Source organism: Rhea pennata, chromosome 6, assembly GCF_028389875.1.
Source record: "Rhea pennata isolate bPtePen1 chromosome 6, bPtePen1.pri, whole genome shotgun sequence".
NCBI classification, from domain to species: domain Eukaryota; kingdom Metazoa; phylum Chordata; class Aves; order Rheiformes; family Rheidae; genus Rhea; species Rhea pennata.
In genome coordinates, this window is record NC_084668.1 from 19,370,860 (window position 1) to 19,659,217 (window position 288,358).

The window sequence follows — 288,358 nt, forward strand, 5'->3', positions numbered from 1 at the left end:
AGCTTTATTTTTTATAACACAGAGGCATTTCTACCAGTTCAGAAACAGACTGGACTTCAGGGGAATGTTGCCTAGAAAAGCTGAAAATGAGAGAGTTTTTGCTTTTCAGAAAAGTAACACATTTCCAAAACCAATGGTTTGTACCTGTGTCTAGAAGAAAAAAAGCTTGAAGCCATGGGTCTTCATGTGCCTCAGTATACTTAAAGGAAGAAAGAAGGTATCTGAGAAGACAGATCTTTCTTCTTTGGCAGAGAAAGGACAGTTAGAGTTCTCCTAACTGGAAGTTGTTGTCTTACGTGTTTTGTTTCTCCACTCATTGGCAGATGTTTAGGGAGCTTTCAATCTCCGTAACTGTGCAAAGCCTCCCTTATTTAGCCTCATTTCAGACTCTTCTGCTTGATAAATACAGATAAACAGAAGCAAACGAACAAAGCCTCTGAGAGCCAAGAAAAGCAGTAGGAGAGGGAGCTTTTCCTTCACTTGGAGTAATGAAACAGTTGTTGCTTCTCCCCTGCCCCAAATCTCCTTCTCCAGCCCACTTATTTTGTTCAGTCTCTCGGCAGAAAATGGTGAAATGAGAAATGATGAAATTAGATAAAATGCATTTTATAAAGCAACATTCATGCATTATATATTTTCATTAATTTTATTTTTAATTTACAACAGATTGTTCTAAATCTAGCATAACACAAATATGTTTTTTAGAATTTTTGCTTTTTCTTTGTAAAAGATGTTAGTTATTAGACTGAGACTGAGCAGAAGCTGTTAACTCCTACTGTTCAAAAACAAAAACCCAAAATAGCTTCTATTTCCTTGTTAATTAGAACTCCTGCTTCAATGGAGTAAATGCAGACAGAGATTCTAGCTGGCGCAATGGTGCTATCACCTAAGATCTGATCCCACAAGATCAACTAAACACAGACCTCTGTCATCACGGTAGAAGAGCAGTCAGCAAATCATAGGATTTGGATCTTTCAAGAGTCAGCACTAGCATAAGGCTGAAGAAAATTCGGTCTTGTATGGAAGGGTTTGAATTCTCTTTTCCCTTACAGACATGTTAATTCATTTCTGTATCATTATATACAAAGCTAAAAAAGCAATGCCTTGCTCAGTGGTTCAGCAGTTCCACTAACGTAAATGAGAGGACATTCAGCCACCGTTTGTTTATCTACTGGCTGTGCATGACTGGAAGAGTTATCCATCGTTCTGACCCTCCCACACACACGGAGACATCTGTTAATGTGAGGGTCAACTACTATTGCATTGATCTGTAGCATTGGTTTAGAACAGACTTTAATTTGGTTTTAGTTAAAATTTAACTGCTCACCCACTAATTGGGTCACATGTCAGCTCTTCTGAAATCAGCTCTCTTCCTAGAGGAATTTTACATAAAAGCTTTGTTTAAGATTAGAAAATCACGTGAACATTTTAAAATATTTAAAAACAGTAATAAAAAGGTCAGTTCCTTCTAAAATAAACACAACATTTGAAGCAGAATAATATTTTAATAAAATTAAATCTAATTATTCACAAAGCATTATGCACATACAGTACATACCGTATTTAAAGCCTACAGACCTTAAATCGTTTTATACTAATGTAGTCAGCTTTGGACACAAGCTAAGCTTACTTGCTTTGTAATAAGAAAGTTTGCAATGTTCCTGAAAATGATTTTACATATATACATATATATATTTAAATATATATATCTCTCTATACTCCTACATGTAGGTGTAGTTATATGCACACATTTGTGTGTATGTGTGTATATAATATATACACACATGTTCATATATACATACATGCACACATACAAGAACAGACTATGTGTGTAGTGTGCCTGTGTCTGCATACTTATGTCTTGGATCTTTGTGGAGGGACTAGTCAGTCATAAGAGATAACTGCAACCAACACTGGTGGTAATTATAAAACAAAATTTTGTAAAGTTTTTTTTTTTAATTATATGGGTTGTTGGGGATCTGTACTAAACAAAAGGAACACAGTCTTCTGTATTATATAGAAATTAGATTTATTGCATTTGATTATGTTTGTGTGACAGGTGAAAAGTGCCTGCCTGTTCATGACAGCTAACTTCTATGATGAGAATTAAAAGAACAAAAAAGTACTGAAACAAACTATTCAATTGAAGTCTTTCTGTGGATGTGATATTTCCCAGGATGTGGCCAAGTTTGTCTGTTAAAATATTGCCCTACTTCAACTAGTTCTGAATGAGGCTAGTTTCTGTGTCTTAATTGTTTTGAACCTAGAAGACTTGGTTACTTATTCTCTCTCTAGATGAAGAATCATTACCATTGACTGTAAAAGGCTCACCATAGAAAGATAACTAAATTTTCAAAAAGTGAGCTAGAAGATGATTTCACTTAAGTTTCAGAGTAGCTTGGTTGAGTAGGAGTCTTTTCTATGTGAATTACTGTTATCAATTGATCTCTTATTTGCTCTGAAGACATACCACAATAAAGTACTATTTCTGTGAAAGCAGTAAATGGTAATCTCCATGCAACATAAGCTGTAATTTCAGAACATGCATGTATTTAAAAAAAATAAATAAAAATATAAGGTGCCTTGAGAATGCTGGCAGTTTTTACATTTGAAACATACAGATAGTGTGTGTGTGTGTGTGTGTGTGTGTGTATATATATATATATATATATATTTACATCAGATCTGCTTAACTTTACCTTACAAGCTTCAGATTTAGGAAAATATACAGTACTTTTGCATATAATGGTTAATTCCTTGTAGCCCCTGAGTCAAGTATAGAGGATTTTAATACAAAAAAGGAAAAACAGCCATTAAAAGCACTTACATTTTTATGTGAAGTAATAATATAAAAGTATTATTTCCCAGGAAGACCAGGATCAGAAACATGCCTATGAAGACTCAAGATTCCTACAGTGCTTAGTGAAGATTCTGGCAAGGAAGGGTGCCTAACTGGATGGAGGTAAGTTGTTTTATAATGCTGTGGGGGACACTCTGCAGACTGGTGACGTTCTTGTTCTAAAAAAGAAGCCAGGTTGTCCTCCGATGCAGTGTTAAGATGCACTCCACTTGAGAGGGATTCTTTGGATTTAAGTTCTGATTTTTTGAGGTCTAGAAATTGAGGACACTGGAAAGGAGAAGAAACAAAGTGACAATGTTTAGATAAGTCTCTTGTAGGTTCTTGTTTCTGCTGAAAAATAGCACATTCAGATTGTTATTGATAAGCCATGTTTGAAAATGAAGCAGTATGCTGAAATATTTTTACATGATACTGTACTTGATTTAATGTAGTTGAATGTGATTCTATTGATTCATTTGTAAGAACCTGGGAATTTTGTCTCCTCCTCAGATGTTTGTGGATCATCAAAATATGCATATACATCCTTTCTCAGAGTATTCCTGAGATGCAATCCAAGAGTGTAGATTTAAACATTCTTGAATCTGCAGCACTTCAAAACATAACTGTGGAATTGCATCAGTCCTAACATTATGACAATTTGGATTCCAGTCTAAGCACTCAGTTCTACTTCACTTTTAAACCCAGAAATTTTAAGAGAAAGTGTCCAATATGCCTAGTAATGCTTGCAGAGGGTTGCCATATTTCTGTCCTCACAGAGATACATGTATGTGCTTTGTGCGGGTGTATTAGTGGTGGGCTGATGCTTTTAAGAACTACTGCTGCACATTTGCTGCCCCGATAAACTTTATGCATGCAAACTGATGCCTTCAGGATGTATTGGACTTACTGTGCCCGCATGTGTTCTGGCATACGCACGAGGAATCTGACACATCCAAACACTCTGGATTTACTGGTCATATGCTGCATGATTGATTTGGGATTTCAAGACATGCAGCAGCCTGTTTGGAAATAACAAGCCATAACTCTGGCCAAACTATTAAACTCCAGAAATCCCAAACAAATTAGGAAAATCATCAAATTCTGTCTGAAATAAATTTTGGGGTGGAAAAATTTTATTGGGAAACCTAGGTTATGTAGCAGCTCTATGTGAGCATATTTTCAGTGGTGGTGATGGTTTTTAGCCCCTCCCACTTGCATATTCATATTGCCATTGTACTGCATCAGCTGGATGTCTGTGGCCTCAGGAAAACATAGTCGTGGTGTTTCTCAGGACTTCAAGAGGCTGGCCTATGGCAGATGCACCCCTGCTGAGCTGATGCTAGCAGAGTCTTTGTGGTTTAGACCCATGTCTAGTATTTGTCCCTTCTCCTTCATCTCTCTGAAGTCCACAATGATTAAGTAAATGCAACATTTTATAATTTTAAGATAATTGTTTGGATCCCTACAACCTGTAAAGAAAATGTGGTCGCTGGAACTATGGTATCAAAGTCTACTGTAGAGATACTAGACCAAAACAGTATTTCATATCTTTTAAACTAGTGATCGAGCACCTAGGTTAGTAAGCATTTCTTCTATCAGAAGCTAACAAGATTAAAAAAACTCTTTTGATCAATATGATCATACATGTACATACCTGAGATGAAGGACTGAAACTTCTGTCTGTTTTAATTGATGCTATAGGATGAAGTTTTTGTATCACCCGGATAGCTGGTTGCTGATATTCTACACCTGCAGTTACCATGCTATACGCAGGCGGAATGAGCGTTGACTGCCTTTGCAAAAGCTGCAGGATGGTTTGAATATCGGCAGACATTTGGGATTCAAGCCTAGGGAAGTAATATAAAATCAGTTAACATTTGGTCAAGGATAGCTATATTTTAACATACCGATCACAGATGCATTCAAGAGGGACTTGCAGCTTACTCATAAAGCAAGTCATTGCTTGTTATGACATGACCGTGTCTTAAATAAGAAAGAACAGAAGAGGGAGTACTGAGCCTTCCAAAGCTAGCTAGCTCTTTCCTTTGCAGAACATATTTGCATACTGCAAATCTGATCTTAATGCATTAAGAATGCACACACAATAAGAATGAATTCATTGCTGTCCTTTGTGTTTGCAAAAAAATTAAGCAAGGGATCAAGATCCTTAGCTGAAATTAACTGGAATACTAATATTCTTGTTATTGAAGCTAAATTGATTTTTACTGGCTGAGGATATGACACAGTATTTCTGATGTATCTGACAATTCTGACATTCTGAAAGCTAAAAGAATGCAATGACATTACTAGAAAACCACATTTGTGTTTTTCCACAGTTCAAAAAATTAAGATACTTTCAAGATCATAACTTAAAAAAATAATTCAGCCTAAGGTTCTTTACAATGAACATTTATTCAATCTTATTCAGACCTCGGAATTAAGATTAACATTTCTGATGTTCAAATTCCATTGCCTTTTCTTGTTTTTTCCTTTTGATGAGCTTGTGTATGACTTCTGAAACTGTTAAAATAAACCTCCGTGTTAGCCAGAACACTTGTGCTGCTTATGGTTTTCATACCTATATTGCCATACCACTGAAACGATTTTCAAATGGTCTTTCCAAAATCATTGACACAGTCGGCAGTGGATAAGACCTATTGTGCCTCCCAGCTGCTGGAAGGCTACAAAACACACTATGCCAGATCGTAATATGTATATACAGCCTTACATATTGTAACTCATCTCCTGACAGAGTCACAGAGTTTGTAAACAAACCTTTATGTCAGCAACCTTTAATGTTGTGAATGTTACAAGTTGGGCTTTCTGCAGCAGCAGAATTGATCCTGTGCTGGCAGATTTTTGCTTTTGCCAGGTACTTCACTGTTTGATGCTATTTTTTATTATGCTGGAGTCATCCATCATTTGTGTCACTTATTTTTAAAATGTCTATGAAATTAATCTGAAATGTACACCCAAAGGATATTTAGGATGCTGTTTCTTCCTTTACACAGAGAGGCTGTGGCATCAGCTTTTATGAAAGGATTTATAATAAAAAATAAATAAATAATAATAAAAAAAAAAGCTCAAGCCCTGAGGTTACAGTCAATTATGTCCTTCCCAAACTCTTGCTCAGCTCCCTTGGGTTTTTTGCTACTTGCAAGTATGCTGATCTCACATCAGCATGATGCTGATGCCACGGGGGAAATTACTGCAGCAGCAGCATTAGCAGCTGCCAGAGAGTTTCCCTCTTTGTGAATTCATCTTTGTGAATAGGGATTTAGCTTTGGAGGACTTTCGCCAACAGTTTTCTTTTGCTCCGAATTAGCTCTAAAATGGCTCCCATTTTACTTTGTTAGCACTTATTGGGGTGTTTCCACAGTATTCTTAATCAGAGTACTTCTAGTAGTCTTTATTGACCATCACTGCATATATGACTTCTCCCTCCTCTCCCCCGTATTCAAAACAAGCCCAGGTCATGCCACCTAAGGACAAACAAACAGAAGAACCTGGATGCTTGACTCAGAGTCTCCATGAAATTCAAATAGCCTAGAGAGGAGAAAGAGAGAGATCTCGGGGGATGTATTCCTAGTACAGAAGTTTTCTAGCTTTCTGTATCCATTTAATAATACAAGTGGCACACCAAATCTCTAACTTGGGATGGAAAAGATCGAGAGTAAGTGACACTGCTTTTTAGTCCAGCACGGTAGATCTGACATAAGTACAAAAGAATATTGCCTGTCATATTGATAGAGTAAGATTCATCTGGCCCCCAAATCCTGAAAGCATGAAAAGCTTTAAATATATGAGAAGAGTTACAGGATAAAATGATTTAATAAAATCCGTATCTTAGTTTACCAGCAGCAATGATATTCTCTCCCTCAAAAAGTTATTGAGAACTTGTGTAAGATTCTTGTAAACCCTTAGATAAGTTTGAGATATAACCTAGGTTTAAAGAGCTTAAGATTCTAGGAGAAGAAATGAAAGACTACATCCCCTGTTGCTGAGGATCGTGCAGATGTTTAGCAGTGTGACATATAAAGTTACTTAGATACTTGACTCTACTGTAATTAGAAATTATAGCAATTTAGGCTAACATGTTTAAAATGTCTTTTTAATGTACTATATTGTATTCAGAAATGAAAAATACTGTAGTTTGATTGGCTTACAGTAGATTAAAGAAGCAATATGCAGTTAACCTAGCTTTAAACTGATTGCTAAAATATACAGCACGGTATGCCAATGAAGAGCTACTAAAATATAATTAGGGCTGAATGCATGTCATAGTATTTGTCATGGAAAAATTTTGAAAGTAATGGAATTTCAGAGCAAAAATAATAAAAAAGCCACAGACCTGAGCATAGGGCAATCCAAAATTAGGTAAAATTATATGGTAAATTATAGTGTACGATAGATCAAAATTCTGTAACCATATTTTTTAGATGTCATAAGCTATGCTGCTTAGCTGCCAGCAAAGAGTAGTATATTAGATACTAAAAAAGAGAAGGAGAATGAAGAACCACTTCATTAAGCAAAGGTAGCTTATGCTCTCTGAAAAAGAAAGTGACTTTTTTTCTATTGTAGCAGGTATAAGTGTTTTGCCTTAGTATAACCCCATGTCTGCTTATTATAGAGACAATTGCAAAGAATTTAATTTGTCAAAAAGGGAAGATGCCTGCAATATAAATGCTGTCTTTTCAAAAGGTTTACTTTGTGTCTCCAGGAAATATCAGTACTTCTAAGATATTCAAAATGCCCATTTTGTGCACATGTAAATCTCTGGGAATCACTGTTAAGGCAATGACATTGTAGGAGAGGTGAAATTTAATTTCATGAGTTTAGGTGCTTCACTAAGGTGTCCAGAGTAAGAAGGCAGTTCCTAAGCTACCTATAGAGTCAACTGAGGAGAAGGGCTCTTCTAAAGGCAAGCTAGAGCAGCTCATGTGGGTCCCTAGAGGTAAGTGACATGAATATTCTGTCAGTGAATCAAAAATTTGGTACCCAGCAGTCCCAGGAGAAGATTTGCCAAGAATTTGGAGGGCTGAATTTATGCGATGTTCAGGCCACTAAAATTTCATATAGACACCAAAGTGATATTCCCATTTGGCATATTTTAGTACTTTTGAGCTTCTGAAGATATGAATGTTTTTATAAACTTCCTGCCCAAATAACTCCTCCTATAGCTTCACTAACAGCAATTGTATTATGGACCCTTTCATGCATATCTTTTGTTTTTACCATATCTTTGTGTTTACCTGTTGAGTTGTTCCTGAAGTAAATCTAGTCGATTCTCCACTTCCCCATATATAAAGTCACTTTCGGTTTCGCAGATGCCCCATGTAACGTGGGGTAATGCTGACCGACTAGGGGAGTCCTGGTACTCCCTAATGCTCTCCTGCCCCCAGTTACTTTTGTCAGTGATATCTGATGAAAAATGAAATAAAACAAAGTATGGAGAATTTCATTAATAGAGAATTTCATGTTGAGTCAGGCATCCCGCTTATTAGTGTTTCTCAAAACTTTGAAGGTTAATTTGGTACACAGGCATGCTGCCTGAACAAGAGTCTGTCTTCTTTACCACTGTTTAGGGAATGATCACATCGAGAACTTACAAAATTCTAAGATAATGATAGTAACATGCTAATATTTTGAAGCCACAGATAAACAAAGCATCTTTATCAAGTCAACATCACGGCAGCTCTGCCACTTAATGACTCCTATTTCTTTCTTTTTTTTTTTCTTTTTTTTTCTTTTTTTTTGCCAAGGAACCCCCAGTTTTTTCAGACCTTTAAAGCAAGTTATTATTCTCCATTGTAAATGCTTGTTCTAAGCTAAACATTGTATGTATTACATGATGTACTTGAATGTCTTTGATCGTTTGTTTCAGACACCTGGCTAAAATCCCCTTTCTTGCCCTTGAACATACTATTTAAAGAATATTTACATTTTAGCTTTTTTCCGTTTAAAAGGACGACCTGCTGCACTGCATTTACAGCATTTGCAATGATTGCAGTGCACACTGTGGAGAAGGTTCCCAGAGCTCAGCTAGCTGCCTTCCTTACCAATGGTTCTAACACTACTTGTCTTAACGAGCCTAGTGAAGAGCAGTATGCTTTCTCTGAGACAGAGGCCATTTAACACAAGCTTGCAAAGGGATACTATTTTCAAAAGGGAATTGATTTTCATTGATATAACTGTTAGCATCACTACTCTCCATCCTAGCCCTTACATTGCTGTGGAAAGCATGTTTTAGAGACTCTCACAGTTCTCTAAAACATTAGGATCATACTTCAGAGTTTCCTCTAGCTTGACGAATTTAGTCCCCGTTCTAATCCTTTATATTTTACGTGAAATATATAAAGTATAGAAAATTATACTCTCATATAAGAGAGTCCTTTATTTATCTCCTGCCCCTTGTAAAAAGTGTCTACTGCTGTTCCCACCCTGTACCAGCCCTGCCCAAGGTCCATCCTGCTTGTCTCTCCCAATTCTTGAGTCGCTGTTATCAAACACCGCAGCTTACTATCAAACATAACTGTGGGGAACTCCTTCCTTTTGCTCACTTTTCTGGCTGAAGCTATTTCTCCTTCCTCTTTTGATTTGCTTAGCTCACACCTCTGTGCATTTCTTAGTTAGTTTACATTCCTGGCTTCAGGCTGTTTTTTCCTGTTCATTAAACTCAGTGAAATGTTACAAATCATTTATCGTGAGATACATTAGTTGCACGTACCCTTATTTGATATAGAATGATTATCTTGCTGTAAGCTTCAGAGCCTACCAGTGACATATTTAGGATGAATAGTGATTTTTGTCTACATATATGTACCGCTCACCCTCAGCCTTTGTTATTCTGAGAAATTCTGTTGTTACATAAACAGTCAATAATTGCTTCATACTGCTCAAATTCAATTTCTCTGCTGTGAAAAAAGTGTGTTAAAACTTTAACACCTGTTTATATGACCTTAATGTGATTTGTACTAAAGTATTTGTAATTATTTAGCTACATTGAGTTGTAGAACGCATTAAATGTTCATGTTATTGTCATACTGCTGCTTCAACATATACCACTGGAGAAAATCCTTGACTGCTTGTAAGGTGGTAGCCACTGTTGTAGGAGCAGTTGGGTCTGAATCCCATATCCCTTGGTTGTCCCTGAATGCTCAGAGCATTCAGGGAATGCTGAAAGCTCAGAGCTTCTCCTAACACTTCCCTGTAATTCTTGGCACTGCACGCTGGTAACTTGAAATAGGTTACATTCATTTCACAATTCTGATTTTTTTTTAAGCAACCATAGTACCAGAGCTATGTTTCAAAGAAAGAAGTCAAAAATCAGAGTGTGGCTGACATATGAGAGGTTTGTCCAAATGCTATTAGCCAATTCTTTTCAAACACGACATCTTTGAGCAGTGTTGCTCTAAGTAAAGAAATAATAATTTTATATATACATATATGTATATGTGTGTGTGTGTGTGTGTGTGTGTGTGTGTATAAAAGGTGGTGGTGGTGGCAATGACATTTCCTGCTCAGATTTAGCGTTTCAAGTAGATTTATCCAGGAAGGGGAGCTCTCACTACATGACTCCAAGCAGAAAAGGAAGTCTCCTTTTTTTTAATCAGAGAAAGGTGTTTACTGTGTTATCTGATCTTTGGTTAGCAGGTGGTAGAAGGTCTCCTGGAGCTGTAGAGAGTGTTTGGATTTCATATGACATGACCTGATTTTATGCACTGATCAGAAGGAAGGGGAAGGAGATTTTATCTTGGCTACCCAGAAATCTATTCAGCTTCTCAGTCCACTTAAGCCAACAGAAGAAAAGAGCAAAATAGTGTCAGAGAAACATGTTGTTTGGATTTAGCTGACAAACATGGCTCAATTTTCAGTGTCCAAAGAAGTTGCAAAGTTTCACCAAAGTGTAGGGAGCAAACTTCGACAAATTCAGGGGTGAAATTTTAAACTATGCCTGTAAGTACAACGGATATTGTAAATCCAGTGGATTTACTTTAAGACAGTGAATTTGGGGAATAGAAATTAATAATATAGGCCATTTATATCAATGCTTTTTAATGTCCTGTAAATCCAAGTTGTTAGGTTTTCTATATAATAAATCATTTGGCAGAATTACGTATTTTCCTATGCCCTGGCATAGCCCAGGGAAATCACAGATGTACTTTGTCCCACAATATGTATTTGTAGACTATTACATTAAATATTTAATTTGTGACAAAGCAAATAAGTTGGCACCTAAACTGTAAAATACTTTCATACACTATAAGCAAGATTCCTGACTTAGCTCTTGTGAGATATCAGACTGTACTGTTCTAAGTGTCTTTTCAGATACTTCTAGGATATATGAATATCCTAGAATGGCCCCAAAGCAGTTACAATTTTATAACCAATTATGGTCTTCCAGGGATTGAAGAATCCCAGGCTGAGAACTAAATCAATAAATGTATAACTTGGTTCAAGAATCAATCTTATGGCCCAAATAGTGATCAAGTAAGAATAGAAAACAGCATTTTTCTTCACCATATGGGTTAGAAGCTACAGAAAAATTATCAAGTCTTCTCATAACACATAAATGATTTAAACAATGTTAGGAGCTGCATTTCATGATTATGAGAGAGAAGTTTATAGAGCTTCTGCTAACATTGCTAAATACCTTATTAATAGTCCTTCTATTCATGGACAATAATGACCAAAACTTAAACTAAAGATAATTAAATATATATTGGCCACAATGGTAATCAATTGTGGTAGGTTTACATAAGTTCATTTATATGCAGGAATTATAAACTACCATAATATATAAAGATTATAAACATACCTACATAGGTACATGCAGAGTTTATTTCAGAATTTCATTATGTTCATAACTACTTTTATAGTAAGTTGAAATAAATCTCTAATTAATAGCAGGAATGAGAATTTAGTTTAAAACATATCAATCAAATCTGATCTTACTTTATTGAAATCAAAGTTTTTATGAAAGTTTCAAGGAAGATAATGAGCTTTCCACCACATTATCAGAAATGCAGAGTTGCAAAGCAGAAAAGAGAATGTGGTCTTAATCAAAATATATAACCTTTAGGCATGCTAAATTTAGCTCAAATAAAATCTGTAATAGGTTGCCTTGGAAAATGTTGCTATAGCTGCAAGGGACACATTTCTGGCTACCAGCAGGGGAAAGGTAAGCTTTCAAATTGCAGTACATATGCAACAAGTTTGTATGGCTCATATTTACATGACTCTAGCCAAAGGAAACCAGGCTTCACATATTCATACCTTTGAAATCCATTGTTTGGTCTGATTAATTGTTAGGATAGTTTAAAATTACAGCTGAAAAACCTAAAGTTTATTGAATGATGGTTAAACAGTTTATTGCCCCAACAGGAAGCAAATTGCTGAGGAAAACAGCATTAAACACTGAATATACAGTTCTTCTTTATCGACTGAAACAATTACAATTTCAGCAAAATTTGAATGGTAAATTAATTTTTTATTAGTTTCCTTTCATATCAATGAGATTTTAGCGTATTAGAAGTCATTTTAATTATGTGATTTAACTCTATGTAAAATTAACTCAGATTGCTTAATTATTATTGATAATTTGTCATTAAAAAGGCCACGTCTTTGCTCTTGCATTTTACTTACTGAAGTCAAGATTCGTTCTGTGTGATGTAATGGCATTCCTGTTAACCAACTCATGCAGCAAACTGGGATAGCATTCTTTCAAGCTATTATAAATTTCTTTAACTTTTTTGTGCATTGTGAATAGGGAAAAAGCTAATTACCAGAAAACATTTCAGGCTATTTGTGTCCATCACTAGATTTCTCTAACTCTTGTCTAAGTAGGATTTTGTATTGTCACCAAACCCTAGCTTATCAAGCTGTCCTTGAGGGGCCTTTTACTACTTTGCATGCAGTTTTCATACATGAGCGTGCAAAATTGATGTCCATTACTGGTGGACAATTTTAAAGATTTTGTTTAAATGACTTTCCTAAGGCAATTCAGTAACAAGATGATTCATGAATGAAGACTGGAATAGCCTTTTCGAGGTTCTGTGCTCCAGTCTCACAGCCAATGTAGTAAACTATATTAATCCTCTTGAGAAATAATAATTTTTGATCTAAAATAGTTTTTCTATTCACCCTCTCATGAAACACTTACAAAAGTAATTACTGTAGAAAGAATCAATAGAACCATTCAAAAAATGACTTTTGGCAATCAAACCAAAAAAGATGACTACTCAAACTTTGCAAAATAGCATTCAACTTAATTACCTTTGCAAGAATTGCTTCTTTTATCAATAAGAATATCTTCTGTTGCATGAACTATTTCTTCAATGTCAACCTCTGTGGTTTTCCCTGTTACAGGTGGAAAATCAGATATCCCAGAAAACAGGGGTTTTTGCTCATCCTCAATGGATGACACAAAAGATGATGATCTACTTCTTTTCTCTTCAAAGTGTTTCTTAGTAGACTGATAATATCTGATGTTGTCCCCTGAGTGTTCAGGATCACTTCGATTATTCTCATTGAAATAACCTGTTAAATAAAAATAGTTGTATCCAATAACATGCAGTTCATGATATTATGTTCCAGTTTATTCTAGCTGAGCGTGGAGACTATTCTTACAGCAGTTAGGAAGTTCACTGTCTATTAGAATAACATTACTTTAAAGCCTTTCCTGGTTCCTGTATCAGAGAAGAGTCTTTCTTTCTTGAGTCCCAGGACATTTGCAAGTACATAGCAAGGATTTGTAGTCTATTAACCATGACTCATAATGCAAAAGGTTTCTTATTTCAAAACAACAAAAGTTTAATTCAACACAGCCCACATGTTTTTTTTTTCTCTCTCTCTCTCTCTTTTTTTTTTTTTTTCCAGATGAGGATTAGATTTGAGAAAACTTTATATTCTGAAAATAATGGATCAAAGTCTGGATACATAATAAAATTATTATTTCCTTTCCTCTTCTGATTTTCTACATTATTAGGCACTTCTCATAATCTTGACAGGCTAACAGTCATAGATGTCAGACTCAGTATCAGAACTACCTGTTTAAATTAAATACACATAACAGTATCTTTGCTGATTGTTCTTTGCCCATCTAAATAAAAGGCATATTTCTCCATGCTCATTACTATCATATCTCTATATAGGACTGATATGCGAGAGAGAAGCCCTTTTGATACAAAAAGAAGGAATTGCCAATCTGTCTTCCTGGGAGCATCTCAGAAATAACTTTCCAAAGAATTCCAAATTCATTAGCCTTTAAAATTAATTGCAATTCTCTGATCGTCATCCATTCTTCTGGGTAAGAAAAGTATATAACACAATGTCGTATATATGGTAAGAGTTCAGAATTAATCTTCCTTTAATTATATTCAAGTTTTGAGGTAAGGAACAGCAAGTTCAGTTCTCTTGGGAAGTGGCAAATAAGACTGTAAATTTAAAGCAGGGGCCATTAAAAACATGCATTATAAACAAATGAAATAAGATTTAAACTCAAGAATGATTATTTGTGAATATAGAGAACTCCTGATCTATCTTCAGCATAAATTTGAAGTTAATTTCAAATCCAGTGTTTGGTTTTACCTATTTTTAACTGAAATGTCAAAGCAATTCCAGTTCTGGTATTTATTTAAAACACGCTTTAGCAGGGTAGTCTCAACAACATATAAATACTGTAACTAGTTTGCATTAACTTCCTGGGGAGACAGCATGATTTCCCATCTGCTTTGTGATAATTACTAATCAACATAGTGCTGGAATGTCTGTAGTCTTTACAGACTGCAGCAGTGGTTAGTACAAAATTCAGTACATCTCATGGTTTCTTCTCTGTTTTCTGGTTACTACTTATATAGAAATGAAACTGTGGCCTCATCTAATCTTCTTTATCTGCATACAGAGAGAATACAGAACACAGAGTGTGCTGCGCAAGTCCTGACATCTGTGAGCAGTGAGGGCAGGGAACAGTGAACTGAATGAAGCCAGCATCAAGGTTGGTCTCCTGTAACTGTACCCTCTGGAGTCTCTAAGGGCAATCAACACAGCCCTGAACTCGGTTGACTTTCTTTGGCTTCTCTTAAGCAGGATCACTAGCTGTAAGTGTTACAGGTGATGCTGTGATACTGCAAAGGCATCAACACAAATGCAAGCGGACTGGCAGTGTAAGGCTCTTGGGGATGCTCACACTGGGCAGTTGAGTCTCACATTCTCTGCAATCCCATCTCTAAAATTGTACAAAAAAAAAAAAAAAAAAAAAAGGAAAGTGTCATAAGAAAATTCTAATGTTCTAATGTAGGTATCGCCTACGGTTTTTCTTGTGGGAATATATGATGAAATACCACACTAAAGGAAATTGTCTTAATAACTTACCACCATACTGACTTCAACCTGTAAAAAAGACCTTATAATGAAAGCTTGAAATTACCATTTTTAGGGTAATTTTTTATGTTCATGGGATTTTGTGCACTAACTGTAGCAGTAATGAGCACTCCATGGAATACAAGTCAATCAGCAAACTAATTTTAAGGGGAGATCATTTAGACTTTAGCAGTAAGGAAAAAAATTGTATAGAAGCTGAAGTACAGCATACTGACTTATCTGTCGTGTTCCTAGAATACTAAAATATCTAGAAACAAGAAGCTAGATTTTGCTTACAATTACAGTGCTGTAAAATCAGGGTAATTCAATTGATGTCCAAAACAATAGAATGTATTCTTTTCTAAATGCTATCTGGGTATAGTAAACACACTGGCATTAGAAAGAACACAGAGGTCTGAAGATTGTAAGGTCCTCCCTACAGAAATCGTGGGAAAAGCTTTTTTTTCATCAGCTGATTTATTTCAAAATATACATCTTTGTCTTTGGCACCATTGCTATATCTATTAGTCATCTGGTTACCTCCAGAAAATCTAATGTTTATCCTTTTAAAAGACTTTTATTTAGTGCTAGAGATTCTTATGTCTGGAGCACAATGCCGTGATACTCAATGACTAGAGTAGGAATTAAAAGGGAAGCTGTATTCTGCATTTGGCATTTAGCCACCTGATGGTGGTGCAAGCTCAGTGCCTCAGCACAACAGCTTATCAGCACCTCTGCAGCTCAGAAGAAATAAGTAATTTCTCAGTAATACTTTATTCAGAGTATGAATTTTCTATTGTTTTCTCCTTTTCCAGTGGAAATTTGTCGTTGGTTTGTTACGAATTTTTCAGTGAGAAGTGTTTTTTATCTCTGTGTGTATGTATGGATAAGTTCATTTTCTATCACACAGACTTGAGCTTTTAAAAGGATTTTTTTCTCTCTTCTCTTATGTTTCCAAACTAAATATAATCATTAATACCTCTGCCTCCTCCTTCTATCCTGGTCCTCCCTCCTTCCTTTTTAATAAGGCAAGTTTCACTGTCTGATTCTGATTGCTAGAAACAGTGTTTTCCTGAAGCTGATTATTCTGTAACTTCCAGCTTTACCAAACACATTTACAAACATCATTTACACTTTTTATAGGACTCGTTTTACCTACTATGTGTTTTGGATGTCTGTCAATTTACACAGTCAATGTCAGCTGACATTTGCTCTCCTAAAAATTCCCAAATCTTCACAGTAATTACAAGAAGGTTTGTGTCCTGCTTCTTGCACTTGTATCGGCAATGGAAGGGAAGAAACCTGGGTTGTCATATGGGTAAAGATATATAGCTATGACAGACTCACAGAAATACTAGGTTAAAAGCTTGCTTGGTGTGATGACTACCAGAGATCAGACAAGCTTCTCTTGTGTGCCATGGTTAGCCTGTAGTAGTGAAGTTTTGCGTTACTCAGAGAATGGCAGTCTGCACGAGCTACTTACTCTTAATGCACTGCTCTGCTGCAAACAATATCGGTGAAAGTGTCAGTAATATATTAAATGTGGAGCAGCATATTTTAATATTACTGCAATTTCATTAACTAGAATTTGTCATATTTAATCAGTCTAGCTATCTAGCCTAGTGCTTCAGAAGAAGGCAAATTTTAACTCTCTTTTTCAGCCATCCAATAAAAAGCCCCATAATATGCCTAGACAAATTCAATTTTGTATAGGAAATGAGGTGAATGACTTCCTCACCCCCACAGAAAGCAATTTATATCCCAAACTATGAGACAGATAATCCTTATCATTAACATGATCTGCATAACTATAAATCTGTTCAGCAGACGTGACATTTTCCAACCCCTTTGAAAAATTCTACCATATCATCTTCTCTACACCAAGTATGTCACTTGGTAAGGAGAACTGCATATTGTGACTTTGATGGAGACACATGCAATTGCTGAAAAACAGTCTGCAGATCTTTAGATTCCTGACAAGTATGTTGATTCAAATGTTGTTAGTCTTTCTTGTCTGATATTCACAGATGTTCCTGAGATGGCTGAACTCTCTTTCCTAAATGTGAACAGAATATTTGCTACTGAACAAGAGTATTTGTTAGCTGTTTTTTTAATTTAAAAACATCAGTTGCCTTCTCAGATAGCAGAAAAATGACTTATGTGCCCATTTACACATCAACAGCATCAAATACTCAGAGTGGAAAGTCAGTGACCACGCATTTCAGGTAGGACATTATACATGACACCACAAAAAGGGTTGAGAAAGTGCAAAATCTCAAAAATGTCAAAAAAATAATTTGAGTGGTGCTATTCAAATCATGCCTATGTTTCCCATCATATTGTCAGGAAATGTAAATGACTGCTTAATATAGATAGGGAGCAGCCTAAAATCAGTCAGGGAAAATAAGAATCCTAATTCCTGCAATCACTGCTTTTCACTTCGTGGGAAAAGAACAATATATCTGATAAATAATATTTATGTTACAACAAAAAAATATTGGTCTTGTGGAGCCTAGTATATAATGCAATGTAATTACATAGAAGGCTACTCAGGTTGTGCGCAGGCTAAAGTACTCTATAGAATGCCTATTAGGGATTTAGGATTCCTAAGAGCTAATTTAAATATTCCTACTACTTTTTCTTTGTTTCATACTTAGTTGAACCTGACTGTCATGGAGTACATTGCTAAATATGATGGCTTTTCTGGCTTCTCAGTGAAACATGGTTGAAGATTATAGCACTGTTCAAATTTACAGAATATCTAAGCGTTGTTACCACTAGAAAATTACCTAATCTTGGATGGGTTTTAATGCATGAAAGCTATATGGTAAAATCACAAACTCTGTGTGTGTGAAAAAAGAAAAGTAGTCTATGAACTGTACAAAATGTCTATTGAACAGCCAGACAGGGTCATAATCTAAATATTCCCCAGAGGGTCACAGTTGCAAAACCAGAAACTGATTATTGTCAGGAAAAATAATTGGCTGTTTTCAGAACAAACTGCAAATTCAGAAGTTAAGTGCCTGAAGCTGCACTGTTAATATCTGTGGTGCACTTTGTATATCAAAGGTCTCTGAACAGGAAAGCTTTTTTTATATCACATACACTAAACTAAAAATGCTCAGCACAATGAGATAATTAAGAATAAACATTGCATTTCACAGGCACTTTATTTGCTTTTGTTGATCTAAATAATTATTCAGTATTCTAATACAATGTTGTGAATACTAAAATTTACTTTTAAAAGTGGAAAGTTAAATTTGCAACTGTTAGTCTACATCTAACTGTTAGATGTATTGAAGCACACAGTACCTGGTCGATGCTAAAGATATTGCTTCATGTTTGAGGAGTACAAGATTCTAAATATTAGAAATAAAAATGAGCAATATGAGGAACCCTGAAGTCATCACATACTCATTAATAATTTAATCCAGCAATGGTGCCAGATTTTTATGATAAGATGAGGACTGGACACATTACTGTCATTTTTCTTTCTGTGAACTTCACATACAGTTACACCAGCGTAAAACCCAACAAAGCTCAAGTAAAATGAAGGAAAAATGAAAACAGTTTCTTTCTATCACGGATTTTTTTGATTTAAAAACAATCTTCTGAAGTAGACACAGTTAAATCAAAGCTTGGTTGTTTTTAGAACACGTGAGGAGTAACCTCTTTGTTTTGCAGGTTATATCTGTCATGACAGACAAGAGCTCTTACACACACACGCACACACATTCCTGGAGACACTTGAGCTGGTAGAAAGAATTTATCTAAAAATCCACCAGGAATCTGGATTCATGTCTCTACATGACATCTTCACCATCTAGGTGCAATAGATGTCATAGGGATGTTTTAAACAGGCAGTTAGATGTCAGCATTTAAAACAATTCCAAGGACTTAAAATGACTCCTGACATCTGGAGTGAGGAATTCCTTGTATTCTTAACACATTTTTTTCCTCCTTTTTCCTCACTTTTACCTGTTAAGGGCCCCTTCACATTTCCCACCCATCTTTAGGACCCCCTACTTAACTGAAAAGTATATTGTCACATCTTTCTGTGATATCTGACTAACACCAAGGCAAAATGATGTGTGTCTCGCAGCTAATTCAGGAAGATGATTGTTTTTATTCTAAAAAAGTGGGCTACTGGTGGTATTTTAGGATAGTCAAAATTTTTCTCCTCTTGTTAGTAGAAATGTTTAAAGCTCTTATTTCTATGTGGCTAATTTTAATTGTAGAAGAAACCTTCAATTAAAAAGTGCATTTTCACTCATAATCTGGGAACTCCTAACTCTTCACAGAGGAACCTAAAGACAGAGGCTAGTGAAATTCCAATGTTATAGCAAGTCCTGGCAATTCCCCTGAAAGGTTCTAATAGGTTGGATAGCGACGGAAGAGGAACTGAACCATGGTGAAGAGCTGCCTGAATCGCTGCTCGCTCTCTCCGCTGTGTGTGAGTGTTTGGGTAAGTTCATGTGTCCTTTGATGTATTTCATCTCTGAGCCATGAAGGTTTCGGTGATTCTGGAAACAGGGAATCGGAGAAGATACTGAAGCTTCCTGCCACCATCCTGAACTAAAGACTGGATAATCTTTACATAAGCATCCACGATCCTTTTTTTAAATGGTCTAAAATAAGAGTAGAGCTAGTTTTGAATAACTGAATTTGAGAGACACTTTTAGAAAAACAGGAATTTCAAAGTTAAAGTGAACATGCAATCCTCCATTTATTTCTTTGTGCTATTCTAAGTACAATGAAGTTAGTTACAGAGCAAGTCACACCCTTTTCTCTGATTTTTCTTTGCTCTGTCTGACTTTGTATCAACTTTGTTGTTAATGTAAGAACAATTCTTGATTTATACTTCAGGAAATAATGCCACACTTAAAAAATAAGAAAAAAAAATATAAACATGCACCTAAAAAGTATGCAGAGCAAAGGCCAAAGCTGTTTGTCTAGCAAGTGTAGAATTCCCTTTTATGAGGAATCCTGATTCCACTGTAAGATTATTATTACTTTTTTTTCATAAGATGGCTACTAGTATGCGTGACTGCATACACCATTTCTATTAGATCTGGCTTCTGGAAACAGTCTCCCTGGGAGTGACTCCTGGAAACAAGACTCTTGTAGAAGCTCCCTGAGGTGCCTCCTAGACACTGTAGTAACAACAGTAACAATAATAGGAGCAGATGGAAAACTACAGTGATGGGCTCTCAGATGACCAATACTTTTTGTCAGCAGTTTCATGCTGACTGTAAGATTTCAGGGACATGAAATCTTGATTCTAGCCATATGCTGCCTGCCTAGATTTTTTTAACCTGGCCAGTTAACTACTAGACACTCTGGCTGAACATTGAAACTCTCTTGAGGTAATAAAGCCCAGATAGACTCCACTGGCATAATAATAATGGTTTAACAGAGTTAAGAGAAAGCTTCATTTTTTTTTGCCTTGATTCTTATTCTACTTTCTTTCTGGGAACATAGACCACAGTGACTGACTGAGTCATCTATTCTCAAAGTAAGCATTTAAAGATATAAACTTAGGAAAGGGGGCAAGAACGGGAGAAAGCAGGCTAGCAGCCATGTAGATAAAGCCAGGTATTTCCCCAGTCTCTCAGAACTATTTGACCTCATACTTCTAGACAGGAGAAATCAGCTCCTGAAAATTTTCCTTGTGTTCTGTATTGTCAGCTGTGGCCTCTGGGTATCTTGTGTTATTACACTATATTAATATAGTTTGGCTTCTTAGCCTGGATAGTGCCCACATACATGACACACTTAAGATAGCTTTACTAATCGAGATTCAGTTAGGAGCTTAGAGCTCAGGCTTCTTTGGTTACATCAAGAATAGATCAGTACAGACTTGCGGAAAGTCTGGTCAGGAAGCTGGCCATAACTCTTTAATTTAAGATCTAGAACCTATGTAAGTTACTTAACAGTATGCTTAAAACTGAACATTGCAAAATGTATTTCACATTCCACCTGATTGTTATCGTCTATGTCAACATGGGCAAACGCCTGTAATGAATTGGGTAATGGGATTTCATACGAACTTTTTTTCTAGACTTTTAAAATCAAATCCAAGGAAAAGAAAATTCCTTGTTATCCATTCCCTGTCTAGCAGGCAAGCAAGTTAAAGATCAAGTATCACCAGCTGCCTCAATTTATGGTTACTAATATAACAATATAACTAATATAACAATATAATTCCATGAGAGTGGAGTTCTTATTATCCTCTTAGCTAGAGTATGTGGACAATGTTCTTGTCTTTGGATTACAGCTGAAAACCCAGAGTAAGGATTTATTTCAATGAGTTCATCATTATATTCCCAGTTAGTATGTCTGCATGGACTTATTTAGCCAGTATTTTAATTATCTTGGATATGATGGAAGGATTTTATATACTCTGTCAAAAGACAAAAGCTTCTGATTTGACTAGATAACCTGTTTAGCCTGAAATCAGCTTCCTCCTGGCTAAAGATTTCATATCTGACTGAATCTGGGGGTTCACGAGAAATATGTGTGATCACTCAGAACAGATTCAGAATTTTGATAGTCTTCAGCTAAGGGTCACAAGAATGAAAGATAAATGCAAAGAATATCTTTTTCATGAGGATAATTGGACAGTGGAACAGTCCCAAGAAAAGTGGTGTTTCTAGAGCCAACATTAACAAAAAGTTAAACAAAATGCTAGCAAAATGCTTGAATTTCAGGGAATTCTTTTCAAAATCCTCATCTCATTGAGTTAATGTTGCTAGTGTGACATTCTGACTGACTTCTGTATTTTTTTTTTCACCTATTTGTTTGGATTTCATGCTGATGTAACCAGTTCTAATGATGGCCTGTTCTGCATGGATAAAGAGATCTGCACTCAGAACTAGTGGAGTTAACGAAACAGCTTGCCTTTATATATCACCCTTGAACTGAGCTAACTCTGATAGAGCTGCTAAAGGAAAATGAGGAATGGGGAAGAAGATTGTGTGCTGCACTGTTAAAAGAGGCAACTGAATGGAGCTCATTGTCCCTCAGTTGTTAGCAGGAGACCAACTCACCGACCCAGATGAAAGCTTTGTTTGGAAGCGGCAGCCAAGACTACTGCTTATTTCCAGTAGTTACAAAGAGAATTTCTTGGCTGACTGTCAAGCATCTATGGCAACTGCCTAAAGCTGCACCTGCACCTGTGCAAGAAATATAATCCATTATTTCAAAAGGCCTGCAATGAATTTCTTTTGGGCAAGAGCGGAAGTAAGCTGCTATGTAGTGTACCTGTTAATTTTTGCAGGAGACCTCAGATAGTATTGCAATCTTTTCTGGAAACTAGAGAGCAAGCTGGCTCCTCAGGCAGCCTTGCACCACACAGACCCTTTAAAATCATGTTATGGCAAAGCCCAATATAGTAGCTAAGAGAAATTTTTGTTGACACAAGCAAGAAATGTAGAAATACACAGAGCTGGAGTGAAAAGTCTTACTTGGAGCTGGAAAAGAAGTGATACTAACTGCAGATGCAGAACAGAGAGCTGTGTTGGTTTTGTTTAACCCCTGATAAAACTCCTGCAGGAAGAGTTACCACGGCAACAAGGTCCGAATCAGGCTAGCGTGAACTCAAGGCTGAGATAACACAATCCCATTTTTAGCACTCCAAAAGGGAGAAAATTGCTCATGGTCACACTAAAGATGGAAACAACACAATCCCAATCTGTGTAATGTGTTAGTAGGTCAATGGCTGAAAGTAAAAAATGCTAGCAGGAAAACTATTTTATAAGGAAAAAAAAATTCCATCAGTAAGATTTTGATTATAGTGATAAAAATGGAACTTCTATAGCATATCAGAAACAAAATAACTAGAAATCCATAAAAATTTAGTGAGATGTAAAATATCACTACCTACAAGTAAGAATGATGGGTGTCTTTAGTCCTTTGAAATAGTAATTCTGACACCAAAATACAACTGTTAAAGGCCATCATATGACAATTTTAAAAATCTGAGTAAAAGAATACTGTGAATACAGAAATGCCTTTGTCAATTAGGTGCTCAGGAAGCAGGTTTGATTCTTGTGAAGTTAGCTCTGCAGGATCATGCCCAGATATTTGTCTATTATATTGTATCAAAATATGAGGTAGCTCGCCTCTGTGTGTAATAAATGTTGAAATCAATGGAACAGTACAACCCAGTAGTAACCACTGGTAGTCTACAACCTCATACAGGACATGAGATGTGCCACAGAAAAGTGACATAGAAGGAATTCAAACCTACCAGGTGTTTGCTGCAGCTATGGCAATATACAGAGAACGGGCACCAGAGAGGGGCAGTAAACCAGTGGGCTAAAACTTTACATTAATCCTTGGCTACCCTCACTCCTCATGATTGCATCTTCTCCTCAGAGGGACTAGCAATGTACCTCACTCCTGTCTAACTCAAAGGTTACCAGATGCTATACAATGACTACCAGGATGAAGGAGATGTCAGTCTTGTTTTTTCTTCATCAGTGGTTAAGTCTTTTGCAAAGACAAAACTGGGAAATTAGATTCTTTCGAAAGTAATGCAAATAAATGTCACCAAGAGGCTGTTCAATGTAATTTGGTGGGCAAGAGCTGTAAAAGCCGTGGCGGGGTGGGGAGTGGGGATTGGCACCATATTGACACCTGACCAGCCTATTTGTAATTCTGCAGCAGGCACAGCACAGAAGATCACTTCCATCTTGTCTAGGTGGCAGCATATGTTTTCTCATAAGGAATGTGAAGGTTATTCAGGCAAGGCACCTCTGTCAACAGATTCTTTGTGAAGAGCAGATTGAATATTTCATGGGGACATTTTCCTGACAGATTTGTTGTCACTCTTGGCTTCCTGCCCTAAAGATGCTTCTTTGATCGAATGGCAATGTCATTGTTCTGAGTAGCCATGCTCTGAATTAAAGCTTTCCTTCATCCACCATTATACCTGCTGTACCTTTAAAATTGTTCTCATTTATTATCAGCTATTCTGCGGCTCTGAAATTGGTATGATGTTGCACATAGGATCAGGGTTTAACTACACAATATGAAACACAGACATACCAGAAACAATAATTTGTCAGACAAAACATTTGGCCATAGAAGTAAAAAATTATTGAAGGAATATTCTTTTCCCCACATAAAAATGAAAAACTTGTGAGTGTCAGTTTAGCTGTCTTCATGATTATTGCTGTCTGACCACAGCTACTATCTATGGTCCCTGATATTTAGGAGCACTGAACACTGGTGACATGATTTAATATTTCACTGAAGTTTCCATTTCATTTCTATTCCCCAAAGCCTCTAAGGCGAATGTAAGCACAGAAAATGTTACCTGAACTCTTGCCAGGACAACCACTTATACACTGCCAAATGAATCAAAATCCAGCTACGGTGAACGTACTGTGTCCTGAAAACAAAATATTTTAATTCCAGGAGAAACACTACCTAGCATCAAGTTCAAAAGTTCAACAAAGCATTTTGAAACTAACATTGCTAATAAATAATCAAGTTTCTCCAAATGTTTTAAAATATTGTTTTCAGGAAATGGTTATTGTTTAAGAGATAATAAGCATACATATATGTATATATTTATATCAAGGACAACAAGGTAGATGAATGTTTGAACAGCTCTACATTGATAGTTGTGAAGTTATGAGAAGGTGAATCTGATTTCTCCAGTCATTTATAGCTGTGTAGGGGAAAATGCACAGAATGTTTTTGCTGCTCAGCAGGATTCTCAAGAGCTGCTACTATAACAGCCAACATGGGACCCTAATGTACCCAATATTACCAAGTGAAATGCCAATGAATAATGTAGCAGTACTGTCTAATGTAAGAAATGAAGTTAATTACCTTTCTCTATTTCACTTTGAAAGGACAATTTCCGTCTTCGTAGTTTGCAGTTATCTCCATCCGAATCATTAGTAGTTTGTGATCTTATTACGAGGTCAGACTTGATTAATGAAATATGAAACAGAATGACAGATTAGTCCCATCTAAAGAGAGCAGGCTTTCAATAGGTGATTGACTGTTAATCATGTTCAAGCTTTATATTTAGGCAATGTTACACAAGTTTGCATCAACCTCCCCTCCCCTTAACTAATAGTATTGCTCAGTGCTAACATTAAAAAGATCATGCAGATTGAGTATATCTGGCAATGTCACCACCTGATGGTGAAAGAAAAGTATCCAGATAGATAAGCTTACATACAGACATATGTTATCAGCCTCCAGAAATTTGCACAGATGTGGGTTAAGTAAGCTTAGAGAAATTAAACGAAAAAAAAAAGCTAAATAACCTCTCACAGAGAATGTGTATTATTGCAGGCAGTAATATGGTAACTGATTGTAATTAGATTTGATGTTTAATTACATGGTAATGATTATAAAGGTTACATTTTACAATAATAACTATAAGGTTGATAAACACCAGGCATTTTACCATCATTATTTTTATCTTTCTAGACCCTCCCTGTCTGATTCAGTTCATTCAGATAGTATTTCCATAGCTAAACACAATGGTGTCTTTTTTATCCATTGTATTAGAAGATGGATGTGCTTTTTGTTGCCATAATAAATACGAGATGCATTTAACTCGTCTTTCTACTTATTTTAAGTAGTGAGAAATTCTGCAAATAAGCAGATAAAATGCCAGTTGTGCTCTTTGTGTACACACCCACTGCATTGGCTTCAGCCTTCTTCCCTTCCCTGTGCTACTTATCAATTATCAATAAGCAGATTTTCATATAGGGCAGAGGAAGGGCAGAGGAAAAGGAGTGGGAAATGTTTTTGTCTTTCTCTCTTCCCCTCCTTGTAATTCTGGGTGGGTAAGATGCTTCAGTAGTGGCCCATTGGTAGAATAACTGAAGAAGGAAAAAGCTACTTTACATAAATAAAGGAGGACAGGAGCAGATGTTTCAGGCAGATGCACCTATTATTCAGATAAAAAAATCTGGATCAGAGGGACGCTTCAAAGGCCAGAATATGCTCATCACTTCTTTTTAGGGAAGATTTTGAGGATTACAATATCAGTAGAAGGCAAATGGAACTGCTAGTGAAAGCTGTGATTCTGCAAGTACAGAGGCATGGATGAATCCGTCCTCCATGTCTCTGTGAAGTCTAGTCATATTTTCTTACTGGTTGTTACAGCAGTAAGAAATAATAATGGAAAAATTTCTAATGGACATGAGCAAGGGGGGAAGTCTTTGTTTATTCTGCGTCATGACACAAAAGGTAGATGCTCTTTCACTTCTATTTTCTCTGATCTTTAGAAAAAATAATGATGAAATATTGATGACAATGTAATTTCAGGGAATCATTGCTCAGGAGACCAAAGTCATCGATATGAATTTATCCTCAAAGATTTTCAAATATGTGGGCTTTCAGTTTTAGCTTAAATTTATCACTACAGTATAAATTCATCATAATGTATTTAATGTATAATTAATAATGATGACCTTTTCAATAAACACAAAAGAGTAAGTTTTAAAATAAAGAATAGAATGGTCTTTTATGGTCAGAACAATCTTACATGAAAAAAGGCTCAAGATAAAGAGAAATGAAATTTATGGTCAGTAGTTCTATTTTAATTTTTTAAACCAAGATCCACATGTGATTAGTAAGAAGCTTCCTACCATTTGCAGCCAAAAGCTTGTAATTCTTTGTCTCCTTGTTTCTCAGAAGGCCTCTGAGGCCATATTATGTTAGTTCATTCTCACTGAATCTCTGTACATTTTTCCTTCAAAGTACGGCATAACACCACAAAATGGCATTATCTCAGAAATAATGAAATATAAACTACCCATTCTGTGAGTGATGTAGTTCAGGTTTAGTGGCCAGGGCTAGTGTACCCTGCAACTTTCTAGAGACAGAACCCCATTAGCTGGGCAATAGTTTTTCCTCCCCCCTGTGTCCAGCAATCTTCTGGCCAGCTTCCCCTTGCTTTCCCAACTCAGACTGAGCCCAGCAATCTGAGAAGCACTAGCAATGCTACAATTTTTTCACTTTCTTGGAGGCACATTCTGGACAAAAGAGGACATTTATGGGAGTCACGGTGGGAAGAAGAAACCAAGAAATCCCTGCAAACTGGAAGAATGCGGAAAGTAAAGGGCTAACAGTGAGTAAACTTCGAAATGTCCCTTGCATGCTTTTAGTCTACTGGCACGTAGGATGCAGTCCAAGATAAGAGAATTAAAAATTTAGATTTGAAAGGCAATTAAATATTCTGTATTGTTAGAAACAGAATGGATCTGGATAATCTGATTGATGTTTATTTTATGATTGTACAAATATATTTAGTGTCAAAAGTTCCCCTTGCAGTGACCCACATTATAGTCCCACTTACTGAAAAAAAAACGTATTTTCCATGGCTTAAAAAAAACATTCAAAATCCCTCTGGCTGAAACTTTAATATTAATTAAATATAGAACCAAATCCTTTTAGATTAACATTATCTGAATCATTTCATTGACTTCTGCCGAGTTTAACTGACTTCAGTAGGAGCAATCAGGTGAGGTTATTTTTTTAAAATAGGATTTGGCCTCGGGCTTTTTCCTTTTAATTTTTCTAACCTTGGTTTTTCAATTACTGTTTTCAAGTTTTGTTACTTGCTGTAGATTCTGACTAGTATTAAGGAAAAAAAACCCCACTTATTGTATGTACCTTTGCGCTTTCATCTCTCAGATTGAAAGTTAATTCTAGATTGGTGAGGAAGAGATCAGAAAATTCAGGGTACATATCCAAAACTTCCAGCAGGTCTTCTCGTTGGATCTTATGCAAGTCACAGTATGTTAAAGCTCTCACATCTGCATTTGACTTTCCTGGTTTTGCATAAAGATGTACCATCTCTCCAAAAATGTCATTTTTCCCTGCAGAAAGAAAATTAGATGGAGATTATTATTTTAAATATGAGAAAGGCATTAAATTGAATGATGTATTTCTTCATTATAGTGACTCCGAATACTTGATTTTATATGACGTGATACAATTTGACTACCGGAGTACATATGTTGATGCAAATCAAAAGTAGTAGTATTAAAATCAATGAAATTGTATAGGCATAGAACTAGACTAAATGAAAGAAAAATTCAGCTTGGTCACAATTTTTCTTCAGTTCTGCCAAAACAACAGTTCTAGAGCAGTATCTTCAGTACTTTCTTATAAAAGTATTATTTTTGATTTAAGTCATATTCTTATGTTGACAAAGACGTAATTTCTGTATTTCAGTATAGACTTCAGTCTGCCCTGGAACTTTATTTTAAGAAATTTGTTTTGAAGATGCTTAACAAACATGGCTGGTTTTATTTTGATACTTTTACAAGTCTTCTGTCAGTGTTGACACAGTCACAGTACCTGTTTGCTAGAATTCTTATCAATATTTGATTGCTTGTTTTCCCCAAATCTGCACCTAACCTTCATAAATGCAGAGCAGCTGCAGCCACAGATGAGAGCAAACTATCCTTTAAACCAAAGGCTGCAGGGTATACCTGCAAAGTCGGGGGGTTCTGCCTGGGAAAGCACTGATGGCAAAGGCTAGTGGTCACAGCAACCAAGCAGCAATAGGCCAGTGAGGGAGGACACAGAGGCGATTTTGTCTTGTGGTCAAACATCTGTGGGTTTTATACTAGCTTATTGCAAATAGTTCTAGTTTCTCCATTTTTTTTAAAAGGAAGTTGTGAATTGGGTAAGCAAGCAGCCGAGAGGCACAAAAAATAATTCAAGAGCTGGAGGGATGAGGGATGAGTTATAGTGAGGGTCTTAAAGAGCACAGTCTGGCAGGAAGAAGGAAGATGAAGAGGTTAACTTGATAATATTGCATACATCCTTACAGAGAGGAAAAATTGCTGGGCACTAAATGCATCTAGAATAGAATGAGGAATGCACGGCAAGAACCAAGGGAAGAAATTGAAGAAAGATAATTTCATACTGGAAATAAAGCACACATTTTTAACAATAAAAGTGATTAACTATGGAAATAAACTGCCAAGAAAAGTGATCACTTCTTCATCTCGTTATGTCTTCAGATCAAAACTCATTGCTTTTCTGAACATTTTGCTTTCATTAAACAAAATTCATTAGACACAACAGATAGTTAAAAGTATGAAATGTTGCAGGAGTCAGTTACATAACAGAGGTTAGCCAAGATAATCTAATAGTCCTTTTGACCTTAATGTTTACTAATGTCGGAGTCCCTATCCAAGGCATATAGCACCTTCTTTGTAAGATGACTACTCTGAGATATTTTTAAATGTTACATATATCTATATTTTTATATTGTAATTACTGAAAGAGGTGGTAGATTCAACTAGGCTGACAGCCATTATCTGTCCTAAGGATTCGACACAGAATTACTTCTGTCAGGTCAGTAATAATCAGATGTTAATCATCAGCAGACGAGTTCAGGAAAACTGGGAGGCAAAAAGGTGGACAATATTCCTCAGAACCCCTGACTTCTGTGATGAAGTTGAGTACCTATTCAAGGTGGAAACTGTCCTTGATACTTCTGTGGAACTGAACTCTTTTCCCCCACAGAGAACAAAACATTGAGAGTTTTTATATCCATTTCCATGCACGTTTTTCAATAAGAAGAAATAATTAAAAATGTTCATCTAAGTATTGATAATCTTTGTTAGGATTCTATGTGGTATTACTGCAGGCTAATTTTTATTTGTATTATTTTACATTCTTTTTTAACAGGTTCTTCACAATACTCATCATGGACTGGAGCCAGCCATGAGGCAGGCTCCTGCCTCATGGGTCATTCAACAGATGTGGGCCCACATTGCAGTTCCCTTCAGTTGCAATCATGCATGACTGTCTCTGTCCTACCTTGGACCCCCCGCTCTGCAGGGAAGTGGGACTCCAACCTGTGGCCTGTGGTCTCAGGAGCTGTGGGTTGGCAGAGGCAGAGCCATCGTACTGCCACTACCTGGGGTTCTGCTGCTGAAGCAATGCAGTGCAAGAGGAGGCTGAGGATCTTAGGTGCATAACATGGAAAACTTGACCAGTCTGCATTTTCAATCCATGAAAAAAATCATGAATTCATGAACCTGTCAAATTTTCTTGACTGTCAGTGCTACAGTCATTTACATGTGTTCGATGTAAGAGAAGAAATCCTTGATGGACCACACTGTTCACAATCACGGGAAGACATTCATACAGGTAAGTAAAAACTTTACAGTGTTATACTTGAATTCTCCCTACATTGCTTATGCCTAAAACTGGCCCAGTTGATGAGATATAACAGTATGAGATGACAAATTATCTTGATAATGCTATCTTAACCTCGGGACGGATAACAGCAGACACACCTTTGCATTTCTTCTCACATATCTACCCTGCAAAGTACTAGCTGAATAATCAGTCACAAGTGGATTAATAGAAACATATTGCTACCAGTTCACATGTTGCTTCATCTACTTTTCCAGCTGTAACTTCCCACAGTGGATAACAAATAGAAAGGAGAAGATCTTAATGATGTTATAGTTGTATGTTTCAGTATAGCAAAATCCTTGCTCATCCGTTCAATCAATCTTTCAATTCTTATTGCCTGATATTAAATTGAAGTAACAAATCAGCAGTCTTACTTGTAATGGTTTTAGTTATTTTTCTTGTGAAATTGCAATAGCTAATAAATTCCTCATAGTTCTATATCACAAAATCACAGAATAGTTGAGGTTGGAAGGGACCTCTAGAGATCATCTAGTCCAACCCTCCTGTGCAAGCAGGGTCACCTAGAAAATGTTGCCCAGGATCAGGTCCAGATGGCTTTTGAATATCTCCAAGGATGGAGACTATTAGAAGCCATCAGTGGCTGGGGAGGAGCTCCTGGCTGGATAAATCATTGTTCTGAGCCACTTTTCTTAGGATAATCATCAGGCTGGTAAGAAAACAAATGATCCCACCATGCAACACAAACAAGAACATGTTAACTAGAAGTATAAGTTAAATAAGTGCTATTAAGTGTTATTAAATTTAAGTACCAATCTATATCAGCTTAATCTGTTATTCTCCTCCTTTTCTATGTGCCTAGTGGGCAGAAGCAGACACTTCTGAAAGCCTCCAGATGACAATGAGAATATCTAAATTATGTACATGTTTTCCTCCAGTTAGCATATATGGAGTCTATAAGTCTCAGTACCCTTATATGCTTTTCTAGTAATTCAAGAAAAAGCTGTACACAAATTTGGTTGATGTAACATATTCAAGACTAGAGTAATTTGAAAACGGCTTGCCTCAACATGCAGTTTACCACTTACCTAGGGATAAGCCTGCCTCACTGCTACTTCTATGTATTACATGTCTTGGGCTCTTTGATCCCCATGAATTCTTAGAGTATTGTAGACTTTGCTCTTGAACAAATTATTCAGCAGCTTGATTTTAAATAACAATGACTAAAAGATTCATAGATCTTCTACCCCAGGAACATCAGTGGACATTTCTTTTCAGACCCCTGCCTCTTTTAACATGTGCTTTAGTAATCTACTTACCAAGAATGGCTACAACAATGTCACTCTTAAGGATTTCAATGGAGCCCCTTGACACAAAGTAAAGAGCGGTGAGAACATCTCCACAGTGCACTAAAGTGTCTCCAGGAGGTGCATGTGTTGTCTTAAATTTCATAGCCAAAGCTCGAAGGCAGCCTTTACTGGCTCCCCGGAAAGCTTTGCAATTCTGAAGCAAGTTTTGATTGAGGTGCAGACAAATGTCAGCTTGTAAGCATTCTGGAAACCCCTTCAGAACCTGGAAAGACAAACATAAAGATTTCATATGAATGCTGTAAAAGTTGCTTTAGATAATCTTTAATGTTTTCTTCCTGTCCAGAAAGGAGGAAGTGACGTACTAATTGAGGTGGTCCTAAGGACTATCACAGTATTTCAAACAAATGTGTGGCTTAATCTATACTGCAAAGTTCACACGATGTGAATACTAATAGAGTTCAAATGTAGTGGTGAAAAAATTCAGGATTAAAATTTCTTTAATTGTAAAAAATGATATCAAGGTATATGAATGAATATACTGCAGTAAAATAACAAATAACACAGTTAATAAAGGGAGAGTCTTCACTGGATCTCACCTGTTTGGACTAATAATTTGCATTAACTATAAAAGGTATTATACTTAATATAAGATGGCTTTTTCCTGAAATAACTATGACATTTGTAAAATGAGAGCTATCTGAAATATTTTTCAGTTAGAGGGCATTTTAATGTTAAATATAGTCTGTTTGCAAGAGTATGACTTAGGTTTTTATGAGAAAAAACAACATGTGCCACTGAAACAATAATGCAAATTTACAGGAGTAGATGATAAGTTCAAGAAACCACAGGGCCAGTTCCTATGGTCCTTGCTCATCCGTTCCTCAGAATAGCAGGAGTTTGCCTGAAGCAGAACCACAGGATTCCTCAGGGTTACCATGGCAACATGTTAATTTTGTTTAGAAGGAAAAAAAGTAAGCTACTTACAACTTGGTCATTAGGTATGAGCTTTTGTAGATTGTTTAGCATTGCATTGCCTCTACTTCTTTTAGAGTCAATAAAATTTTTTCCCGGTAACTTCAAAGGGAGTCCACCTCATGACTATATGCATTGAGTTCAGGAAATTAATATGCACCTTCAGTTAAATCCTAATATCTCCTGTTACGAAGTTAATGGGTCATATGCTTTCCCTGGAGGTGCAAGGTGGCAGGCTACATGCATTGCATATTTCTAAGGATACAACATGAACTGATAGTACTAGTTGTATGAAAGCATGTGTCTTTTTGTTATTAAAGCAGTCTATTGATTCATTCTTACTTAAATTACATACTACTTTTCTACAAAAATATAAGCCTATATGGTATAAATACATATATAATTATATAAAATACATTCACTTCTTGCTGGATTCATTCTTACTTCAGCACAATAAAGGTCTGTGAACTCACTCTTATTGCATAAAGATACTTATTACTGGTATCCCTTGCTAATGTAGAAGAATACATTTCTAATAAGAGGCTTTTGTGCACACAAGCCAAGCTGTGATTTACAAATAGAATATTAGTACCTTTAACTGTATTTGGAATGTTTCTGATTGCTAATGGAAATCAGTACTGTGAAATAACAAACAGAATGTTATAACACAAATTTATACAAAAATTTCGCAACTTAAAGGACACTATCACATGGAATTTATACATCCTCAAAAAAGCCAGCATTCAACAACAAGCAAAAGAAAACATGAAAAATGAAAAGCTTGTATGGTACCCCTCTGTTCTCATTATCTATCACATTACCAGAAATGGCTTAGTATATAATTACTCTATTTATTTTAATTCAATTATGTTCAAATAAAAGTATTGTGGGTTGTAGCAATTTATTTGCTGAACGATAGTGAGAAACTAATATCTAAATATGTCTGGTCAATGGCACATTTGGAGAAAAGTTGCAGATGTTTATTTTGAAAATTTTCTCTTGTCATGTGAGTAAAAAAGACCTATTTTGAATTATGTAATTCTTTTGTTATACTTCTATTTGAATAAAATTTAGAAGACCTCCATTTTTATAGGATGCAAAATGTGAAACATATTTTAAATTCAGAGGTAATGGAAAATACAGGACAATGTATTTGAATTGTTAGAATCTCAGGAGTACAGCCTCAGGATAAAGCAGATTCAGTTTTTCACATCAGCTTCTATTTATCTTATTTTTCAAGGGGTTGTACTTTACCATTAAGCAAAAACCATGCAGACCATGTTTGTTGGTTTATATTTCTGAAGATACTTTGTTTTTTTTTTTTAAAGAAACAGTTATTTTGATAATTAATTTAGACTTAATATGAAACTGTTCTATTATTGTTTTATTATCTATTTTGTATCTATTATTGTATTAGTTAATAGTTATTTATATGTCAATAGCATCTGAAATATAGTAGCTTCTGTTTAAGAACCTATGATGAAAAAATCCCTGCCCCACGGAGCTTACATTCTAAAACAGTTGTTATATGCCATAGAGGAAGAATATTTACTCTTTAACATTGCAATTGTCAAATGTCTAGAAGGAAGACGCATGCCCAAATACTATTGATTTCCAACAGCGATTTGGAGATTACTCTGCTAACACAGGTTTGGAAATCCAGTAAAAAAGCTGATTTGAAGACAAATTAGTTAAAACACTGCTATATACTGTATTACTAAAAGGAGTTTACCATGACACTCATGTTGCATATAGTAAAGTATTTAATCCATGGCCAGTAGTTAGTACTTATACAGAATCAGATATTTCTAAATTAAGTTCTCTATTCTCTATTCTTGCTAACCCAAGCCTCCATGTACATTTCTAGTATTCATATTTTCATTAATCTTTGTGAAAATATTTCATGTTCCTAAATTTTAGCTTATGTTAATATAGAAGTATCTGATTATCACAGACATCTTTGTGTAGAATAGGAACAATCTTATCGAAACTCATGTTATTATAGTGAGGGAATGAATGTAAATAGAAATATAGGTACGCATACTGATAACTCTAAATGTTAGAAAATAATCCATATGTTCTTCAAAATCCTGGGATTAGCTGAAAAACAATAAAATTAAAATACTGTATTTCACCTCTTTTCATTTGTTATTAGGTTTCTGGGTCTTTAAATGCATAAAAATCACACTTCAAAGTGATCAGAAAAAATTTAAATACCTTTTCTCTTTCCTTTTAAATCTTCACTAAAAGATTAAAGCCAAAATAATTTTGAATTTGCATGACTCCAGAATTAGGTGATTAAAAAAAAATTGAAACCCATAAAGCTAGAAATTGCTCTTTAAAAAGCATTCTGCTCAATGATAAATCTGAAATTACTAAATCATTTGAATAAAGATTTATATAGATTTCAATTTTAATTGATCCATTCTTTTGTGCCATGTATTGTTACACTCAATATCTCCTCAACAATGTCTCCATCCTGCCCTGCTGAGAAAAAGCCTAGATTTTCATCGTTAGAAACAAGAATCACAAGAATTGGAACTCATGCATAATTCAAGATACTCTAAAACAGTAAACAAGTTTTACTCTAAAAAGGTAGCATAAAAACCCTCCAGTGTCCCTCCCCCCCCCCAAATAATAACAACTATGATTTTGTGACCACAGGCTTCAGTTGTTCCTCCTTGACAGTTGTGGAGTCCAATCTTCTCTCCCTGTCTGGAATGAAATTTTCTCCATATCAGATAACGTTGGTTTATCTATGTGGCATGCTTAGAGAGGAGGAAAGTGATATTCAGGTAGAAGTAAAACATTTTACATGCAATAAGCAATTGAAGTTTAGTGAGGATAGTAAAGATGTGATTCATATTATCTTGAAGAGTGTGGTCTTATTATAAATGGAGAGGGAGTCCTGTTGCATGAACCACTCTTTTTCAAGATGACAACTTGCTGTTGCTGATACATCTATCATCAGATGCATTTGTGACAACAGAACTGGAGACATCTCTGTGCTATGACCTCAGACAACTATGAAATGTTTGGATCAGTGAAGACTGTTACATTTGAGTCAATGATAAGATTCATGACGATGTTTGGATTCTCTCTCTTCAGTTCTGGAATAAGTTTTGGCATCTGTCCCACACGAAATATTTAAAAAGCATCCAAACAAAGGCAAATTGGGATATTAGCTATCTGACATTAAACATGGAAATATTGTCACATTCTTGTATTTTTTTATTATTTTATTTGTGGGTCAGTATTGATAATAGGAAATGCCAAAGTACAGCAGTAAAGTCAAACATGGCAGGACAGTGACTGATACAAATTTCAGTATAATCACAGTAGATGCTTTTCCTAAGTTTTAAATCATGTCAGATCCAGTGCAGTAAGAAGTGTACTGGAACAGCCTTACACTTTCATGCATTAGGCTAACAGCTGCTTGTTGACTCATTTGGTTTAAAATCTGTTGAACATATCTCTAGTTTTCTTTGTTCATGATAAAGGCATGCAGGAAGCATAAGCCTTGGCTTGAGTTGTCTTGACTGGTGTCAAATGAAAGGGGTATTTCTCTTACCTTAGAGACTAGTATAAACTGTCTTTTATTTTGATTTTCCTCTACACACTTTCTCTCCAGCTCAAGTTATTTCAAGAAGAATATTTTCTTTATGTACTTGCTGTGGTAAGCACATTGCCTACAGTTGTGTTTTGTCCATAGAAACTTACTTTCTTTCTGTTTAGTACATAATTTCTCTCTGTCATGTAAAAGTTGCTTTCATGCATTCCTTTTTTGCTTGTTTTTTTTTCTCTTTTGACGCCTAAAACAGTAACTGTCCAAATACAACAGTCCCAACCAGCAATCAAAGATATTCCTTGAACTCTGCATATAATACTCCTCTGTCTTCCATTTTCTCTGTTGAAATGTAGGTGGGATCAAATGTAAGATGGCAGGCAGCAGATGGAGAGGGCAGAAGGGAGCAAAGCTGTGGGCCTGTTAGAGGCCTTCTTGTTCAAGATTGTTTTGGATAAGCCTTTCTAGTCCTGGGATCAGAGTCAGGCTTGGTGTTGAGTGTGCAAGCGTCCAATACATAGAGAGAAAGATAAAGGTAGACCTTCAAACTCAGCTGACAATTTAAGCTGTCACAAACTGAAAAAGGAAGTCTGGTTCTTCCTCATATTATGTGTTTATTCCTGCCCTATATCATCTGATCCACCTAAATATGAACCCAGCAAAAAAAAAAAAAAAAAAAATGAAAAGCTGAAGGCCCAAGAATCTGAAATGTCCTCTTTCAGCAGCAAAACCACCTTGAACTGTGGTCTTAGACTGAACATACTCCATGTCTTTTCTACTGATCTGTATCAGATAGATCTCCCAATATTTTGTCATTGGCATCACTAAATGCTGAATAAAGCTCTTGAACAATTAGCAGAAGAAATTTTCAACTACTTATAGTCAGCAAACTTGTGCTTGGATAGTTCATTTTAACAAAGATTTATATTCAAAATTAACATCTTGGCTGTCTTTTAGCTAACAAATTAGGAAAACACTGTGAAGTATGTATGTATCTATATCTATATCTATATGGATAGCTTTTACAGAAAGTTTCTGTATTTTACTTACACTTTTTCACTTTTTTAGTTCTTAAAATATCAGTCTATAAATGAATCATTTTTTCCCATAGCTCTATCTAGTCAGTTGATTCCCGAAGGAACAGACTATAATCTAGTGGTCATCTAGGCTGTGCTTTAGTTTGTTCTGTGAGAACGAGTGAAATTAATTCATATTAACTCATAAATCGGGTGATATAACCCATATGTTTGTTTTTTATTGAAAATACAAGATATTATTGTCCATTGCAATGTGTTCCTTTTGCAATCTAATTGTAGCACTTATCTGAAACTGTCTACCTAGACAAATTGAACTGCATGGATCTTGAATTAGGATCTCAGTCCCCTAATAGCTGTCCCTTCTGACAGGAAGAGAGGCTCAGTCACAGAAAGACATTTTACTTTTTAGTAACAGCTTCATTTAGGCTAAATCCCTCTAACTTGGCCTTGCTCTATTTCTGGAAAAAAAAATAGAATTTACTATTTCTGTGATAGTTAATTACAGAAGTAACTATTTCTATAAGCAAAAAGCCAAAGCATTTCCAAGGGCTTTCACAAATTAGAAAAGAATGGACAAGATCCCAGATGGCAATAAATCTGTTTCAGTGCTTCTTCGACTCCCATGTAAACCAAGGACTTTTTTCTGATACTGATTCCAAGTGTATGATTCCTCTTCTTCATTGAGGAAATGTTGCAGAGTCAAGTTTTGGGTTTTTTTTGTGTTTGTGTGTGTGTTTTTTTTTTAGTAGAATATGAAGGAGGTCCTTAAAACAGTTAAAAAAGAAGCGGCATGTAATGATGAGCTAATTCACCTTTCAGCGAGATTTAATGAATGACAGCTGTATCAAGGTGTAGAATCTTTTGCTTTCAGTCATTGCCATGATACAGATTTGTGTGACATTTTTATGTTCAAATTACTTGGACTTGCAGCAGATCGTTCTTCATCTATAATCTTATTGCAATTTCTGCGTACATCTGAAAGGTGATCTCTGAGACATGTTACGCTATTTGGTGAGGTGGACAGAAATGATTTCAGCTTCTTGAACCACTAGCTTGCTTCAAGAGAAAAGTTTTTCATATCTGTAGAAGTTGGAAGCTGACTAGATCATGTATTTCCAGAAATACAAGGGTGGCTGGAAAGTTGTTAATTGCTCTTATTTGTGAGACCTTTGACCACAAAATATAATGCAGTGAAAAACTAATAAAAGACCAGTTAATTTGCAAATAGATTGAAACTCTGCTTTTTTCTATTAGATCCTGTTTTCTGTAACTTGATTGAATACAGTCATTCATATTTATTAACTAATTTTGTTATAGAATATGCAAGAACTCTACAGTTAGTCATATCTGAGACACTTTTTGGTAGACTTATACATCTTATGGTTTCCATTATGACACTTAGAGGCTGGCACCACTTTTCACCATGACTACATATTCCTTCTGTATAACTAATTCTCATTCCAAACACTTCTAATTTTGATTACTGTTCGGATGTTATAAGGAAGTTCTCCTTGCTATTTTTGAAGCTTTAGTTTTCTTTCCCATCTTTCTGGTTCAAAGACATTGCCAGCAGTAACTGTAGATGCAGAATTCATTTGGGCATAAGCAGTGGTCATATCAGGAGGAAAAACAAGTATAACTACTGTGGTGATGTCATCCAGTGGCCAATTTTCCATTAAAAAAGAAAGCCTTACCAAAGCAATGATGAAACCTGCTCTTTACTTGGTTGTGAACCTTCAAGGTTAGGTATGTGCTCTGTTGTGCTTGCGTGAGCCAGATTGAAGACTAGTCACAAGTGGAAAACAAACCATTTGCTTAGACACTTTCAGGGGAAGGTTCTGTAAATTTGTATGTAAAAATGCTTACTTGCTACCTCCTTTCATGGTACCAAATCTAAACCTAAAAATGTACCTGTTCCACATATAAAATTTTAATTAACATGTACATTTGGCTAAACACTTTCCAAAGTTTGTCCCACATATATATCTTTGAATTTCTTTCTCTTTCTTTCTTTCTTTGTTTCTTTCTTTCCTTCATAAATTAATAAAGCTATTCTGATGCACAGAAGATCCATGGAAGGGGTGTGTATTAAAAATACATGCATAACTTAAAAGAGGATCTCAAACACTAAATATGCCATCTTTCTAAAAGAAGCATCACAGGCATGCTATTATCAGCTGGATGGATAACATTGGAATGAAGGGGAAAAAGAAGACAAAGAGAGTTTAGGAAAAACAGAACAGGATAGCTTAAAAAAAGCTAAAAATATCTTTGAATCTTTGGGACTGGAGAGCTCTTTCATGAAACAATATACATTGTAATTTTGTAATTATTTTGTAATTTAACTTTGCCAATATATACCATAGGGATATGATTTAAATTATGCTTATTCTGTACACTGAAGATTTTTATCCAGATTAAAATAAATCCCAAATCCTGTTTATCCAGTCCATGCATAATTACATGGAACTGTTTTTATCAAAATACATTATGCAATGAAATATAATCAGAGATGTAGAATTGAAGCAGAAAGGAACAAATGAACAAATAAGCAATGTTTCACCAGAAGATCTTTAAAGCTACTTTTAAGTTTAGCCATTTCAAATGAGCATAAAACATTATCTTCTTGTCTTCAGTAAGAAGTGCAGGATTTTGTTTAGGAAAGCAAGTTTATTTAGTCTAAGCACAGTAATATTCCTGAGGTTAAAAGTTGTTTTTTTTTTTCACTTGTCCTTAATTCTTAAATACATTACTGATGAGAATTAAAAGCATCTTTTGAAACATATTCTCTACTATTATTTATATATATAGTATGTGTGTATATAATGTGTACATATATATATATAAATGTAAATTATTCATGCATTTCATATTTCAAAGGAGAAAAAGGATTGAGTTTTCTAATTTCTATGCAGTTTTCAGTCATGAAATGAAAAAGAAAGAGATTGGATCAAATTCTGCCTTCAGATATTCACATAAAACTCCCATTAAATATTGACAGGAGTCAAACATATTTGTCTGAGGGCAGTATTAGCCTTTTGGTGTATAAATGAAAATATTTCATGCAAAATTAAGTTCTCAATACCACATGCAAGTCCATTTCATATGCACATGGCTTAGAGCTGTGAAAACTTCACTGGTGCTTGTGCTAACATGCATATATACGGTTTGAACTAAGAGCATTCACACAAAGGAAAATGCAGAATGATCAGCATGGCAGCTTTGTCAGAGAGACGTTCCTACAGAGCAACTATCTAATGCAAACCAATGCACATGACCTTTTTTGGGCAGAGAAGCATGATTTTAGTTGTGGGGTAAAACAGTGATTAATAAATGTGGTTAGATCAGCATTTCTTAATGTCTAATTTTTAGTAGCTATTTTGCCCCACATTTGATTATACTTGGGATTCTTTCTCTTTGCTATCTACTCCTTCATCATGCAAAAAGTTACAATTAAAATTAGAAAGCATTGAACAAGCTCCAAACCCAACAGATAACATGGATATTCTCCACACTTTATACTGGAATTAAATTTGATATAAATACCTCCTGCTCTTACCAGTGAGTGGTGTTATTCCATGTATTTAGGTATGAAGCAGACAGGAAAGAGATAAATCTTTCATAAGTACAACATAAATCAGACAATTGTCATATTATCCTTGTACTAAGTGTAATATAGTCATCTCACATTTTAAGAAAATTAAGCGATTGCCATAAAACTTCAGGGACAGAATTGTGACTAAGAAATAACAAGAAGTAAAATATAACAAAACAAGATAGTAATCTTGATTTTTTTCAGATTTTATTTTAAACAAAGCCTCCATACTGCCTCACAATCATATTGCTGAATATGGGCTGTTTAATTCATTTAGTTAGTATTTCATATTAGTGACAAATCCAAGACTAGCTGCAATATACTAATTCCTGTATTATGCAAAATTTAACCTGATAAGATCCAATTTCAGTTACTATTTCATGTGAAACGTATTCTTAGAACATCCATTGGCCGAGATGAATTAGTTAAAGTGCATGTGGTTTTCTAATATCTTCAGAAATAATTTGATCTAGTTCAGACTTAGGCTGCACCCACCTGCAGCTTCAGAGCCTGATCCTGCAAAGTGCTGAGGATCTCTCATTCCCATTGTCATCAGAGGGAATTAGGGCCATTCAGGGCCATGCAGGATGAAGACACTGATGTTGCCTTCCACTGCAATAATCTTCATCAGAGGTTTTTACAAACACCCTTGTCCTGCTCTGGGTATGATTTTCCTCTGAAAAGGCTATCCATGGAAGTGGGAGGTGAAGCCCAATATATTTAAATTGTCTTACTTTTAAGATCTGCTTTACTTAATGGTAACCATAAAGCCCAACTGTCATTGATTCTGCTTTATAAAAGCTTTTAATCAAGACCACTGCCCTTATGACAGTCATTTGCAGACATACAGATATGACATGGAAGCTATTGGAATTTTGGAAGTTGATTCTAGTTAAGTTGTTACTAAAATTTATAGATTTTTTTTTTTTTTGTTCTTGCCAAACTTTCAAAGACCTCTGCAAAGTCTCTAATCTATAACTCTTAGAATAGCTCTGGAAAGTATCCCTTTAGAGAGTACAGATTCACAGATCCTGACATTGTACTATGCTCTCAGTGCCTCCAAACCTGAGTTAACTTTTCGGAAAAAAGCTATTGTCTTTGGAAAAGCAGACAGAAATATAGATACTTACTTTTGCTAATGACATTATCCCTTTTTAGTTGGCTTATAATATAGTTTCATACAGTGACTGTTAACAATTTAACTTCCTAAAAATGAGATTCTTCTGATTGCTGACTGGTTAGTACTATGCTGACTTTCAGTATAGAATTGGGGGTTTGTGAATATAAGAAAGTTACTGTTAAGACTATCATATGATTAGAATATTTCTCTCTGAAAAGAATAGCTAATCCATCTGCCTGCTTCCCTCTTCCACTCAGTCCCAATATACTTTTCTAGATTATGTAACGGAATTTCAAAAAATGAGTTGATTTCTGCAGTTTCTATACCAGAGTAACTCTGTAGATTGCAACAAAGGTGCATTTGTTTGATACTGGAAGTGGAAAATCAGGCCAAAGAATATAAAAAATTATGTAAAAACTACATTTGAAACAGGTCCACCATTTTCTTTTCTTTCCATAAGCTTATGACAGTCAGTTGCCGTTCTCAAGCTTTCCTACGAACAATGAGAGTTCAGATTTTTATTTCTGTTACAGCTTGTAAGAATCGAGGCAGCTAAATGTATGGATGCCAAACTTGAAATGACTTCATTTTCAATAACTTCTATATATTCACCTTCTTAAACTTGTACTCTTAAGGCTTAAAAATAATGAAGATTTACTTTCTAAATTCTCACCCATTTATATATACCTCAGCATTTGTGCCTGAAAAATAGAACAACATACCATGTTCATGTCAATGCCATTGGTGTATGTCCATGCATGCTGGAAGTATTCCTCAAGTCGCTGCCGCAAAGGATTAGGGATTTGATGAAAGCGTATAAACTCCTTTACCCGCAGCATCTGCATGTGATATCGTGCAGTTCCCGAATAGAGTCTTTGGATTATTGCAGATACGTTTCCAAAAATACTTGCATACATTAATGCTGGATTAAATAAAAACAAAATGTTATATCATTTGGTTCTGCAGATGATGCAACTGTTCTTACAGTGCACTTCATACATAAAACAGCTCAGATGAGACTAGTCTTTTAAGGAGATGTGGACTTGATTGACTTGTAGCTTGTTAAATATTTCATTGTATCAGTATAAGCTAGTAAGGTCTGAAGATAAGGCTATCACAAAGTTATATTAAAATAATTATTAAATGGTATTCAAGTTGGCAATGTTTATCTTTGGAGATTTGTGGTCGTTAGTTGCAAATTCAGTTCATCTAACTTTACAAACTTCAGTAGAACTAAGGTAAAGTTAAATACAAAGTTATGAACAAATGGCAAAGTGAAGTAGGTACACAGGTTTATAGGTTCAGAGTTTAAATCAACAAATAAATGGGCTATGGCTTCATTAGTCCACTGAAAACTCATTCCTTTCCCTACAAAGGGTTGCCTGCAGACACGGATACACAGCACACTTCTCACAATCTGGATAACAGATTTTGAGTAGTCAAGCAACTTTTCTATTTACCTGAACATAGTTCACTAGATTATAGGACTCAGTATCAGATAATAGAGGGTTACAAATGTACTGTTGTATCCACTCTCAATGATATATTTAAAAATGTATCTGAACAGCAGACACTTGTACCAAAACATTTGGAACTTTCTGGACATGTAAAACAAGGATTCAAGGGTAAGTAATTCCATTAACTCATTGACAATTCACCTCCTCATTCTTCAAGCTGCTGATGTACCTGAATACCAGACCTGACAGAAACAAGATCCTCTCGGTATATCATACCAGAAGACTGGGACATGAGGCTGCTTAGTGTATTTCTCTTCCCTTCTGTTTTTTATTCTTTTTGTTTAAGTGCATTTGGTAAAAATACCAAAAGAGAAAGCACAGTGGATTTCACTCATTTTTATTACTTCGTGAAGAGAGCCCATTACTCCTTTCATGCAAAGGAGAAAAACTTCTGTGAACTAACTCCCTTTAATGTTTACATTCAGCTATTGATCTTCAGTGAAAATTTCAAAGGTGAACCTTCCTTCTCAATGTCCTGCACAAATCCAATTCAATTAAAAAGTAAGCCCTAAAACAATGCAGCAATGGTCTTCTTAAAAGAATGATTCTTTCTTTAAAAAATTGCCTACGCTTGTCGTGAAGCATTGGCTGTTTTTAGAATACCTTACTATTATATACATGCTCTTTAACTAATTTAATTTATAGAAGGGATAAAAGTACACAATAAATTAATCTTTTTTTTTTTTTTCTTTTCTTTTTTTTTTTTTTGGCCAAAAGGAGGAACATAGGAATTGCCACACATTTTGGATCAATCTGCCAATACTCTGTCTACAGACAATACTTTCTCTGAAGTACTGCATGAAAAAAGGCTAATTCCAAACCTGGCCCTGCTCTGAGCAGGGGTTGTACCTCCAGAGGCCTCCAATCTATAATATTTTACAATATTATGGTCTTAGGCAGTTCTGTACTGTGGAAATTTCTTTTTAACAACTACCAGTTGGCTTGTGTCCTGCATAGACCTTTATCCAATCACCAAAACTTTTTAATTGACCATTCCTTTGATTGTTTAGACATGAGAAGTGTAAAGAGTGCACAGTAATGCTTATACTGCTTGCTCATTCCACTGTTTTAGGTAGTAATATGAGAACAGAAGAGAGGCATGTTTATCATTGGATGCATAGTGTATTCTCAGAAATGTCATCCCAGCTTACTAAAATGCTCAAACAGGTTTATGTGTTTCTAGTTAAAAGAATATTTAAAAGCAGTCACAGTTAATTAGATACATGATCAAATACCTTGAAAAACTGTAGCTTTTGTCTACTATCCAGTTTAATTTGGTCCAGTCTACTCAAAGAAATGCTGATACCTCAGACTTCCTTACACCAGATGAGTCACCACAATGCATTTTCACATACAACCATTGTTCTCCTTGGGAATTTGCCCTTCTGGCTGCATGCCTATAATTTTATTAACCTAGATTCTGTTAATTCATTTGCTCAAACACCAAGAAAAAAAAACTGAATAAGGTAAAACTACTTACAGCCAATCAACATGACACAGATGGAAAAGATTTTCTCTGAGTTGGTGTTTGGAGACACATTTCCAAAGCCTACACTTGTCAGACTGCTGAAGGTAAAATAAAGTGCTGTAACGTATTTGTCCTTGATGGATGGTCCAGAGCTTGCGTCACTTTTATTGTAATGCTTTCCTAATTGTTCTCCCAGAGAATCCAACCAGCCAATCTTATGAGCCAAGTAAGGTCGCTCTACATTTCCAATGGCATACCAAATGCAAGCAAGCCAGTGTGCAATTAGTGCAAATATGCACATGAGGAGCATCAGAACTGCAGCACCATATTCTGAATATCTGTCCAGTTTCCGTGCTACCCTCACCAAACGCAGCAGTCTAGCTGTCTTCAGAAGACCTATTAATGTTGTTGTCTGTAAAAATAAGATATAATTAGAAACTGATTTTCTCTGTTAGCAAATGTACTTTATATTACTCAATATGAATAAACTAGTGCAAATTCTATAATTTTTTAAGAATGAACAATCGAGTAATCCATTTTAATGCAATCTTAATTTCATTTTCTTTAAATCATCAAATTTATTATAAAAACAGCGAGGAAAACAATTGTGTTGCACTTTTAAAATTAAGATATATTGACAGTCATCTTTTTGAATATTATACTTGATCTGGACTCTTGAATCTACCTTAATAGATTTAAATGATCCATTAAATTAATGATGTTTTGCCACTCTCAAGTCTGTAAGTTTTTGGAAATACTCATAATTACATGACTGGTATAGTAGGTAATGAGTATTTACGATGGTTGAACAAAGTGGAAGTGTATTTGACCATAACTTAGAGATTTCTTGCAATACTCTGACATATAAGTTCTAGAGGAGAGAAAAACATATGACAGAGATATTCCAAACAGAAGAAGTATCTTATTCTGCATATATTCTTCCTGTTTGTAATGGTCAAAATGCTCAACACTGGTAAAAAGGAGCCATTGTGAATGGAAAATCATGAAAAAGTTCTTATTGCCATATTTCAGATTAATTTTTTTCTTTGTCTCTTTCATCCTGCAGCTTGTAGGTGTTGTAGATAACCACTAATAAAAGTATTCCACCATTAAAAAAAAAAAATGAGTCAGACAGAAAACAGGAAGATATTCTAAGCTTTCGGAGCAGAACTGTACCATGTTCCATTGCAGCTCTCTTGGGGACTGGGTTTCAAATGTTCTTTGTGAAGGAACCTAATATTTAGCAATGTCAATTTACAATTTTCAGATCAATCAGTGAATCACTTTCAGGCTTGTTGATTCCTTGTAAAAGAGATTGTCACCAACATTATAAACAGTAACCACACTATTTCAAAGAGAGCTTAGCACCATTTTCCCCTCCATTAAGTCTGAACATAAAGCATAGTAAATGTCAAGATAGTTTTTAGTGCACTTTTCCTTTTTTAGCATAATATATAGTACATAACACTTAATAACTGCAGAAGAGTTTTTCTTAGATTTACAAAACACTCCAGTGGTAGCATGTGGCATATAAAGCTTTCTTTCAAGAAGTACTAAACTAGTTTTATGTTTTGTTAAATCTTTGTATATTTTCTGTGTTTCAGGGTAAAATCACAAAGCCCTTGGAACAAAACCCATGCTTTCTTGGCTGCATTTGTTAGTGGACAGCTCTGTATATTTATAACACATGTAATTTTCTCATACTACAATAACACATTGTGATAATTGAGTAATAGCATTCATTAAGCCACTGCTATGTATGATGGCGAGAGATGCCAAAAATGAAGATACTGGCAGCTGAATCAAAGCCCATTGGTTGTTTAATAAGTAGCAGAAATTTTCCTGTGACACCACCACTTTTCTCCTAGTCTTTTTCCTTATCAAATATACCTTTGAAAACATATATGGACTGATATAACATAGGACATGTTAGCAAGCAAAACCAACGTATAAATATCTGTATTTTCCAAGTAGATGGGCCGCAGGGTAATGCAGTGTAATACTTTTCGATTCAACTTAATAACATCACAGAGAATAATTTCAGGGCAAATTTCTCATTGCCTTATAAAAAAAGGCTGTTTCACTGACAGTGACTTCAACAGTCTGAGACACCGTTTCCTACAAGGAGTTATGTTTAGACTGAGCTTCAGCACGCAAATATTGCCATTAGGAAAATTTTCTGTAAGGTAGATCAGGCTTTACTATTATGACTCTTTAATGGCAAGGGCAATCTTTAGAGAAGTGGGACCTTCTAGTGGGACCATTGGAACCATTCTGTTATAGATGTAGTCATATCTCTGCACTGAGCAATACATTGTTATAATGCCCCTTAAATAGATCAGAAGGTACTCCATGGACTCCATGGTACGTCAGTGGTGATCCACCCCAATTTTAAGATAAAACTAGCTAATATTCCACATCCTCAGTGTCAACCCCACACTTAGACAGCAGATTTGTGAACTCTGGAGTATATTGGAAGTGTGTAATACAAGCAAATCACCACTTTTCAGGTGAAAGGAGCATGAGTGAAATCAGATATACTTTAACCAGTGCTCCAGCAAATATCTTAGTTTGACTTCTCTTTAACACAGTGGAGATGCTTTGACCCTAGGATACAGCTGGCAGTAGAAATGGAAAGTATGATGTAGGATCTAGTGTGCTTTTACCTTCCTTCCACTTCTCAGTGTAGATGTAGCTTTCACAGAGTAACAGTCCACCTTCCATGTGCCACTTGGATTGAGAGGAAGCACTTGGCACCAGAACTGCACCTGGTGCAGGGTATATTCCTCGGCTTGCTGAGAATACTTTGCTTTGCACAGCACCTGAGGAGGCGGAGGTCTTGCTCTGTTAATTACCTGTCTTATCTCACCCGGTGCCAGAAATTAACATCAGGAGTTGGGCAAATAGCAGTCTGATAGATGCTTTTCTCCAAATTGCTTGCTGCTGTTATAATCACACATGATATTATCAGCTGGACTATAAGTTCTAAAGTTGCTGGATACGCACGTCAGGACTTTTCCTTTCCCCTTTCCTTTCCCCTTTCCTTTTCCTTTCCTTTTCCTTTTCCTTTTTCTTTTCCTTTTCCTAATTTTTTCCCTTTTCCTTTTCCTTGTTCTTTTTTTTTTTTTTTTTTTTTTTTTTTTTTTTGTATAGCAACATTTATTTGTGCCAGAAGTATATAGTATCTCATAGCTACTGAAACTGTGAATCCAGACCAGTAGGAGATGGACACAGAAACATTTTCCCCTACTATGGTATATTCAGTGCAAACAGCATTCCATTTATGGAAGGCATTTAACTATATGCTTAAATGGGAATTCATTAGGACTACAGCACATACTTAAGTGCATCCTGAATTCAAAGCTCCTACAAGACATTGACCAAGCCCTTTTTTATTAATAAGGTTTATTAAAAATATAGAGCTGTTAGGTAATGCTCACTTTAAATAGATTCTGTAGAAACAGACATTATATCCCTGATTCTTCCTTTTTATTACAAATAAATAAAATGATCAAGAAAGGTAAAAAAGAGCACCTTAAGATGTCTCTATTGCACTTTGCTATGCTAACTTGTTATTAATCAGTATAGCTATCATAATTTTGATATTTTTGCTCTGTTTGGTCATTGTGCTATTATAGCTTTTAAAAATACCACTTTTTTCCAGCTATAGTTCAGGAGGGCAACCTGGACTAAATGTGCATTTATGTATAAGTCAATAGTTACCCCATAGTAATTCTGGTCCTAACTACAATTATAACAGTTCCCAGACAAAAAAAATGTGTTTTTAAAAAGGAAAAAATAATCAAAAGTGAGAATTTCAGAAGAATGGGAAAATACATAAACTTGAGCAGTACAAATGGTATAGTGAGAATATAACACAACCATCACAAGAAAACAGTAATAGGAATAATTGCTTCAATAATATCTTGAAAGTGAAATTTCCTTAAATGAAGGAATGATCATCCATGTATGCTCATCCATATGATTGTCTACATGTAACAGTTTGTTCTTAATAACTTCGTTAAGAATATCATTTTAATAGACGCACTCTGAACAGACTTATGTTGAAAGAGTTTGACCCTATAATGGTAGGTATTTATAGTGCTGAAATATTTGCAGGTAGAATATCTCTAGATAAAGGGTACTGAGATACCATAAACTTCCGTAACTGCTTCTTATTTTTTGACTGCTAGCAATTAATTTTTTTCCTGGGGTAAATCATTGGGTTTTTATGTTTTGACTTTAATAATAGCACAAAAAATAAATCATACATTATGTCTGCATGGTTCTTTAAAGCCTATGCAGTTCCTTCCATGAGCTAAGCAACAAGAACAAGATATCTTTACTTTTTAGGAAGAATATTTCAGTTCTCCTATTAAGAATATTGAGAAAGGTTAAATTTTGTCAGTTATTTGCCTTCTGGGGGAATAAAAATGATGTTGTAAAAACAAGAGTTCATGGATATTACATTTTCTAGGTATAGGACAACGAACTTTTCTTACAGTATCACTACCTACTACAATGGGTTTTCCTTAACACTGATTAGTAGTCTTTTTTTAATAGTGAGATTAGTTTAGGCCTGATGTTGAGCTGTCTATGGCAGTGCTGGACAGCAATTGATGAAAGTATGATTTGAAAAAAGAGGGCATAACTCTCTCTGATTTCAGAGAGTATCATTCAGAAGTTACTATTGTATAAATAGGCTGGAAGAGTGAGCTGGTATTAGCTAATTAATTAAAGGGCATAATTGGTATTCTGTCTATGTGAAGAGCCTTTTATGACTCAGGACTTTATCACTGATGGCCAAATCCTTAATTTTGCTCTATTTTTTTTTCCTTTCCTAATGACATCCATTAATGTATAAAATTCCATAACTTCATCTCGTCTCTTTTTTAAACTAAAAAACTAAATAACCCACTGATGTTTATGAGTAGCTCAAACTGTCTCTTCCAATGTGTATTAACGTGCATTTGCTTACACAATATTTCATCTGCCAGGGTCCTTTCCAGCTTCCTGGTATTTTTAGGTCTTCGCCGGTTCTCAATAATTTCCTGTCACCTAAATTTTTTGGTAAAACCATCACCAACCTTCACGTCCTTTTTTGCAGCCTGCAAATAAATCTATTAAATATGAGCATAATAGCATCAAGCACAGTTTACTGTTTTCTCTCTCTCAGACGCATCTCTGATACACGACAGAATTTGCCCTTCTAGTCCATCTGCTCCATTTGCTTACCAGCCTATGAGCTCTGTGTCATTGTTGAAGAAAGATGTTTATGTGATATGCATCAACATACTGGAAATGCACAGCACTACCGCAAAAACAGCAGTTAAACAAAAGTATAACAACTAACCAAAACTTCTTTTTTGCAGCAGGGTACTGGTTCTACAACTGCAGCTGATAAAGGACTACAAAAAGAGTGTCAGAAGAACTGTCTGCAAAAACAGGGCTGAAGCTCTTGCTTCATCTTGAAAAATATAATTAAGAAAAAGACAAAATGGATACTAATGCTTCTCTAATATTAGCCAGACAACCAAAGAATTTCCAGAGACTCTACCCTAATACTGCTGTACCCTAATATTGCATGATCCCAGCCTGGAGTTGCTAATGCAAAGGCAGACTGTCTGTAAGACTAGTTACGCAGTTCTGAGTATGGAAGACTTAAAATTCCTTGGAGCAGGTTTTGCAAGTGAGCACTGGAATCTGTGATATTATTCTTTTCCTGAGGTGTTTCCTGATCTTGATTTTCAAATAGATTTTATTTTAAGGGAGGGCAAAATCTATTCATTCATACAGTAAAGCTGCAGTCAGAACAGGATTAGGCTCAATCTCTAATTCTAGAACTGTATGATTTTTCTTTTCAGTTCACTTTAACAGATATATTATGTAACGGAGTGAAGTAAGAGTCATGTCAAAACTAAAAGAGGAACAAGAGTGATTTGATTTATACATCTTCATTTTAGGCAAAAAAAATCTTTATTTCCTTGATATGTTGTTATCAGTTGAAGACACATTCAGTCTTATGCTTCATGAGTATGCTGAATTTACACATGATGATGGATTTATTTTTATTTCCTAAGGCAACTTTTTTCCTGTTGGTGTAGTTTTTAATTATGTTCTATAAAACAGCTTTGATCACTATTATTGGTACAAACAGCAAAAGCCTTCATGTTTTTCTGCAAATTTTAGTTGAATGTTATTTCTAAACTCAATTTATATGAAAATTTTCTTGCTGAAGCCATTTTCTTCACTTGTCTGTATGTTTTACCGAGGTAGAGTCTAGAACAGGAAGAAACTCTGCTCATCAATACACGTAGCTGATTGTAGTTTTTGACTATGACGTGTCAAATTTTGAAGCAAAAATATGACGGATAAATGAAAAAGAGCATTTTTTTTAAATATACACACCTAAAAATGTCCAGCAATCTTAAGCAGCCTTCCACGTGTACATGCATATTATCTGTATGTGTGCTCTAAAGAGATGTGCCACTACAGCTTATTTGTTTAAAATTCAAGCCAGACTCCTCAGCTGAACAGCACGACTAAAAATATACTATCCAAATAATAGAAAGTCAAAATCCATATATTCATTCTTTTTCTCCCTCTAAGTATCAGGGTGTCACTCAACACTGGAAATACACACACAAAAGAAAAAGCAAATGGTTTACCATTAGCGATAATCAGTTTATGTTAAGAGCCTGTTTAAACAGAAAAGGTTAATTTTACATTATATTAATTCCTCATTTAGAAATTAGAAAGTTAACAGTGCTTACTCTGTTTCTTTCTTATAGCTTACAAGGTATAGCTCAAATGGAAGCATTCAGATAGTGGTATTTGGGCTATTATCTCCTGCCCTTTCTAGGCTCAGTTTGATATCAAGGTTTTTTAAAGCTGGGTGAGCACACATGGAGTTCTTTTTGGAGCTTGTGTTGTTTAATAAAAAGAATGTGCAATACAATTGTTAGTAGGGGAAGTCTTCTTATGTGAAGAATCCCTAGACAACAAAAAAGAGCTATTTCATGAAAAAGATAACCCTCATGACTAAAAAAAAAATCTATTAAATGAAAGGAGCTTCATTCTAACAGTTTTACATTCGCTTCCTCTTGCTAAACTATCAAAAATAGTGCACTGTGGAAATACTATAGTTAGCAATGTAGGAAGCAAAATTACAGTAAATAGCAGTTTAGAGACAATAATTGATAAATTCAATATGTCCTGAATGACAGCCAGAAGTCATGATGGCATGATATCTGCTGGAAGGACTACACAGCAAGGCACCAACAGTCCAGGAGGCTCCTGCAATGCATTGATGATAACTTCTTGTAACAAACGGTGGAGGAGCCTACGAGGAAGGGTGTCCTGCTGGACCTTGTCCTTACCAACAGAGAGGGACTGGTTAGAGATGTGAAGGTTGGGGGCAGCCTTGGCTGCAGTGACCACGAGAGTGGTCAGGATCTGGCAGGAAAGAACTAGGGCAACAAGCAGGATTGCAACTCTGGACTTCAGGAGAGCAGACTTTAGGCTCTTCAGAGACCTAATTGGAGGAATCTCATGGGTTAAGGCCCTGGAAGGAAGGGAGGTTCAGGAGAACTGGCTACTATTCAAACATCACTTCCTCCAAGCTCAAGAGCGGTGCATCGCTATGAGTAAGAAGTGCAGCAAAAGGAACAGGAGACCTGCATGGGTGAGCAAGCAGCTCTTGGCCAAATTCAGACAGAAGAAGAAAATACACAGCATGTGGAAGAGGGGACAGGCTACTTGGGAGAATTGTAGGAATGCAGTAAGAGTATATAGAGATGCTGTGAGGAAGGCTAAGGCCCATTTGGAACTAAGTCTGGCAAGAGATGTCAAGGACAACAGGAAGGGCTTCTTCAAATACATCAGCAGCAAGAGGAGGATTAGGGAAAATGTGGGCCTGCTACTGAATGGGGTGGGGGCCCTGGTGACAAGGGATCCAGAGAAGGCAGAATTACTGAATGCTTCTTTGCTTCAGTCTTCACTGCTGAGGGCAGCCCCCAGGAATCCTGTAGCCTGGTTGTGAGGGAGAAAGTCCAGAGAAGGGAAGACTTTCCTTTGGTTGAGGAGGACAGGATTAGAGAACTTCCGGGCACACTAGACATCCACAAATCCATGGGCCCTGATGGGATGCACCCACGGGTGCTGAGGGAGCTGGCAGATGTTGTTGCCAGGCCGCTCTCCATCATCTTTGAAAAGTCTTAGAGAACTGGAGAGGTGCCTGAGGACTGGAAGAAGGCCAATGTCACTCCAGTCTTCAAAAAGGGCAAGAAGGAGGACTCAGGCAACTATAGGCCAGTCAGCCTCACCTCCATCCCTGGAAAGGTGATGCAACAGCTCATTCTGGATGTCATCTCCAGACATACGGAGGAAAAGAAGGTGATCAGGAGTAGCCAGCATGGATTCACGAAAGGGAAATCCTGTTTAACCAATCTGGTAGCCTTCTCTGATGGAATGACTGGCTGGGTAGATGAGGGGAGAGCAGTGGACGTTGTGTACCTTGACTTCAGCAAGGCTTTTGACACTGTCTCCCATAACATCCTCCTAGAGAAGCTCAGGAAGTGCGGGTTAGATGAGTGGACAGTGAGGTGGATTGAGAACTGTCTGAAAGGCAGAGCTCAGAGGGTCGTCATCAGTGGCGTGGAGTCTAGTTGGAGGCCTGTGGCTAGTGGTGTCCCCCAGGGCTCAGTACTGGGTCCCATCCTGTTCAACTTTTTCATCAACGACCTGGAAGAAGAGACAGAGTGCCTCCTCAGCTAGTTTGCTGATGATACCAAGCTGGGAGGAGTGGCTGACACACCTGAGGGCTGTGCTGCCATTCAGAGAGACCTGGACAGGCTGGAGAGCTGGGCAGAGAGGAACCTCCTGAGGTTCAACAAGGGCAAGTGCAGAGTCCTGCACCTAGGGAAAAATAACCCTAGACACCAGTACAAGCTGGGGGCTGACCTTCTGGAGAGCAGCTCTGCAGAGAAGGACCCGGGAGTGCTGGTGGATGACAGGTTGACCATGAGCCAGCAATGTGCCCTTGTGGCCAGGAAGGCCAATGGTATCCTGGGGTGCATTAGGAAGACTGCTGCCAGGAGGTCAAGGGAGGTGATCCTGTCCCTCTACTCAGCCCTAGTGAGGCCTCATCTCAAGTACTGTGTCCAGTTCTGGGCTCCCCAGTACAAGAGAGACATGAAGCTACTGGAGAGAGTCCAGCGTAGGGCTATGAAGATGATCAGAGGGCTGGAGCATCTCCCCTATGAGGAATGACTGCAAGAGCAGGGCCTGTTTGGCCTGGAGAAGAGAAGACTGAGGGGGGATCTTATCAATGTGTACAAGTACCTGAAGAGAGGGAGTCAAGGGGATGGGGACAAACTCTTTTCAGTTGTCCCATGTGACAAGACAAGAGCCAATGGGCAGAAATTGAAGCACAGGAAGTTCCACCTGAATGTGAGGGGGAATTTCTTCACTGTGAGAGTGACAGAGCACTGGAAGAGGTTGCCCAGAGAGGTTGTGGAGTCTCCTCTGGAGATATTCAAGGCCCGCCTGGATGCAATCCTGTCTAACATGTTCTAGGTGACCTTGCTGAGCAGGGAGGTTGGACTAGATGATCTCCAGAGGTCCCTTCCAACCTTACTGATTCTATGATTCTGTGATGAACTGATCATAAGTGGTATGACCTCATAGCTACTTAGATAAACAAACTACATTTTCCAGCTGGTGGAATTGTTCAATTATTAGGCTTGAATGAAGTAAATAATTAATTTACTTGTATTTACCATATTGAACAAGCCTTTAGGAGTACTTGTTTGCTACTAATCTGTACCATTATCTTATCACTTCTGCATCTGGCTCTCCACTTTAAGCACGTTTGTAACAGGGGAGATGTGCAAGAATGATATTCAGGGTTAAATCCAAAAAGCACACCTTAAACAAGCTTTGGACTTGATTCCTATTGTAATTCCTTCTTGTTGTGCCACTCCTAATACTGAAAAAATTTTTGGCACAGTGATGAGTGCTCAGTGATCAGAAGTGGAAGCAGATCACCCTTGAACAGGAATGATTTAGTCCCAGTTTGAGGTAATGCCATTGTCAAAATATTTCCCTTTTGTGTGTTTGTGTGTCTTTGCTAGCAAAGCTGTCTACTTTTCCTGCCAGGAAATTAGAGGCTAAATCAAAAAAAAAAAAAAAAAAAAAAAAAAAAAAATCCTAAAAGAATGATATCTATCACAGATAATGAGTGCAAAAGATGAGCAAAGTTTCCATTGAATCTCTGAGCTTTTTAGTCAACTTCCATGTGGAAAAGATCTTTTTTGGTAAGAGAACTATTAGTATGTTCCCTCTGCCCTTTAAATTACTATCTCTCTCCTCTTATTGCAGGACTTTAATAAAATGTATTTTTACTGCATTCTATTCTCTACATGTGTCTCCAGACTACTCATTTACCTTCGATGTGTATGCTCATGTTGAAATTAGTAGAAATATCACTATTGATAAGGAACATTACTGTTGATTTCTACAAATGCCAAACTAGATTGTATTACCATAATGACTATTTGGAACTACAGAAAAGAGTAAAAAATTTAGTATATAAAATTTAAGAAAGTGAATTAAGAAAAGCATGAGTGATATTCATCCTACTAAGTTTTTTAAAGATTGAATAATGTCATAAGATTCTCAGGGTGCATGTAGGTATGTGCTAGTTGTTTTTAATTGATTATTAAATGCATATTTAATTACATCTAAGGAACTTTGTGAGAATGACTAGGACATGCTTAGGCTCTTGAAGCAGACATATTTGCTCTGACAGCAAATGACTTTTCATTCTTGTCAGGAGCTTTCCTTTAATAAAAAGGAAGTCATTTTGAAATGAAGACATATTCTTGATTTTTGTGTATGCGCATGTAACATTCTCTGTGTTTTAATACTGAGGGACCCAGTCAGACTAGTATGCTTCATGCTAAGGTTGCTCATTAATTTGTAGTTTTTATTTTTCTCTTCTCTGTTAATGAAATGCACACTTGGTCACAAAACTTTCTGTTCCCTCATGTCAAGAAAAATCGTATTTTTAAAAAATAGATTTATTGTGTCCTTTGAAAAATGACAAAACCTCATATTTTGCTGGGTTTGCTGATTTTTTTTAACTGCTGTATTCTAGGCATCAGAAAAAAATCTCTACTTGTCAGTTCAGTTTTCATCAAAAAATATGTTATAACTTTAGCCTTTCTTAAATTAAATACAAATGCTTTGGAAGGAGGCAGAACTGGGTCAGACATCTAGAATACAGTGTACGTTTTATACACCTTTGGGCAATTTTCCGTTGCATACACTCAACACTTTGTTAACCCATCCTGTGCGCAGGGCGAAGGTATTAGTCATCTGGACTGCCCATATGGCCAAGTTAACCCCAAATAATCTTTTTTTCTTTCATTTGGAAATACACATTTTGAAACAATAGACAACTGCCAAATCCTGTTGTTAACTGGCATTAACTAACATAGTTTACTACACTTGAACTAATCTGTTTTACACCAAGTAAATATCTGATGTAAAGATTTTGTAGAGAGAGAATTTATTTTAATGCTTTAATGCCAATCAACACTAAAATTATTATAGGCAGTTTTTACAAAGCAAGCAGTAAATCAAAGGAAGATAAGTAGTCAAATAAAAGCATTGGAATAAATCCTTAGTACAAGATATATTTATTTCATTATTTATAAAAATAGTTTCAAATATGGTAAAATGAAATCTTTCAAGAAGAATCTTTCAACTTGTTCTCCTATCAATGAAATATCCTACATTATTCTACTAATAAAGATTTAATTTTAGTTTAATTTTAAAAGGGACTACTAAACAACATAGTCATTGACAAGAAAAATTATATTTGGATATAGCAGATTATCATATTAAAATCAAAACTTGAGACAGAAAGACTTCTCATTTATTAAAGCTTACCTCTTCAGAGCCAGAGCCAAAAATCAGCAGGTCAAAAGGTATTGCAGCAACCATGTCAATTAGGAACCAGCCTTTGAAGTAGTGAATTGCTATTTTTGCTGGGTCACTTACCACTTCTTCATTCTGATTTACATATGTTGTTCTGAAGTTTATTAGAATGTCAATGATAAACATAATATCCACAATCAAGTCTACCACATTCAGTGGGCTGCAGGAATATCCACACTCTCTTCTCTTCCGTTCTTCGCTATCATTTAGAAGGAAAGCAGCAGAGTAAGGGGTGAATATGGCCGTGTATATTACCAGCAACAAAATCAGCCAGTCCCAGACAGCTTTGAAAGGACTATAGTGCAATATAGTAAACTTGTTGATGCGAGGTGTCTGGAGTTTATATTCTGGTAGAACATCAGCTCCTAGGGATAGAACCTAGAATAGGAAATACAGCAATAATCAGAGCAGAATATCAATTCCTACTTTCAGTAAACTTTGGCAAGTATCACGACAAAATTAAAAAGTACTGTGAAGTAATTTGGAAGGTTAAGCTTCAAATACTTGGTTCTAGGGCAGACTAAACTTCTGTGAAATTCATGATCTGTACCAGACCCAATACGTTTATTGGGAATTTTACACAGTAGGTTGATTCTTGTTCTTTCTACCAACCCTAGGTTGTAAAATCTGCATACTTATACATGTTATCAAACTCTCTAATCCTTCTCATGCTAACCTTGCCAGCCTATTCACGGCCAATGCAAAGACCCTCTTGGTGATGCAGTGGTTTCCCCCTAGAGATCTGGGGTAAGAGAGGGAAGTCACTCATCATTGACTTAAATTCACTACATAAGAGTCTACAACCACTAGAAAAAGTTCAGGGCAATGAGAAATCACAAAATTAGAGAAAGATCTATGAATGTCTTTGACAGCTATTTCCATATAGAGTTTTGCAGTGTGAAAAAGCTTTATGCATGGACAAATTTCATTCAAGCTATAGTTATTGTAAAGGTAAAGGTGTGACAAAGAAGGGTATTACAGAAGTATTTCTGTAGTATTGCATTTTGCTAGAATTTCACTTCAGCTTTTGTCAATGCCTAAAGCTTGTTATCATTCCTTTACAAGTGTGGATTCATTATCTGTTGATGTTCTCTAAGCTGGATTTCAATTTTACTTGGAACAGTTTATGTTTGTATGTACGGCATGATTTGCCAGTTCTAGAAGTTGAAATATTTGCTTTGTTGCAAAGAGTAAGCATAGTGCAGGCACGAGATAAAAAAAAATTCTTTTGGCTGCTCTTCCAGTCTGTCTGAACTCTGAATGAAGGAAAAAAACTTTAAAGATAAGAAGGTAAATTAAGTTTTCATCTCTATTCAACCCTTGGCCTAGTTACTGAGACTGCCAGTAATGATGCTAATTATTGCCACCTGTGCTGGAAATGCTCTTCAAATGCTAGAGGATTCCGATCACCATTTCACAAAAACCTATGAGCAAGCATTAGATGGTGACAACCTTTAGTTACTAACCATTTGGGTAGGTGACCTAATCAAGAAAGCTTATACTCATTTTCCACCAACTAACTTCTCTGTACTCTTTCCCCCCCTTCTCATTAAGAACAGTGCTGTTTAGAAAATCAGACCTTTCAAAACTAGTTAAAATGAATAATTATACTTAAATGAGATTATGACTGGAAGGAGAAATACCTTGCCTGGATTTATTTGCCTGTTGCTTAGCGCTAAGTAGTTTGGGATTTAAGATTTCACCTTTTTCAACATTGAGCAATTCCATGCTCTTCAACATAATCTTTTAAGATTAAAAGGGTCAACACACACCTTTCTGTTTAACTTTCCAACAGCAAGTGTTGTAAAAACCTTAGATCCTCTGTTTAGTAATATAAGTGGCACTACTTACTCAACAAAGATCTACTCTGAAAATATCGTGAGAACACCAGGGTTAATAATCCCTCTTCTTTGAGCAATGAAGTAAGGAACGATTAAGTCATCCAAAAGATTATATAGTACCTTCAAGTAGCCATTAAATACCATGCTGAGGTGATAGTTGAGGCTGTTCATCTATTTTTTATATTGTTACTAGGACTTGCACTTAAGTAATGGAGCTAGCTATATTTTTATGCATTAAATACACTAGCTGACAGCAAGCTGAAGTAGAGGCATTGCTTCATATCTGAAGCAGTCTTAATACTTTCAGACCCTCACCAATAATATTTTCCTAGTATTTGAGGTGAGCATGTGTGGTAAAGGAACCACTATTTGTAAAATTTGTTTGAGAGTTCTGCTGCATTTTCAGACAGTGAAGGAAGTGGATTAGACAATGAAAACAATAAAGCTTACTTCATATTTCCTGCAGTTGCTTGAAAATTCCAGCCAATGTGCTTCACTTCAGAGCAACTTCTAATATAAACTGGACATACTCCCCTGAAATCTGGCTCTTACTCTCATTTCAGTTACATTTATTTCTGGGTTTATTTAGACTGAGGTAGGTAAAACTGAAGAGTACAGAAAAAAAAAACAGGTAAAATGAGGGAGCAATAGTAAAAAGTGACCACAGCAGAAACAGATCCAGCTTTTTCATAATAGTTTCTTAGACACACACCACAAGAGAGGTGGACTGATGGTTCTTTCATATTCATAATGCAATATAGAATTTTAAATTCTACATTGCCTACTTCAATGCAGTTAGAAATAAAGTCAAGCACTCATCATAGGACTGTAGTTTTTTGCTGGCTCAAGAGAAAGAAGCTGGAACTTATCAAACTAACTCAAAAATTTACAATTGTGAATACATTAAAAAAGAGGAAACATTTTTTTAAAAAATATCTTTTTGCTGTTGTGTGACATCATTGCAAGGCCCAGGTACCGGTGTTGGTCCATCCATATTTGTCTTTGGCTGGATGGAAGACTTTAGTGTCTTTAGCAGTCTACTCAAAAACCCTCATTGTTTCTACTTGCTTAAAACAGATGTTCAAAAATTCATTGTTAACACAAAGACATTTTATTAATTTTTCTCTTTTGAACAGTGAAATTCATCTCATGGTTTAAGCTGTGAAACAAGTGGCTTAGGGAATGAAAAGTTTTTAAGAATAATGTTCTGCATTGGGAGACTTGGCATGACATCAAGCCTAAATATTGCTATATTTCAAAGGTCTCTATGAACCCCAGGACAGCATATTATGGGAAAACCAAGTTTTCTGACATCTTACTAGAGTAAACATTATATTAGGTGGCAAAAGCCATACTGACTGTAATGAGTTTTCTTTTTTAAAAGTTTTAGTGATATTCAGTTTTGATGAAATGCCATTGCATTCCAGTTCTGCTGGTAAAAGCAGGAATGCAATTTTAACTGGTGTATTTTACCAGCAATATTAGATGATGAGATTTATTCTATTTGCAATGACAAACTTGCAAAGTTGAATAAACTGTATTATATTTTGCCTTTAGTAAAGAACCTTGATCTAATACCCATCTTTTCCCGTGTTTCCTTGTTTTTCATTCACTGTTAAACCAATGCTGCTGCAAGTTAGACAACTCTTCATTCAAATAGACTTACTAACTCTGAGAACTTGCTTCAGGCATTTCACACAGATAGTGATGGTTAATGTTTTTCTCCCGTTTTGGGTTTATGTGTTCATTTCTTAAAATCACAAGTCTAAGAAGGCACTTATTAAAGAAGTGTTGCAGTATGTCTCATATGAACTATATATTGAAAATTATGCAGTTCTATTCAATACTACATAGTCACCTATTTTTTCATATTTTGTTGCTTTTGCCATAGACAAAATACAACTCCCACTCACAAGATTAGTTCTCAAATAACACCTTTCATTTTAAAAGAATTTCAGAAACAACTAATAAAGCTCAGATGGCTATATTGTATAAGAAGCATTTTTATTACATCGTATGTGCTACTGGAAAGAACCTAATAATGATCTTACTAGGTCAAGAGATTCATTTAGCTCTGTTTCCTGTTTTAAACCATTCTGAATTATGTTGTTCCAGAACTCCTTAAAAAAGCTCTCTCCACTTTTATCTGGACAGTCTTCCTCTGCTGATACCCCTCCCAGTTCTCTCTCTTCCTGGCCTGCTGTCTTCTGCCCTCTATCTTCCTTTAGACCAGTGGAGATGAAAGAAAGAAAAGGGTTTGTGACATAATTAGGAATGAAGTGCACCTGCAATTACAGTCATTGTACAATATAGATGACACAAATATTGCTGGTGCCTCAACACTGGCTTGAAACTGGCAGTAAAAGGGTAAAAAATAATCATATTGGATATTTGGCATGGGTTACTGTCCTCCTTCAGGAATGGTTGCTACTTACAGTGTCTATAAATATACTCCCAAATTACTTGAGGATTTTAAAATAAGACAGCATTTAAAAGCATCCCACCCATAAGACATCTTGTATAAAAGTATGGAAGATGCTAGCAGTCCACAAATTTAAACATAATGTTAAAACTGTCTGTTTCTAAGAAATACTATATGAAATGAAAAATACTATTTTGTCAGTATCTTGCTGGACTCAGTCCAATGCTAGACAAAAAACTCTGACAGCTGCATGGATGATCATTTCTGCATCTTTAAGGCAGAGAAGCTGTACTGAATATAGAAACATGTCAACTCTGTATCTGAGGGACTAAAAAATCTTTATTAGGTTTTGATCTTGAGGAAACTGCAAAATTTCTGGCTCTAAAACTGTAGTCAAAAGCCAACATATAAAATTTACACAGAAATGTAAACAAGATGATAACAGAACCAAGAGGCTTTTATTATAGCCATTATTTTAGATAGTCAAAAATAAGGGAAGGAATTTGGAAGAACTTTTGAATTTTCAGATCTTTTAATCCAAATACATCATTTTAAGTTGAATCAAATGAGTGTAAGCAAGAGAAGGTAACTACACAAATTAAATGTAAAGTGTGTTCTGTTTTCTTAAAGTACTAAAGCAAGAGATGACATACTAACATTCATGCTCTTATCAATTTTATAGAAGGCTCTCAGATTATTATGCTAGTTAATCTCAGTATCTTCTAAGTAATTCCACAAAAATGAAATGTTATTTGGATTAAATAATGTTTTCAGCAGCACTTTCTCCTCCCTACAAGCCTATTGTTGGGACTAGGAAATCAAGGAAAGTAGTCTCTCCTATTTTAAAGTTAAGCAAAATTGCTATTCTTGTCTGCTCTCAAATGCATTTCCTGGTGCATAATGAACATTCATTATTTTTGCAACTATTGTCCAAACCCCATCAGATCTAGAGTACAGTCTCTTCCTTTTAATATGTAGTTCTGAGCTCATTTTAAGATCTTTGTCAATAAGACCAATAGCCACATTGAACAGGAAAAAAAAAAAAAAAAAAAAAAAAAACAGGAAAGCAAAGAAATAAGAAAAAATCATGACACAGAACCTAAATTCATTTTACTGCAATAATCAACCACTTGTGTCATGACTGTAGACCTCAAATTCCAAGTGCTGGTACAGTTCAAAAATGAACTTCAGCTCTCAAAGAGAATATGATTTTGCATTGGAGATTTTATTGGATGTGTGGTCTTTTAGTTGTAAGGAATTCTCTTCTCTCAACGTAACCTCTTCTGGCTCTCATTTCTCCTGTGTATTGGTCTACTGAAGCTACCAAGCTATATCTAGCAAAGACATCTCTTCCCTTTTCTTCTATATTGTTAATATTTCCATGAGATCCCTGCAGATTGGACCTTTTAAAGAGATGTCAGAGTCTAAAAAGAACTAAAAATAAATATTATGCAAGCATTACTGAACAAATTAAATCAACATTTGCTCCCTGACGGGAGGCATTATCTAATTCCCTAGAGGATTATTAGTCTTTCCTATTTCAGTCATCTTGATGATCGTCTTCCTTGATGCTAACATGAACAACTAATAATATTACATCAGTACCGAAAGAAAGCTGAAGTGTTTTTGATTTAGTACTCTCTCCAAATACAGTGTTATTAAACCACTTTCACATACCAGCATTAAAATACATTTTTATTTCTTTTTCAAGGATAGCCATTAAAGAATATCTTCTTAATCAAAAAATGTTGATGGTGGAGAATGTTAATACTTGTATTCCAGTTTAATCTTCTATCTGTATTAACGCTTTAAAATTAAGTAGTATGATACTTTGTATATAACACATATTTACCTTCCTCTATCAGATAGCTTGAAGTACATCTGTGAGGTATTATAACATAATATTTCAAAAGTTCATATTTTTAAGGTTAAGCTTTTGTTAAGGTAAATCTGCTGCTGTGTGAAAATATGCCTCGTCCTTGCCTGTCTTATATGTTTGGGACTTCAGACACAATGGGTTATAAACCTTTCTCATTTAAACAATATGCTCAATATTTCATTGTTTGCAGGGTCAGAAATAGCACAATATTTTTTTTTTTCTTTTTGGGACTATACCTTCGTATTCACCAAGTGTAATTTTAGGTGAGCATTGAAACCACATTTTTGTTACTAATGGCTAAACTTGAAAACCTGAAAGCTTATCTGAGTGTATTTGAATCACTTTTGTTCCAGAAGTCAAGCTGTTTTAAAATGCCACGAAATAAAGCTTTTTTGAGTTAGCCAAGGACAAGCCTTTTGTGGCATTCTCAAGTTTAAACCAAGAAATGCTGGAACCAAGAAATACTGGAAAGGTTTTTGGATATTCAGTAAATTAATATTCTGGAGAAGGTGAAATTGCAGAGGTAACGAGGTAATGTGAAATATAAAGAAGCAAAAATGGATTACCTTGAAGTGATATGTGTAATCTGATCTGGGGATAACTCATTTTTTTAATAAATATCTGAGCAATTTCAATGAAGTTGAAAGTTAATGCTGTTTGGTGTTAAAATTTAAGAAAAAGAAAACTTCAGTTCTGATCCCAAGCTGAAGCCCACGCACATATAGTATATGTTCCCATTAGCAGTATGACTCAGCAGCATGCAGTGACTGCAGATGGGCTGATGCCTTGAAATTAGAGCAGCTGTACTGAACGATTGATTACTGGGCTTTCACTAAGAAAATTTCCTATGGGTGACAAAGAACCAGCTGAATATGGCTGCGGTTTGCACTGTATATATGTACTGATATCCATGCACACTGAAATCTCTAGGAATGTAATGTTAGATCAAAGAACTCAACCAAAGAGGTACTGCAAGACAAGGCAGACAAACAGGCAGCCTTATTTTCAAAGTAATTTGACCTTCTATGTGAAAGATTTACAAAGATCCCTCAAGAAATGTGGTCTGATTGGTCTCTATTTGACAGAGTAACATCCCACCTCTGTGATGATGAGAACTTTCAAATCCACTGGGATTTGAGAGCAATGGGACTTCCTAGGAGTGCTAAGTCCCTTGTAGGATACAAGTGGCCCACTTTCATGAGATTACCCAAAAAATCAGATAAATCTATTCAGATATTTAAATATGTAGTAATACAATATCAAATCATCAAGGAAATTTATGTGTACCATGAGATTAAAGCATTATAACAGGATTTTTCAATAAAATTGTGAAGGTTTCATGGAATTAATATTTTTGCGGACATCACTGTCAAACAAAATTGCTTCACTAAATTTGAATATATGTGATAATTCAGAAAACTCTTTATCTCTAACCTATCATTAGTCTCTCATGAAGATAGAGACTAAAAGAGGAAATATTTTTATATTCATTTCCATTCATTTTCCATCCATTATTTTCTATGAAAAAATTAGAAAATTGAGCTTATAAATCGTAAACCTCAGGAGTCTTTTCCTGCCAGTCAGTATGTAATTACTTTCATACTAGTGGATAATGCATCATCAGAGCAATACCGATTTGTTATTTGTTTTCTAGCTAAACAGACTATATCATACTGTTTAAACTGCAGAATGGGGCATTAACCATTGCAGTTTCCTTAGCTTTCCTGGTATTGTAGATGTAAAGAAGAGGGGGAAAAAGCATAACATACCTGGAAATTACAATCTTATACATAACTTTTTTTCAAGTGTTGTTTGAAAACCTGGAACAAGGCTGTAGTCAGCATGCTGCCCAAACAAAATTCATCAAAATAAATTAGCTGGCCTATAACGAGTTCTAAAGGATGCTTATAAGCCCCAGGCACTGATTTCTTGCTCACTTCCAAACCCAGCAGCTAACACCATTAAAGACTATGCTGCAGCAAAAGGTGTAATGCTCCTTAGATTACAATATTCCACTGCACCTACAGACCAGTGAAACTGAATTTCTCTGAATATAACAAAGTGGTATGGATACAGATATGAAAGTATACCATACATTAGTTCTTTCATTTAAACTCCATTTAGAAAGTTGAATACATTGAAAAAGGATGGATAATTAGATTAAAACCAACTGTGACATGAACAACTTTACTTACTGTTTAATAACTATTCCTCATTTATTAGTGGTAGCATTATGAACAGGCTATATCAGCAGATGAACAGCCTACTTGTACAGATATATGTGCAAGTTCCTAATATATTAAATAAAAAAGTAGTTACTACAATTTTCCTGTTTAAAAAGATGCTGCCATTGCCAATTGGCAATTCCTTGAATTATTCTTGAAAATACACCTGAAATATCTTAACGATAATTCCACTATGTGTCACACTGAAAGATTTATTGAGCTGTCAAAGAAAAAAAAAAAAACTTATCTAAATCTAATACAAGACTACTCTTGGAGTGAAAACACTCCAAGAGTTCTCTATGTACTATTAATATCAACTGAATACTCATGTAATTTATGTACTTTATTTCAGATGGATTTTTATTTTACAGTATAATTCTACACATAGAAATGCAGCTGGCCTGAACTATCCACCTTTAGTAAATATTTTCTGGTGATTTTTGTTGTATCCTTCTCATTAATTTTATGCTCAGCATCACCTACACCATCCATAAAGCTCAATAAATGCTTTGTAACTATGTGTTAGAACGTTAATTAGCACATTATTTCATAAGCATAATATTTAGGATTCAATGACCCTTTGATTTTTGATTCATATAGCTGCTTGCTGATTTTTCTCTTGCTGTTCTTTTATTGGTATTTCAATATAATTTTAAAGAATGATCCCCCTCCTCCCTGACTGGGTTTAATGGTCTCTGCTTTCTCTTACAGTTCTGATCCTATGAACAGAGAAAACTCATACTCTAACGAACCCCCAAAGGAAAAATTTTTTTTCAGCTGGCAACACATCAACATCAACAAAATCACACCCCTTGCTCAAGCCAGAAGAAAAATACCCTTGTTGCTGTTGCTCCTTTATATGCCTAAGACACCTGGTTGCTAACTGATAGTAGATGATAACTCTTAAAATTATCACCAGTCAATTTTCTTTCTCTCTGCAAGTTGCTAGAATATTTTGCTTTCATATTACCTTATTTATCAATTTTTCTGCAAAGAAGTATAAGGAAACTTAACTATTTCCTTTAAAAGGTTATCTTTTAATTTTTTAATTAACTAATTATTATTAGTTTTTTGGGTTTTGTATTAGCTAGTATTACATTAACAGCAAAACTCAAGTTACTCACAACAAATTATATTTAACTGTCAGCTGAACATACTTGCATTTATTGTCTGAGAAAAATGACTCCCTAGTAAGAGTGAATATGTGATTTCAGGTTAAGTGCTAAATATTGTCTGCTTAGGTTATGGTGTTTGGTGCCTAGATCCAACATTGGTACTACAATGCTTACATCTGAGGTGCTTATTTTGCACTAGGATAGAGTTCAGAATCCAGACTTCATGGAAAGTGCATTGAGAAATTTTATTTAAGGGTTAGGACACTTGGACAGTGGGGGAGGGAATCCTGAGTGTCAGTCCATGTTTTTTTCTTTTTTTTCTACATATGTTCTTTTAAGTAAGATAAATAGCAAGCAAAATACCCTGGGACTACAACCCAATATTTCCTCCTTCTAAGTGAGTACTCTAAACATTAGCTACACCACCAAAGTGCCAGCTCTTTCTGGGCCATGTGATCCACAGCTTTCTGTCCTCTTCCCCTTTCTCTGTACCAATTTCTATTGGTATCTATTGCTGGGTGACTTTCTACTGGAAAATATAGGCTTACGACAATCTAAAAATGGAACCTGTTTCCTGAGCTAATATGGTAACCCCTTGACTCTGACCTAACTTTGAAGTTAGTGCTGTTTGCAGTAGGAGGTTGGGCTAGAAGACCTCTAGAGATCCCTTTCAACCAACATTTTTGTATGGTTCTACAGTTATGTAAAAGGTGGATTGTGATTCCTTTGGTGGTTGGTCTAAGGCAACTCTAACTACATTATGTGAAAGGTGTTATTTCAGGCCACATACGTGAAGTGGAACAGAGGATTCTACCAACTCTCTGGATCTTGGTGGGATATAGGCAGGGGTTTGACTTCTTGCACTTCATTTTGGAACAGTTCTGGTGGTGCCAAAATTGCTGGCTTTGACTAACTCACCAAGTTTAGAAATTTCCAAGGTCAATCCACCATGAAGTTTGGGGGTTTTCAGTTACCTAAATGCTGCCTACACTTTGGTTTTGATCACCTTCACTTACTTTGTAGGACATTAATTCCTACATCCGCAACCTATTCATCAAATCCATCATTTTTGAAACAAGCTACAATTCAATCTGATAGACTATGTCTGCTTATTTGATCCCCTCATATTAGCACCAAGACAAGAATGTTGCTTTGAGAAAGGATGCATTATAAAAATCACATAGTTCATGCCATGTTAGCACCACATAACAGACCACTGAGCATTTGGTTCACGTCAGTAATAACAAAAAGATCATACGAGAATTGATTACTTGAAACTGTAATTCATAAAGAATACTAGATCCTCAGCAAGGCCAGACAATCCATTTATTTATCAGGAGAGTAGATCTTGTGGGAAAGACATGGACTGTTTAAAGATGCAACCAGGTTACATGCTTTGAAGCAGCTGGGCTTTCCAACTGCTCCATTTCCACCATATGTTGTGAAATTGTCTCAAAACATTGCAGCAGTTCAGATGTCTTAGACCATTCAGCTGTCACAAGGAGAAGAGGAGCTACTGGAAACAATCACCTTCAGAGAATATTTTATCATTCACTATTGCTCTGAATCTATAATTAGATCAGCCATTTTCTTACTTTATGCAATAGCAAATAAAATGAAAATGCTATATTTTTTCTGAAATTGATCAAAACCAATAGGCCTTATTTTCTGTTTCTATGCACTTTGTATAGCTGCTTGCTCTACTGCAAAGGAGACTGCTCTCTAGGTTTGGTGACACCTTTGCATAGGTGTAGATGACTACATTGAGACTGCGGTATTTTTATTGTTTTTTTCCACCACTGTGAGGCTCTTTACCTTTCTCTTCACACAGAGATGTCTCACACCTTTGTGTTAATGTAATTACACACATTCATACTATTTCTATAATGACATGTATAGTAATTATGAAGCCTCATTATATATTTACAACAGAAGATAAAGCTTTTTTTGCATAAGGTTGCTAAGTATGATTGTATACAAAGGGAAACTTCCTGTATAAATCATATCAACTGATCATTGCAAACAGGAGCAGCAAATGATAGAAACAGAACATTCTCCTGTAAGCAGAAACTAATGTTACCATTCCATACCAGTAACTGGTGAAATGCTGGCTCTGCTTATCCCCAATTGCATATACATTCATTCTAGGAATATCCTTCTGTGTAATTAGAAGACATATCAAAATTGTATTTTCCCTTATTTCAGGATATTCTGGTTTATGTCAGCTCATGTTCCAAAATGAACAGCCTTGAAATGCCATTTGTGTGTGAATTATTGCAAGGTATTGTAAATGGTGCAGTGTATCAGCTGAATCAGGCTGCTGAAACTGTATAGCTCAATAATTTGGTTTATTTTTAGGTCTTGTATTGCCCCTTTCTGTCCTAGATGCTGCTAAACAGTCTTTTAGCCTGAAAACCTGAAGGTCAGTTTGAAGTCATGATCATATAATGCTTCTTTATATATCAACAGCTGAGACTGGCCTTGGGGGATATTGTTACTTACTTTTGGGGCTGGCAGAACAGAGTCTGGCCAGATTACAAACACATGCTGTGAAACTACAAGGTCTATCACTTCCTACATGACCCACTGCACACTCAAGAGTTTGACTTTCAGAAGAGCTCTGGGTGTTCAGCATGTTTGGAAAACAAATCATTAATCTTCCAATCAACCATATAGCCAGGTATATTATCATTTGATCAGCCACGTACCAGTTAGGGTATATATATATTTCCTAAAGGTAGGTGGATGGTGAAACTGTTTTGAAAAGTATTATTTGCTAAAGGTTTAAATCCTGTAAGTCAGCTATTGTGACAGATCATAAACAACAGATGCATATTGGGCCATCTAACAACACGCTACCTTTGCATAGACAGATGAATTTCAAGATGCCCAATAATCTCTGAGCATTAATGAGGACCCACAGACTAGTTTTGATGAAGGAACACAAGGGATGAGCAATTTACACGTTTATTAACTGGGTCAGTCATTGTTTGTTATCAGTGTCAGTCTATGGGTATAAAGGAATTCTCTCTTTTCTTTGAACATAACCACAGATACAGACTACTGTATCTTAACTCCGCCCTTATTCTGTTCACAATAAATTTCACAGCTTTGGAGCTATACATTAGTCTTAAGTGGAAGTGTAATAAAACAAGATTCAGAAAAATTACAAAATTGTTAACCGTTGTGCTGCTACAGGCCACAATTTTAAGGCTAGAAGCGCCCTTTATAAATTCATCAAAAATATTAAGGGACAGATTTCAGATTTTTCCCTGCTGCTTTCTTCAATAAAAATGTACTTTTTGTGCCTCTGGGGAAACTTTCTAACAACCAGTGTCAAGGTCCCATCTAAATCTGTCAGTGTAAAAAGTGCAGAAATTGAGCTACTCCCCTGAATAAATTATCAAAAGGATGAATAATGGAAAAAAAAAAAAAAAACACTGAGACTCTTTTACAAGAGAGTGTAGTTTAGCACCTCCTGAAATTATAATGCAAAAGATTTTAAAATATCTTGTAGTAAAGCAGAATAGGAATACAAATTGAATTCTAGGGATAAATATCTATGTTGGGATATGACAATGCTAATTTTTCAAACAGGGCTATCTGGCAAATTACTGGCTGTTCAACTCAGCGAATATCAATGTCTTGCAGACAGAGACATTCAACAGGAGCTATGGTCAGGAAATGCTACTTTGAATTCCACAGGGAGATTCATTTATTTGTGTTACTTAAAAGATAAGATGCTGAATATTTCTTTCTTTTTTCTTTCTTTCTCTCTCTCTCTTTTTTTTTTGAATCTCATTTTGTGAAATCTCATTTTTTCTGCCTGAATTTTCACTCAAAGCTATCAATCACTGTTCCACCATTTTTGTTTCTTCTGAAATTCTTTTCTCGTTTTTTATTTTCCTATCTACTCCTAATTTATTCCACTAAGATCTTTCTTGCTAAAACATCTCTCTCTGTTTTAAATGTTTTCTGAAAGTGTACCCCGTTCTCTAAAAAGAGTGGTCACGACTCCTCTATCTATTTGTAAATTCAGTTTGTAAATCTGTTAGGTATGATTTGCTTTCTTTGTCATATATTTTAGTTATTATATGGTGTTTGCTCTTCTTTTTCTCATCTCCTCAGTGTCTTGAACTTCTAGCCACTTCCATCTTCTAAATGTTTATTTCTAATCTAATTCATAGATAACTAGTTACCTAGATTTTTGACAGATGCATACAGGTACAGTAGACTTAAGTACCTACATTTATTTATACCTACTAGGAATTTCTCCTTGTTCATAATCCTACAGTTTAGGCTGCAATGATAAGTAAAAATATTGATAGTTGAAAACAAAAGGGGATAAAGAAAACAGCTTTGGGTAATTCTTTCTCATTATGATGAATGATATGTTATCAAAGTTTGCTACCTGGATTGTACTCTGTATGCTGGTTGAGATAGTTCTAGAAAAAGATGTATACCAATATCAAATTAAATTGGAAGTGTTTATGAAGTGTAAAGATTTTACAGAGCATTTCAAATTTATTTTTTAATTTACTCAGCATCAGTGTTCTTGGAAGGTTCAGCTGATCTGAACCACTTCTATTGGACCCTTCATGACATCTAAATTGTTTGGGAAATAAATGTAGATTATTCTTTTTGCCCATTGCACAGTCATCAGTAGATAGGAACTAGGCACTCTGGCACTAATTGGCCCATCAGAATTTTGAAAAACCAATCAAGCTTGGCTTGTGCTTACAAAAATTAGTCTTTTTAATATAACTTGACTTTTTGCCATATTATCTGTGGAAAAGATTTCTATGTATAACTACTCTGAATAATTTAAAACATATCCAAATGGATCCAGAAGAGATTAAATCTTTCACAACTGACCAGGGAAGAAAGTACAATGGTTGCAGATTCAAGTTAGCTATCAAAGACAAAATATATGAAAGATTAAAATCCAATTACTTTTTAGGCACTAGCTGGTCTCAAGATAGAATTGATACAACTTTTATCTCTATTTCTCTAGGAAGGTGTACAATACATTGCTTTATGCATCTGTCAAAGGAGAAGGAGCATGGAAACTATCTGGCATAGTAGCAATGTTGAGAAGCAGCAATCTGGTCTCCCGAAGGCAGGTCAGCAGTAAGTGAAAAGTTATTCTCAGCATTTCTTACGGAATCTTTATCTGCATCCTATTACAAAGCGTTTATCACCTCCTTCAGTCTGTCACTGGATAGACATTTAGGGGCTGACCCTCTGCATCCTGAGACTATAAAAGTTCTTTGGGACATAGATGCTATTTGTTAAAAAACAAAACAAAACAAAACAAAAAACCTCAGCGTGTTGCATATTGGTAACATTGCCTTGCTAGTTTCCATGTGTCATTACAACACAAATATAAAATTGATAATGAATTTAACTGAAAATCTCTATTGCTTTCAGTTGGCACTAGATCTGTCTCAGGCTGAAGAAAGATGCTAATCTGCACCATTTCACTTGGTCCTCTAGCTGTTTGTTACCCGTGCTAGAGATTACTATATTGCCCTGTGCTAGAGATTACTATTTAGCTCATCCTATTGGGAAAGGGATTTGTGGAAGTGTTCCTTAAATTGCCTGAGGCAAAATCATCTTGCAGAGATGTACTGACAGGATGTTTTGGGAGATAACAACTTTAACCACTTGCTGAATCATGAACAGGATGTCTGTCTGTGGTCTTCAGTAATTTGCTTAAAACCTCTTAGGATCAAGCCTCTAAAAACTCAGTTGAAATTCAGGGATATATACAACCTTTTAATCTTTAGCCTGGCTACTATAACACTCTGAAGACATATAAATTACCGGACATGTTATTTGTACTTTAAAATTCCCAGTCTACTTGGAATCAGACCTTTATGTGTGTTCAGAACTATTCCAGGCTTGATGAAGCTGATGATGTTTGATGAAGCTTGATGCTTAGCTTACACCTAAAACTGATTGGGATGTTTCATTTACATCCTCAGAGGGTTCTGTACATGAGGCAGATCATAGGATGTTAGCAGGCCTGGGCTATTCATGTAACGTGAGCTTTTATAAGACACAGTGTATTTGGTTGTCCCAGGAACCATTCTGGGAAGCATCTGAAGAAAAGCTGTATCCATCAATCATCAATAGTTTATACCTGATGTGTTCCTTAAAGCCATTAATTGGCATTGTAACATTATAATTTGGCTGATTTCTGAAGTAAGCAAGGAAAAAATGGTCAAATATCCATCAGATTCTTTTCATTTTTTTAAAAAATGAAAACATCCCTGCAAACCACTAGCTAGAAATGAGTGGTAGTATGTCTATAGTGTCCCCTATATATCAGGCCTCTAAGAAAGTGAAGTGACAAACTAAAATGCAGAAAACATTGAATAGCATACTACTTTATGATGAAGACCTTTGCACCTTCAAACTGTAGCAGGTGGGCATTTTGGACTTTCCACTGTCTGTCTGCTTCTGTAGGTTGCTGATTTCTATTAACTCCAGAACAGCCATTCACAACACAATGAATTTACATGTCAGATACTTGTACATTCACAAGAATAGCTCTTGTGGCTGTCTTCTCACATTACACTTTCCTAAATATTGTTATGCGTAAAATATTGCGTGTATACATAAACAGTATGTATACTGCTTACATACAGGGGAAATTGTGTGCATACTAGCCCTCATGCTTACAGACTGGTGAGGAGAAATGAGCATAAAAAACCTTCCTGTCCCTCCCATGTTCCCTATGAGGATCATAAGCTGTCCCCTTCTCTGCATGGGCCAGCTAACACAATGGGTTGAGGAATCTCTGTTCTAGAAAGACTGTGACTTAGAGAACAAAATCTTTCTAGTCCTATATTCAGATAATGCATTCTGCATTCTGCAGAGGAAGCAGAGGTAGAAATGGCACAGTTCAAATGGTTGTGTTCATATTTCAATTTGCTAGACTTTAAACTTATTGTACATGTTTCCCACTGGACAAGGATAACTTATATTTCACCAGTCAGATTTTAAGCCAAAGCTTTTCCAGTCTATAGTAGCTGTCTATCAAAATGAGCCCTATTTTGAATTATTTTCATTTTTGATTTGTTTAGATGACTCGTTGCCAAAAATGACAGAAGCTATAATACATCCAGTCCAAAGATATCCACTTCTCTCTTTGACAGCCCTTTGACATACACATAGGCAAAAGGAAACCATAGGAAAGAGCATTATGAAAAGACAATGAACTGGAACAGAAATTACAAGATATAATTATCAGGCCCACACCAGTGGCAGAATCATCTATCATTTGTTATCATATTGTGCCTTGCTCTAATCAGCAACTCACAAAACTAAGAAAAGGAAAAAATAAATGCAATTTCATACACAATAAATAACACGACTGACGGTAGTCACTGAAGTTAACAGACTTATATTGGGCATGTTGTGTGTACTCCAGCTTTTTCTCACTGCAGAGTACATTGCTAAAATATTTAATTGTTTATTTCTCTTTGGAATGTAATATATCTATTAGCAGAAATCAAGCAGTATCATCTAATATTGTAAACCACCTCACAAACTGGAGGTAAAGTAAATAACAGTTTAAACCCTAATTATTCAAACAGTCTTGGAGATATCCGAATCATTCATGAAAAAGGTAACAGTCTATTGTATATATTGATAAACAGGTTCATAAAAAGTAATTCAGATAATAAATACTACCTTACCTGGGTAACCTTCTCTGTTACATTGTGCGTTCGGTCTTTCACCTTAGGTGCAATAATTGTTTTGTCTGAAGAAGGAGGAGATGAAGATTTTTTTTCACTTTTGATATCAGAAAAGTTCAGGGTGAGTTGAGGAATTTTGTTGATTGTACTGTATTTGTTGAGATTTGAATCCGATGTGGATCCCAACAGACTTGATTTGATATGATTAAAAGGCCCTAAAAAATTTGAATGCATATTTAGTATTTGACAAATGCAGAGAAATAAGTTATCATTAATGTTTAAGTGAGATATGTTGGAAATGTATTTAAAATATTTTTCACTATACTGCTTGTTAATAGTAAAAATTATCTACATTTTAAAAATAATTCTACTGTTAATGAAAATCAAATTTACTATTGGATATAAAACACGAAATTTCCTTTACATAAAGCCTACAACGTTCTTTATAAAGTCACAAGATTGCAAAGTACATAATGCATCCATCCTTAATTGTTTTTGCATACCCACGCATGCTCCATTACAATTTTGGATGGGTAGAAATACTATACTCTCATTTTGTTTATAAAAGCAGAAGTAGGACATGATATTATACTAGACTATCTGGACTGTCCTATTGTAGAGCAAAGGCTCTATTATCATATCTATAATGTTGCTTATGTTTGTAGGATACCTAATTCAAAAAATGGCTTTTGGTAAATTCAAAAATTGGATAAAGTTCATTTCATAATTATCCTATCCCGTTGACACAGACCAAGTAACTCCGTATTTAATCAATGTAAATATTAACCTGTGTTTAACGTCCTCCCAAAAGCCAAGCACATTTAATTTTAATTTTGAAGTATCACAGTTTCACAAAATGTGTTGCATTAATTGTCATTATCAACAAAATATTGAAAACAATAGGAACACATTTATGTAGAAGATCAGTGGAATATTTAATATACACTTAAGCAAGTTGTATTACTTTAATGAGCCGCAATAGATAAACAATACCGAGTTCATATACTTCAAGAAATACATATCAATTATAAATTATTCTTCTCAGTATTTTCCAGATATTTGTACTGTAATTATAAAGTTGGTCCATAAGCCCCCTCCAAAAATTCAAAGCAAGAAATAGTTGCTTTTGAGAATAAAAGAGTTGCTTTTGAGAGTAAAAGAGATCTGTAAAGGTATTTATACTGCAAGACCTAAAGCCAGTAACCTTTTTTAGGACAAATTCCTGGTCTAGCATTTGGTAACACTAAGTGTGCAATCTAGGGATATTTCTCAGATCCACATGAGAACCTTCATGCATCCTAATTTCCTAATTGCCCTAATTATGGGCCAAACATGTGATTTTTTTTCTTCTATTTTTTTTTCCTTAGAAGGAAAAAGAACTGTCCCTGTGGTTCAGAAACAGCCAATGGGACACAATTTGGCCTATGGGTAAGTTTTACTTGTCAGGGGAACATGTGGATCTGCAAAGTGTGAACGAATGAAATCCAAAGCAACCAGCTGCCTGGAGCTAGCTGCCTGGAAATGCTGAAGAGTGACTTAGTGCTGAATTCTGTAACTTGATCTCCAGGAACATTATTTGGGATTCAGCATCCAGAGCTGTTTGTGCATGTCAGTACCAATGTTTTATCTTTTCACCACTAAGAATGACCCATTTGTCCTTGTAAAATTCTGTAGCTGATGGCTGGGTCTCTCTTGCATATGGGTGAGAATGCTTGCTGAGTAAGCAGTCTTTTCATTTCCTTTTCTAGTTTAACAGGATTCATACATATGTTTTCTACCTTCTGAATTCACACTAATTAGAAGTTAATTTAGGCTGGAAAAAGACTACTTTATTTCAAACTGTGCTACTCTGCAGAGAGAAATTCAAGATCACAAGGGAGGGCATGATTGCTAGTACTAGTCTAGTAGTTAAGGTGTCGCTTTGGGAGAGACCAGTCCAATGGTTCTGCTCTCAAGACTCTTACTGTATTTCATCCAATGATCACTTGACATAAGATAAAGAAAAGTTGTATGTAAATGCTATTACCACCAGCCTACAAAATGAGGCGTGCTCTTCCTTTGTAGGATAATCAATCTAGTCTATTCGTTGTAGAACAACTTCATTAGACAAATGGAAGAAAGCAATATCCTTCTCTCACATGAAATACTGAAAAGTCTGGTACAGAGGACACTATCAAGGAATGAGGAATATTGTGCTTGAACACCTTTTGGTCAACTAGGACCTGAGCCATCTTTCCATCATCTATATGAGTAATCTATTAAAAACAGGTCTTCAAAACAAAATGGAATTCACAATTACAATTAGTGAGGTGACTGATCTGGCTAGTTTGTGCTAGGCATAGTCAGAGTACATTTTTTTCAGCTATATTTCCCTACACAACTGTAGCAATTCATAGTTTTGGGATATTGAGTAGGCCTACAGATGAGTAAGATACCAAGCTGGAGCAGTTTCTGAGATGAAAAAGGCTCTTGATACCTAGGGAACTCTAAGGTAAGAGGAAAGAGAGCTCTAAGGGAGCTTAGGCAAATCCATGATTGGACAGATTTAGTAACATTAGCTGTAGATGCTGAAATTGCACTGAAATTTTGTTTTTTGAGATTTAAGTCTCTTACTGGTTCTATTCCTAAGTACTGACTCTCTGTAAGAAATGGATTTATTACAGTGAGTCCTTCCCCACTTGATACTCATTTCCTAGCATGTGGTATCAGATTAAAGTTAACTGCATGTGAGAATAAATATTCCTTTCTTTCTTCCTCCTTTTGCTTAAAAAAATGGTGAAAGGCATATACGTATCTCATTGATAATGATAATTCATTAAAAGACATTACTAGCTTAAGTACAGCCCAGGCTGATGGCATCTGAGCTGCTACTTGACAGCTAGTGGACATTTCCTATGTTCTCATAACAGGAAGCAATAAAGAGGCCCATAACAAATCGCAATCACAATTGACACTAATTGGCACCCTGATTGACAGTTTCAGCAGAGAGGCCGAGAACGAGCAGGGAGAATGACATGCTTTTGCAACCCCACAAAGGAGGTTCAGTTTGATCTCCCCATTTTCATGGTAGGATTCCATTTTCCTTGCTTATACAATGTATTAAGAAATGATTTCGCTCTCCTGAGCTGTCAATCCATCATCTTCACCAACAGTAAACATATTTATAAAAACTTTTACAAGACAGAGACTTTTTCCTCTTGAGATTGCTGACATAGACATGAAGCAAATGCAATGATTTCATAGTCCATGAATTGCTTTACAGAGTCTAGCTCATGCACTGCATGCAGTTCATAGAAGACTTTACCAGGTACACACACTTTTTGCATCATGCATGAAGTCACAAACCAGTTTTCAAACGTAGCTACAAATATTGTAGTTAAACTGAACACGTTTTAAAGTAACTTTTCCAGAAATAAAGTCAGTTAAGAATTATGTTCAAATCGCTTATAAAAGACAGCTCAGTTTTCTCTTGCCGTCATTGTGCTGGTGAATACAAATAGTTTTGTAGCTGCTCCAAAAATTATTTCAACGTGAAATTGGCAATGAAGTTCATGCATGCACATTTTAATACTACAGGAAGCTTGAAACCATACCCCCTGCCATCCAGGAACGTGAAACTAGTTTTAAGGAGACAAAAGAGGAATAAGTGAAGATACTTCCGCATGGCTTCTGGTTACCTATTATTTTATCTTTGACATAGTTAACTGAAAAGTAAACACTTCATAACAATAGCTTGTTTATTATTAATAGCCCAATTATACATCCTTTCACAGGTAAAACTCCTGGTAGCACCAGTAGAAGTTTTTCCTGCTTAAAGACAACAGCACTGAGTTAAATAACTTTCTCCCTCACTCTTTTTTTTTTTTTTTTATCAGATACTTAAGTTATGTGACTGTTCCACTATTCCTTCACTTTTTCCAAGGATTGTTAGTTAGTGCCATGAGACAAAAGTTAAGGGAGATATTAAGTGTCCAACAAATATAAGTTCAGGAGTGCACCTGGCCCTGGTGAGGTCAGCATGGGAATGTTGTGTTTGAACATTTCATACAGCAGGCAAATTAACATGCCAAAAAGTGTGGCTGTTGAAACACTGGATGGCACATTCTACACATATACGTTACCTTTGACATTGCGCCCATTGTCTGGTTTTCGGCATAATAAGAGTGAAGAAAAAGAGAGAGAAAAGAAACTAAAATCTACATCGGCGAAAGCAGAAATTATTGCTTCAGAATGCGTGTGTGGGCAGAGTTAAAATATTTTTGCCCTGCCTCGATTATATAGCGTAGACTTCTAGTCAAGATGAACGACAGTTTGACAATTAAGAAATGAAATCTGTAGAACTGTTTGGAGTAGACCATGAGGTGGTGTAAAAAGCAGAGCAGCTTTGGCTCTAGCTAACTTGAGCTATCAGCAAAACGCCAAAACACTTTCTCAGCGAGCCCAGGTTTCAGGTCCGTTTACTCCAGCACTGTGTTTGAAGCCAGCGGTATTAACCCACGACGTGCCAATTAGCCCCCTCTCACGCCGCGCTGCCTGCGCGCTCGCAGGGAGAGCTGCGTTTCCCCGCGCGGCGGGCTGCGACGGCGCCTGCTCCGAGGAGGCGCCAGGGAAGGGCTGAAGGCGAAGACCGTGTCTTAAATATCCCTCTTCTGCTCTGAGGTGCCTTTACTGACCTGTTAGCTCGCGAGTCTCTCTGCACAGGCGCACCGAGCCCTGAAGCCTTTCTTGGCATCAACCCCCTTAAAAAAGCAACTTTCTTTTCTTCCCCTCTTTCTTTTTTTGTTTCTTTTTCTTTCTTTAGCGGGTGGCTGGATAGGCGCCACTGCCATCCATGGGGGAGCAGCGCTAACCCCTGCCGCTGCGCCTCAGGGGGCGGCCTGTGGGGCTGCCTCGGGGCCGCGGCCTTGGGGCCGGGCATGGGGAGCCCGGAGGCGCCCAGGGAGCGGGGCCGGGGCCCGGCTCGGCGGCTGCCTCTCCCCTTCGCCCCGCCGCCGCCCGCGCGTCAGCGGAGCCAGGGCTGCGCCTCACCCAGGGCCGTTGTCCCCCGAGGGGCGGGAGGCCGCCCCGAGGTGCCCGTGCCCTAGGCCGCCCGTCCGCACGGGGCGGCGAGGGGGAAGCTCCCCAGAGAGGAGCCGTGTCCCCCGCCGGCGAGGGGGAGCAGGGCAGGGAGCGGCAGCACTGCCCGCCTTTGCCGGCGGCAGTGGCGGTGGCGCAGGCCCGGCCGGGGCTTGCTGCGCGGCGGCCGGCTGCGTTGCGGTTTCGTGCAGCCCTGGCGGGAGGGCGGGCGGGCGTTGCAGGCCGCGAGAGGCTCCGCGGCCTGCCCGTGCGGCGAGGACCGCAGCGGTGTCACCGAGGGCACGCTCCGAAGAAAACAAAATTCCCCAAGTGCGGCGGCGAACCTAAACCGGCCCGCAAAATCGGGGTTGGTGCTGGTGGCGGCGTTTGAGGTGGGAAGAGCCAGGTTTGGTTTTGGGCGAAGGCGGCTGCACGCAGTTCCTGCCCTGCCCCCTTTGCTGTCAAATCAAAAAATTTAGGAAGGAATTCAATGAATTGAACTCAAATGAATTTAAAACCCCTAAACTGTCATTTTTAGTGCAATACCCTTCAGCATGCAATTAACACTAGGTATAGGTGTGGCAATTTTAAAGTACGCAGTGATAGGCAACTAGGGCATATAAATTAATGTTGCGTGTGAAATCATTTATATTCTTAATAGCTTCATCTTCTAGAAAAACAAATTTGACCCTGGCTGGATTAGTGTAGTGAATATTGAGGTAAATAATGCTATTCTCTTGTTCTATTAGAATTCAGTTCAGATGAGACTATTATTTGAACTGGGAGAGGGCAGATAATAATTAAATCTGAATCCTGTGTGGATTTTCAGTCAGAATAATGTATTCCTTTTCAATGGATTTGGGGAAAAAATCAGAATTAAGATCAATAAGCAAAGTAAAAAGAGATTGGGAAATGTATTAAACTTCGATGTCCCTAGGCTGTAAATTTTGCAACATTAAAGGCCACAGAATTTGGCCCATGGGAACTGTAGTTTACTTAAAGTGAACAGTATCTACAGTGTCTGATGAAAGTCCAAAAAGGATGATTTGGGCTGAATCTTGGTTGCCTAAGTCACATGGATAATTTTGTAGAAACAGTAGGGCTTTATGGCTCACTGTTGAGTAAGGCAAGCAGGACTTGACTTATTAGCTAAATTTAAACATACTTTCAGCATAAGGTACCGAATTCTAATAAGTTTTGAAGCAGATGGCATCAAGGATGTTACTAATTCTAATGCAGTTCTGAGAGTCATCCTCCGTTCTGCTGTACATGTTTAGTATGTCTATGTATGACCTAAGCTTAGGGCCAGATTCTCTACTGTTTTGTAGCTTATGCAAAGTGGAATCAGTGAGAAAATATTTGATCTATTTACAATGTTAATGATTACATCGTTTGAGAGGCAGCAGAAATTCAAATTAATTATTTACTTATCATAGTAATTTTTTTTCCTTAATACATTACACTTGAAAGATATTATCCTGTGAAATATAGCTAGAAATCTTTGCTCCTCCGTGCTCCCACTTTTAAATTATATGGCTCTTTTTGCACAAACTTTCTACCATCATAACCAAAGAAATGTAATAATCAGCTAAATTTTACACGTTTTCTTCATGTAATTAATAACCAGTTGGGAAGTACTTTAATCACAATAAGTTCTGAAAATAGAAAGTGACAAAATAGATATCTTTAAATGTGCTTTAGCTGAATGTTTAGTTTAAGTACCTGGGGAAGTTAATACGAACTTTATGTAATGATACCAGAACTCAGATATGGCTGAAGTTTGGAGGTTTGTGATCTTGAAATCTTAGTTTGAATGTTATTATGAAATATAGAAAAATAATATGGTTTAAAAAGAATTTAATTGAATTTTCAGATTCTTTGAGCTGAAAAAATCAGAGTCTTTAAGCAACAAAAATGTGAAAAGAAGCATTCCCTCAAACATTTCAATAAAAACCCTATGAACACATCCTTTGCAGGGTTATATATATTTATATAAATAACACTTAAGAAAAATCATTCCTAAAATGCCCTTATTACATTGGCCAATTCCTACTCAAAGTTCTCATTTTTTTTTAATTCAAGGAAACACTGTTAAAATAGATGAAATTAATACAATTTTACTACTACTAAAAATGTTATTGCATAACGGTATTATTGCTAGCCTTTCTTTTGAGAATATGTGAACGAGACCATCTATATGATAGAATCAGTTGATTTAGCTCTTCCGGACTTTGGAAAATAACACACAGTCAACCATACTGCCAATCATCTTTCCCTTTTAGAAAACCACATGCATTCAAACTTGTAGAGTAAATATGGCATAAAGAGTATATTTGTACTCTTTGAAAGTGATCTACATGTTAAAAAAAAGTTGCAAAAACATTTGTCATTACAATCCATTTTCAGTACACATTAACTAATGAAGCAGGATAGGTCTGTGGAATTTTTTCAGCTCAAAATATATTTCAATAATTTTTCAGAAGGAGATTCACATTCCATTATTTGAGTTAAACCATGTTGCTATCACATTACTTTACATCAATTACAGAGGACAAACAAGGACATGTTCTCATAACACTTGCTTTTCACAGCCAACAGTTAAGGGGTATATGCAATTTTTTGTGGGGCTTAGGGCAGGAGAAAAATAGTGATGACCTCTGTTGTGGAGTGTGTAAAACTTATTTACAACTTACTTGGAACTTAAGCCTGAAATTATTTTATGCACAGAGCCCTCACTGAATTGAATGGGTGTCTTCCAGTTGGAAAAAACTTCTGAATAGGTTAATTTTACAAAGGTTAATTATACAGTCTTGCAATATACAGGTACCTGATGCCTGTCTATCAGTATATGAGAATTTATAGCTGTTTTACTAGCTTTAAAACAGGAAGAGTAACTGGAAAGAATCATTTCTGCTAATCTGGATGACAGAGGAGCACTGAGATGTCTTCTATTTCAGGGTATATACAGAGGTAGAGGTGCATTGCTGTGGGCCTCCTAAAATGCAGGGGAACTTAAAGAAATTTGGTGTCTGTGGTCAATCAATAGGAGAAAAACAAGGAATCATTGAACCTAAAAATGTATTTTCATGCTAATTTATGCATCTGTGCACAGTGTTGCATGACATGATGTGTTAGAGTTCTTAAAAATTTTCCACATACATTACATGTCATCTGTTTTGAATAAAAATTATATGATTCAAATCGTTAGATCATCAATAGCTACAAAGACATATGTGTCATTTTTCCAGGAAAGTCAGCTTCAAAGGTGCTTTTCCATTCATAGGGTTTCCAAACCTCTGTTTGGTACATCACCAAGCATTTCATTGGAGTTGTTCAGGAGATTTTCTCCAGCATGAGATAAAAAGCATGTTTCCATGCTGAGACAATGGAAATGCAATATGTACATCATAGGTTTAAGAAAAAAACTGAGCACTCTCGGAGGGAGGATATTGTACAATCAAAACTGTTATCATAAGTGTATTTAAGTATGTGGACAGAACTGTGCATAAAATTTTAACTTGATCATCTGATTTTCCTCTCCACGCCCCTAAATCCTAATATTAGCTTTATAAATATTGGACCTGATTTTGCTATACCCCTCTAAAAACTGCAGGTAGCAGTCTAAGAGCTGTCCTATGATTCCACTGGACTGCCTGGACATGGAAAGCGGTATTTAGAATGAGTAAGCCTAGAATATTTGTTATTTTTAGTATGATTTTTTGAATGCTAATTGTATTTTATATATAATATAATCATCTATATATTTTTATATATTTAGTTTTACTTACTGAGTGATGATAACTTCTATGAAAACATGCAAGAATCCCTTTCTTAGTACATCAGTGAATACAGACTGATTATTCCACCATACCTTCGCTTGCATGACGGTCCCTAAAAATATTCTTGGGATGGACGTTAAAGCCTTCTATATCGTGTACTGAAGATGCTCTCCGTATGCTACAAACGCTTTCCTTTGATCTGGAATGGGTTAGTGGATTGCTTGTCTGTATCATGTCGGGATAAAGTCTGTCCCATTGTTGTTTAGGTGATGAATGGTCAAGAGGTCCTGATATATTAACCAAAGGAGAACCTTTGCTAGGTTGAATCAGTGCTTTTGTGTCATCCACTTCTGAAGGGCTAACACTTTCTTTTGTAGGTGATTTAAAGTGCTTCATGGCCACCGAGTCATCACTGTGCTTAGATGAATCTACTATCACTGCATCAGGATCTTCCTGTGGTAAGGACTGCTTCCTGTATGTTAAGAGCCTCAATCCAGGTAACCTGAACCCAAAAAGTTTGCCTAAAAAAAAAAAAAAAAAAAAAAAAAAAAGTACATTAGTTTATTATTAGTCCATATATTCCAGTCATAAAAATATTTGCTTTTTTAACATACAGATTGCATAACAATACCTATAAATAAATGAAGAGACCTCTGCCTAATAAAATACACTGTTCAGTGATGGAATGTGCAACTGTGGAACTGTTATATACCTGTAAGTTTATTGTAGTTATATTGTTAGAAAATTTCATGCTTCAGTCAAACATGAGTTATTGAGCTCGGAATAGGACTAACATCATGGTTTCTATAGCCTGTGTTTTAAAAGAGATAAGATTATCTAGTCTGGTGGTCCTTTCTGGTTTTGAAATTATGCATCTATAAAAGAGTGGTTAGAACATGCAGAACTACTTTGCTTGGGGACAGAAACAGAGTCTCCACCCTCAGTTGTATCCACACAATGTGATTCTTTCCTGCATTTATGTGGGTATGAGCTTAATTGGGCTTGGCATATTGAATGGTAGGGTAGGCTCTTCAGAATGTGTCCAAAAATGAGCAACTCTGTGTAGTATCAGTAACTTAGAGAGAAAGTGTAAAATATTATATAAATGAAGAAAATATAGGGGAAGAACTGAAAAACCTACAGGCCTTCCACCTCTTTTTATTTTTATTTTTTTTTAAAACCAAATCCAGGCAGCAAATACTTTTAAGTGTTGTATAGTACAACTCACAGATGGAGGCACTGGTGCTTCTGATGTACAGAAAAAAACGTGAAAGCTTAGAAGAAGAAATACTACCTCCAATCTAATAAAATAATTGAAATAATAGAAAAAATCAGATATTGTAGCAGAAAATTTGTCAAATCTAATACCTCCTTGTCACTTACCACTTTTCTACATGAGCATTTTGCACAATCAATCAATAGCAACAATGATTTCTCAGAGGACATAATGAAGTGTCTTGCTGTTCCCTCTTACCGGGGGAAGAAATTACATTTGGGATAAGATTTTATTTTATTCTGTCAGTTTTAATTACTGGTGTTTGTTGCTAGCTAATGTTCATTAATATTTACCACTGAGATTTATTGTCTCATGCTTCGATCATGGGACAGTATACTGAAATGTTTTAAAATAGTTTTTCATTGATGTCTATGCAAAGTAGTTGAAGCAGAGCAATTGATGGCACAACTTAACTTATTTTTAAAATAAATGTGCTTTGTAATCAGTATTCAATTTATTTTGTATTCTAAATGAATGGAAGAGAGAGTGCCCTACTCTTTCTAAAGGATGACCTATGTAAGAATTAAGGTTGCTATGCCAGATCACACCACAAGTCCTTGCACATTATTGGACCTGTGATATTTTCCGATAGTAGATACAAGGAAAAAGAGCTGAAGAACCACTACAGAGTGATATTTCTCCCCAACACACTCATTCAGTTTCAGGCAGTCTGCAGTTCAGAAGTGTTCTGTGCCAGAGATTCAATTCAAACCATGAGTTTAGTGATTTTTGGTGGACCTTTCCTCCATGAATTTTTTTCAGTGCTTTTGAAACTCAGTTGTGCTTTTATCTGTAAAGAACCTTATAGCAAACAGTTCTATAACTTATGTATACCTTTGAGAAAAAGTATTTCCCCTGTTTGCTATAAACCTGTTGCATGATAATATCATTGGGTAGGCTCTATTGGTGTGAGAAACTGTAAATAATTGTACCCTTTCATCTCAATGATGTTTATAGTTTTCCATACTTCTGTAATATGCCTCTTTGTTCATCTCTTTTCCAAGCTGAAGAACTCTGGTTTAACTGTATATGATAAGTATTGCATACTTCTGGTCACCTTCCTCGCTCTTCTCAGTTCCTTTTCATTTCTAAAGTAATCATTTTTGACAGTGGCCTAAACTAATCCCAGAGTCGGGGATTTGTGCAGTGATATAATGGCTTTTTTGTTTTCATCTCAGACCCTTTTCTTGTAATTGCTAGGTTTGCCTTTTTGAGTTATCCTGCTAGCATGTGATAATTTAAGAGATTTGCACAACAGCTGAGAGATTTCTTTCTTGGTTGGTAACAGATAGTTCAGACTCTATAGTTATGTTTGTAAGAATTTTTCACTTGCTATTTTATCACTCAGCGTGTCTGTATTATAGGATATTTTATGACTCTCATATCACATTCTGAATAATTTTGTCATCAGTAAACTTTCTCACCTAGCTATTTGTAATTTTTTTCTCCAAATAATTGAAAATATTAAAAAAACTCAAAGACCTACTGATAATATCTCGGTATTGAGAAATCTGGCCCTACCCATTTTTTTCCTGACTTTAAAATGTGCATTCATGTAACAATCTTCCTTCTTTTCCCTTGACAATTTCAGTGAGGAACCTTATGAAAAGCTTATTAAATTCCAAATATATAGCACTAGATCTATTAGTTTAATACATATAGACTATAACAGTACAGTAGACACAGAAAACTCTATTTTACAAAACCAGAGCCACACCTGTTAGCAAGAACAGCTAGAGGTGCCAATTTTTAGTATATTCGGTATTATTCAATAGGCTATACCTTGGGAGCATGCATATTTCTTCAAACTTATTATGTATGTATACTTGGATAAATTGCTCATGGCTGAAATTAGTGAAGTACATAAATCATTTTATTGTTTTTAAATGTACATGAAATTGAGTTATAAAGCAGTTTGTAAATCAATATTACAAGCTTATTGCATCAAAGGTCAAACAATTACTATAATTCTTTTTTTTTATCAATTACATTGCACTCCTTTAAAACGCCATTCATAAGCTTTTCTGGCATTAGATACTATTAAAGGCTTTTTGCTAGCACTCTATTTTAGTCCTATTCATCGTAGTGCAGATGGTCTTTTCTGCTTCACTAAGTTAATATGACCATGTTATACTGCATTACTGATTTAGCTGTCTAACTGCAGTTCAGCTGGAAAGAATACACAGTGAGAATTTTGCTTCTTGCTAGGAATTTCAGGCATGAAATAGAAAACTTAGATTTATCTTTTTACTTTTTGAAAGAAATGCTCTCAAAGTTAGAATTCTTATTTCCTGCTTTTTAACTTGAATAGTCTTTAAAGGGGAGTACTGTGATTCTTCTTCACTGTATAAATAATGAGCCGTATGATGTGTTGGACATTCAACACTGTTCTGGCAGTATTGCAGGTAAAGTTCTTGGGAGACCCATTCAGAACTTATCTAATTTACATTACACTTTCTTGCTTGGCTCAGTAATACAATTTGGTGTGAAGTAAAATTCATGGCCCCAGGCCAAATGTCCTAATATAGACTAGAAGGGTCAGGGGAAACTTTCCTGGGGTAAAATATATTTGAAAGTGGACAGCCCTTACTTTATGTAGGTATGATATCAGAACAGGTTTATCTTAGTTTATAATACTAAAAGTTTTTTGAGATGTAACTATTATTTAATTTTATATGCATGCATAGATGATATTACATTTAAATTCCTGTATTTTTTTGAACATAAAGACTAGATTGCTAGGTTCGTCTTAATGCTGAATCAGGGATGTGTGTAATTGTGGCATGCAAAGAGCAATTCAGGGAAGCACTTGAATTTCTGAGTTGCAATTGCAGGCTTACGTTCTACCTTCTTTCAAATCTTGCTTCACTGAATAACTAATTTGCAAATGACTTAATCTGCTGGTTGTTGTATTTATTCTCTGTGCTGTCTCAGCTAACCTTTAGAGTTTCTAAATTGTAGAACTCAACCCAAAAATATTTACACTGCAGTGTAAGTATTTTTGTTTATTTATTTATTTATTTTGCCAGGAAGCTGAAGTCCTTAGAGAGATAGAGATCTCCATGACCCATAGATAGAAAATGTAAAATATCTCAGGCCTCAGGCCTTAAGAATGGCACTGAATACAAATAAAAAAAAAAAAAAAAAAAAAGTCTAGAAAACATCTGTTTTCATGTTGCTAAAGAGATGAGATAAGCCTGGTATATTCAACCATAATGTTTGTATATTCTTTTATGCCTAGGGTGAGCTGGAATATCGACTTTCTGCCAAAAGATTTTTTTTGAGTGTTGGTTTTTTTATTGTTCTCAATATTAGGGCAAAAGCAACTCTTCCAAATTGCTTTGTTTTAAAAATTTTCATTAATTTACATTAAAGAATTAGAAGTAAAATAAAGATTTTAATTTGATAAAAACAAAATATTTTTTGTTAATTTTACTATAATATAATATATAATATAATAATACTTCATTAACAACAGTATCTTGATCTGAAAAAACTAATAACCTTACTTTTTCCATGAAAGTGCCAAAATTGGAAACATTAACAGTAACAGAAAAGTTCAAATTTTAAAAGCCAAGCACCATCATATAGAATGTTGTCAAAACCAAAAACCAAAATTGGTTCCAAAAAGACTTTATTACTAGTTTTAAGTATGATTGAAAATTCACTGCCCTATAAATAACAAATTTCATTTTGAAAAAGGGGTTTTCCAGCAAAAACGTATCTGAACAAGAACTTCCTTAGTAACCTAATTTGCTTGAGAGGCAAGTAATTCCCAGTCTGCTCAAAGGAAGCCTTCTGTAACAATAAAGAGAAATGGTATTTGGTGTGATCATTGCCTTGTCAGAGTGAAGTTACTCCTCAGACTTCTAGTGGTGAAATGGTTACTTACTTACCAGACACGGTAGCAATGTCAGAAAAATGCTTAGGACTGAAAGATCTTTACTTTCACTCTGATGTCTGAAGGCACTAGGGTGAATGCTGTGCATTATCCTACAGTCTGTTTAATTCCTGTTGATACACATGGGAGTCCTAGTTTCAGTTCTCATTTCTCTGAGCATTGCAGAAGAGCAGCCCTAAGATACCAGCTGGGAAGTTGTGATGGCTCCTAAAAAGAGGTGTTTGGCTAGTTTTTGTGGTACCTCTAGTAGCACTGTTACTTTCATGGTGTTGCAGACAAATAGAAAAGTGGATTTCAAATAATTCCAAGGGAAAAAAAGTGGTAGCTGGTCTCAGGCTCCTTAGATTTGTTAGATTGAGTCTATTAGACTCTCTTCTACATTTAGAAAACAAATCAAAGGAACTCAACTACACTAAAAGTTTGCACAAGATAAATTAAGTGAGATACAGGAACTGTCCAAACTTGTTCCTGGAATGATGCATAACTTGTCTGAGTCTGAAGAGTTAAACCAAAACTCTTCGATGCCCATGTCCAGGCACAAAGCCTAGTAACTGTGGTACAGTGTTGAAGTGGTGAGATCTTTCACCACCTTGGTTGCCAGTCTTTATGGAATAGATAATACTTTTTTGTCTGAGATGGGAAAATTGAAGTTCTCTTTGTTTCAACAGCTAATTGATATATCAGTACCAAATTCCACAATGTGTTTTGTCTGATATATTGATAGAGATTTCATATGCTCTGTGTACAAGAACTTTTAGCAATAATAAGCTGAAAAGTATCATTACATTTGAATTTTGTATCTTGTATAATTATATTAAATTTAATAGTTTAGCTGTTATATCTATAGTTTTGTAAAAATGAGTGTTCAGAGAATGAGAGAAAGAGCCATATTTTTACTTGCACTCTTATAGAATTATATAAAATGTAATGAGAGCTTGAAATAATAGAAACAGATGAAAGCAATAGAAGAACTTTAGTAAATAGAATTTTAGAAGATAGATTTACCTGAAGAAGAGCCACTCGAAAGGTTGTTACCATCTGAAATACAATTAAACTAGATTTACAAAAAGCTTTGGCTTAAAAAGAAACAGATTCAGAAAAGAAACAGAGACTGTTAAAAAAAGAAAAAAAAAAGAGAAGGAAGGATATCAAATCTCAACACATTTTAAAAGCAAATTCCAGTAGTTTTGATTCACATTCAGTTTGTGACTTGCAGTAGAATTATTAGTATGTTGCCTTCTTGTTTGGAAAAAAATAATTATTCCACTAAGAAGGGCTTTGATAATTACTCAATTTGTTGCATTGATCAAGATATATTTCCAGTTACCAAGATCCCAAGTTGGCTAATATTTCAGACAGAAAACTGAAGTAGATGTAATCAGACTAATGTGTTATTTCTCAAGAAATAGAAGTTCTTCTAATGTCTTAGCATTTTTTGGTAGGAAATGTAGATTTTGTTTGGAAGAAATTTTTGATATTGAAATATGTAATAATTCATTATCTCCTTGAGGAGACTAGACTTTGTCCCTGACATTTGTTTACAGTATGTCCTCAGAGAAGTACCATACCGCTGTTATGGCTTGCTCACTTCATTTGGTCCTGGGAAGAACTCCTTGGACAACATGTATGTGCTAAATGCTTTCAGGTCTATTAAATACCCAACTTGCCTGCTTAGTAAACTCCTTAGCATGGATAATAATCATAGGATTTCACACCTGAGGAAGAAAAAGCCTTTATCTTATCAATAGATTTATTTTTGTTTGCTTATCATAAAACGATCTCTTCCATGCTGAATCATATAAATAATAAAACATATTCCTTATGAGATGCCCATTTGACAGCTTCTAAAACGCATTTGAATAAGACAGAGAAACGTATTTCTCTGCTCTCTGGTAGAGTCCTCTTAGTCTAAGCTTGAGATACCCTGATAGTTTTAAATTGGAATAGAGGTTTTAATCTTAAAAAAGGAGGAAGAAATTAACAGATGTGTTAAGTTCTCTGCACGATTCTTATTCTGAGTAATAGAGACATATCTTAACTGAGGTGTTCATCAGAGTGTGATGCAAAACTGAGAGCCTTTGCACTTTTCTGAGGATGTATGTTAAAGTTCGGGATGACTTCGCAAAAATCACTATCCTGGCCTTCAAATTACCTCACAGAACCCACCTATTTTAAAATAATAAATAAATAGGAGACATGTTAAAAAGGAATAAAAAATGTAGGACTAGAAGAGACTTCCTGGATGTGGCTCAGTCCAGAAGTTCTTTTCATGCTCACTTACTGTTTATTTAAATAACAAAAGGAAAATTTGCAGGATCTCTGCGTAGCCATTGTACTGTCAAGTTGTATTCCTTTTCCTGTCATCCAGGCTGCAAGTGTCCCCCCCACTGAAAGGTACATCTACCTGTGTCATTGTCTCTGTTTGGCTTGTAATCTCTTTAAGCAGAGGTTTCCTTTTTTATTAATTGAATGTTTGTACAAGATACAGCACAATAGGGCTCTGCTCCTAGCTGGGGAGAGGCTGTAATGCAAACAGCTAATTACAGTGGCTCCTGTCCAGCAAGGCTTCTACCCTATCTGAGCCCCACCAATAACCATCTTGAGAGAAAAGTAATTTACCCACACTGCTTGTATTCCTCCATCAATAAAAGAATAGAACTTATTTATCTTAACTGCCTAATTAATAGAACCTTCATTAAGTATTTGGAAGCACACTGAAGGTGAAAGCACCAAGGATCCTTTTCTTTTGTTGACTGCTGTTTGACTATGCTCCTTTGCTAAGAGTTGGGCACTGTCTCACTGTCTCTGTTCACCTAACGTTCACTCTAATTTACTTTGGAGACAAATACACATATTGACACTGGCGTTGTCGTAACTATGCTGCTCCTTGGCTAGATAGAAACCTTGTCCTCCCGGACACAATTTTTCTTGACTAGCCCTCATGTATGATGAATTTGCTCCCAGTGGTGAAGCTAAAAATAAGACCCTGGACAAATTTCTCATTACATTTTGGGCAAAGTCAGAAGGTTACTATTGCTTATATGTGCCATGTTCTATGTGGGAGGCTTATATTGTGGGCTTCAGGACAATTTTTTTTGTCCAGCTACTTTAAAAAAATACATGTAGTTAATGCTTACCTATCACTAAAATGCTATGCTTGCTTATAGAGCGAAGTACTCTGCACAGAGGAAAACAAATAGTCATTGAGTTAATTCTTAGACTTAAACAAAAGGCCTGATTTGAACTTCTGTTGCTTGTTTTACTTGCCGTAACTCTGTGGAATTCAGTGAGTTTTACTCTTGAGTTATAACTCCATTGCTAGGACCAGAACTGAGCAAAACTTTGTGAAGCGTAAGCTACTTTAAGGATACCCCTGACAGAAAGCTATAACTGATTATGATTGTAACTATTTTTAGAATATTATAAGCCTTTTCTGTTTGCTTGAACATTATCTAAGAAATAAGCATTTATAGGATGTGTAACGAATTCTCTCATTTTTAGTTGAAATGATATTTTAAATTATAAGTTTCCACATGGGAGAATGGAGAGAAATATTTTTATACTCATGAATTAAAGAAAAATGTACAGTTTAAAAAAGTGTATGAAATGATACCGCTGGAAGCAAATAATTTTACATTAACATCTACAAAAATAATATATTTACTTTAGAGGATGAAAACCAAGAAATTATTCCAGCATATTTTTAATATGTTTATAAAATGATAAAGCAATCCCTAAATATCCCTCTATGGCAGAGTGCAATTATGTGCTTAATCAAACAACCTTCTGGACTTTTTCCTATGAGCGAATTAACACTGTGTGGAACCAGTATTAGCTTACAGGCTAGTACTTGTAGCTGGTCAAATTGTTTTGAAGTTACGTGAATAAAACTTGTGACCCCATCTGACTTTCTATTAATATGTAGGAGTATTAATATGGAGTTTTGTTGTAGAAGGCTCTAGATTATGTCAGAAAAATGTTAGGAAAAAAGCAATTATAGCGCACTGTAACTTCTTTTGTCTTTAAATTGTGACTCAGTAGCTTTAAAAAAGAAGTATGCTCTAGGTGGGGCAGGAAATGAAGACAACTCAGAATTAAAGTTCAAGAGGGGTTTTGATCATCTTGTGCATGTATGTAAATTATAATCCCACAACTGCTCTATTTCACGTAGAAGAACTATAGTTCTATTTTTCATATTGGAGTCAGTATCCTCAGATCTATGATTTTCTGTCAGTGCGAAATGGCTGCAGATTTTCTCTATGCCCATTCCTTGTCATGATTCATTTTGATCTTTTGCAGTTACTAGACTGATTTTAAGGACACAAAATGAAGAACAGAATCAGACACCAGGAACAGATTTTTAATTCATGTCACTGGCACCTTTAATTTCTGTAGAAATTCCCAATCAACTTGGTAGAGTGGATGAATATGCTGGATTGGGATGTTTGACAGATTTGGGAATAAAGTTAGACATTTATAATTGCTTTCTTCTATAGATGACTTAAAAGCCATATTTATATACAGAAGTTATTCTAGCATAAGACTTCACTGTAAAAGAGGTTAGTGAAGTCTGTACAGCACACTCTGTACAGGCATTCTTACTCATTTTAGGAGTATCTTATTTTGGTTAACAACTGTCACTGGTAGACTTAAATGATAATGTAAAAACATTCACACAGTCTTTTTGCTAAACATTCAGGTAGATGTTCTAAAGAAAGCTCCTTTTTTTTTTTCTTTTAAATAATGAATCTAAGATGAGAGAGTTCTCTTTCTCTATAAGGAAGTGCCTCACTAAATATCCTACTGCATTATTTCAGTTGGAGTTGAAAAGTTTACATAACTTTGCCAAATGGCAAATTCTTTGCCAATGGCAAAATCTAAATTCATGGAAATTTGTGAACACATCTGGGAATCATTTTCATCATCCTAGTGACAATTAAGCAAATATGTTGACTTCTTATTTGATGTGGTGAAGAACAGCCCTTGAGAACTGTTACAGTATTAATAACAATTCTTAGGGCTTATGTAGATCAAAAGTTTTAAGTTTAATATGCTAAACAAATATCCCAGCACTTTACAAGAAGGTATTTATATCTTTAAGCATTTCACAGACAGAAGAGGTAAGGCAGAGTAAGGTTATTAAGAGTTTTTCTCTTTAGATACAGAAGTAATTTTCTGGAATTGTATCTTTAAATGATTGAAGGAGAAGCAATATGAAGGGCAAACAGGCTTTCTAAAAACAGACTTGAAGTAAGAAAGAATGTAATGTGTTTATATATTGAAATGAGGCAAAATTTAGGAAAAAGTGATTGAATAATGAATTGAAAAAACAGAATTGTGGCAAAATACAAAAGTAATGGAAGAGCAAACATTGAAAAATCAGTTGGCTGTGATTTAGTAGTTCTTTACTGATTTGGTGCATACTAGGTTTTTCCAAAATTTAACTATTTCATTATACAAACACTGGTCAGATGACCATAGAGAACTGATGATACAAGGAAGGATCTTGCAATGAAGAATAAGGAGAACAAAAGGATCAGCTGAAAGGCTTTTTCTCACTGCTATTGTATAGCTGGTATCTCCACTTTTCACATTTATGCCTATTCAACCTTTTGCTGCATATAAAATAGGATCTCTTGAACACCAGGCTAGAAAGAATTCTATTTATATTTAGATGTGGTCATCAAACTCCTGGCAATATATCATTTTTTTTTTCTGTAACGTATTATTGTTGCAATATGCCAGACCCAATGGTGATTCAGAGCCTACCTGTGTTAGGCAGCATAATAGCACATAACAAAATACAGGATCCCTGTCCCAAAGGGCTTGCAAATGTGATTTAAAGTATCTGACAGTACTCATTTGGTAATTTTTTAATTTTCTGTCTATTCAGTATTAAATGCAGTCTCTGAACTCAGTCACTTGCCTTCCATAGATTTTCAGTTTATTTAGAGGACCTGCAGCCCCTTAAAAGATTGGAATTACTTTTCTTGTGTGTGTTAGAGCCTTTGAAAGCAGAATGCACTGTGTGTAAAGTAAGAAACGTGCATTTTTCTTGCAGTGTGTTGGGTTTCAGTCATGAGCAGCACTGTGGTAAGCTGTCTAAAAGTGTTTAAAACTGTTGGCTGCAGCTAGCAAGATAGATGCTTTCAGGAAAGGAAAGAATTTTCAAAATTATATTTAATAAATTTGACTCAACAGAGGAAGAATGATAGTATAGGAGAGTTCTTATTTTCTGGGATCAGGAAAATAACTGATGCTTTTGTTTCCCATTCACTTCTTAGCTCATTTTTCCTGTAACCTTACTCAGTCATTTTTGTTTACTTTCATGTTGAAAAGACATTCTAACATGAGAAAACTCAATCTAAGGAACTCTGAAAAGAAACCTCTCATGATGTGTGTACTTCTGGGTAGTAGATGTTAATGCAATCTGAAATCTTCTGTCTTTTTTCATTAGCTGGTCCTTACTTGGTTGCTTGTCAGAGATGTATTGCACTTGTTACAGGGCTGGTTCCCTCTCTATTTTTATTCTCTAGATTGGTTGCTAGATTTGAAGAGATTGTGTTTTGTTGCCTTTTTTTTTTTTTTTTTTTCCTCTGAACCAGTGCCCATTACTGTCCATTTCTTGTGTAATCCACTGAAAACTGATCACCTATTTTACTGGATGTCATATGTTCCAAATAGAGAAAGATGGTTAAAAGTTAACCTTTTCCAGGACAATCTGCTGTTTGCATTTCTTACAGTAGGAACATGGCTGGATTTTAAAATAGATATTTTTGTTGGGAAAGGATCCATCACTTTTTCATGACTTCTTTGATTGCCTTGTTGATCACTGTCTTGTTTGTTTGTTTGTTTTAATTCAAATCCACTACTGGCCTGTACACTGGCCTGTTGGAAGTTATTTCTGGATACTTTGCACAGGTTGGCCTCTATCTTGAGAATTCTCTCTGCCAAGAGGATTTTTTGGCTATGTAGCATATCTTATATCACCATCCTCCCAATCCTCCCCACGTAACAGTCTGCTCAGAGACCGTGAGCATCTAGGTAGAAGTCAGAGCAGCCATGTGTCTGCTCTAAGTTATACCAGTTTCTGGTACCTGGCTGAGCCCACTATCAGGAAAATGATTTGTCACTTCTCTTGCCTTCCTTAGGTCTTTCCCTTGACCTTTCTCAATTATGTACTGAGATTGGAGCACCATCTATGGGGCTGATCTGTTCAAGAGCTCTTAGCAGGGAAATTCCCCGTGCATGTTAGGCATAACTACTGTAAAAGAAGAGAAGGCTATTTTGACTTAGTGCTTTTTTTGTGGATGTCCTGTTTAGCAGCTTTTCAGTTATGGCAAGCTATTCCCAATATGGCAAGTGACAATATTTGCAAGTGTATGCTGATGTAGCAGATAGCAGAACAAAAAGCTCTTTTCAGGACATGAAGCTTTTTGGAGGAGGGAATTTAATTTTATTTTGTCAATAGAACTATATTAAGCCTAGACCAGCTGAACAATTTTGCTTCCCAGATCTAAATACAACTTTATAACATAAAGTGTTCAAAACACGGACAATTTTATCTTCCTGAAATAGAAACAGATATGAGTGGGGTTCACCTGATGTTGGTTTTGTCTTTTTTTTTTTTAATGCAATTTTATCTTTTTTTTTCTGATACTCCTTAGCTGGATTCTAACCATAACATTACCAGAAAAAGAAAAGTGTTTTCTTGAGGTATGAAGAAAAATGGAAAAATAGTGCTGCCTTGGTGATTTAAAAAATAGAATTAGGAAAGGAGGTATAAAAGAAAAAGATTTTAAGTATGTATTGTAAAGAATATGTACAAAGACTCTAAAAGCCTGTGGTATTTGGTGAAAAATAATTGTTGACAGTCTGCTAATTTCCAGTAATGAGGTGTACTCTTTTTACAGTTTTTGCATCTATTGCCATCATATAGAGTGCTTCACTCAGAAGTCTTTCTCTATGGTCAATGAAAATATGTTTTTTAGGCTATCTCTATTAGTTACAGAAGCAAACTGCGGTCTTTTAAAAATGTGAATGATATGGTAATATTATGAGGGGGATGTTTCATTTACGTATTTTTTCAGTTACAGAGCTTTGAGTGAGATCCTGTGTTCTTTGTCCAGAAGGTACAGTGTAGAAAGTCTAGATTATTAAGAATGGCAGAGACCGCTTTAATCAGAAGGAACCTGGTAACGTTGTTACGCAGTGCTGCAGGCCTGCTCCTTACAGTCTTCTCAATGCATGTAGCAGAAAAAATAATGCAGGATGTCATTGCTTATGGTAACATTCAGTGTTTACATTGGGAAAGTTCTCCCCTAGCTTCTTGCAGTGAAGATCTTTTTCTCCTCTTTAGAGAAAGTTGAGGTGATGATTTGACAATCAGAAAACTTAGGTTCCAGGTCCCTTTATCATACTAACATTAAAGATCATTGTAGTGCTAAAAGGCATTTTCTAACTGTTACTGAGCCAACCAGGCCCTTGGGAGAATGCTAACATTCACTGTTAGAGCATGCTGTGCTTTACTAAGTCTGTACAAATGGGGAAGTGTTCTGGGAAATCTTAAATTAAGAGCAGATAATGTGAGTGGAAATGCAAAGCAGAAGGATCATGTGCAGTGACTGCACAGAGTGAAGGTCAGCAAAGGAGCATATTTTCTGCAGATAGTGGAATAGCAAAGCTACACAGCCTAGCTGTATAAGAAGTGGAGTTTTTGCTTTGTCGAGTGTTCTGATTTTGAAAGTTCTCATGTTCCAAAGTAGAATGAAAAAAAAACCCAGCATTTTTGCATTAACCCCCCCAAATCTTTCTATTCAATCCAAATACTTCAACTGATTAAAATCAAGATGTTTAATACTAATTTAATTTTTTTATTTTTTTTTATATTTTCTAACATAAATTAATCAAATCCTCCACCCTGTATGTTTTATTTGGGAAAAGAAAATAGAAAGATTCAATTTTGAGTAGGTTAAGATGTACTATTTTGGCTATACCAAAATGCTTTCTTGCAGTTTTCAGCTGGTAATTAATTTTTGTCAACAGCAATGCACTTCAATGAAATGTTCCTCCTATGCACTTCAATGAAATGTTCCTCCTTCAGTGAATTTGTATTTTCTAGTTGGAAGGTAGTACTCAAAAATCAATGGTGTTAGTACTACCAAAGACCTGATAGATTATCTTGCATGTCTTTATAGCAAGATTGCTACGTTTCGCTTCCTGTTGTTTTGAATTCTACCTTAAATGAGGCAGGCAATTTGAAAACTGTCATTACTTTAGTATTGCTGTTGCATAGGTTAATTGTGCTCTCAGCTAGGAGTAGAGGTAAACAGAGAATTTTCAATGAGTAACTTACGATTTACAAGTTTGGATGGCAGTATTGGGTTGCACTTCTCAGGAGATGCAGTATTCTCTTCATCTGTTACATACTCAAAGTTAATAATAAACATCATTGCTACTCCCTCTTGATTTTTCACTGGGATTACGTGGGTGTTGCAAATGAAGGTAGATCCTGCAAAGGGTGGAAAAAAAGAAAGAAAAACACATAAATGAGGGAAGACTTCCCTATTTTTTTATTCTAGTAATTCTAGTTAGACCAAGAGATCTTACAGAATATTTCTTTTGATTTATTGAATATTGAACTCACAATATTCTTTCATTTGAACAGGAAAATTTTCATAGAGAGAAACGCATCTTTCAATAACTTTAGATTATTACCTCTTCCAAAACATCTCTCCTTTAAAATGCCAGTTTTGCTTCTTGGTTTTTATTTAATGGAAGTACCTATATAGACAGACTCACAGTACAGAGACATTTAGCACCAAATGTAGCAATGCAAAAAACTGTTCCAACTGCAATGCTAGTGAAGACAGCAGAACACTATTCTTCTAAATGTCAAACATTCTTCAAGCTTTTGGTGCTATTGCAACAAGATGAATCATTCATTAAATATTTATGGGTGTAAATATATCACTATTCTTATTTTAGCTCTCGTTCTTTTGGGGGCTGTAAAATGTTCTGGTTTGTGTTAAAATTATATTTACTATTAATCTGATCATACAGGGTTTTATATACTACCACAAAATCTCTACATTGATGTAATAATTTTCAATAACTTTCAAGAATATTTGACTTGTGCTATATACAAGTTGTAGCATGAAGTTAAAAGCAGCCTAGTTTTCAGGCACGTGGAGCATATCCAGTTTAGAGTGAAATGAACAGAAGGTGTAATTTTTCAACACCTCTGATGCTCAGGGTGTTCTTGTTCAAATATCTAATTAGAGATTTAAAGAATGTGTTTTATGTTAATTCTTCCAAAGTAACTCTCTTTCAAAGAAATTTCATTTGACACTGTCATTAGTTTTGATCTAAATTCCTCTTTTAAACCAGCAGAATATGGTGATTCCAAAAATAATGTGATTGCTGTAAGCAGTAAGATAATAATGTGCTAAAAGCTTCATGCAAACACAACTCTGAGAGGATGTCTTTCCGTGATAACTGGGGACTGATTCAATGTACATCATCTGCAATTTATTCATTCAAATGCAGTAATCCCTGAAATCTGACAGGCAGCACAATTTGACAAAAACAGATCCTGATCTGGGTTACACAAGAATAAATTGTTATTTGCCATTGAGGAGAGAGATGGTAGGGATTTATATCATTATATCCAAGATCAGGTTCTGTCTCCTAATATTTAATGTAGTACTTGCTGTAATGTGATATATATGGCAGTCTGAGCTATGTATAAAGTTGACATGCTGGCCTTTCAGGTTTTGCAGCTGTACCTTCAATCCATTTAATAAAACTGTGGCACTTGCCACAGTTTCCATGGTAACTAGCTCAATGACTTTAGTAAACAGAAAATAAGCAATTTAAGACTGTTCCATTAGAGCTAAAAATAGAAGTGCTGCAGGCCAAGCATTGCGACATAGGCTGGTTAAACAGAGGGTCTGAAGAAAATCTGGAAATAATCTTTGTGTTTTCATCTGATTTAATCAGATACCTATTGACTTTAAACACTTAAAATGATATTTATTGATTCATTTGGTAAGAAAAATTGTGTTCCTTTATACCTACTACAGTTTAAAAAAATTTTCATTATACAGACTATGTTTTGACATGCAGATTTATAGTTTAAGCAGAAATCCCCCAACCTGACACCTCTAACAGAAGTGAAGGGCTGGAGATGGGCCTAGGCCGATGTGTGCATGGATCTGAGGAACTCTGAACTCCAATGGATCGAATGTGTATTAGTTTTTCACAAACATGGATGACAATGAGCCATAGATTTTTTAAAATTTTTTTTACATGCTTGCCTGCATTTCGCGGGCAAGACTGTTTCAGCTTTTGACAGGCTTCCCACAGTGCTAAGTAGTGACAGTATCTCCCATTTATGTAGAACACTCCGCCATCAAGCATTTACAAACTTAATTTACACTAGAGCTAGGGATTCAAGGAATGTGGAAGAAAGTGCATCAAGTTCAAAACGAAGCTCTGTGTAGAAACATTTCAGGAATAAAGAATGAGAAAGATCCATATCAGGTATAGATACCTGTCTCTATTGGAATAGCAATAAGGACAAAATAAAGAAAACCTTAGTGTGATTGAAAAATAAGTCTTGTATAAAGAAGGACGACTAGCAAATCAAAAGCTAAGCTTTGAGTAATTACAGTTGATGGTAATGAAGGAAATATTAAGTAATAGCTTGTTTATAAACAATCTTGTTCAGTATTTGCACCCTGTTCAATTACTCTTCATTGCACTCAGTGTGTTTTCCCTGTTTTGTGTCTACCCTCAAATATGCTAAGAGTAAGAAATGCTTCTGATGAGCAATAGCAATTTTAATGAAGTTTCTGAAATTTGCATTTCTCATCTAAAGGCACTGAGTAAGGAGATGATAGAATAATTATGAAAATTATACCTTTATAATTAATAGATTCAATCTCCAGCAATATTTCTTGGTTTTATGAAGACTAATATTGATGTGTAATCATGAAATATACCTGTTGCTTTCTCTTTTTAGCATCACAATGAGGTGTAAGTGGAAAAGCTGGATATTTTTGTGTCAGCTTGAATTCCACAGTTATAAAGTCTTGTTTTCTTTTTTCTATGGCATATTAAAGCCCCCTCTTTCATCTACTTAAACAGTGGCAAATACGTTCATGTGAGGAAAAGACTCTGTTCCTCCATGTGCTGGGTGGACATGAATCTGAAGTTATGGATTCAACAATATGATTTCACAAGACCAGATGGGCTGGTATGAAGCGAATAACTCCAAAAATGTACACATCAGTGAGAAAAAGCATAATAAGGAAATAAGAAAGTTAATAAGAAAATAAGGAAGATGAATATAGTGGTATATTTTTGTTGTGTTTAAGCAACTCTGGTGAAGCAAAGCCTATTTAAAAAAAATTTTTGCTGCATAGTATTTAAAGTTGACTTGCTTCTCCAAAGCAGACATATCAAACCAATTAATCTGTTTTGTAAAATCTGTTTTACCTTTCTAGTAACTTTCCATAAAAGATTTTGGGGACAAATTTTTATCAGGACACATCTTCTAGATACAGCCTCAATCATTTATTGAGTTATAGTGGCTTCTTTTATGAGAGCAATACAGCACTGAAGACCTTCCAAATTACAAGGGACTCTATTCTCACGTGAAAAACTGTGACAAGTGCACACTGAAAAATGACCCATCCCAAACGGATATTTTGATTCCACCTTCCTGGGAACAATGTTTTCACACGCCATTACGTATGCCGTGCTCAAAGGATCTCTGAAAAATGAGACACTGTCATTTAGGAAACTTTCCTAATTCTGCAGAACCCCCATATTTCATGCAGCTGGCACCCTTGAGAAATCCATCACGGTTATGCAAGATGGCTTTGCAAACCTGTTGCACTGAGTGTGTCTGACAATTGTTAGCTGCATTTCACTGTAAAAAATGTGGAAACCTTCCTCACAGTACAGGATGAATTTGAATAGTGCCTTCACTGGGGCCGGAATGGTTCCAGCATCTTTTGGAACCAGTCATGGCATCCTGTGCCAAAGGCATTTATGACTCCTCAGATATATTTTTATTATTGGAGTTGCTGAGGGCAAATGACTGAGGCTATGAAAAGAAAGAATCTGAGTATATGCTCTGTGTGCATGCCCACCCACCTATATATATAGGTATAGACCCATTTACATAGGAATACATCACCACATAGGTATACTACACACACACATACACACGCATTAACCTTATACTAAAGTTTGTTAGGATTATGACATTTCACTGCTGCAACCCACAACAAGTCTATGGTAGGTATTGGTACAATCCATAGTGCATTTAGAAGTGAAGATGAGAAACAATAATCTGAAACAAGAGCAAAGGGATGGGAGAGCCCACAACAGTTTTCTTACTAGAGCAGGATCAAAGGCAGTTGAAAATTAGAGGTGATGATGCTGTACATGTTTCCAGAACTAGGCAGTATTGTTCTCTGGAGACAGATCTGAATGAAACACATGAGTGAATGCAGGGAATTCTCATAAAAATTCTGTAATGTCACTATTTTATGCTAGTTAGTGACAAGAGATGGAAGCTGGTATTTCTAGCGTTTTTATTAAATGATTAGCGTGTTTGTTTTAGAAATAACTCTTCCCTAATATAATCTCACATTTTGTTATCAAAATAAATGCTCAAAATGCCTTCTTTCAAAAAGCCTGAAACTTAGAACATATCAGTTAAACTAAAATGTAAGATATAGACTATTTTTAAGATCTTAAACTATCAATTATAGTAGGTATGCAACTGAACATATTTCATATTTAAATAATGTGCTAATTTTAGTCTTATCAGTCCTTTACTGAAGAAGAGCACAGGAAAGTCTGTATAGTCTTCATTCAGTTTCTTGTAATTAGATGTTCTTAGCAAGTGTGATTTATTGTTTTGATAGGTTTGATAGGTTCATTTTTGACTAATCACTCTGAAATTGTTATAGTATAACTCATATACTAAATGCCAACTCAATATTCCTTTGATAATAAAAACAAAGAACTGTGATAAAACAAAATCACTGCCTTTCTGTTATCCTGTGTACATATTTACAACCTGATGTGTACATATTTACAGCTTTATTTGTCCTTTTATTGAGGTATGGCTGATGGGGATTGCCCAAGGTTAATAAACACTTCTTTGGGGAAAGTTTCAAACAGTTACTCTTCTAACATACTTTTTGTAGTTTTTATTATATACTTTGCATCTTCATTTTTCTAAAAAATTTTAAAACTTCTATTGGTTATAACGATAACTAATTCTTATAGGCTAAACAGATTATTTATCTACTCATACCAAACCTACTTCAGTACTTACTATTTTTTAACCATGTGTATATTACAGCTGTTATTGGGTACTAACTAGTTAACTAAAAAATTCTGTTGGAGAGCCTAAATCAAAATTCAAACGAAAAATACTGAAGCGAAAGTCAAGAAAATTTTTTTAAATTTTGTTCTTTAGCGATATTACTACAATTATTTCAGTAATGGGCTGAGCACACTGGGAAAATATGTAACATGATAACAGTAATTTGTACGTTTACGTCAGTCACTTTAAATTATTCATAATCTATATCTGTACTGTCTGTTATGAGTAGCACCCAAAGATGCCTGAAGGTCAAGTGCTTCAGTCCTTGTAGTTGCCCGTTGCAGTGCTCCTTGGGCAGAGGAAGTCCCACTGAGGGGCACTGGGGAAACCGCTGGAGTTCGGGCCTCAGTTTGCTCCAGCATACACTCCCAGAGTGCAGGCTGAAGCGAGACAACCCCTGTATGAAGCAGTGCGGCAGAAATGGCACAGTTATGCCCTCAGACCCTATGCCCGCCAGTAGTGCTGTCGTCTCATGCCTAGCGTGCATCCCCAGAGACCAGACAGGGTACTGCAATCTATCCTTAGTCGGCAGGGTATGAGCCGGGAGCATCGCACTTTCATCCTAGACTCTCGCTATGGAAGGACAGCACAGCACGCAGGCACACGTGGAGGCAGAGCACATCTTATTCCACAGCTGTGCATAGAAAGCTTTCCAGCTACTATGCATCTCATGGCTACAACTCCTATACCTATGCCCACATCTCTGGATTGTAGATTTTAGATACAGAGTTCCTTCTCCATAGGTCCCCAGTCTGACACAGCCAGCTGTGTGCTAAGCTAGGTGACACAGTCATGGGTGTTAACCAGCAGCACCAAAGCCCAGAGAGATTTTGGCTGTTCATACAGTCTACGATTTCAGCAAGTTTTCAGTTTGAATTGGGTGGAGGCAGGTACTAGAAGGTGGGAGGGGGGATACAAAATACTGTGAAATAAGACTGTTTCTCGCACACTGCTGGTATGACTTTCACGTTCTTGCAATGCTCTAAGGGCCTGCAGAGCACCTCCATTTGGACCAGCTTCAGAGGTGATCCTCTAGAGTTGTGACCTTGCTCCCTTGTGTTCCATTTTTACTTTTCAGCCAAATGTTAAAAAATGGAAACAAGTGACACTTTTTATTACATATATTTTTATCAAGATTCTGGTAAGAAACAGGTTAAAACTCTTTTTTTAGCAGGTGGATGCTCTTATTGAACCACAAATGCTGCAGAAGTATGAGGCACCTGAAAATGGTTATAATTTTCTAATGACACTAGTGAAGCAGAGAGCCTTGTACCTGTGTAGAGATGTATACAAAGAAAAGGAGACTGAAAGAAATGCAGCACTCAGTGTTTGCTCTGGCTTGTATGATTTCTGCTACTTAGCGCTGGAGAAAGTCCTCTTCTTTTATGCTTCTAATTCAGAAGCCTTGTAGAGTCTTTTTGTTTTGATTTAGTATAAGCTGGTCCAGGAACATTTTGTAAATAAAATGTATTTAACCTTAGGCTTGAGATCTGCTCTAAGCAAACAGAGTACTTGCATGGACATTTAAGGCCACACGGCATCAGGGTTGTATCTTGAATATTTAGGTGAATTTGTTCAATTTGTTAAATATTGAGGGATGATTTATATTGATATTTGTGGACTCACTATGACCAGTCAAGGACTGAAAATCTGTTTCCCTGTGTTTCTATTCAAGCACAAGCCAGAAAAAAGTGTGATGTGTCACAGGCAATCTTATTTTCAGTTGATCTGCTGGGAAGGTTTGCTTCCTTTCTGAAACAATACTAAGTACATATTCTTGCATCATTGTATTAAATCCTAGACTTGATGTTATGTTAAAGGGCTCCAAACACATTTTCAAGCCCATTTCTGTATCAATTATAATTAACTTGCTAACAGACCTTCACAACTTAGTCTGCCTGTTTGCATTTAAAAAAAGGGGAGTGAAATAATGACTGATTCGGCCCTGAGAAAATTGCCCAGCTGTGAATGAAGCAGGATCAGATCACTGGAGATACCACATAACTATTTGCTCAATTCAGAAACACCTTGATGAAAGAAATATCAAACAAATATTTGTGTCAGTTTTCATGTTTATCTCTTTGTGCTTGATGTTATTTATTCTGATCTTTGGAGACATCCAAATTCAAAACATTCTATTTAAATTATGAAAAAACCTTGGCTCTCAGAAAAAGGATCACCACCCAGATGTCCCCCACCTTCCAGTTGTTATGCAGCTGCACACCCTTGGAGGAGGAGGAGGAGGAATCTGATTAATAATTATAATTTCTTGCACTCACATAAAGTACCTCTTCTAGGAATCCCAGACTGCATTGCAAACGTTGCTTAAAGCCAGTTGCTGTCTTCAAAGTACGCAAGTATTAATTTCCTTTTTTCTTAAGGTGGTAGAGCTCAGACATTAATACAAAAGTGTCTTATCCAAAGCTGCATCAGAAATGAATGAAAAAAACTAAGGGTAACATACATCAACCCTTGAACTCATTTATGCAACTGAATGAGTAGATAACTGCCCCATTCTATTAAAATGTGTCCAGTACAGACACCTAGAACTTTGGGGAATAGGTCGTGCATTTCTCTTTATCTTTTAGCTACATCTTTTGAGCTATGTCTTTACGTCATCATTTTCCAGCTAACTGAAAATGAGCTACCTTGTGTGGCAAGAATGGGGAATTCAAGAGTTTCCGATTAAACATACTGCAGATGTATCTGTATGACTATCTCTTTTAAAAGATTCATTGCAAAGGAACAACTAAAAATAGATGGCAGGTTGAAACGTATTAGGTTCATTCTCAGTTGAACAGCTACTTTTAAGGGGGATGGGTAGAGACAAGAGCTTGCAGTGATTAAATGGACCAGTTCCCTTTGATATTTCACTCCACTGTCCATATCGCATAGATATTGATTCTGTCACTGAGTGGCTGCTGATAGTAAAACTTGATTTATAGGACTGCTGTAGATTTTGTAAGGTATTAACTTACAGTGTTTAGAGGAGAGGGAATGACTTTTGAACTAACAAGCTGAGAAAAAATTACTGGCTGGTGACTGTGGACAAGTTCATTATAGGACTGGCTTATGTATGTTCCTCATTTTCTCTCCCTTTAATTCCATTTATAGTATAATTCAATTGCTGGATAAATATTATTCAACTTCTTACTCCAGCATTTGTTATAATACTGTATAGAAACAATTATTGCTAACCTCATAATTATAATATCTACACCTACACTAGCAGAGCTATGGCTATAAACTGTAACGCTGAACACATTTTATATGAAAGGACAGTTTCCTAGAGCTTTGTTGTTTAATTATATATAAACATGTAGAGAAGATATATAGTAATGGAATATTTAACGAGGAAAGAAAAATCAAATGTAAAATAAACAAGCAGAGATATATGTGGATTTGCCTATAGACACCAAGAAAAGAGCAGTGTGAAGAATGTTGAAAGTATTTGTACAATGAAGGATAAAATCTCATTTGGGTCCCAGCCTGCATGTAGTACTGTGTTTAGTAGGCCACAGCAGATACAAGTATTGCAAGGTAGGCTTTTACTTTCTGTCTCAGTTAACCTCAGAACTGCGTCTGAATTCTGCCGGGTTTTTTTTTCTAGCACGCTGACTGATGTTGGGAAGCCCAGTTCCTATAGTCTGTCTTCAATGCTCTCTCAAACTGATCTTTCTTCAAAGATATGCTTTGGCATGCACATAGTGGGGCAAAAGTTAGGTTTGAGGTTGTTTCTGGATGAGTTCTCATTAATAGCAGTCTGCAATGCTCAAGTGTGAGTACTACTTGGAATCATTTTAGGCTATAACCTTACCCTACAAACTCTATAAGCATTGCCTTTTGCTTCCAGAAGAATTCAGAGTAATGCTGCTTCTCAAAAGCAATGCCTCGGACTTATTAATGAGAATGTTTCTGTCGCTGCATAAGCAGTTCAGTATCTTGTGCCTCATTGCTAGCACACATGTAAGCCTCTGAGCGCACCACACGTATCAGCATCTACTAAGCTGTCAGAGGTGCAGGTTCTAGGTGGATTGGGCAAAGGACAAAGTTTTCTCTCTAGAAAATTTTAATTGTGAAGTCTGTTAACTCTTTGCATATTGACCGTTAAATAACTGGGGAGGATTTTTCATTCTTTGTATGTGTTATGGATATTACAGACTAAGTGAATGAGTCAAGCTCATTGGTTTTCATCTTGTTTTCTAAGTATGAATGCTTGATTTTATGGACACTTGCAATATAGTCTTAGTGAATGCAAGCAATGCAACCCTTGATGAGCTTCCTAAATGAAAATTTTTACAGGAAAAATACAGCTTAAGCAGCACTGCAATATTTTGTAAAGTGAAAAAAATTGTTTCATCTAGACATTTTCAAAATAAAATATTTCATATTTTTAAAGGTCAATATTGAAAAGCGATGTTTTATTTCAGGTTGCACAAAAGAATCCTTTGAAAGAGAATTATTTTTTTAAATGTTCGGGTCACTGAAAATATGCAAAGCTTTAATTTTTAGAATTAACAGTGAATGTAAAGTCCGTTGTTTGCTCAGCTGTATGATACACTTGAACTGAGGACATACTGAAATAAGAGTTCTCTAGTGTATACTGAGATGTGGATACTCTTCATAAATGTTAAGTTTTATGGCTATTACAAGAGAGAAGCCAGAATGTAATACTATAAAACATGGAGTGTCCTGATATGTAGCAGGAAAGGATGAAAAATGACAAATGAATGTCATTAGATCTAGATCAGTACTGCTTCTGAATGTCAGATTCTTTTTTGAAGTCAAAGCAGTGGAATAAAAATGTGTGACTACAGCCTAGATAATAATAATGGAGAATAATTTATCTGTAGTATGCAGATGAGTTTATGTTTTACTGTGTCAACAAGCATTTACATATCAGTTTAAGTTATAGCTTAAATAGTCATTTTCATTCATTTTTCAATCTGTGTCTAGATAGGAAAATTTCAATGAGAAAAAGGTCATTTAGGAATTACATTAATTCGTTGGAATTACATGTGATTAAAATAGTTTTTATAATGAATGGATTTCATTGTGAAAAAGGTTGCTTTTGACTTTTTGCATTCACAGTAAGCTTATTTAAAGCATAGCACTGTAAAGAAACACTAGATATCTATCTAGATGAAAAACAATGGTAGGACACATCTCAATATTTTTGTAACAGAAAAATAAAGCAATAAAGAAGTGTTAAGAGTCTGTTTACAAACATTATGTGGTGATTTTAAGGTAAAATGTACTTTAAACATAATCTATCTTTACAGAACCAACAAGCTGACAAATGATGGTTTCAGTTTCTTTTTTTTTTTTTAGCTTGCTTGCTGAGTTAGCATTTATTTAATTGTATATGCTAAAATTTAAGATGCATGGCTTTCTTTCTTTCTTTCTTGCTTGCTTGCTTTTTGACTTTCCTTTCTCTTTCTTTCTCTCTCTTTCTCTAGCTATCCATTTCTAAACCCTCATTAGAAGCTGTGCACCTCTGGGCATTCAACTGAGAAATGTCTCATTATGCTCATGAGAAAAGGGAGCTCAGGACTGTTGAATATTGTCTATCTTGCAGAAAAAGTGCAGATTAAGACATTTTTTGACAGTAACCTCATTTATTTCCCCAAATTAAACCCTATAAACTATTTTTAGAACAAATTCAATAATCTCCAAAAGCAGGAGGACCAAAAAAAACAAAACAAAAAAAACAAAACAAAAAAAAAAAAAAAAACAAAAAACAAAAAACAAAAAAAAAAAAAAACAAACTTCCCCAAAAATAGAAGCCCAGACATCCATTCAAGTAATCTGTCCAAGATACTGGGCCATGACATAAAGTAGTGATCCAGATGCTGTTTTCACTTACTTTGGAGATTGGAGAATCTGGGGAGATAAAGGGTTTTCGTGATATAGCTGTTAATATCTTAGATATTGAAAAAAGAAGGCATTAAATGATCACTTAATATGAAGGGTGATATGGAAGAACAGAGCTCAGCAGCAGGTCTCCTGAGGCAAGAGAGGAATGCTCTCATTGCTGCAAACTTGCGCAAGTGCAGTGTGTATGCAGCTCTACTGGCCAGGTGCAGAGGGTAGCATTTCCTAAATAAAGATGGCTTTCCGTGCACTCATGGAAACATGCCCTTCCTGATCCATATAAAAGAGTTGATGATGAGTACATTCTTAAACTGAGTTGCACAAAACCCAAACTTGTAAGAAAAAGAGATCAAGAGTTGTCATATATGACATTAGATACAAAGTATATGGATTATAGTATCTAACTGTAATCCAGCAGAATGTGTCTAAAGGGAGAGAAGAGTCAGGCAGGTAAAGAAGCATTCCTGTTGTATAAGCAGCAGCCCTGGAGTCTGGGTAACAAAGAAAATGAACTGGAAATTCTCGTTTATGAGATGTAACTGGCAATCCTGAAAGCTGATGGAGGTAGTCAAGCTACCGGGATGGTAAAACAAGTGGGTGTAGCAGCATGTGAAAGAGAGAGTAGCTAAAAAAGAAATGTGCAAGTTTAAAGGCATGATCTCCTATTTGGGAGCTTCTGATAACATAGAATAATTGGATTTTAAATACATATTAATAAATGTGATGGCCTCATGGCTTAAGGGAATGTCTTAAGTACTGGAGGTTTGTCAAACACACATAAAATATTATTAGATTTAAATATATATATGTGTGTATTTTTTTTTTAAGGAAAGACTGTGCACCCAGCATGATGTATTTTTAATTGAGGATCTCATTAGATTTAATAAATATGAATACTTTACTGTACACTTATTTTATTGTAAATATGAATACTTTACCAGAAGTTCATGACCGCCTTAGAGTTGGTTTTCATACTCTGATTACAATTGGTTTAGACAAACAAAGAACAAAGAGCAAAATGAGCATTTAGTTCTTCAGAAAGGGAAATCTCCATAGTTGAGAAAAATGCAGGTGTAATTGTGAGGAAAAAACAGACAAATATATAAATGAAAATTTGGAATTCTTCATGAATTCAGCATCCATGAAAATGTTGTTAGGTAACAAAAGAGTAATGATTCATAAATAGTGAAAATCTTAGCTGCAAACCCCTCTGGATTCAACACAAAAGTGAAGGTAGCAAATAGAAATTAACAGGCATGTAGTGGCTAGAGAAAAGAGAAAGTAGACAGACATCTTTGGAAACTTGGAGGTATGGAATACAGAAAGTTTATGGAGAAATGTGAGCATCAGAGCAAGACTAGGGAGTAAGTGGATGTCTAAGTACATTAAGCAAAAAAAAAAATTATAAGAATGATGAAAATCAATACAAATCCCTGTAAGAATGTAGGATAACATTGTAAAATTGTTAATTATTATGCAATAATAATTATGCAACAACCAGGCAGTTCCATTAAAAATATTTCTGTTCTGTACTTGAAGAGAATCAGAATAATATATCACTATGTTTTGCCTTTCGTTTATAATTAGAAGTCTGGTAGTTCTTTGCTAAGTGTAAAAGATCAGTGAACTTGGAAAACTTTTAATCAATGGTGAAGGTGCTCGTTAAGTAGTCTACAGCTCACTGATAGAACTTTTTAACACATCTCGCTGTGGAAAGTTACAGAATATTGAAACAATACTAGTGTTGTGCCAACATTCAGAAAATGGAAATAGGATGGTTGAAATGTCAGTGAGCCTGACACTGGTCCTAAGCAACATAAAGAAAATCTAATATTAAGTTAATTTGATAAAGAGTGCCTGACAGAAATATAATTAATGCCATTTAATGTGGTACTCTAGATATTAGTACTGTGCAACAAATCTGATTTGATGATTACATGTTTTCTATACAAGAGCAACAATGTAGGTGTCAGAGGCATATGCTTTTGTAGCTTATTTTATTGATTGCTATGCAATATTCTGTTTAAACAAGTAAGAGCACTATACTTGCAAAAAACTCATTACAATGATTAAAATGGACTGAGAGATTAATGGAAGATCACAATGCCAAATTCAATGTCAAAGTTTCTAGTTAAATCCTACAGAAAATACCATAGTATTTGTTTTCTTCAAAAAAGATCTGGAATAAATATAAAATTACTTCTATGAAATGTATGGATGCTTCAAAAACTAGCTGTGAAGTGGCTAAAAACTAGTTGTGACAAGGCAATGAGACAAAATAGAGCAATTTTGTTTATTCTGCAAGTGGGACATTAAATGCAACCAATGCATTCTAAAATGTAAATTTAACAATATTAAAGTTATACAGAGAACCAGGGTGCATAGGCTGAAACTACAAAATTGTAGCTATGCCCTGGAATTTACTGTTCCACAAAAGAAATTAGAGCATGTGAGATGGGCCAGTGTAATCTTTAGCTGTATAAAGTGGTAGAATAGGGAGTATTCTCTATGTATCTAGCCCTGGGGAGACTGAAACTGGATTGCTGCACACATTTTCTGGTGTCTATATTTTTAAATGACATTGGAAAATTGTAGAGGATGTAAAAAAAAAAATGAGTGGAGGAATAGCATTTTTCATAAAATTCCTTTGGTGTCAATCTAAAGATGTCAATCTGTTGTTCAGTGAAAAGTAGTTAGAGCAGTGACTTGCATTACAATTAGTAACTTCATGGAAAGAGCACTGAATACTAAAGAGCTGTTGAGTCTAGCAGAGAGCACCTGAATGTCTTGAAGGAGAAAGCAGCAACCTGCAGCCTCTGGACTGAACTATCAGAGGAAGCAGTGGATTCTCCTCTATGTTTTTAGGTCAAGACTGGAAGAAACAGAGAAGGCCTTTTAATCAACAAAACCTATATATTAGTTTTCTTCAAAAAAATTTTAATGTTTCAATTGAAAGTGGAATTCTATGCTTCCTGGCCCAACTTTGCTGTGGATACACAGTGCTCCATAAACCAAGATGCTGCCTCTCCTCTCATGCTTGGGAATAAAGTTTCATGTGCTCTGCCTCGCCAGTTGGTAAAATTTCGAAAGCCTGTTAGGATCCCGTTGGATTTATATAGTCTGACTATAGTTAGTAAGGGGTGGGATCACATCTCAGTAGCAGGCTCTGGCACCCCTTGGGTGACAGCAGTGGTAGCAGTGAATTAGGTTCAGAAGGCACCAGGAAGGCAGACTTCTCCCTCCTCCGGAAGGGCACAGCAGCAGTAAGCTGTAGGATGGGCATGCCTCTCTTCCGTTCGTGTGCATCAGCAACACTAGTGCAGTGCTCTGTAGGGCAGTGCGTGTAGACGTACTGGGTCTCTGTTCTTCTCATTCCCTCTTCATCAGGGTGGGTCAGCAGTTCTCACCCGGTAAAGGATACTGGAAGATAAGTTTGGCTATTGGGGCTTCATTCAGTGCTCAGAGAACTGTATCCTTCTCCTCTAGTGAAAAGGCACAGGCCAGATGGTGATGCAGGGTCAAAGCACTGCCAGTGCAAAATCACTAACATCAACTACATTCTCCCTCCCCCTGCAAACCCAAACATGTTCAGCATTTGTCAGAATGAAATCTCCCTTGTGAAATACTAAAACTTCACTTCATAATCATTCTGTTACAAAAAAACCCTTTCTCTCTTTAGCAAGCAACAACTCCACCTGATTAACAAAGAGCACAACTGTTACCGGACATGGCAGCGGAAACTATTCTTGATTTTTTGAAAGCAAATCCAGCTTAACATCCCCCTAACCTTCACAGAAAGCTCATGTTCTTAGGTTGGAATCATGCCCTTAGTATCCATACTTGATGATTTCACATGATGTCCTGGCTACCCATATGTATATCCATCTGCTAGGCTGGCATAGTGCCCTCCCACAAGTCATCGGACTCTAGCCCTCGGCATGGCTGAAGACTGAGTGCTTACTTAATACTTCATGTGGCTTCCTGTCCGTTTGTGTATGTGCGTGCTGCAGCCCTCCTGTTTGGAGGATGGACGGGATGGAAGATAGTTGCCCAGTTCACTTCAGGCAAATAGTCCAAGTACAGTTCAGAGCATCTGTAGGTAGGAGTTTAAAGTCCCTAGGTATTAGAAAATGCAAGCAAATGAAAAGCAATTCTATGGAGTGAATCAGATGTCCTAAAATGGACATTTAAATCTGAACAGTTTAATAGTGAAACATTACTTTTGGGGTTTTTTTTTGTAGGAAGAAGAGGAAATACTACAAAATAGATCAATACTGAATAATATTGATGGAGCAAACCATGGACAGAACCTGGAATAAAGTTTTCATGTGCTAAATACTAAATAGGGAAAGATTTTTCAGGCAAAATGGAAAGGTATTACACTTAGAGGGCTAGATTTTTGTAGGTTTCCACTTAGTTTTACAGCTTGCTTGGCATCACTTTATTTTGCCAGCTTTGTTTGTCAAGTGAATGCAACTGTTGACTAAATTGCTAAATAAAATTGTGCTTCTTTTATTAACTGTTTCTGCATGGAATCTAGCTCAAAGTTTATGGAGCACGCATCGAGGCTCGATCTGCTTCATGGGAGTGGGTGATTCTAAAGTCACTCAAGACCCTACAGCTTATGACTCAGGCTTTCCACCAAGAGATGCGCTGCCTTCTGTTTCTTCCTAGCACTTGTGCGTGCTCCCCCAAATTCCTACCAGACTGCAGAGTCCTTCACATCTCTTGGCAAACCTTTTTATGCAGAACGCACTCACACTCTTGGCTTCTGATTTGCCCCTCAGGGCCAACATAAGGAAGTAAGAAATGTAGGCATAGTAGAGAATTTTCTAAGGAAAAATCACTTACAAAACAATTAGAAAATTTGGAAATTGATGACTGTGAGGTGTTCTGAGCTAATGTTTCCTAGAAAACAAAAAATTGTTTTCTGCTCAGAGAAAGACTGTGCTCCAGCTCATGCACTATGCTAGAAAGCTCTGGTACACTCACCCTAGCCGTGAACCTTTGTGTAAAAAAGCTAGTGCTTCAGCAAACTTGGCTCTGAGTTTAAGACCTTATTTGCAATCTTGGCTTTCAATTTCCTGTGACAGTCTATCAGCCTTTCTTTGGCATCAGTAACCTTCTGCAGCATGACCTCAGGCACGGTGCAAAATGGGATTCATAATAGAAGATGTAGTGTTCACAGCCACAGCCCACTCTACCAAGCTCCATATTCAGTGTGCTGGTCCTTAAGAAAACTTTCATAATTTATTTAGGTATCTATGTGGGAAATTAGCTCTGCTTATAATCTTGCTCTGATTGTGTGGGCTGAACTGCAGTGAAGTCCTGGTTAGTAATCAAGCATAAAAAAGGCTGATGCTAAGTCATCATGTTTCCAATCTTGAAAATATCCTTTAGCAGAACACTGTCAACCGTAAGTCAAAGTATATTTGTCTCATAATACACTATTTGCTGCAGTTAATCCTTGCTGATTTTGAAGCTTGATAACTCTAGGCATTGATTATCCTTCAGCTTGCAAAATTGATGATCCTCAACAGCTGAATAACATACATCTTATTAATATTATCTAAGAATCTCATTTTAAATTTGTTGCTTCTATGGAGCTTTGTAAAAAGTATGGCTGTGTGACTTAATAAGCAGCCGGTTGATTCATGTAAACTGATGCCTGGCTATTTTAAGTGCTACAGTGTCTTAGCAGTACAGTTTCGTTGAACTTCCATGTATAGAAAACATAGGTAATGCACACACATATATAAAAGCATTTGTGCAGTATATGTGTCACTGATGCTTAAGGTTGTTTGACACCTTTTATTATAAAACTGTAATTTTGTTTATAATTTTATCAAGCTTGAATTATTCAGCTTGAATAGTTGTATTGGCTATTTTGTTCCTATAGCTGATATACCTGGAAAAAGCTAATATTTTGGGGGAATTTGGGAAAGAATGGTTCAGTTGGGGAGAACAGGACAGGTGGGTATTTCTAGCAGCTGACTGAAGATGAAACTTAACTTTAGTTTTTCAGATTTTTTTTTCTCTATAGATTGTAGAAAGATCTTAGGAAAACTAGTTGAAATTAGTCAATAGTTGAATATCCCACAAGGTTTCTAGAATAAATCAATCATGACCTGAAGGATTGAGATAGCAGATGAAAGAAAGAAGAACAGTAAAATAATAAGAAGAAACACTGGGCGGAAAATAACATTCAAAACTTCACAGTGTAGTTTCATTACAACAATAAAGTTTTGTAGATGGAAAAATGAATAACCCAAACTAAAACTCTAGTTTTATTCTCTTGCATGCCTGAGATATACTTATTTGTTTATCAAAGACTTAACAAGACCCACACATTTTATATACAGATTATGTCACCTTCACTTCAAGAAATTAAAATATATAAATTGCATGATATTAATGTTTTTTCTGTCATTAATATTACACATTTAAAATATTTTATTAATAATAATTTGAATGTATTCACTATTCTTATTTCTATGTAGTGCAACCCACTAAAAGCTCATCCTTTTCTAATTGCAGTAGTTAAATCTGTGGTAATCTCCTTTGCAAGTATGGCATAGAACATGTTATAAATACCACAAGAAGGGCAAAATTTACTGTCTTGTAAAGGTCAAAATGATAAAAGCTATAAAAAGTGTGATGAAGCCCATTGTCTGGGATTCAGCTAGATACTTAAGTAGATGACAAATTTTTAGCTTGTGAGAAATCCAACCGACTTAAACACCCTGCTGAATATTGTCCATAATGCTTACCTTGTATATTATTTATCTTAGTATTGTTTTAACACTACAGTTGAAAGAGTGTGTTTGTATAGGTGCCTGAAATGATATTGGAAGAACTAAAATATTTACTGAGCCACTTGTACACAAAAGGAATTAAGTGAGACTTGCAGAAAATATTTGAGGCTATTAAAAATCCATCCATAAAAACGAGTTTTGAATTCAGAGCTGTATTCCTGCACTGACTGCCATATCCTGAATATTTTCTACTTTCTAAAAGCTTCTTATTAGTTCTCCCCTTATATTTCACTTTTCCTTAAGTTAGGCATTTATTTTGAAAGAGGTAGGGAAAGGTAGCTGAAGCCCTTCTCTCTTTTGTTGCAGCAACACGTACCTGCTAAGTATGTTCTCTGAGGCAGTGTTACAGCTGTACCTGCCCTGGGTGTCACTGTGTCATGTTGATCAGTAGTGGACCTGAATTTTAGCATACAGCTCTGCGTACTGACTTGGATCATTCTGCTTATCTATACAGGAGATTTCATATATCCCTGTAAATCTGGGTGTAAGGAAATCATAGTGCTCCCTTAACTCAGGATCAAATCAGGCTTTGTGCCCCTGGGCAAAGAGATATCAAAACAAGTCTGCTACCCTCTATGCTACAGAAAATTGAATTCAGTTCAAGGTCTTTTGAAATGAATTTCAATGTACAGAAGATAAGCCTGATTTTCCTTTTACTGACATAAATCTTAAATGAGTTGCTTTTGATCTACACAAATGTGAGAGAGGATTTCATACTCATACTGTGGGAAACTATCTCACTTTTGAGATTCTAACTACTTGAAAAATTGTTACAGAAATTCTTCTTTAGGAGAGTTTTGACTAAAAGAGAATTTTCAAAAAATTCACAAAAGTATCTGAGGAGAAATTTTGACTTTTTCCTGGAAGAAGAACCAAATTAAAGAAGCAAGTATGAGTGTTCTTGGTGAAAACTTAATCTTTGAAATGGGAATTATAGAACTGCTGCAGTGCCAGGTGTGAGTTTTAGCTCATTTATAGTATACCCTCTTTTCTATTTGCTGGATTCTCTGGGCATTTTGTACCTCCCATGACATCTTGCAATGCTTAATTCTTAGAATAGGCAAAGTACAATAGAAATGTTTCAAAACAAAACTTCTAATGGTTGAGAAAATTGAAATAATTACTTTCATTTTTTTCTTAATGAGTAAAAAAACAGTTTGGATTTTCTTAATTAAGTCAAAATTTTCCATTACATTTCCACTCTCCAAGCAGCTGTAAATTAGGTTGTTTTAAATAGCCCTTATTTTCAGAGGGCAGTTGCACTGTGCTTTTGGGCCTCCTTCGGGTTTATTAAGATAGCATAATTGAGAATAGCTGCAAAATATTGACTAAATAAATTGCACCAGTGCCATATGTTTGTAAATAATATGTCCAAATTCACATCCCTTGATTACAGAAACAGTTTTGGTGGGAGAGAAAATTCTCTGACATTAAAACTTACTTTCCTCTCAGGCTGTTCCTTTTTTGTGGGTAACCCTGAACTCAGAAAGACCCAAGTCGGATACAGTATGTCTCTAGAATGAGTGCATACTCTTTGGAAGGAACAGACTATTTTCGCTTCAGAGAACATTGTCCACCTACTTTTGAAGTGCATGAGTGCTGTGAGTTTTGGCTAATCTTGTGCTATTGCTACAATGGGCTTCTGAAACTCTCAGCCCTGTGTTGCCATCTGACACCAAAAAAAATCAGGAAGGCTAACTTCACTAAAACAAAGCTGGCAAGGGCACTGAAGGAGGGAATGGAAGCAGGAGTTAATCTGACATGAGAAAAATTGTGGGGGCATTACATGTCCTGCAAAGCAGCAGATTGCAGGCTCAAAGGGAAGTAAAAGTCTAACAATCATTCCAGATTGCAAGCCAGTAAAAGTCAGAGGGAAGAAAAGGAAATTCCCCTCTCCTAACTGCCAAAGCCTATTGCCTGAGACAAGGTGAGTATTAACCAAGATTAAAGTCTGCCTGAAACTTAAAAATGAAAGTCAGCCCACATCCACCTAAAAACGTTTTCCTCTCATCCATCCAGGAGTCATGTTAACACACCAGCATGCCTGACTCTCAGTTTCTGTGCTTTACTGGAATTCACTGTGGTAAATTAACTAACTCCTTTAATAAATCCTTCTGCAGCTTATTTTTTTTCCTTGTTTAAAAAAAAATAGAAGAAAATCCCATTAGGGAAGTATTTGAGGAGTGACACAATAGACCATAGCAATGCCTCCACAGTTATCCCTCCCTAAAGAATCTGAAAAGCGTATTATTTGCTTATGAGGCCTTTAAGTTGTTAGAAAACACATAGTAAAATCCATACTTAGGCACTTGCTAGTGTTCACTTGTTGTTAATTTTATTTCCAAGCAATCATCTTGTGTAATGGCAAGTATAGTTGTTTTGTTTTGATAGTTTATGGTAGATGCTTTTAATTGCATCTTGCCAGTTTTTCCTTTTTCCTCTCTCTGCTCAGGACCCAAACATCCCTATTAAATAGGTGGATGTTTTTCTCTCAGTCATGACAGTAGAAGTTGTAAGTGAAATTCACTTTTGTGTAGAGATCTAGCACGAGACCTCTGTGCACTTTGAGGAGCTGGACAAGGATGAATTTGATACCTGCCAATGAAGGCAAACTGAAGACAAATTTTAGCCCTTGGAACTGTAATGACTATGGCCAGCTGCAGTGGCTTACACCCACTTACACAAGGCTACCAAAGCATTTTCTCCAGCTGAATGGCTCTACTTTTATTACTGCAGAGATATCAGACCTGGGAATACACTTCAGAATAATGTGATGTCATTTTAGCATTTTTAACAGTGATAGCCATGTTTCACTGAGTATTCTGCATAAGGTGCTTAGATATTCAAGGTGGAATCTATGTCTTACTGAAGTAATTGAAACCAAACTTGTTTATTTTGGGTGAAGAATTTAAATAAGTATCATAAGACTTGACAATAATTATATAAAAATATATATACTTCTGTGGGGGAAAAGTGCCTGTAACTAAATTCGTAAGGTTCAGGAAGGCATCCTAAGCACAGCACACATCCCTGTTTCAGGAAGTGCAGTGCAGTGCAGTGGGTGTTCAGGCAGTTAGCTGTTTACAAAGAATGCCAGTCATGAGGAGGGATGAAAACAGCTGCTTAACCCCTGGCAGAGAGAGGCTGCTTTCTTTGTCCTTAATGCTAACGATCTATTTTTATTCTTCCTACTAAGCTTTGAGGCAGTTAGTCTGAAACGTGATGGTTTAGCTTTTTTTAGAGGGATTTCAAGCTGTAGTTGATTGGCAGGATCTTTGGTGATTACACTCTTGCCTGATAAAGTTAAATTTCCATATGTTGCCCTTAGAAGGAAGATTTTAGTTTTAACCACTTCTGTCATTCGGCGACTTTAATGATAACATACAAGCTCAGGTCATATTATAATTTAATAGTATTTTTTATACTCTGTTACAATTTAAAAGATGTATCTACTAGTTTTAATTGCTTGCTGCTAGAACCTGTCTCTGAAGAGCTATTCTATGCCAAGCTTTGACAATAACTAAGCTCCTGCTCATGTCAGTGATATCGTGGATGTGGAACTGCCCTGAAATTCTGCCTTTAATGCCTTCTGAAAACAGGAGGTTTGAGCAGCAGAACTTTGCAAACCCTTGGATACCATAGGCTCACAAATAGATACTGACACATAAGAAAGAAAGCTTTTTATTCTCTTCCCCGACCTGCTTGACTTGATGAGAGTGTGTTTTATGCCTTGTAAAGACAGTGGTATAAAACAGCTGAAGGATCAAAGTCCAAGACCACTATCTGCTGCTTACAGTGTAGACTAAAGCTAAACTGATCTTGGGGAAAAAAAAGACTATTTTTCTCTTAACTATACTGTTATAGTAAACTTTCAGTTTGAAAGGATACTATAAAATACTGAAGTAGGTAAAAACAGATGACATAAACCAATGGCTAGTGTTAGAAGCATGTAAGTTATAAAATCAGAAGTATATTGCTTGTACAACTCAAATTAACATATTGACGTATGATGTCAGTGCAAAATTTGGAAAACTAGTAACACTTCGAAGAAATATTTATGAATAATTTATTAATAAATTTTAACAGAAATTACTTTTTCTAATTATTTTACAAAGTCACTGAGGATTTATATATGTTATTTAAAAATACATTACATTTTATCTTATATCTAAGTATTCATAAACTGGAATGTGTAAACTTTTTAATAGATATCATGTCTATGGCATACTACAGCACCTGACAATAATTTACTAGAGAAATTTGTAATCACTTAATGGATAAAGCATTTATGTAGAGCCAAATCTGATCTTGCAGCCATGTGACTCTGATACACAGCTCTGTTGTGGTTCTGCTGAGGATAGTATGTAACACTTTAGAACTGATTCTTTACTAGACTGTGGTCTGCAGACCTCACTCCTGCAGAAAATCACAGCATGGGTTATGTCTTGATGGGATGCTTTAGGAAGCAGAGAAATGAAGGTAGAAAAACTTTGCTGAAGTGTTTTTACACTGTATCAATCTGACTAGTCCCATCCTATTCCCTGGAGCAAAGTTCATAAGGTTTTTCTCTGTGTTGTTGTTGTGTGTATTTCTCACCCCCATGAAGAGTCAGTATTACTTTTTCTCAGTTATAAATAAAGTGTTAGTGTCAAAGCTCAAGTCCAGTGTATGGGCTCTGTTCCAGTGTGCAGCTAGAAGGCTTTGGACTTGTATCATCTGATGCGTATTTGTTTTTACATGGTCAAGGCAGAACTCTTTCCAATTTCTTATAACTCTGTGTGTGTGAAAACAAAATGTACCCTAGAAATGGCTTAGGTGCATACCTGATTTTGTGAGAGCTGGTATGGTAGTTAATGCAGAGAAGGACAAATTTACAATTTCATAGTAAACATTCAATTATATATAATTCCTTCTAATCCTGAGCTGCTCAGAGTTTTGTGCCTGTGTTAGAGCAGAATACTGCATGTCTATGACTGCCGTGCAGAAAATAAAAAATATGTGACTGTCTATGTTCCTTCTCTGAACAAAAGGCTGTAGTCCAGCACTATTTAATATATCATTGCTTATTAGAGAATTTTTCCTTTGCAACTCTTATCTGCCAAAAATACTCAACTTTATTCAATCCTTTTACACCCTGAGGACACACAAGGAGACTTTTCTACGGAGTCAAGATACATTGAAAATTTGCCTCTTAGATACAAAGAATATCTCCCAAGAGACAGCATAGCATCTGTGCTTTCTGCCAATGTGAAAAAACTAGTCATGCTACTAAAAAGCAATAATGGTGGCACACACAATCCGACTCATCTTCCAACCTTTTCCCTGCTACTAAACAAAGAAATAAAGATTATCTTGAAAATCAGTTGGACTAAAAACTCTTCCCATGTGTTACTGGAGTTAGAAAAAGTTTCCTTAATAGTTCTTCAGTCATCGGACTAACTTGTAAACTTTGACTGGAGAGGAGATTTTAGAATTTACGCCACCCAGAAAAGTTAGGAACATGTTAGGAAATAAAATATAAAACTAATAACAGTCTTCTCAAAGCTGATACTTTGTAAAAGCTTTAAAACTGTATCTATAATCCTTGTATAAAATAGGAAGTACTCACAGTATGATATTCAAAAATGGGAATTTCTTTGGAAGTGGTATTTTCATAAATGTTGGGTGTAGAAGGCTAAGGAAAGTTTACTGGAACACATCATTACAATTGAGTAATGACAGTTCAGTGGCTGGTTAACTGGTAAAGTCAACTGATTGCTTGAGGATCTTCCTGTTGTCTTGAATTCTTAAATAAGCTGTGGATTTTTTTTGCCTTATTCATTATACAGCTTGACCCTCTTCTAATGAGTTGATCTTAAACAGTCAATATCCTGCCCCCATGAATCTCTGATATGATGCAATATCACATTTAGCAGTTTCCACGTATGAGCAGCAGATGGTTTGAGCTGAATATATATAAGCGTATGTGATTGTATATTGCCATCCTTTAGTTGTATTTAACCCTTCAAGAATCCTTTGTCTTTACCATTTAAGACTTGTCTGTAAATGGGAAGGAATTGAAATTATGAAAATGCCAATATTTTTTCTGCAGACACTAATGGTTGTTTGTTTATTTTATCACAATAGCTAAGAATAATCTGCTTGACTGGTCAGCGGACACAAAACTCTCTTTTGTTTCCAGCTGATTGGAGCTCCTGTGTTTAACAGCAGACAGACGTGGAGAAGTATGGTTTGGTAAAAGTCACAACACATAATTTGTGAGACAGTGATGCCAGCCACTGCCACCAACCACAGTTTTATTTTTAGGATTCTGACCCACGTTACTCTGTTCCTACTTTCTGTTTCATACAATACCAAAAAAGTCTATAATTCTGATTGTTAAACTAATGATTTTTTTTTGTGCTAATTCATTTTACTGAGAAATATAAATGTGCTGTACATTCCTCCTTTGTAAATACTTGTGTTGGATGGTTTTGTCATTGCCTCTTGTCTCAGTTAATGATTTAAACTGTCAGAAGCAAATAATCATGACCTATATGAGCTAGGCTGAGTCCTTAGCAACAGAAATATTAGTATATACACCTACTTTATGCCTCTCTCAGGGAGCTTGCAGCTGACCAGATTTCTTCCAAAAGATACTGACTGTAGAAGAGGAGTTGCCCAGTGGCGCTGTGCCATTCAGTGGTTGGGGTGCTCCACAGCAATTCTTCTTACACAACATGAAAAGCAGTGGAGGCTGACCATACCTGTGGGTAGATCTATTTCTCTGTAACTTCTGTGAACTGACTATGAACACACTAAAACTAGAACATTCAGCTTGTCTCGTTGAACTCTAGGCATTTAAGCCATATCAGAACTTGGCTTAGGCATGTGCCTAAAATGAATTTGGGGTTACTGCTGTCTTCCTAATCAGACACTTATCTTGATTGCAACCTAAAGCTGTATTTTAGGATAAGATCGAGGCATGCAATATACTGTCCTACCTCCTTACCAATGCTTTGGCTTCCACAGACTAGGAAAGGAACTACATTGCTCTCTGCCTATCCCATCGCTTAGTCTAGGAGAAGACTGAGTAGTCTGATTAGGGCTACAATTTAAACAGCTCCTGGTATAGTAGGAATAAAGACAGAGTGTTGCTCTATGCAGAAGTAGATGCACTGTTAGGGGATTTGTCAGCTCTGAAATATAACAGCTTGGACTTACAGTAACTCATTGGAAAACTGGCATTACACAATGATATCCTATGGCAGACATAATGATCTTCTTTTCTTTAACTCAGTTTTGTACATATGGAGAGAGAATGGGATTACTTGCCTTATGTATTTTTTTCCATAATTGTATGTTTGTGTTAGCTGTCTTTGTTTATTATATACGAGCAAGTGATAACTATTTGGTAAATATTTAGTTTTGTGAGATGATTAAAATATACAAACAGATCTCACCAAAGCAAACACCTGTAGCCCCTGTAGAAAGTACTGATTATGGATGAAATGTAATCAGACAGCCAGATAGTTCAATATTTTTTTCCCCTCAACAGGAAAGATTTCTAATATCATCATACCAGCTGCCCAGCTCTAGTAGCTACTGCTTTGAAAAAATGCTTGGTACATTTTATGAAATATATATGACTCATTTTACATATTCATTGACTTTGAAAGGCTATACAGAAAGAGAAAGAACACTAGAAGAGTTTAAAGAAAAGACTACTAATAGTAAATTAAATTGAGTTTATGATACTTTCAGGCTCCCCAAGTAACTATTCAGAAATTATTGATGTTGAAAGATGGAGGAGGGAATCACCTTAACCATTTGCCTGTCTCTATCCACTTTCACACCTAACCTAGTATCTAAAAAGTACCTCAAAGGCATATTGGAGGAGGCTTTAAAAGACGTAAATGGCAATTAGGTATCTGCTTCTCATTGATTTTGCCACAGTAGTTCAAGAAAATCAGATCCAAACTACTGCTTTGTATACATAGCTCTTCCTGCTTGTTAGTGTTGTGCTTCAGTGAAAATATTATACTATATACTCAGAGATCAATCTAAGAAATTAAATGCAACATTTTCACTAGACTGCCTTTAGTGTGCACTGCTCTTACTGGTTATTGTAATAAGGTGCTACGAGCTATAAGAAGATTACTTAATTCAATACAAAGAATATATGGGTATTACATCTTTAAATTAAACTAAAAATAGTTCCAAGAGCAAGCAATTATAGAAATGCTTGGGGGAAGGAGGTTTAAGAAATGTAGCATAAGGCTGAAAAACCTAATACAGTACTTTGCTAAATGAAAATTAATGTAAATGGACTTTATTTTGTTTAAATGTTGTACAAAAAGGGCTAAGAGCATTTATTTTCATGTCAAATGAAAGATAATTAAAAATGACCACTTAATTAAATAATGTTAACTCTTATTCCATAATAAAAACAATGGGCTTTGTGCGTGTCATTGAAACTCATTGAAGCTGAAGAGGTATTAATCTTTATATAAAGAACAATAATTTCCTCTGTGTAATAGAAATGAATGATTTTTCTCCCTAAATCTCAAGAAACCCAAGGAACATAGTTGGGAGAAACACGTTTCTCCAACTTTTTTCCAGCTATTCCACCTTTGCTCTAATGCTGCATCATCTCTGTCAGTGAGAGGCTACTGAAGAGCAGCAATCTTATTGTTGTGATTTATCTCAGTGCTGAAAACTACTCTGTACAGGAAAATGAGAAACCCCAGGGCTACAACTGTTACACCAGCTAAAGCTGACTAGGTGCTAGGTTGGTGGGAAATTTTCACAGAAAAATTGGTGATTGAGGAAGCCATTGCTGAAACTGAGGCTGTAGTACTGGGAAAGCGATGTCAGTCTGAAAGACTGACATGCACGAAGACTGCAAAGTTTTTGTTTTTATTGTGACTTTTATCCTATGATGTTCCTGACACACCTTAACTTAGATTTGCAATATTTCCATCCAGTGTTGTTTTTGCTTTCTTTAAAATACATTTTGATTTCCTTTTTTCCTGACAGCCTCCCCCTCCCTCCCGACCAGGACCACAGTTATGTATCTTGTTTGTCTCCTGTTACAGTTTGAAGAGGAGGGAAGATTCTGGATATAGACTAATAAAACAAGGAAAGAGAGAGCAGTACTCAGGGTCTGCTAGTACAAATTGCAGCCATTCAAGAGTAGGTAGATTGGTGACCAGGAAAAGAGGAGGGAAACATCAAGCTGCCTGCAAGCAAAGGGCATTCACATGTACTGACAAGGCATAGGAGTACTCAGTTACCAGCTTTTCACTGTAGGTAAATAGAGACATTGTGAGTCAAAGTGATTTATGACTTTATGTTAAAGCTGTACAAAAAATTATTGCTGTGCAAGGTTGAGGTATTTTACAGGTAGCAACAAATATTTGAAGATGTATTCAAAAACATTTTTTTCCAAATGTTTTTGTCTTGAAAAGATGGTAAAAATCTAAACTAGATTGAATTATATTATGCAGGATAATGATAGAAAAAACATTTCAGAGGAACAAGTCACAACAGTTGTACCTGTTCTTTTCAAATAAAACTCAGATTCACAGAACTGTTACTGAATTAGACATCTAACAGTCACTGTAGTTAATAAGAGTTATATATCTAGAACACACTTTCCCTCTTTCAGTGGGGGAAATTTCCCTTCCAGATTCCCTTCTAGATCAGATCATAAAACTTCTTCTCTGATGACAAGTGGATGCTCTGAGTCCATGGTGAGAAAATTCCTACTCAGCAGGAAGAAGTGCGTATACAAAATGTAACAGAATGCTCCGTAAAAACATTGAAACAGGAAAAAAAGAGTTTTGAATAGACTGATAAAATGTTTAAGGGAGACTTTTCTTCCCAGAAAGTATAAGTTTGCCAGTTTCATTTTTATTCAAAAGTAAGCGACATTCCAAACTTTCGGAGTCTTGACTTCAGTAGAATTTCTATCCCAGTAGTTCTAATAATGAGAAAAAGGTAGTATATATTTTCCTGGGGGATGTATCACAAAAGTGTTTGACTGGCTATGTTTCCTTTGGTTTAGAAAAGCATGCGCTGAGTTCGTCAGACTGTTGCTTCTCAGGATGCAAATAACGCTTAGACTTAAGAAAAAATGTATTACATATTCTTTCTGGTGGCTGGTGTAAGATAATTCTTTTAGCCACATTTATACAATATTTGATAGGGAAGGAATTCCATGTGGTGAGATATGTAAGTTATGCACATTTGTGTGTGCGTTTTTTTTTCTGTTAATGGTTTGTAAAAAAAAACTTTAGAAGTTGGTATTAAATAGTGCAATTAGTAGCATTGTATTGGAGCACTTGCCTAGAAATTGTTGGTAGTTAGTACAGTTTCTCATCACCATAATTGTTTCCATTACTAAGAAATTTTCCATAAATCGTAGCTTTTTGTCTACTTCACAGCATTAGCAATTTCAAACAGCAATCATTATTCATGTAAACAGCAATTTGAGGCAGTGCAATTGCAGGCTAAGGTTTTGCAGAAGCTTTACATCAGTGTAAGCCAATATTTCTGCAAACAGAAGCAGTCCTGCCCAGTCTTGGGCTGCTAATTTCCGCTCTATCCAACCCCTTCCTTTGTGCAAGTGCAGACAATTGTGTGGCCATGTGGCAAACCATAGTGGACTAAAATTAAATTGTTTTTTTGGCTAATAAATAGTAACACAGATCATCTCCCCTTTCCAGACCACACTCCTTTGTGTGAGGCGGTAACACGGGGTAAGCAATGAGCACTTGACGCAGACCGAAGAAAAGACTCGTTCTTTCACCATCAGTGACATGCTGTCATTGGTCAAAGTTTCGTTTACTGACATAGTCCTAATTACCATATTAAATTGATTATATAGGGTCAATTTTGGAAACATCTTTCACAGTATCAAGCAATAGACAGCTCCAGCTCAAATTTTGCCTCTGCTGTATCAGTTTGTGCCTTTGTTGTTTTGGCTAAAACAGTGTTGGTTATTGCTTGAAGGGTACTATTTGCAGGTGTCAGAAAAGTTCAGCCAGAAAACTGAACTTTAATGGTTTCTGGGCAAATAGAAAACTTTTATTTTATAACAAAGCCATTAACAATCATGTTCCACCACCAGAACAAAAGTATATATTTTGAATTAATCTTTGATTGCTTTCATTCATGCCTCACCTTTAAGGACTGAAACTCACCAGGGACAAACAAGTTATGAAGTGAAAACCTGTGAGGTTTATGCAGGCCTAGCTATGAAACAATACTACTTGCTGTTGTACAACAAGTTTTCTAAGTAGAGCCCTTACTGTAGACTTAAAAGCAGCTCAAACTGAGACACTGCTCCAGCATGATTGACTGTGATAGTTACAGATTGGTTGAAATGCATTACTGGATATGCATTATATATCAAGACATTATAAATGATGAGAAACTGTGCTGTCAGGCAAGCGATTATGATAACTCATCTTGCAATTCTAATTAAAAATATCTGGAAAATAATTTATCTACATTTATGAGGCTTACTGCATTGATCAATGAAGTAGATAACATAGTGTAAGGAGGGGTACTGTGATTAATAAAACCTCAATTAAATGGGGATCTGAATGGCATCAGAGAACTATTGTTCACAAATGTAAACTGCCACAATACTAAGCAATGAAATGAGTGGTGTTAGGAAGTGTATTTTGTGACCTTGAAACAGCTGTTAAACCCATAAAGAAGTTTTGCTCATGTCCTCTGGAACGAATAATAACTTAAATCTGAAACTGACTCTGGCAATACTCAAACTGAGCAGTTAACTTAAATTTTAGGAGACAAGCTGTGTAAAAGACAAATGAAATCCTAACATGCATTGTGTAAGGCACGTGTGAATGGTACTCTACATGACACTGTTGGCACTTCACCTAGAATGCTAAGTCCCATTCTTGGCACCCACGTGCAAGAAAATTGAACTGAAATCAGCACAGGTGCAGAGAAGGATAGCCAAGAGAATGAGAAGCTTATCTTGTGAAGAAAGTCTGATATGTAGCCTTGCAAAGAGAAGGCTAAGAAGGAAGATTAGTCCTGTCCAGAAACACATCAGGATGAGATAAGAAATATTTGAGTCAAAGGCACACCCACACAGGAAGAAACAGATATTAATTCCTCAGATGCATACTGAAACTTGAAATTAGATAAAGGTTTCTGATCATTTAAACAGCCATGTCCTAAAACAGCCTTTCAGTGAGAGAAGTTCAACCAAAAGCCCCAACTGTTTTTAAGTTGGGACTTCAGAATTTTAATAAACAGATTATTTGATGTCATTACCTGCAATAGAAGCAGGAGAGATTTGATGGCATACGAAATTCTTTCAAATTTGGGTTCCTCTTCAACTGATTTCCCTTCTAAAATCTGATGTTCCATCAGATTTCCCATCTCTTCCAAAACTTCTTATAAAGTTAAGGAATTATTTTTATCCTTTGCTGTGGTATTAATAGCAAGTCAATGGTTAGTTCCATCTACCTCCTCATCAGTGTGTCAGTGATGATTAAATGTATCTACATTGCATTAGGCAGTATCACTGCTGTTCAGACCAGCCTATTCTTTTGTGCTCTAGCAGTTTAACTTAAAAAAAAAAAAAAAAAAAAAAAAAAAAAAAAAAGGAGAGAGAGAGAGAGAGAGAAAGAAAGAAAGAAAAGAGAAAACTAAGTTCTTTTAATTTCTACATTCTTTTGGGATGCTATGGAGAATCTCATGTTATTTAGAAGATGCAGCTTATGTATGGTTGCAAGGACAGTCTCTGTGGGACTGCAGCTTCTCTGTCTACAGATAGGAATATAGTAGTAGCTAAAGCCATAGCACCCCTTAGAACCGACATAGAATAGACAGAGGAAGTGTTCCACTTCCGACAGACTAATTATAGATTAATTCCTCTGACCCACAGCAAGGAATTGTACATATCCTTCTTCCAGTTTTGAGTGAACTCTCGATCTACAGAACTGTAAGATAACACGGCATGAAGTCCCAAATTTGTGGCATCTCTAAAGCAGATAGGCTTACAGATTCAGAACATGGAAAATTATTGTAGATTTGTTGGGCTTGTTTTCCTTCCAAATCCTATATATTACATTACTAGCCACATCTTACAAATTTTTGAATTGCTCTTTTTAGTTCATAAATGATTTCTTAGTCCAATAATCTGTGAATTATATTTATATATATATATATATATATATATTATATAGAATGCATAGATATTAAAAAAAATCTGTAAACAGATTGGTATTACAGTACTTGAGCTCTACTAGTCTAAATTATTAACAAATCTGACAGAAACAGTACCACTCAATTTAAAAAAATATAATGTTTTATTTGTAATTTACATTCTATATTAAGAACATTTGCTAGCAGCAGTTGCAGTTAAATAAGGGATAGTCATTTACTGTTAGCCATCTTGTGTACTGGGAATTTGTCAAGAACTGTAACAGTATCTAAATGTCATTAAGGTCGTACAGTCATATTCTAAATTACCTGTAATGCCAAGTGAAGCTAGCGAAGTCCATCTGCACAGAAGTATGCTCCTACTCTTGTACTTATATTTATCTTTATGGTAGTTTGAATGTATTTGACTGCCACTTTCAGTCAAACATTTAAATACAACTATTTTCCAGTTTAAAGAAATACATTTTGTTCTCTACTGCTGGAATACTAAATAAGAATTTGTCTACTTGAAAATATCATGAGCTTACAAAAGATAAAGGAGTATCATAATTGAAAATCTTTTCTGTCTCCTGAGATATGTTTTATTTTTAGCTTTGGGAGAAAAGCCAGAAGGTAGTTCAAGCCTGACCTTTACTCCTCAATAATCAGACCTATATATAGTGTTTTACCAGGCAGGACTTGATAAAAGAGCTCTAGATTCTTGGTCTCTCTATTCAGCTGAATGTAGTAGGTACCTAGTAAAAGGATTCAGTTATTGAAAAGAATACTTCCCTTGCAATTGGTTGTGGTAAATGTTACTCTAAATGCAATCATTCCTCCTGTCATACTCCAAACATTGACTGGATTTAGGAAGAAGGCATCTAGGCATCTGTCAGATAAATAGGCCTGTTCTGCTTGTTCTCTCAAAGTAGTATATACCTGATAAGCTTTTCTGCATATTCTTTCTACAACAGGTGAAGCATTTGCAGCTTGTATATAGCTGTATTTCTGCTTCTGCTTCTTTACTGCTCCTCTTTTGAAAAGGGAATGCCTTATTCTTACTGGAATGACTTGAGAAAATAAAAATACACCAATCTCCTTCAACTACATAGCATTACTTCTAGTTAGGAAAGGCAAGGATCATTAATCATTAAAAAGCTCCAAATGGTCACTTTCTTAGACCTTAGTAAAGTTGCTCTTCGTAAGGAGCAACATGTGCTTGTCTTTAGGACTGATTTGACCTATGTGCTAAGTTTGCTTGCTGTAAATAAGTTACAGCTCTGTAACTGAAAATATCGAATAACTAGAAACAAAGCTCTGTGTTAGAGTAGCATGCAAATTTTCAAGAATACTCCTTGTCTATCAATGGTTTCATCACATTGTTAACATTTCTTGATATTCTTCAAACCTTCTCCTAACAATCATAGAATCATAGAATCAGTAAGGTTGGAAGGGACCGCTGGAGATCATCTAGTCCAACCTCCCTGCTCAGCAGGGTCACTTAGAGCATGTTAGATAGGGTTGCATCCAGGCGGGCCTTGAAGATCTCCAGAGAAGGAGACAATAAGCCAATATTGAATATATCTTGGTTTAAAAGAACTACAAAATTTTCCCAGTTCTCTCTTTCATATCCTTGTTTTTCCATTAGTGGCATATAGAATGTAGCATATTCATTGAAATTAGTGATAGAGGAGAAATACAAAATAGTCCTGAGTCAACATGGACCAAATCTTGAATGTATGTGCTTTGGTTCAACTGTGCACCCAGAGTTCATAATTTTAGATAGAATAAATTAGAAGATAGAATTAATTAAGTAAAAGTTATAAACACTCATCATCTTTCAAAAGTTTGAAAGCTAAATCCAAATCTGAATTCTGTTTTGACTCTGTATTCTGTAAGAATAGAAACATGTATGATACACCTGCTCACATGTGGAATAGAAGAAAAAGAAAATAGAGTTTACTGATAAAAAGAAGTTCCACCTTCTGAAAATGCTAGCTCTTGTCCAAGCAAAACCCCTTTCACTACAGAACATATGTTACTTGTAAATAAGATGGGCAGCTGCTGCACTTCCCTGACCCCGTACACAAAAGAATTTTGCATTTCCACTAAAAATATATAACTCATGGGATTCAACTGACAGGCTTGGCCATCTTCAGAGTATGAGGATTTGCCTTTTTGGCCAAGCTGGTCTGTGCATTCTTTGGCAGCTCCTTCTTCTGTTAATAATTTACGATAGTTCTCAAACGGTTTCAGACAGCTTCGGTACAAAGTTCTCATTGTATTTTAAGTAGACTCACGTAACAGTTAGGGCTAGACTACTGCAATTTGAAGTGAAGACACTTTCAGGTGATTAAACATTTTCGTAGTTTTACCAGATGGAGATTTGTTTTCAAAAGAATTCCTGTTTGATAATCTTGAAAATTTCGTTACAGATGAATATTAATAGGGCTATATAAACAACTAAAACAGTGCACTAACATTGAAACACCTCTGGGGACATAATCTTATGCTCTGATTTATCCAAAAGACAGTTGATTTTTATGACAACTTAATCACAAATATCCATGTTTCTCGAAAATCCCAGCCAATAATGGAGACGTCTGAGTACTCTTCTGATTGATTTTAGGAATATTCAGCAACACTCCACCCCTAAAGAATCTTCCTTTGAAAATGAAATTTGCATAAAACATTTGTTAACATTCCTAGAGATTATTTCAAAGACTTAACAGTAGACTTTTTGGTTTTAATTACAGATTCACCAGCAATTCTGTAGGCAAGCTTGGATAAATCGTAACTATGATTCACTTCATTCACAAGCAACTCAGATGACTTAGAAGCTGAAATGTTTTTCATAGAAAAGTGCAGCAAAACTTATTAAGGAATATGGAGGCTAATTTTTCTGGAATTCAGCATTTCTATTATCTGCCACATTCCCATTCATACCTGGCTGAAGTGGCAGAATTGAAAGAGCTCCAGTACCAAATCATACTTCTGTATTGGAAGACTTTGAAAATCTTTGTAGTAGATAAGAATTCAAAACTCAGTAGGTGATCTACTAAAATGAAATGAAAAATTGAGTTTAGGTTTTCTTCAATAATAAATTTTCAACAGTTTTGGGGAAGTATTTCCAGAAGAAAATCTGTAATCTATGAAATCATGCATCGGTGAAGTGATTCAAAGTAAGTCTAAAATAAGTCACTGCTGATACCAAAATTCAATGCATGAACACAAATCCAGTGACATCCCAGAATGATACATTTGGGATTAAGTTTTTACTCTGGATTTCAGAACTTAGTTTCTCTGTCTGCATTCAGCTGATCATACCTGTAATATGAAGACACATCTAATTAGTATATAAAGCACCTCATGCACAAAGCAGCGTGTAAAAACAGATGTGTGTTGAAAGAAAAAGACACAACCCACTTGGCAGGTGCAATCATTTTTATGTGGCAGAATAAGATTGAGAAATTTTCCTGTATTGGCACTGACCCAGCTTCCTTTTTCACGGGAATCGTAACTATGTAATATTGCAAAATTGCATTTACCATACAAAAATAAAAAAAAAATGCATAGAAGTAAGCTATGAAAGCTTTAACTTGGAAAAACAATTGATTGGAGGATTTGAGGCTCGTGGATTACACAACGATGTTAGAACTGGCGGCTGTACTACCATCCCCCCTTAGGGAAACCGTCTCACTGCCAGAAAAGTTTTTTATAATTTTCAGCTGACTCCACATGCAATGACTGTGGCCTGAAATAGATTAGCAATATCTTTCTGCCCAGTCTCCACACTGCGTATGGAGGAGAGACTTCCCTCTCTGTGGGATCCAGACATAGTACGTACTACATAGCAGCAGACGTCCATCAGACCTTTTTCCTGGGACCTCGGAAGGGGGAAGGCCTGAGGCCAAATTTCCCTTCATGATATGCAGAGGTACCGTTGCTCTTAGAGCTTCTCTTTAGGAATGTAGTATGTCCTACCCTCAATCTGTTCCTGTAGGTGTTCAGCACTTGATTCTTAGTTCGTTTTTACATGGACTTATTAATATATTCCTACTATGATCATCAGTCTTCATACGCAAGTTGTTCTTGAGTCAGATTTTCTTTCTGTACTTTTTCCCTTGAAAAATTAGAATTATATCCTCAGGGAATCTGATCCCTTATAAACTTCTAATTTTCTTGCAAATGTTGTATGAAGGATAAACTTTTTTTCTGAAATATTTATCTGAAATATATTAATATGCTGGCTTAAGCAGGCTAAGTTGTGCATATAGAAAGAAATAATTTGGAACAGGCTCTATTTTGTTAGTTCCAGAAGGAACTAAGAAATTATAGTACTTCCAACTTCATTTCATCTTTGTAGCAAAAAAAAGGTGTCATTAAGCAGTGGTGACCTTTCTAACCAGAAAGGAGGATGCGAATGATTAGTTAAACATACTAACTACACACCTTTAGAATAGACATAGAAAAGAATTTGTAATTATGCCTGAAGACTGGATGTAAATGACAAGGCATTTGGATGCTGTTACCATATCTTGTCATCCTAGAAAGACAACACTGTGAATAGGGAAATGTTAAATAAATGACAAAGATGATGCCATTAGTTTCCAAATTAATTCTATAAAGTACAGTTTTTATTCACTTTAAACCTTATAAATGGGGAATCTTTGTGACTGAAGAAGACAGAAGATACCCTCAAATCATGACCTTATGATTTTATTATAAACAAGTCTGTGACTTTTGGTTATATTTTTTAAAGATTATTTTGGTAATTGCTATTTATATCATATTTGGTTGTGAAACTGATGCAGGGAATCTACTTAAGGAGATCCATTTAGATATGTATGCATCATTTTAGTTCATCAAAGGGGCCCATATTTTTTAATTTTATTTGTCCTAGTTTAATAGCTCTTTGACATTGAAGATATTTGCATTAAAGACATTATCAAAAGTTTCAAAATATTTTGACAAGTTTTGTCCCTTTATGTAACTTCTGATAACTTGAACACAAACCCATTTTGGAGCTATTACACAATAAAATTCTTCAAATTTTGTTCTAGAATGTGTAAAACCTACTCCATCAAAGGCATTTACAGTAACTCATGCCAAATTTTATTAGTTCATTTCTATTCAGCGGTATTTCCCAAATTCTGGCAATCTGCTTTGTCCTTCAGGAAAACAAACTTCTTCTGTGCCCTTTTTCTGCTGCTGATGTATTAAGTGATATTAAAAAGCTACTCGAATTAGTACTCACAGTGGACCGGTTTGTATTCTTGTGCTGACAGTCAGAATTAGGTGTATTTTTTAGTCATAGTTGCTCAGCTGAGTTACCTAATGTGATTGAGTAAGATTAATCAATATTCAGGCTCACAAATCTGATGTTCTCTGGCTCTGCTTTAATCTAGAATAATCTTTAGTTTATGTGTGGTTCACTGTAACACAATATTTTCTCTCTTTTTTTTCAATATATACTTGGATGAACAATGAAATAGACAATTAAATTACTATCACTGGCACCTGGGTCAGCACCTCTTGAAGTATATGGGAGTAGTTTACTGTCTTGGCTCTTCCACTTTATACTTTCTGTAGACTCAGAGAGACATTACTGCATAAATTACAGTCAGGATGTGTTAAAAAAGGTTTTCTGTAAACCCAGCAGTTAAAGACTATAAAAGAAATGAGTGCTGTGACTCTGGTAAGCAAAGGTCTTTTCAATCCTACTCAACTATATAGTCTTCTGTTCTTCAAACTTTGGAATTGTCATTGCATAGGGAAATGTTCTCAAATTTTTCTAGTAGATTAATCCAATTCAAAGGCCCTGTGTATCAGGAAATTATACACACTAGTTTCTTAAACATTAGCTAAGGATCATATTTCATGACTGCTTTGTAAATGACAGATCCATTCCATTCTTATATTATCAAGTACATTGGCAGGATTCACCTAAATGTAGGTTTTCATGGATGTTAAGCTTGGGCATAGGCGATTAATACAGATTTGCATATACACATGCTGGCTTTGGATGCTAATCCATTGTACCTGGCCTATCTAGACATTTAGAGGTGATTAAATAAAGATGTCAAAACAGATTTAATTCGTAGACATGATATTACACTGAAATTCACAATGATCGTATTCTACAATAGGCTAGTGTAACTTAATAACAGGGCAAAAACTCTCTGTTAACTATACCACTGGCACCAGATCTTTAAACTTGAAGACTGAATGTACCACATTCAAAGATAAGAAAAGAAGCTTCTGTTTTCTTTAAGTAAAGTGAAAATTAAAGCAGCATGATAAAACATTTTATGCTTTACATATACGAAGAAATATATACAGTAACATAGATTCTTTATTTCATAGTTTTATGTAATAAAGTGTTTTTATGTAATAAAATCCCTTAAATTAGGATAATACATTTAAGACAAATTTAATATGGTCTCATGCATCATCAGGCCAGTATCTTGTTATACTGGCAGTCAAGTCCAATGATTCTTTTAATTTTTTATGCTCACATTACAAATGGGGTGCAAAATTTTTCAAAAAAACCTTGCATTTCTATTTCTACCAAACAAAAACATCCTGTTCCATGCCTGCTCCCTCTTAATTTGGAAAGAAGAATGTAAAAGGCTCAACTTAACTAATGCAATTAATTGTACTCTCAACTGAAGCTTTTCTATATCAAATATAGTATATCAAATACTTCAGTGTCTGCTATTTGAAAGATTTAATGCAATACTGATTTCAGGAATGTGCTGTGTATTCACGTATTATATCACAAGGAAGGCTGGATGATCATGGTAAATCCAGGACAGTCACTTAATTCAATAGTTTTTCAGAGCTTTCATTACTTCAGAGCCAAGTCGTGAGAGATGCTAACCATTTTTATTGACAGCAGTCTATGTGGGAATTACAAGTGTTGATTATCTGTTAGAAAATAACTTGAGAGTAATGAGGGGAAAATAAAATGCACTTGAAAAGCATATAAAGATTGGATATGATGTTTTCATCAGAGCTATGCTTTGTGCAAAATTCAGCTTCAGATGCCCTTTCACCCGCACATTAAATCATCAAATACTCTAGGTATAGATCACAGTATCACAGAATCACAGAATAGGTAAGGTTGGAAGGGACCTCTGGAAATCATCTAGTCCAACCTCCTTGCTGAAGCAGGGTCACCTAGAGCATGTTAGACGGGGTTGCATCCAGGCAGGTTTTGAATATCTCCAGAGAAAGAGACTCCACAACCTCTCTGGGCAACCTGTGCCAGTGCTGTGTCACTCTCTCAGTGAAGAAATTCCCCCTCACGTTCAGGCGGAACTTCCTGTGCTTCAATTTCTGCCCACTGCCTCTTGTCCTGTCACACGGGACAACTGAAAAGAGTTTTGCCCCATCCCCTTGACACCCCGTGACAGATAAGCTTGTGTAGCTGGTTGATTGGCCTTAGATGCCTGAATCACTGAGGATACATGTCTGTTACAATTCTTGGTGAAAAAAGACATACTATATTTCAAGTGTAGGAGTTTGTGTTTTAATAAATCTCCCATTGAGCCTTGCTGTAGCAGTCAAGGTGACAGTTGCCATACTCGTAAGAAAGGTATAACTTTATGAAGTATTTTCTTAAGGAATATGAAACATAAAGTCTTAAGCTTATAGAAGAGTGAATCTGAGGGTCAGGAACCATTTTCCATGCCTAGGACAGGCTCAGTTTCATCCTCTAAATGATTTTCTGCACTGAAGACCTACTTGTCTTTTTCCTGTCTCTAGCGGTTGGTCTAATACATGATACTTCCTTGCCCTGCAAACCATGATTTGCTTGCATCTTTAGATCAAGTTATCTGTGACAACAATTCTGTTAGTCATTCCTAAAACAGATTAGTTGGCTAAGGTCTTTTAAAAGTGTCCTGGTGCTGCAGTCTCCATTGTGTTTGTCCTGGGAGACAACAGAAGCAATGTCCATTTGAAAATTGCTCAGGTGCAAGTATTGGATAAGATTACATTATTCCTCCTCAGTTTATGGGAAACAGTGCTGAAAGAATACTAAAGATTATATTGGAGAAGTCTATGCCTTATGCATGATAGAAGTCCATATGCTTTGTAAGAGAAAAACAAGATTCCAGGACTACACAAATTTATACATTTATAGTAGAGTTTCCATGTGGGACAACTTCTATTAAAATGTCTGTAGCAATATAAAAATGCAAAAAGAGTCAAAATAAGCCCTGAAATTTAAAAAGAAATGTTACATTCGTTGTTCCTGTGCGTCATATTTAGTTGTATTTTGGTGAAAACTGAGTATTTCTCAGCACAGACATGATCAGTTTTTTTCTAGGTATTCAAAGGATGCCATGTATACAAGTGTCAGGGGCTAGATTAATAAACTGCTTTGAGTGTAAACCTCTGTTAATGATCATGTTGTAAATGGAAAAAACAGATGTTAAAAAGAGAGTGTTTACAAAGGGCTATTGTTAGTTGTGATACAGCTCTCTGTAAGAAATGCTAGGAAATGTTGTTTTGCAGTGGTGAATCCAGTGTTTGTTCAACAAAGTCTCATATCAGGAAATTATCCTTGTTCAAGAGATAAACAGAGGATTGGCTTTAGAAATGTATGATTGATCTGAATGTGATTTATTAAAAATATGTGCATGTAATTTCAACTATTCATAATGTTTAACTACTTAACTATTTTATTTAAAATTATTTGGCTAAAATGCATAAAAATATGTTTAACTATTTTAACTATTTCATGATTATATTTGTAAATTATTAGCTATTTTCTTTCATAAGAATAACATAAAACACAGTAGATGGTTCACTATTTCTTTAGGTTTTGTACAATCATTAACTGTTTAATCTTCATGCTGTTTCCAAAAGCATTTTTAGCTAAAAATGAAATATATAATGACCAATGTCACGTATGGTGGCAGGATGTCAACCAAAGTTAGGACCTTTGTGGCTGGACTTGCTCTATGGTGTCCTAACAATGGGTCTTGCCCCTCTTTTCTGATGAAATTCTCCCAAGAAGGCACTTACATTCAGAAGAACACAAGTTTCTCCTCTTTCTTTAGACTCTATCATCCAAGGACCAGGATATGATTTGTGGTTCTCAATTTTATAGATTCACAATTTAACATTTTTTGCTTGTTGCCATAGTAACATAGCAGATGAACCAGGATTAAACTGAATGTATCTTGTTACAAGGATTGAATGATATCTTTATGCAATTGTCTTAGGTGAGTTCTGTTGTAAATTGTGTTTCTTCTCACGAAAATCTGATTTTTTTTAGCCAACTGAGAGTTCTGTACAACTTAATTCTCTGTCTTAAGTTTGAGTGCTGCTCAGTCTTACCAAAATTACTCTGGCCATGTACATAACAAGTCTGCTTATTTATTTAAATGCACATATTATATTATGCTTTTTTCCACTTCAGAATGCCATTCACATAAAAAAGTCTCTTAGAGAAAGGCCATTTTGTTTTCTAAATCAATTTCTTTCCAAATACTGACTCCTTTTCTTCAAAAGATTTTTGATGCTTCAGTTTTTTAATATTCTCCTTTTGAAATGTGTTTCACCACATTTTAGTCTTTTTTCCTCCATCTCTGTTATGCTTCGACAAAGTCACATACTTCATAGGGCTTTTTTATGCCAATTCTTATTAACAATTTTAATAGTTAAAATATTACCATAATTATAGTTTTGCAAATGAGTCTGCCCCCCTCAAAGGCTAACCTTCTCAACTTTTCTACAGCACTCATTTTTCATTTTATAGCTGATATTATGGTGTATGCATTCTTGTTCCAACAATTTTTTCCATAAGAGGGTTTTTTTGTGTGTGTAGTAGTGATCCAAATGTAAACCTAGCTCATTATTTGATTGAACATTGTGTTACAAAGCATACAGAAAGAGCTCCAACAAAGAGAAGTGTGGGTGTAGTGTTCTCAAGGTCAGCCATTGTTACTTATTTTCATCACCAACAGTTGTTGCTATTATGGATAATTAAATTCTCTGAGATTTTACAGCATTGTCTCTTATGATACCTGAAAATGTCAATGGAAGTAATCTTCTTAGGTTTTACTTTTTATATCTTCATGTCGATTTATCTTCTTTTAAACTATAAATCTCTTTCTTTTAAAAGAAGAAATTGCAATAATTTTGCTAATTAATGACTAGAAATATGTCAGAATATCTATAGCCCTAATCCCTTCAGATTAGTATCAGATCCTCAGACTACATTATGCAAATAATACCACAATCTCTTATTAATTAATGATAAATTTCAATTCTCTGAACATTCAAAATTTTATTTGGAGCAATAGCGAAAATGAATCTTGTATTGACTGTTTTGACTGTTTTTCTTATCTCTCTCTATAGTAACAATGTTAAGCATCATGTTCTTCTACCACATTCATCACACAATACAACAAACAAAAACCACTAGGGATATTACCTGGAGCCCTTTTTGTGCTTTAATATATTAATTCAAAGTTTACAATTAGGAAATTTGGATTGAGTTTTTCTAAAGTTAAATTGTATTGGAATTCAAAGAAAACTGGTCCATATGTTTCTAAGATTTTTTCCAAATTTTTAGTCTGAACTGTTTGCAAAATCACATAACCCATTAGTTTTAGAATCAGAATTAAGCTTAGTGCTGTGCACAGAACTTCACTTCCTGTCTCAGGGAAGCTGAAATCTCTATAGATTCTACTGTCATTCCACAGATTCTCAGTTGTTTCTGAATACTATTCTGAAACTATTAACTCCATTTTCTACCAGTCCATTTAGGCAGCTGAACTGAGTAACACTTTTTTGGATAATGTTGAGACACATCTTTATTATCTGCACTTTTATTTATAGCATCGCCTTTCCTGATATAATGAGAGGCAACTGAATAGCACCTGAACTGGTCCCTGCTCAGCAGTTTACTTTGTCATGACATCACCAGTATGAACTAAATTATCTCTGGGTCTCTTCTTACTGTTTGTCTCACAAATGTATGAAACCTATTTTTATTTTGAGAAAAGTGTTTTCACTTTTCTCTTTTTTCTTTTCTTTTCTTTTCTTTTCTTTTCTTTTCTTTTGAGGATTCTTTCCTATTCAGCCTTTCATGCCTTTTACCTGCCAGTATCCTACTGACAAACACGCCTGCTTAGCTGTACGCTTGGTCAAAAGAAGTGAATGTGCCTGTTTTTACCAGCTTCTGAACATTTCACCTATTCTAGTTCTTCTGTGTGTTTTATCTTGCCCCCAAGACTCAAGGGTTTGTTGCATGCTGAAGTATTTGAGAACTCCACGGACTTGTATTACTTTACAAACAGCAGGAAAGCGATACAGCGATGCCCGTTTGCTCAGTAGCATTCACAGCTCGGCTGTCTTGCTATGAGACATGATCCAGCTATGCAGAGACAGTCAATGCCAAGTGGAAAACCCTGGCTGGCAAAATCTAGGGTACTTTCCCAGTGGGAGGCATCCAGGATGAATGTGTTTTACAGATTATTCGGAACTTTAATCTTATTGCCATAAGAACATGTTGCAGTGTTCACCACTTGCTGTGTGTATTCTTGACAGATAGTTGGCTTGCCAGCTGATTAGAATATGATTTGAGGAGAGAAGGAAATATAGTCCTGTGAGTGGAATATGCACCAGCCTAAATTATGTAACCGCAGGCACTGTATTCTGCACTGTATTTAATTCCTTACTCTCGTTATACTGTACAGAGTACAGAGCCTATGCAGAAATGTAGATAATTTCTTTCGTGGGATCTGGAAGTGCTGGAAGTACCAAATCTTACCCCTCCCCGGGAAAAGAGATTTTTTGTCTTGTATTTTAAAATATTAAATTTATCAATGAGTTAATCGTTATTCTGATAATATCAATGGAGCTAATCTGGTTTATACGAGTGGAGTTTGTGATGAGATAAAGTTTTCCATTAGCAGTGATAATACAATTTGACTTGGTTCCTGGCTGCCTTACCTTGCAGTTCCGCAGCAAAGATTCGGAGACTCCAGAATGGATTGGTCTACTTTAAAAACTAAATGTTTATGCTTTGTCTTCTGAAAGTTTGCTTTCTACTAGCTACAAAATAATTCTGAAATAGTCATTGGAAATAAATTGGTAAATGTTTCTATTTGTATTCTCTTTCCTAATATTCCTCTGCTGCTTTCCTAGAGCACTGGCATTGTTACATTACAGTGATAAAAATTTCACCTGGATAATACTGCCTACCCATGGGATATTTGTTGCGTTGGCTGCCAAGTGTCTGTCACTTGCAAAGCCACTCCTGTGTTGAAGGCTGCTGTCTTCTCTGTCACTCAGACACTCCGTTTGCTCATTCTCCAGTTACTTTTCCTAATCTTCCTGATACCGTACTTTGCTGAGCCTTGCATTCCACCTTTGTGGTGCCTAGCTAGGAGGTATGCTGTGCTTGCTTTGTGCACATCCGACCTTTCAGTGTCAAAGCTAAAATATGAAGTCCTTTGATGACAGTTAACCTTTTCTTACAGCTGTTAAATATATCACAAATGATCATAACAATCTAGATTTTTTAACATACTACTGCATTTAAGACAAATAGAAAAAAAGTTTTCTATAGGGAAAGGTTCCTCTTTTCTATAGAGAAAGAATATATTTCTATTAGCTAAATGCTCTACTCCTGCATGTCCTCTCCTTTCTTTACTCTATGCAGTAAGTGCTAATAGAATAATAAAATATTTCTTAGTAGTTTATAGTTCTGAAAAGCCCATTTTCCCCTGGATTAGGTAGGGGCTTGCTTCTCCCCTTCTGCAGAGGGGTATCCTGCCAGTTCTCTATGTATGTTTCTCAGATTATATGGAAGGGGCAATGTAAAAATGCAACTGAAATCAGAGTGACTGCTGGTCTAAAAACATACCAATAAGTGTGGTAAATAGCAAGTTTATTCTGAAGCTTACTCTGTGAACTCCATCACTGCATGTAGCATGTATTTTAACCTAATTTGCTGAGGAAACAAGTTTTATGCAAAAGTGCCATGTGTATTTCCTTTCCCAAATACCTTTTTTTTTTAATCCATTGGCCAATTTCAGCCAAATCTAACAGAAAATAGGAGCCTTAGGTGTGCAAGATTCTTATGATTAAAATAGATAGGAAAGGAAGTTTTAATTCTAAGGGGAAAGCTTGATCTTCTAGCAGCTGCCAGAAATTACAAATAAATAAAAGATGTTCTGAATCTTTCAGCCTAAGGACAATGTCCAACCTGAGCTTACACCTTAAAAGATGACAGAAAATTCAGTCAAGTGATACAAAACTGTGGGAAGCCAGAGTTCATTAGCTGTGTTAATTGGACAAAAGTGCTTTGTTCTTTGCATCAGTTGTGATGTTACTTTTTAGTCCTTATACTGAGTCAGCTTAACTCTATCCAGTGGTTGGACTTGTTTGTTCTACAGTAGGACTGTTTATAATTTTATTTTGTTCCTCAAGACATGGTGGTTGTGTTTGTTATTTAAATACATTTTTCTCTACAAAATACTTATGCAAATGGAATTACATATGCTATTAAATTTTTAACATGCGGATCTCTAATCTGTCCAAAATCATGGCAGGGTTCTTGCATGTCTACATAGGTATTTTTTTCCCTTTCCCCTTTCATGTTTTTTAGCATAACTCTTTCTTTTCTCTCTGAACCGACTAACCAAAAATAGAAACAGAGGCCAAAAATACAAGCAAAGGTCATAGTATCTCTATAGTTTCTTTGTTTAAGAGTGACAGGTATCAGCTATCTATCTGTCAGGCAACAATACCCACCCCTCTTTTTTTTTTTTTTTTTACCCTCCTCTTTCTGTAATAATATAACAAAAAAACCATTTATTTCATTTTTTCAGTTTTATTCCCTTTGGTCATATCTGCATATAGAACAAGTCCTTGCCTTTGCTGGTGTGTTTTTATCTAAAAAATCAAACATCGCCTCAAGCTGCTGATTTGCCCTTTTTCTACTATTTTGTTTTCCTGTTAATCCCTTTCTCTTCCTTGCTGTGGGTCTTGCTAGGCAGGTTGCTGCCATTATGTTTTGTGTACAATAGCTTTGCATAATAATGTAAAAGGTATTTATACTGCTAAAACTAAGCTGGCTCTTTAATGAAAGAGATATGTGAAGAAATGGTATAACTTTAACATCAAGCCATGTGCATAAAGACTAAATTTTTGGTCTTCGCCATGTGATTTCACTTTGGATTTGAAGACATTTGAGCCATTTCTTTTCAAAATTTTGTATTTTAAAAATCTTACAATTAAAAAGTTTAATTTCAGTTTAGAATAAAAGATCACTTAGTAACTGTATAACATAACTATAACATATATATGTGTGTAAAACTATACAATATAACTGTAATAAGACAAGTGGATTATCTAAGTTCTGTTAATAGGACTCTTGAAACATTATTTTAGAGCTTTTTGGCTTTTCTTTAAATTCAAAACATTTGTATCATGCCGTATTTACTTACCTTTCTTAAGAAAAAAAGAAAAAAGTATTTTTTTATACCAGTGCATCAAAAACACATTTGATGTTTGGTTATTCTACAGTTCTGTAATCTTATTATTTGCCCACTAATCTGCAAAATTGTCCTTTTAAATGTTCACCATTTTTAATTAAGGAAGTTTATTCTTCAACTGTCTCTTAAATCAGAGGAACCTTTGACAAAGTAAACTGAACCCAGGACAGTTAAAGCCAGTCCTTTATTAGGCTCAATGAAACATCAAGCATGTGTAAAAATAAGATCTTTTTGCTACAACATTTGTTAATGGTTTGGAATGGGGCAAAGGGAAAGGAATTGCTACCACGGTATATTTGTTTTCAATCTATAACATTTTAAAATAATTACAACTTTCATCAAAGGCTTGAAATGGGCAATTACAGTTAAGATTTTTTTCCAGCATTACTGAAAATGTTGTAACTATACTGTATGAATTTAGTGAGCGACTTTCAACAGAAAAGACATTATCATGCCGTTTATAAAGTCAGTAGTTGACTAGATATTTCTAGTCAACCAACTATTAATAGTGTACCAGATGCACTTATTGTATCTGATTTGTCATTTCAATTAACAAGCCGGACCACCTGTTTCTTCTCCAGTGTATGATGTTAAAAAGTCTTAAATGCTGCTTCTTTAGTGTTCTCTAGCTACCACATTTTCTTTAGTGCATCATTTAAGAAAGGAAAAACGACTTTTCTTCCTGTTAATATTCTATATGAAATGGCATTTCAAAGTTACATTGGTAACTGTAACTGAAGGAACTAGGCTTAGTAGCTTTATATTAATTTTAAGAAAAAAATAAATAAAAAACCCTAAATCAAGTTAGTGTTGTACAAAAAGGAAGAGGCTCTCAGATTCCTTTGATTTTGGCTGTGGCTACAGAGTCAAGACCTGAAGCCCTGTTTCTTTAAAGCCCTATTAAGATTTGTATTTTCCTTTTGTGCTCATACTGCTTACAATTACAGTTTGCTCACTTTGCTTCTGATCTCAAAGATGCTTGCTACTGACCTGACATGAATTTGTTGTATTTCACTACTGCAGTAGGTGCAAGTGCTACAGGGTGCATTTCCCCTGTGGAATTCTCCTACAATGTTCCTAATTCTAGCTTAAGAAATATGCATATTCCTTCTTTGTTACCTTAGGAACTCTTACAAGCTATATCCCCCCCCCCCCCCCCAAAAAAAAAAGCCTAAGATATATTGAAAAATTCTACTTATTTTGTCAGACAAACTATTTCAGTGGACGGAATGATTAGAGATAATCAAAAGTATTAATTTTAAGACATTTGTACTAGCACACATACGTGTTGTTGACATACAGATAATATAAAAGCTACAAAAACTGGCTGAGGTGATTGATTTTTATATAAATACTAGAGTAGACTATTGATTACTGAGGATGACAGGTGAAGAATTATTTCAGTAGTAACCTTGTGTAGTCAGCTATGGAAGAGCTTAACTGTCATGGAAAATTAAACTGAGCCTTGAGATCTCTGTGACTAAGAAGAAGTAAAAAATCACCTGCTGGTAGAGAATAAAACATTCACCATAAATTGGGTATCTGTAGTCACAGGTGCATTATTGTGAACCTCATGAAATTACTTTCATGAGGTTGGTTTCATTTGTTGGTTCAAAAGTTATCATTACACTAAGTCTTCTGGAAGGATTTGATGTGATTTCTTTGAAAGATCCTGCATACTATTAATCCTACTGACATCAGGTAGATCTCTATATGTAATATCCTGAAGTGCTTGAAGTCTGAAATTAGACTAAAAATACCTTATTAGGAAACAATAGTTTTGTTTTTCTCTGTGCTTCTCAATTAACTTATTTCTAGACAGATGGGACACCGATGTATTTTTGAAATATTAAATGTCCAATTTGCAGGAAAAATGATTATAATACTAATAAAATATATTTTTTAAAATGTTAATACTGTCTCTTCTAATCAGATCTAGTTCTTCACTCTTATGCCCATAGAAGCAGTAGCAGAATCCCAATCTTATACATATACAAATTAAGAATTAAGAATAGTGATGCTTGTAAAGCATATTTGATTAAGCAATGCAGTATCAGCTGTTGTTGTTATCCTCAAACCTTTGATTTGATTGTAGACAATCAGAAGCATATCTTTCCCATGGCATGTACAAAACATGTACTCTTATTGAAGGTGAGCTACACAAGCACAGAAGCTGTATGAGACTGTAGTGCTCAATATTCATGTGGTATCTATCTGAATTTAAGTAGCCACAGCAGCTACAGAAAATTTCCCACTCAACGTGGAAGGAAGAAAGGATGGATACTACCGATAAATTTGTTTGCTATCATTTTCTAGGAGTTTCTACCTTTCAATATATTCATTTTCCAGCCAACAAATCTTCCATGCATAAAAGGTAGGGAATAAAAGGGCCGAGAGAAGTTTGGACAGGGGCAAGACCTAGGATCTGTGCCTGTTTGGAGGCTTTTAAAGTCCTCTGCTACCTTAAGCCTTAAAAATTAACAAAGAAAAAGATAAATACAGCTTGAGACATTCTAATTTTTCTTTCACAGAAGGGTTCATCTCTAATGGGGCTTCCCTACCAGTTTGTTCTCTGTGCTGTTGTGGAGGTATACAGCTTCTGCGCATACAGCCCTGGCACTTCTTCAGTTCCACTGGGGATTTGCAGAGCTTTGCCACAGGAGAAGAGGGCTCTTTGTCAGAGTAGGAAATTCAAGGAAGCTGCCAAGTTAGGTATTAGCAGAAAAATAAATGATAATATATATAAAATAGAATTCTTGTTTCTGGATGATGGAAATTTCTTTAGAGTCTATTTCCACTATCAATTATTAAATAAATTCACTGGAGTCTTTTTCTTTCTTGCCTTCCAGAACACAAATATTCTCTGAGGAGGTGTGTTCTAACCCTTGTTATGCATCAGCAGATTTGGAAATAAGAGGCATTACTTCCTTTTTGTGCTCTAGGGATTTCCTGGAGTGCCTCACTGAAATACTATGTGTCAGCTGCTTCATTGCACTTTTCAAGAAGGGACTGATGTCAAAGGAGTACAAAAATGTATTAAACAACTGATGAAGAGTTGCAAAATGGGTAGTAGGGAGTAGAAAATTCTTAAATCCTGAGGCAGAGATCTAAGAGAATTGTACTTGGTAAGGACCATGAAATTGGGAATTTCAAAATATGTCAGTATATTGGGTATTCCTACAATTTTACTGCCTAAGTGGAAGGAGAACATTAACACTAAAATAAAACTTTCAGATGCCTTATTTGTAATCATTAGGCCCTGTTTACTCTTCTTTCTATCTGCCTGTCTTTGCTTAGCTTAGTCCATTTCTAAGGACTTCAGGACTGAACTTTCTGTGATGAATAAGGTTCTGGACAAAATATTGTCCTAAATGCAAATATACATACCTAGGATTTTTTACTTGGAATAAATCATTCTTTTGAAAGAGAGCTCATGTTGTTCTATATTATTTTACTACTGAGACTTGTCATTCTTTTTCTTATTCTTCCTTTTTTTGCAGTACAGTTTGAATATTACACTTACTCTAGTCACTTCATGCAATCAGTTGATACCACTGTATAACTAATATAACTGTGAAAGTGGTAAGAAAAAAGAGGAAGAACTCTAGGGCAAACCTGTTGCCCACAGTGATAGTAAGGATCCAGGGGAGTTATCCCAAGGCTGCTATTTGCCCATGACTCACGCTGTTCTTTACAACACTGCAAAGATAAACAGTTAGAAAGTTTTCTCCTAAGTAGTTTAGAAAACAGCTTTGATTTCTTTTAACATAATCATAAGAGAACTTTTAAATAGTACTTAGGGAACAGTATTCTCCTGGGAAACATCAGTGTAGGTCTTATGAAGTCAGTGGAACCATTCAGTTTCAAACCAGCTTAATATGTAATTACTGACTAATAGAGATCAGCAGGATTAAAATCAGCCAGGCTGCAGCACCAGACTAGATAGCAGTAGAATCTCCTCCACAGGATGTAATTCAAAGCAATTCATTTCAAGCCTTTAGCAAGCTGGTACATTGCACAGAGTTTTAAATGGAAATACAGGATAATTTCACTCTGAAAATAAATCCTTGCAAGGATTCTGAGCATTCATTGGTATCAAAATTATTTTCTTCCAGGGGAAAAGAAACATTTATTCTTCATTAAAAAAAAAAAAAAAAAAAAAAAGTAGTTTGTACACAGTCCACATAGGAAAGAATTGCCTGTAATATTTCAGCAATTATTAGAAAACAGGCTAAGGTGAGTGAACTCTTATGTTATCTGTGCTCTTTCTATGCTAGTATGTTAATGCACTGTACAAACACATAGACATCTACTCATCTGGATTTTGCAAACTGAAACAAAACCCCTTGGAACTCAGACACACACTTGAAAACAAGCAGACCATGCACTTTCTGTAGCTAACAAACTAATCTTAAGACAGAGCAATAGAAACTAAGCAGTGCCACCATCTGCCAAATACAATGGTCAGTGCACTAGAACTGCCTGATTTGAGAGCATGGATGCTTTCCTCACCTGCACCAGCTCATGTTCTAGTTTTGTTATCCTAAAATAATTTCTCGAAATCCCTTGTGCTAATGATACTGCCTACTTTGAGGCTCTGGGTCCACAAGATGCCAAATTGCTACATGGAAGCCAAAGAAAATCAATATAGCCCCAGAAGATAGAAATGCTGTTGCCAAAGGTCACTAATACTACTGAGACTGTTGCTATTTGGGAACAGGGTTTTAAGAGGCAATCTAGAGAAACAGCCGTAGATGGGAAAAGAATTGTCTATTTTGCTGTTCCTTCCTGGACATATTTTACATCTGCCTATGGCAATACAGTGATCTTTCCTTCCTCTGTCTCTTTTCCTAAAGTAACAATTAGCTGAAACTTGTAGCTTATAAGAAATCAGTGTCAGTCACTGGCTGCATCGGCTCAGGCTAGGCATAGCTTGATTTGGAATGAGGAACTGAACACAACTCTACTTAGACACTTCTCCTGCGGGACTCCATTTACCTCTTTTCTGACTTAGTGGGCTAAATTTTCTAGCTAAGATAAACAGAAAACATAGCTGTTGCAATGATGAGATGATCTGCTGAAAGCTAGTAAGGAAAGAATTCACATTCTTAAAACTCTGACCATTGCTCTTGCAATCAGAAGACATCGTGTGCTGCACCTGCAGCCTTAGAATGCTCTGGACTGCTGAAGAAAAGTTATCAGATAGATAATATGGCAACAAGACAGGGCTAAAACAGTCCTCGCATATGGAATAATATTCTGCAACTGCAGAACCTGTTGAAATTCCCTATGCTGTTGCAAACAAATTGTTTTGGGGGATGGATGGAGAGGTTCACTGAGAAGCTACATTTGCAAAGTTTCACTAGGCACATTGAGGTAGTCTTTTCAACTGGAAGCAAAATGGATAGGACTTGTTTTTTTAGGACTGTTCTTCATTGTAACATTAACCAAATATCTGTCTCTTTAACTGTCTAGACTAGTGCCTATGTCTCTGAAAAATTACGACATAATCTACAGGTGGTTCTCAATTATATGTGACACAGAGTAGGAAGGTATTGAAGTTTTCTGATGTACGGACAGTGTAATGAATTGCTGCAGCTCCTCCTGTAGTTGTGATTAATTAATGTGGAAGAGATCTATGGTTTTATTTCTTCAGCCCCAAAGCTCAGATCCCTGTTTTCTAAGTAGATAAAGTCTTATTTCTAGCAATAGTATGCCTTTTAGATTCATCACTTTATAGATTCATTATACATCTACTAATCAATTTCCTCACTACCAGTTGCAACATCGTTATTTTGGGGTGCTACTTAGTACCAGTGAAGCATGGACCTCAAAACCACCTGGTTTGTCTTTATCTTACCTCTCCTCAATAGGATAGAATATTACATGCATCAGACATTTCATGATCAGTCATAATCAGCACTCAAGTCAGTGAAATCATTGTGGCTGAATGGATGGGATTCTGAATTGTCCCACAGATTATCCACTTTTATCATCTTGTACGTTCCCTGTCATCAGTTTGTTAGTGCCACTTAGCAGAGTGTTGATGCCATCTGTTAAATCTGTTCTCCTGTCCTGGGCTGTTTGGCTTTTTTTATTAAATGTTCTGTCTTGTAATAAGCCTGCGTTAGTTGTTTTGTGTGGTTTTACTGAAGGACAATGAGGAAAATAATGCTGTCCGGCCACTGAAGAAGGAGAAAGATACCAACACTGTCAAATAAACCAAGCTCTAACGTGAAGGAAAACAGTCTAAGAGTAACTGCTCAAGGAAAATTACCTATAATTGAGCTAATTTGTTCTCTTTATTGCTTCCTTCAGCTGGTGGAACTTAATTCATCAGATTTTGTTAAAATGCAGCCTTTGTTATCTGCAGTCTCTTGGTTAACTTAATTTCTTATGAAGAAGAACTGAATTCTAGAACTTCTTGTCTCAACAAGTAATGCTACCTGTAGGAGAAAATAGGGTAATACAGATCAAAAGAGGACACTATTTGTAGTAATCTTAATGCAGATGGCTTCAATTCATACTGAAGATGACTGCAGATTCAGTCTGCTCCCTTATATCAAATTCAGTACATACCAAGTGTGACCCAGGAGAGTGGCCACTTAGCCACCAAGCAAGTTTGGTGATTGTTATAACCAGGCCACATACTCAGGTTTTTTTTCAGTTTTAATTCTCCAAACACTTACGAATAATAAAAGATTGAATGACTTATTTTTTCCTTAAAATCAAGAGTTTTCAAAAGATCCAGAAAATGAGATGATATGACTTTTATCTCATTTTTAAATGTGTTTCAGAAGAAAAGCCTTGCAAAGTTATGTTTTGACAGTGAAGATTGCTGATTATTTGGGAAAGATATATTGTTCCTAAATGATTCATTAGGCTGGAATTTAACTTTCATTTTATTCTTCCACAATTCTTTCTCCTCATCTCTCTAAGTACAAATCACAGCTTTGGTTTCTAATAAATGAAAGGCAGTTTTGACTAGCAGTTGTGATTCCTCTACTCTTTAGGGAAATGAGAAAATCAGATGCTGCAGTTTCACTGCTAAGAGGGAAATTATTTGCACAACCTGGAAAATCTTGAAGACTACTAAAAGACCAAATGCCAGATCAAAAAAAATTTGAAGAAGCAAATCAAAAGGACATCTTCATATAGATATGCCAGAGAATGCACTAAACTAAGCAAATGATAATCCAGCATCAGAATAGGTATCTATGTTAAAGAAAATCAAAATATATTTTGGTGACAAGAAAATAATGTCAAATGAGTACTCAAGAGAATGAAGGCACAAACAAAACACAAGTAGTTTAGTGTGCTGCAGTAAACCTATGAAACAAATAGAAAATTTCCTATAATTATGCAAACATATATCGGAAGAAAAACGTAGAGAAATTGAATTCCCTGACTCTGAAGTCAAGTGGATGCAAAAAGCGTATCCAGTCATCCGTATTCTCTTCCTATGTCATTTAAGATTTAGAATTCTTGATTCTTTAGATTCTTGATATATTTCAGTCAGCCCTGGATGGTGATTTGTGTTCGCCTGCTTAATGAGAAGTATGATTTAGAAGAAAAGATCAGCATTCACATCCAAGACTCCTGATCTTTACTAAAGAATTTTCTATAATTTATGGCTTAAAATTTATGCAGAGACTAATTCTTATAAGCACATTAAATTTTGAGCATCTTGGGGAAGGATTTTAACAAGGTAATTGCTGGTAACTTTGTGGGATTTAACTAGCCTTTTAAGTTTCTCGAATAGAATACTGAAAAAGGGAAGAATCTGAAACTGCTAGTTCCTTTAGAAGACATATACCTAACTGGTAAGTTCTTGGCCTTGAGTTTGCAAATATGTGAAGGAAAGTGTTCTTCCTTCAACACTTCCTACATAAACTCAGGGAATTTACTGTTTTATGTAATTCGACTGTTAAATCACTAGTTGAATGATGAATTCTTTTAAAAAGCACTGACTACCAATGAAAGCTACTTACCAAAAGAGAAGATGGAATTTTTAGAGTTCAAATCTATACGAAATTTGCTGCAGTAAATATGATAAGTGTATTTATAATGAAGTTTGAGAAACTTGCCTGAATTGTGCTGATTGGTTTATCTTTCATGTTTGTTTACATCTAAAAATATCACATCTGTTGCATGTAAAGTGAATAAGTGTCATACAAAGAGAAGCTTCAAACTTGGTAATGAACTCAGAAGGATATTATAAACCAAAGAGGTACTTCTAAGGATTCTGGAAAAAAAGAGAAATTTTATTTGTACACAGCCTAATAGTACTTCCTCCTCAGTTGCGTACGTCTCATTCAGGTTTCCTAGTGAAATGTAATAGGTGGACATTCCTGTTTACCACCTAATTTTTGTATTTTTATTGCAATGAGATTGTTACAATTTCAGTACAGAATGATCAAAGATCAGTTTTCCAAAGTTTAACAAAGAATTCAGTGAAAGAAATGAATTTTATGTGTCCACCTTGGTAAGAATGAATTTTATAGCTACTTCATTTTATGAGTTTGGGTTTTTTGTTCCGTTTTTTTAAAAACCCTTTGAAGTCAGTCTATTGCACAATGTTGCAGTATTGTCTTTGGCATGCCAAGAAATCAGCTATAACTTCTAAATTAGTTTAAATTGCATTTTCTTTTGATGGGAATTGTCAATATATTGTCCTATATGATGCATAACTATTAAAATATTCAAATAGGAATCATTGTCTCATATATGAGACACATCCTTTATGAGTGCTTGACTTCAATTAAAACCTTCATTAGCTGTAATACTCAGAAAATGCTTTCCAGGCATAATGAGAAAAATGAAGCTCTTCTCTTTACAGGTAGAAGGCACAAATTAAATTGCCTATAAACATCACTGATCAGAGACAGTTACATTTCACTAACAAGGCATAATGATTTTCTTGATTTTTTGGTGTGTTTATATTCATTTTGTAATTCTCTGGCTGAACAAAAGATGGGGATAAGTTATGCTGCATCTACCAGAAGACAGAACTCTTTTTTGTTTTCTTGAGAAATAAAAACGTTGAAAATAAAAATCAGCTTGGGCAAATAAAGATCATTTTTCACCACAGAGTGAAGTATTTGTCTTTCAGAAATGTTTAAAATGATTGGCCAAACACATGAACACATCCTTTGAATTTTTAAGAAAGTTTCTGAAGGAAAAGACGTTTACAAAGGAGTCTAGGTCTACCTCTCAACTCTCCAGAGATGCTTGATATTCAGAATAGCATATTTCTATTTAATTGAGCTCCTTTGGAGTTTCTGATAGAAGCTTCCCTAAGAACTCCCTCAGGTTGGTTTCAGTGTAAGAATGGGATTCAGCTGGTGTGATGATGAAAAGCAAATGATGACAACATTTGGCTGAATCTTTTATAGCTATCTAGGGAAATAGGGGACATCCGACCACCAGCAATTTCAAAAAATCATGAGAAAGAAAGGATGTGTCTCAATACTGCTGAAACAAAAATTTTTGTTCCGCCTGAAACAAAATATTCTTCTGGGATTTCAAGTATTAAAATTAATTAATGCAAAATAAATATCCTTTTTAGCTGAAGCATCCAAATATCATCCAAATTTCTAATTTGAAAATAAAACATGCAGGCTTGGAGGAAAAGCTGTTTCTGTCCTTCCTCAAAGGAACAGATTTTGGGCAAATTGATATAAATTGTTCCCTTGTAGCTGAATTTACAATATTTTTCTGGCAAAACATTCACCTGAAAAATAATCTACCTTCATGAAGCATCTTTTCAGGCTGAAAAGAATCACATTGTGCCACGTATTTCCTGATCTGCTAAACTTTACTCCCAGTGTCTCAGAATACAAGGACTTAATAGGAAAGAAGGGGCAGGCTCTAGAGACACGTCTTTTCTTCTTTTAATGTTCTGTCCCTAATTTTGGTGGAAGAAAAGAAATAAACTGCTTTTAGGCTTACATGCTATTTTCTGCCTTGAGTGAAGTGAGACAAAGGTTTTTATAACCACATAAAGGTAGGCCTTATAAAGAAATACAAGCTCAATGATAAGGGTAGAGTTACAAATCAAACACAATGATCATCAAATTGTCATTCAGGACATATCATACCCTTGATCTGCATCCTTTGTAACTGAATAGAGCTACCTAATACTCCAGTGGCAGAGCATAGCTGTGAAATACTGAAATACTTGTGTATTTATTCTCTGGAGATTTATAGGCAATTCAAGAACTAATTTTGCCTTAGTGAAGCTAATGGCTATATTATCAGATTAGAAAAAAACCCACCAACAATAGCAAAAATGGCTCCTCTACTAGTTTGGCTCAATCATTCTGGGGATTTAGCACCAAAAAGAACTTTTGTTGAACTTGATTACTGAGGAAGGTACCTGGTTGCTCCCCCTTATTCAGTGAGCATATCAGAGCACATGGAATACATTCATCAGGCCATCTGCAATATCTTGAGATTGATGTTTTTCTCTCTCTCTGCTGTTGGAGAGAAAGAAAAAAAAAAGGGTTGCCTGAGAAAACTAAGTGGATAGAGCTGCTAAGTAGATAGAGCTGCTTGGAAAAGGGTAGCATGAACGTAATCTCTTGTGAGAAATAGTGAAAGGGGAAGTCAGTCATTACAGGCAATGACGACTTGATTTCTATAAGCTAGGCAAAAAGTTTTCAAATGACAATTGTGGACTTTAAACATGAATATGTGCTCTCACTTTGTATATTAATTTCACTGGAAGGAATGTGATCGAGACGGCTGGGGGCAGTATATGGGAATGCTTTTCACTGCTGGCAGGTTAGAATAAACACACTTCTAGACCATCTACCCTTCTTTCACTGTAGATAAAGATCAGCTGAAGCTACCTGATGGATCTGTATTTTGGACAGCCTGAAATAGGCTTGTTCAGCATCCAGGTTCTACTTTGAAACTTTCTGGATATAGAAGTCAAAAAGACTTTTCTTTATTTTTTTTAGACCTTTGGAATAATGGCAATTTGAGGTGCCATTCATACTGTGTAGTACAAATATTAAGACATGAGAATTTCCCCTAATGCTTTGAAATTTTGGACCCTAGTTTAATTTCCAGGTACTCAACATTTTTAAAAAATATATTTTACGATGTGTGGCAATAGCAGCAACTTGAATATTGGAAGTGAAGAAGCAGTGATATAGCATTTCACATGCAAAATTTCTTGAATTTCATCTTGATCTATAGGCAAAGAAATCTTATGAGGATTAACATCCAAAAGATTCTTATCTTGTCATTTCTTTCTCCTAATAAAATTTCCAAGCCAATAGTAATGCTTTGGTGATAGAAGCAGTCATTTGTCTTTGTTAACTTTAATTTTGGATCAAATTCTTTTAAAGATTGAGTGGAAATAAAACATATAAAGGGAAAGTATTTGCAGGGATAATTAGTGATACATTTTCTCCCTGGCATGTTGACTTCTCTGGCTAAGAATAGATTTCGTGTTGTATTGACTAAGGTTTTACTTGCACAATGGCAAATCCAGTATAGGAAGTAGCTTTGTTTAACCAAGAAGAGAATTGATATTAAGCAGGCTTACACTCACTTGCAGTAGGATTTTATTCTGAATTACAGCCTTTTGGTTAATTGACATATACTCAAGAGATAATAGACAAGTCTTAGCTTGAAGAAATAAAAAAGATATGGAAAAAAAATGGAAATGGATTTAGCTAAGGTTTTAATCTATCTGATCAAATTTTTTCAGACCCTGCATCAGCTGCAAAACTGGCAATGTAAGCCTGCCAGACAAGGTTATGTACATTATGTTCATCTGAATGTGATATGCTTTTATTTAATTAGATTGATTTTAACTAGGTTATGAACAAATGCAATCTTATTAGAGTAGAAAGGACTTTAGTTGTGAATATTCTGCACTGCCATGTAATAGATCCATATTCAATTTCTAGTTCTCAGAAGCTCAGTTTTCCTGCTGGAAAGCCTTGAGCCACGAGATATGGGCAAAACAGGAATTCAGGAAGTGATTTGCTCTATGAAACAGGCAAATTCATCAAAAGAAACAATATTGCTTGACTTTAAAGGCAGCCTAAAAAGTAAGGTGGTTGTGAAAAAGAAATCTGAGAAGGAATTAGGAGTGGGGAGTGTAGGTAGTGTACTGCTTGCAATACAGTTTTCTTTAGAAGAAGACATGTCTTTCCTGCCATTTAAACCAGTGCCATTTTCCTCCTATAGGATTCTTAAATTAAGAGTAATTAAATTAAGAGTAATATAATTGGGGTTTGAGCTTTTGTTATTTATCTGGTTGGTTGATTGTTTTTTCTTTTCTTGGAGAAAGGTCAACTGACAGAAGAAAGCTCTTCCAAATCTTGGTTAGAACCATTTTCACATGCCTTGGGTGTGACATATCTGTGTAGTCGCTCTTATTTTTTATCGTATTGCATTTCTCTCCCCAGTTTCATTATGGTAAACGGAACACAAAACAAATAGTTCAATTTTCAAACTCACATAAACTGAATTTTGAAACTGAAGAGGCAGTGTGATGAAGAAGCTGAGAATACCAAGGTCATTAATTAAGTTTAATAGTGTCTCTGAGATAAATATCATTATTCTCAATTTTTACAGAGCAGTAAATTCCAGGAAAGTGCATTTTATTTTTGCTGCCCATGTTTGTAAATAGTTGGCATATTCGAGGAGGTGGAGGAAGACTTGTGCCTACAGAAACTGTGTAGATTTTTAAGGTAAGAAGGAAACATTTGGATCATTTCAGTATGACATACTCTATAAAGTCAGCTGTATTCTCTCATTTCTGAATCTGGCTCAAGAGGAGGTGCTATAATAAGAATTCTGCAAAAGACATCCACTTTGAATCATATAATACAATTAGTAGAGAATCTTCCAAAACCTTGTCGATCTGTTCCAGTGCTTAATCTTTGGTGAAAAAAATGTGCTTCCATATAAACCTTTACTGTTCTAAATTCGCAAGCAGACATTCTTATGTCTTGTTGTTAGCCCAGAGAAAATAAGGATTTTTCCCCCAAATTCCTGTTTTTCATTGCCTCAAAAGATACTATTCTTGCTGCTTACACTATGAAGAATGATTTCTTCTTAAATAAATGAATACAAACATTTTATGCAGTTTTCTCCCTTGGTTTCATGGAGAATTATATTCTATGTCCCCTATCCAGCCTTTTTGTTCTATCAGCTTTATTTTAACCATGTGGATGAACTGATCTGGAAAAGAAAGATAATGAATTGGTTGTGTGGAAAGTGTACTCTTGAACATGTGTTCGCTTGTCATGGTCAAAGTGAACCTGCAGAAATAGTTTCTACTACTCTACCTTATTACTAATAACGTGCGATAGGCACTGTTGGTGACACGTAGTCTGCATCCGCAATAGGTGCCTAACTGATTGGTGCATAGCAGAACATTATTTACTTCGTAGACAGTTTGATAGCAATAAAGGTGTGCTTTAGGTTTGGATTCTCATCACTGATCAAATTGTGAAGATGAACTTTGATCAAAACAGGGGCAAGTATATTTGCATTTTGCCATAACACTGAGCAGTAACACATTGCTGCTGGTGTGGAAGATGCCAGCAGAACTTACCCTTTCTCTTAGTCATGTAATTGAGATCAAAATTGGACTCACTTTATTTACATTGGAGAGGGAAACAGGTTGTCCGTTTTTCTCACTTTTTTTCTACAAAGTACCTCACAAATTGACTCAGAGCTCTAACAGTTATGTAGCTCTTTTTGATTGTTTCTCATGGTTTGAGCTATGTGGCATTTCACTGTGCTGTAAAAAGGCAGTGTTGAAAAACAAAGAACATGACACAGTAATGACAGCAAATCAGCGAAAGAGGAAACTGCTGTGCTTGCTCTTTTTCTTACTTGCTAATCTGTATTTTTTAAACTGCAGAAAGGTTACACCTTATATAATGACTGTGCTTTTACTTACTCATGGCTGTTGTGTATATTTGAAATGTTGTAGGAGTATAAGCACAATTCTGATGCATGATTTCATAATTTAAAGAGCTTAAAAACATTTTCTTTAGGTCTGTATTAATAAGATCATGCAATTTAAAAATTAGTAGTATTGCAACAGTATGGTCTATTTGAAACTGGACTTCAGGTCTAGGCCGAGGGGATTAAAACATGATTTTAATTTCTGACTGAAAATTCTGTTTGGATCATTGATAAAATACAGCTGTAACTTTTTCAACAGAAATCAAATACTTAGGTAACTATACCCAATCCCTTGCTTCAGAATTTGGTTCCCAAATTGGCTGTGCAAACAAATGTAGAGCTGGAAAAAAAAGTAAACTGCATGTGTGATTTGAGGACACCAGATGGCCCTGAATGGGGAAGTCAGGATGAAGATTTTTTTAGATCTTAAGCTATTGATATGTTAACACATATCACACGGGATGGCACCAGGAAACTAGAGAGAACTCACTGCAATAGAGATCTGCAATCGTGGAGTTATGTGAAGTCCTGGATTCCTTACAGAAATAGCTCCATTAAATTAAATTCCCATGGCCAAGGTTGTAAATTAAAAAGCAAAATAGATCAAATGACAATTTGCATTTGCAGTGCTGCAATATAAAGAATGTTTAAGTAACCTATAAAATGTCATGCATTAAATTTATATTATATGCCAATTATTTACACATAATATTTATATTATGCCCCATGTAATTATAGAACAAACTTTTCAAATGAGAGAAGTTTGTTAATATTTTATGCCAGTTTGTAAGTACAGAAGAAGCTTAACTATGTTCACTGGAAAAAAGACATCAGCAAAAAATTCAAAATAAAAGTTCATTAGATTATTTGAACAAGCTTAAGAGAAATTAGACTTTTGCATTCATGGAAACATGAAAAAAATTCTTGGAATCAGTGTGAGGAGGCCATGTGGATAGCCACTAGTGTCGCAACATTGGAATCAGGACTTGCAAGTCAGGAGTCTCCTACAAGAGGCCAGTTTGTCCTCCCGAAGGGAAACCTCACATGTGCTGTACAGACACTCCAATACTCAGTCAGATGTGTTTACTTGTCTTTTAAATAGGCATGTTGCGCTTAGCTGCAGTGGTGTGATGCCTTTGAAACCAGTGAAGCACAAGGGCAGGGATTTCAAACTAGATTGTGTTCTGGCTGTATAATTCTACTTGCATCATTGGTAAAATGATGCAGCCTTCCTTTCTGCCACAATAGTGATGTCAAAGAGGCAAAAAAGAGCAGATGAAATCTTCTAGGTCCTTGCTAGAAAAGTCTTAACCTGGCTTGCTGCTATGGCAGATAGGATAAGCTAGCATTCTGCACTCATTTCTATTACCTATAAGTGAAATATGAATCATGGTTTTCAGAAAACACTGAGCTTCTAACTCGTCATGATATCCCACAACTCTTGTACAGCATAAATAGACCGGCTTTGTGCTCTGTCAGCCTCTCCTGGTTTGACCTAAACAATTAGTTAAGTTATCTCACATGTCTAAAGTAGGGAGACACAAATTCTTTTTTCTTTCTTTTTTTTCTTTCTTTTTCTTTTTCTTTTCTTTTTTTTTTTCTTTTTTTTTTTTTTGTCAAAGGGGAATATAAAGTCTAGTTTTTCTGTTTCATTAGAATGCTAAAATCTAACTTTTCCAGAAGGATATTAGGTCTGTAAAACTCAGGTATAAACCCTGGAAGCACTTTCAGGACTGCTGTAAATGTCTTGTAAATAAAAAGTTAAGTTCCACATTCTTTCTTTTAGTTATTAAAACATTGTTGCAGAATTTCTTCTGAATTTTCTTCTGAATTTTCTCATTATGAACCACGATTTTTTTTAGAACAAGATAATGAAGAAAAATGCTTCTTGTAACAGCATACCAAAGATTCAGTGCTATCCCTGATACTGTTTGGATTCTATGGTTTTCAGCCTGTCCACAGCTAACTAAATCAAAATGCCCCCTTTTCAAGTTTTTTGCATGATGTGATTATGTGATATGGATTATGATGGGAATGGTTTCATTTCATTCATGACATTTGATAGCTTCTACAGATCACTGCAACTCTTAGTTGGCTGCTCTTAGGGAACCTGCACTGAAAGCTTCATCCTTCAACTACACAAGATTGTGAGGCACCAGAGTCAATTCAGGACCTTTATCAAACATTTGTACCCATCTAAAATAGTCGGTTAGATGCTACAGTCGTAAATGAAGACAGTGGCTTGCTAAATGCTTCAAAGCTATTGTGGTTGTATAGAAATAATTACTAACAACATGACACTTTGCCATTGACAAGTCCAGCAGGCATCTCTGGGGAAAATAATTTGCTTTGCTCTGATAATGTGCTTTTGTAAAACATCTAATCACTCTACCAAGCAAACAAACATTGCAGAAATGTTAGGGGTTATGAAAATATATCCCAAATACATTTTGTCAAGTGCTCTGAACAGCTACAGATAAGAGGCAGGAAACAGTGAAGTAATAAGGTGTGAAAAAAATAATCAGAAATGTGTACTTTGGCTTTTCCTTTCCTTACTCTTCTTTCTTTCCTCATCACTTTTAAAAATCAAATTGGTAAGCATCTTTATACAGTGAATGTTAAATACCTACTGAAAATGTGCCTTTGTTGGTATAAATTTTGGGGATGGGATTTTCCAAAATACTTTACAGGCTTTGGTATACAAAATAGAACCAGTCAGTATCAAACATCCATTAGAAGGTATTGGAAAAAGTACAAAAATCAAGATCTAATTATTCATTACCAGGATATTTAAAAGACAATGTTTTTGTGTTTAATCCTAGATGCAATGCTAATTTATTTTATCATCCAGTGTGGCTGTAGTATGGATTCTCAAAATTGAACCAGGTTCTATCATACACAGGCTTATTTTAGTTTTAAAGAATGTTTGAATAGGGTGCAATTCCATTCTGTAATTCTGAGAGAGGTATAGGTTATCATCCCTTTTTTATTATTCCCTTTAGCTTCTGGTTTGGGTCAGTATGTTAATATCAGCATTTCTGTAAAATTAACCACCATTTGTTTAATTGCAGTATGTCCTAGTGGAAGGATACCTTACTTTGGACTCTTCAGACATTTAAACTCCCAGGAGTTTTTAGTACTTCAGATATCAATTCCACGTACTATCTCATTTTTCTTTTTCTGATTCAGTCCCTAATGAGTAGGTCATGATGTATAAATAAAACTCAGTTCAGCTCACTTTTAGCACCAGATTAAAAGATCAGGATTCAAAAATGTTCAGCTCCCAGACAAAATGAGATTTCCTGAAAACCTGAACCTTGTTTGTGTGCCTACACAGGAACTTGGATCTTTTGAATACGTAGACCCAAATACGAATACTTGAAACTGACTCCAAACTTCCAGCAGTGAATTGTTCCTTTGCTTCTGTACTTTGTCCTAAAATGTACTGAAATATGGGATGATCACACAAACCAGGAGGACATTGATTCTTAGATATTCTAGGTATATTGAGGTATCTCTGCGGTATTGTTAAACACACTTAAAATATGAATATGGCCAGTCCTGTTGCTGAAATTTCAAGATTCACAGATAACGTCATATTCTTTCATTTATCCTCACAATATATTAGTATAATTTAGGATTATTGCAGTATCTATTTAACAATTTAAGAACCATATGTCTACTAAACAGAGGTATCAATGCTAGATGTATACTTCTGGCTTTCATGACTACCTCATCCTTATTTCTATAAAGCCCATTTCCTGAGGTTCACGTAGTTCCCCCCATTCCATCCTCAGCCAGAGAAAGAGAATTGAAAATAGATTTTCAGATGTTTTCATTTCCAGCGTCCTCATTCAGATAAGCATAGAGAGAAGATCTGAATAAGATTTATCAAAAAAATCAAAATGCATTTACCTGTATTCTGGTATTTTATAGGCTGCCTAACTGTGTCTGAGTTCTAATTATCAGTTTCACAGCAGTTAGTCTTTATTTTATTAGAGAATTAAATATTTCCAAAATGTAAACATCCCTAGCCAAAGCATTTTTCCTACCCAGAAACTGTCCGTCTTTTACAGCTATTTTGGGCTTTTGGGAGCTCACAAATGGAATTGAATGTGATCTATTATGAAACGTGCTGTTAAAAATAAAACGTTAGAAATAGCACGTTTCTGTCTAGCAGGGAATGATTGATTATTGCAGCATATAAAAATCAGGATGTTAGCAGAATAACAGTAAAGAGATGTTAGCAGAATAACAGTAAAGAACTGCGTTACATTTACTGCATATAAAACCAGAATCTCCTGTGGCGTAAAAAGGATGTAGACTTTCCAAAACACTAAAGTGGGTGCCTAGAAAATATTTTAAGATGTAAGTACATAAACGGTGATATTTCTTATGGCGTATCAGGTTAATTTCTCTTTTTTTAGGCATAGTTACAGCAGTAAGTTTTTCAAATACTTATGCTGAAAATACCTGTTTAGTTTGTTATTTATCATCTGCTATTGTGAAACCTTTTGTCAGCTTAGAAATCTCTGATGGCAAGATGTTCAGAAAATGATTTTTAAAACCAGCTTTCTCACCCTGATGTTATACTAAAGCTTTGTCTTCCTTTCCTCATCATGAAAGAAAAGAAATAATATTGAAGAACAAATAACAGGTTTATTTTTAATTGGTTCAGTTAACATTTACCTTTGCATTTTTGGGAGTAACTATGCTCTTGATAGCAACTTGTTTATTCTAACTCTGATCTTGACATCGTTCCTGGGGCAAAATCAATTTCTTACTGGACAAAGCATTATTAGATCCTGAAACAAGTGAAAGTTGAGTTTGGAAATCCTGTTCCCTCAGCTTTTGTAGTGTTATTTCTGAGATCTAGAAATATGTGAACAAGGCTCATCACAGAAGGAAAAAAAAATGCACCAACAGATGGGACAGCATTTTGCAATTCATGCCACTGGCCATCCTAGCATCCAGGTGATTCCTAGCAATAGAACTTCATTGTCCATTTAAATATACTATTATTTAATATACATTCCAACTGTATCTATGGGAAATTTGAAAGAAGCAGAACATAAAGATTAGAGAAGCTACAAAACTTGATTTTCACAGTAGCAGTGTCTTTTCTGTAATAAGAAATTGCCTAAACTGGGAGCATAGATCTATCATGGTCAGGGATGATCACCATGTCACAGGGAAATTTGACCTTTTATTCAGTGTGTGACATTGTGTGGCCAAACAAGTCATCATGAAGTGCATGTAGACAGCCATGATGAATTTTTATTAGACAACTTTCAGAAGTTGTTTTTTATTGAATTTATTTTATTTACATCTTTCTTTACACGACTTTGTCAAGCTGTCTAGCACAGAAAATGTCTATTAATGGAAATTCCTCCTGTATATTTCCTCCAGTGATACGGAACATCTCCTGATGTTCTGAGCTGAAACTCTGTCTCATATCATGCACATATAGACACATTTCAAAGGTCACATTTCTTGCCACAACCTCTCATGGGCATTGTGGTATATTCTACTTCTTGTTGAAATTTGAAAGTAGTCTGGTGGGCTCATACAGTTTCAACTGTTTAGGTTCAGGGTTTTACAAAACAGCTTGAGTCCAAAATGATGAGAATTATTCTGTGGCTAATTCCAAAATGGAATCTACCTTGTTGGGACCATTGTGTTGGGACCATTTCATTATTGTGACTGATTTCCGTCCGCAAGGAAATGCATATTAAAGGATCTGTGTAGTCTGAAAAAGGAGTTTTGCTTGGATCTATTGTGAGAGCAGAAAGTCAGAACATTCCAAGCAAAACAGCGGTCAGAAAGCAATGCTCAAGCAGCAGAGCGTAGGAGTGTAAGAGCTCATTTTAATATCAACCCAGTATATTTTAGACACCTTTCCATAGGACAGAGCTACATAGTCAGCGCCTGTTTAGGCAATGACGAATCTAACATCAGTGATGATAGTTGTGTAATGAATTACTGGAAGACATTTAACAGGTGTTGAGTACAATATAAAAACCACAGTAGAATTTTTATTCTACAGCTCCATACCTTAATTGATATCAGCAGGTGACCTTTTTAATAAGAGCCAGAGCAAATAATCCAGAGTTTGAGAACTGACTGAACTGACTGATGCCTGTAAGCTCAACTTGATAAAGCTTACAGGAATGATTTTCAGAGGATGAGAAATGAGAACTTTGGAAGTCTGACACTTTCAAGAAATGTAGAAGCTCTTCACCAATATATTTATGTATCCTTGGGAATCATTAGTATCAGTTAGTATTATAAGGGCACAGGTTTCACCAAAGCCAAAAGCCAACAGACACTTTTTCTTACTGTTCGCTTTCTACCGCATCTGCTCTTTCTGAATCCTTTTTCACAACTTGATCTCTCCAATCTGCATTTTTTTATCATTCTATCCTCAATAGAATATAATAATAATAACTAGAACTTGATGGGAATTTTAGATGAAAAACTTTTCTATTGAGAAGATAGTTAATTGGAGTTGAAATTTTCTGTATCAGGTAAGTTTAATTTTGCTAAATTTTTCATTAAAAGTTTCTGTTTCAACATTTTCTAAAGTTACATGTTATTCCAGAATGACTTTTCTTCCCAAACTTTTAATGTATTATAGAAAAAAAAATTAAAAGCTTGAGGTTAAACCAAAGTGGATCAAAAGTAGCTAAAATGCTTCTGTTGATTTTTATTGATTTGCAGTTTGCAGCTTTTTGGGAGATTTTGACTTTTTGCCCCAATTTGCAGGGGAAAGAGTTTTTCTTTTTTTAATTACAAAAGTGTTCCCAAATTGGGAAAATGATTTCCCACCTGGTTCTAATAATAGCATATATGAGTGGGTTGTGCTTTCAAACCTACTGTGTTAGTGCTTTGCCAACAGTTAAATCAGCATAACCTACCTTAAGTTCTTAAAATGCCTGGCTCTTGTGTAAGTGAACTAGAAAACTATACAAAAAAGAATAAACTCTCCACAGCTGGTGATTTGTGCACAGTGGCTAGGCAGTACTGAAGGTTACTTTGCCCTTTAGATTGAGTCAGGCATTTCCTGAAATGATTGTTACTGAAAGCAGACCTTAGCCTGGCCCTGTCTGAAGTCTTTGGAAGTGTCTGCACACAGTGGGGAGCACAGAAAATCTTTAAAAGATCCAGATGGAGTCACCTCATTGGCAAATTGAAGAGGTTGCTGGTTGCTGCGCATCTTTACTCAAGGTTGTATGGGTGAGAGACGATGGGCTCTTAAATTACAGCAGCTGTTCCTGGTGTTGTGGCTGTAGTTGTGGGTACAGTGTGATTGGGGGGAAAGAAAAAAAGGATGCACGAAATAGGGAATGACCTTGGGCCTTGAGCTCTGGAGGATGTCAGTCCAATGCAGATCCAGTGTCACTTTCTACTTTAGAAGGTCGGAGAGGATTTGGTTGTGGCCAAATTAAGAAATAAAAGATTTTGCTTAGAGAGCTTAAAAAAATCAAGCATACCAACTCTGGCTCTTTTGATCGTTGGTGTGTATTTATATATCTGTGTGAGAGAGAAAACAAATCTTTCCAGTTTCTCTTTTTAAACTAGCAAAGTCTGTTTCCTGGTTGAGGTATTTAAATATAAGAAAGAAAACTGTTGCTCTCAATTTTTTTTTATTTAACACTTGAAAGTCTGTTTCTTCTTTGACTCTGTCAAAGACTTTGGGGGGGGGGAGGAAGTAGACTCTTGCTCATCTAAGCAGGTTTTTTTTTCTTCTTCTTTTGGGTTGTATATATTAAAACAAATCTGTTCCTCTGTTTCAGAATGGTGGGTTTTCTTGTCAAAATGCTCAAAGATCTGTTGCTCTCTTTAAGCTTGTGGATAAAACTGCTTAAAAGCTTTAAAATTCTTAGTGTGATCTGTGTGGGTATGCATTTTTTCTAAGCTACATGAATTTTATGGTTTAGGATCAAAGGCATTACAGCTTGCTGCATTAGACAAAATCATTATAAGAAAATCCTGGGGGAAAGCTCACCAAAATATGTGTCTCTAGACATTACACAAGTACAGTCAAAGTTTGTCAAGTCAAAATTAATTTTTAAAGTACAAATCACTCAGTGCATTTGTGTGATAATAATCCAGTGCAGTAACATTAATATAGAACTTGCTTTTAAGTGTTATGAAATAACTTTTATCAGAATTTTGGACTTCTGTTTAGTCAGCAGAAATCTCCTAATAATGTAAATTTCATAAGTACATAAAAACATCTATAGAAAGATGAACTTTACTGACTTTTGCATGCAGTGATTTTTCAGGTCCAGGTTTGCACAGAGTACAGTGTATAAAGTTTCTGGCTGAATATATCCCCAAATCTTGTATTGAAAGATAACTGGAAATCAAAGCAGAAACAAATTTATCCATATGAAGCTTATGAGAAGGTGATTTCTGAACACACACACTTCATGTAGCAGGTCTTTCTTTTTCCCATATTTGTTCCTAACTTGTATCTTAAAACATTCTGAATCAGGTACCTGGCATTTTTACATGTGTACAATGCACCAGGGAAACCTAGGCAGGACGATTAAAAGACGTTCCTTCGGAATATGTTTTCTGAGGACTGTCTCACTTAGCTAAGCAAAGTCAATAGTATTGCAGGTCTCAAAGCATCTTTCCGCAGGAATCCTTGACTTCCAGACAGGGAACTGAATAAACCTCCTGTCTATTTTTTGCTGTGAAAGAATCAAGGGTGGGCTCCAGGAAGTGAACAGAAGTGTGCTGGCTACTCCTTTCTTACTGTCTGCCACAAATATTAGCTAGAGCAGAGCATTCTTGTTCATAGGAACGTGGACATTAAGTGAAAAGTGGATTTGAGAAGATTGCAATTGTCATAGTTAAATGCTAGTCGTGCTGAAGTGTGTTAGAGTTTTAACAGTGCTATACCTTGTCACTTGCATAGTAGTAGGTCTAGTCATCGTCCAGGATCTTATTGCTCGGGACACATCTTAGGGGCTGGACTTCTTTCCCATAGTGCTGGTCAATTGCCAAACATTTCTACAAAGATTCTAACTAAAGGGATTTAGTTATTGCTTTACACTTATTTAGATGTTTCATTTGTTAAGGAGCAAGTAATTATAGCAAAATCCCAGGACAAATGAATTTCAAACGTGTGCAGATTCAGGTAAGCACTCTTTAGGCTGCTGAGTGACATTAAAGCACCAGTAACACACATGCTAAGCTAAAGAATAGCTTTTCTTACATTACTCTAGTACTTACATGTATTCTAGTATATATGTATATGAAATACATACTTCATTTTGCAAAAATTCTAACTAAATTTCATGCTACCTTTTCTTCTTGCCCCAACTGTCTCTTTCCCCAACATTGAGTAGGAAGTTAGCTTGTGTTGGGGTTTAGTGTCTTTTTTTAATTGAATTCAACTTTCTGGAAGGTGATAATTTTCAATCAGCTCATCCACTGATGTGAGGATAAGTTACTGTGAAACTTGAAAAGCCCTGAGACTTCCCCTGAATTTACTTAAGACACCTTAGTGGGACTGAAACCCTTTCAAATCAAAATGACTTGTGTGACCTAACCATGAAACCAGCCATAAGGCTTAAGCTGCAAGGCTTAAGGTTCGTGTATTCCTGCTGGAAACCTAGTCATTCTTACTCTGTAAGAATGGATTTAGTTTCTAGTAGTTGTATTTTTCAAGGACTCAGAACCAATAAATTAGCTCTAGATTTGCAGAAAGGACTCAGAACCAATAAATTAGCTCTAGATTTGCAGAAAGTTTCAATGTACCATGTTCTACAAAATTCCAGCCATTTATATGTTTCTATTAGGAGAAAAATTATGTTGAAAAACCTATTCTACACTAGACTAGTATATGCTAGTTAAATATTTTTTTGGCCCTGTTTTTTCATATGTTACTTACTGAAACACGATCTGAAGTTATTTAAGAAGTGGTCTAGTCCAGCTCCCTGCTGAGGGCAGGATCATCTGTACCAAATCATTCGTGACAATTGTTTGTAAAACCAGTTTGTGAGACTGCTGTGGGAGCTACTGAGGGATTTACAACCCCCCAAGAAGCTTCTTTCACAGGAGAATCTATCACAAGACTTACCATTAGACAAGTTTTCTTAAGTACATCACCTTACTACATTTGAAACTTATTACATCTTCTACTATTCCTAGTCTACACAGAGAATAGTTTATCACATTTCTCTTTGTAACAATCTTTTACATATTTGAAGACTGATATAATCTATCTTGAGTCACTGAAGAAATGAATCAGACCTCCTTGTCTTTCTCAAGGAGGGCATCAATTTATTATGTTTGAATAATTTAATTTCTGTGTTTGTTTTTCTTGCTGCCTTCATTTTTCTCTTCGTTGTGGCTTCTCCACTGACTTTTGCCTGAGTCAGTCTTGTAGCATCAACCTATTGAACACTGAAAGATCTTGAAGAAAAGACGAGGCTTACTCATCTTCAGGCAAATGTTCTTGGGCCTTTCTTGCTCCATAGAAAGGTTTTCTGCTTGGCACATAGTTCCACTATAACAAGCATGCTTTGCTGCATGCAGATATCACACACCAGAAGCACAGCTGATACCATCAGAGATTCTGAAAATGTGAAGTCTGACTTTTAAATCAAGCCCATTTGTATTGAGTGTGTTTTCTTAGCTTTCTAATTTTATCACATCATGAATGCTGCAGCTAGAAGCAATGTCTGACAGATGATTTGAGGAAATTTTGTTTTATTTTTAAACTCAGAACAGAATAATTGTAGGTCTGCTCAGCCAAGGTTCTCACAGAGGTTTTGAGAATGATATCTTTGTAGAGTTTTAAGGCTTGAATAGTATTGAATCTTGAGATTGTATTGTGGTGTTTCCTAGGGATGATATTTTTCCTATAATTGTCACAAACACGGAATTTGTTGCAGGATCCACCTGTGTTGCATAATCTATGCCATAATTTAAAAATTAATAAATACATTGTATTAAAATAGCTTTCAAAATATGAAATTTTCTGTATTCTTTTTCACAGCAGACATAAAAAATGCTCAGGTGTGGAAAGGGGACTCTGTTACATCTCTATGTGTTTCTGTGGTTCTGAATACAGGTAGTGGTAATTGGAAAGAAATCTTGACACTAAAATAAGATTCTGAAATTTCTCTTAGGATGTGCTTACAAGATTTCTCAAGGCATCTCATCCAATACCAGACTGGGATTATTGGAATAATGAATTGTCTACATACTATTTCTCCAGGACTGGTCTTTGGAAATGCTTTTAAAAGAACACTTACTGCATTCTCAGACTGTCCATCACCAACTGATTGAGAAGTTGAACTTACTGCCATTTAGGACAGCTTGGATGAGGAAAAATGAATTACAGTTCTATCCCCAGATTAAATTACTTAACTATTAATGGTAAACTTCTAGGGAATATGCAAATAGCACAGTAAAAAATCGATACTATCTGAGACTAAATATCATTTTTAATGGATACCCTAGGTCTTTCTGAGTAGTGCAGAGAATTGAATTGCAGGGCTTACCCCTTCAGGATAACTTGATATAAAGCAATTAATGTGGCATGCTTGGCAGGGCCAATGGTTAGGTAGAATCAGAGGTCTATGAACCACTTCTACCTTTTTAGTTTAGAGCAATCCACATCTTTTGAAGTGGATCTGAAACGGCAGCGTCTGGACCACTTTGCAATTGTCTTCAAACTCAACAAATTATCTACTTACATTCTTTTCATCTATTTGACTAGGGCAGATGACAGTCTGTCTCCATTCATTGCTGCTCATCAAGGAAAGATGTTTTCCTTTCTTCAGACCACTATGTTGATTCTTGACTTGGTGGTGAAAATAAAGAATTGACATCATTGTAGTCAATTAAATTACATTGATGTAAACAGTACAAATAAATGGAAAATCAGTTCCAATTCAATATTGTCTTTCAAGTACTGGACTTTCTGCACCAAAAATCTGGGATGGCTTTTGAGCTTAGGACAGTTCTAGTACGTATTCTACCTTGTAGCTAGGACCACTGCTGTCTCAGCTGTCATGTTTTGCCATTCTTGAACTATCCTATTAGCATACCACAGCAATGACTGTTACATCTGTCATCTCCGAAAAAAAAAAAAAAAAAAAAAACTCCTCTCTGAAATCTCTCCCTCACTTTATTCTTTCCACTCAGATTTTCATACAGTATTGTTGAGTTTTTTCAAATGAGTAGGTAGGTGCACATTTATTTTAGAGACTGGATTAAAGGGATTCTTAAAAAGCCATAAACTCATGGAACTAGATAGAAACAAAATGTTCATTGTGGTATGTCTTATAAGAAAAAATGTGATTTGAGAAAGTATATTGTGCATAGCATCAGACTCTGTGATTATGTCCAAAAATATGTATAACACAATAAAATAAAACAGAACCTTAACATTTTTAGTTTATTCCTTTACATGTATATATATTTATTCACATTTATATTTATATTTATATCTATTTTTTATATTTAAATTTTCATAATACTGAAGAAAAATTCTTGTTTCTAGCTCAGTGAGGGAGCAGTGAAAGACAGAAGGTACTGTACAGAGCACTGTATTTGCAAGAAGTTCAACCTTTGGCCTGGCTTGAAAACTTCACAGATGCGTTCGCTTTTCAGCCTTCATATGAAAACTCTGTTGAAAGATACCAACAGCACTGTATTTTACTGTGCAGTCTGTTTTATCTAAGTGCAGAGCGAACTGGGGAAGATGTCTTTCAGCTGAAGATACCAGACAATTCCTGAAATTCTTAATCAAACCTAGATGAGCACTGACTTCCTGTAGAAAATCTATCATTGAGCATTCGTTAGAGATAACGTTGGTAATCACATTATTAGGGATTACTGCCACTACACAGAGGCAGTAGCCCTGCTACACTTTCTGCTGTGGTCTTTCATTTTTTTCTAGTTTTAAGTGAAATGTGCTGCTACTACCTCACTCTGCAGTTGTGTCATGCAGGGGAAGAGAGGGGCTTTGCTTTATTTCACATTTACGATATCTAAGCGCATGCTAAGGACACCCCTGTCAGATGTTCTTCATACTATCCATCTCATCTGGAATGCCTCTAAACTCTCATCTAGAACTCCTCCAAACATCTAATCTAAATTCCTCTGGTATGAGCTGACAGATATTCGTGCCAGGCAAATGTGGAGGGGAAAGAAGTCATTCCTTTCACAAAAGGTAAAGAGTTATATTCTGAAGTACCAAAGATGCTTTTTTTGGGCCACACTATAAGAAAAATAGGAACAAGATACAAATTTCTGTAGGAAAAACAGAAAGAAAGACTGAATTTCAGCAGGACCATTTGCAGTTGTAGTTAAAGATTCAGGTTACTACTGGCAGAATCTAAATGAGTCTGTGAATACGTAAGGATTTACTGCTATATCTAAAGGAATATAATTTTGTTAAAACAGACAGATAATGGACTTTGGCTAGAAAATGATAATCTTGGTACTCATAGGTATTAAAGGTATTCCATAAATTAAACACTTCTTGACAGTAATAACAGAGATGAGACCTGAATTCTTCTGCGTGAACAAAGGTCATCAAACTATAAATACTCACACACACACAAAACAGAGATATGAGAAAAGTGTGTAGAACAATTAGAGAGTGAAATAATCTCCCATGCAAGGTTTCTTAGGCAACAACATCTACCCCAAAGCAGATTAAAGGAAACACCTAAAAAAAAAGTTGGCATTTCTAAAGACTTCTTTATTTTTCTGAAATTGAGTTCTTTACCACTCCTATTTTCTGTACTTTTCAGTTAGTCTCTATTCTATACACATGTTTCTAAAGACTGACTTTAACTGTGTCAGGTTATATATATGAAAATACATATTTGTATGCTTAGATATAAGGTTCTTTATGTCTTTATTAGAATATCAAACTGGAATTAGTACTGGAAAATGATTTAGGAGCAGTTTAACGGGGGTATAGGAAAGGAAAGAAAACAATTAAGATCTCTTTTGTCCATATTCTAATAAAGTTCAGTGTTTGAAGAAAGTAATTATTTTTTGTTATTCTCTGCCATCGTATTTGTATAATTCCTAAAATTCCAAATATATAAGAAAGGAATAAAATCCTGCTCTTGGTGACCCCTGCTAATATAGGGATTTCTAGTTCGACAACTGGAATCATAAGTCAGATAACAATATTGTAGATTGAGACATGGCTGAAGAGTGGAATACTTGTAATAGCAGGTTACAATTAAGTCTTCTAAGAGGTCTTCACCCATCACCTATGGATGATGCTTAGGCTGACATTCAGCTCGTGTGGCTGCAATTAGGCAAAAAAAAAAAAAAAAAAAAAAAAAACCCAAAGGGAAACAGCTGCCTCCTGGGAGCTCCCAAAAGCCATCACCTTCTGAATTCTAGTATGGAAGGAACCTATAACAGCACGGTGTGCTTGCTGTTTTGTGTACAACAGCAGGAAAACTAGTTCCTAGCAGAACTGGAAAGAGGTTTTGACCAAAACTTTTCTAACCTTTACAAAATAAATGAAATGTTTTGGTCTTTTAGTACAACTTTGCTATGAATCAAAAGGAACATGCTCCATGCGCCATAGTGTTTTTGTTGACTTTGGCATGTGTTGAAAATTTTGAAAAACTAGATGCAAGGGAAGGAGAATTATTATTTTGCGGTGCTCTCCTCCAGTAGCAAGTTTCCCTGGAGCCTGCCCTACTCCGACCCAGAGTATGTGCTGAATGGTGATTGATGTTGTCTTACCACACGGCTGCTTTTGGAAGAGGAACAAGATTTTTCAAGATGACAGTGGCACCCATCGATTGTGAGGCCAAATGGAAAAGTGCAGACCCTGCCTGCCTGACTCTGCAGAATGTTGCTTACTGAATCCAAGCATATCTCAAAATGTTTCAGCCTACCTTTTATGTCTGGGAGGCAGACCCATCTAGGGCTGCTGAGGGCAGCTGCCAAATGAGTGTAGTTCTGTCATAAAAAGACGGAAGGACCAGTGTGGTCCTAAGCAGAAACTTGTCCCACCTATACACCTCAGAACTAGTGGATCTCTTTACCATTGCAGGAAACAAAATGAATATACAGAGATGATGAGAGATGAATATACAGAGATGGTTTAGTGGTGGGACTGACATCAATGTGGCTGCATGGATTCAGTGTCCATCTGTGAAAGAAAGAAATATATATAAAAGTAGAGGCAGAATAATTATTGACTTTAGCTTTTATATTCGAGAACATGAAGAGCATACTGCACTAGCCTATTCCTGTGATGCTTTATTCGTTAGTTGGTGATAGGTGCACAGGCTGGGTGGGTGATTCATTTTACACCCTAAGAAAGACAGTGTTCAAATGCAAAATGAGTTCTTAATGCTGTGTCCTTTCTCACTGTTCTTCAACCTTGAAGAAATCCATGTGCACAGCTCAGTTACTCAGATCCTATACTAAGCCTAGGATTTGCTCATTGTTTTTATTTTTCTAATTAACATTGTAAATCCAAAAAGTATCTAATAGCACACTGACTCTTTAGGATATGATTCCCTGGGGCAAACTTAGCAGGATGCTTCTGAGCATTAATATTATTTAAAGTAACAATTTGTTGCCTAAATCCATTTCTGCTGACTTAGTCAGCAGCTTTGCTGTATCTTGGAGATGAAAATTTCCCCTTTTATTTTACAAGTGCACTGACAAGGGAAATGAGGAGAACATGCCCTGTGAATGCACTCATAGTTTGACTGTCTCATTGATGTCATGGACCGCTTAACTTTTCTAGTAATCCTAGCAAAATCAAAGTAGGTAATGTAGGAATATGGTCAGGCAAGTGTCTCCCACATACGTCATGAGGAGACTGATTCAATGCAGAGGGTACTGGATCTGAACCTATAGGTGCTTCAACATCCCAGACACAGGAAATCTAAAGTAAGGGCCCTGCAGAGACGATAGAAAGCTGAGACCGTTAGAGCAGCATCAGTCTTTCCAGATATTTGGTACAGCCTGACACCTGAATATCATATAGTGCCAGGAATAGAATCAGCCTGAGGAAAATAACCTGAGAGAAGGAATGGAAGAGCTAAAAATTCCAAGAAACTGTAGGTATGGGAGGTTACATTTAAATCATAGACAGAGGAGACCACTGGAAAGAGATTCAGACAGTCTGTTTATTTTTGATCTGCAGGCAGAGTGCGCCAGACAAACAGAAGGTAATTTTAGTTTGGTAATAGAGTTTAATGAGTTTTGTAGTTTCCAGTTAGCCTAAGCAGGGAAGATGTCTGTGGAACTATATTACAAAAACACAGTCCATGTAAATGTAAAATGAGAATACACAAGAGATATATACGTCATTATCCTCATTTTCCTGAATATACAAAGTAAAAATGAATTTGTACAAATACTTTGAAAAGGTAATGTTTCAATTCTGGGAACGCTAATAGTCTCTGATAAGGTTTAGATTTAGGTCTGGAACGGAAGTGAAAAAACAGCAGATTACTGGGAGATTCTGACTTGACTGTTAATAATACAACAGTAATTCTAGTTTCAACCTGAAAATTTTTATCAGATGATAACAATGTTATTAACATGAAAAAAAGAACTAAAGATAGTGATTAACATAAGCATACTACCCTGAATGATATAGGCAGATATGTATGCATAAATAGGAAACTGCTAAAAGTTACTGGTAAATACAAAATCTGCAATAGAGCCATGGGAAGAGAATTTGTTGTTGGGTTTTTAAATATATGTCCAACTATGATTTCATCAGGAGTGTGCATTAGTCTTTCAGCAAGGTAAATAAGTGTGGGCATGGAACCACACTAATAATGTGACCTGGTTCTTTATTACAGAAATGCTTCATTCAGAGATAGTGTATGTATCTGCAACAAGCTCTATCCTGATATACTTGTTCAGTGAACAGAGGAAACAGAAAGATGGCGACTTGAGAAAAAGATGACATATTCATTAGTATTGATCCAAATTGATGAAATAAATATGTTTAAAAAGCATATTTTCTGCTATTTCAAAACAGAGAAATATTGATGACTAATGGCTGATATATAGTTGAAATCGTGCCCTTTCCCTTACACTCTATTCCAGCAGCAGTACTTACAGATGCACAGTTTATTCAACATGCAAAACAAACATTTTGATTGTGAGCTTAGCTGCACAAAGTAGTGATGTTGCCAGTATAAAGAGATTGCTATGTTCTCTTAAGTCTACTGTTTTCAAAGCGACGAACAGAGCAAGTTAGTTACCACTATGTGTACTGCTCTAATTCTCCAAATTTCATGCTATTACAACCCTAAAAAAAAAAAAAAAAAAAAAAAAAAAAAAAAAAAGTGGCCTGTCAAAACAGCAGGCTTAGGTTGTAAGCCCACACTCAGGACATTATTAAAATGTTTCTGTTTTATATTCCTCCTGTAACTTCCTAGTATAGGATACATTTCAGCAATGGATGATCATATAATAGTTTGGCCAGAAGCAAAATCTGGTTGAACTGAAACAGTGACTTGAAAATGAGAATTTTGTGTTGTAAAATGCTTTAGGAGAGGGTTTCCCTTATACTGCACAATCAGTATACACTGGCCATGCTAGCAGTGATATTAAGAATGTGCATAATGCCATGGATGATATAGTATGAAATGTAGTGATTGATCAATAAACAAGACTTTTCTACTTTATTTCATTTTGCTTTGAAAACGTAGGAATTGCAGCTTTTATGTGCTCTTGCTCTGTTTTTCTCCTAGCAAGTTCTTTAGGTGAAGTCTTAAAGAGCAGAGAATATTCAATATTTTATTGTGTAAACTGTAATGATAGATCAAGAGCAGGAAAGTAATTTGGTAAGTTATATCTCCCTGGTAAGTTGTTACAAAAAAGTAAACGATCTTGTGGTTACATTCCTCTAATCAGTGATGGGAGCTTCCTGCTCCCAAAGTAGGTTTCCTGTATGAGACTGGGTAAATTGCTTGAGATCAAGCATTCCAAAATGTCCTGAATATTGTCTGTAGTGAAGACAGACTTGTCACACAACTCTTCTCTCGCTTTAACTCCTGAGAAGGAGCCAGATTTTCAGAGCAATTCAAAACCCAGGAGTCAGATTTTTATGAAGTCCTGGTCCACCCTAACAAGTGCTAGTGGTGAAATACAATGCTAATCATTCTAATCAACTTCAAAAATAATTATGTCCGTACTCCCCGTTTTGTCTCATGTGTCCATCTCTAAAACGGGGATAACATTGAATAAATCTGCATACAGCATGCAAGTTGTGAGCATGAAGTGATATGACTTTGATAATTTAGATGTTCTGGTAGTAAAAGGCTGTATTTGTAGAAAAAAACAATAAAGAAAACAGAAATTTTTTCTTCATATGCTTTTCCAAATATCTTCTTTTCCCACTTTCTCTTTAGATTAAATTTCCACACTGAACTGCTTTTACTACTCATTTTTTCTGTGAAGCTCTGGCAAAAAGAGCTTCTTACTGACCTATGTCTTTATATGTTCTTTATGTCCAACAGAGACTTTCTTGCGCCCACCTTCCCACCTACTTACACAATACGAATACTTGTGTTGTGTAGTCTTGATTGCATTATATACTACAAGATTCCTATTTTAGTCTTCCCATGTAGCACATTTTCAGAAATATAAGTTATATATCTATCTTTCTAGCCATAATTGCAAGCCACTGAGATCTCTGTGGCTTACATGTTGTAATCTAAGCTGGATTCAGAAAGCAAAATGTCAGCAGAACTGTGAAACTCATCATGGCTGGTGTGGAACTTATTCCTATTTTCTTGTGAGATCTTCAAATAAGGTGAATATAATTATTCTTTCTTTTTGATTTACACCAAAGGCTAAAGTCTCTCTAAGTTAGAGAGCATAAATGCTAATGAAGATTTTTAAAATAAATCTTTAATGATGATTATAGCTAAGCACCCCCCCAAAAGATACAAACAGAATTGTCTAAAGGACAGCCATTAACCAAATGTTTGCAGGATTTATTTTTAAATAGAAATCCATAGATTAGTTGCTAAATAGCAAAACATTAAGGCAGCTTACCCCTTTTAATTATTTACTTACAGATAGAACCAAGCCAACAAATATATCCTACCTGGGTTTGCTTTCAGTGCCTCTCTTTTCTGTACCTGTTGTTGATAAATAATGTCTACTCACGTGGTTTACTGCCAGGCCATTTATATCATTCTCTGAATTGGTGGATATTAACTGTTAGCTATTGCCAAGAAAAACAAGCAGGGAATACTGTCACTGTAGGGTTTGCTTAGTGTGTTGCTGCTTAGAAAATAGAAGTCCTGCACTGATTGACATGGCCTCAGTACTTTTCTTGACAACTACCAGGAGAGTTGCTATGGAGTTCAGATTACTTGCATAAAAACGAACAAAGACTGAGGATTCATTATGAAAAGCACTTTTGCACTAATTGTAACCTTTGGGCTTTTTAGAAGAACTAAAAATTAAGGCTGTGAAATGGCTTCTATACTTATCCAAACAAAAACTACAGTACAGTAAACAGACAACTGCTCTGAAAACAAACAATACTGCTGATATTGGAAGAAGAGATCAATAACAGTAGTAACAACAGCATAATCACAGGCACTGGTCCAAAAAAATGGAACAGATTATCTTATCCAGTTTTGTGCTTATCCCAGCTTCCAGCTTTCAAACTGTATCTCGCCCAGTGCAGCCGAAGCTGTACAGAACTATAGAACATTTTCCTCTGTCTTTTTGGGGAGTCATTCTTTAGTGTTCAGAAATAAAAGCTAACACTCAGCAGCTTTCTTGGCTATGAGACCTATCCACTCCCCCAACTGGCAGCACTTACTTGCCAGAGGCACATGCTGCTTTTGGAGCAAAAGAACAGCATATCCCATTCTTTCTTAAGCATTTCCCCATCAAGTCCCATTCTGCCTTGCAGAGGACCTGCACAAGAAGAAACTGTCCGTACCCTCCATGGCAGAATTTGATCTAAAGGGAGTGTTAATGGTGTGTGGGTGGCTTCACTGATCTGAAGGTTGTTAATAGTTTATTGTAACAGGAGACAGATTACGTACCAGCAATAATACACATAACAAAATAGACCCAAAGCTTAAATTTCAATCTCCATAGATTTAAAGAAACTGTAAGAAAGAGGGTTCTTGTTTGAGGTCATAAGATGTGATTGAAAAAGTGAGCTGTAACATGTTAATTCTCAGTGTGGTGTGCAGAAGTGCCATATTAGAGTGATAAACTGTGAATGAAGAGTTGTGTGCCCATTGCGTGATACTTTGATACACATAAGTTGAAATGGCCAGAGCACTTGGTCACAAAACTGAGTCACCTGCACTTCACTAATCCTGACCCGCTGACAAAAGTTTTCCTTATGAGTTTTCCTTAAATCAGACATGTTCTGACAAGCCTTACTCCTCATTGAGAATATATGGAAACTACGTGGAAGCAGCTGGCTTCCATATCATTGTAGTCCCAAAGGTACACAAACTGCCTAGCTGCAACTATCTAACCACAAATCATTTGGCTAGTTATTTCTCATTAGCTGAGCAATTTGCATTCTGCAAAATTAAGAGATCCAGAAGCAAGGGTATACTTTTTGATCTTAATAGCAAAAGTACATTATCATACAAAAATAGAATTAGAGTCCTTGGAGAAATGAAGAGTATAAAACCTGTCCTTTGAGGCTTCCAGGGACCATTATTTTTTTCTTTCTTAAAAGACCTGAGCATGAAATCTTCTGAGGTTCAAAGTGTCTAGTAAATTAATTTTCACTTCCTATTTTAGTCCATACACTAACTAGAAAGTGCAAAGCAGTCCTATAGGAAAAAAATATGTCTTTATAGTATATTTTCTGGGTGAAATCAGAAGTAAAAGAGTCAGGAGTTTTCAGGATACCCCAACTCATTAGATTCTCAGTCTAACTTTCAGTGATTCATAGGTTTTTAAGTTCTAATAAGTTTTAGGTAGATACTTAAACCAAGCATCAGACAACTAATAGCAGAACTAATATTAGGTCCTTTACTTATGGACATTATTTCTTTTCCAGTTAGTCAACTAATTGAGTTCATGTCATAGGAAATGACTCAAACTTTTAGGCTGATAGAAAATGTTGCACTGATCTTTTTTAATGGTTCTGTTTTATATAAGGTTATACTACCTCACGTATTTAATTTTACCTAATTTTACCAAGGTACTTACTTGAGAGCAAGTTTATTACTTTCATAATTATATCTTACATATGTCACATAGTGACCCTTGAAATGGAAGTAGTGGGAGGATTACAAAGATGGTCTTCCAGAGAGTCTGCAGATTTTATCACCTTTATTTCTAATACACACTTAATACCTTCTTTGGCCATCCATGTTAGTCACTTTTATGTTTTGTTTTAAAAGATCTTCCTCATTTCTCCAAAACTTGCTTGAATCAAATCAAAAGACAGCTTAGTGATTTCAGAAAGTTTTGGATCAGTCAATAGGAACAGAGAAATAATAATTTTGGTTCAAACTGGGTTACCAAAATGCTTTTGAATTCTCAGGAGTGCAGATGCTTTTATTCTTGTAGCTACCTTTGACTTGCATGTGAGGTATTTATAATTATTAATTATTCTTCTGTGGATGTAAATGCTGTTGTTTGTTCTTTTGGATACAATGTTTTGACTTAGATTTTATATATGTCAGTAAATATGCCAAAAAAGACAATGAAATAAATGCATTAGCATTAATTTACACTATCTCACTGTATTCATTTTGGTGTTAGGAAGTGCAGCAGCACATAGAAAATGATCTTACACACCATGGTATCTGGGGTGCTTCTTCTTTCTGCTTGCCCTATTTGTGATTTTGTTCAAGTGAACCTGCAGCATAACTTAAAATGCTACCACAAATAGTCACTGTGTAAAACTAGATATATGTACATGAATAATCACTCTGTGAAATGTATGTGTATTTGGAGGAAGGGTGTAGAAAGACTCTTCAGTAGGTGGTGATTCTGGGGAAAATCTCTCCACAGCCTTACCTTTTGGTGGTATATGATTCCTAAGTGTTTCTGAAGTTTTCTGTGAAAACATAATAATTGTCTTAACTTTTATGGCCTACTACTACTATTACCCCCCCCCAAAAAAAAAAAAAAAAAAAAAAAAAAAAGATTGTAATGATACTCCGTGCAGTTTGTGCAAGCTGATGAGTAGTGGTAGTATAAGAAATCACTCATTTTTACTACTTACTTCCCTATTTAAGTCCTTTCCTAATTCCTTTCTGAAGCCTAGTTTCTTAGAGAGCCTATAGGGATTTCCAAATACTATTTTCAGTAATAAGATGGATAAACCTCAGCTTGAAGACAGAGAGTACAAGGAACAAAAAAGCTCACTAAGCCCCGTGAGTGTGCGTGGAACTGTGCCAGGTGAATTGGTTATCAGAATCACCTGAAGGAGGTTCATATTTAAAAGCCACAGAAGGTTAGCATTAGCTCTCTGGGAGGGAGTAGGAGTGCTGGTTACAAAAGGAGTGTAGGGGTTAGTAGGTGTTTTCTGCAAAGGATAATATGTAAGGGAATCAGCTTTAGTGCTTCTGGGGAGAAGTGGGGAGTATGGAATGTGTTCAAATTGAGGATAGAAAGTCAGGTCTGGAGGAGGCTAAAGCTCTATGGGGTAGTGGCAGCTTCTTTGGAGTCTTAAGACTGGAAGACTTGTTGGCGAGTGGGTTCGGTGAGGGGAGGGTAGTAGACTATGGGAGAGCTCTAGGAGAAATAGAATCTAGAAGCAGGGGGAAAAGTCTGTCTTTAATACTAAGGTTCAACCATGTTTACCTAAGGATATTTGGATTTTTTTTCTTAACTTTTGCTATTAAGAAATTCTTGAATGCTGTGGCCTGAAATGGCATGTACAGATGCCTTGTAGAAGGATGAATCTGAAGAAAAGGTAAGTCAATTGCACAGCTAATGTACTTTTTGACAGAGGGTACCACTGCAGTAGTGATACAGTGCCTAAGTGTGATGTCTGCTGTATTATGTTTCTATAACTACTTACTGCTAAACACATTTTACTGTGATAGTCCATCTTACTGGCAGGAATTCAAGGAAAACATGGGTTTCATTTCAGTGCCATGCTGTAGCCCACTAATGAAATCTTAAACTTATAGTTTTTCATATTCTTTGTAAATCTCCTTTCTTAGCTTTCTCGGCTTGTACTTGTGTCTTTCAATCAAGATTGAAATATTAAATACTGAAAAGGCAGGGGAAACTTAAATAAATAGTGTGGAGGGGCCTTAGTTTGTTCTCTGACTTATCAGTTAGCTTTCATACGGAATGTCTGAGATGTGAAATGAGTTGCCAGTGTGTGTATTTCCCTGAAGAATTAAGCAACAAATTATCAAAAAATAGCAAGGTGACCTCCCAGTTCTCAGCCAAAGAGAAATAAAAGATCCTACTGAGTGTCACTAAACTCCTATTCTTCCTCTATCTTCTCCATAATGACTACATATATTATGTAATAAGAATGTATGTCAGGTTTAATGTATGTGCCTGTACCATACTATTTTGAGATAATTCTGTTTATTGTGATGGTTGCAATTCAGAGAAAATGAGTGCTGATTAGTGTGACAAACAGAAATAAGATGGTACTTGCTGCATCACCAAGATAATAGCACTGGATGAATTCCTTATAATCAAACAATGCTTGATTACCTGACCCTATGAACACCTGGCTGCACAATGGTCTTCTACATAGCATACACATGTTTGATTACATATTTGTTATGAAATAAATAGACCTGCAGCTGGTCAGCCATCTGCAGAGTAGTTCTAGTGGCACTGTGTGCCTGTTTAGTTAAATATTTGCTTGTCACATTCTAACATTTGTAATGGATTTCTCTTTATGTCTACCTCTTGGTATATTTTCAGTTTACTTTTAGTTTCAGTTTATTTTTGTGGTATTATGAGTTTTCTATCAAAGTATAACTGAAATCCATGCATGTTGGAGGAGAGAAACAGGGGCTCAAACCTTCAAGAGGGCTATGGTGACCCACTATAAGTGAGGTTCTGTGCGGTTATTGCAACTAGACTAGTAAACTGGATCACCCTACAAACATGTTTCCATTTGGAGAGTTAAGGAATACCACAGAATGTTTGGATTGTTGTACTCAAAGAATGACAAATGCAGTATTTCAGATACTTGCCATGTAACTCCAATATATTTGTATCCTATCATCTTTCTGACAGCAGTGGAATATCATAATGCATGCAGCAACACTTCCATTTCTTTCTTCATGAAAAGATGTGAAGAGACTTATTCAATACAGCAATACAATATTGCTGGCAGTATTGTCAGATTGGATAAGACCTCCAAATAACTATGCTCTGCAGATCACCAAGAATCAACTTAAACACCCATGATCTAGGGTTTGTTAACATTGACACTCATTTTACAGTCTGGTTCCATTATAATACCTAAAGTGTCAACTGAAAGCTGTAACTGCTTGGGATTTATGGTGCTCTTGTTAGCAGGTGACATAGTTTAGAGTCTAAATAAACTGTCAGGTTACCTTTAAAACAGGTGAGAAGAAAGATCCAACAGAAAACAGCTGTAGTGTTACAGGAAATAACTCTACTTTCTCTAATATTTCCATGGGGGATTCCTTGTTGTCCTAATTTTCCCATACTCTGTAATTAAGCTCTCACTAGGTCAGCAGTGCTCCCTTATCAGGCAGATATTCTGAGTGTCACAACATGTTAATTATATTGTCTGTCTTGACAACTTTTGCTTCCTTCTATATATAGCATACATTTGGGTTTTAGGAGTTTTCATTTTTTCAATTCCTGCAGGTATGATTATATATACAACTTCATCTAGTATAACACTTGTTCTTAGTCTCAATGACTTTTGTTGGCTCTTTACATAATTGCTTTCTTCTGCACTTAACTTGATTTCCTTAAAGGTACACCTCTTAATCTCAAGTTTCATATATATCAATATTTTGCACTGATCTGCAGTTTTTAACTTTTTTTGTCAAGGCTACACTTTATGGGGGCAGAGGGAGGATCTGATTTATATCAGCTTGCCATTCTGAAATCCTACATCAAGGTAGGACACATGTTAATCTAAATATCTTGAAATACGTCTCAGGCACGCGGATGCTAATCTTTCTTTGCCAACATAGGCTTCTCAAACTTTCATTCATAAGATAGCAGACAAACAAGCTGATAAAGCAGCCTAGCTGATCCAGTGATGAAGTAGCCAGAGTTGCTAGCCGGAGCCTGCTAAGTGAAAATCAAGTAGTGAGAATTTCCTCCAGATCTTATGCTTTTGAGACTACACAGGTCAAATCTGTACTGCTCTGACTCCTGGTACAGCTTTCTTAGTAATTAAATCTCTAAAAGCTGAGCTATAATTAAGTGCTATGTGCCCATTTCTCCTCTACACTCAAGTACCAGGAATTAGCAAGATCAGTGGTGTGAGCACTGAATGGCAGCTTAGGTCTGCTGGTTGATTCCTTCCTGCTAACCACATGTGGTCCTGGAGCACATGAGTCCTTTCCAAGAACTTTGTGCTAATGGTCTTCATCTGATGTATGTTTGGGAGTATATACTAGAGGGAACACAAGGCTCTTCTGTAACTTGCGGATCTCAGTGGGGTTGGGGAGGGAGGGAAGTAAAAGCTATTATTTGGCTCACTGTTATGTTCCCTGATCTAACTATTGAATGAGGTTTTCCCATACTTGTCTCTTGTAATGATTCTGTGTGATATGTGTATGAAAGAGTTCAGGAAATTTTTTCTTAATTGGCATCCGTACACCAATTAACTTGGCAGAGATTCTGTGACTCCTTTTATTGGAACCTGATCTTCCTGTTTTTTATAGGAGTTTTAAAGCCTGGTGCCTTCTGTTCTTGAGAATAGCAGCTTGACACTTTTCTTAGGTCACACCTGTGTTAAATTTTTGCCAGGAGAGTTTTAGGTTAGGATTTTGATTACATAATCATGTACTAGCAGAAGGCTTAGTACAACAGCATGTACAGAAGCTTAAAAGGGCTTTGAGGTGATGCCTTTCTTGTGATAACTTTGTTTACTTGTGGCACTCTTCAAAACTACTTTAAAGAAAGTACAGTTTGCTGGGAAAAATGGTATGTGCACTTAAGGATATAAAGCTGTAGTTGTGGGCTTTTTCTACTGTAAAGCATGATTCTGTAGCCATGGCTAATCTAGAAGCAGATAAGACTCTTGGTTTCCCATCTGCAAGGTGAGCATTTTCCCTCATGAGGGAAGAGGGAGCTAGGAGGAAGTTTGGAAATACTTCCTTCCTTCATATTTTCAGAAGGTCTTGGTTCATACTAAAGGCTGATACTAGGTAGTTCTTCCATTTTCTTAAATTCAAAATCAGTATATTAAATGGGTTTTAAAACCAGGTGTCATGTCAGAGGTTTCACCCCAATAAATGACTGACAGGAATTTTCAACTTGAGTAAGAGAAAAATGAACTATTGTGTGACAGAAGTAAGGATTGAAATGTGTAGTAACTAGGTGAGTGAGGCTCAAGAGCACCTGGGGAAATAAGGAAAATGAGCTAAAATTGGTGTTAAGTGGTAAGTGAATGATCTATTGGGCAAAGATGGAATTTGTCAGATAATTCTCATGTTTCAGTACCAAGAGCCAAGACTTACAGGAGTTAATAAATCTGAATTGGAATGATTCTGGTGGGGTTATATAAACTAAGGGAGGGAAGGGAGCCTCAAAAATCTTGTAGGCTTATAGCAAATGTAGGGAGAGTAAGAAATCAGATAATATACATAGATAACTGAAGGTGTTTCTATTACAATAAGTTTACAAGTAGAATATTAAAGTTTTTTTTTTTTTTTTCAGGGAACCCCTCTCATCTGGAAAAGAGTTCTGTGGGGTGTTTTTAAAACTTAACTTTTTGGTTACAAAAGAAAGATTTTTCCCTTTAATCAACGAATATATGAATATTATCAGTCAAATGCAAATAACTTTGTTCAGCAGAATAAAGCTACAATTTTCCTTGTTTTCATAGGAGTTTCAGTGTGAACTCAATTTTGTATTTCTGAAGCAATTACCTTTAAGTCTTCTATAACTCACCATGGCTTGTTCCCTAATGTGGATTATAGGAATTCCCTTCAGAGGGAGGCAACATTGCTAGGGAGATTAGAGTGCATGATATGCATCAAGTTTAAAATAACACACATCCACCTTCTTGTGGGAGTGGTCAAAATACTTGTTTTTATAAGGGATAATAAATCCTCAAAATTCAATAAAACTGTGTTCCTGTCACTAGTATCCATACTTCATGGCCTAAGTGGAAAATGTAAGCCTTCTGTAATAACTGTCAACAGAATTTTTTTCACACTTCTTAACTACTTTTTGGAATTTTCTGCTTTATTATTTCATATTTCTGTAACAGGTAGTAGATTAAAAACAGCAGGTTATAGCGTGGAAGATCACTCCATTCCTCAAGAGTATGACATGATTTTAATGGGCCAGTAGCAACTCATTATACAAGCAAATAAATTAAGTACTGAAGTACTGCTGAAGTACTTCAAGTATGTCTTGAATTGAGATCTGAACAAGTTAGCTTGTTAATTAAGGAAAATGCATCAGGAAGACTAGGTAATGACCTAAATGAGGAAAATTCATGAGCTAGGAAAATTCATGACACTAGGTTGCATACTTCCTTAGTTACTTAAACATTGTGGCTTGTCCTTTGTTTTGCAGTAATGCTAATGAGTCAGTTAACATTTGAATTGGACATTAAATCTAGCTGAAACAAACTACTTATGGAAGGTATTCTGACCATAGCTGGTCCCCCACTGGCTTGATTGTATGCTCATCTAAGTGAACATCTGAACAGCACTTCAGTGATTTGGCATCTTGTAAAGAGTGACTTTTTATATTGAAAACATCTAATGGGAGTATTAAAAGATTAAAAAATGAGTATGAACATGAAATTAACTGGTAGTATATACTTTAAAAGGCAAGTACTATACTTACACTCCAGTTATCTTGGCCAAAAGTCAGTGCAGGCCTTACAAATGCTTCTGAAGAACAAAGCTTGAAGAAAGCTGTCCTGGACTGATTCTGCCTCAGCCTACAAGTGAAATTAACTTGCACCAATAAAAGCTCCCAGTATGTATTCTGTTTTTTCTAAAGAAAATTTTAAAATGAGAATATACCTCAATAATTGAAAATATTTTCTGTTAAAAAGTGTCTATTTTTTAAAAAAAGTCTGCCTTAGTTTGTGTTCTTCTTAGCTGAAGAAAAGGAATGTAAATAAAAAATGATAATGAAGATAAGTCTGTCTTCCTTCTGGAAGATCAGTGTTACTTTGTAGTACTTCTGAAATTTGAAGTTTCTTTTGAATAGAATTTTGAAAGGAAGTCTTATTTTTGCATTTAGATACTATACCTACAGTTACACTTAAGTGTTAACTTTCACTTTAAACTTGTGTCTACAAGTTTACTTGTGTCTATATTCTTTCTTCTTAGTCTTGTGAAATGCAGATCAAATACCAGAAATACTTTTTTAGGTTTGAGCCTTTAAGGGAGTATTTCAGTATCTTCCGAACACTGATTGTTTTTTAAAAGTGTAAATCAGTTAGGTCCAGTTGATAGCATACCTTATATGATTCTTTAAAATTGGCTTTAAGATGTTTTTGATTTCATTTTTAGTAATAGGAACTTATATATATACACGCAAGCCATATTTTCCTCTCTGAGGAAAGTTGTAACTATCTCCAGTTGCTGATAGTCCTGAAATTAGACTTGTCTGGTACTGCAGAGAAAAACACTTAAGATTTTCCACATGTAAAGGCTTAAGTGATGTGCTAGTTCTAAGTATCCAAGAATATCAAATCACTTTTCATTATGCTATATAAATTTAAGGACCTGAAGAGATTCACTGTCTTCATCTTTTGTCCTTTTGAGATGAGCTGAAAATTCTTAATTCAGAAGTATATGTAGCTTGCTGCTTTTCCTGAATGTAGCTGTCAATTGGATAATTACATTAACAAGCTGAATGATCCAGACTGTTAGTCAGGCAGAGCTTTTCCATCACTAGCTTCTTGAAAGCGGTTTGAAGTAATATCCAATCTTTGAGCCAACTTCCTCCCTCTACCAACACACCTTTGACACTTGCTTTATAAGCCCACTTGACACTTCTTGTCCCTTCATAAGGACGACTAAAGCTACACTGCCACAGCTATTGTCTTTTTTTTTTCTTTCAGGATGTCATATACCTTGATATAACACATTCACTTCCTTTCTTACATATCCTATTCCTCAACAGAGAGCCCTGTTAAGATGGATAAAGGGTGCTTTTATATCTGTATAATAGCTGGTATTATGTGCAGTGAAAGCAGTCTTTAGGCATATTACTACAATAATGAAACATTATCCAGGAAAATTTCTGACTCTAGATAAAGACATGCATTCTTTTTTGTTTTCAGGCTTTACAGTTTTCAGTGTTTACATCTCTGTGCTGCCTCTTAAAGACATTTACTATATTTTTAGGTCACGTTTTTAGATGTGGCAAACATGCATAGAATAAAAATAACATGCAGGCATGAAAAATTGCATTCTTGCTACATTTGAGGAAAATGTACTCAAAGTCTCCTTTGTATTTAAAACATGGTTTCACACATTACTAAAACTTGTATTTTAAGAAAAATGTACCAGTTTGCATTGAACAGCAGAAAGTACCTAACCATGCAGTTCTCTTCTTTTTCCCCTAGCAAGTTTTATTATTTTAAACATTCCACTTCTCAGATAACTGATCTCATAAGAAACCCGAAACACTAATTGCTGAAAAATGAAATACCAATTATTTCATATATAATGATGTTTTACAAAAAATGACTCTCCTTTTGGGATTTTTTTTTCTGTAAATAGTCTCTTAATATCAACAAGAAATGACCAACAGCCTTAATTCCTGCTTTGTATCTGGTCAGCTCTTCTAGCTGATCTGGAAAGGAATGAAATTGTGCAATGGCAAGGCTTACACTCTTTGCTTATCTATTTGGACAGAAACTTTATGCTGAACTCCAAGCAACCTAATCTGGAGGAAAAAAGGTACTTCTGACTTCTCATTGCTCCAGGGATGAGCAATGCTTCATACCAAAGCGTAGCGTTTTTTGTATGCTACGAACTTCTTATTGGATTTCAAATTTAACAAAGACTTCCTAAGATATCAGCTTGCTTGTTTCCTATGTGTAGGCTCTCCCACTCCTGTAAAATTACTGAATTTTACAGTTAACTTATATGAATTATGTTTATGGAAATCTTTTTAATTATTCTTTCTGGTGCATGCTTCTATTTCCAGCATCCAGTAGATTCTATCACTGCACTCTAACCTGCTTTTCTCAGTTTTCATGCTCTAGGATATCCTTTTTCTATCACTTTATTTCAACAGTGCCCATAGTTAGAAATGTTCTTTGACATCTGTTAGACCACAGAATAACAGCTTTAGGCAAGCTGGAATTCCCATTACTTAAGAAATCTAAAACAAGATGAGGCAAATCCCTAGCATTTGTAGGGAGAGAAGCCACTATCAGCATGGTCTATATTTGAGAGCTTTGAAAAATCCCTTTCAACTGTGCACAGGGTGTTTTTTTTTTTTTTTAGTTGATATTTTTCATGAACTATTTAGCCAATGAGGGAGGGTTGCAGTGGAGAGTTTTCATTTTTTTTTTCCTTTTTTTAATCTATCTTTGTTTTGGGTATGAATCTAGTAGGTGAGACTAGATGTTTTTCAAAATAGCTTTGAGTATTTGCCTGCTGCATGTGTGTCCTTAAATACCACTTATTGTTTACCAGCAAGCAAAGACAAATGTACAATATTTGGCTTATCTGCATTGTACTGTACATGAAGTAAAGAAACTTTGGGACAAATTGCAACTTAATCTGCAGACAAAATCTCTTGATATTTGTTTAGTTCCTGCATGAAATTACTGACACTTTTGCTTGTTTTTCTCTAGTTTCTAGTTGACTCTAGTCTAGTCAGTTGAGCTGACACTTGCAAAAGTGGGTCTGCTCCTGTACCTCCAAAATTTAACAAGAATTTTGTCACTCTCACTGAAGTGAGTAAATGCAGGCTGAGATATAGGAGGAGATATGTGAAATCCTGGCTGCACTGGATGTGTCTGAAGTACACCAGTATTCATTTGAACTTACACTCTCCATTATTCATTGAAGCTTATCCTTTGAATTTAAGTCTCCCTATTGGGAAACTTTGTGTATTGGTTATATGCTGACTCCATGTTACTAATAAGGTATGATTTAGTTGAGTAGGAAATGTCTTTCACTAACATTTGAGATGTCCAAATTTAAAGAGCTAGATTGATCATGATATTTTGTGGTATTTGTAGCTTCCTCTATAAATTCAAAGGTGGAAGTGTGCTTCAGATCAAGTGTTTTTATTAATGAATCTCTTAAAACTATTTTATTTTTTTAAAAATGCATTATTTTTTCATTTATCAAAATAGCTACTATACTGGTGTGTTAAGCTTTAACAGCATGATGAATAATATTTTAGGTCTGGGGGAAGCTGGTTCAATACTACTCTCTGCAAGTGCTAATTCAAAATCTAACTAGCTGGATGGCTCAGGCATGGTATTGTATCTTTTTTGATTTGAATATTTTTTCAGGTATTTGCCTGAAGGTTTGTTATATTTCAGGTTAGTGATACTTCAGGAACAACTAACCTTTAGGAATTTCTGAGTTGATCTAAAATACAATGTATTTGTGCAATAATTCAGCAGGATTTTATTTGTCAGCTTTCAGTGCTACTTATTTATTTGCCTATCTTTAAAGTTTTAGTGTTCAAGATGTGCAGCTAAGACCAATGGTGTGTGGCTAATGTGATCAGTCATATACATTTAAGACTAAACTATAACAAAGTTGAAATACAAAAGTAACTGAAACAGATATACTTATCCAAATCACTTGGTATAGTTCCTATTTAAATTGAAAACAACTACAAAAAAACAAAATGCACCTAGAAGCAAAAATATACTTAGTTTGTCAAATTGTTTAACTGTCATTGGGAGTTTGATCATTCTAAAAATGCCTGTGTTATCTAAGGGAGGAAGATATGTACATGATTTTGGGAGTGAAATGTGTAATGTGCTGAAGAAAAATTAACAAATGTCACAAACTTTGATTAATGTTCACTTATGAAGAAATTCAACTGATCTCTATTTGATCCTAATAGCTTAGTTAAAGCTAAGTTTAGCTTTAGCTTAGCTGTTTTTTATTAGCACCAAGGGGGCAAATAGGGAACAAGACCTCATAGTAGATTCTGTCCACATGTAACTTTTAAAACTGGAAAAAGAAAATAGTCTAAAACTTCAAGATCATTGAAAATGACACTAATTTTCAGATGAATTACAGGGAAAAAGTTTGGTTGTATGCATAATGTTCTACCTAGTCAGACTAAAAGTTAAACTGCCTTGCAGTTGTTAGTATACAAATATTCTATTCAAACTTATTCATTTACTAATTTGAAAAGTTCATTTCAATTTGCAGGTAATACCAGGCTAGCAGGGGCTGCAGAAGACTGGGATTAGAATTTAAAATTTTCCTGACAAAACTAGACAAATGGTCTGACAAAATAGGTGTGGTTGAGTAGGGACAAGTACAGCAGTTACTCAGCTGAGGAAAGGCTGACCAGTGAGCAGCTCTTCATAACTGAGAGCATTGCTGTAAAACATGCGAAGACTTGTCTAGCACTTGCATAGCACTAGAAGGGTCTCTTGGCATACTAGGTCCGCTGTGGGAGACAGTTCAAATTCAGATATCTTCAAGAAAGATGTGGTTTAGCTAAAGATAGCCTAAATGAGTCTGCTTATAGATAACTTATTTTGATATTCCTAAAAGTCTAGACCCCTAATTATCTAGAGAACTGGTGGGAAACCCAATTGCCTAAATGTGTAAATTATGATGGAATGAAAGAAATGGTTCTGTCTAAAAGATGAGAATTAATGGACTGAAATTGCAACATGGAAGATCTAGCTTAACTGTTTTGCAAAAAGCTTTAAAAGATGGGGATAATGTATGGAAAAAGACTACAGAGGGAGCTCATGGAATCATTTCTCATCTAAATCATATAGTAGTGTAGTATTTACATTTTAAAGACAAGTAGAGATGACAAAAAGCATAAATACAGAAAGCTAACATACCTGTTTGGAATTGAGATACTGGATTACCAAAATGATTGAGAAAAGGGTAAATTACATGTTTTGGAGGAGACTGGTCAGATGCACACTACTTGGGAAATGCAGCCTGGGGCCATTTAGAAATGAATTTTGCGGTATGTTGTATTAACTTAGGTTTCTTTGCTCTCTCTGTACAAGAGAGTCAGAGAAGATTATTGACTATAGTAAATTGACAAGGACTTCAGTTGGCATCTGCTGTAATCAGTAAGACTTTAATTTGAATTCAGGGAGACTTCTCACAGGAGAATTAGAAGAAATAGAAATGTCAGTGACCCAAGAATGTGATCTTTGAAGGAAATTTTTAGGACAGGCTGATTACACATGAATTCAGATTATCATCCTCAAAATACATGTGTTTGAGGGTCATATAAAGACAAGAATTTTTTTGAGTTATTCAGTTATTGAGTAATATTTTGAGTTATTGAGAATTTTTTTGAGAATTTTGAGTTAAACTTCTATATTAGGAAACTACTTGTAATTTCTGTTTTACTGTACAATATTCTGTGTACTTTGGGAGGGGTCTTTTGAGGTAGGGCAGTTAAGGGAGGAAGTTCAGAGAAAGCTTGCTTGGTGGTATTAAGAACAAATCATCTGAAATAGATATTAAAATATATACACAGAATGAGCAGTAATGGAGAAAATCAGTAAAACCTTTTTTTAAAGGTTCTGATAGGCAGAGATCAATATATTCAACGCTTAAAGTCTTGATAATGTTAAAGATGATACCCTTGTTCAACATGACAAAACTCAATATGTACAAATAAAAATGATTTCAGATGATGGTGGGGAGCATATGGAATCATAGTGACTTGTGAAGCAAACATCTAATTCTCTTTGCTTTGAAGTTTTTCCAGAGTTATGGTAACAGCAGTATGATTTGAGTGTGCAGGAGGACAGATAAAGAGGCAGGGAAAAGAAATGAAAGTACACTTATTACAATAAACTACTAAAGTACAGCTAAACTTCTATTTTTTTTCTTCCTTTAATTTTTTTTAATTGAAGAGAAAAGGTAGAGTGGGAAAAAACAAAGACTGAATATTTTTCCCCTTAGATGGATGGACTGAAATCATTTCTCTGCTTTCCAGGAATGTTAAGGTTGAAGCTTCCTTTGATAGATGCAAACTTGGTCTCTAAATACTCAAGAGCATAGGCCCTCTTTTTTTTTTTTTTTTTTTTTTTTTTTTTTTTTTTTTTTAAAAAAAAGAAAAAAACCTCAACTGAGTCCATTAAGTGTAAGGAAAAGGGAAACAAACTGCTTGGCTGTGTAAGATCTCAGTGTAATTGCAGAGAGTGTCAATCTTGGAGAAAAGAATAGTCAATGTCTGCAATACTGACTTACATATCCTCCTCTACTAGGGGTGGCACAGGACCTCTGAAGATAATTTTGAATAAGCTGGAGCTTTTAGTTCTAGAGCATCTTGGCTGGTATTCAGTCTCAGTAAAAAGGGTGATAAGGACTTCTTTCTCCTTAGTCTCCCAGAGCACGGTGACCAAGACAGCCTCTGAGAAACAGGTAACTATCAAATTGTAAGGGAAGAAATTGACCTATAAGCAATGCCTGTGCGCACTTCAAGGTTTTAGATCCCTTATTTTAAGGAATTTTCAGTAGTGTTCTAGCAAATACCTTCACTTTGTAGTTTAAGAAGAGAAAGACATGCCAGTGTTAAATATTTGAGTGGGTGAAAAATAATTTGTGTATGAAGAGGCAACTTATTTATGGTGTCTCCTACAAATAAACTTGTGGTATTGATAGGCTTGACGGAGGTCTTATATTGAAATGGGCACTTGTAAGAAGATAACATAGGGAACATCTACTACCTTAAGCAAAGCTGAGCTTGTAACATTCTCTGGGGCAGCCATTCCATAGATAACTTGCCATAGGTAACAACATAATTCAACTTTAAAGTCTAGACTGATGTCCTGCTGAGATTGACTAATTCTTCCTACAAAGTTTCTCTTTGAAGTCCTATTTCTCGCATATGCTGATAAAATGATTTGGTTTGTTTCTCATCATGATATCTTGCAGAAAATGTCTGGGATACTCAAAGAAGATAGGGTTAAAGGTGATCATTGCATAAAAGAAAACAGGGTACAATGAAGGATCCCTTTCTATGTTTCACAGTCAGCTTTAAAAGCAAGGAGAATTACATGGAAAATATGCTTTATTTGCTGTTTCTTGTACTTTTTGCTAACTGTTTATCTCAAACTCAGCTAGAGAGGCTTTTGGAAGCAGTCCCCATAGATCTTTTTGATCTTTTTTTTTTTTTTAATACCAGTATTTCTCTTAATATGCTTCTATTCTGCAGGAATAGAAGGATATGAAAGGTATGCTATGCAATTACTTAAGATTGTATTAAAGCTGCTTCAGTTTTTAAAGATGACCCACTGGGCAGAAAGAGCACTTCCTTCTCACTGCATCTTTCTTGAATTCTTTTTTTATGTGCTTCTGAGTATTACCTGCTGGAATAGCACAACCCGGAAGCCTGAACTCTATATGAGACTTGACATACATAGCTGCAGTACAGATCTGTATTTCGGTGCCAAATCACTGTGTCCCTCAATGTTCATTTGTAATGCTTATTTCATTGTTTGACAGCTCTTACTCAGGTGTGAACAAACATGCTGGAAGAGGCCTACTGTGATTGTTGCTCTATGTTTGCCCTGTATACCCACCATCAAAGTCATCCTGTGGGTCACCAAAAGTCATTTTGCTATATTGCTACTCTGATATTTGTCTCTCCATTAGAAACTGAAATGACTTTGTTTTGACCCTTATTGGAATAGAAAAATTGATGGCTGAGAGATTCTTAGTATTTATACATTTATAATCATTGTATTCTATTTTACAATGTACTTTTCTTTCACTGAGACTTCTTGACTGTCAAAACTATCATTGTCAATATCACGATGCAATTTTCACTTGCACAGTGGGGTTCTTTGTGAACAAGAAGCAATAGTTTTGTAAAGAAATTTTAGTTAGGTGCCACTCAAGAAAACCTGAACACTGGGGAACATGTAGTTAGCATCATGCTAATGCATGTTGACTGCAGACTTATTTCTCTTACTCATTGGTATCACTTAGATGAAAACTTACGTTATTTCATAGCAATATCACAAGTGACTCTCAATCTGAAAAGACTATGAGTCACTTTGATAGAGTTTAGACTTTAAGTAACAAATACCATGCAAATGAGCTTAGCTATTTGCATTTCTTATACACTAAATCTATGTGGTTTTCTTCATATCTAGTAGAAGTAGTTTGTGAAAGATGTGATGTGTTGATATGCCAAATAATGTCATTTGGATGACCTAGTGTTCCCAAAACTGCTTACTGTTATCAGTGCTATGCTGACAGTCACTGCTGTTATAGCCACTGTAAACCCTCTTGCAGTATAACTACGACTTAAATGTGGAGTGTCAGTTTGGCCCCTTTATATTTCACCTGTGGGCAAAGCAAAAGCAGAAACCTCAGTGGTGTGTGTGTGTGTGTTTTTTTTTTTTTTTTTTTTTTACTTACAGTGCTAAAGAAATAAAACCTCCACAGAGTACATAGCTGCAATGTAACAAATGAGGACAGAACAATAAACAATCTCCTTTCCCTCTATCTCATAATCAGAAAAGGCCCCTTTCAAAAGCCTGGAGCAGGGATATGAAGTCAAGAAATGCAATTCTGACCTAAATATGAAACTACACCGCTGTATAGAATACAGCAATCAACATCCTATGCTGATTGTGTTAATGTTTAATTGGTTTCTTCCACTAGGTCACCATGGAACTAGCCCTGAGCTAGTGTTGGCTTTGTGTGCATTAAGGACCCAGATCCTGTAGATTCAGGGTACCCCTTGCTTTTTTTCACTTTTTCTAAGGTGAAAGCTGGCTGGGTGTGACTCTCTGCAAAACCTTGCTGATGTCTATGGGGCCAAAAGGCCCTTCGTAATCCTTTCTTCTCATCTTGTTCTGCCTCTGTTCTCCCCCAACTGCAAAAGTCTCAGGGTGAGAGAAATTGCAGAATTTGGTCTATGCATGCTGTGACAGACCATTTAAAAGCCCAGACTATGATTTTAGGAAAACTGTTTGTTTCCCAGCCATTAAAAATGGATGCATCCAGCATATCTGGAAAATGGTAAATAACTTCCTGAATTTCATCTTGAGTATCTGTCATGCTGAACTGTGACAATGAGTTCAATGTACTTTTCTAGGGTGTTAGTTTAATGGGTCATTACTGTTTTTATGTGTGAAAGTTCACAAAGCTTCTTGCATGATGTGATAAACTAATGTATTAGTTTAATATGGCACTACTATGTTTTCCAGATAATGTTTTGCATTTTTATTCATGCATACAATAGGTTCCAGCAGTGGAGACTTTATTCTCTTGCAATCCATTTATCTGAATGAGTGTGATCGATTATTCTAATTATACTGGATAAATACAATTTCATGACAAGTGAAATGTTGGTGTGTACCATCAAATTAGTTCCAATATTTCACCAAAAACAGCTTTTGGAAAAGCTTTCAAAATCTATCCTTCAATTAGCAAGGATAAAAGATATGAAACAGTCAACTGATACATTCTTAATACTTTCACGTGTGCTATGGAGACTTAAAGATATTTGAATTTTATCCATCTATTCTTCCATCCTGCTCCTTTAAATCCTAGTTACATGATAAATGTTCACGCTCTAGTTTGCATAAAACAAAGCTCAAATTCAATCTTTTAGCCAATTGCAACATCTGCCCTTCAAGGTTTTTCCCCTTTAAATACCGGCTTCCCTGAAGATATAAATATGGTCTTCCTAATAAACACATTTAAAATGTCTCCAGACAGAAAATTCTCTGAAGGGATTAGCATGTGGTATTATGAGACTCACTAAAAATGTATGTCAACTGACCATGACTTTGATATCATCCTAGCATCAAATGGAGTAGCACAAGTGTAAGTGAGGGCAGAATGTGGCTCCTGGCTCCTTCATACTAACATGTTTTAAAACTAAAATGTGTGAGATTCTCCTGAATGTAATGAGGCATGATGCTAAGCAATGTTCCCATGAGCCCATATGACTGAATGCAGAGTTGAGCTATTCTGTCTATCAGTAAATGGAGGGGGTGTCGTGCCTCTTCAGCTGAGGTGATGCTTTGAGAAGTGTCATGGAAGTGAAATATGTGAAAGTAAACTGCAAAAAGTACTAAATCTTCTGATTTGAAAAGAAATGTTTCCCTGATACAATGATTTACTCTAAGATAAATGTTAGGAATTTCTTCTGAAAATCAAGTAATCTGACTAGTAACACAATGTCCATTTTCAGTATGAAATAATGTTCCAAAGATATTTCTTATCGGTGTGGATGAACATTTGTTAATGCCTTAAAGAGCTTCTAGAAGGGCATAGGCAAGCTTACTGATCCAGTCAAAGTACTGTCAAAGCGTCTGTGGCCAGTTTGGCCAGTCATGGAGTGCAAGTGGTGACTGTGGTCACTTATCCATTGTAATCCCCACTGTAGAAAAACTGCATTTTGGAAGTCTGTATAGGAAGGTATTGAATATCAGTAATGAATTACCTTTTTGGAGGAAGTGCAATTTAGGGGCCATATACCCCCTAAATTTACTAAGGTTTAGAGCACCTGAAGTAGTGACTCCAAGTTTCTTAAGGTTCTTTTCCTTTCTGCTCTCTACTTCTGCATGCACTGTTTCTGTATTCATTCTGAGTGTGTTGGAAAGATGCCATTTTCTCAGGAAACTTGATGGTGTAGAGTCTAATTTAGATGTGTTTCTTACTTTTGCATCAAATTGCATAAAATTTTATTGTCTCCATAACCCTAGTGCCCTATAAAATTCCTATGACTGATCCATTCTCAATTAAAAATGGAGCTAGAGAAGGTCATGCTTGACCTTTTAATTTACAGGTTTAAAAGTGTGTGTGTGTGTGTGTATATATATATGTATATATACACACACACACACATATATATACTGGTCTCTATTTTCTTATTCCATGTAAGTTTGAGTTACTTATATAAGAAATATATCTATGTACAAATTCAGTCCCTATCACTTTATTTCTAGGTAAAGCCACTATGGATTTATTTTTTTGTTTTACCATAAAGATAAAATCATCAGAGAAAATTAAGAGTGGCTGCTGAAATCTGAATGCAAACACTTGCTCAGATTCCACATTGCCACAGACTCCTACTATGTGATATTCCAGAGTTTTTCTGCCTATGAAGACTTCTCAAAAGAGGAATTATTGGGAAGCATGAGAATGAAGTTAATATGTGATTTCTAATAGTTTTATATATAAATACATATATATAAAATACAAGGTAGTCATAAAGCTCAGGAGAATAGTAATGCAATATTGGAGCATTCACTTCTAGTTCATTGATTTACATCTGGTCGGAATGGTAGTAACACTTTTTTATTACAATCTGATTGCTTGATGATCTATGTGAAATAAGTTAAAGGCTTCTCTGCTTCTACACATTCATTTTATCCAGATCATCTAATGCACTGAAAAGACTTGAACTCACTGTCACTTTCCATAAGCACAGTAATTTGTTTCTAAAGGAAATAGTTCAATGACCCCATAGATTAAATGTACTGTTGCATAATAAAATTAAGTGCTTATGGTGCCTCATTTTATCTGGACAGACAATTTATGCATTAAATATTTTCATTTTAAAACTCTTCTTGTCCCCAACATACTGTGTTAGTGGAGCTGAATGCTTTCTAGTGATGCAGAGAGACAAGCCAGGATATTGTTTGTTGCACAACTGAGAACATTTTGATTACAGCAGCTCAAATTGCTGAAACTGATCCTGATGGTAAGGATACTTGATTATCTAAGCTTTCTTACTCAGTGATGAGAAGAAATGTCAAAGGATTGAAGAAAATTTGGATGGGTAAACCATGTTAATGTGTTGAAATTTAGTATTTAATCAAATTGGACCTAACTACCTCTGAGGATGTATTAAACTTGAGAGCAAAGGCTGGTACTTAGGGAAGCAAGACATCCATCTGCTATTGCCTTTCAGTGAAAGTCAGGCATCTAATTTCCAGGTCAAAATATCAGACACAATGAATACCCACAGAAATATGACTAAGTACAGCAGAACTTCTTGAATACTGTTTATATACAGTGAAAGACTTGCTGAAGAATTAATATCCATTTTTGTTTCAGTATTTCCTCATAAGCAAAGCCAGTCATCAGAGGTCAGTCCAGAGAAGAAAGCTATAGAAAATACATGTATTGCCCAGAGTATCAATTTTCCCTTTGTCAAGCTTTGATGTAGTATTGCCTCTCTTCCTGTCGTGAGGTGTCTCATGATGGACTGGACAATCTTTTAAATGTCAGCCTAAGTGTCATAACTTTTTTTAACCAATGAAATGGTTCTGTCTTGATATGTTGCATTTCATTTATCTCAAATTCAGAAAAATAGTTTAGTAAAAACTACAAGTTCTTTTTTTTAACCCTAGAATAATGAAGGCTAAATACAGCAATGAGCTCAGATTGTGAATGCTTTTATATGAGTGTATATTACTGGTAATAACCATCAATTCAACACAGGCAATGAAATAAAACATTCCTTTACAGAGACATGAGCAGAATATCTGTTCACAAAGAATTCAGAGTACAGGGTGTGATTCTCCTTTTTACCTGTGAGAATCCAGTGGAGCACATATGAATCTGTCCTACTCAAAGAGTTGTCATCTTCTAAACTCAACTAAAGGCTGAATTTCATTTTGACTTTTTTTTAAACTTGATTTATACAAATGTGTTCTATGTATGGAATGCCTATGGCTAATTGTAGTAATTTGAATAATGTGGTTATGATCATTCTAATGAAAATAAGTTATTTGGGAAACTATAAGGGAATCTCTTGCTGGACTTAAGTACATATAAATACTAATAAATAGCTGTCTTTCTGCCTTCTTGCCAGTAAGACGTGTGTGTGGGGGGAAATAGATGACACATGCTAATAATTGTGGATCGAAGAATTATATTAGTAATATATCCACTCAGGGAAGAAGCAAGCTTGAAGACTAAACACTGAATTTGAAAAGTGGATTAACACTCACAGCACACTGTTTACAATCTGTCTCCTCTTCTAATGGATATTTACTTTTCTCTTATTTTACTTCATGCACTAGTGAGGTGAATAGTAATTTAAGCATGTTCTGTTGTTAAGTACTTTATAATGGCTTCCAAGGTAGCTGGGAAGTGAGTTCAGATGTAGTTTGGCCAGTTAAAAGCCTGCAGAAGTGTATGCGGTTCACTAGCTTGCAGGATTGCAATGCATCCTTTGCTGTTCACCTTAGCTGGTTTTATTGGTGCAAATCTGTTGCAAAGCCAGGGAGGGAGTGTGAGGCCCATGTGGAAGGGCTTGCAGTGCAGGTGTAGTGAGAAGGGTGCTGAGCCCCTGCTGCTCTTGCTGGGCTCCCTTGTTGCTAAGGGAATTGGAGCTTTTCTTTGTGCGTATCCCAAGCAGCTGCCTCTGCTGTGGTCTATCAGGCCAGGCCACTGCTGTGCCACTCCAGGGAGAAACACAGACCTCCCCCAAAATGCTGGCTTTGCTCGGTGTTAAGGGTTTGAGGCAATAACAGCAAAGTCTGAAGACTTGACACCAAGAGAAATACGGACAATTTATTTAAAAGAAAATATTTCCAAGCCATCGTATCTTAGCAATACTGGGGAAGCCCAACAGATTCTTATTTTCAAAAGCAAAGCTACCAAGCCAAGCTAAAATTGTCAACTATTCCCTAATGCGACCTCATTATAATCACTTATGGTAGGGAAGGATAGTGTACCTCTCCACTGAAGTGTCGTCTAGCTAAAAGAATGCTTAACGTTTCACAAAATGAGAAGGTAATAAAGCAGTGAAGGATAACTTAGCCAGGGTTTCATTGTAAAATCCTAACACTTGTGAATAACCGATTCATCTAGCCTACTTATAAGAGAAATTATTTGGGCCTTAGATTTTAGCTGTCTGAGGTTGGTGTAGATGCTCAGAATGTATTTAGGAACTGAACTCCTATTGAAGTCTTCCTCAGATTGAGGAACTGAAACTTCAAATTAGTAAGCTGCCAGAGGAAAAGTTACTGCTCAAAAGTACCTCCCTGCTGTCTTTTTCTTGGCTCTTTGACTGTGCTTGCTGCTGCTTCAACAGTGCTGGTTTCTCTGAATTTAGCTGACGGATCAATCTTTTGTTTGCACAGAGGATGCTGTGTTTCAATAGTCCGAGACTTGTACCCATTTACCTTCACAAGGTAAAATTAAAATAGGATATCTTTTTAAAATAAGAATGTTCAGAATTGGCTGATTGTGCTTGTTCTACTTGTCTCATGAAACAGCTTCTAGGTGTCATACTTCTGTTGTACCCTGAATGAGCACCTGATGTCAATGTAATCTGAAGAAGCCATTGTCACAAATGTTTGTTTCTGTGGGTAATACAACCTTAAGGTCTACTGGGTAGGATTTTGTGACAGTAGGGGTACTTCATCTATGAGATAGGGAAATCCTAATCAATCAATCTGGCCAGAAGTTGAGTGGAATCAAGCTTATAGTGGCATTTAAACAAGGATTTACTCCAAGAGACTATCTGTTTCTAGAAATGTTTAGAGTGAAATATATTTTAGTAATCTCAGTCTTTTCCATCGCTACAGATAGAATGTCCTTTACCACTGATATTCTGTGAGGTTTTTAGTTATTCCTTAACTACATTTTTATTGTTAATTTTTACTATATTAGCTCTTTTTGGGAATCCCTCTTTCCTTTTAACTCAAGTTTTCAACATCCCTGACAGTCAAAATTTAAAACTTTTGAAAGCTGAGAAAATAGAGTACACTGGAAGTTTGCCAACACTCTAGAAGCCCACTTCATCAATTGGCAAAAAGGACAGAAAATCCTCAGCAAATCTACTAGGCATCCTAACAAAGCTAGGTTAGCACAGGACATACATTACAATGAGGTTTCATGTTAACAACACCTCATTATTTTTACCAAAGGTATCACAGAACAGTTACCTCTATGATCTGCAATATCCTAAATTATTAAAACCTAACAACAAGTATCATAGTAAATGAACTAAGTTCACATCATCATCTATTATTCTTTGTTTTTTAATCACACAGGTGAAATTCATTACCCTGTGAAGGGAAAACACAAAGCTTGCTTCAGTGACATGCAACTCAAATGGAACTTAACCTGTACATTAGTGGTGGCTTCTTTTGGCCATCACTGTCCCTCAAAGTGAATTCAGGATAACTTGCTAATTCATAATATTCACTGATCTGCAGGGGGTGGATTACCCCAGTAAGTTTTAGAGCAAAAGGCTAAATCTTACCCTAACAACTGTAGAGGCTATGCTTTAGCCTGAAGAGCAGCCTCTATCATGAAATATGGATTCTGGTTTTCTGCTTTGTTTTTAGACTGCATTGCCTATATTTAATAATTAATTAGCACTTAAAAGTAGAGAGCAATACTAAGTGGATACAGTTATATTTAGATCACAGCTGCCAGTAACCAAATTTGAAGTGGGTTTCTGGTTTTGTATTTCCCAGGATTAAATGCTGCACTGAGGCAGGGACTGGGGTTTGGGGAGGGAAGAATGTAGTTCCCGTACTGAAATATTAAAGCATAAAACTGTTACAGCAAATGTCTGCAGAAAACAGGAAAGGAATCCCTCTACCTCTGGGAGAGAGATGAGGAGGGGGGCAGAGGAATTCTCAACCCCCTTATGGGAAAAGGGAAAATAGGAGAAAAGATAACTTCTGAGTGCCTGTGGGAGAGAAAAGAAGCGTCGTCATGAGTAAGAATAGCAAGGGATTCCCTCCCTGGGCACCAGAGGAGACAGAAGGGGAGGGGAATTCCTTGCCTCCATTGGGAAAGAACAGAGGGGAAGGGAAGTCTCTCTGCATTTATGCTTTGAGCTCTAATTAATCTTGAAGGTTTTGCACTTCTATTAACATCAAAACAACCCTGTAACCTGTTTTCCTTGAATTGTGTGGAGTCTGGAAATTTTGGTAGATCTTGGAGATTTAGATCATTATTGTCATGTTGCCAGATGTGGTCTATAACTTTGAATTCAATTTACAAAGGGGGCTTGCTTGCTACAGCCTTAAGCTTTTGGAGCTTTCTGTTATAGTGTAAGATTTGTTTTTCTGTGATTTAAGTGTCACTTCAGTTAAAGGGTAAGCAGCGGAGGTGCCAGCAGAGCAGCAAAAAGCACTGCAAGCAATGTATGGGACTGAAATTCCTTATAAAGTAAGGATCACATGAACACAGTTGTCTGCAGAGGGAGGTTGCATAAACAAATATTTAACAGGAAAAAAAGTGAGGTCTTAGCAATAATCATACAAAGATCCAAAAATAGATAATGAAGACGTATAAAGCATACGATTTCCCTGGCGTGCTGCCACCCATGTGCACATGCTTGGAATAGCATGTTGGGTTATGCCTCTGCTGTGAGGGTGTTTTGAGGTTTGCTGTTGAGTCGTACCGCAGTGTGCACAGGGGGTGGTGCTGGGCGCTCCGACCTTCTGGAAACCCACTTGGCTTCTCGGCTGCCAAACGAGGTTAGTTCTGACTAATTTCCTGAATGGCTGTTCTACTGGAAAGAACAGCAACTTATACGGATCAGATGCAGTTGTGATCATGTCGCAAGGGGAAGGTTACAATGTTCAAAGACTTTTATACATATTTCATTGGTTAAAAGGTTGAATTTCTTATCCTGAAGGAACATCGGGTCTCTGTTATTTCTGTTGCCTTTATCTCCTTACTTTATGTGCTAAGGTAATGCTAATTAATGCCTGGATGGAAAATCCAGCTAGTATCAGCATAGATAGCAAAGAAAACCTGTTTGCAGTTTTTCAATATTGTGCCCAATTTTGACTTTAAGCATGTGGGTGCTACAATTGTTAACTGGGGGTTTGATACAGTTAGCTGACAGAGTTGGACCCAACCAGTTTCATGTGTATTATCCACTGTATGGTTTCCCAAAAGATACAGCTGTTGTTTCCACCTGCAGTGAACTATATCTTAAGTAACACTTAGCATAGGCAGAACAGTTTGCTTTACTTAGCTCTGTGTAACTAGGTTGTGGTCGTAGCAGTCCTCAAAGGCACAGTGGGGGATGGAGACTAGCAGTCTGCTTGAAAAAACAACCTTGTGTAGATGTGTGAGCAGTGTATATATTTTGACCTCTTTTAAATTGTATAGCCTGTGTTTAAAGCCATGTGGGGAAACCACCTGCTCATGCTGCCTTTCTTCAAAGTGAAAACTTTAGATAAGATTGCCAAATATATCACCTTTTGAAAATCTGTCAAAACACAGCTTCTCTGACTTTGCCTGCAGAACAACCTTTGTTTGAGAAGCTGTTCCCAGGGTAAATAAGGAAATGCATAAAAATAATTTTAAGAAGTACCAAGATCTTTCTCATTTTTTTTTTTCCTACCACTATCTATTCTTTAAGACACTGAGGTTGTGGAGAATACATCAGAACAAAATTATAACATTTGTTTTCCTTCTGTAACATACCTCAAACTGAGTTTTTTTTTTTTTTTTTTTACTTCTAAATTTGCTTTGTTTTTATATCTGATCCTAGTTCCAGAGTGCGACAGATGTTCGTGAATGAAGAAGACCAAAACAAAAGAGCTCCTTTAGTGTACTTTACCACACAAACTGGAATACCGAAAAAGCATTCTAGAGGCTTATTAAGCACTTATGAGGGCTGGAGTAATTCTCTGAATTAAATTTATTTTTATGTGTCAAAGTACACTTCACTGCAGTAGTTGTGATCTTTTCAATGAGCCACTAGTTTCTCTTCTTACACATTTTAAATAAAACTCCTCCTACTCTCATTTTCCACTCAGCTGAAAAAAAAATGAACATACAGAAAACTATGAGCTAAAACAGGGAAATCACTGACACTGTAGTTGCAAGTTAAGGGAAAAATAGATGGGAAAATGAAAGAACTTGTAACCTCTGTGACCAAAAATGTTCACTGATGCTGAATTTGGGGATCAGTATTCAAAAAAAAAAATCTAAATGTCTCCCAAATTACATTTTCTAGGTTAAGCATAAATGTGATTAGTCAGAATTTGAGACTTGCATTTTAGGGAAGATAATATTGAAAGCATGGGAAGAATACCTCTGATTCTGCTATAAGGGAAAATGAATAATATATGAAAAAGGAACAGTAACATATGAACAGCAATAATGCAGGAGAACTGCCAAGAGCAGCACAACTTCAAAGTGAAATCTTTGCATCATGTAAAGGAAAGCAATGCCAAGCAATGAGCCATAGGACTAGCTCTTCTGTGACTTCCTTTCTGAAGTCTCTTGCTGAAGCCATTGGTATTGGAAAGGTGGAGTTTGCTACACATAGTTACTGAAAATCTGTTTGCCAAGAAACAGTACGGCATGACAGCCTGGAACCAATCTTCTGCCCACTCTGAAGTGCTATTTGCAAGCAAGTCACCCACTGCAATATGGTTATTTGAATGTAACCGAGGATGTGGGAAATGTGTATTTTGCAAGAGAACAGTGGCACTGCCAGGTTGCATTAAATATCTGTAATAATGCACCTAAACAGCAGACCAGCTCCTCAGGCTGGGTGTATGAGAATGGCCTACTGAACTGAGTGAAGATAACCAAGTTAAATTAGATGGAGGATCCAGCATGCTGACCTGCTATATGGTTGTGATAAGAAGTTGCACTTTTGCATTTTGGAGTTTTCCTTATGTTTAGATTGCTATAAATTTGTGGCTTACTTCAAGTTCTCTGTCCTATTGCGTTGATACTGTTGAAAGAAAATTCTCATGCAGATATATTTAAAAATGTTCTCAGTAGCTCCTTAGCAAAGACCACAGGCTGAAATTTCAGTTTAATATCAAACTCTTCACACAATTTAATCATTTAGTAAAGATCAATGATCGGGGCAGGGAGAGGTGGAAAAAAAGATTAATCAATGAAAGCATGCAATTAAATCTTGACTTTACACTTGCTAGGAAGGCAAACTTTATAGGTATGCAAATATCTGCGGAATATCAAGGAGAGACTTTTTGGAAAAAAGGGCAGAAGTATTCTCACTGTCCAGCTGGCTACCCTGGCTTATATGACTTATTTTAATATATGAATAATTAGCACAGATTCTTGGATGGCAAGAGGTATCAAAACAAAGTTTAGTAGGGGGATATAATAAAATTATTCCTGTTTATGGTTCTAGATGCTCTTGCAAAGAATCTATCCCGAGTCTGTTGCCAACCAAATTTAAGTGCACTGAAAGCTGTCTCCTACACTTCTGAATATGTAATTTTGCTATCTGCATAGTTATGGCACTTGGGCCAATGTGATTTAGGAGGCTGAAGAGCTAGACAGCATAAAAGGCTGATGTGCTAAAGAATATACAACTGTATCAGTTTTGTAATTCATACCTGATTCTCTGATTTTTATGAATCAGTCCAGGGAAATGCAAGCATGCTTTATTTCTGATTTCTTCTCACCTGATCTTTGTGCTCAGCTATGCAAACTTTGCTGAAACAAAGGTTTGGAAATACTTTCCTGTTATATGTATGTGTTCTGATTCCTTGACACAAATTATTAGCTTGAAAGAATCCTTCAGGTGGCTCCTAAACATCCAGGCACAAAAATACTATCGTACTATTGCCATATTATAGAACATATAAATCATGTAAAACACAAATAAAGGAAGTAGATTACTACCTAATTATAAGTGTTATACTAAGCAGTCATTTTATAACTGTTATAGAATATTTGATTTGTGTTGTTTGATGTTACATAACATGAAAGGGAAGAAATAAAAGATCAGAGACAAGGCCAAGAGTAAAATGAGAATTAATGTTTTAGTGTCTAGACCTCAGAAAATAACAATGAGTTTGTGCAGCCAGGGTGGAAAAAGAGGAAAAAGAAAACTGAAGGTTTCATATTTGAGTTGCTCAAACATTTTCTGGTTTAGCTCAGGAAATACTGCCTGCTGCAGGTGGGGGATAGATTAAAAAAAAAAAAAAAAAAGCGCTAAAATATTTTCAGTGATTTCCAAAAGGATTAGTGAAGACTGCAGGGGAGAATCAGCAGTTGCTGTTAAAATCTAATGGGAAAGATTCACCCCCTTTGTATCATCTACTTCCATCTCATGGTATATTTAAAAATCCCAAAGGGACTGATTTTGATATGTTTGATATGAAGTTATGGCCTGGCTTAACTACAGTGAATGGCAAGTTTTTAGCCAGTGGTTCTTCCCAAATTAAGGAAAATGTCTTTCAAATGTATCTAGGAAGGCTTTTAAAGAGTTAGGAGTAGTGAATCTAAAAAATATATCTAACAGCAAATTATATCTTAAAAAGCCTAAGTTCACTAATTCAGGAATCTGTTGATGCCAATTGGAAAAATCCACAGATTTTAAGAGTTCTTAGCCAAAGGCTCCGATATTTTTCGTATTCCCTTATTGCTGTATCCTTTCCCTTATTAATACTGCTAATTGTGATACACAGATGATAAACTGTGTGCAATGTCTTTACAAAATGGGAGGCAGAAATATGATGGGGATTTCTCAAAAAATAAATGTCATGATAAATCATTAACAGCATCAAGTTTCTAACTTGCTACTTTGCCAGGCTTAATGTTTTATTTCAAACCAGTCTCTATTTTTTTTTCTTCCTCCAGTCAGCTATCATTTGCACTAAAATATATACAGCATGGAAAAGCATAAGTAAAATCTAGGTAGAGATTAACTATCAGTATCTATCGATCAGTAACATGAAGCAAAAAATGACTAAGTAAATAACAGCACTTCTCTTCATTTGCCTTGCTGTTCATGGATGAGTACCTCTCTCCCATTCCACCATGTCATTACAATTCAGTATCAACTATCTTTAACTTATCCCATCCCATGCATCAACAATCACAACTGGTACTAAGTCTCTCTGGGTTCTTCAGTTGTGACCAATTACTTTGCTATATGTTTCTTCCATGTTAAATTTGTCATTGGTTCTAAGTGTCAAAGATTCACTGATCTAATGACTCCAAAAGACTTCTGTTGTGGTTGATGCTTGCTAGCCAGGAGTCTGTGCAGTCCCTGTAACAGACTCTCACTAGTGAAGTCGGAAGTACATGAAGTGCCTTAGCATCTGTTGTCTTGGACAGAATCTGCTTTGTAGCTAAGTTTTCTCATTGTGTTTACTTTGCTTTGGGTACTTAGAGTAGAGTTAGACGGAACATAAGTTTAAAAAAAAAGTCAGGTTAAAACTCTACGCAGTGTTCTACGTGAGTATTCCCATTAATGTCAAGGGGACTGCACAAGCAGAAGGCAATTCAAAATTGGTGTTGACCCATAGCCACCAAGATTGTGCAAGGTGGGATGTGCATGTGTGTTAAAACTATCTTAGCCACTTGGTGAAAGGGCTCATGACGCTTGCTTCCGTGGAAGATATCTACTTCATTAAACCGAGCAATTACCCCCAAGAAAATCTATACATTGGATTAGTTAAATCACTTTTTGTAGATACAGAAGTGCCCATTAATTAGCAGCAGAAATGATTTGTGCCTTACTGCAATACCAGTCAGGATTAAATGTGTTGTATAATTTAATCATTAGGCAATACATTACGCAGCAGTTAAATGTGAATTTTTCCATAACTAAGTGAGCAATATGAAGGAAAACATGCTTATTATAACGCAAGAAGAAATTGTTGCAGGTGCAGTTCAGGTGCCTATACCTCTACCATTAAAAGTGAGTGTGGTATGACTTCCCTGCCACAATTTCCTTGAATCTGTCTGGGATATTTGAGTAGCTACATCAATGCTTTCCTTCTCTTCAATGACTTTAAAATGCTTGAAGATTACTATACCGATTTCTTTGTATTGTTAACAAAATCCTTCACTGAAAAGTGAATCAGAATTATTTTTTAAAATAATAATGCATGAAAGCATTTTAGCAGTGTACTACAACTTAAACTCACACAAAAATACAAGTAATTAATTGGGTTTGAGATTAACTGCCAACATCAGCAAAGGAAATAAGCTTATGTATTGTAGAGTTTGGTTACATTTTAATAGGTGATACTTCACCTCGCTAATAAGCAAAAGTGAATGTGGCAATTCCAAACAAAAACAACTCTTTTTTTCTAATCCTCAGGATAAAGAAGAAACAGCCTCAGTATCAGGTCCCCTAGCCTCTCTTTCTGACTTTTAAAAACCAATCTATTTTAACCTAATAAAAGGATTTATATGCATAATAAATTGTATTTTAGCCCACATACTAAACCCAGTTAAACTGATGCATGCATCTGGAACAGCAGATGTGTTTTCAAATCAGAAAAATGCTGACTGAAATATGTCTGCACTTAGATATGATTAGATTTGGGCTTACATCACAGAAGGACATTTTAAAATGCATTCTATCATTTGCAATAAGATAATCAGAACTTTGTAGGCTGTCTTCAGTCGTGTGCATTTCTTCACCTAACAAAGTCTGTTATGAAACAGTGTTTCCAGGAAACTTGAAAGGAAAAAAAAAAATGTGAAGAGATTTGTTCAGGACGGTAATTTTGGTCCCAATTGTAGTTAACGACTAAGGAAGGAAGCTTCTGCATGGAGCCAGTTTTGCTGCTGTTCCTTCGATCTCCCTGACTGCCTGCTGGCATAACACCCCTAACACTTTGCATTAACTACCCTCGTACTTAAAGACTTAGTTAACAAGTATTGGGTAGGATTAGCAAGAAAGCAAAGATAGCTGAATCAAGCATTTAAAGTGTTTTTGTGTGCGTGTGTAACTTGTCCCTACAGATTTCTCCAGTGCTGCTTTAATATAACAGTGACTACTCTTGATTCTCAGAGCTGCCCAGAAGCCTGGTATCTAGCTCTACAAACTCCTCCTACCTCCTTTTTGACCAGCACTTTCTAGTGCATAGTGCAAGATGCTTTGCAGAATCTGACCAAGAGTCTTGTTCTAGGGGCCTCCTTTCAATTAGAACAGCACTGACGTGGCTTTGCAAGTTTGATTTATGCCAAATACACTGGAGGAGAGGGTGATTCTGTTGACTTCCGTTGCATGTAGACCTTCTAAAGCTGGAAGACTATTACACTAGCAGCTTGTTTACACTAGCAGTTTGTTTTGCTATTATAAGAAAAATACATAGGTAATTCCAGACAGTACTTATTTGCCTTTTGGCCACATATACTTGTAAGGATCAATGCAAAAACTTTTAAACTAAAAATTGAAAAATCTATTATTTTTGAAAAGTAGTGAGCTTGCATTAAAAGTGAACGTTTGCAAGACAGAAACAGTTTGTGACCTTGGATTGATTTTTAGCAAATTTTCAGCCAAAAGAAATGGATGTGAATTTCTAGATTACACATTTCCTGTAGACAGTTTCGGGTTGTGAATTGCACCACTGATATGGGGTTTTGTTGACCAAAAAGATTTTTCTTAACAATTAAAAAAAAAAAATCCATTTTTCCTACTTTCTGCTTGTCTCATTCATTTTATTGAACCTCCCTTCCTCTCCCAGCTGCAACCCAACATCCTGGTTTTGATTTGATTCAGGCCATTTTTTTTCCTCTCCACTTTTCAATCAAAGACTCATGAAATTGCTCACAGCCATTCTTCTTGCTCATTCATGAGTAAAAGCCAAGAGCAAAGCAAGTGCTTCACTTCCCTAGAACTTGCCAAATGCTCTCTGCTCATGTATGTATGGGTCTGGAAAGTAAGCAGATCATGCAAATGTGAGCAAACTACACCAGCTTTCCTAGGTGAGAAAGCTTAGGTAGAGCTTTAATCAAGGAATAGAGGAGGTTTCAAGATAAAAGCTCTCTTTTTATCTCTTCAAGGATTGAATATCAGCTCTTCTACTACTCATTTTCAACTTGTGGCTCTACTTCTGTTTTGGGTGGTTGGCACTTAAATTGAGTTTAGCACAGTTTAGGTATTTCTCTGCTACTTAGGTAGCTGTGCAGGCTAATCACTTGTTAGTACTGTGTGTGTCAAGGATTTTTTGGTTGTGGCTTCTGCAGCTGGGGCAGCAATCAAAAAAGAATAACACTTTAAGGTAGTGTCTACTGCCAGCTGTTGTGGTAAAGCCCTTTTCCACAGGATACCTGAAAATTTATTTGAAAAAAAAGGAGGAGGAGGGATCTTGATCCTGGGTTGTATGTTAATAGTTTAGAGACAGCATATGAGCTGGTGTAAGTTTTATGGCTCCTTCACTAGCTATTCTGGCCTTGAATGTTTTGAGGCTGTATTCAAATAAGCCAGTAGAAAGTCTATGTAAAAATTACATTCTTCAGGTTTCTCTCTTATTTTCATCCTGGGATGCAGAGCCAAATTATACCTTTATATTTAAGTAGCTTTAGCAGTCATAACAGTCTCTGCAGAATTCAAAATAGTCATTCTTTACTACAAATAGAGCAATTATATTTCAATGGTACCATTATTAGCCATAAACTACATTTGAAGTCCTAGAGAAACACATTAGTGATGCCATCCGCATGAATATGTAGCTCTTGAAGGAGAGCTGCAACATTTTAAAAGAAACATTAAATTAAATATTAGTAATACAGTTTCAATAACATGATTAGGAACTCTTAAGCTTAATGGGTCTACCCCTTTCTCTGTGATAGGCTGAAAGAAATTATATTGGTATTATAATGATGTAAAAACAAGATGAATGAGAATCTGGTCCTCTATATTTTTGTATCTATTTATGTTTTTGCATCAATGCCAAAAATATTTTAAAGAGAAGTACGAACACTTCAAGTATGTCTTAGGCTTTGAAGTGGGTTTTTGTATCATTTAGGCCAGTGATTACTTTGCATAACTTTCTTGATTATTTATGTTGTAAGAATATGTACTGCTGCATAGGTCAAAGTACCATGAATATCTGTTATTCATAGTAAGCTTCTAAGCCAGGAAATCTCAAGCTCAAGTCCCACCTCAGGACTTGGACAGAAACCCAGAAGTGATACTGCAATGCAGTGTTAGAGAGGTGCTACTGCATTTGATTTCAGTCTCGGGCTAAAGTGTTAAGCTTATGTTTGTTTCATTCATCTCAAGTAGTGGTTTTGTGGAAGTTGTTCAAAATGATGCTTTTCAAAAAGAACGTATAATAACCCTATTCCCTGGTCAGCTGTCGTCTCCTCCCACTCAGTATTTAAAAATTCTCTTACAAGCTGTTAGTGTGAGCACTGTAGTTGTTCTTTTACACATCTGATAGGTATGTCACTATTTTGGGAAGTACTTAGAGATGACTTGAGCATCGATGTATCAAGTCACATTTTACTTTTGTGCTTCTAACAACATTTGGGCTTTTTTTTTTTTTTCCCCAAGAACTCTGGTGATCTGGGGCACTGCAGTAACAGCACTGTCATCCGTTAAATGGGTACAAGGCTTAACGCTGCTGATAAATGGACAAGCTTGTATTACTATCTGCGAACTCTTTGCATAAAGCTGCAAAGGATAAAGATTCTTGAATTTTCCATCTACTCATTTTACATGAGTGGAAGACAGGAGAAGTAATTAACATGTATATGGGTACCTAATTAGATTTGGCTTCCATCCCTGAAGTGTCTGAATGCTTCATACAGACCTCATTTCTTAATCTGCTGTCCACTCAGCTTCCACTGCTTGCTTAAGTATGACTTGAAATACTTTTATCAGTTAAATAATTTAGAGTGTAATGGGCAACTTAGTTTCCAAGGAAAAGTAGGTGTACAAAATCTATTTAGTACTTTAATACAAAACTAAAATTTTGTATTGGGAAGGATGTGTCAACGACAGAACTATTTTGTTCCAAGTGACTGTTCTAAGTTCTGAAGAAAAAATTCTTCGTAAGAATCTATGTTCAGTATTTGGTTTCTGTATGTATCTTTGCAACAAAAATCATAAATGACTGCAACTTACTGCCAGCATTGAGCAAGTGTCTCAGTAGCTCATAGTTAAAATTTGGGCAATGGATAACTGATATCTAGTACAAATTAAAAAGTCAAACTTTTGTCTTGAGCTTCTGCTTACCTGAGACTAATTTTTACAGTGCCTGGGAATATGCAGTTTAAGGAGCAGTGGGAAAAATATTTTGCTTTTAGCAGTAAAAACCACTCATATATTACAAGGTCAAAAGCTTTCTTTACCTGTTTTTCTTTGTCACTCACAAAAATGCTCCAATTAGTTCATAGTGAACATTGTAAGACTGTAATGCAGATATAAGGTAAAACTTGCTTTAAACAATGTTTTAGATTTCAACACCTATTGTAAGTTTGAAACAGAAGAGATTAAACAATATCTGGACTCAAATATTGTCCTCTGTGCACATTCCAGAAAGCTCTATTACTGATTTTATTGATATTAATGAGAATTTTACAATGGGACTAGTCAAACCTTTTTTTTATTTGAGAATTTGCTTTTAAGAAATTAAATTAAAATTTTAAATACATTATTCTTCCTCCGTTAGTGGTTTTTTTTTTTTTTTTGTTTGATCATCTTTTTTGCTCAAGAATACCAAACATTTTCAAGGGAAAACTATCTGTCACTTTCACCCTAAGTTTTCAATAGTTTGGACAAATTCAATTCAATTCCTTTTTTTTTTTTTTTTTTTTTGGCAGTTTGAACCCAAAAGTTTTGGTTTGGTAGATATAGCAGTTTTTCCATGTGCTGAATTAATAGTTGCTTTTTTCCAAGTTTGCATTTTGGTTTTTGTCTGACCCGCTTGCTGTTTTCATAGAAGGCCACACTCTATGTGGTATTGTTAACATGAAAAGGAGGGAAAGATGATTTCTCTAAACAGTATTAGTGAATACTAATTTTTTAACAAGTGTGTGAAAAGAGTTTTTGTTGGTGATTTTATTAATAGGTATTATTTAATTTTCACTTGAGAGCAATCCAAAAGAGAAGATGTTCTTGAATTTACATCAAAACCAAAATTTTATTACCTTGATGTATCAGAGGAATGATAGAAAAATAGAGTTCGTTTCTAATATAAAAAAATAAAATGGTATTTCAGAACACTGTTTTTCAGGAGAATATTTTTTCCAGCAAAATACACCTAGGACAGGCGTACGGTGAGGAGGGTTAGAAGAACTGCTCTCGGAGCTCTCTAACAGAGAGAACTCTCAGGTTGTGCCGGTTGTAGTAGTGCAAGATTGCTTCTGCTCTTTGAAGTTGTGTGAGGTTGACCATCTCTTTCCAGTTGCAGAGGATCCAAGTCTTAACACTGGGTTTGAGAATCTTGAAATCTCTGAGGTTTACTGGAACCAGACTGCTAGGAGATTCTCTTTCTGTAGCCACGCTCTGGAACCTGGATTTTCTGAATAGTAGGGTGAGTGGGAAGAAGTTTATGCTGGTTTCAGTAAATCTCTGTAACTCGGGTTAATCTCTATATTAACTCCTTTCAGCCTCTTATTCCTTCACAATCATGTCTATGTCTACAACTCTGTGCTGGAGATCTAGGTCATGCTAGCACCTGTGTGCTGTGGATACAGCTGCCTAGCCAGGGGTGTCATTGGGAGTGGTTCAGGCTGGTTCACTAAAACCAGCTGTGAAGTTTACAGCTGACTCCCAAACCAGCTGTTAACACGAGCTCTAGCACACCTTGCTGTGGCTTTTCCCCTCCTGGAAGTCCCTCTCCTGTACCACAGATGATGAGCAGTGCTCTTTTTCCCTGGCCCTAGAAGTTCTTGAACCTTGTTTGGTGATCACTTCTTTTGAGTGGGTGGTTGTTCACAGTGACCTTTCTGCCCAGCTCCCTGCCTTCCTGCACAAGTGTTTGTTATTAGTTCTAATCTTTTCATGCAGACAGGGGTGACTGAGCATCCAGGAAAGACTGTAAAGACCTGGCAATCTAATGTGGTATAGTTAAAGTGAGTAAATAAGATCCCTGGCCTAAATTACAGTATTTCTGTGCTGTATGTGTGATAAATCACATCTTCAGAAATATCTAATTAGGCAGCATCAAAAAGTGCTGGGTAATTTCTCTCCAGTTATTTTAATCATATTTTTCTAATTGATTACTTTAGTAAAAAGATTAAATCTAAATATAGTGAAACAAAAACACATCAAGAAAACTTAGCATTCAAATAGTTACGTACAACATCTCACTGCTACACTTCACAGCTTATATTTTTACTCTGCTGCAGAAAAATCATTAATCTGTCATTTTGCTATCCTATAAATATGCTTTTATAAAAGATTCAAGAGAAAGAAAATAAATGTAAAACACTTCTAAGAGGGAGCTTTGGCTTTCAGTCCTCTGCTCTGCCTAGGCTCTGCTTGTTTCAGTTAAGGATGATGAGAGGTGTTAACTCACCTTCCTGTTCTTCTTGTGAGCCTAGGTAAAAGACAAAAATGACTCCATCCTGAATTCTGGTGTTTGCAGCCATCCTGGTGGAATCAGTGTGTTGGTTCAGGTTTAGGTAGTTTTCCACATAGGGCCGGTAGTGCCCAGTCACCCGGGTGGATACGTACTGCCTAAGATTCACTTGTATGCCTCATTCCCATCGTTGCGGTGATGACAATGCCCTTTACTAACGCTAGTCCAAACCAGCCCCCAAACTTTTACTTTGAAGATGATGGGTAGCTGAGTTTCAAACACCTTGCAGATCTGAATGGTTCATGGCAAAGCAAAAATATGCAAGTCAGTCTTTCTGCTTTCAAATACAGCCATTTCAAATCTGTGTATGAAGAAATTCCACATCTACGGAAATGACTCAGTTGAAGCAAGACATGAAAAGCTAGTGGAGTGGAGCCTGAAGAGAAATATTTCTGTTGTTGCTATCCCACAGTTTTGCCATGGACTGAAACATTTCATGCAGTCTCCAGTCACTACTGTACGTGCTTTCTTGTGAGCCTTATGTGTTTTCTTATAGTGCTTATGCACGATGTTCTTCCTTTTGGCATGTCCTGTAACATGCAGCTATTTTGCTCCTGAAGTTTGAACAGGGCTCAGATTCAAGTGATACATCAAACTTTATGTTCCGATTTGTTGAGCTTTTAATATAGAACCAAGCAAATTTCATGTGATAATATTGACTTGTTTGATAACTCGAATGTCAGGCACTTAATTAAAATTATATAATTATGAGCTATTGACGGCACCTTAGTAGAATAAATATACATTTACTGTATTTCATGTAAACTGCATTAAAGCTAAAAAAACAAAGTTGGTATCAAAATCGATGACTAAAGTATATTCACTACTGAATATTGGCAGTTGCTCTGAGAAAATAATTTACAGAACAGTGCGAAACTCAAGTTTGTCTGTTCTGCTGTGCGAAGGATGCTTGTTGCAGAAGTAACATGGAAAAGATATGTAAATAAACATATGTGGTAGCAGTGAAAAAGACATTAATATCACATTTTTTCCATATTACCCTTTCTAGATATTTCTGAAAAATATACTGAGTCTAACCTTTAGAATTACAAATGATGGGTCCTTTATGACATAAGAGGAAAAGAACAGTGAACTGCTTATTAAGTCAGATTTAGGTTCCCTAAATTTATAGTTCAGACCAGATTTTCAAAAAAGCTCAGCTCATTTAGGCATTATTTTTATACCCCATATCTTGAAAACCTGGCCATGAATTGTACTGCCTGGCACTTTTTAACCCATTACAAGGTTAAAATTGTGTGTATCTTCATTGAGAAAGCCAGTATGATTTCTGTTGGATGGCAAACTACACAAGTGAGTAAATCACTACTTGCCAGGTGTACTCACCTGATTCATGCTCAGCATATGACCATACCAGCTGCTTTATTTATGTTGGGTTGGAAGAGAATCTCAACAGGAGAAAAAAAAATTCTGTGCATGCCTGAGAATCCACATTTCCCTTGAGATCTTTTTCTCTTATTATCCCTCAAAGCATTAATTACACTAAAGCTCAAATGAGCTAACTAGGAACTTCACCAGAAGGTTTTTGCATACTCTTCCACTTGCTTAAACACTACCTTCTCAGTGGCTGTAAGACTGTAGCCCTGAGAACCTAAAATTTCTCAAAATAGAATTGATTTAGCCACCACTTGATTGAAGTCTAGTATACTTGCAAAACTAGAAGAGATTTCAAATTGATTCAACCCTGTTAATTTTTTTCTTTGCATGTTGTTACTATATAAGGAAAAAAAGTAGTCTGCAGTTTGCTCGAAGAATTAGTAACACAGCAGAAGAGGATGAACTCAAGACCCTTTCTCTTTTTCTTTCTCTTTACAATTTCTTTTCTTCTACAGTATATGAATAATGCCTATGATAGGTAATAATGAACTTAGATATCAACTCCAAAGGAAACTTTCCAAAAGAAATTAAAGAATTACAAAGAGGTAAGATGTTAACTGTGATTCCTGCCACCACAATTCTAGCATTTTATTTCCGTAAAATATAAGACTCTGCACTTTCAAAGAAGATATGCATGGATGCCTCTGTACTGCCTTAAAAATTGAAAGGAAAATTTCCTCCTGACACATCCCCCCCAAAAAAGGGTTCAGCACATGGACTACCAGTAGGGCTATGGTTATGTTACTTGCTAGACCTGGATTTAGTGTTGCAGGCTGTGGAGCAGCAGTTCAGGTTGACACACAGTAGCCGAGCGTTTTGCTTACCTAAGTCTATTTGCTGCACTTCAAAAATGCTGATTAGGTAAGCTTAATGGAATTATCAATCCTGGATTCAAAAATGGCTTATATTTAGCGTTACAGCATGGAAAGAACATTTCTTTCTCTCAGCCACTAGATCTGGGTAGTCCTGTGGTTGAATTCACTGCCCTGATCTCTAAAATTTCCTAGTATATTCCCTTTGTATGGCTTGGATTCCAGGGAGAAAGTGGTTATTTCAAACAATAAAATGCCTTAGCTCTACAGATTAGGGCTCTAGTCAGTATAAAATTACTTACATATTTCATATCCTCTAAGCTATTTGACTCTTATGATTGCTTGCAAAATGGACTTTATAATATATTATATATCTAAAAAGAATGACTCATTGATTATTTGAAGGGCAATTTATTTAACAGGATCTAAAAAAAGCATATGCTTATCTCTCTTGAATATCTAAATATCAAATATCTACGTATCAAATATATTCAGGTGTTTCGAATGAAGACACACAAGCTTTTCAGTCATTTGAAAAACTTCTCAGAAATGAAACTAGTACGGTTGGGGCGACTGAGTTTGCATTTCTTTTTGTTTAGAAAAAGACCATAAATAATGAGGAAGTAAACACAATTTCCGAATTTATGTTAATAATAAGGATAGATTGGCTTTTACTATCCATTTATAAAGATTAATATGTTGCTCTGCAAAACACAGCATCAGAAAGGGCATAGAAAAGGTATCCTTCTGGCTCTTGGTCACATACTGACTTCAGCATGAGCCATGTAGGGCCAGTTATCTGTTCTTGACAAAAACAAATCAGCACTTGCAATCAGCTTTTATCTGGCAATCTGGCTATGACAATTCAGCCCAATCTGAGAATGATGAACAATTTGTGTATTCGCGTTCCACTAAATTAATGATGAGATATATGTCATGGTGCCATGCAGTCTAAATTAGCTCTGTGTAGAAATGAACCACTTAACAGTAGCTACTCTGAATACTGTACTGCAGCCACTTCATGCAGAAATGATTGCAATTATATTGTCAGTGTGTGCAGTCTCTCACTGACTCCTGTAGAAACAGGCTTTGCATCTAAGTTAAAATAAACAGAGTTAAAAGAATTAAAAAAAATTGATCAAAACAGAAATCCTTACAAAATACTGCACAAGATATGAACACTTCTACATCATCAAATTAATTGATTCTGTGGGCAACCAGCCTTGGAAATGTAACCCCAGGACCTGCTGTTACATATCCCCAAGTTACTTTTATCTGTTGTATGGGAAGAGAATAAGAGACAGCTTCCCTTAGACAGTCAGTGAAGCAGGATTTATATATGAACTTTTTAACATCACACTAGGATGATTAAAAATAAAATCGAGCATGAAACAAACAGATTTGAAAGTGCCAAATATGCAAGCAGTGAGGAGAAAAACGATTTTAATAATAAAATGAAAAATATCATCAGTGCTGTTTTAGTCAGTGGAAGTATATTTAATGAAGCTTAAAAACACCTTCGAACAGTGGAGTTGAATTTATCTTTAATAATATTCATTAAGTATGTTTTAATTGTCATACTGTGTTTGTTTAACACAGTTTGTCTGTATATAAGGAACAGAAAGAAAACAAAGAATGAGCCACAGATCTGAACAGGCTGCCAGTGCACCGAACTGCGGTGGCTGAAACCTGTGAGACGCTATCTTGGTTACCTTTACTTACAGTCTCAGACGGAACCACATCCTGAAACGACGGATATCTGAGGGAGCACTGCTCAGAACTGTGGCTCTGACAGCCCTGCAGTGCCACAGAAGCTGCCGGGCTCCCTCGGCGCCGCTGCTGGCACGTTACGGCCCGTTTGTTCCGGGCCTGCTGCGGCAGGGTGCCGAGTGCCCTCGCCGCTGGCAGTCGGAGCGCTTGTCGGGAGGTACTTAGCCCTCTGCGATGTTGATTGCATTGTTGTTTGGTGGGGCAGGGGAAGGGTAGTCAGCATCAGTCTGAACGAAAGAGCAGCATTAACTACAAAGGATAATAGCAGATTTCTATGTCCCCTAGTCACCAGCTAACCTGCAAGAAGTAGGATAGGGCAGATCAGTTCGAAGTTGTATTTATCACTTGTTGAACAAAATGTAAAATAACAAGTAGCAGAAGAGAAATGGAGAAAAAATGTTATCTTATGCTGTGGCCTGTATAATGAAATGTTGGCAACCTTTTCTTCTAGATAAGAAGTTGTTTCAATGGGATTACTTCACTACTGATACCACTAAAAGATTTCCATACAGTGTGAAAAATATTTGTCCTAGGAGACTGTTTTCTTTACATCTTTAGTGATGAGAGTGAAGTGCTGAATAATGTATGCAGGGATGTCCTACTTGTTTACCAATGGCAAATGCCAGTGGCAGTCATGTTTATCCCCCAGTATGAGAAGACAATTGATTACCTGCTTCTAAAACTTACAAGATGACCTTCACCACAATTATCTTTAGCATGAACTGTCCAAATGATTGTAATCCCTGATACAAGTAATCACTAAGAGATCCATTTTCTTCTAAACTCAAACAAATGTTTGTATTAAAAAATCTCCTAAAGAAAACTAGGCTGATACTTAACAGGCCAGGCAGATTGTCTTCCGATACAGGGAACCACTAACTAAACCAAATAGTTCTTCATAATATAGATATCACTGTGGAATTTGTACCATGTAGCACATTAGTACTGACAGTTGAAAAAGACATTGTGGCAAACAATTACCTAGAGATGAAATATGGTTGCTGTTTCAATCAGCTTTGACAGGATTTTCTAAGGCATGTATAAGTATACTTAAGCGACATGAAATTCTATAAATCTTGAAATAATATTGGACATTCAAGCAAAAAAAAAAATCTATAGAAGCAGTACAAAACAACTCGTGGTGGAAGAGGATAGAGTCAAGGATCTCTTGAGAAATCTCAGTGCCACCAAATCCATGGGAGGATGCACCCATGGGTCCTGGCTGATACCATTACAAGGCCACTATTTGTCATCTCTGAACTGTCATGGAGATCACATCCCTGGTGACTAGAGAAAGGCAAATATTTCACCCAACCATCTTTGAAAAGGGCAAAAAGAATGATCTGGGGAACTACAGGCGGGTTAACCTCACCTCAGTCCCTGGCAAAATCACAAAGCAAGGCCTTTTGGAAGCCGTTTCTGGGCATGTGAAGGACAAGGGGTCTGGTACTCTAGCCAGCATGGATTTTACCAAGGTAAATTATACTTGCCTGACTGCCTTCTCTGATGAAATGACTACATCTGTGGTGAAGGAAGAGCAGTGAATGTCATCTACACTGACTAATGCAAGTCTTGTGATACGGTCTTCCATGGTATCCTTGAATCCAGGATGGGATATTATTACTAAATGGGTGAAAAACTGGCTGAAATATCAGGCTCAATGGGTAATGGTTAATAGTTTAACAGTTCAGACTCTACCCAGAGGCTAGTGACAAGCAGAATTTCTGAGGAGTCTATCCTGAGATGTAACCTGTTTAACATCTCTATCAATGACCTGGAGCAGATGAAAGATTCTTCTTCATCATGTGTGGACCATGTCAAATAAGGATGCTATGCTTTGGGCAGGCAGTTGGACTAGACAACCCTCCAGATTCCCTTCCAACCTAAATTCTTTTGTGTTTAAAAGAAAATATGATAGCTGTAAAAGACTGATGCAGTATCTTTCAAGAGGACTTCTTTCCTTACTGAAATGATAAAATGATATCCATTAGTTAGAATATGAACCATACTAAGAAAAGGACTTCCTAAGACGAACACGGCTGAGTGCTATTTAAAAATTCCCTTAAGAAATACAGCATTACATGTAATACAGATTTAGCAGCGCCAGTTTCTAAAAAACGAGATACAAACAAAAGGTGAAAACCAAGAGAGAAAAAGTTGCAGTCTTAACTACCTTAAAGAATATTCTTGGTGATACATCAAGTTTAGAGCATCCTCCTAGGGTGACTCTTTCTCAGACATGGCAAAAACAATACTTTGGGACAGTTATTGTACTAAAAATCTGATCTTAAATAGTGGTTTAAGAATAGTTCCTGTTCATTGATATTGCTATTAAAAGGATGTTTTACAAAACTATTCCCTGGTGAATTTCTTTTCATATTCTGGCTCTATTATCCATTTCTTAGACTTGCTCCTTCTTGAGTAAATAGATCTGGGAGTTGGGTTAGTTTTGGCAATTTTTTTATACATATAATGTTCATACTGGGAAAGATTGGAATACAACTTTTGTGTACTATCCTAGAAAAGAGAAGAGGAGGACAGTGCAAGAATACAGTGAGAATGGCAGCAGGCATAACTTTTCAAGAATAGTCTTTGTCTTTCAGGGCAAAAGACTCAGTGTGTCAGTCAGTTGGCTCTTTAAGAGTAGTTTTAATTTACTATTTGCTTAATATTTCCTATGATTTAATGCATTTAATAAGATTAATGCTTTAAAAAATTGTTGGGAACAATAGCATGTCTGTTTGTGATGGGACAAGGGGTAATTCTGGCAATTCCTCAAAGTGGCTCTTAAATTCCTCGAGAGGGAGAACTACATTTTTAAAGTGGATATGTCACACAATATGTATAATTGAAAGTTTATTCCTAAATTTGCTTTCACGTGTAAAAGTTACATCAGTCATTTCCTTGGAGAAGTTGAATCTCAAGGTAATCTTCATGCCTCTATGATATGTCCAAAATTTTAGTGCCAGTAGTTCTTAAGTGGAAAAAAAGTTTGGATAAGCTGCCCTGCAGGCAACAAAGTGATGCATGTAGAATTGTTTCCCTGACATTTCAGAACCTTAATCGATGTATTATCTTAAATTCTTCAGAAAGTAGAAGTATTTTATTCACAACTTCTCGTTTACAGAAAAATGATCTGAAACTGTAATAAAAAGATATTAAGACCAAAATATTACTTAGGAAGCAAATAATCCACTCACTCCCTGTGAAACAAAGGCAAAAGCTCTTGCACGTACAAATGTGGGAGAAATCATGTTTGAAATATAGGCAGCCATACAGAGTATATTTAAAAGGCTAATAATTATATTTTGGATATTTCAAGTTCTGCAAAGACAGTAGTACTACTGGTAATTCTTTTTCCACAGGAACCTGATTCTTTATAAAAGAGGTCAAAAGAGAACTAGAAATGATTGTAAATAGAGCTGCCTGTCCACCAGAAAAGCTTTCTCAGCTGTGATATTCTTGGTTTTGTACTTTTTAGAAAATAGAATGACATCTCTGTCAGCTAGGAGGAAGAGGTGTCTGTAGACCATATATTTCTTCCTGCTTTCCTCTCCTTGAACAAACAGTAACCAGGCAAGAGAGATGCCACCTGCACCTAGCACCTGGGCTGCAAACATCACACATGTCAAACTACTTTGCTTGTAACTAGAGCAGTAGTTACTTCTTAATTATGTTTTAAAGCATTTGAGACCAACTCCTCAGAACTCAGATTCTGCTCAGCAGACGAGAGGCATTTGCCAGTTTCAGGAGAGAGAACAAGAATGTCTTCATACAGCTTTGTGGTTGCCCACAAACAGTACTTAAAATCTTCTTTGTCCCTCTCCAAAACATTTCTTTGAAACTCTGCGAGTAAAGCAGCTTTTTTGCTGCTTCAACTTCTTGCCATAAGCAATCAGTATAACTTGGAGAAGTACTGAGGATGCTCTAAACTGTGAACTTGGATTGATACATAAGCCATCTTTTTACACCAGCTCATGAACTGCTCCAATAATCTATAGGGAGGACTCAGATACTGAATTATACTTGATTTTGTATTTCAAGGCTATTACTCTTTTATGTAATATAGTACATTGTTAAAGAGATTCCAGAAACAGTCTTTTTGGGAAGTCTTACCATTTCTGTGGGATAGACTTTGGTGTTAAATTGATTCTTGGTATGCTTTATCACACAGAAGTGATGTTGAGCACTTACAATGGAAAAAGGATCATATTTTGTTTTCTTTTATTATCGTTATTAAACACAATATGGACTTCAGGTTTTCTTTTCCATTTTTGAATTGCAAGCCATTTTCCAAACAAGTAGACAGAGCTGCAACAGTGTTTTACCTTAAATACCATGACAAAAGGATTTATGGAATATTGAGATTCATATTCTTTTGCAAGTACAAAAAGAAATGTTTCTTGCAGAATAGCCATAAACATGCAAAATACTAATAAGATTATCCTGTATTTTTTCCAGAGAGGAAGGAGCAAAGCGGACTGGCACAAATGAGTTTTGAAAAGAGGAAATTTGCAAGCTATTTTCAGAGATGCACTTGCATTGATTTGAATGAAAATCAGCAGAGAATGCTTTAAGAAATAAATATTCTCAAACAGATTCTAAAATCTGAGAACAGCTGGGAAATGCTTTAAAACACGTGTTTTAGGAATGAAGCATATTTACATGATGATTAACTGCTTCTCAAGCAACTTAGGTACAGAAGGAAAGAAAAAAAATGTTCTTTGTCTGAAGTCATCTCTGCCTCCCTATCCTATGGAATAAAATCAGGAAGCTTTTGTCTACTTGCTGTACATTTCTTACATAATCTATTGTCTTTGCATATAGAAACTCGTATCCAGCTGAATACTAGTTAGAAATGCCTTAATATATTCTCAGTGGTCTAACATCTAGGCACTAGGATTCTTGGTGTTGACAAAAAATTAAAATTTGCAGTTTAATTCTGTGAAAGCTGTGGGTATGTAAGACAAGTCCTGTAACTGTAGCTACTGCTATCTATCTCTTAGGTCACTAGGAGTGTTTCTGGTAGCAGAAATAAGCGGTTTAGTATGTACCTGCTCTGAAGAAGCCTACATTTCACAAGTTAATATTGTCAGGAATTGGTGTATTTTAGTTTTGTGGTATATCCTAATTTCGTGGTATTTGTTCCTTTGTCTGATCTGAATTTAGTCAAGATTTCCCTGTTGCCATTGCAGTTTCATGTGGCAAATCAGAGATTTAAAGGAGGTCAGTGCACAATGTAAAACGAAGAGGATTTTTGTTAATTATATGATGCTAGGGAAGAACAAAGAGAAGCAAGAACTTGTAGCAAGCTGGCTACAAATGATTTACAGCCTAAACTTTTTTCTGTTCATTTCTACTGAAACTGCTGGCAATGAAATAGTTAATAATGTTGACATTTAAACAACATCTTTAGATTTTGATCATATCACTGCTCATCTTTGTTAACAACACAGTTCTACCGGGATAAATTCTTTTTCTGGATAACACCAGTGCTGTGATAGAGTGCATTATCAAAAGTAGAGTATAATAAGATCTGTAACTGGAGTGTGGTTAATGAAATAGAAAAAGACAACAGGACTTTCCCTTAGCCTGTTTACATTGGTGGTTTTTTAGGCTGTATTTTGTTAACTTTTGTGATAATCTTGACTGATGAGATTTCACTGAAGTTATAGAATTCAAGAAACCGGGAAAAACAGAAATGAAAAGGCAGTAATAGACGAGGAAATTAGCGAGGGAGCTTAAAATTTCTATGGAAATGCTGGAGGTCAAAAAGTCTAGCTTTGTGACTAACTAAGGCTGGAATTCTGCTTTCCAAATGAAATTTTCATTTAATTTCTAAAAGATTATTCAAATGTGTATGTTATTTCCTTAAAAACCAAAAACACATACTAGAATAAAAAAATCAAAACTATGCAAAATTTTAGTACCCATACCCCTCACTTTAGAGATATGAACTTTCAAATATGTAGACTGTGTGAAACCAGCTGTAACCATAGAGCTGCATGGCCCCACTGCCACTGTCATGTATCCGCTCTACTCAGACCCAGGCTCACTGCTACGGTTCTGATTGCTTCTGAGATATGTGGTTTCCACAGTGAGTTAGCTATTTCCACAGTCAGCTTGCTCTTGCCAATGTGAATCCCATACTGCTTGGTTGAACATCATGCTTAGCGGGGAAGCTAGGAAGGATATGAACTATCTAGCACATAAACTAAGTCACGCACTGATAAGTCAAATAGGTAGGGAACCTTTTAAAACTAGACTGAAAACCACTGAGACAGTCAAAATATCCACACCACTATTCTCTTTCCTTTGCATTAAACCAGAGAGAACAGTACCAATGTCAACATTGATACTATTCAAAGTGCAGTGTTCTGAAATTTATATACTACCAAACACATATTAGTCTGCTATTAGAAAGACAACTGCTTTCTCTCCAAGTCTATTGCTATGTTTGATGTCTGGTTTGCTTTCTATTCCTCTTTTTGATATATGGGACAGTTCAGTGGAGAAAAGAAAGAACCAGTCAATAACATGAATTGGGAATGTGGAAGAACTCTCCTATCAGAATGTAACATCAGAAAGGATGTAAAGAAGATAAAATAAAATTATATGAAACTATACCAAAAAATAGACTAACAACTTCTGTTTTTCTTGTCTCACAACTCAAAAATAAATTTGCGTTCACTAAAGCCTAAAGGAGCATATTCAAAGAGGAAAAAACACTTTTTCAGGCAGTGCCTAATTAAAAAATTAAACTCTCCTCCACTGGATTTTATAATTGTAAACAACTCAGAAGAATTTGAAGTTTGAATGTGTATGTAATATTATAAACTTCTAGTGCTACTTCTCTCCAGAATACGACACCTACCTTACCACTGTGGGACTCTATTTTCTAAAGACAGCAAACAGTGATTCTTTGTAGGTCAGGTAAAGGAAATTTGGGTTCCTTGGTTTGTGTAAATTGACTGTATGAACTTTCTTAATCCTGTTGTAAGCCTATATGATGGAAGTTCAGTGGTAGAAAAGTTTTTTCCTGTACACTGTACCAAAATGAAAGACTTCAACCAGCCTGCAGGTTTCTTATTTGTGGCACAGTGGAATTTAAAACTCTCAGAAAAATTTTGCCAAACCCAGTAAGATTTTTTTTCTATTAAAGATTCAGTAGCTATAATAATAATAATAATAGTTGTATTTGTTATTTCTTAAAATTATATATATCTAATCATACCTGTCTGGCCCTAATGGCTGACATAAAGAGAATAATTTTAAGGCAATTTAATTTTTGTGCCTTTTTTTTCAGGTAATGTCTCCCGTTCGCAGCAATACAAGAAATGGGAAAGTGATCTTCTATAAAAGCTCCCTTCTTATTGAAAATAAATTCATCTTAACCTGAGAAGAAAAAATGATATATTAGAAAGCCAAGGAATTGAAGAGTATAGTTGAGACTGACCCCTAAATAAACCTACTTAATATGTCTGAAAGCTGCTTTATCATTACCATTAAGTGTCTCATGTGAAATGTGAGTAAGAAATAACCCATAGCTGTAAGCAAGCAGAGGAGACATAACTGACTGTGGATGGGTGAAGGGATATTCTCATCGTTGCAGACGATGCTTCCTGTTGTAAGCATAGCAATGCTGAATGGGACAAAGGACAGGCTTGTCCTTTAGAACAAGTATTGAAAGCTAAGGTAGAAGCAAATAGCACTCTACAGATACGAAGAAAGGTCATCCATTTCCAATAGTTCAGCACCTTTAGTAACATTCTGGATTTGTTCTGAGATTTCTTTACGAATGTTTGGGAAAACTCACATTAAAAGCTTTTCAGTAAAGAGGTTAACCTTTATTTGTCAAAATGCAATCAGATAGTATTTTTTACACCCAGAACTGCTACAGCAGCAGGCTGTTACTGAATGACTCTTGGTTCATTGTCCTCTGTTTTTCATCAGCTCTGGTTAAGGCATTGAGCCTGCAGTCAAAACCATGCCGACTGACATTCATGTTAGAATTAGTCTAAAGGTGTTCAACATATATGCAAGGATCTTTCAGTTGTTTTCAGGTGTTTTTTTTAATTGATAGAAGACAAATAGGTGATAAAAGACAACTACTATGTGAGGTTCGTAAACACTCTGCAAATATTGCTACTGATCTTATCTTTACTCAAACCTATAATCTTCTGTAGTATTTTCATGCCTAGAATATTTGATGTTTACTGGATAAGGTTAAGTGATCCCCTCCCTTCCTTCTAACAAATATACTCTTTAGGCTAACTGCTTAGATGTAGCCTACTGTTGTCTGCAAAATACATAGTAGAAAGCCAAAAAGTATTCAGTATGGTATAATCCTTTCTGATTATCGTCTATCCATTCTCAATCCCTAAATAATTATACTTTTTGTGTCAAAAGCTTTACAGCTTTACCACCTCAAGCAATATTTTACAGCTGTCAAGAATGATTTATGCAATAATAACTTAAGCTGCAAAATAGAGTCCTCAAAGGAAGAGCTGTCAAACATTTTCACCACAAATAACTTTATTAAAATAAGAATTGATATTCTGTATAAACAATATCTTGCCTTCAACTATCTTTAATTCAGATAATAGAGCTATATAACTCATGAAAATGAAGTAGTGAAATAGTGAGAAGCATACTGTACAATTACTTTGATATCAGAGTATAATTTTTGAATTAAGCAGATGTTAATGCCTGATGGCAAAATTTTTTAAAAAAGCTGTTTCAAAATAATAGTTCTTGTGCTTTGCATATATTTATTTGCTGTTATTTTAGAAAAGGGATATTGTTATAAAAAAGGAATTTACTGAGTCTTTAATCCCATGAGTAGTCCTATTGACTTTTATGGAGCTTCTTGTGTGATTACAATTTGTAAGCTTGACATCTATCTGTTGACATTAACCTTTTTTGTCCTTAGTCATGAGTTCTTTTGATGACTATTTATTGCCTACTGTGGAGCTACTGTAACAGGACAGAGGATTAGAACTTTGCCTGAATAGTCTGGAATGTGTAAATACCAATATTAAAGGAAAAATGAGTGAAGAGAAATTAAAACAAAATGTAGGCTATGTTATCAGTCTTATTCTGAAACAAATAGCGTATGAGGAGCTAGTAAGGCTTTTAGCTGCAAATGTTAAAAACTTCTGTGAACATAAGGTGTTGGTGTTTTTGGGACGTGGCCATCTGGTTGTGTAAGTAATGCTGGCATCCCATCTTCATGCCATCTAAACAATTATACAAAACTACCATGAATATTCTCCCCCTCTCAGTTAAACGGGGGGAACATGCCCCATCTGGGTAGCACATTTATAAAAGTAAGGGACATTGAATTTGTGATCTCCTTTGACCATTGTACCTTCTGTCTGCTGTGTTTGAAGCAGTGGAGCTTCAAACAGCTGCCATTTTCTGAAAATCACCCTGCTACACAAATTTTCCCACCCTTCTATCCCCTTCTCTTCAAATGTGTGAGCTGGCCTGAAAATAACAGCAGTGAACAGCAGCATTTGGTCTTGCATCATCAAGGTGTTTAAAACTCAAAATGGTGCAGTTTATTCAGCTAGAGAAATAGAATAAAAAAGATTTGAGAACATTGGAATCCTAATTCCCAGTATGTGTGCAGTACCTTTTTTCTAGTGCAAGAACTTCCTTTTAAGTTGTATTTTAAAGCTGTGATATTTTAAAACTGTGAGGTGTGATATTTAGTATTAAAAAGTGACTCTTTCTGATATCTGCATTGAGGGATATCTGAAGTCAGATTACTGTAATAAGTGAAGGAATATACGATCCCACTGACAATTGCTTCAATTTAAAACACTAAAATAATTTTAATACAATCAGTGGCTTATGTAGAGTAAATGATAGTATGATATGAAATAAGCTTTTACTTGCAATTCAGTGGGCATTTATTCAGGACTGTGTAATGTGGTCTTCAGAAACCCCTGTCAGTAGAACCTTAAGCCATTTCATGAGTTGTCTTCCTCCTCCGAATGCTTAAGTATTATGTTTGCCTGCAAGTATATAGTGGGTGGCTATGGAATGTATATTTATACATATCAAATCAAACTTTCAGTCAGTTAGTACTTCATTGGATATTCACTTGGGTTACTCACATGGAAGAAGTTGTATTTCTAACTGCTCTGGTATTGAGCTCTTAAAAATATACTTACATTCACTCACAATGCACAATACAAAATGAGCAATTAACCAGATACTAAACACACTTTTTAGAAAATTCATTGAATTTGTCGTGCTTCAGTACCCAGGGAAAGTCCTTGTTAGCTGTCACTACTTCGCTACTTTGTATATAGTTCTATATAAATAGATTCACAAATCTTAGATGAAAACTGAAGTATAGCTCTTCAGTAATTTAAAATAACTAAAGAATGTGTTTACAGAAATTAATTAAATCCATCATATATGTAGCTCCAATTTTATAATACCACACAAACTTTCTTTTGGAATAAAACAAAAAAATTTGTACATACAATAAATGATCAAGCTGCCAGTTATGTTTTTGGGTGTCAGACCTATCTTGCATTTTGGCAATTTTTTGCCTCAAGTCAGTAACTTGATGTTTTAAATTATATTTAAATCAAAATATTTCAACTGTGTATGTTTAGATTTAGTGGCACATATAGTGCATACATTTAGTCATTTTGACTAGTAAAACTTTGAAGAATTTGACCCCTATTTGTTTAGAAACATAATCTGTAGCCTTTGAAATTCTGTAACCTTTAGAGATATCATAATATAGTAATGTTAGTACTTTTAACATAGTAATCTTTCAATTTAGAATAACTATTCACTGAAGTGAAGTTATTGAAAACCCTTATGCACAGCATTGTTTACGCTAAATAATCTATAATTCTCATTTGTAATGTGCTTCAAAATTCAAAATTATTTATGGAAAAAATGACAGTTTTAATGACCAGTTTTGCTTTGATGTTATCAAACAGATTATGGCATGGTACATGACACCAGAATTCAGCATTTTTGAAATACGTATATTTACCGTAACTCACAGATAAGCAGTGCTTTAGTTAAGTGCTTTCCTACCTTTCCTACCTCCCAGTATCTTGGGAGACTAAAGCACTTTTGAATGACCAGATCTCAAAACAGTGCTCCAGGCTGGTGGTTGTTAAAGTTAGCAACGACATTCTCCTTTTGCAATATTATTTTTAACACACGTCAAGTTAACACAAACAGGCTAGATGTGTACAAGATGCACAGCATCAAGTCCCCCAAGAAATCTACAATTAAGGCACAACTACAGCAACAGATCTTGACCAAAATCTGATCCAGACCACCAAAACAGATATAAAAATAAAAAACATTGGTGGGAATATGTTTTCTAAAATGAATATGCTTAAATATTGGCAGTGTGGGCAGAATGGTTGGTGTCAGTTCTATCTTAATTATAACAGCCTAAGCTAAAAATAATATTACTTAAGTGTCTCTGAGATAACAACAAAATAACTAAAAACAGGATTTAAATCTGTGACTTTAAAATGTGAGAGCATCCATTGCATGTGATTCTAAAATTGATGCAAACAACACACTGGCGCTTCTCCAGAACTAATTTAAGCTCAGCGTTTGAATATGAATTTCCTTTTCCTTCTCCCATGAGTGTATATACAGCAAGTGATAGAATAAGGTACACCGTACTTATTCATTACTTGGGTTTGTTTGAAAGACAGACGTTCCTGCAAATAACACTGGGAAATCAAGAAAAGAAAAAAAACAGCCTACATATAACTGTAAAGTGTCATAATTAGTTTTCATGCTTACACGTTTGCCAAATCTGCAAATACAGACATTTATGCATTTTATGCTCTCAACAGGGAAAAAGTATCAGCAGAGCAGATTCACCCATTCACCCGTTCTTCCTTATATCAGTAATACCGCTAATGGATTACACTGAGTCTTCGCTGAAAAACAGGGAAGGCTCTTCATAGTTTAATCATCATAGAATACGTACTGTGAATTTTTACATAATTCTAGGACAATTCCTGTGACTTAAATGTAGTTATACCAACTTCACAATAGCTTATCTCTGGAAAAGATTTGTCTCTTTCTAAGTTAATGCTTTTTAAATTATGATTTACTTTATCGAGCCCAATTTTGCTACTTTTAAATTGGTTGTGTTTTTTCCAGTAAAATATTACATATAAATCATGTCACTGTTCCATTTGTGTGAGGCTAGCAGAGTCCTCTGAAATTTATTTATTTGACTTCTACTTTCTGTGAGATGAAAGAGTTCATGAAAATTAATATCCATGGGATGTTCCCTGGATACTGTCGGTTGTCTTTTCCTTGTGGTAGAGCTGTTTACTTTCATAGATTTACACCTGATTTATACCTACTGAACTGAGAGGAGAATTTTGGTTCAATAGTTGCAAATACAGCGCTAACTTTAGGCAGCTGCTACAGTGTACAGTGGTGGCACTGTATACACCCAGGACTTTCAGGGCAAATTCCCCACTGGTGTGGGTCAGTGCACCAGCCCTGGACTTCAGAGGAGCTTCAAGTCCGCTCCAGCTAATGGTCCAGCCAGCCAGTCTCACACACTTCTACCAGTCAACTGATGAACCAACCAAACAAAAAGTATTGAAAATAAAAAGACACTTTACCGTCTTTGTGATAGTAGGTGACTTCTACTTTCCTCTCCTCTGACCCAAGCAGTGCTTGGGCAATTTGGGCAATATGATGTCTTTTGGTCTCTGGTCCATGAAGAAAATCACAGGTGCAAGGTTTCTGCATGACATCTGGCCTGGAGAATCCAGTCATCTCACAGAACCCATCATTGCAGTAGATGATCGCACAGTTCTGCACTCTAGCATTAGCAATGATGAATTTTTTATCTGCAGTAAAAGAAGGTGATGCATTTTTTAGTACTCTTTCAACATTTCATAAAATGTTGATTGCATGGATGGGTGCTAAACAACCATTTTTCTTTTTCACTGAGATGCCAGAAATTTAGAGATTTTCAGTTATTTAATGTAGTTAATTTGATCCCTAGCTTTTAAAGACACTTCAGTAAACTTAGACTACATTAAAGATAAAGCTTGTTTGTCTTTTAAGGAAATAAAACCAGGTTGTGCAAGTCTTTTTGCAAAACTCCTTTTGACTTCAGATTTTCATCTGTTTTAGCTTCAGTGAAACCCAGGTGATGAGCCCCATCCTGTGAACAGTAACTCCAGGGGAACTCCTTGGAAAAGTTAGTAGCTTCTTTGTTTTGGGGGGCTTCTATTCAAGTAAAGGACTTGCTAGGTCAGGCCCAATCAGCTCAGTCTGGTCAGGTTTTTTTTTTTTTTTTCACTGAGCTGAATGACAGCAAGTTTATAGTCAGTATCTTAACAAAGCTGCTTAGAAGAGAATGTGATAACCTGTTTTCCTCTGTGATTGTTTTAGAAGATACGTTTCTGAAACAAAATATTCCTTAGTAAAAAATGAATATGAAATTGCACCAAAATCAAAGGTTGTGGTGCTGGAAACACTTTTGATATTGCACTGAAGTTCTGTGCCTTGGTCAAGTATCCTTTTCCAAACACTGACCTGAGAAGAAGGTATACAAAAGTTGTTTTTCAACTCTTATTTCATTTGTTAACACTACAACACAGTATTTTAACACATATTTTAAATATGAATGTGCAACTTTGATACATTTATTGTTAGTAACAGACCAATTACTACTTGCCTTATTCACACTAGCAGGTTGCTTGACTTTAGTAACTCTTACCACATTAATAAAAGACTTTTTATGTGATATTCAGTTAGCAGTAGAAGTCTTCAAAATTTTAAAGATACTTTGAACATAATGAATATTTGCAGAGAAAAATATAGATTTCATTCTTGCTTTTTCTGCTGTCTTTCAGTCATGCTGAATTTTCACTATCACTCGATAATTTACTAGATATTACTTTATTCTCTTCAACATATAAACACTTTTACATGTAAAACTTTACTCAGGTAGCAACACTGACTTAGCATTTAGATAATGCTAATGCTGATAATACTGTTTTTATTCTGAAATAACATAAATATGAAATTGGTAGCATGTGCTTTTATAATAGGTTAGAGCAAGTATATAAACTGAAGTTAGCTGTGAGGGTTTCCGGTAGACTGATACTAAAAATATGCTAAATATTTAAATAAATGTACATATATCAGAACTGCTGTTCCTATACAAAATTAACCATCAAGTTTTCCCTTTTATTGTTACCAGTAAGACAGAGTTCAACCAAGAAAAACACTTCAGCTTCAGCCTCTCTGACAGGTAGTAAACTGCTGCACTGGAAAAGATCTCATAGGCACTCCCTGAGGATGCATTTGCACAGGTTTGATAGACATTTTAGGCTTCCATAAACAAAGCAAAAAATATTTGACAGCTATTTTAAAATGCAGTCATGACAACAAGGTAAGTGTACTTTCCCTTTAATAACTCTTCTGCATATTATCTGTCTCCTCTAAATCAAAGTCCACCCATTCTGCTTTATTTTAAAAAGACAGTGATAATAACAACAATAGCAGCAATAATAATAATAAATCTAGCTGATTTTCTTAGACATTGCATAGGCAGCAACACTGTGTGCTCTGCTTCAGAGCCATCTCACTGGTTCAGGAGAAGATAAGAGGTATAACTTCTATAGCTATATATTATAGATACAGTCAAAGATAAAAACTATCCCTTAAAATGGTAAAAAAGTAGCAATAATTCAAGTCTTTAAACTGTATTCTAGATCAAAAACATTTTCACTCCTGCCAGGGATCATCACCCTCTCACCTCTAGGATTTTCCTTCCAAGCTACAAACTTAAAATAGTCCAGAGTTGCTGTCCATTTAGTCACAAGCAGAATCAAACTACTGTAGCAAAATAGAGAGAAAGAGAGAACTTACTTTGCCCTTCAAATTTTCGTATGATTGTACCCAAAAATGTATTTTGTGGTGCCACATGACCTCTGCGAACAGGCATGTTTGTACAGATCTTCGGCTGTCTGTGCACAATGAGTTCTCCAAGGATCTCCTACACGGCTCCAGCCCAAAGCACCGAGCCAGCTACCCTTTGTGAGAAATCATCGTCCTCTGGAGCTCGGAAATATCTTCCCATTAGCACCACTTCTAGACACACGCTTTTCCTACTGGAGTCAGATCCATCCCCCAGTTTCTTTCTTTTTCTTTTTTTCTTTCTTTCTTGCTTTCTTTGCTATTTTTTTCCAGGAGGACCTCGGACGCTATTGTCTGGGGCGGGTAGGGGTGGGGTGAGCGGGGTGGGGGGGGAATTACGAAGGTAATCGATCTCTAGCACCAAACATCGCCAATTTTCCAAAGCAAATGGCTGTGACCCGGCAGTTTCCGACGCTGTAGTGATGGTTAGAGGGCTGGAAGACTAATGTTGCTCCGCTGCCAGAGGGAGTGACGTTCCCCCCTCCGGGCTTCACCACGGCGCGCAGCAGCTCGGATTACTCAAGCGTGGCTTAGCAAGAGCCAGCCAATAAATCTCTTCAAAACTCGGCGACAAACAGCGGCATCAGGAATGAGCTACACCCCGGCACCGCCGCGACGTGCCACATCCCCCACCGCCGCAGCTGCAAGGGGGAGCGAGGACCGAGGGGGCCGGCGGCGGCGGGCGGGCGGGCGGGGGGGAGGAGGGGAGCCCGCTCCGGCCCGGGGCCCAGGCCTGGCCCGCCTCGCAGCGGCTCGGTCCGGCTCGGCCCCGCCGCCTCTGCTTCTCCCTCCTGCCGCGGACCGCGGTCCCGGAGCGCCGGGCCTCCCCCGGCGCCCAGCGCCGCCCCCGCCGGGCGCCGGCGCCTCGCACACGCCCCGTGCGCCCCGGGAGCCGGGCGCGGCGGGGAGCGGGGCCGGGGCTGAGGCCGTGGGCGGGAGGAAGGGGCCCGGGGGCCCTGGGCGGCCGTGCCCGTGCCCGTGCCCGCCCGGAGGGAGGACGGGCTCGTCTGCCCCTCCCGCGGCGAGGCCCCCGAGGAGACTTTCCCCCGGCCCGGGCTCCCCTCCCCGGCGCGGTGGCGCCTTCTAGGAGGAAGGGTGATCCCTCCGCGGCACGGCGCTGCCCGCTCCGCCGGTGCGGAGGCACTGCGAGCCTCGGCGCCGCGGTGGAGGGGCGGAGCGGGCGGGCCGCCGCGGGCTGCGGGAGGGCAGGAGCCCGCGGCCCCGGGGGCGGCCGGCACGGAGGGCGCCTCGCCGCGGGAGCTGCGGCCGCGGGGCCGGGCTCTGCCGGCTGCGCGGGGCTGCGCGGGGCTGCGCGGGGGCTGCGCGGGGCCCGGCCGGGGCCGCGCCGGCAGCTCGGAGCTGCCCGTGGTGCTGAAGCCTCCCCGGCGGCGCGCACGGAGGCGCGGCCGCCCCCCGGCCCCGCTCCGCTCGGTTTCTCCCACCCGACAGTAACAACGCGGGAAGCTCCCGGGGGAGCGACTATTATTTTCAGGCTGTAATTAAGGCTTCCTGCACTAGCAAACAGGCAGAGCGGTGCACGCTCAACGCAGGCTCGGCTGGCACCGGGGGACCTCTGCTAGGTGACACGAGGAGAGAGCTGGAGCCAGCCATGTGGCGCTGGAAGGGCATCTCCAGGGTAGCACAAAGCAGCAGCGGCTTCTTAACAAAGTCACAGGGAAAAAAGAGGGGCACCTGCTAACCGTTCCTTGTAACAGCAAGCACAGGATATTGAGCCGGCAAACCGCCGCCTCCCACCTGTTCTCCCGAAACACGGACAGGTGTTTCCTTATTCCCGGGGGCTTTTCTCAGGTGTGGCCTTTGTTCCCCTGTTACCATGTGTCATCTTCTATATTTATCAGTGGAGGGGACACAGGCTGTTGAGTATGTGGGTACAGTTCTGGACTGATTTCATCTCAGTGGAATCATTTCAGATTTACGCAAGTGTAAATAATGTCTGAAAATATCATGTGTATATACACAAATTACATTTAGAAGGCTGTATCCTAGTCGGCTGTATACTAATTACAAACCTTCAGCTGCATTAAGTGGTATATAATCAGGTATGTAATCAGTTTTAGGAAGGGAGTGTTGCTTACTTACAGAAGTGAATGTTTTAATCTGTATACTCAAATGTATGAATGAAGGGAATAACAGCTGTGTATTCTTTTTAATCATTCTATCTGGAAAAGTAAAACACTCTTGTGATTCTCTGGCCAGCATAGGAGAATAAAATGCTAACTCTATGTTCATTCACTTTAGTGTAGTTTGTATAGTGGATGAGACCGCTGGTTAACTTTTTCTCCTTCTGCTGTTTTTCTTTTCTGAGAAGACTCATATATTGCCTTGGATTCAAGTTCCCTCAGGCAGCAGTAGAATCTGACATAAAGTGATAGGAATATAGTTATTTTAATGCTTTGTGTAATACCTAACATCTAGTCAAGTCTTAATTGCCAGGAGTGATCTCATTTTGACTTTTACATAAATAAATTACACTTTGGTGTTTCTGTAATAGCAATACAAAATGCTAACATTAAAATTGTGACCTGTACTGAACAATCAGTTTGTTTCTAATATTCAAATGGGTAGTAGCAAACTACAACTGAGGAACCCTACCGGTCGGTGGAGTCCAGAGTCTAGAGCTTTAGGTGCTGAGGTGCTGGTTTAAAAAAAATGATAACATTTTTGAGAGTTTAAATTTCAGAGAAGCCACATCTTTTCCATTTAAATTTGAGAGACCCTATAGGCTTGCCTGAAAGAGCAGAGGCCAGAACTCCAGGACTCAATACATCCTTTTCAATTCTCTCTCCAAATATTTAATAGAAATCTTGAGGAACAGAGTAGATTCATGAACATTGTTATACTCTCCTATGGTAACTAGGTGTGTGATGTGGAAGTATTAATGAGTATATATTAAGCAGAATTTAAATTCTTTTTTACTTGGCTGGTTTAGAACCTGATCAAGAAAACCTGGGACAAAATAACTGCTGCTCAAAGTAAGTAAGATTTGAGATGTGGTTTTTGGCAGGGAATGAACTCACAAGAATGATGGGATGTAATAACTACATGAGCAATAGGTGGCATCAGAAAATCTTTCATCATAGTGATTTACACCCTTGCAGCCTTATAGATACTCTGCTGCTCCTGAAGTGCTTAATACCAGCTCTGCATAATGCTTTATAATTTTCTGTAGCAAGCCAATAGTGAGAGAAGTGGGAGAGGAAAATATATCAAAACTGGACAATTTACCATGAACACCAAGAAAGCAATGTGATCCTTTGAAATAATTTACATTTGAATGGGAAAATGTGTGCATTAGGGACAAAGTTTGAATTCACAGTAAACGTGTCTGTCTCGTGTGATGAAAGAAGACAACAAGAGAATGCCATGGAGACACGTTTTTTTGTTAAAAGTTGTAGACTTGCTAGCTCTGCCAGAGATCAACATATCAAGCGAATATCGACATATCTCTCCTGTTCTAAAACCCATGTGGCATGAGCGACTCCCTGATCCTCTGCCCCTCGTGGCACCACCCTCAGCCATGGCCCTGCAGGAGCTCCTGAGTGAACACCTACGCCTCTACAGCAGAATTATATATGGCATTTCCTGGCCTCAAGGATAGCAGCTGCTTTTAAACAACGATTTTAACATTTTCCTCAACATTTTAACCACTTCCTTCTTGGGGAAGTATCACTAAGACAATTCAGAGGGATGTATGCCTGGAGATGTGTTATTTATCTATTTCAATATTTATCATTTAGCAATTAAACCTGTTACCTTTTAAGAAAAGATAACTTAAGAAAACATAACTCTGGGGAAATAGCTCCAGTCATATTTCCCATCGTATTTTTGTGAAAAAATATAAAAAGGTCAGTCATTTTTACTCCAGTCATCATACCTTTTACTCTTTGATACTCCGAGCAACTCTCCAGGAACAATGTCTATCCTTTTCTAGATTAAATGATCTCTAATTGTATGTTGTTTCTTTTGGAAATCCTCCGTTTTCCATTTCATGATTGTCCTGGTTCTACAGCTTGGCTTCCCACCACCTGGAGTTTACTAAATCAACTCTATTCTAATGAACACTTTGTGTACTGAAGCAGTACAGTGTTAAGTCTTGAGTATTTTTTTTTTGGTGTGTTTGTTTCATCTGGTTAGCAAAGGATATCTATGTTGTTTTTACCCTATGTGTCACATGTACGCTGTCATTTATTCATCCATCTATGCCTACAATTTTAAGTAAGGTTTATAGTATATTCTGGGGCTATCAAGTGAAATATTGAAACTTTATTTTGAATTCCATTTTGTGCTACTATGTCCTTTGTGATTCCTTGACAGATTTATGTCTATTAATCAACACCATCAGAGTTTTTTTTCTCTTCTTCTTGTCTTTTTTTTTTCTATTTAATATCTTCTTTCTACAGTTTCATGTTACAGCTCTAGATTTTGTCTTAATCCTTCATAGTAATGATGAACATAAATCAGGTTATGACTGTCTGGGCTTTAGGCACAGGCAAAGTATGCAGTTGCCTGGGACAACAGGCTGCCAAATTACCTCTGTTGGAGAAGATAGAAATTAGCTGCTTTAACATCATGAGCAATCAAACAGCAAATCTCCACTGATGCTACTGAGAAAGACATCAGGTACGTGTGGTGGTAGCTGCTGGAGCTGGGTCTTAACTATCATTATTCCCACTACCCCAATACCTCAGAACCAGTAAGTTTTTCCTCTTAATAGCTCTTCCTTAATCTTTTAAGCTTTATTCCCTTCTCTCACCTTTTCTCCAGGACTCCCCAGGTCATTCAGCAATAGATGGGGCAGGGAAAAGAAGGGCAGGGAAGAAGAAGAGCAGGGAGGGTAAACAGAGGCCCCTTTTTTGTCAGGGGAGAGGATGAGGTGGCAGTGCTGTGAGGAGGGGAGACTGAGGTCTGGTTAAGGGTGCTCCATAACTGAAGGCAGATAAAATGTCCAGAGAGAGGAAAAAGGCTTCTTGTCTCCTTGATCTTCCCATCACTTGTCCCTCACCCCAATTTTCCCATGAACTCTACTGACTTGGCTTCTTCACTCCCCTTTCGAGCCCCCTTGCAGCTTCCTGAAGCCGTTCAGCCCCTTCCTCATCCTAGAACTTCTTCTGTTTTCTCTCTGTTCCCTTTATTAGAAATTCCCTGAGTCCTGGCAATCTGCTTCCCACGGCCTCCTTAGACATCTGGCCCTACTCCTACAACCACAGAGTCTACACAGCTGCCTATGTAGCAAAATGGGAACACTTTATTATTGCTGTTACAAAATTCACCTTGAATTAGGTCTGATTACGGTCATTTTGTGATTCACTTCTGCTGCACTCTGGAAAAAAACCCTCCTCTTTCTGGCAAGATCACTGATGTCAGTAAGATTGCACCGATGTAATTTAGTACTGTATTTGGCCTTAAGGTTTACTTCTTCATTGTGTCTGCATATGAGTCTTGTTAGTATTCATGATTTCAGATGTCTTAATGGGAGAAAGGATGTCAAATTTTTAGCATCACAAAGGGACCAAAAGAAAGGTCCACACCAAATTATATCTTAAAAAGTGATTACAAGTTTCTAGTTAATTTTATAGCTAGAGGAATCCCTCAACAGCCACAAAAACATTATTTTATATTTATTTGGGGTTTTGTTAAATGTATAATATATTTTATATGTAATTTTCTCTGAGGGACTATAATTTGATGACAAGAATATGAATTATAAATGAAAAAGAATTGCAGAACTTTGTGAGCTCAGTCTTCTAGGTTGATAAAGGTGACATTGCATGGCAAGAAAGTAAGATACCGGGTAATTTACTTCTCCTGGAAGGATTCACAAAAAGTAAAGTTTGTTATTCTACAGTAGCCTTTCATCTTATTACATTCTATGTTAGAATGCCTAAGGATTAAAAAGCTCATGACTTAGGATCATTGAGGAGGTGGCATGTACAGGTCATGAAAACAGAATTACAAAAAGCATCAATATATCCATCTACTCTGTGCCCTGCCAGCGAATTGTTCCCTTCAGTATATTTGCGTCTGTATTATTCATTTAGGATTTAAATTATTCAAGCAATGAGGCTACCACTTCTTCCTTTGAGAGACGCTTTCAATATCTCTCTGCCTCACCACAGAGTTTCATTCCCTCATATTAAGCCACAGTTTTGGTGTAGGCTCTTGGTTTATTTAGATGCTCATCTTGTTTGCCTAGGTTCTTGGCCAGTAACGGGTGCCTCAGATTTCTCCTTGCTGACCCCTCTGGCCAATTAAGAGTGACAGAAGTGACCCCAGTGTGTGCTTTGTCTCTCAAAGATTTCCTAGCTAGATTACAATGTAATATCTGTCATTCTGGCAGCCATCATTCCTGAAAGAATGCTGATAATAATGAGGCAAGTCATAAATTACACTTTCTTTTCTATTTTTTCCTTATCTAATATATAGATGAGTATTAATGGCATGTAAAAACAGTGCCTTGCTCCATATATTTGTGAGTAAATATTCTGTACCAAAGGAAATGTAACATGAAAAAAGTAAGTTATTAACTGCAAGTTATTTGTTTGTTTAAATCAAATTATCCATCCATTTCTAAAATGACTTTCCTTTGTACCCAACTTCTCATGCTGCTTTCTCCATGGTGTTTTTGAACACTTAGTCACAGGACTGCCATCTGTCAGGTGACATTCATTCCATTTCTTAGCTTCTCCCTTGGATAAATTGTGTAGTTTGGATTTCTTTTTCCATGTCTGTTCATTCTGCATTTACTTTTGTTAGTGACAGTCAGAAAGTGCACCTTGTATTTGGAGCAGAAGGCTTATGGTGATTCCTGGCTCCCATCCTAATGCCAGTGCAAGGTACAGCAGCAGTGCAGAAAGTACTGAAATTGCAAAGTCTCTCGTTTTGCTGAAGCTCCTCCTGGTTAACTGCATCAGCCTTCCAGGGTTTGTGTCCCCAAAGAAAACCATTACGTGAGCTTGGACTAGCACGAAGACTAGCATCTTCAGGGTGTGTAGCTCCAGCACATTTTGTGCAATCATAATTTACTTTCACAAAGAATTTCAAACGATTGCTTTTCAAAGCAATATAAAGTAAAAATTCGCAATACCAAAATATTTCACAGAATAGAATAACCTTCCCCAACCAGCTCTATAACATGGTACCTTGCTATTGGTGAGGTTAACCTCGGAAAGGTCAAAGGATCAAGGAACCTATATCTATTCTTCTGCCATTTTCCTAGGATTTGGCCATAGCAGCTAACTTCCTGAGCTGCTGAGGTTTCCCCACGCTGCTAGTGCAGCAAGCGGGATGGTCGTCAGAGCCTCCTCTTTTCCTTTCTTTTGCCATACAGCGAGCTGCCAGTGAGGGGCAGCTGTAGGGGAGAAGAGGACAGCAGCTGCTCTGAAGGAGCCTGGCTCACGTTAGAGGGTTTTCTTGAGACTCGTCAAGTGGTGAGGTCCTCTGTCTCCTTTGGACAGTATCAGGTTTGACATATTTTCAGTCAGTAGTCAAACATACCTTTCTTCCTAATATAGGCCCCTTTTAAAATCAGTAAAATGCAGCCTGGAAACACAAAAATGGGTCCCGTCTAGACACCATCGTTCTAACAGTACAAACAGTCTTAGTAGATTTTCATTTTAATAAATAAATATGGACTTTGCTCTGCTTCCCTCCTCTGGATTGCTCTATTATAATTTTGGATAAATTTGATTTCTCTTCCACCTAGAACCCCTTGTCACATATTTCCCATCAGTTCAGATTTCTGTTTTTCCTACCTGACTCTTATCCACTGATTATAGTTATTTGTGTATTTCAGGCTCAGAGACAGAGGAGAGGCAGAACAGGTAGAGACACACATAAATGGTCCAGAAATTAACTAGCTACTATAAAGAAGAGAGGCAGAGAGACAGTTTTGTAGTCCAGAGTCAAAGGATGCAAGAGAAGAGGTAGGAATTATAATTGATGGCAAACTTCAGGAGACAGAATAAATATAAATTCAAACAGTTTCAGTGAAAAACAAAAATTGATTTCCACAAAGTCTAACTACAGTTTCAGATGTTTAGTACAGCCTGCTTAAATGTTTCTTGGGAGTGTGGTTTCTGCTATTCCTGAGAAAGATTGTTATATATCCCCAAAGACCTCTTAGACCTCTGTCAGAGAGCAGTGAACTTGACAGTTGCAGACCAGCTATTTTAGAGATGGTATTCCAGAGCTCAGCATGGTAAATAAATCCCTACTTCACTCAGAAGTAAAACAAAATAGTATGAGTTTTCAGTGCCACTGGTTCCATCCTGGTGTGATGAAAGTAATTTTTTTTTTTTTTTGCTAAGTATCTGAGCAGTAGTACATTGTGTTCTTACGTTAATCACAAAACCCAGACAAGTACAGAGTATATTATTTCACTTTTAATGTTCTATACCCACTTTCACTCTTTCTGCATTCTGTTAACATATTTTACACAGTCACTTGATCTAAATAAGGTAACTGCAGTTTCTACACTGCACTCAATTAGTCATTAACAATTTTATTATTAACATATTCTAACACTCAGTTCTGTAAGCGAAGTCTTCTCCACCTGGCATACGTATTTTCTTCCTACAATTGTATTTTTCCACATTTATTTTTTCAGTATTATTCCTACAGTAATAATATTTCTCTGTAATTGTGCAGAGTCCAGGATCATATAGAATAATTATTTCTGACACTGTACTTATCAACAACTTGCTGTTGTTCACATCACTGTCAACAATAGTCTGCAATATCCAGGTCACATATTTCTTTTTCAATGTTTCCACTTTTCTTTCATAGTATCATAGGATGAGATCCTGGCCAATTATATTACAAAAATTGGTGTTTGTCTAATTCATTTGAAGAGCCAGCCATAGCCTGAAACAGCATTTTCTATCCCAAAGGTACTGCATGAGCGGATATGCAGTCTATGCAGATAAAGTGTGTGTAACATAGGGCACATTTTCAAACACAGGTGCCTGTCTGAGGCTAGTATCTCTAAAATTATATTAATGCAGCTGCAAATGAATGGCTAGATTTTTCATAAGTGCTAAGGACTGTATTCAATAATCCTGCTGAAGCCAATATGAACTGCAGGTACTTGGCAAGTGAGAGTTTTGCTCATAATCTATGATGACAGAAAGAGACACTAAAATGACATGTGTTGTTTTGAGAAAGGCTCTTTTGCTGCCTGAGATGGAATTTATTTAAATAATCTCTCCTGGGTTTCCTATCTCCACCATTATGTCTATTTTATTGCAATACAAGGGAGATATACATCGTCAATCTCCTCCTCCTAGTTTTTCCAGCACTTGTCTGCCATTCAGTGCAAGTTGCTTAGCAGGATGAATAATAATCTCAGATGAAAGTCAACTTCCCTACCTGTAAAGAGTAAAAAACCACTGCTATTCCTCAAAATGTTTTCAGAAATAGCAAGATTTCCTCATAGGCTCATGTTCACTTACTTATTTATTTTGCATCTTTTCTGTTTATTTTTCATTGTAAAGATATTTGGGAGGTGCATATTGGAGCTCTTTAGACATTCATTGTATTGGTGATGTTGATAATGCTTAGTATTTACTACATATATTCACAATATAAAACTCAAACTATTCTAGTATGCTTTTTGAAAGAAAAGGTCTTTGGTACATAATTTAGCATTCAAAGCAGTCTCTCAGAAGCTATGCTTTAATTTAGCATGTGCATAGGTGCTTATGAATACCTTTTTTACAGTGATTTGAAAAAAAAGTAATGCTAACATACGTTGTTTTATGTCATTTGAGCTGCTTATAATTTCCCTCTTATGTGCTAGGTCAATAGCTAGAAGGAAAGCAGGTCTAGGTTATAAAAAGCCAGCAGGTTTTTGTGTAAAGTTAGGGCAATGACATATGCATCTCTGATAGTGGCTTATCTAGACTGGCCTGTAGACTTGCAGGACTTTCAGAGCCTGGTGGATCTCAGAGGGAAGCAAAAACCCCATTGCTGAAAACACTAGCCACTCTTTTTCTTCAGTTCCAAATTACCATGAAAAAACAAGAACATAAAGTTCACTTTTCAAATTGAAAAGAATTATTTCCTAGTGGCATTTTGAATTTTTCTTAATGAAATCTGAAATTTTCCTGTGGAACTCTGACAACTTGGGAAGCAGATACTTGAAATCAGAGAATGGTTCTAAGGGAAAAATTGTGATCAGCTTAGGTAATTGTGATTTCCTTGCACTCACATTTGGAAACTCAAGGTTATAGTAGTTCACTACAAAGTGGACATCAAGACTTGGACCTTTGACCCGGTCTAAAACTGTCTAGGTGTGTACGCCCTTTTGGGCTAGAGGAGGCCAGCTGCATCCTCAGTTTATGACAAAATCTAATGCAATTCAGTGTTATCATATTCCTTTCTCTGCCAGTCCCACAGAGATGTGGTAGCTGCCAGGAGAGGTCATGCAGGCCCTGTCCTTGTAGGTTTTCAAGGCTAGACTGTATCTAGCCCTGGACAATCTGATCTCACACCTCGTAGCTGACCCTGTTTTGTGCAGGAAGTTGCACTAGATGTCTGTACTTTGTGTAGATGAGGTCTAAACTTTGCCCCACGCATTTTCTGCCTGTAATGGCTCTGTGCTGGCCTCACGTGGGTCACTGGAGCATACGCTTCCAACCCAACCATGTAACTGAAGTTCTTGCATTGTTTATTATCAATGGATTGAATATAATTCCTGAAGCTTGAAATGTTCCATAAGTAATACGTTATTGATTGACGTTTTACAAGCTGTCATACACATGTATGCTAGCAGGATACTTGTCTGCGATATCTGAAACCTTTTCAGACTAAACATTAAATATAAAAACACAGTCCTCCCTAGCACCCTTTTTACTTCTCTTTTAACTATCCAGTCAGCAGCCTCATTTCTCCTGGCTCTCAGAGCTCCTCATATCAAGCACTGTTTTTCACTAATGAGAGTTAGAGCTTTTACAGTATCATTCATTAATCTGCTAGAATATATTTCCAGTTCTCTGTATCACTGTTTTCTTAAATTCAGAGAATAAGACCTCTGCCTCTTTCTCAGCTGCTGTCTGCTAGTGTAACACAGGAACTACCGATCTTCTTGTATGTGGAAGTTCATGGCATTGGTACTTGGTTATCAGATTTCCCTCTCCCTTTTTATTGGGTCTCTGGCCTCAGCACTGACATGTTTTCCTTTTTAGCAGTCATGTGAGTAGGGTAATTTGAATAACCAGTAGAGAGATAAAGACATAAGAATTGTGATTCAATTTTGTCTTAATTTTATTATATGAAATGTAATTTGATAGTGAGTAGTAGAATCACAGTGCAGATGGCAAGTGTTAGGCAGGTCTTATTACGTGGAACAACTCAGTACTGTCTGCCTTCTATAGTTTTAATTGGCCTTCTTCCATCTTAAAGTAAAGAAATTACAGCATAGCTCTTGACAAATGCAGACAATGGACAATAAATTAACTTAGTTTTAGTTCAGTTTCTATGACAGGTAGTGAAGGTGGGTGTAGAAGCCAATACCCAAAGGAGATGGGAATGCGGACACGCAGTAGTCAAACTGTATGCCCTATAACCATCTGAATTCCATTAGCTGTGTTTAAAAGAGTAAGTGGTCTTAAGGGAAAAATTTATTCAAATTCGTTATTCTCATGAACTACCTTAGGGTGTCATCCAGTACCTTCCAGGACAGATGTCTCATTTGTGTCACCTGCCTAAGCTCTGGACCGCATCTTGTAAGTTGTGGTCTCTCCTGCTGGTGGCGATGGTGAGCATTTCACCGCCAGGAAGAACCCCTGGAAGGAAAAAAGAAAAAAAGAAAATGAAGACAGGATTTGTGAATATTCTGTTTTATGTTAACATTTACAAACTTACAGCTGTTGTTGCCTGAATGCACACAGACTTTCCTGGGTGAATGTTGTCAAATTGCAGACAAGCCAGTTAATACCTCTTAGTGCAGTATACCTACTTAGCCAAAAGTGTAGTATTTTGTACCCAATAAGAAAACAGACATCTGTGGGGAAACTTTATCAATTCACGAGTTTAAGAACCTATTGAAAGCCTTCCAAAATGGTTCACACTTGAGGCAGATTGCGAGGTATATTAATCCAGTAATGGAGCTCTGACTATAACATCACCTGCTTTTCCTGGGTGAAAAGTCCTCAGGAAGGACAGTAATATGAGAGCAGTATTTGACAGTCACTGGCAAACAGCACATCTAGTCCAAGTGAGACTACCTTATTTGAGAAAATGTAAGGAAAAGAGGAAATTATATTAGGAGAGAATGTACTTTTAGGCAAAAATAGTTACTACTTTCAATTAAAAAATGTATAGCAGATAAATAATTTTGTCAATAAATGCGTTTTACTTTTATTTCATTCTGAACCTTTTAAATCTCTGGATAAATAAGAAAAAAATGACCATCAGTTCTGTGTTTAGTGATTAAAATATATTTTTAACTTCTGCTATCTTTAATGCCTACTATCCAAACAATTTAGTCTTCCAGTCTTTCTTTCTCTATATTTTACATTAAATATGTTTCCTATATAAATCACATTTGATGAGACAGCTGGTATAATTATATGTAGTTTTATGATACCCTTCAGTGGTAGGGAAATTGTGGCAGCAGGCATCAAAGGATTCATCCTTTAATGATCTCATTTTTTCCTTTGCTTCTATTAGCTAAACTCTTGTGAGAGCGATTCAGTACAACAAAGTAAAATAATAATGATGATGTTTTGCAAAAGAGGAAAGAGATATTTTTTCCCAGGGAATCTTAACCTGCTACAAATCCCTCAGGAAATCTCACCTCTCAACTCCCTATGGATAAATATCCCTCTTCCCCCCCACTTCCCCAGGGTTTGATATGTCAGTCAGGCGGATTCTAACAAGTACTGTTCAACATTTTGTCTAGCCTATATTTGTGTAGCCTTTCACAGCCTGTGTTTATTTTTAGATGAGAGCTATTTATATGATTTCTTGATACCAATTTCTTCTGAATCTTTTACTTAAACGTTGTCTTGCTTATTTTATGTATATTGGTATAGATTTATACTACCCTACTAACAAATTTCTCAGCAAACATATGCTTTAGGCAGAAAAACGCCTAAAACATAACAAGCGTGTGACAATAGACTTCGTTGCAACCCACTGTTACTAAACCATTTCAACACAGTAAATCAGCAATTTAAAAGCTCAGATTACTCTCCCCTTTTAGCAACCTGCTCTCTAGTGATTTGTAATGGTCCTGATTCCACTCTTTCTCTCTAGAGAGCTCTGCGAATTAGGAGTAGTTCCACTGGAGTCGATACTGCCCCACAGGATAGAATTAGGGCCATAAAGGGGAACAAATGTAGCCTGATCCTCTGAAAGGAAAGATACCACGTTAAACGGAAGGAATTATGGAAAAGAGAGATGAGAGATTAACTGGTTTATGAATAGCAAAGGTAATAAAGTGAGACCAGAAATGTTATCTACTTAGAACAGTAATGAGGCATCTGGGGTTGCAGAAAGGAAGATTTCTGACATCTAGCACATCTTTGCTTGCTAACAGTTAAGCACCATCCAGTTTGATCAAGGATCTTGGTAACAATTTTTAGATAACTATTTGTTAAATGTTGACCAAATGTAATAAAAATCATTCTCTTTCTCAGGAGGATTTTAATTTTTTGTCTTTAGAACAAGAAAGACAGGAAGGTGAAAGAACCCACTTGAGGTGGTGGTGATGAGCTGAAGAAGATGAAAATAACCTGAAAGTTTTATTTTGTTTGTAGAGATTAGCTATATATTAAACTCATTGTTAGTGTGATATTTTCTTTTGTTGTTATTTGAAACAAATAAGCCAGTTATTAAGAACAGTCTTAGTCTTCCACCTCCATAGTCCAAACATTAAATATTAGAAATAGATACAGATATCTGCCTTGATGCCAGTATTTATTGTCTAAATTCTGCTTACTTTTGGTCATATAATCACATGTTTTTTAATGTGCCCAGGATCACAGTGCCATTACTGTATTTGTCTTTGCTTCCAAGCTAACCATATTATAAAATCAAAAATCTGCAAATTACATGGTAATTATACCTTGAACTAGAGAATAGCTATAATTATGATCACAGGAACAAGTAATCTAGAAGAACATAATTACTCTGGACTGTATTCATCAGAAATGATCCATGAAAGCCTGTGGCAGCTACTGAAGGTCACGGACTATAGCTCTGTCACCAGCCTGACTATTTATTTGAGCTTGACTAGCTTTGTATGCTTTCCCCTCACCTTTTGCATACAGTCGTATGATAAGCACGTTATGGTTGGCTACAGTATGGGTTTATTTCCCCTGTCTAAACCTTTGCCTAAATCAGTGGGTCCAGCACGTCTTGCTGACAAATTAATATCAAATAAAAAATAATCCAGCTCAAGGACAGGTTATATGCTCTAATTTTTACTCTCTCTGTGTGTGTAGCTATACTGTATAAACTGTACTGTATACTACTATAGCATATGTACACATTTTCACATGCTATGCTATGCTACGCTACTTGTCTGACCAAATTTGGTTAAATTCCTGCTGCCAATATATATCCATTCTTTCTAAAATGATAGTTCTAGCCAGTTTAAAACTGATTTATAGGGACTTTCGCTGGGAATGAAAGCCCATCAGCTGCATTAATGCATCCCTTTGCTATATATTCCAGGTTTTCTTCTAAAAATATAATTTTTCAATTTTTTAAAATGTTATTCTCTGGTATCTCATGTAGATAGCACTGCAAATTCTGACCCTGTCCTATAACCTCCTGTACCCAGATTTAACTTCAAGTAACCTAGACTAAAACTGCAACTTTAAGCACAATATGTGCACAAATCTTTGCAGGTTTGGAACCTAAATATATGTTGAATAATAATAATAATAAATATATAATCTTTAATGTCTTAAAATAATGTGAATGTTACATAGTTTAAATAAATCAGTCAAGAATGTTAGGAAACAAAATATGCAGTTTTATCAGGGAAATTAGATTGCCCTTGCTATGTATTTTATGGTAGTATCCATTTAAGAAGTTAGCAACTGTAACAGCTTTCTGAATTCTGATATTGAGTAGTGACAACAGACTCTGGTAATTTTATAAAAGTGGTTATGGTAACAATAAAATACACTAGTCATACTGATTGCATTTTGAGATTCTTACCCTCATTCTTTTGTTTCGATGAAAGTCTGACCTCACTAGACGGAAAGGAAATTTTGCCTTTCTTGTTGATGGACCAAGAATTCCGTATCACAAATCCTCTGCTTTGTATAGGAAGTGGTTGTCCCATATTCAAGCTCAGTTTGTGCTACTGAAGAATACCTTTTACCTTTGCTTTTAATGTGTAAAGAAAGAAAAGTGCTTTATGATATTCTTTTAAGGATAATCATAACTACATTTCTTAGGTGTATTATGTAACTGTTATTATTGGTGGAGGTCTGATATCAGTGACCTGACGAACGGACAAGGCAGACATAGACAGCAAAGGAGGGTGCAGAATTACAAAGAAGGCAAATTCGGTTTCCAGTTTGATACCAACTCATGCTTGGCTAATTTACTGCCATACTGCTCACCAATGCAGGTATGGACTTGCACCTGTACATGTTAACTGGATGAACTAAGCTTTGTTTTTATGACAGAGAACACAGGGACAAAAGTGGGAGGATAAGAAAGTGGGAAAGAAAAGGAGGACAAAAGGAAAAGTGTGATAGCAAGATCTTCTGCCTTGCATTCCAGGGATATTTAGAACTAAAGCAAGTTGGATGGAGCTGGCAGCTTTAGGCGAGTCTGTCTCTTCAGTTTAGTCAGGTGTTCTTTCAGAACGTTGACTCAGGCTCAGAAATATCATGGTAGATCCTGATCTTCTCAAGATGCTGTTAGAATGACAGCTGTATGGGCAAAAATCATTTTTTTTTCCAACTGTCTTTCTGTCATCAGTGTCAGCTACAGGACAATAGAGAGATGGACAAGCCAATTAGCCCTTCCTCTCATTATTTTGTTCTCCAAGGAGGTCTGACTTCGAGCCCACTAATTTTGTCGACTGCTTTCTGGTTGCATTCTCCTCTAATTTATCAGACATTGTCTTAACAGTCAGTGGTGTAAGGCATTTCTGTTTGAATTAATCTAGTTTTTCTGTCTTCGCATATCTTCACACTGATGGAGAGGATTTCTGTAGTTGTGGATGCTTTACAGCAAATGCCTTGAATGAAACATGCTTCTTTTAAATGTTCATTCTTTTAACATTTTAACATTATGGTTGTTTTTAAAACTACCAGCATACACCAAGTTTGTGTTTTTGTTGAAGTTAAAAGTGGATTGAGCATCAATACATACGAGTGCTCAGCTTGTCTTTGAGTATTTATTAACTTGTGGGTGTCCGCAGTGGGCTTTAGCTGCCATTAAACTCCTTCACTTGTTTTTCTACATCTTCACACTAGATTTTAGCACACACGGACTCCACCTTTGGCAGAGGACCTCATTAGTGGTCATACTTTTGTCTATATTAGACCTCACTTAGCCTCACCAGAAAAAGTGGAAAACCTTGCTCCTGGCATCCATACTCTTTGCTAAATCTAATTCTGCCTTCACATCCCATCTACTCTTGAAACAGGTAATATCAGGCCCTTTTAAGAAAATCCACAGGCCATGTGTCTGCTTGAAGATGATACTTGATACCACCCTGAAGGGTGGTACAGGGTGGTATCAAATATGGCTACGTGGAGGATCTATGTGGCAGATAGTTTTACATCAGCAGCCTTCGATGCGCTGAGCACACCTCTGCTTTACTCTCCTCTCCGAAACTACAGCAGTGGAAGGTCTCCTGAGCTGGTGCTTACAGCATTCCTGTAGGCACGCAATGTGGCAGTGGGGCTGGCTCTAAGCCCAGCTTTGGATCCGCTAGAAATTTAATTTAAAAGACTAATTGGCAGGATCTGATCCTAACTTGGCCTTACTAAACTAGCAGAGGCACTGAGTTATGTCCAGGTACGCTGATTCCTCCGGCATGAGAGAGCAGGTACCTTTGACACTGATTTTGAATCTTCATCTTTAAATAGAAATACTATTGATGGGGGGGAAAGCTGCTATCAGATTACTACGCTGTTGGTATAATCTATTTAGCTGTAAAATGGAAAATGACCCAGGGAAATAAATGTGCTATGTAAGTCTAGGTAAGAAAACTCTCCAATAAAAAAATGTTTATTTAGAGACAAACAAAGCTTTTCTGTATATGCATCACAAATTTTAAAAGATCTAAAAGTGGTTATACTTTGGAGCTGTCAGTTCTCTGTGCTCTCTTTGCTGTTGCAAAGGGAATCCCAAAGAGCGTGTTGACTAATATCCTTGCATGTTTACATCATGTCTGCTGGGTGTTTACATTCTTAAATGGCAGGTACCCAAGAACCTAAAAAGAAACCAAGCAGTGATAATTTAACATTTTGGAATAAAGTGCATAGGATCTGCATTTAAAAGCAAGGCTATTGCCAATTCAGTCAGTCACCAGCTATAGGCATTAGAAATGAACAGGAATGAATTAATAAGGAATGTGAAGAATTTCATTTTTATATTCAGCTCGCTTGTGAATAGACTCACTTCACAAATCAAATAGCAGCAACAAGAAATGCACTGCTGTGCAAGGTGTGAATATTTCAGATTTCATGACATTATTCTCATGATTTAAGTTGTCAAGAAGGTAAAACAAGCTGATAAATCTAACAAGGCTATTTCTTCCACCTACTTGGGACAGCATAACTTAAACATTTTCAGGTACTTGGCACTATATATTAATGCCACATTTTTTTCTTTTTATTGTCAGGCTTGCCTTGGTTCTTGGTTCATATTTTCATGCAGCACTGCACATTGGAAAATAATTTCTTCTTCTGTTTTTTTTCATTACTCATTTGATAAATCACTTTGTAGTTAAATAGGTAAGAACTTGAAAATTATTTATATAAGATACTGTTATACATTAGTACGTAAAGACTACAGACATTTGCATTTGTTTAAGAATGCTCTTCTATGGCATAGATTACATTTTATTCTGTAAGCATTCCTAAAAAAATGGATGAAATGCTCTATTTTCAATGAGAACACTTGGAATTCACAAGTAAATTTCAGCTGAATCATGCTAAAACCTATGAAAATATGGTAAATAGCAAAGTGGAATATGAATAAGAAATTCCTTACAAATCCATATCCCCTAATTAACATCTGAATTTTGTCATACTGAGATAGCATTAAACACTGTAATAACAGGAAACATTTACCTGACCACAGAGTTAAAAACTGCCAGCCATTAGATTAGAAATATAGGCAAAATAAATATCCTTCAGTTTGGTTTTGATCTTGAAATGAGTGTGTAACAGTTGTGAAGTGAAAACCAACCTGTAGTTAGAATATTTCACAGAAAGGAAGCAGAAATCCTGGACAATAGACAAAAGGGGAAATTCTGGGTACATGAGAAGAATCTGGGAAAAAAAAAGAATAAAAATAGCCAGAAAGAACACATGCACACATGCAAGTAAACAAATTAAGGGATTTCATGTATCAGTCTGGAATAAGTTCTAAGCAATTCACTTTTATTCAGTGGTGTCAGGTAGAAATGAAATGTCCGGGACTGTAACAATCAATTGAAAACTGTGACTGATTAGGGATTCACACGGATTATAACCATTATTCATACTTTTCACTCTTCTATTGCTACATGATTTGACAGAAAATCCATCTCTTACTACTGTAAAACTCTTAAACTTCAAAACATATTTAGAAGGTAGCTTTATAAAGTATATCCTTGCCTGGAATAAAAGGTGATTTCAACAAGGCTGTACCAGTTTACATCATTCAGATACCTAGACCAATTCCCTTAATCTTTCCTGAAAAGTAAAATTTTGGAAATGTAGCCACATGAAAGCTGTTATAATGTTGGCAAAGAGAGGCCAAAACAATTTGGTGACTTAAGAGGCATATACGTATGCCCTCCACCTCATGGAAATATTAGAAGATAGAAATTTAGGAATTTGGGGACTACAACTCTGTGGCACCATCTGCACTGAAACATAAATGATTCCATTATCATTTCATAGTGTCTTTATAATATTTGATTTTGAATTATGGCAAAGCAATTTTAGATTTTTTGGCAAGATCATCAGATCTGGGAGCTATCTAAGACCATGCAAGAATCTCATCCTTCCTTAAAACAGCATATATCTTTCTCATGATAGCAAAGAAAAGATTGATTATTGAATCTGCCAACATCTCTCTCAGTAGCTCTGAAAGAGATGATTCCAGCTAATCTCTGCCTTGGGGTGATGACTTTAACAACATGGTTTCAGGAACCACCATTAATCATAATTGCTTCCAAAAATCCTGGCCTTTCACACCTCTGTCTCCTTGTTTTGCACCTGTGCCGCCTACTCCCTTATGCCCACACAAGTGTTCATGTAATCACAATCCAGGTTGAAATCAACCTAGAAAAAAGGACTGTGAAGGAAAAAACTCTCTCTTTTAGCAGGAACACTAGGTTATGTTCACTTGAACTGACCACGTTACCGAAGAAAAGTGAAGAAGACACTGGGGAGTCCTGCTAGAGCTGCTCAGGGTAGGCCTTAGTCCTAGAAAACCTAGTTTCTTCCCCCACTGCCTCTAAAAAGATTTTATAACCTTTTAGAAGGAGTAAAATAGCCTGTGCATTTATGGGAAAGGAGGGAGTCCTTTTGTCCTTAGGACACCAACAGGGCAAAGACCCACAGTCTGAGTTAAGAACAGGAAACACAGTGTGAGGAATCCTGAACTGACACAACTTAGCCTTGGCTGTCACAGGTTTGAAAACAGATTTAAGGATATACTCTTTAAAGATCTGCAAATAAGCTCACAACACTGCTGGTCAGAAAATACCCACTGAATAACCTACCAGGCAGAAAGTAGTTAAATAGATCAGGTTTCAGATTTGTTGCCTTGCAAAGTGAGTTTACAAGCTGTATTTTTAATGGGATTGAGCTCTAAGAAAAGTATAAAAATAATTCTTTGGTCATGGCTGGAAGATGTTTATTTGGCCAAGAATATTGAACACTGACTGTAGGTCACCTGTTCTGGATGACTTCCTGACCTCAGGTAAGAAAGTGAGATTAAAATCACATGACTGTGGCACACAGAAAAATTGTGTAGTAACTGGATATTGATTTCTATGGAGGCAACTTGAGGGAATACTTAACATCTGCTCAGGAGACCCGACAGGTAGCAGAGTTGGTTATTTAAACAAATATTTGTGAATAATTCGTCTGAGATTGTGAGAAAAAGAATATCTAGACTGTTATAGCTGATGACTATTACGTACAGCAAATCTATGGAACAACGAAAAATTATGAATAGTTTACTCAAAGATTGACAGAGGAAATTATTGAATATATTAATGGGCATTATTATTTGACTAGTTCTGACAGATAATGGATAGTCTTTCAACAGTCTTGGTTATCGCTGCAAAGGAATAAACTCTCTGTTGCCATAGAGACAGAAATAACTACACGTACAGATGTAAAAACCAAGAACTCTTGATTTCCCAAGTCTATGATTTTTTCCCGTACTCTTTATAGAGCAGGAGGTCACGTAATGCACCTTTCACATAGAACATTTATCTGCCACGGTATCTGTGATGATACAGAGAACATTTAAAGCCCTAATAATTGCCAGAATTCAGGTGAACTTATGCAATATATTCAAAACTCATTGAGAAATATTTATTTAAAAAGAAAAAATATGGACATGTTACATGCTTGCAATGACAACAATCTCTCTGAAGAGGCAGGTTGTTCTCCAGGAGGAAGCTGGTGCTCCCCTTGTCCCAGGATTTCTCTGACTACCTCAAAGTGCACTGGCCCACTGAACTCAGGATCGTCCAAGCTAAGTGTCTGCAGCCATAGCTGCCGTGGTGCCTCGTAGCCAGCTTGCCCTTTTGGTTATAACATGTTTTAGGAAGAAAGGAGGGATAACAAAAAGTCAGCTGCACCAGGAAAACCACCGTCTGAAGCTCTGTGGCGACATCTTTATTCTTCAGTGACATGGCAGTGCAGAAAACAGCAATATGCACAGGCATACACCTCAGTCCTGCTCCATTAATACTGAAACAGAAACATGGTTGGCTCAGAAAACAGGCTGTGCTCCCTCCTTCGCATATAACTTATCTCCAGTATGTACGTACTGTGTAGTTTGCCAGTCCCCTACGCATGAAACACTCTTCTCCCTAAGGAGAAGGAAACTTTTTGCTATAACCACGACCTTTAGAAGAGAGAAGATGGCGTGGGATGGGCAAGGAGGATGTAGCCGTCCCAACCAACCTTTTCAGATGCAGTAGACACGATGTTTGATGTGGAGGGAGTGGTGCTGCTGCTGTAAACCACCTCGTTTGTGTGGGAGGTGCTTCCAGGTCTCCTAAGGTGTTGGTCTGGACTGACCTGCGTTCAGCTGCCTGTAGCTGGTGAAATTAAAGCCCACTTATGCTGCTCTGCCTCTCAGTTACTTATTAGTAAAGTAAGTGTAATGAACCTTATTGAGGTATTAGGTAGATGAATAAAAAAGGAGGCACTCAGATAGCCAGGTGAAGAGGGCTGTGCAAGTCCCAGAGACTGTTTAATATATTTTTTTCTAAATGCTCGGTAATTAGCTAAAAAAAGCAATGAAGTATCATTCAAGTGAAATGTTTCCTGTTTAAAAATGTGTATTGCCTTCAGGAAGTGATTCTGTTATCTTTTAGTTGGGTCTACAAAGGAAATGCCATCCTTTATACCAAATTATAAACTGCTAATATAATAGATATACAAGATAGAGAATCAACATTTTTGAGCATTGTTATTCAATAGTTTCACTGAATTGTTTTTAACACCCTTGCTATGATGAGAAAAAAAATACAAACTTCCATGTATTCCTGTGTAGCCTTATATTCACTAGCTTCCTAAGATCTCTTGGAGAGGGAAATAATTTTCATTTAAATAAATTATCATCAAGATCACAGTGAACTCTACCTCTGAAATGCAAACTTATTACAGGTTGCTCATCTCCAAGTATGCACACAAGCATGAGTCAGGATCCAAAGAAAAAGTAAGGTTGGCTTTAAAAAAAAAGACAAAGAATTTTTTTAAAAATGTTTAAGTTTCTTTTACTTGCTTCTCATTTTGGAAGTTTATACAATGAACTTTTCACTAATGTAGTTAACAACATTTACTTGTCAGGATGCATCCAGAGTTCTGACATTTTAAAGCTCTTTCAAGATTTACCCATTTTCCATTTTTCATTCCACTTTCTATTTTATCAATACAGTTTTCACCTTTTTTCTTTTAATTTACCAAAAATTCATGTTCAGTAAGAAGATAAGTATTTTTATAAATAAGAATTTTAAAAATACATAAAATATGATAAAGAAAATGTAGAAGAATGAAAAGTAAAGAACTCATAATGGCGTGGATAACTTTTAAGACCTTTTTGCTTTTGTCAAAGGATTATTTGCTATAAAATATAATTTGAGTGAAATACGTCAACCAGCTCTTTAGATAATACCTGCCAGTTATGTGTTTCCTTATATTTCTGTGGCTTTTTATATCTAAATATGTGAACATGTTCTAATATTTTTTAGCTTAGTTTGATGACCTATCTGTGACCTTCTTCCTCCATTGAAGAAGTTATCCCCAAGAAAAAAATAGACATCTCCAGTGGTGAGTGAGATTCCCTTGTCCGTATAGTGATTTTCTGTCCTGTTTTCAACTGTTCTTTTGTAAAATAATTTTCTTTGCTGTGCTTGAGTGGAACTTTTATTCCAGAAGCTCTTCTTCCTCTTCTCATTGGAAAAAAAAGGAAAATAAAATTCCATGGTAAACGCTATTCCTTAGTAATACATTCTCCGTGGGTGACATACCGTCTCTGCAGAGACAGCTTCCTGAGCTGTGTAACATGGGTTTCTGAGCAAAGGGGAGTTTTGTGATTGGCGGTCAATCTGCAGCACTGTAAGACTTTCCCAAGGAAGGAAAGAATGTTTCTTGTAAATACTGGTGCTCCACACTTCTTCTCTCTTGTACCTTGCAGCGTAAGAAATGCCCCCTTTAAAATCATATATGCTGTTGATTGGTAGGCAATTATGGTTTTCTCATTGTTTTACAAAATGCCTTTCCACAGGTAGTTCTATGTTCAGTATTCTATTTACTTCTGAGAAAAATACTAATTTCAGAAGGTCCTGGGCAAGAATTTATCAACCTGGATTCAATGATTAAAAACACTGACAATTCAGAAGCTCTGGGAGGTAAATAGCAGTCCCATGCCAGGTCACATTTCTAAAGGCTTCTCCAATTATCACGAATTGCTCCAAAATCATATATTCAAAATAGAAAAGAGATCTCATTCTATAGAGTGACATCAATTAGAGTAAGAGATGATACATTAGATGACATTACATGTTGCTTCTGCTTTTCTGTGTCATGTTTGCTCCAGTTTTAAATAATGCAAGCGTTGGAGCTTCTGCCATTTTAGTTAGGAGACTGCTCTTCACCTGAATACAGCTCACGTGATTCCTACAGATTCCTACAGTGATTCCTACAGATACAGGAATCCTACAGATTCCTACAGAATTTTCTTCTGGTTTTTATATTCTTTTGTACTAGACTAAATAATTCCATCTTCCTCCTTGTTAACGCCCTTTGATATCTTTAAGCATTTATAATGTGTCCAGTTAGTTGTATAATGGCAAGCTATACAGATGCTGGGGGAGGATCTTCTAAATGCAAAAATGAGAGTTAGCCATTGATTTTCTGTAAAAGCAGAGCACTTAGCTGCACAACCCTCTCTCCCTTCTGGGTCAGATCCAGGAAAGGATTTAGGCATGTAAAAAGACAGTTGGGGTAGATGCAAATGATCTGAATCTATTCAACCACTATTTAACCTTTGGGGAGCCTAAATTCAACAAGGAACTCCCTGTTCCATCTAAAATTCCCTAGACACCTAGGGCTGTGCTTCTGTGGATGCTCAGATCAGTTGCTGTCTAGTCATCTTATCACTTATTTTCCTTCTAAATGTGATTGGGATCTCAGAAGTAGACATTCCTGTGCTTGAATCTACCTTGAGACTTAAACTAAGAGGCTTTTTTGGAGCATGCCAAGAGTACATCTACAGGAACAGGCTGCTTCTCTCTGCACTCTTCTTTCCTTTAATTTAAAGGAGGGAATTACAACGCATTTTACGACTTACTTTTTCTAAGTTTTTCTTATTTTTCCCAGTGTTCATCTGCTCACAAAGGGGGATCTGAGTTCAGTTGCTTCCTCAGGCACAGGGCATTCAAACACACAGATTCTGTCTCAAAGGAAAGTGCTTAACCACTATTCTGGCCACCACCTAAACTGGCAGGAAAGTGAGGAGAAACCCTCATACCTTCTGTTGTAGCTGTGCCAACACGTGGCAAGGGATGTGAGGGTCTCCAGCCAGCGAGAGCATGTCATCCTGCAGCCTGTGGGGCTCTAGAGACAGTGAATCTCCAAAGCATCTCAACCACAGCTCACTTCTTACATTCAGAAGTCAAGGGAAGCAACATGTGAATTTCAGAGGTCCATTACTAGTTTCAGGTACCTGAAATGTAGGGTTGACAACTACCTGGTAAGTGCTTCTCCTCAAGTTAGTCTAGCTCCTTGCCCATATTTATTTCATTCTTCCTCTAGACGTATTCCAGATTTTAAGAAATGAACTGGAGGGTTGGGGGAAGTTTATCTGAGAAATATTTTCTTTCTTTTCATTTCAGCTCTACTGTGAAATTATATTTATTTATTTTTTCTGAACATTTCAGCCAGCAGTACACATTGGTTATTTCTTTTTGAGCCTTTCATCATTTTTAGATACCTTTTTTCTGGGATATTTCTTACTTTTGCACATCACTGCTATTGAGTTTTAACAAAAATTGAGCAGCATCTAGGTCTAGTCTAGGACTGTATTTGTTTGCTTTATCCCTGTATTACACTGAAAATTTGTGTTTGAATTGTTATTCACTCTTGTCACAAATGTCTGTCTTCATAGATTTCTCTTTTGTCTGGCATATATATCTTTTAAACTTTTTTCCTTGAGCTTATTAACTTGTAATTTTTAAATTTTAATTTCACTTAATTATTTTCTTAATAAATGTCTCCTCTCTCTATGTCAATATATATTACTTTGCTAGCCATACAGATGTAATTAGCTTTTCTCACTCATTAGAAGAAAAATGCGGATACCTTGTTGCATAACCTCTCACAGCATTCTGATGCATTTGGACATACTGATAATGTTCACTTATGATTTTTAGTCTACCGGAGTCCTTCTAGGCAAGCCTCTTGAGGAGGAGTTACACATAATAGTTTCTGAGGTGCTTTTTAAATGACTTTCTAAAACTCAAATACATGACATCTATTGCCTCATTTCCCTCCAGTAATTTTGCAATTCCTTCAAGAAAATAATCGACTTGGATAAAAGCTGTTGTTTGCAAGCATGTGTTGAATACTGCTTATAATGTATTCTTGCTAAGCTAATAAGCATTTTGAAAGACACTTTACTGAATATTGGACAAAAAAGACTAAACTTCTTATGACCCTTTAGTAAAGCAGAATAGTAGCTAAATTACGAGTCTTAATTCTGATTTTAGAATATTGTTGTAATCGCAGTGATCTGTGTTATTTCTTTCTCAGGGCTCATCCAAGAATTTGGAACAGAATTAAATGCCTGGGTTGCTTCCAAACACCTCAGTTTGGAACATCTCAGTCATTTATGGTTACATCTGATATATATTAGTTTTCCTAAATCAAGAGGTGTTTTTGTGTTCCTTACTTGGATGACTTTGGAAATTTGTTTAATTTTAGCAAATACCTTCTAATATATATTTTCTTAGGAATACATTTTTGTACTACATTCTAGGAAACAGCTTTTGTTTCACAAACACATTCCAATGCAGCTGAGTACCACCTACATGCTTTCGGAAGGCAGATAGTGTATCACGGATTAAGAACTGTTATTATTGTGAGAATAAGTCATTGGGCATTTTGTTCTTTAAGCCAGAAACTTCTGTGGTGACTTCTTCTTAGATTATTATTTTTCATCACATTAACAGCAAATTGAAATCTTTATTCCAACATAGGCAAAAATTCAGTCTATAATGGGGGAAGAATTAGAATTATTTATTGTCTCTTTTTTTTCATACCTAATCCTTTCACTACTTGTTCCATTTTTGTCCTTTTTCTGTCATTTTTGTTTCCTTCTTAAGAAGCCTGATCCCCGTCTAGCAGGGGTCAAGAAAAGAAAATCCCATCGCTTCAGAAATCATCACAGCCTATTCTTTTTCCTTCCATTGCTTCAGACTGTGGTTTCAGTCCTTTGTAACGTTTCTGTTTATTTTTTCAGTTTGTGATTGTTCCTTCATGTTTTGGCTCATTGATTTTGTTTCCTTGATTCTCACAGTGGCTTTAATACTCAAGAGCTAAATTTTTTTTTTCCTGTACCAGCAGGTTGTTTGTTGATTTTGATGCAGTCATCAGACCTGCTATGCAGTAAGGTTAATAGCCTAAGAACTCCAGTTAGTCTACCTTCATTTCTTCTCGTGCCCGTTACTTATGATGTTGCCTTTCGAGAGGATCACATTTTATTTACTGGACTTATCAGTGTTCTCTTCCTCTCTGGTAATTGCCTGACATGTTGTGCGGGTTGTTTGCAGTATTTACCGACTCCCAGATCTTTCTTCCTCCTTTATCTCAACTCGCTGTTATCAGTAGAGGCTCATTGACATTTTGGTTGGCCAGTGCCCACACGCAGACTTTACAGTAAAAGTTCCCACACTCTAATGATGGACACTTAGAGCTCTGTAAAGCTAGATGGTTCTTGCAGCATTCAGAGGAGGGGGGAATCTCTAAAATTAGCGGTACATTTTATGTGGTAGTTTTCTGTTTTAAGTAAGTATTAAAAAACAGTATGCATTTTGTTTCTTTTATACTCAATGACGGTCAGTTTGATGGATAAACAAAATGAGTCAGTTTTACAACATACAAAATTAACAAAATTTGCTTGGAATAAACCCCCCATAACTTTAATTTGGTTTCAGAATGTGTCTTTGTTTATTTTTGTACTGCAAAATGCAAAGTAAATGCCATTAGTGACTTTACGCTCTGTGCTCTGTACAATTTATGCTGAGTAGCAACAGACCTCAGCAGTAAATGGCCACATAGAGAGATGAACAGTTATATAACCACAGACAATAATTGGTCGCTATTAATGAGAATTTTAGATAACATCATTTTTTTTAGTCCCAGACATAGTTAGCTCTTTATTCTCAATTGATGTCATATGCACTCTTTTTCCAATGCATAATTATTTTCCTAATCTCCAGCTATGCTCTACAGAGTCACTGAAAACAAGGACTGACCTGCTTTATCCTGATTTGCACAGGCACCTACGGTTATGCAGCACGAGTACTGATTTTTAGACTGTGCCTCTGCACATGGACAGGTGAAAAGCCGTGTCACCTTGTAGGCAGCTCTAGGGTGAGACGGTAGTTCTCAGACTCCTGCTTCCTTTTCCTCATTTCTTTCTCTCTCTACTTTCCCGAATAAGTGCTTTTATCACTAGAAAGGGTCAGCTGGCTGTATCCTACCTACTCAGGTACTCTGGCCGGGAACCAGAGTAGGGCAGGACCAAGGACCTGCTCGTGTTTTGTTTTTCCTTGCTGTTGGCCTGCAGGAGGGAGTAATCAGGGACCTAGGGTTAGGCCCTGCACCAGCCCCCTGTCTTTATGGTACTATCTAGTACGACAACCCGCTTTCTTCTCTGTAACTAGATGAGCTGGGGAACTGATCTGAGATGCTGTCAGGTTAAAGAGGCATCTGCCAAGCAGCAGTAGACACTTCAGCAGAAGGTGCAATGAAGTAGAAGCAGCCTCTTCTTCAAAATGTACAGTTTTCCACTGAAAACTGTGGCCTTCCCATGAGAATAAGAGCATGACCTGACCTGATTTTCCGGGAAACTGCAGTTACTGCAGATGAAATGAGTGGGACCTGCAGGTGCTCAGCACTTTGCAAAATCAGGTATTAAGTAATTCAGCAGAACTCCCAGAGAATGTTTTTAAAAACAATACCAGTGGATCAGTTTTCAGTTAAAAACATTTGGAATTATACTGCATTTAATAATATTTAAAGGACATCATACATACAACAACCTAATACACCACTGAAATTTAAAGAAAGAATTATAAAAAATGCAAGGCAATATTTTTTTACCTTTTTATTTTTCTCATTTTCTATTTAGAGTCACTGAGTTGTGTCTAGCTGGTTTGTTTTTAACCAAAGTATGTGATTCTAGGCTTTAGGTTAGATTAGGATTTAGATTGTTAGTGGAAAAGCCTGGAATTTCAGGAGAAAAAAAAAAACTTTTTATTAGGAGCCTGTGGAAAGTGACCAAACCACCTTCCTCTTGATCCTTTTAAGATGCTGAAAGAACTCTTTTACCTAACAAGCAGATTTCTTATTTTTCCTAGTTTACTGTTACTTGTGTTTTCTTACTCAGGAACACACCTTTAAGGTCTTCTCTAACTAAGCATCCTCAGTTTCCATACACTTTAGAATGTTTTATGTCAAAAGGATTGACAAGGTCACCAGCACTCGAACTCCTTGAGCGCTTATAATGGCAGGATTTGGACAAAACAATTTAAAATAGGTGTCTGGCTACAAGCTCACTTCTTTGCAGATGATTTTGTATAGTCTCCATCCTTGGAGGTTTTCAAGACCAGACTGGATAAAGGTCTGAGCAATCCAGTCTGACCTCACAGCTGACCCTATTTGGGCTAACGGTTGGACTAAAGACCTCCTGAGGTCCCTTCCAACCTGAACTATTCTGTGAGCTTGTGATTCAGGGTTCTCGCTTTTAAAAATTCTTGTGCATCTGGAATGACTGCAGCACTTGGTGAGAACAGCTTCTCTTGCTGCATTCTTCTCAGCACTGCAGGGAAGGTTGGTTTCAGAGGCTGCTGCTTTTCAAGAGGAAAGATGTGGCAACATTCCTTATATAAACAATTTTAATTGTTTGTAACGTGTCAACGTTCAATGTTAACCCTGTATTTATTTTTCAAAAGAACTGTCTCATGTACCTCTGAATATATATATATTATTTCTATTTGTTATTTTGTGTCAGAAATACTTGAAAAATATGTAATTCAGTTTATGGAGGAAAGAGAAGAAAATACAAGAGCAATGCCTTAATTTTTTAAAAAGAATGAATGCTTTTTAAACCAAAGACTCACATAAGCAAATTATCTGAATGCTTGTCTAAATGAAAAGTTAGCATAAAGAATAAAGAATCAGGATGTGAATTTACGGCATATAAGCTACTCAGTACTAACTTCCTTTGCGGATTTTCTTAGCAAGCAGTCAGTGTGAAGTAATTTACTCCACTTTTGAAGAGCTTGGTAAGTTCATACCCAGCTTTTGAAGTGGAGGGAGCTGTCTCACATTCACTATGAACTGTGTGGCTACATGAGTAACTAGTGTGCTAGTGTAAATTCACAAACTCAGATCAGTGTTGCTAAATAAAAAAACCCTTTGTGTGCATTTTGGAGCATTTAGAAGTGTTTGGAAAGAAAAAATCTACACGATCAAGATCCAGGTAAAGGAATGACAGTTGTTGCCTTAAATGCATTCCAGGGTTTGTTACTGAGGCATGCAGCAAGTGGTCCTGAGATGTATCATTGTTTCTGCTTCCAGTCAGAAGAAAGCCTGAAACAGCTAGCATGGAAAAGCAACAGAATAGTGGGAAATATTAAGCTGGTTTTAGCATCAAATTATTGTCCTTTGCTGCTTCTAGTACATGCTTTTTTTCCTGCATACAGCCCTGCGAATCAAAGCATTTCAGTATTACAGATTCTTCCTGCCCTGCTAGAGAAGATGTGATGAATTCAGCCCCCTGGATCCTGCACTATGTAGGGCAGAGTCCAGCTTGACCACTGAGACAGCATCAACCTCACCAATAGCCACAGAAAGAGCCTGGAGCTCTCGCCCTCCGTGGGAAAAATCTCTTGTCACTGTGCTGTGCGATGTCAGGAGCTGCTTGCCAAGGTAAACAAAGGTAGACCTAAACAACGATGGCAATGGCCAAGTTCACCGGTCAATAGGCATATTTGCTACATGTTCATACTGACCCAACAGCAAAGGTCACTTGCGGCAGATTTAGGCTTCAGGCTATCCTATTCTAAGTATATATGAAGTCTCTCCCCAAATTTTGAAAAATGACTGCATGTGGGACAGCATTCAATCAATTTACCAAACCATTCAGCAAAATTCAGCAGGTTTAATGCATCAGTCTAACACTTAATCAGCATTTTTGATCGAAAAGCTGACCTGATATTCTCACTATAGCAGGTTTTCTTACAAAATTTTCAGCACTTTCTGTCTGTCACTAATCCAAAAATACCACGAGAATGCAATCCAGACTGGAATCAGGATGTGCAGAAAGCGTGAAAACTCAAGGGAGAAGCTAATTGTACATTATGAATCCTTTAAAAAGTTCTATCTCAGGTGAAGTAATGATGTTCTTGATATTTGCATAACCATTTGTCCATTTCCACTTCAAATTATGGTGTTTCCCTTGGAAGAGAGGGATTCCTGCAAAACAAAATCAGAGAAAGCACAGATGAGCTTCAGGTCTAAGGTGCCCCATAAAAGGAGGTATAAAAATGAAAACGGAAGGAGGATGCTTCAAGAAATGTTCAAGAAGATAAGTAGGTATGGTACTAGAGAGATGTAAATGGAGATAAAGGTACTGAGGACTGAATATTGATATGTTTTAAAGTCTAGAGCCCAGCAAAGGGGAAATTTGAAAAAGAAAAGTATCAGTTCAGTTAAGTCAACAGCTATGTAAAAAAATAAATTCATCTGTAAAATCAAAGTTGTAATACATATTAGAAATACTGAGCTAACTATAGTAGCAATATAAACGCCATCAAGAGTCTCACTACTCACAAATTTGATTAATGTTGCTGTTTATTATGTTTACTTACATACCGCCTGTACCAAATAATTTAATATTTATATTTGAAGACAAGAGACATTCAACCAACAGGTGGAGAAGGTACTAGCAAACAGTAAAAACAGTGTTGATCAGTGTGATAGACATTAGTCTTGAGACAGGGGCTACTTAACCTTTGCCTCATTTTGTAGGTGTCAACAAGAAAAGTCTTGAATGAGAATAACCAGTGAGTTTTGCAGATTTTACTAGTGGTTACACTGGAAGTGGGAATGGGAAGTTTGGGTGCGCTAGGTCATAAGCAGGTGGAACGATTCAGCCAGAGGACTGATAGTACTGGAACAGTCGGAAAGGGAGATGCACGTACCCAGGGAACTGGAGAGGAGCGTGGCAGACAGGTTTTCACTATCACGTCTTAAGGCTTACAACACTCAGCCAATGCATCTCAAATGTACAGCAGCACTAGGCGTACTTCTCAGGTTAGCCCATGTGGTTGGTGCTCAGTTTGAACACCCATGTTAACCCCATTTACAGTATCTCACTGATAAGCAGCACTTGTGCTGCTGCATCTCTAACTTTGCAGCCACCCAGGGTTATCTCGGGGAATATCTCTAATTTCCTATGCTGAGTCACACTGTTTTTTTCCCCCCCTGTGAGTTGCATTTGCTCTTTTGGGAGTAGAGGAAGCCACAAGTTTTTCTGCAGATTTCCACAGTAAGGTGGGTAAATTTCTGCCAAGATTCTGGTGGGCTGCAATTTCCAGCAATTCCAGGGCCAATACGTCACTAAAGCTTTTCTGTGGGGAGGGCCGTAGAAAGGCTTGGGTTAAACCCAAGAGAAGGATCCGATTTAACTGAGAAGCGTACAGTACCCTTGGAGACAAAAAAGACTTTCTTTTTGCCTATGCTGCCCAAACCGGTTTGTAGCCCCTTTACCCATTTCCTTTCTTTTTCTTCCAAGTAAAATCTTTTCCTTCCCACTGGCTCTTCCCCAGTTTCTCCTTCCCAGGTAGCCACAGGATCCCATTCCCCAGCGCCAGGTACCAGTCTCAGGTTCACAGCCGGCTATTCTCGGCTCTCAGTTTTCCCTCCCTGGTCTGCCACACCACCTGCCCGGGGAGGTGCCCCTTGTTTGACCTTTCGGCACAACCCGCGTTCCCGTGGGCTCGCATCCCGCAGGGGAGCTGGGGAGCCTGTGAGCACCCTCAGTCTGGGCCGCCTGGGAAGAGGTGGAGTGCGAAGAATGTTAAGTGCGGCGTAAGGCTCTGCTCACACGGTATGGACACGCAGCCCTCAACAGAAAGACAGATCCAAACCAGATTTTTGTGAATTTACCCTCATCATTTTAAAAAAATAATTAATAATAATTGGAAGAGTTGAAATAATTTAAAATGACTTAATTGTCATTATTGTTTGATAAGGCTATTGAACCTTTAATGAAACAGGCACAAAACAGAAAATACTTTAAATTGAAACGTGTTTTTATCTGTGATGTTAATAGGGCCACATTGTACACTTCAGGTTTTTTCCATTCATTTGCTTCCAGATAAGCAATATGCTATTACTCTCTAGTGGTGCTGTCTTTGGGGACTATTTCTGTCTGGCACTTGGGAGAATGCATTATGAGATGTCAGCATGTGTGAGCAGAGATAGTATGGCTTGTCATGTACAGATAGGCCATATTCTGCTATAAAATGATGGCTTTGTCTTTTATCACTGTCACAGTCTTACTTAACAAGCTGTGACTCTGTGGTTCGTCACAAAGAAAACTGTCATCCCTAGATACGTGCCTTGAACGTCCTTTCATCTTCTGCGCAGGTAGGATCTGTCATGTGACATCAAGCAGAACAGTAACTCCAGACGGACTGTGCTAGCGTAGCAGCGTATTAGCAAAGGGTTTTACTGGCACAAATCCAGGCTTTGCACCTCAGATTAGATTACGAGGATGAGGAAAACATATGTAAGCTTTTAAACAAAGCAGGAGTTAGTAATATGTCATAAATATAATTAGAAAAGGAAATGTTAGTAATCCATCGTGTTTAAGCGATAATTTATTTATCATGGTGTTAGTCTGAGCAACAGATAAATCAATTAGAGTTGCTTTCGAAAGCAAGTAAATACTGTTGATTCAACGCAGCAATGACAGACAAAATGTCTTGAAGAACCCAGAAGTTTTGTAGTTGGATTTTTCCACACAATTATTTTTAGGTTTAAACTTGGAGAATTACTGTTAGCATTTTATTCTAGGTCTTTGTGCTTCTATTCATAAGGTCACTGAGCAAAGAAACCGTGTCCATTGCTAGGATCAGACAGACACCTAAAGAGAAAAGCCTTCAGCATTTCCAGAGGGTACATACACTAAATAGCTGTACAGAGTGTTTAGTGAGTGTTTTGCACCAGAGCCTGCCGGTCACAAATTTTCTGGCAGAGGCACGTGAACATATTCTGCTTACTTCAGCATTTTATATGGCCATGGGACATATTATACTGCCAGAACTGTGATTCTGCAGATCAGATTAAACTACTTTGTGAACATTAAAGTATGAATATTTCATGTGAGCTGTTACAGGCTGAATTTAAACTAAGGTGCTGAAGTACTTCTCCACGTTCCTCTTTCCCTGGGATTTTGTATTTTTAAATTAGTCTTCCCTTGCATAAAGTTATTCTCCCATGGGACTGCTTTTTAACTAAGTGGGAAAATCAGAAATGTTAACCCTCACAAGGTACAGGCTTTCAATCCCAGTGCAACAGAAGGAAGGAGGAGAAGAAAGAGAAGTCTGTCAGTCAACAAAAGCATCATCTGAGGGTGTAATATTACAAGGAGTGGAAAGAGAGTAGTCTGTCCATTGATGGAAAAATGCAGCATTCACATATAACAGTGCTGCCAGGATTTGAGGGATGCCAAGAAAACCTGTGTGGACGTGTTACCAATAAAAGCGCCTGCTCGGCTGGTGCTTAAAAATAGAAAAGAGGGTGTTGAGTACGTAGAAACTGATGTTGAAGAATTTCTGACCTCTTTATTCTTGAAGTGTCATCTCTCTCCACCTGATTCCAAGTGTTCTCACCCCCACCAGTATTCAGACATTTGAAACAAAATATAACTCTCTGGAAATGAGGTTACAGATAGTCTCTACTTGGATAATGTTTCTCCATTGAGTCTGAATGCATGCCCCCCACTGGTGGCTGCTTTTAGGTTTGCTCAGGATTGATGCAGATATACACAAAAGTGGACTAGGTCCTTCGGTCTCCTTATTTATCAGGGAGGGAGGAAATGAAACTACCAGTTTTCTTTAGGTGTGAAATCTACTCTCAGAAGAATGTGAATGGGCAGGGAATTGGTGTCTCACGGTCCAGGGACACTGCTGGAGGGAACACCAGCTCCAGGGGTCCCATTTAACTTGCCTTGTGAATATGTTGCACCTCATTGTAACTTCTGGATGACTTCTTCGCTTCTTCCTGTCCGAATAGTCTGGGGGATGTATGTGCATTGAGAGAAGGTTAGACTCGGAGGCTGAGCTCACATTCACTTCTAGGTAAAAACTTCGTGTGCTGAGATTAGGTAACATTAAAGAAGAAATAATTGTGATGTTTCACTTGCCACGTGGAAAGATTCATTTATTGTGGAAGCTCCATCCCCTAGGGCCTTTCTACTTATTAAAGGTCCTAGCTCTCGGACCTACGTCCTATTAAAAATAGATTTTGTTTTCATTCTACATATAATTTATCTCCTATGGATATTAGAATAATGAAAGCCTAGTGGTGGTGAAATTCTGACTGTAGTGACCAAAGGCTAAAAACTACTGTGTATTCCTGAAGAAAGGCTTAAATAACATTAACCTAAGATTGAGTTGCTGCCTTTTACAGCTGGACCACTATGGGAGTTATACAGTTTACGGTGTAGGTGAGTTGTGTAGCTGACACTTTGTGACATGAAACTCTGCTACCACATAAGGCTGGGACACTAGCCAATCTTTGCAACACTCAAGTTAAGTACCAACTTTTGCTTTACAATACTGAGAAAAAAAAAGGGGAGATCCACAGAAGCGAGCGTACTGAGGAGGAAGCCACTCTCCACTTAATGTGGAGAAGACAGGTAAAGCTTGATTCTTTCCCAGAGGTTTGAGGGACTAGCTGGTGCTATCCTAGCCCCAAGGGCTCTCCTGGAAGGAAGCACTCAGTCCTTTCCTTCAAAACCAGCAAAGCTTTTCAAAACCAGCTGGTGATACTGTAGTATTTTTCTGTAATAGTTCACCAAGAGCCAGAGGAATAGACTGTTCATCGTCTATATTAATTGTTTTGCTTCCCTCTTCTCTTCTGGAGGAGACTGCATTTCTATATATGCACAGGTTTGCAAAAGGCAAAATTCTAGTGCTGCAGCAGTTCACAGGAGCGTTATCACTGGCTCTTGTGAGGTCAGGACTAAATCCTCTGAGCGTGTGCAGGCACATTCATTTAACCTGATTCAGTATTACACACATTTTCTGGCATTCTCTGGATGTCTTTGGAACAAGAAATGGTATGCAACATATTATTTATCATTTTTTCTGCCCTCCTTTTCATACGTTTCAGTAAGTCAATGTACAAAATGGCTTGAGGCTATGATAATTCAGGCAGAAAAATGCTGATTCAGATTTACCACTAATTACTACTTGAGTGTCATGCAGATCCTATAAGAATAATTCCTGAAAGTGATGGTGCTAGAATATCATTTACCTTAGCCCATTTTGTTTTTCAATCTGTTATACACCCATTTGCTAATTTTTAATTTCAACTCATTATGTAATAGTTCAAATGATAGCACAAAACAGACAATACAAAAACAGCTGGTGGGAAACTTTACCCAACATTAGGCACTTTCAAGCCTGAATAGTATAATGCGCAAGCCTTAATGCATCATATGTCTTTACTAATTTAAGCCTGATTGTGCAAAAAGGGCTGTGCATAACAGGGCTAGGGTTTCTACTTCCCATTTTGTGCTGTTTTAAAGGCAACGCTAAAAACATAGATGTAGAAAACTCTATTAGGTTCACAAAATGTCCATGGAAATAAAAGCGCTGGAAAAGAGGATTATTCTCTAGGGTAGGATTCTGACTGTAGATACTAGTGTCGGCTTTTTGAGGACTTCCAGAGTCTGAATGGGCAACTATCAAGAAATTTTTTGTGTTGTAATTACATTTTTTATGCCTTGTGCCCTTTTTGAGCCTGTTTACATCTTTGATAATGCTGCCATTATCTTACATTTACAACTTCAAGGTTCCTGAATAGCGTGATACTGAATATTTTGGCAGAGCTACCTTAAAATGTATTTAAAAGCTCATGAAAAACCCTTGGTGTTGATTCATTGTATTTGTTTCACATAGTGTTTAGTAGCATGCCAACAGAATTAGATTTAAACATAAATACATAAATGTGTAAACTATAGTTCAGAAAGGAAGAGTGTTTTTTTTTTCAGAAGGTAATGCCTTGAAGATAATTCAATATAAAAAAATGTAATTAACAACACTGGTCAAATATACATTTCATAAATTGATATGTATTTACTTGAGATGGGAGAAGCCATTTCAGAAAAATGAAAAATCGTTTGAGTCATTTGTTTTTTCCAAATCTCTGCAAGCTGCTTATTGACATATTTCAGATGACATCAGCAACCATGATTTTCATAAGAAATTCTGTCTCCATTTAGTCTTTACAACATCATCCATACTTTGGCTGTGCAGCCAGCTAAATTCCTGCCCTATTCTGCAACAGATCATGTATGTGGGACATTCTGTGTCTTTTTTTCATTCCCTGGGCCAGTAAATTCCAGATCTCAGTTGAGATCTGTAGGTAGAAGTATACAAGTAAAGAAAAACTTGGTATATACAAATGCCAAAGGCCAAATAATGACAGTCTCAGAGTATAGATCCATGTTACTAAGCAAATATTAGATGATTACATCTCATTTATAATTTATCTATTTACTGCCATTTTGTTTTAATTTATCTATTATAAAAATATCAGTAAAAATAAATTTATTTTTAAATAGAAGATAGTTTCGGGTCAATGCAAACATAATAAACTGTGTTACACGGTTCTTACAGAAAAAAATTATGGAAAAATTCTGACTTTCAAAAAATATTTTTTTGTTACAACACAGCAGTGATAAACTCTTTCAAAGGTGCAGACGGACCACTTCTCTTCTTCTGGTTGTTCTAGCATTTAGCCAGCTATCCATTATCTGAATAATAGATAAGACTATTGCTTCCAGACCTGGACTGAGGCTCCTACAGAGCTGTCTCTGAATCACGTCCCTCCAAGCACCCGAGTGTGGGGAGACCTAAAAGCTATGGGGCAATGCATGGAGCCAGCTCAGGCGGGCAGGAAATACTCGCAGGGATGGAGCGCCTGCGCTCGCCTGCTCAGCTGTCTCCGTGCTCCCTGCATAGTCTGTCTGCAGCCAAGACCATCCCTCCCTCCTCTGCCCGGGCCTGATGATGGAGAAGTGACTGTCTACAGATTTTGGTCCCAGAAAGTTCTTCTGTAGCATTCCGGAAGGCTTGGCAAAGTTTATGACTTTTATACAATATGTGGGTGGGGTTAACCTACTTTTCACATAATAAGAACAGAGTAATATCTGAGGCATGATTTTGGTGTGTTTTCCACTTTTATTAATCCACTGAGAGGCAGTAGTTTATTTACTGGAATTCAACTTCACTATTACCATAAGGAATTTATTCTACCAGAGAAAATTATGCTATTCAACCTTCAGCACACATCTTTTTAACAAGACTAGCTAAACACTTTTTGATGTTTTTTGTTCCTGAAGATGAAACTCTTGTTCTAGAGCCCCCATGTGCTACACCTTTCCTCCTGTTCTTCACAGGACTTTCAAAACAGCTTAGGTGCTTTGAGAAGCAGGTCAAGGCTGTGCTCAACACTGTGCTACCTTTCAGGTGCTAGGTCTTAGCGGGGAGAAGACAGGCTGATCTACAGGCTTAAGTAGCAGCTGAAGGACGAGTTAGCCGCAATGCCACTTTTGAAGTATTTCAGTGCATGTCTCAGGCAGAGCAGCCTTAGAGACAAACCAGTCTCTAGAGGAAGTGAGGTTTCTATTTTGTAATTTAAGTAATCAGTAATTGGGTCGATCATCCAACATAACTAGACCTCCTGGTAGTCTTTAAACTCGTGTGAGTCTTTAAAGTAAAAATCAGTCTGTGGCAATTCATTTCTTAATGAAATTTCTATGAAATATTTTGGAAGGTCATATTTTTGTTTTCCCGATTTTCCTTTCCTTTTCTCATTTAAACCACTAAACAATCAGATTTTCATACTTTTTTTTCAGTTCTTGCTTAGGCTGAAATGCTTTAATGTTTCTACTTTAGAGAAGTTTCCAAATGGCAAAACTGTATTATTTTTCCTTCTGATGCAGTCTGACATACGCAAAGTTTATGTAAACCATAAATAAATAAATAAAATAAAAAAAGAACTGATGAAAGAAAATTAAATAATTAAAATTGTCATTAGAATCAGGTAATGAGGTTTGGGATGCAAAAATTAAAAAATGTTGGAAGTGTTTCAAGTTCCAAATAATAAAGCCATTGCTCGCCTTTGGATGGACAGAACGTGTTTTTGCTGCTGTGCTTGCACTGCTGTTATTTTGCTTTAAGGGAGGCCTGGGCTGGGGAGGTGCCTTCAGCCAGGAGCTTGCGGAGGCGGGGAGCCAGCCGCCTGCCCCGCAGGTGATGCAGGTGAGCGAGCCAGGGCAGGGGGCCTGGAGCAGGGGCTCAAGGGCAGCAGGGAGCCAGGGCTAAGGGTGGTGGGGAGGAAAGTATAAAAGAAAGAGCTATGGGGGAAAGTATCTTTTGTACACTTGTGCAGATGTAGAGGACAAGTACATCTTCTGTTTCAAAGGCTGCTAATATTTCAACACCCCATTTTGATGGCAATGTTTTCCAGGTGAAAAATACTGACGAATGCCAGATTTTTCTGCTGAATACTGCTTTACAAACCAGCATGAGGTAAGAGTTAAGGGCTAAATATATGCTTGAGACAAACTATTGTGTTTCCCACTTCGCATAATGACAATTTTGTGGCTTGAGCAAAAGAAGAGCAGTGTCTATGGTTTGCTACTTTAGTCAACTTTGTAATAAATCCTTTATATGAACTGGAGAAGTCCTTTCAGGTTTTCTGCAGTTTCTGCAAGTGTATAGAGTACATAAGGAATGCTTCAAAGGTTGATTGCTATTTTAACTTCAGAATGTTGTTTTAGCAGAGTTCCGTGGGTTTGTGGAACAAGAAGAAAATTGGCTCAGGAAAGTCAAAGAAAATAGGAAAAAGTAAGAAAGGAAAAACAAAAAGAAAATCACAGATGGATGATACTATAAATGGATAAATCTGCAAATAATACAGAATATCAGTGCCAGCTATTTACAGGCTTAGATCAGTTAAAAATCAATAGAAGACAATGACAGTTCGATATAGACAGATATAGAACAAGGAAGGCTTTTTATAAAGACAGGCACTTGGCAATGCATGTTTGGGAAATGGTGGAAAATAATAAAAGGGATAAATTTGCTGAGACAGAACTGGTGTAGGTGGACAAGGTACAGCTTCTCCTGGTTATTCAGCTTCTCTGCCAAGTAAATACGCTTCAAAACAACATGTTCAGATCCACAGTTACCTGCTGCAAGCCAGCAAGTGTCTATTAAAGGAAGGAAGAATTAAGAAACCACATGGAGGGGGGAGAAAACAGTTCAAATTATTTGAAATTTTGCTTTTTCTTGGGTCTTCTGATAGAGAAGCTCTACCCTGAACTGTGAATTGCTGCTTGCATTTGTCTGAATTTAGCCAGATCTCAGATTCCAGGTTCCTGGCTTTGGTGAAAAAGAGATGAAAACCTGGCTTTTGAGGTTGATGTGGGTTTTGTCAAGGGGCAAGAACTAAGTGTCATTGGAGCACCTTTCACCCTAACGAGGCCAATGTTGTGACTTTCCTCAGTAGACCATGATACTCTGAGTGGGCAATGAGAGTTGGTTCCTGCCTTCTCAGTTTTGCCTCTTGCTGTCTTCCTGATTAAAGCACCTTCATCTGTATCTCCCTTTATGTCAATACTCAGAACACTAGACAGGTTTGGTCCCTGGGACCACATAGTACCTAAGGGCTGCTAAATGCTGCCATTCTCATGCAGTAACATTTTACACTTGCTTTACACAAGTGAGAAAGATCACACAAGGTCAGGGGTACTGGAGTCTAGGCCAATATCTCTTTATGCAGCTTGACAATATGAATTCAAAGTTTTGATTGAGATCCTAATGGCTAATAGAAGGGAGGAAAAAAAGAGCTCCAAGTAACGCATTTAGTAGGGAAGAAACAATAAATTATGGGTGCACACTGTGTTTAGAACAACTTTCTGCTGTTGCAGCAGCTGAGCTCAGCAGGAGTGGAGTTGCTTTCTACCTCCAAATCTAAACCCACAGAGCAGGGAGGATCTTCTCTTCCCTCCTCTCTATGAACAGACTGCAATGGCATACCCTAGATATTCCCCTGGTTTTGCTGGGCCACACTTTAGCAGATGACTAGGTGATTTATTTGATACTCATTTTAAAGGTGTACTTCATCCTGGGCTTACATTTATGGATACGAATGTCGATTGCTTCTTGTCTCCATTTCATCTGCCATAATGATTTAGTGGAGTGCTTTGGTACTGAGCTTCAGTATCTGCTTATTAGCCAGCTTCACCTGCTTTGTGAGCTGAAGAACGGGGTCTGGGAAACTGTGTAGGATTGGGCTCCCCTGGATTTTTCTTCCTGAAAGAAAGGAGTTGAGCCCACTCGTTGGTGACTTTTCTGTTTATTTTGGTTTGGTTTTTGTTATGGCTCTTAGAAGCCTTGATACCTTAAAGATGTATTACTGTCAATATACAAAGAAAATTTTTAAAGACTTTGACTTTGCAATAGAGTCAGACTATTCATTATCAGTGACTGAATGGTATTGTTGGGGTGAATTCCTCAAGGACAGTCGAGCATCTTCTAAACTGCCACTGAAATTATTTCCTACAAAAATCTGAATGTAGCTTTGTAGATTTAAGCCCCAAATACTAATCTTAACTCATTGTAAACTTGTCTCAAGCTTCCTTTTTATGGGAGATCAATAAATTTGGCCATTTGGGAAGGTCATAGCTTTGTAATACCAATTTCAAAGGACTGAGTGATATAAGGAGTCCCTATGCCATGTACTTGAGTATGTGTCAATACCAGTGTGTATCAAGTGTACGTGGCATTCGGATACCTCTGAAGAGAAACCCACATTTGTGCAGATGAAAACCTAGAAGTACTACAGGTGCACCTGGAGCAGGACTAACAAGGATCGTTTAGATCACAGAAACTCCCCATAAGAAGCCTAGAGGGTTTAAAGGGAGGTGTTTGGATTCAGTGACTTATTCTTGCAGTTTCTCTGGTGGTTTTGCCTGAAGTGTTGGCCTCATCTGGCCCCCATGCTGGAAATAGTATATCACTGTGGAAGAAAACTTGTCTCGTGATAATCCTTAGGATAAGCTCTCTGAGCTAACAAGGGAACAGACCCTCTTTCAACCAACAGTGCAAACAATCAGTAATGAGTGACCTAGAAGTGGCAAGCAAAGGAGTGATACCAGGCCCAAAGGCTGCCTAGTCCAGTAGCTCAGCCCAGTACCTAGGAAAGTATCATGAATGCGTAGGTTAAGTGAGAATAATCTGCTAGCAATAAGGAGCAGAAAGAAAAATTGTTTCAGCTGGTACAATTTAGGCTGGTCTTCCTCTTCCATTAGCAGCATAAATGATGTGCAGACTGATAGGAGCCTTCCTAAACATATATTCCCTTCTACTGGGAAGTTCAATAAATATTGGTAGTTGCTAAGAATGGCAATGATGTTTATTGATTTAAGCCTCTGAGATTCTACTAAGGAATAATTGTGGGGTTTCATTAATATATATCATATGGATCTCTATATGGAGTTTTAAAATGCAAAGTCACTACTGTAAATCTGTGTGCATTACTTTTATGCGTATCTGCTTGAGGTAGAGGTTTATGCCTATAGTTAGGACTGTGTGGTCTTTTTGTGGGATGAAACTTCTGTTCACTTTTATTTTTAATTCCTTTAAATTTGTTTATAACCTGCCACCTGTCCCGAAAGAAATCTAGGAGTTCAAAGTTAGAAATTTAAGGGTTATCATTATAACATGGTCTTTAGCCACTCATATTTTTGTATTTAACCATCATATTTTTTCTTTTTTTCACCTCCTTCATTCAGAACACAAATGAGCCAGTGCTTTGAGAATAAAACCTGTGATTTCTGTCATATTTAAACTTCCATCTTTTGCGGGGACTAAGATCCCCATAGAAAGCCAGGAGAAAGCCCAAAATTCCATAGCCAGACCAAGATTTGCACTGTGCAATATGCACTGAATAAGGCATAGAGCCAAGAAGGGAAATAAAATAAATGGTGCATAGCTGGCTATGAGCTGATTGAAGTACATCCTATTAATAAACAGCAATCCTTCAGTGAAGGACTACGTTATAAAGAATACTGCAATAATCTGAGTTATGGTAACACTGGCAATTTGGGGGATTACCAATCTCTCCTTTTGGGAATTTTGTCTCAGTATGTTTCAATCTTGATATTCTTTACACATAATATTTGAATAAACGAGTATCCATGTAGACAGAAATTCACCTGTAATTTATCTGTAAATCTATGGCAAGGTTTATCTGAAGTAGAAATGCAAATGTTACTGCAGTAAAACTGTCTTAAAAGGTAGACATTTCAGAAATGTAGTAGTTATAGTTCCCATAGCTGCAAGGGAAAATTCAGTTCCAGTCTGAACAAAAGAGTTACACTGCTGTGTCACACAGTGCAGCAACACATGCTGGGTGGCTGATGAGAGGAGTGGTAGAGAGCTCAGGCTTCCTAGCTCTTCCCTCCCATGCCTCAGTAAATCCATACCAGGTAATCTTAGGCGTTTCCTGTTGTTCATATGACCTGCTCTTACCCTCAGATACATCCAGGCAGCCCTCCTAAAATCCATTATAGCTCTGCAGGTTTGTCTGAGAGCAGACTGTATGGGTTAAGAGCACTAATTAGTCATCCGAGGTTGCATTCTGTTTGTTACTCTACAAAATTGAAATCGATGGGAGGCATGTGTAGCCTCAAAATATGAATAACATCAGTTTTCAGAGTGAAGTTCTAAAAGTTTCCCTCATTTCCCTGAAGCATGCAAAACCAAGGGACACAACAGGTTGCACAAAGAAAGGGAGAAACCCCTCCAGGAGATGAGATGCACACAGCGGCAGCTCTTGTCTGGGGTGTGATGGGATCCATCCCCACCAGAACTTTATAAGCCTCTCTGAAATATTTGTGCTGTCCCATCTTAATAGTGGCATGCAGTGGCAGCATAACATCAGCCCTGTCACCTCTGTTGCACCTACCTACCAACCTCCTGCAAACTTGTAACAATGTAATACATTTCTATAGTTTGGTTATATAGTTTGGCACATGTCCAAGTGCTTGACGTGCTGGAGCTTGTTAGTGCTTAAGCAACAATAAAATTAATTTGACTTTCTGAGTGTGTAAAACCCTTCATAAACTGTATTCTTAAAATTTTTAACTAGCTTAATAAACTTGTTTTATCTCAGTATCGCAAAGATTCCACAGAATATCTTAAAAAATAAAACAGCAAATAGTAGAAACAGTATTGTATCTTAATAACTAGTAACTAATTCAAGTGTGTGTCTGATTATAAAACAATTGAATAATTGCACCTCTTAGCCTTACCAAGAAGTTGCCATCTGGGATAAGAATAGTGATATGCTGGCAAAACCAGATGGTCTTCATATGCAAAAAGAACCTGCTTTTCAAAGAAACCATGATTGCGCTGCTAATTAGAGAAGGATGAACAAGGCATAAGTCAAGGAAGAATATCCAAATCTAGATTAGAGATTCATTAGGGTCATTTCAGGGCTGAGTTTTGAAATTATATTTGATAACGCTGAAAATATATGAATACTTTTAATGAGCTGAAAGCCTTGGAAGAACATGATGGATGCTTAAAATATGATGCAAATAGTCTCTTTAGGTGCCTAAGTAAAAGTTATTATGAAAAAAGCTCTTCCTCACTCTAGAAGCTCCCCAAATTCATGAGTTTCATATTCCCTCCCCCTCATCTAACTGCTGCATAAACTCCAGAGCTCCCAAGAGCTTTTTATTTATTTATTTATTTATTATTTCCTCTACGAGGCAAACTCTGGGCCTCCCAATACACCGTAAAAGGGATGCCTGCAGGGGCAGTGGTGATCACAAAACACAACCTAACTTAATTCTGCAGGTTTCCTGAGTCAGAAGATTTTGGTGGATCACTTTCATAGGGCACTTAATGCTCCTCATTAGCATCAACATAAGTCAAGGTTATCTTATTATGTCTTCTTTACACTAGAAGTTTTGTAGAGGCAGAAAATAGAGGATTTCAACCATTTATTTGAGAATTCTAGAAATCCAGAGCACAAGGACAAATACGGGGAAAGCAGCCTTCCACAGATGGCCTTTTTGAGTGGGTTATGGTCTGGATTCACTGTGTTTGTGTGTATATAATGTACTATGTAGAGTTGCCCTACAAATGCAGGCAGTTCTCTGGGTCTTGAATAGAAATGCATAAACCATTGCATAATTCTTTATTTTGGGTTCTACTCTGAAGGCAAGCAGTTGAAAGCAGAGATTTCGGTACCTGACTTAGAGGACATCCTTTGTGTGTATGTGTGTGTTTGGTTTCGATGTCTGGGTAAAGTCATGAAGAGCTAGATAATTTCCCAGGCTCTGTCTTTCTGTTATGTGCTCCAACAGGCATGTATCTTGAAGATTCGAGTGTCAGAATGATCTGAAAGACATTTGATTTATCAAAGTAGAGGCTTCTGGATCAAAAATGTGTATTTTATCTTTTTACAAATCTTTATACAAAATATTAAATAGCACATTTTTGAACTCTCCAAAACTGGGAATTAGTAGATATTTCTGAGGACAATTAACTGTTTTTGTAATGCGGTTGGGTGCCTTAGCCACTACTTTACTGGTAGTACTTCTTTCTTTTCTGACATCAGGAAATTCTTTCATCTCTGATATCAGTCTTTACCTTCCAAAAATAAGGGCTGATATATAAATCAGCCTTAAATCTTTCATTTTTAAAAAATTCTTTACTTATTCTGGCAGGTACTCTTTCTTTCTTTTTTTTTTTTTTTTTCTAGAACCATACGAGTTTTTCTTTCTCTGTGATTCCTTTCAAAATTACTTCCACAAATTGATCCTCTAGGTATTGAAATCAGTATAGATATGTTTTAAAGTTGCTACTTACAAGTTTTTCTATTATGCTAACTAACAACAATGTATATATTTCATATATGAAATGTAAGCCTCAGTGCTTTATTCTACTGTTTTTAAACAATTGAATTTACTATTGAATTGAATTTATTGTTGAATTTAAATGAACTCTATTTAATGTAAGTGTACTTTTCCTGGGCAGAATTGCAACAATAAAACCTAGTAAGCTGTAAAACACATTTAAAGTCTCACCCTTACCCTACTAGCCTGGAAATAGAAAGTAAACATGGGAACAATATAGGACAAAATACTGGAAGTGAGAGATGATTACAGCTAAGAAACAAGGAGAAATAAAATGCAGAAAGGAACTAAGGCATTTATTTTGATTCTCTTTTTTTAACTATATAAAAGTTAACAGAATATAGATCCCTATTCAGACCCACTGGCAACTATTGGCTTACAGGACTGATGCAGTACAGGGTCTATAGAAGAATCTCTGATGTGTTTAAAATTATCACTCATTCATATACTTTGGCACTGTAAACCTGGATCTAATAGACTTATGTGTGATAGACTAGGAATAATGCTGACTTTTAGAAAAAAGCAATGTCTTACTAGGTTTGCTGTGTCAGGATGAAGATCAAGATGAGAAAAATATAATAAATTGAAATTTTGAAATTTCTCATTGCTTCTGCCATGTTGCACATAATTGTAGAACAGCTTTGAAACTGGAGATGCTGTGAATATGTTATGAGAGCTAATAGCAACGTTATTTGTCAGTGTAAGTTACTCAGCTGATGTAAAGCAAGTGTTTATATGGTGTGTTAACACTGGGACATTAATCTCCTTCTGCCTCCGTTGTGTTCTTGAGCATACATCAAAAGAGGTTACATAGGAAAGTTATCTCAGATGTTTTCCATCTTTGTGCTCTGAAAAGTGAGCTGTGCTAATTTAATGGGCTAGGAAAGGTTTTTAAATCACAGAGATGGATGGCTTCTTCAGAGATTAATTGGGTGTATTTTTGGTTTCTGATGTTTCAAGTGGGGTATCAAGCATGTTAGAAAAAACCTTTCAATCAGCAAGCTTAAAAATGCTGCTTTTTGTTCTCTGCCCTTTTTGAAGGAAGCAAAAAAAACACAATTAAGTCAGTGTGTATTTAACAGCATGTATCTGTGCATGTTCACATAAAATATATCCAAAGAACATAGAGAGTGCAAACCAAACCACTCTTAAAACTTGTTCTGTGTAGTTCTGATTCCACCAGATACCTATGTTAATTAGTACCCAGGTAGGGCAGTGCCTGTGAAATGAGTAACTAGTCAGTATTTTTCTTTTTTTTTTCTACTGCCATCCACTGTGTGGCCCCATTCTTTACCAGTCCAAACTGCGCTCTGATGATCTGGTTATTCAGTACTTTATAAGATTCTCTGTGGTGCTCATCCCCACAGGTTCTTTGATGCGCTGTGAATGTTGGTTTATTTTCCCCCTGCCACAGTGATTTAACCTTTCTTATACATGGATAACTGAAGCACATTGAGATTAAGAGGCAAAAAAGAAGTGTGTGAATTTTAGATGCCTTGTTGGAGATGATTGGACCTGTTTTTTCTGAGAATGTAGTCTTGTGCAGTATGCTAGCTTTTTAAAGAACATTTCCTTTTGACTTCAGTTAGCGTTGAAAGTGCTCAACATTATGAAGAGTGAAATTTTTAATTCCATGTCCTATCAGTTCTGAAATGAACACTGGCGGACACAGACATTTATTTCTTTCTGCTCACCTCTGATGTAATCCCAGTCCAATGTTCTGGGCTCCAAACTTTAGTCCCTTTCTCTTGGCTTATATTTTATCCATGTCTCCTCTTTGCCCAGATATGCTTTCCTTCCATAAGTCTACCTCTTTTCTGTGTTTGCTGGTTTCTCAGCTTAAAGTGACCTAGGGAACTTGAAACCCTGGAGATTCTGGCTCTTCGGTCGGTACCATCTTTTGCCCCAGTGACTCATATTTCTTCCTCTGTGCATTAGCGCCCATCTCATCTCTGCTCATTTCACCTGCTTTTTGTGCTCTTGGTCTTTATATCCCTTCTTCCCAGGGCCAGTCCCACTCTGTGCACCCCACACCAACTCCTTTTCTTCTAGTCCCATTTGCCTCTGCTTTCATCTTTTCCCTTTCTCTTGTCTTTTCTGCATTTGAATGTGGAATGGGTCACTGAGATCCTAAGAGACGCAGGGCACCTGCTATTACATCCCTACATCTGGTTTTAGTGTTATAAGGTTTTCTGTTGAAACCTAAGATACCTCTACCAAGCAGATTTTCTCGAGCCCTTCCCTTATGAAGTTTCAGATTTGTGCTCAAAGTTTTAGGAATACTAAATCATTTCAAAGACAAAGTATGCCGAGTTGGGGGGGGGGAGGGTGTTCATTTTCATTGGACAAAGCTAAGCATTTTCCCCCAACCTCGTTTTCAGATGCAGTCCAAATCTTATGATATTTCTGCAAAATATCTAAGATGGAAAATTCTAGTCTAAACTACAAAAAGTTTGCAAAATTATAAGCAACTAAAAAAATAAAAAAAGATTCTTAAAATAGGAACCGTTAAGCCCTCTTACTAATAGCTGGTATTACTAGCCCCACCTATATAAAATATAAAATATAAGCACTGCTGTTCTAATAGCCTAAATGCACTAAATACCACTAATGTAATCTTTGTAATTGCTGTCAGGAAGATGTGGCTGCTGTTTTCTTGACTTTATTGATCTACCAAAATTATAAAGTGGTAGTACTTTATGTAAGCTTTATTTAAAAGCATAACTGGAGAGCGATGACGGAACAGTTTATATACTAATGCGGTAAATATAGTTAGAACTCTGTTCAATATGCTAAGGAAGGATAAGCCACTAAAGATGCTATTTATTTGCTATGATTAAAAAAAAAAAAAAAGTCTGGTTTCAAATGATGTCCCTGAAAGAAAGGTGTATATTACAACCTAGAAGTATAAATAAGTTACCTCATTAGCTGACCCACAGTAAATCTTTGAGCACATTCAATTTAATCTATTGTGCATCAAAAGCAGGTAAAGAATTCAGATTACCTCTCATTTTATGAAGGCTAGAAGCATGCACTTGAACATCACCTAACTTTTAGTAACTTGCTATATTTTAGTAACTTCTCATATTTAAGCTTTAGTTGGCACCCAGCTTGAGACTACAGTATTAAAGCACGCAGACATGGGCTACAGCAGAAAAGTATTTGTCAGTGCAATCATCAGGTCAGTTAACTTTATTGTGTTGGTGAATTTGTCTGCAATGAAATTAGGAACTTTGTCAAAGTGTGTTTTTTATATTGCACCTAGCATTTCCTCTTTATATGAGAACTGCTTTCCTTCCTCTCTGGTTTAGAACAGTACTGTCCTAGCTGCTGCTACTGTACAAAAAGCAAAAATAATAATAATCAGGCGTCTGTTCTAAGTTCAACATTTTGTACTGTTTATGTGTTTGTTTTAGCTGGTAAAAGATGTTCATGGCAGAGCTGCTGTTTCATAATAGTTCTGTTCTTCATTCTTTTGAGATTGTTTGTTTTGTAGAAGATGTGTATTCTCTAAACTCCAAAAAGTCATACTGAAGAATAAGTTGTAAGAGTTGACCCTGTTAGAGATCATAGGTAATTTTAAATATGATGTTCTATTCATTATAGTCTAAATGAAGGGGGAAAAAAAAGGGGGGGGGGGGGCAAAAAGACATAACTCCAGAGATGAGGAATCTTCATATGGGGGAATAATGGGGGAATAATTCTGGAGAATTTGAGGAGCCTACAGAAAATGTCTTTATGTTAAGCAGGGTCTTTCTTCAGCAGTACATATGGACATGCTTATGCACATGTCTCCTCTTCTGCAAAGAAGAGTACAGCAATGTATTAGAGGCCTAAGCAAAGAAAAACATATCAAACTGTGCATTATAGGTTTACTTTAGTTAGTTGTGGAGGGCAATATTGGCACCATTCATAGTCCCACATGCTTAGACTAACGGACGTAGAGCTGAGCCATGTGCTCAGCAAGCTATTTTCATTTGTAGCATAAACGTGCCAGTGAGACGTTTTCTAGTCTGATTTCTGGCACAATAGTATTAGACTCCTAGTCCATATACAGTGGGCCTATGTAGAGCGTGTTAAAGACAATAATGCAACTTTTTCCTCGTTTCTGTTGTCTGCATGGCTCCTATTGGCTACAGTAAGCCTTCCATAGCTCTCCTGCTAGCCTAGCATTAATGAAAACTTCCAGAACAAAGTCAATATAATTCACTGTGATTTTATTAAGTGTGGTGTGTGTGTGTGTGTGTGTGTGTCCATGAAATCAGCTCCTGTTAATGTTCTAGTCAGTTGGCTGATAGGTGATCTGGTCAATGTGGTATGTATGGACTTAAAGACCACATTCTTCACTAAAGCCTGTTAAGTTGTCATAGAATAAGAGGGAAATCCTTTTGTGGATTAATTCCCAGTGAAAAGCTAGAAAATAGAGGATAGGAGTAAATGATCAGTTTTTGTCCTGAAGGGAGATAACATACATAGTCCCACTGAGATCTGTGTTATATGTTCAGTTTTCATGCATTCCTTTCTAAAAAAAGAATAGGCAGAATTATTTAGGAGAATCTAATACTAACTGTAAGGAATTTCAGTAAGTTATCATAGTTGGATGATAAGCTGGTGGGTAGAGATCAATTCTGATAAATGTAACATAATACACTAGGAAAATAACATTTATATGTGCATATGTATGATGGGCTCTAAACTAACATTACAGAAAACATTTTTGGCATCATTATGTACTTCTCAGTAACCATTACATCAATGCTCACAGCAGGAAAAAGAGACAAATTGAATGCTAGGAATTATTAAGAAAGGGATTGATAACAAAATAGAAAAGCACCATTATGCCACAGAATAAATCCATGGTGCTTCCACATCTTGATAATATGAACAGTTCTGATTCTCTTATCTCAAAAAGGATATAATACAGCTGGAAGTGATAAAAGAAAAAAATGACAAGGCTGATAAAAGATGTGAAATGAAGACTGTGTAAAGAGAGACTAAATAAGCATTTCAGGTTTGAAAAGAGGTGATTCAAGAATATCACACTGGTGCATAAAACCATGAGTGTCTTAAAGATGAAGAGGGGAAAATTGTTCACTATTTCTCATACAACAGAAACCGGATAAAAATGTCCAGAAGCTGATTTAAAACAAAATCAAGTACTTATTTGCAATATATAATTAAATTGGAATACCTTTTGACAGGAGATTTTGATAACCAAAAGTATAAATAGGTTCAAAAAGAATTTGTACAAATTCATGAAGGGTAGGTCTGCCAGTGATTATTAAAATTATGGTTTAGATACAGCCCTTGGGTCAGCAGTATGTTGAACCACTAATTGACAGAAAGAAGGAGAATGTGTTAGGGAAAACAGTATAATTGCCTACTTTTACACTCCTTGGATGTCTACTACTGGCTAGTATAAACAACTAAATTCTGAGCTAGATGGCCTTAAGTCTGATAGAGTTTGATCGTTGTTGTGAAGCCTCCAGTTTTTCTCAGAAAGACTAAATCTTGGTGGATGTACTTCTTTGATGAAGAGAATTTGTATAGACTTCATGCATCATTTTACTTTCTTTGTCCCCTGATGATTAAAGACATAAAGCAGTACGCAAATCATTAGTTAGTAAATTATTACTGCACAGGATAACATAGGATACAGAACTAAACCAGTCTTTGAGATGTTTTCACTGCAGCTGCATGTTGATCTGTTAACCAATAGGGAGGATACTCTCCCTATTCCCTCTTTTTGCTTAAAGAGAAACGTACTGAGTACTGTGTCTGCATGGGAAAAAAATTACTCTTTTAGATACAGCTGCTGTCTTTAGCTCATTTATTTGAGTGTCATCAGAGCTGGAACCCTTAGGAACCAACACTGTTTTTTTGTTTCTATCTGGCATGAGAAGAAATAAATATTTACTCTTTGTGTGTTCCTGTATTATAATAATAAATCTAGTATTTTCTCCAAAGACCATCCATCCACAATGTGACAAGAATTTGAAAGTGCAGCTAGTTGTTTATCAGGTGCCAGAAGGACTTTAGCAGGTGTAAATTTAGGGGGAGGAGGGGAGAAGGGATTCATTAGTGCAAATGTTTATGCTTTTCAAGAAGATAAAGATTTTTAGGCTTCATATTCTATACTTTGTGCTGTTTATGACACTTTTCAGCAGTGTAGTGACTATGATACTGTAAATGTATTGCCCAGAAGATGTTGGCCTTTTTTGCCATCCTATTTTCATGCTCTAGTAGTAGTTAAGGTATTTAATGTATGATCTTCTCTCTCCATTTGCCCATACTTCTTACTCAGTTGGACAAAGTCATCCATGGCTAATGAGAAACTGAATTTCAGCCTAGTAATTTATTTATATAGTTTTGTAATTCCTTGATGTGAGCATCTGCATAACAAAATGTTGGTCAGGAAGCATTTATGGAAACTATGGTTTAGGTTTGTAGGAAGAGATGTTCTGAAGGATTTAAATAAAAGATGCATACCATAGCAGGCTTCACACATGGGGAAGAATCAGGATATGACAATATAGTCTGGACCAGACAGATCTCCCCTACTCCTCTGGCTTTTGGAGGAAGCTCTGCCCTGTGTCTGAGGTATTGCCATATTGCTGCCGATAGATTATGTTATCTCAAGCACAGCCCACAAGAGCTGCCTTGCGTCCAGCCAGGCGGTTAGCAAGAATGGAGAATTTCAGATCTGTCTATACCTTCTGTCTATACCTTTATCCTCCACTTATTCCTAGAAATGAAGCCTTAAAATCCTCACCATGGGAGGCGAGGAGCCATCTGTGCTGGCCAGTAAAACTCTGGCATACATAAGTGTCTGAAATCCTGCCCCAGTGTCAGGCTGAGGGCCTCACCCAGGGCCATAGTGAGGGATAAAATGAGGATGATCTTTACACACGCTCCTGAAAGGAGGTGCTTAGGACTTCCTATTCAGGACACAAGCTGGGAAGAGTAAGGATAGATGCAGCTTCTATTGCTTCCTGAAAACCCCAGCTGGGTATGGAAACCCAGTCCCTGCAGAATCCTGTAGCTGAGCTCAGCACAGTATTAACACTCATCAGCTGCATTCATGCTGCAAAGAGGTTGGTGAAACATGTTTAGGACATCTCAGGTCAACTGAGTCTAAACAACCCCCATGAAAAGCAAATCTGCTCTTCATGTTTTTAATTCCTAGGCATTCAGAAAATTAAAGATTTATCAAGAAATCATTATCAAGAAAGCATAAATGTTAACTTAGTAGAGGAGAAGCTTTTGGGATATTCACATTAAACACATCAATCCCCTTAATGAGGATCTCTATCTAGACCATCAAATGTAACAACTCTTCCATCGGGGAAAGGCTGGACTCTACCAATTAATATGGAAAGAATATTTGTATTTAAACAGCTCATTAATTCTGGGTTCTTAACAAGCTTTACAAACTATGTTAGCCCTAGAAGGCAATTGTTAGGATACAGACAACTGCAGAGAAAAGTGTGATAGCTGCTTTGTATATTCCTTATAGTCCTTATGATGGAGATCATTTTGGAGCATCTTGGATCAGGACACTCTAGCTATTTTAGTCATGACTTGACCTTTGGGACTATGGTGCCCCCTTAGTTGGAGTAGCCTGTTGCTGTTACATCAGCTGAACTTGCAATTGCAGAGCTCAGGACAAGATTCAGAGTGTTTAGATTCTCTGTAACTTGAGAAGTGGGAAAGGCTTAGGTTGCAAAGTCACAGGGAGCACAGTAACCAGGTCACAAATTCAATGTTGCCTGACAGTGCAGGTTTCACAGAATCACGGAATGGTTGAGGTTAGAAGGGACCTCTGGAGATCATCTAGTCCAACCCGCCTGCTCAAGCAGGACCAGATCATGTCCAGGCAGGTTTTGAATATCTCCAGAGAAAGAGATCCACAACCTCTCTGGGCAACCTGTGCCAGTGCTCTGTCACTTTCACAGTATAGAAGTTCTTCCTCACATATAGGTGGAACTTCCTGTGTATTAGTGTGTGCCCATTGCCTCTTGTCCTGTCACATGGCACTACTGTAAAGAGTGTGTCTCCATCCCCATGACACTGCCTTTTAAGGTATTTGTACACATTGATAAGATTCCCCCCCCCCCCCCAGGCTTCTCTTCCCCAGGCTAGAGAGGCCCAGCTCTCGCAGCCGTTCCTCATACGGGAGGTGCTCCAGCCCTCTGATCATCTTTGTAGATGGACCATCCTCCTACGCTGGACTCTCTCCAGTAGCTCCAAGTCTCTCTTGTACTGGGGAGCCCAGAACTGGACACAGTACTCAAGATGAGTAAGAGCTCTTTCCTAAGAGCTTGTGTACACTTGCAAACAGCCAAATGAGGGGGAGAAGCCCTATTGCAAGGTAGAGATGAAAAAAAGATACTTCTAAGCCTGAGAAGCACAGGCCAAACTGTCTGTGTATGCCCATGCCTACTAGTGATTTTGGTGCTAAGCTCAGGGGAGTGGAAAGGAATTTGTTTCTACCTTCTGCACCATAGCCTAGTGGTTAGAGCTGTTACTCAGAAAGCAGGAAGCCTGCTTTAAGCTGGCCTGACCTAGGCAACCTAGGCAATAAGAGTGGTGGAATTTCATGTAGCAAAATACTCAGTGTACTGTGGATGAGAGAGAGGGACTGAGGAAAAAGTGTATGCACACATGATCTTATAACCTACTGCTTAAGGCATTCTCCATTCATAGGCAGAAAAGTCTCCTTTCCAAAGTTGTTTTCCCTATTTTATCTGGTTATAATTTACAGCAAAATACTTGTAAAATTTAACATTTCCCAAGGGCTGGAAATGTCTCTTGGATCAGAAGTACTTTTTAAACACTAACCAATGCAGGATGCAGCCTGCCCAAAAGGAAGAAGAGAGAAACTAGGAATCTGCTGCATGGGAACTGAAGCAAAATTGAATGTTTTATCTTGAATTGAACCTTAAGAAGAGGAAATATAATTTATGCATGCCAGGCTAGAAGTTAGTTAGTGGAAAGTTGGAAATAAAGAGAGGCAAAGTAAGTTATGCTCTCTAAGTCACAAAAGATAGCCACAGACCTCAACAAGAGTTGGTTTTAGACCTTTTACTAGTTCTAATCAATGTCAGATGCCCAGAATGTCATTTTAAAGAATTTGTGCCAAAATGGCAAAAATGAGCATGTATTAACTATGTTTGTGGTACTGTACCAGTACTTCTACTGTATTTAGAAAAGATCTGAAGCAGATGCATAGATGTACAGCCCACTTGCAATGTGGTGGCAACTCCACCCCGGACAAAAAGGGATCTGTCATTTCTGTGTATTATAGTTAATAATTTGTACCAGGAAGGGCAAACTACTAGAATTGCTAAATAGCAGAGAGACAGTTCCCCAGCTGAGCTGTGACAGACTATTTTGACTGACTGCATTGCTAGGGAAATAGAGTTCTTGTGTGACCCCTCTCATGTAGATTCGTTTTGTTTGTTCTGTCCTTGAAGGATAAATGCCACTAATTTTGACAGTGAAAATGGTGTACTTATATCTCTGCTCATGTGGAAATGCACTAAGCCCTAAGGACTCCCTGGATCAACTTACCATGGTTTGCCATTTAGCCATAGGTTTACATATTCTTTCTTTAATTTGTGCAAAGGATATTTGTAAAGCTGCTTGTGGGACCACAGATTCTTGGATAGGTTGCAGCAAGAGCACATGCACTGACCATTGAAGAACACTTTTCCAATGATCTTTTTGATACCAGCATGCAAACCATTATCAGTACTGTGATCTGAATATTAGGAAAAGCCAACAATTCTGACTTGTAGTTGGTAAAAGGAGAGAAACACATGGTCTACATATCCCCAAATAGATACAGATAACTTCTTTAGAATACTTAACTCTGTCAGTTCCATGATGCTCCAGGATTTGTTACAGAAACAAGAGCTATACTCGTTCATTTGAGGAATTCTATTCTCTTTTGTCCAAAGTCTCTTGGTTTTTGTTCATAAATCAAAAGAAACTGAACTCATTGTAATACACTACTATATTCCATTGCATTTTGCTTTTAGATGATAGGATCTGCATTCCAGAAAGTCAGTTCTCAGAGAAATCAAATCTGTCATTGGTAAGGTTTATGCATTTTCAGAGGCAGAATTTTTCATATTTTCTCCATATACAAAAAGTTGGATAAAGGCATCTTTTTAGCTATAACATGAATACGAGCATATGCAGTTGAAGCTGCACCCTGAGTTAGCTTACAGACTTCCTGAACATCTCACTTTAGGATTAAGTTTGAAGAAATGGTGGATGTGCTCCCTGTCTGCCTGCAGAATGATACTTATGTTGTTCTTTCAATCTTGGTAACAGCTACATGCAAAACAGCTCATACAGTGACAGCACTTCAGTTTTCCACATCCTATTCTGAGAATGAATTGGCATGTCTGATGACAGAAGAGGTCTCCCCTGTGATGCTACTTCCCTGCATGTCTAATCAGTGTCTTCTGATTATATTGGCTAGCCGCTTTCCCAAACATTGCCTCTGACACTGTTCAGCTTCTAAGGGAGCAAAAATTTGTTTTATTTTATT

The 288,358-nt window shown here is 36.5% G+C and overlaps 1 protein-coding gene across 1 annotated transcript; it reads right to left on the reverse strand.

The window, feature by feature from the left end:
• Positions 1 to 2,857: 2,857 nt before the first annotated feature.
• On the reverse strand, positions 2,858 to 232,405 carry KCNH7 (potassium voltage-gated channel subfamily H member 7). Its single transcript, XM_062578534.1, has 16 exons — positions 232,330 to 232,405; positions 230,064 to 230,294; positions 97,500 to 97,655; positions 83,060 to 83,488; positions 78,255 to 78,275; positions 74,134 to 74,348; positions 56,898 to 57,323; positions 44,955 to 45,354; positions 42,680 to 42,879; positions 31,678 to 31,930; positions 27,851 to 28,056; positions 25,043 to 25,142; positions 13,115 to 13,378; positions 8,092 to 8,260; positions 4,494 to 4,686; positions 2,858 to 3,127 (listed from the first exon to the last, which is right to left on the reverse strand). Exons 1-16 carry the CDS (start codon positions 232,403 to 232,405, stop codon positions 2,858 to 2,860), a joined length of 3,609 nt encoding a protein of 1,202 aa, XP_062434518.1.
• Positions 232,406 to 288,358: the final 55,953 nt, after the last annotated feature.

Bases quoted from the DNA above. Each gene is read 5' to 3' on its own strand.
- KCNH7 (XM_062578534.1), bottom strand. From the start codon at position 232,405: ATGCCTGTTCGCAGAGGTCATGTGGCACCACAAAATACATTTTTGGGT. The intron at 57,324-74,133 runs GTAAGGTAGTAT...TTCCTATTCTAG, and splicing joins TAACAGAGAAGGTTACCCAG to GTTCTATCCCTAGGAGCTGA. The intron at 25,143-27,850 runs GTACATACAATA...TCATTAATCAAG, and splicing joins TGAGAGATGAAAGCGCAAAG to TCTGACCTCGTAATAAGATC.